Here is a 252301-nt window from a genome sequence, read left to right on the forward strand (position 1 = left end):
ATAACACCCAGTGCTCATCCTGTCAAGTGCCCACCTCAGTGCCCACCACCCAGTCACCCCAACCCCCCACCCACCTCCCCTTCCACCACCCCTAGTTCGTTTCCCAGAGTTGACTCTCTTGATTCTTAGGAATAATTAAGTAGTGGTATGTGGGGGAAGCTGCTGAGTTCCATTTGGTTGGTGACCAGTGGATTCCTGTGAGAATCCCCCATCACCTACCTCCTCACCAGCCAGGCCACGATGGCCTTAGTCTCATTGATACAGAGGACAGAAAAGGAGGAGGGAGCAATGTATTAAGCACCTGCTGTATGCCAAGACGTACATCAAAGAATTGCATGTGTTTTTTTGTTTAAGCCTCAAGCAGATCTGTTTAGCATGGTGAGTGATAGATGGGAAGGGGGGGGCAGGCTCATCCAGATCCTGGCCCTGGCACCTGCAGCTTGGAATGAATGGCTTTCTCTTGTTGGAACGTAGTCCCTCATCCATCAAAGGAACATGAGAATGCCTCATGATGTGTCGATGAAGATAAGAGACACCACATATAAAGGGCTTTTCCTGGAAGAGGCCTTCCAGTTCTGGTAGCTGCGTTTAGTGGCCTAAATCAAGGGCTGGCACAACCTGGCTTGCAGCTTTAAAAAATAAATAAATAAATAAAAATATATATCAAAACATCAAAAGTATTATTCTTTATATTTTATGTATATTCCAATGTTAATTATATGTATGTATATATGTGTATATAATTTTTTTATTGAGGTGAAGTTCACAGAATATAAAATTAACTTTTTTAAAAAGATTTTTATTTATTTGAGGGAGAGCGAGAGAATCTGAAGCGGACTGCACTGAGCACAGAGCCCGAAGTAGGGTTCGATCTCACAACGCTGAGATCACGACCTGAGGTGAAACCCAGAGTCAGAGGCTCAACAGACTACACACCAGATGCCCCTAAAATTAATTATCTTAAAATGGCCTTTAGGACATTCACAGGATTATACAACAATCATCTCTATCTAGATCTGGAACATTTCCATCGCCCTGAAGTGAAACCCCCGCTTTTGCAGTCACCATCCCCCCATTCCCCACCCCAGCCCCTGGCAGCCACCAATCTACTTTCTATCTCTGTGGATTTGCCTGTTCTGGACATTTCATATAAATGGAATCACATATTATATGACCACAGCAGCTTTTGCTTGGCTTATATCTAAACATGGTTTTTACATTTATGAATGGTTGAAAAAAAGAGAATATTTTATAGTATGTGAAAATTCTATGAAAATCAAACTTCATGTCCATACATAGGTTTTCCTGGCAAACAGCCAAGCTCGCTAATGGATGTATTAGGACTGTCTGTACGGGAAGAGATTGGACTGGCTTGCAAGCAGAAAATGCTAGATCTCTGGCCCGAAGCTCAAAGAGGCTGACTCTACAGGGAGAAGCCAGCAGAACTGCCTTTAGACTCCAGAGTCTGAACTGGCTCCCCAAACCACTGCAGCCTCTCCGTGTGCATTTAATAGACATTTATGGAATGCTTCTTACTGGCCAGGTGCCGGAGAGTGAGCTGTCAGCCGGTATAAGCTGGTCCATGTCCATGCTTAGTTCCCAGGTGTTTAATCAATAACTAGCCAAATAAATATGGGGGTGAGTCTGAAGACAGCCTTTAGATCAGCAGCTTGGATGTTCAGCATCAGGGACATCTCAGGCACCTGGTCATAAAGGTGCCATTTATTAATAATGACACACTTGAGAGCAATTTTTGTTTTTCCGCTTTGATTTTTTTTGGGGGGGGGTGGTAAACTCTAGACTATGACATCTGAGCTAGGGCCTGCTTTTTATATTGTTTAAAATTCATAAACTTTAGATCCTTAACTTTTAAATTCTTTTTTAAAAAAGATTTTATTTATTTATTCATGAGAGACAGAGAGAGAGAGAGAGGCAGAGATAGAGAGGCAGGCTCCACGCAGGGAGCCCGATGTGGGACTCGACCTGAGACTCCAGGATCACGCCCTGAGCCGAAGGCAGATGCTTAACCACTGAGACATCCCTAATTTTCAAATTCTGTTGAGACATATTTTTATTTTTAAAAACTTTTAAAAGTCTTATTTAGATGTAAATGTAAACATTTTTATTTAGATTTACTTTTATTTGAAAATTTAAAATTTTCTCTAGATTAAAACCTCAAGTTTTATTAAGATTTCTTTTTATCTTTCTTAAAACCTTTTGATTTTATTTAGATTACAGTGTTTTGGTTAGATTTACTTTTATCTTATTTGAAATTCTACAATTTTTCTTTAGATTCTTTATGATCTAGATTCTTTAGATTCTTATGATCTTTGGGATCATCTACATACTGTAAAATTTCCTGAGTGGCGCAACCATCACAACGATCGAGCTTTGGTATATTTCTGTCACCCCCAAAGATATCTCTCTGGGCCTTTTTTTTTTTTTTTTTTTTTAGATTTTATTTATTTATTTGAGAGAGAGAGAGAGTACAGATGCAGAGGGAGGAGGAGGCAGAGGGTGATGGAGAAGCAGATTCCCAGTTGAGCATGGAGCCCGACATGGGCCTTGATCCCAGGACCCCGAGATCATGACTTGAGCTGAAAGCAGATGCTTAACTGACTGAGCCACCTTGGTGCCCCCTGGTCCCAGGCAACCACTGATATGTGGCTTTCTGAGTCTATAGGATTTGCCTTTTCTGAACATCTCCTATAAATGCAATCATACAGACTAGTTCTTTGTGTCTGGCTTCTTCCACTGAGCATCACTTGAAGTTCACCTATCCTGTCGTGTGTTTGTTCTTCAACACGACCGACGGACGGATCACCACTTTATGGTCCCTTCCACCTGTTGAGGGATGCAGGCTGCCACCCAAAGTGCAGTAATTCTCTACTATCCTTGTCACCACCTCTTGGAGGCGAGGGACAACCCCACACTCATAGCTTAGAATAGGCAGGAACGTCTCTCCCTGCTTTGAGGGGCCTGGCCTCCCCTGTCCTCGGTGGCCTGGGGCTCCAGCACTGTTGACTGTGAGGTCACCCCTTGGGGCAGCTGATCAGATCTGATAGGCACCTGACACACCCTGGAGCTTACTCTGGTTTCGCGTCACCACCGGAGGAGCTAGCTTTGAATCAACGTCTGCCCCTTCCAGGGTGAACCGCCTGGAGCGGTTGCTTCACCCCCAATGACTTGCAATTGGGGTGGAAAATGATGACCTTATTATGTAATTATGTCATTACCATATATTATTAATAATGACAACAACTCAGCGAGCTGGCCCACACTCTGTCAGGGTAAATCACGGAAGGACCCCATTTAACATTATTAAAGTCTGTTTATAAAACTTCTATGTCTTTTGGGTATTTCTGAATGCCTGGAATGATGTCTCTGGGAAACAAAGGAGGATAAATACCTTTCAGATCTCTTTTTTTTTTTCACTTTCATTTTTTTTTTTAACATCGAGGTGAAATTCATATAACAAAGTGAACCATTTTAAAGTGAACAACTCAGTGGTATTAAATACATTCACAATGTTGTACCACCATCTCCCTCTATCACGTTCCAGAACGTTTTTATCACCCTAAAAGGAGACTCCTCCCTTCTCCCTCCCCCTCCACCAGCCTTTGGCAACTGTCAGTCTTCTTTCTGTATCTGTGGATTTGGCTCTTCTGGGTGTTTCACATACATGGAATCATGTACGTGATTCCACTGTGTGATCTTTTGGGTTTGGCTTCCTGCACTCAGCACGATGTTTTCTTTGCTTTCTTATTTTTTTTTTAAGATTTTATTTACTCATGAGAGGCACAGAGAGAGAGGCAGAGACACAGGCAGAGGGAGAAGCAGGCTCCCTGCAGGGAGCCCGGTCACGGAACCCCAGGATCACGCCCTGAACTGAAGGCAGATGCTCAACCACTGAGCCACCCAGGTTCCCCAGCATGATATTTTCAAGATTTATCCACGTTGTAGTGTGTGTCACAGCTTCATCCCTTTTTGTGGCTGAGTAATATTCCATCATTATGGATGGACCATATTTTGTTTCCATTCCCCAGTTGATAATATTTGGAATGTTTCCACTTTCTGGTGGTAGTGAACAGTGCTGCTACACATGTGCATGTGTGAGGATTTGAGTCCCTGTGTTTAATTCTTTGGGATCCATAGGTAGGAGTGGAATCACTGGGTCAGATCGTGACTCTAGGTATAACTGTTTGGGGAGCCACATAATCATTTTTAAAAGGCTTTGCTGGGCTGGAGAGCATTCTGGGGGTCTTCTAAGTATGCTTTCACCCCCTCCCCCCAGGGATGTTAGTTCTTCCTATGACATTTCTTTTGAGCCTCTGTATGAACCATCCCATTCCCTCTCTCCAGCCCCCATGCCATGCGTGCTCTCTCTCTCTCTCTCTCTCTCCTACTGTTCCAGGAACACTGGGCTTCTCCCATCTTCCCTTAGGAGCCAAGCCATGGGACTGGCCAAGGAGTGAGGCTGCTCCTGTCCTTTTGTCCTTGCACCTGTGTCAGGATGGATCTCACCTGGATGGTGGAACCAGCCCCTTTCACAGGTGAGGAAAATGTGGCTGAGGTTTGGGAGCCCCCCGCCAGCCCCCTCTCCTTCCTGGTTCTATAACATCTGTCCACCTGTCCACTGTGGGCCAATGGCCAGGACGTGGTCTCGGTGCTGCAAACATTTTCTTGGCTGAATTTGGGGGGAGGGGTAGAAAACTCAGTAAAGAGAGACAGGCTCTGATGGCAAAACATCACGGTTATAGTGGGATGAATAGTGTTCCCCCAAACGATACGCCCACATCCTAACGCCCATATTGGTGACTGCCACCTTCTCAGAGATAAGGTCTTTGCAGATGTATTTAAGTGAGAGTTCTTGAGATGAGGTCCTCCCAGATTTGAGGCGGGCACTAAACCCAGCGACAGGTGTCTTTATAAGAAAAGAGAAGGGGTGGGCAGCCCGGGTGGCTCAGTCATTTAGCGCCGCCTTCGGCCCAGGGCGTGATCCTGGAGACCCGGGATCGAGTCCCACCACCGCTCCCTGCATGGAGCCTGCTTCTCCCTCGCCTGTGTCTCTGACTCTGTCTCTGATGAATAAATAAATAAAATCTTAAAAGAAAAGGGAAGGGGTTTCAGGTGGAGGAAGAGGCCACATGGAGGCAGAGATCAGAGAGACGCAGCCAGAGGCCCAAGAACACCAAGTGCTGCCGCCGCCCTCGCAGGCCGGGAGAGGGGTCTGAGGCACATTCTCCCTCAGAGCCTCCAGGAGGAAGCCACTCTGCCCACCCTCTGATTTCAGACCCCAGCCCCTCTAGGACTCTGGGAGACAATACATTTCCGTTTCAAGCCACCTGTTCTGTGGCCATTTGTTATGGCAGCCACGAGACACTCATACACACTGGAGCCGGCTGGAGGGGAGAGCTGGGGTCTCTGCATGCCGGGGCCCAGGGATGCACCCCATGGAGGCCCCCCACTGCGGGTTCCCTGGGCCCAGCAGGGAGGCAGACACACCCGCAAACAGCCGGGGTGGAGCGAGATAAATGCCATGGGAGAGGTGCAATTATTACTGTTGTCATCCCCATTAGTATTATTAGTACTAATTATTATTAAAGAGCTTCTGTGAAATGAGGGGCTCGTTATCCCCCCCCTCTGCTCTGGCCTGACCCTCTACTCCCCACCCCAGCTAATGAAGCCCCCAACTGTGTCTGGACTTGCCAGATCCAACAGGGACGCCCAGTTCAGTCTGAATGTCAGAGAGACGAGAAATGACCTTTTCGTGTAAGTATGTCCCCCTAGCACTGCTTTCCCCTCCCTTTCTCAGCACAGTCATTGTTTTTACAAGTAACCTTTTTATGTAGTGGGAATGACAAGCCCAGCTGCGGAGAAGCCGCAGAGAGAATGTTTGGAGCTCCTGTGTCCCCTTTGCCAGGGGTCCCCCAACGTTAGCATCTCGCTGGACCACCGCACGTCCGTAGAAACTGAGAAACTGAGGCTGGGACGGAGCTATTGTCTGGACTCAGGCTTTATTAGGTTGTCCCCCAGATTTTCCACACACGCTCTCATTTGGTTCCGGGATCCCACCTTGCATTGTCCTCACGTTGCCCTGGTCTTGTCCAGTCTGTGACACCGTCCTCGCTTTTTTCATGACCTTAGCAGAATTTTGGAGTGCTGGCCAGGTACCGCGATCCCCGCGTTTGGGGACATCCAAACGTCCCCCAGCCTGGATTTATCTGATGTTTCCTTGTGATTCTATCGTGAGTATGGGATTTGGGGGAGGAAACGGCAGAGGTGGGGTGATGGGGTGTCCTCCACATCCGATCATATTGGGGGTACCTGCTGTGTCCATGACTTCACCGTGATGTGCTTTATGGCTGGGGACACCAAATGAACATTTGTTGGGTGTCTTTAAGAGCCAGAGAAAGTTTCAGTTCCTTGAAACCAGAATTATGACAGTAGCCTGTGTCAGGCAATCGGTCAGGTCCCTGATGCGCCCCTTCCAAGGCACTGCTAGGCCAGAAGACAGAGAAAATGGGTGTAAAGACGGGGCCCCTGGGTGGCTCAGTGGTTGAGCATCTGCCTTCGGCTCAGGGCGTGATCCCGGGGTCCTGGGATCGGGTCCCGCATCGGTCTCCCTGCAGGGAGCCTGCTTGTCCCTCTGCCTGTGTCTCTATCTCTCTGTCTCTCATGAATAAATAAATAAATAAAATCTTAAAAACAAACAAACAAACAGAAAATGGGTGTAAGAAAGTTTGCCAGCTGCAGAGCCTGGAACCCCGAGATGGTCCCCTGATCTTCCCAGTTTCCCTGATGTGGACGCTTTACAGCCTCAAGCACGTGGCGAGCGGCACACGCGGCGAGAGGCGGGACTGAAGTGTGCTTCTCTAACTTACAGCCTCGAGAATGTGGACCGAGCCACTCTAGTGCTCGGACTTGACTTGATCTGCACAGGCGCCTCCGGGAGGGCATCTGAGGCGCCCCGAGGAGAATGGAGGCTCAGAGAGGCGGGGATACCTCTTGAAGGTCACAGAGCAGCTGGGGTCTGCTTACAGCACCAATTCCTCTCCCTAGCGCGAGAGGAAGTCTCTGCGGTTCAGTTGCCATGGCCCCTAGAATGTGTTCTCAAAAGGCAGGGCAGACCAGGGTGAGAACTGGGGTACCGGGCCCCCTAAGCAGGATTTTCTAACCTTGGCACTGTTGACGTTTCAGGCTGGATTGTTCTCTGGGGCAGGACCGTCCTGCCCACTGTGGGGTGTTGAGCATCATCCCTGGCCCCTACCACCAGGAGCAGCCCCCACTTGTGACCCCTAAAAGCATCTTGAAGTTCTCCCCCCCCCAGGGTGTGTGGAGGGGCGGGTGCTAGAAGGGAGCCTCTCCGTCTAACCATAGGAGGTGGAGCTGTCCCTCAGAGCTGTGGTTTGCATTTCCAGCAAATTCTGGGGCCCTGCTTGGTGGCCGGCCCCTTCCCTCTCCAGATCTGGGAAGGAAAGCTCTCCCCACTGTCTCTGTCATTAGCAGGGCTGAAAGATCCTGGATGTTTGCAATTTAGTAAAGAAAAATCTGAGCTCTCCTGACCCAGGAGAGCCTGGCGCTCAGTGATCTGCACTGTTTACCTCAAACAATGACTTATGAACCGCAGAAGGCCCGTCACATGCTGGTGTGTGCAGGGCAAGAAAAACCAGAGGGGCAGTCAGTGTTCCCAGCCTGAGTCATGGGCCACTGTGCCGGGAACCTGGTCAAGGCCTGACCCATGACATCACACCTGTGGCCCCAGAGACAGGGCCCCCTGAGAAGATAGTGGCTACAGTCGGGTCTGACCCTTCGCTTGCACGGCCAGGGCGGGAAGCAGCGTGGGACCCATGATGGCCTTGAACACTCAGGAGGCTTGGGCAGTTGGCAGGAGGGAGGCTGTGTCAGCTGTGGAGGGCGGTGCCAGGCAGGGACCCCTGGAGTTAGGGGGTAGGGAGCAGAATTTCAGGTATGCGCCTTCTGGTTTTGTGAATTTTGTTTTTTTAAAGATTTTGTTTATTTATTCATGAGAGACCCAGAGAAAGGCAGAGACGTAGGCAGAGGGAGAAGCAGGCTCCCTCTACAGAGCCTGATGCAGGACTTGATCCCAGGACCCTGGGATCATAACCTGAGCCAAAGGCAGACAGACGCTCAACCACTGAGACACCCAGGCACCCCTGTGCATTTTGTTTTTAATGTTTAAAAAAATTGTGGTGCAATTCATATAACACACAATGAATCTGTCTCAGTCGGGGTGTTATAGGACAAGCTACCGTACACAGGGTGGCTTAAACAGAAATTTATTTCTCAGGTTTTGGAGGCTAAAAGTCCAAGATCAAGGTCCTGGCGGTTCACTTCCTAGTCAGGGCCACTTCCTGGTCCAGAGATGCCACCTTCTCTGTGTCCTCATGCAGCGGAAGCTCCGGGGTGTCTCTTTTATAAGGCCACTGATCCCATTTGTGGGGCTCCACCCTCATGACCTGATCACCTCCCAACGCCCCCCCCCCCCACATACCATCACATCAGGGGTTAGGTTGCCACATATGAGTTTTTTGGGAACACAAACATTTGGTCTATTACATAGGCCACTAATCTTTGAAAGTGTACAGCTGAGGGGCACCTGGGTGGCTTCGTGGTTGAGCATCTGCCTTTGGCTCAGGTCGTAATCCTGGGGTCCTGGGATCGAGTCTTATATCAGGCTTCCTGCATGGAGCCTGCTTCTCCCTCTGCCTGTATCTCTGCCTCTCTCTCTGTCTCTCATGGATAAATAAATAAAATCTTTAAAAAAATTAAGGAAAGTGTACAATTCAGGGGAACCTGGGCAGCTCTGTGTGGGTTAAGTGTCCGACTCCTGGTTTCAGCTCAAGTCGTGATCTCAGGGGTCATGAGATCAAGCTCCACACTCGATGTGGAGCCTGCTTCAGATCTTCTCTCCTTCTGCCCCTCCCTGCCTCTAAAAATAAAAAAAAAAAAAAATAAAGTGTGTAATTCAGTGGCAGGCAGTGCACTCACGATGTTACACAACCACCACCTGTATCTGTTCCGGTATCCCATCAGGCCGAAGGAAAACCCTGTCCCCTTGAGCAGTTGTGCCCCCTCCTCCTCCCCTAGACCCCCGCGACCACTCATCTGCCTTCTGTCCCTATGGACTGGCCTGTTCTGGACGTTTTGTATGAAAGGAATTGTACACTGTGTGGCCTTTTGCGACCGGCTCCTTTCGCGCAACATAATGTCTTCTAGGTTCATCCAGGTCACGGTGTGTGTTGTTGCCTTTCTGTTTTATGGCTTAATAATATTGCATTGTGTGGACGGACCACGTTTTGTTTATCCACTCATCGGCTGATGGATATATATACACACACACACATGCACTCATATTTGGTTTCTTGGCTATTGTGACTTGTGCTGCTAGGAACATAAGGATTTGTTTGAACACCTGTTTTCGATTACTTGGGGTCTATACTTAGGAGTGGAATTGCTGGATCATGTGGTAATTCTATGTTTAACCTCTTGAGGAACCACCAAAGCGGTCTCCACAGCAACTGCATCATTTTGCATTCCCACCAGAAACGCACATTCCAAAACTCCACACTGGCACTTGCGACTTTCTATTTTCTTATTGTTTTGCTTTGTTTTTTGGCCAACCTGGTGGCTTTGATTCGCATCCATTTTAAGCATCTGCTGGGTGCAGATCCTCTGTGGCCAGGCTGTGCTGTGCTCTGTAAGGTGTGGGGCAACACCCGTACCCCACTGGAGGTGGGAGGTCCTCTGGCCTGGAATAAATTGAAGTCAGGGGTGACGATTCTTGACTTGGGACAATGGAAGCATAGCCTGATGGGACATCCAGGAGGACTTCCTGGAGGGGCTTCCTGGAGGGTGGGTAGGAATTGGTTAGGCCAAAGATCTCAAACTACAGCCCTTGGGCCAACTGCTTGTTTTTATACATAAAGTTTTATTGGCACACATCCACGCTCACTCGTTTACATTTTGACCATGGCTGCATTGCGCTATGACAGCAGAATTAAGTCATTTTGAGAGACTGTATGGCCTCAATAGGTGAAAATATTTGCTATCCGGCTCTTCTTAACAAAAGGTTGCTGACTCCAGGGGATCCCTGGGTGGCTCAGTGGTTTAGCGCCTGCCTTTGGCCCAGGGTGAGATCCTGGAGTTCCGGGATCGAGTTCTGCGTCAGGCTCCCTGCGTGGAGCCTGCTTCTCCCTCTGCCTGTGTCTCTGCCTCTCTCTCTCTCTCTCTCTCTGTCTATCATGAATAAATAAATAAATAAATAAATCTTTAAAAAAAAAAAAGGTTGCTGACTCCAGCCGAAAAGGAGCGGCATGGACATCACCCAGAGTCACAAGGAACTGGCACCGTTGGATTTCCTAGGTTCTCTGTCTGGTTGGGGCATCCAATGCCCAAGGGGATCATGAGAGAGGAGGCTGGGAATGAGGAGACTCTGGGGCAACCCGTAAATCATCCCCTACACTGAGCTAGGAGGTTTGCAGTGAGGCCTGGGCAGGCCCTGTTCTCTCTCCTTCTCCATGTGGCCCTGGAGGGAGGGCTGAAGGCAGGAGAAAAGTGACAGGGGAACTGGCCCTCTGGGGTCCCTCCTGGCAGGTGGCTGAAGGTGGTTTCATCTGCTAAGGGAGGCTGCCCTCCCCTCCCCAGCAAATGTACCTGCCCCTCCCTCATCCCTGCTGCCTTAAGGTAATAACAGCTCATGGATGGTGCTCACCCTGGGCACTGCACCAGACCTGCTGGAGTCCCAAACTCCCGCGCTTTGCCTGTTCCTTCCAGTTACCCAGGGGCAGCCTCCTGCTGAGCTGTGTCCTGGAGGATACAGGGACCCTCCTGGGAGAGGTTTCTCCTTTTCATTTTTAGCGGAGGAAGATGACAAAACACCTTTTTTACAGACTGAATGTTTGTGTCTCCCCAAAATTCACATGTGGAAACCCTAACCCTCAGTGCCATGGCATTACCAGGGGGCATTTGGGAGGTGATCAGGTCATGAGAGTGGAGCTCTCATGAATGGGATCAGTGTCTTCATAAAGGGGACCCCCGAGAGCTCCGTTGCCCCTTCTGCCCTGTGGGGACACCAACCATATGTCAACATGACGATTGTCCACGTCTGGGAAGTGGGTTTGCACCAGAACTGGCCCACGCAGGCACTGCACGCTCAGACTTCCAGCCTCTAGACCTGTGTGAGAGAGAAGGCTGTTATTTTTTTTAAAGATTATTTATTTATTTATTCATGAAAGACAGAGAGAGAGAGAGAGACAGAGACAGAGGCAGAGACACAGGCAGAGGGAGAAGCAGGCTCCATGCAGGGAGCCCGACGTGAGACTCGATCCCGGGGCCTCCAGGATCACGCCCTGGGCTGAAGGCGGCGCTAAACTGCTGAGCCGCTGAGCCACCCAGGCGTCCCCAGGCTGCTACTTATAAGCCACTCAGACTGTGTTACTCCCTTACGGCAGCCTGGGCTGACTAAGCGGGTCCCTATCCTATCCCAGACACCTGCTGTGGCACAGCTAGTCGGGGTCCTGCCAAGCCGGCAAGCTGTCAGCGGGGGCCGGGCTCTCACCTGAGGCTCGAGCTCTTCCTCCGGGCTCCCCGCGTGCTGGCGGAACCTAGCTCCTTGCAGGCTGTGGGACAAAGGCCCTAGGTTCCCGGAGGCCACCTGCCACCCCATCTCTGACGACTCAGCGGTGAGCTTCCTCCAGACCCGCAGGATTGGGGCTCTTCATGGCTTCCAGTCTATGCTTCAAGACCCTCGTTTTTAGAAAATGTGTTTTTTTTCATCCGGTCTGCTTCCACTTATTTTTCTTTTAATTTTTAAAAAGATTTTATTTATTTATTCATGAGAGACACACACAGAGAGAGAAGCAGAGACCCAGGTGGAGAGACAAGCAGGCTCCCTGCAGGGAGCCCGACGTGGGACTCGCTCCCAGGACCCCGGGGATCATGACTTGAGCCGAAGGCAGACGCTCAACCACTGAGCCACCCAGGTGTCCCTAACTGCTTCCATTTAATTTGGGGTCACTCAACACCCATCTCTAGAACTTGCTCATATTCCCACACTGAAATTCTGTCTGCATTAGACACTAACCACCCACCCGTGCCCCCAGCCCCTGGCCCCTACTATCTTATTTCCTGTTTCTATGGATTTACCTGTTCAAGGTGCCTCATATAAGTGGAACTATACAGCGTGTCCTGACCATACTGTCCTCAAGCTTCATCCATGTTGTAGCACGGGTCAGAATTCCCTTCCTTTTGTGGCTAATGGTCCATTGTTTCGATATACCACATTTTGTTTATCCGTTTATCCGTTGATGGGCACTTGCATAGTTTCTATTATATAGTTTAACTTGTTTTTGTAATTAAAAAATTGTAGGGTGGGGCACCTGGGTGGCTCAGTTGGTTGTGTCTGCCTTTGGCTCAAGTCATGATCCCAGAGTCCTGGGATTGAGTCCTGCCCACATCAGGCTCCCTGCTCAGCAGAGAGCCTGCTTCTTTCTCTCCATCTGCCAAGCAGCCTGCCTCTTCCTCCCCCTGCTTGTGCACATTCTCTCTTTCTCTCTCTCTCTCTCTCTCCCTGTCAGATAAATAAATAAAATCTTTAAAAATTGTGGGAAAAAGAACCCTCAGAACATAAAACATAGACCTTCACCTGATTATGTCAGACCCACCCAAGATAACTTCCCTTTTGATGGACTCAAAAATCAAATGATTTGAGAACTTAATTACATCTAAAAAATCCCATCACCTTTGCTATATCATACCACCTAATTGAAGGAGTGCTATCCTAACATATTCACTGGTCCCACCCATACTTAAGAGATTATACCAGACTAGAAAGTTGGGAATTTCCTAGAGTCCCACTTACCACAAACCTTTGCCTTGCCCCTTGCATTGCCCTGGGCAGTTGTGAAAGGGTCTTTTGGGTGGCTTAGGGGTAGAATTGGAGGTGAGGGGCCCCCTTGTCCCCTATCAGAAACAAAGAAAGACAATGTGCATCGAGTAGGTGAAAGTCCTTTGTCCTTCCTTGGAGTTGAATGGTTGAGACTCCCTGAGGCAAGAATGGAGAGATCACATTCATGTCAAGAATCTTCTGTCCCGGGATCCCTGGGTGGCTCAGTTGTTTGGTGCCTGCCTTTGGCCTGGGGAGCGATCCTGGAGTCCCCGGATGGAGGGTGGAGCCTCCTTCTCCCTCTGCCTGTGTCTCTGCCTCTCTCTCTCCCTATGTCTATCATGAATAAATAAATAAATAAATAAATAAATAAATAAATAAATAAATCCTAAAAAAAAAGTCAACAAAATTAAAAAAAAAAAAAAGAATCTTCTGTCCCCATGCACAGAGGTAGCCACTCTTCACTTTTCAGGACTTTTGGAGGTGATTGGCCATTGGCTTTCACCTTCATCAGGTCTGAAGGGGGCGCCCCGGCCGGGGCTTTTTACCAAGCTTGTTAATTTGTGGAGACAAAGCACCCTGTTGCTGGCAATCTGAGGCTGTGTCCGGGGCACCCAGAGGCTGTGTACTAAAGGTGGTGGCCATCGGGGAAGGCTGCATGCGTGCGGACAGCTCCCAGACACACCTTGTCCTGGCAGCCATTGAGTCACCAGAGAAGCCAGCGGCAGTGGGGACACCGCTACCTCCAAGGGGCCAGCCTGGGGGCTCCCACGCAGCCTGTCTGCCTCTTCAGGGAGATGTGTTCCGTGATTGTGCCCAGTTTGGGGGCCTCGGGCACGTCCCTGGGCCTCGGTTTCCATACCTTCCTAGTGGGGCTTAGGAGGGCGCGGGGGGGGGGATCCCGATGGAGGCTGTACCGCGCCTCGCATGTGGGGAGCACTCACTCCTGGTGCTGCATCATCGATGATGCTCGTCCTGCGCAGGGAAGAGGCCCCTGGAGCATGGGGACTTTCAGACTTTCTCTCTCTACCACCATCCGTTTCAGTTCCACCTACAAAACCAGAACAAAGGCTTTGTGGAATCCCTCTGCCCACCCCAAGTCAGCAATCAGTTCTTCCCACTGGGGCCCCTTCCAAGGTGCAAGCTTGAGCTGGTGGGAGGGCCAAGGTTGGCACCATCAGTGTCTTTTCATGCATGCACTAAGTGTTCAATAAATGCCCATTCGATCTTTTCAAATGAAGGTAAAGCTTGCACATAGCTGAGTGTGCCAATCAATGGTTTTTTTTTTAAGATTTTATTTATTTATTCATGAAAGACACACGAAGAGAGAGGCAGAGACATAGGCAGAAAGAAGCAGGCTCCAAGCAGGGAGCCCGAAGTGGGACTCGATCCCGGGTCTCCAGGACCACGCCCTGGGCCGAAGGCAGGCACTAAACCACTGAGCCATCCAGGGATCCCCCAATCAGTGGGTTTTGCTGATGGGACCATCACCCAGATCTAGACCTGGGGACGTCAGCACCCCTGGAGGATCTCTCTGCTAGTGAGGGAAGCTGCGCCTAAGAGCTCTGTCGCCAGAGACGGGCTTTGCCCACTGCTGATCCCGCTGATGTGGGATCACAGTGACACTCCGTTTCACATCTGGCTTCTTTATTCAGCATCATGCCCAGTGGGGTCCCCCACATTCTGTCTGCAGCAGAGTGTTTTCTTTTTCGTCAGTGTGTAATATTTCACTAAATTCAGCACAGTCCATTATATCGATGACACTTGGTTGTTTCTTTTTGGGGGGCATTTTTTCTAGATTTTTAAAATTTATTTATTAGAGAGAGAGAGAACACAAGCAGGGGGAACAGCAGGCAGAGGGAGAAGCAGACTCCCTACAGAGCTGGGAGCCCAATGTGGGACTCGATCCCAGGACCCTGGGATCATGCCCTGATCAAAGGCAGACGCTTAGCCGCCTGAGCCACCCAGGCACCCTGGGCAGGTGGGGGGTGCATTCTGAATAGTGAAATTCCATTTCTTTTTTATGCGGACACAGGGCTTATTTCTCCAGGACTGGGATCGCCGGGTCATAGCTTTAGCAGATCCTGACGGAGCCGCCGTACTGATTAATTGCTGGCAAAAGCAAAACAACCATGGGAGGACAAAGCACAGCTGCTTAAGGGCATGACCCACGGAGTCTGCAAACAGATGAGCATGAAGCCCGGACCAGAGAGCATCCTCTCCACCGGCTCTGGGCCCAGCCCCCCGGGAGTGAGGCAGCAGATGAGCAGAAGCGCTCAGGTTTCGTTTTGTGAAATGAGACATTCCCACTGCACCTGAGCGGGAGGAGTCATCATCCCCACTTTTCACATTTCTCAGGTCCTGATTCCAAAGGTCGCCCCGGGGTGGAGGAGGGAGCAGGTGGCCTTTTGTTTTTTTTAAAGATTTATTTATTTATTCATGATAGACATAGAGAGAGAGAGAGAGAGAGGCAGAGACACAGGCAGAGGGAGAAGCAGGCTCCATGCAGGGAGCCCGAAGTGGGACTCGATCCCGGGACTCCAGGATCGCGCCCTGGGCCAAAGGCAGGCGCTAAACCGCTGCGCCACCCAGGGATCCCCGAGCAGGTGGTCTTTGAGGAACATCTTGCAGAGACCAGACCGGGGATGGGACAGCCGGAGCTTTGGGTGCCCTCGGTGCCCGCTTAGCCTGTGCGCTGCTCCCCCGGGGGGCAAGTGGCCTCCCTTCTCCGCACCTTGGATGGCTTTGCTTTCCTGTGCAATGGGAAAGATGTTGGGGCCAGGTGACACCCTCCCCCCACCAAGGGTGCTAGGAGGACTCGGGAGCCGCTGGGAGATCCTGGCTCACCCCGGGCACCTACCAGATGCGCCCGCGGCGGGCGGGGGAGCGGTTTCCACGGGAGATCCGCGCTTTGCAAGAACGCGGCCTTGCCAGCGATATTTCAAATATGCACTTGGCCTCCCCGCGGCCGTCCGCATTCCCCTTATCACTCTCTCGTGGAGGAGTCGGGGCTCCCCGCCAGAGCTCCACTTTCCCGGCTCGCATCTTACTGCTGCCAGCACGGCCTCCGCCCTGGCCTCCGCGGAGGCCCCTGGAACTGTTTCCAGGGGCCGGTTGCATAAACTCCGTGTTACGTAAGTCCTGAGTTGAATTTTGGAAAACTGTATTTTTTTTTTTCTCCCCTCCACAAGATTTTCCAGTGTCACCCAAACACCCAGCTGCAGGCGGGGGGGGGGGGGGGGGGGGGGGGGGGGCGGGGGGCAGGGGGGTGGTTGTTTACGCGCCTCGGTCAGAACAGTGTGTTTGGAGGCCAGGGTGAGATCTGTGTGAGCGCTTTCGATTGTGGAAAAACAAATGTGATTTGAGAGAAAAGAGAAAAAAAAAAAAAAAAAGAAGAGGAAAAATGAAACAGAAAACAACTGCTCACAGAGCTGGAACTTTGAGGCACGGCCCCGGCTGGATGATTTCTGACCACCTGAGGATGAATGTTCCGGAATATTCTAGGAAGCTCCTGGTGCTCCCCGCAGGCTGACAGCTCGTGCCCCTCCCCCCCGCCTCCCCCACCACATCACTGGGGCCACTCTGGACGTGCGGTGGAAGACAAACGGCTTCTTCTTTTCCCAGGGTTGCAGGCATGTGTCCCCAGGCACTTAAAAATAGCCACACATTTATTGCAGACCTGAGTCTAACAATCAGGTTTTTCTTAAGGCGTTAAAAACTTTTCCACCAAAAGGGCAGTTTTTGGAAATATGTCTAGTAAGGAGGATTTTTTTTCCTTTTTTTTTTCTTCCCAGGAGTAGATGTAAAGGTCTTGAATTTGAAATGGCCAGTCAGCTCGGCGCGTGTGTTTGGGGGTGAGGGGGCTGCAGGGCCAAGGAGGGGGAGAGAAGATGAACATGGATTGAAGACCTACTGTGTGCCAGGCCCTGAGTGGAGCCCCTGGGGCCCTGGGACTCGGACAGCAGTGCTTACACCACGTCATAGTGAGGTGGGGAAAGGGGTCATGACTGATCCTCAGCTGGGCCAGGAGCTCGACTGCCTGATATTTTTTTTTTAAGATTTTATTTTTATTTATTTTATTTATGAGAGTGAGAGAGAGAGAGAGAGGCAGAGACCCAGGCAGAGGGAGAAGCAGGCTCCATGCTGGGAGCCTGACGCAGGACTCGATCCCGGGACCCCAGGATCAGGCCTTGGGCCAAAGGCGGGCCCCAAACCGCTGAGCCACCCAGGGATCCCCTCGACTGCCTGATTTTGAAGGCTCTGGTCCTCATGCAGTTTTGTTTCCCTGTGTGAGCCTCAGACGGTCCGCAGAAGAAGTTGTCAGCATCCTTATCTACACGAACATGTCTACAACATTCATCACATGGGGGCCCGGGACATTAGGAAAGGACAAAACCATTGCCCCAACAAGGATTTGTAGAGAGCCATGGCCTAGAGCTTGGTCAGGTTGCGTCTGCTTTCCAAGCCTCTGTTTTGTCAGATGAGAAGTGGGTACATGCCGGATACGTGTCGCTGTGTCCCTCCCCACATTCCGCCACATGTTGATGCATCCAGGGGTAAAGAGGCCTGCCGTCGTGGTGCAGGCCTGTGAGGAGACCACCTTGGTCTCTGTGGGAGAAGTTCAGGGTGACGATATGACTTCCCAGGGCTTGAGGCACATTTGCCTCTGCGTTCGGTTTCTGCCCAGCTTTGAGAACAACTGTCACGAAAATATTAGGGTGCCAGATTTAGCAGAGAGAACATGGGATGGCCAGTTAGGTTTGAATTTCAGCAGGGCCTGGGTAGCTCAGAGGTTGAGCATCTGCCTTTGGCTCAGGGTGTGATCCCAGGGTCCTGGGATCGAGTCCTGCATCAGGCTCCCCACAGGGAGCTTGCTTCTCCCTCTGCCTGTGTCTCTGCCTCTCTCTGTGTCTCCCATGAATAAATAAATAAAATCTTAAATAGTTTGAATTTCAGTTAAATGACATATTTTGGCATAAATATGTACCAAATATTGCATGGAACGGGACATATTTCCTCCATTAAAAAAAAAATTTAAAAAGTGAAATTCATTGAGTGGATTTTTGTAGGCCCTACTGAGGCCTGAGTAAGAAAAATGTGAGTAGGAAAACATTTCTTCCTTAGAAGTTCCTTTTCTTCTTCTCCTTATTTACAGTAAACTAAGACATTTCTGTAAACTCCTGAATGTACCAGGGCTCTGGGCCTCTTCACTCTGATCCATCAGCCAGCCCAAAGACGGTGGCCTTCCCTCAAAGCCACATCCTGGGGTGCTCGGTGGGTGACATATACATTTTGCATTTATATGGCAGGGACCGGCAACTCCCCAGGCTCATGCCCCTGCAGGGCCCAGCACCAGGTTCTGGGAAAAGTCGAGGGGAAAAGTGTTGCCTGTCCAGGCTGACCTGCCCCTCACAGAGATGCTTCCGGCCCTGGCGGGCTCCGTTTGAATACGAGGAAGCGTGAATCAGATCTTGGTGCCCCGGGAGGCAGGCCCCAGTGAGGTGTCTTTTCACCGGGCTACCCTGGATGCTCACCCCTTTGCTCACTGGCCTTCCGGTGTCCTGGGGTTGGGGACAAATTTAGATCATGTGTCATCTGACCAACACAGACCTTCAAAGATTTCCCAGGGTCCCAAAAATCTCAACAAAGTCTTTGTCACCAGACTTCTCTCCAGGAACCCATGGAGAGTTGAAGCTATCTCAGCAGTTCAGGTCCCAGTGGAGGATTCCCTGAAGTGGGCCAGGTGGATGTGATGCGTGGGGCCCCAAAAGCCCAGAGTCGTCTTCGATATCTGTCTGGCTGTGATTTGGGGGAGATTTCTGTCCAGCTGTGAGAAGCAACTGTCCCAAAGACTGGCCACCAGGTTTTGCAAATGAAACACTGGTTGCCCAGTTGAATTTGGATTTCAGATGAACAGCAATTTTTAAAATATAAGGATATCCCAAATTTTGCATATTTTGAAGTACATCTCAAATTATCCAGTTTATCTGCGTCCTGTGTTTCATCTGGGAACCCTACGCTAAAGAGAGGACAGAAATCTTGGGGAGAGCGTGGAGATGGGAGAGCAACCAGCTTGCCTTGTGGTCCTAGCAGGTGCCAGGCCACTGCTGGGCTTTCCCTGTGTCACCTCCTTCATGGTCAGTGCCGTGATGAGGAAGCCCCAGACTGAGAGAATCTGGCAAGTGTGAGGGTCCTTCCTGGCAGGCACCTGCAGGGGTGCCATGCACAGCACGTGTCCATGAGGGCGTGGAGAGTCTGAGCTTACTCCTGCCACCGTCAAATGGGGCGAGATTCCTCAAGAAGGTAAATGGAGGGACGCCTGGGTGGCTCAGTAGTTGAGCATCTGCCTTCGGCTCAGGGAGTGATACCGGGGTCCTGGGATCAAGTCCCACATGGGGCTCCCTGCATGGAGCCTGCTTCTCCCTCTGCCTGTGTCTCTGCCTCTTTCTCTATGTCTCTCATGAATAAATAAAATCTTTTAAGAAAAGTAAAAAATAAAAAAGAAGGTGAGTGGAGAGTGACCATATGATGCAGCTAGTCCACTCCTGGGTATCTACCCAAAAGAAATGAAAACAGGTGTTTGGTTTGTTTGTTTTTAAGATTTTATTCATTTATTTGAGAGAGAAACAGAGAGAGTGCGCACAACAGGGGGAGGGGGAGGGGGAGAAGCAGACACAGGACTCAGTCCCAGGACCCTGAGATCATGACCTAAGCTGAAGTCAGATGCTTCACCAACTGAGCCCCCCAGACACTCCTGAAAACAGGTGTGTTTACACAAGTACTCGAACATATGTGTTCATAGAAGCACCATTCACAATCACCAAATGTAGAAACAACCCAAATGTCCATCAGCTGCTGGTGAAGGCATAAACGCAACGTGGGCCATCCACCCAGGGGGATATTAGTCGTAAAAAGCAATAACGCTCTGACACACGCTACAACATGAATGAACCTTGAGGACATCGTGCTGCGTGGAAGCCAGATACAAAAGGCCCCACAGTGCGTGTCCCATGTATATGAAATGTGCAGAACAGGGAAATCCATGGAGACGGAGAGAGAGAGCAATGCTATCAGAGCCTGGGGAAGTGCGTGCTCACGGGGATGGGGTGTCCTTGGGGTGATGGAGATGTTCTGGAACCAGGCAAAAGTGATGGTTACATGACATCGTGAATGTACTAAATGCCACTGAATTGCACACTTTAAAATGGTTAACATGGTAAATTTTATGTGTATTTTACCACAATTTTAAAAAAAATCAGCCAGGGTAAGTCCAGGAGGAGATGTGGAATGTTATCAAATCTATGGCCAGAGCGTCTAGGAACAGCTGAGAGCAGGGAGCAGGGGCCTTTCACTGGACAGCTTCTGCCCCGAGCTGTGCTAGGTGCTTTTCGGACGTCGGATCCCACTGAATCCTGCTAAGCAGGGACCATGGGACTGCCTGTTTTTTGTTTTTTGTTTTTTAACAGAAGTGGGAGCTAAGCCCATGAGGTCAGGGATTCTGACACTGGTCTGTGTGACCCCTGAGCCCAGGGGATCCTTTCAAGGACATGCCATCTGTGGGCCGAAGGCGCTCAGGTCATAGCTGGAGCAGGTGGGCCCGAGGGAGAGCCCCCATGGGCCAACCTCTGCCTGGAGTGGGGTGCTAGGGAAGGGGCAGGTCTAGGGCTACTCCTCTGACAGCACTCCCCGCTGCCAAGGCGGCCTCATGGGCTGTGACCCCACCACCCCTCAGGCAGGGGCCTGCCCCTCTCTCTAACAGACCCGGCATGCGGGGGTCAAATGAGGTCCTCAAGAGAGCTCGAACCTCAATAATCAGGAGACACAGCAGTTAAAAGCCTCATTCCTGGAGCCAAGCAGCCATCCCTTTTGGGTTGGGGAGGTGACGTCACCTCTCTGAGCCTCAGTCTCCCCTCTGCACTTGGCTCTCAAGGTGGAGGAGCATTAGCAGGTGGGTGGCTGCACATGGGTGGCTCGCAATTGAGCCCAACCCCTTGGGAGTTCACCATCCTCCCCCCACCCCCACCAGGACTTCTCAGGAAGAACGAGAAACCTCTTCCCAGAGAGCCCTGGGCATCTGTTTCATGAAGGAACTTGGATCACAGGGAGAACACGGGCTCGTCCTGAGATCTTCGAACCGGGCCAAAGTCCACTCACTCTGCTGCAAAGTGAATCAAGGGCGCCAGCGCACACGGGGCGCTCTGGGGGAGGGGGGGTGATCTTGTCCACCGGCCGAGCAGTGATGCTTTCTCTGATTAGAGAAACTGAGGCAGGAGAACTGGTCCTCTTGTTCTTGGCGGAGAGAGCGGCTCAGGACAGAGCGGGGCACCCTGCGGAAGGGGTGATCAGAGTGAGTGAGAGTGGGAGAGAGAGACAGAGAGAGCTGGAGAGATGGAGAGAAAGAGGGAGAGCCGGAGAGAGCCAGGCAGAGGTGGAGACACAGAGCGGACGGAGCGGGAGCCTTGGATTGGTTGATGGAACCCAGCTCTTGGGCTACTCTGGAATTGAAGCCCCTGATGGGCTTCAAGCCTCCATTTGACAGATGAGGAAACTGAGGCCAGGGTGCCCACCAGGGCAGGCCTGAGGGCGCGGCTCGGCATGGAGCTCCCGGGCTGGCCCCCACGTCCTGCATCGTCACAGACGCCCCCTCTCCTCGTGCGCTCCCGGCCAGTAACGAGTCCCCTTTGGCCAGTTAAAAATAGCTGGTGGGGGACAACAGTGACTCCTGAATGGGGCCTCAGAGCCCTGGCGGCCGCGATGTGCAGGCCGCAGCCAGAGTCGGCGCTAATTGTGGCAATGCTCAGGGTACAAAGGCTCTGTTCAGGGGAACTGGCACGTCTGGATCAGATTTCTGGAGAGCAAGCGTTTCTTTCATTTCCCCGAGCCCCGGCGGGGATCTGCACTCACAGCAGAGGAAAACATCCCCCTGGAACAAGATCTCTTTGAGGGTGGGGTAGGGTGGGGGGCCCCGCACTCTGTTCAACACTGTTGAACACTGGAAGTCCCCAGTGCGCCCCGCAGCAGCCCCCCGTGTGGAAGGAGTTGGGAAACCGCCTCTCCTCTTTCAGCTGCAGGAGAGCATTTGTGTCAAACTGGCATCACTCCTTCCCAAAATGTTTCGGGAAATTTACCAGTGATGCCATCCAGAGCTGGAGGTTTTTTTGTGGGAAGGTTGTCAACCGCACGGTCCATGTCTTTCCTAGATAATATGGCTATCCTGGCGATCGATTTCTTCCTGAGTGAACTTTGAGAATGCGTATCTTTCAAGGAGTTGGTCTGTGTCAGCCGAGCCATTGAATTGTTTGTAACGTGCTCTTCTGATCCTTTTAAGATGTGTAGGATCTGTCACGGGTCACCTCTTTTTCCTTCTTGGTACCGGTCATTTGTGTCACCGATATGGCTCAGCCCAGGTTGAGAAGCCCTGGACCCCGACGTGGCGTCTGTCCTAAAATTTGGGCAGTGGTGGGTCTTAGTTCTCCTCGCTGTGCCGATGACAATGACAGTCTCTTATGACAAGGTGACCTTGCCTAGCTCAGAGCACAGAAAAGCTGCCTACAAAGGGCCATCATCCTCTCTCTACCGGTTGTGCCCTCCTAACTCTCTGAAAGCTCAACATGTAAGGATGGGACAGAAAGAGCGTGAATCTCCAAGGCAGGAAGACCTTGGTTCAAATCTGTTACTTTTCATCAGGGTCAGGATAGGGGAAGGCAAGTGAGGCACCGTTTCGGGAAGTGTTCCACCGGCAGGCCCCGAGGACGACTGGCCCGTGAGCTGGTGTGTCGCTGTGACCACACATGATGCCAATCCTCGCATTGTGGAGCAGGGGGCGCAAGGGGACGGGGGTGGGGGTGGGGCGGGGGGAGATACTAGAACGGATGAGCAGGCTAAATGAGATAATATATGAATACCAGGCCCCACAAAGTAAAGTCCCGGAAATAACGCGAAGTCACAGTAATTGCTCAGCCTCATGGAACATGCACTAGCGCTTCTGTTGTATTTGTTTAGTGTTTCCAGGGATGTAAGAGCTACCGTTAGTCCCACTGTGCAGATGAGGAGAAGGGGACCCAGAGTTAGGTGGCAGAGCCGGGATTCGAACCCCGGCTGCCAAGCTCGCAGGCCGCGTGAGCCGTGGACGTCACAGGCCCGGCATAGCCAAAATCGCAGCTCAGCTGAGTTCCTGTCCCCTGATAGCACCCGGGGGTTGCATTCCCCGCTGGAGACAAGCGATTAACACAGGAACACCCACGGTGTCCCTGACTCTACGTTCTGGAAGCCAGGCAGCGCCGGGACTCTGAACTTGGCCGCTGTTTCCCCAGCCCCCGGCTCGGGACGGGGCTTTGGCCCGCCCAAGGCCCCAAACCACCTGCTTGGCCCTGCGTCCAGCCGGCCTGCGCGCGAGTGAGGGAGAGAGGGGACCCTCCGCTGTCTTTATATACCGGGGTTATTTTTAACCCGGCCTTCCAGAACATTACAGAGTTTCCTCTCTCCGACGCGCAGGAAGCCCTACTTGGCTGTGTTTCCTGCTAACACGCGGCCCCGAGATTGCTGAGAACAACAGGCCCAAGACTGCTCGGCTCCGGGGGGAAAAAACCTGGCCCCCTTTCAAAGCCCTGACAGAAAAGCCTGCGGAGCCCGGAGCCCCCCTCCAGCCCGAGGACGGCCCCCGGGGCGCTGGCAAATTGGCCAAGCCTGTGCGCAGGGCTCCCAGGCTGGGCCCCCAGCCCCATCGTCCCTTCCCCTGCAAAAAAAAAAAAAAAAAAAAGTGTGCCCACCCCCCCCCGCACCCCCACCCCTACTGGAGAGACAAATGCTTGCATTGGTGGATTTTTCTCTGCTCCTGCTTTTTATTTTGATCCCTGTCTTTTTTATTGAGGTGAAATTCACATAACATAAAATTAGCCGTTTTAAAGTGGAAAATTCAGTGGCATTTGGTACGTTCACTATGTTGTGCAACCACCACCCCTGTGTGGTTCCAGAACGTCTTCATGACTCTGGAAGAGAACCCCGGCCCGATGAGCTGTCCCTCCCCGTGGCCTCCGTCACGGCCACACGCCTCCCCCCGCCCCCAGCCCCTGGCGACCACGGATCTGCTTGCCTTCTCCGTGGATTTGCCTGTTCTGGACATTTCCCGCAGAAGGGAGCATGCAGTATGTGGCTTTTCGTGTTGGTCTTCTCTGTCGCAGCACGATGTCTGAGGTGTCCCCATCACAGCATGAGTCAAGGCTTCATTCCTTTCTAGGGCTGAATAATATTCCCCAGGACACTGCTACCCGCCCCCCCCCAATTCATCTGTTGATGGGTGGATTTTATGATTCGACATAAATTTAAGGCTTGGGTGTAGAAGAAATTATTTTTTGTCGATGTTGTGTCATTTTCTTCTTGGAAACGGGGCCGCTGCGCTTTGGCGGGAGGCGCGGACACCTTTGGCAAAGGTGCGCGGGGACAGGAGTAGCTCCAAGCTCCTGCTCTGGCTCCAGCGGCTCCTCCTTCCACGGTCTTCCCTGCACGGGGACGGTTTCTCTCGGGGAAGGCGTGGGACGCGGCGGGAAGCCAGAACCCGGTTCAAATCCCCCCTCCTGGATTTACCCCAAAGATTCAGATGCAATGAAACGCCGGGACACCTGCACCCCGATGTTTCTAGCAGCAATGTCCACAATAGCCAAACTGTGGAAGGAGCCTCGGTGTCCATCGAAAGATGAATGGATAAAGAAGATGTGGTCTATGGATACAATGGAATATTCCTCAGCCATTAGAAACGACAAATACCCACCATTTGCTTCCACGTGGAGGGACCTGGAGGGTATTATGCTGAGTGAAGTAAGTCATCGGAGAAGGACAAACAGTGTATGTTCTCATTCATTTGGGGAATATAAATAATAGTGAAAGGGAATAGAAGGGAAGGGAGAAGAAATGAGTGGGAAATATCAGAAAAGGAGACAGAACATAAAGACTCCTAACTCTGGGAAACGAACTAGGGGTGGTGGAAGGGGAGGAGGGCGGGGGGTGGGGGGGAATAGGTGACGGGCACTGAGGGGGGCACTTGACGGGATGAGCACTAGGTGTTATTCTGTATATTGGTAAATTGAACACCAATAAAAAATAAAATTATTTTAAAAAATCCCCCCTCCTTCACGGGGCACTGGGCAAAGCCGCGTGGTTCTCTCAAAGCCTACAACTGACCCTTTGCACTCTGACTTCAGTCCCCAGGATCCAGAGGAACTCTGTGCACAGGAGGACCAGCCCATTCGCGGATGGAGAAACTGAGGCTTGGAGAGAGCACATAACTTGCCCAGGGTCTCTGGGTGCAAGATGAGTGTGTGGCCCCAACACCAGGCCCCGTTTGAAGTGAGCTTCTTTCCTGGGGGCGGGGTGATGCTCAAAGGAGCCCCTCCCCCTGTCCCTCTGGGCCTCTCCGCTGGGGCCCCTGAGAAGTCCTCAGAGAAACCCCTGCCCTCTTCTCTGATCTCTTTTGACATCACCTCCTGGGGTCCCCTGTTCTACTGTTTCCTTCTTTGTGGCTTCATCTCGGGTGGGCTCTTGTCGCTCCCGTCCAAAGACATTTGTCTGAGTCACGTGATTCTGCACCCCAGCAGATGTTTGGCAACATCTGGAGACATTTTTGGTTGTTACTACGGGGGATAGTGGGTAGGGGTGCTATTGGCATCAAGTGGATGGAGACCAGGGGTGCTACTCAGTGCCCTGCAGTGCACAGGACAGTCCCCCGCCCCAGATGACAACAGAGCCCCCAGTGTCATTAGTGCCAGGGTGAGAGGCCCTGCCTTAGCACGAGAGAGACCCTGTCTGCTGTTTCTATCTATCATCTATCAACCATCTGTCCATCACAGAGAATGATCTGACTCCAAACATCAGCAATTTGGAGAGTCTGAGAACCCCAGCCCAGTGAATGCTCAGATGCCTGTAACAGAAGGAGCAGAGGTCCTTTGTGGGCTAGGTCCTGCTTGCCTCCCCGCACCCACGTGTGGCCCTCCTGCAGCCCTGTGACGGGTTATCTATTGTCTCCAGGTGAGGAAACTGAGACCCAGGGAGGTTAGGGACCTCACATGAGAAGTGGAGTTCAGGCTTTATTCTGAGGGCAGTAGGGAGCCATGAGAGGTGTGAGAGCAGGGAAGGGATCTCGTTAGGTCTGCATGTTGTGAAGATGCCTCTAGGGCCAAGATCTGGGCTTGACTGAGGCCAGGAGCCCAGAGAGAACCCCCCTGGGTGAGTTGGAGGACCCCTTGAGGGCAGGGGTGGGGGGGAGGGGTGCTCCAAGTGGGGATGAAGAGAGCTGTGGGAGACAGAAAGGCAAGGGTCTCTCTGTAAAGCCAGCTGAGGGATGTGGCTGCAGAGGGGAGAAAGAAGCCCAGGGACTGGCCTTGTAGGGCTCCTGCAAGGTGGGGATGGGGAGGAAGGATGGCATCTTCTGGGGGCCAGTCATTGCTTCTCCCACTTGTCACAGGATACACATTTGTCAATAACTTTTCCAGGACAGGTACTGTTCAGTGGGGACACGGGGCTATTTTGAGTGAGGACCTGGCATGGGGGCGGGGAGTGTCCCAGTCTGGGGGATACAGAACTGGACATAGACACTCCCAAGCCCTGTGGGGTCAGAGCTGGCCAGATGGAAGGATCTCAGTGTTGGAAGCGCCCCGAGAAGAAGCAGAGGCTCTGCCTGGGGGCGAGGAGCATGGCCACACTGCACAGTTAAGTAATGTTCAGGTCCAGCCACACACACACACACACACACACACACACACACACACACACACACCGGGGAAGGGCATTCCAGGCAAAAGCTTAGAATTGAGAACTCAGTGAATTTGGGAAATTGGAGGAATTTAATGCACTGGAGAGAAATCCAGGGAGGTGAGGCTGGATTATAAAAGATCTTAAGACAAATTAGAGGTGATGCCATGGGCAGTGGTGGGGATCAGAGCCTCTCCCCCAGCCCAACCCCCAGCCCCAGCACCCCACAGATGGTGTCAGCCTTGTCCTGGGGCCTCATCTCAATAGACACAAGGGGCCCCTGGCTCAGGGCTCAGTGCATCTAAATTTATAGAATCTGACACGTGGAGCGGAGACAGGGGGAGATGGGTGGTCAGTCCCTGCAGAGGGACAGCATGTGCCAAGACCAGGAGAGCTGAAGTGGCCAGGGCCTGCTCACGCAAGGCAGGGCAGCCTGGGCGTGACTTGCAGGCAAGGTGGCCGCGGGGGTGTCCTTGAAGGAGTTTGAGCTGGGGAGCGGCTGAGTCCTGAGTCACACTCCATGAGGGACAGGCACCCCAGCTGAGGGGTCCTGCTGCTTTCGGCGGGTCGGCTCCTGGGCCGAAGATGGGATGTGATGCCACCAGCATCTTCTGGTTTCTCGCCTCCAGGGACGCCACCGCCAGCCTCCTGCTTCCTCCCCTGCCGGATCATTTTTGCCCCAGAGTGTCAGCATCGACTGTGCTCCCTGCCAGGTGGGGCTTGCAAGCATCCCTTGGGGTGGCATGTTTGGATCTCAGCTCCGACGTCCCCCCACCCCCACCCCGCGATGGCTCCCTTAGTCCAGGCAATCTCAGCCTCAGGACAACGGACATTCTGGGTTCGGATCGTTCTCTGAGGCTGGGCTGCCCTGTGCGCTGCAGGTCTCCACCCCCCAGCTGCCAGTGGTACCCCCCTCCTAGGTGTGACAATGTCCCCCCGGGCCAGGGTAGCTACTATAGAACACTTCATTGTTTATAAAAACGGTTTAATATTCAATTCTATGAATACATGCGTTGTGTATTTAGCTGATGCCGCAGCTGCTTCCAATCCGTCACCATTAGTAGGAATAATGTGTAACACACATACTGGCATGTAGCATTGAATCGTATTTTAAATCACAAAGTCACCTACCTGAAAGTCATCCAGATGCACGAGAGATACATTATTTTGTTGTAGGTTCTTACCACCCACATCACTGACATTTGGGGCTGGATCACTCTTTGTTGGGGCCGTTCCTTACACTGTAGGGAGCCAAGCAGTGTCTCTGGTCCCCACCACCGGATGCCAGTGGTACTCCCTGCTGGTGGTGACAACCAAAAATGCCTTCAGACATCAGCTGGTGTCCCCTGAAGGTCAAAATCACCATTCTCACCCTCTACCCCACCCCACCTGCCCTAACGTGATGGGAGGCCGAAGGGGAGTGGGAGATCGCTCCCTCTGGCACCCGAGGGCCAACCCTGGGATGGGCTCTTTACACCCAGCATCCCTGTGTGTGAGGTACTCACCCCTTTAGCAGATAGGTAAACTGAGATTCGATGAGGGAGGCCAGTAATCTGTTCTCCTTCTCCTTTCCCCTCAGGCTTTCTCTCTGAGCGGCAGAAATTACAGCCCTCGGAACCCAAAATAGCTCCTCGCTCTCCCTCCAAGGCCATCAAACACACTGGCCTGTGGTTCGGACTCCAGAGCTACAGGGATAAAATAAGAGATTCAAATCCCGTCTCCTGGGGGCCATAAACTTCAAACAGCGGTTTGGTCCCTGATGATGGGGCCTTGGTGAGTCTGCCCCCTGCACTGGGAAACCGCCACAAGCATCTGCTGGGTAGAGTCACAATGAGCCCCTAAATGGGGGGGCAGTAAAACCCTGGGCTGTCCCTCTGGATCAGCTCAGAAGGAGGCTCCTATAGACTTGGTGGCAAGAACCTGAGATGCTGGGATGGCACTAGGTGCAGCCCATTTGCAGGCACAGCTTCGAGGTCCCTTCTCCAAGAAGCCTCCAAGAATGCATCCCACCCTCCCTCTCCTGGTCCCCTTTATGAACCTCTTCAGGGTTAGGGAAGGGTCTGAGCTGTGCCTGGGCCCTCTTGGCTCCTTTTCACCTGGCCTGACAAGAGGCCAGGGTAAGGAAGTCCCCAGAGAAGTGTGGAGACTCGTGTCGGCAGGGCTCCACAGCTTCTCCGCATTTGCAGAAAAGAGAAGGGGATTGAAGCTAGACCTTTCCAGCTCTGCCTGGATGTTCCTGCAGAGAACATCCCTCCAGGGAGATTTTAAGACATCTGAGCCTACCACCTGAATCAGGTGAGCACAATTAACATCACCGGCAACAGGACAAGTCAACCCCAGGTGCCTCCCCATGCGACACAATGGGGCAAACAAGCATCACTCCTGTGGATCCTGCTCTGAGATGCACAGCCTGGACCCGGTCACAAGGAGCCAGTGAGCCAGTCTGCTGGGGGAGGGGGTGTCTTTGAAACAACTGTCAGGACCCTCCAAAAAATATCAATGCTGTGAAAGACACAGGAAGGCTGAGAAACCGCTCCTGAGTAAGGGAAGCTAAAGGGAAGCTAAAAAAGACAGGACAGCAAAGAGCAGGTGAGTCTGGATTGGAGCTTAAGTGAGAAAAGGAAAAGTTGCCAACAGAGGACGTCATCCTAGTCCGTTTGGGCAGCTATAGAAGAACAAACATAGACCCAGTGGCTTGTCAACAAATGTATTTCTCACAGTCCAAGATCCAGGTGTGGGCAGATTTAGTGTCTGGTAGGACCCCTCTCCCTGGTTCATAGAGGCTCCCCTCACCATGTCCTCACATGCCGGATGGGACAAGGGGGTGCTCTAGGATCCTCCAGGGCCCCCTGTGCTGATCCATTCACAGGGCTCCACCCTCATGACCTAATCACCTCCCAAAGGCTCTACCTTACTTAGTACTTACTAAGTACTTAGTACCATGTCACTGGGGTTAGGGTTTTAACATCTGAATTTTAGGGGGATGCAAACATTCAGACCCTGGCAGATATTACGGGGGAAGTTAGGGATACAGGACTATTGTAGATTAGATAATGTTATTCCTCAAGCTGGAATCTGGGGAGGGTGACATTCGTCTGGGGATTGGGTTGGAGAATCTTCTGGTTCTTAGGTGTCGTGGAGCATCATGTCTGCAGTGGACCCTCAAATGGCTCAAAAATGATATTATATTATATTATATTATAGTATAGTATAGTATAGTATAGTATAGTATAGTATATTGCTATGGACTGAAGATTTGTGTCCCTGCCCCTAAACTCATCTGCTGAAAGTCCTCACCCCCAGCACCGCAGAATGTGACTGTGTTTGGAGATTGAATCTTGGATGAGGTGACCAGGGTAAAATGAGGCCATAGAGTGAGCCCTAATCCAATTTACAGGTGTCCTTATAAAAAGAGGACACACAGAGACACCGGAGATGGGTGTGCATTCAGGGAAAGGACATGCGGGCACAGCAAAAAGGCGGCCATCTGCAAGCCAAGGAGAGGGGGCTCAGGAGAAGTCAACCTGACCAACACCTTGACCTTGGATTTCCAGCCTATAGAAATGTAAGACAGTAAATTTCTGTTTTTTTAGGACACCTGGTCAGTGGTATTTTGTTGTGGCAGCCTAGAAGATTGATACCATATATATTAATATATAAATCATGTATATATGTCATTTGTATATATATATTTATAAATAAACATGGATATATTTATAATAATTGTGTATGTATATATATATATACACACAGAGAAAGTGGTAAATTGTAAGCAATTTGGAGGGTGCAGGGTGGAGGGTACATAGATGTTCACTGTATTATTTTGGCAACATTCCCCTAGGTTGCATGTTTTTCTAAAGAAAATGTTGCAAAACAGAGCCTTGGTTTCCCCACGGCACAGAATCTGGCTAAGTCAGGTCTTTGGGCATGAAGTGGGCACCAGAATTTTGGGAAGCCACCGCCCCATTCTTCAGAACAGAAGAATCCGTGGCTACAGCGGGAGGACCAGGCGGACAGGGTCCTTCTCCCAGGGGCACCGCGGGGGCAATGCCGGGAAGGGCATAGGGCACAGGGCAAGGCCCGGCCAGCGGCTCCTGGGGCTGCTCCCTCTCCTCTCCTCTGCCCCGCCGGCCTCCTCGCCAATCTCTGCAAGCTCAGGTCCGCTTGGCTGCCTGGTCTCTGGAGCAGCCCTGTCCTGCCTGAGCGCCGTGTCTGCTTAAGCTTGCAGAGCGGAAGGTGACAGGTCTAGCTGTCCTAAGTCGAGGTGCCACATATCCCAGAGGGCAGAGAAACCCGTACCTCCCACCAGCACCGTCCGTCCCGCCGACCTTCTCCTGGTGAGCACCGATCCGCTCCCCATCTCTGGACAGTCCGGACATTTCATATAAATGCGACTGTATGACACGCGGCCTTTTGTGTCTGGCTTCCTTTGATAACAGTCACCGTTTCGAGGTTCGCAAACATTGTAACAGCCTTCATTCCTCTGTACGGCTGACCAAGTGCATCATTTTTTTTTTAAATCAGGGCTTTGCTTATAGAAATGCAAAATGCTATATTTGGCAAACATCAAACAATGTTTGGTTTTATTTTTTTTTTTATCCCCTCCACAAATAGCTCAAAATTGACTCAAGCTGCCAAACATCACACACTCCCAACGCTTAGCCGCAAGCCCGTGGGTCTCCTGTATGAGGGGTCCCGAGCTTCGGCAGCCCTGGACGGCCCCTGCGGGAATAACATTTTAATTAAAAAGTCTTACAATGACAGGCTGGAAATGTAAACTCCCAGGCAGCAGAGGCCCCGGCCTGGCAGGGCGCGGGCCATGCCTGACATTCCAGGCCGGCCTCCTTGGAGCCCCAGCAGCCACAGAAGTCCCCAAGCCGAGCCAGGAATAGTTCTGCCTTTTATTTGGAAAGAGAATTACAGGGCGCATGGCCCAGCCCTGAGCTCGCTGCTTCACAGCCGTATTTTTGAACACAACCGTAACCGCACACTTGCTTTCGATCGCCTGCGCCAGGCTAAACGCTGCCAGCTGCCTGGACACTCAGCTCACGGCTCTAAACACAGGTTCTTTTTCATTCCTGCTCTAAGATCTCTCCGACTATTCCTGTGCAAAAACAGATTTAAAATCTTGCTGGCTTTAGAGTCTGTGGCAGCTGCCAAGCCCCCCTCTCTCTGCTCCCCCGCAAGTGGGTCTCAGGCCTTGTCCGTGCGGGTTTTCCTAGCTGGAAGTGTTATTTCAGGTTCCCCCAATTCCACCCTCCTCCCCCACCAAAGCCTGGGGAGTCCGGGGCTCTGGGATTGATAGACCTCCTGGCTGGGATAAGAAGGTGATTCCTGGAAGGAGAACCTGGTGTTGATACCAGACAAAGCAGGATGCATGATGGGGAAGGAAAAGGATCATGTGGTCACAGTGGTTGGCCAAGATTTGAACTTGGGTCTTAGTCAGGTGACTTTCTTTTGGTGCAGGCGCTGAAGCTTGGCATTTCCTCAAAAATTTACACATAGAATTACCATATGACCCAGCAATTATACTCCTAGGAATAGACACCCCCTCCAAAATAAAAAACAGGTGTTCAAACAAAAGTGTGTTCACGCATGCTCGTACCAGCACCATTCACAATTGCTGAACAGCAAAAACCACCCAAGTGTCCATCAGAGGAAGAACAGATAAACACAATGTGGTCCACCCACACGATGGTATATTACTCAGCCCTACAAAGGAATGAAGCCCTGGCACATGCTACCATATGGATGAACCATGAGAACATCGGGCTGAGCGAAAGAAGCCAGACACGGGAGGCCACCTGTTGCAGGATCCCATCTGCACGAAATGCCCGGAATAGGCAAATCCATAGAGATAGAAAGTAGATTAGCGGTTGCCAGGGCCTGGGGGAGGGGAACACGGGACAGGGTCTCCCTTGGGAGCTGATGAAAATGTTCTGGAATTAGAAGTGGCGATTGCATGACATTGTGAATAGACGAAGTGCCACCGAGTTATTTACTTTAAAATGGTAAATTTTATGTCATGTGAATTTCACCGCAATTAAAAAAAAAAAAAAGTTCAGCCCTGCCCTTGGGTTCAAGGAAAGGAAGTGTCCAGGAGCAGGTGGGGGGAGATAACGGCATATCTGTAGCACCTGTGAGAAAAGCTTTAGGGTTCCGTTGGGTTGATATGACTCAGCAGGGGGCGGGGAGGGGAGGGCCCTGGGATGCAGTGAGGCTGTGCCACATCAACAGAGGTATATGGTCCCCATAGAGGGAGGTGGGTTCTCCGGCCAGGTCACGGCCCTGGAGCTGGGCTCAAGAAGGCTGAAAAAGTTTGGAAGCCTGTCCCTTCGAGGAGAAATAGCACCGTGTGAACTCTCAAGCTGGGCTGACTGCATTCAAATCCTAACTCGGCCACTTAACCAGCTGTGTGACCATGGGCAAGCCACTTAACCTCTCTGAGTCTCGGTTTCCTCATCTGTAAAATGAGGATAACAATAGTACCTGTTTCATAGCTGTGAGAATTCAGCGCCTTGTAGTACCGGCCACCTGAGTTAAGAACCCTGTGTCCGGGGACAGCAAGTTCTGAGGCACTCGGATACTGAATAGCAACTCAGGACAACTGGGTTGTGTCAGTGGGAGAGATGGGTCACAGCAAGTCTATGGGGCCGGGACTGTGTTTTCTTGGTCGACGCTCCCCTGTATAAATGTGTGGTAGCTGAATGGATACGTGAATGGGAATAAGCGGGAATGGTCTCACAGAGGAAGAGGGTTTGAGCTGGGTTTTGACGGATGAGTAGGAGTTTTCTGTGTTGCCAGCGGAGCACAAAGGGTGTTCTAGGCAGAGGGAACTGCATATGGAAAGTGGTGGAGACGTGTGGCAGAGTAGTGAGCAGAGAGCAGATCTCGAGAGAGCCCGGGTCGCCCCTTCAGGGACACCTGGCACATAGCAGGTGTTCAGATTGCTCCTGAGGAAGCTGCCCATCCTTGCCAGAAGGAAGCTGGCCACTCCTCTTTGCTTCAGAGTGGCCCCCGGGAATTCAAAAACAAAACAAAACATGTTCTAATCCAAAGAAGATATACAAATGGCCAAAAAAGCACATCAGGGAAATGCAAATCAAAACCACCACGAGATACCACTTCACACCCATTAGGATAGCTACTACCCCAAACCCAGGAAATAACAAGTGTTGGTGAGGATGTGGAGACGTTTGAACCCCCGTGTGCCGTTGGTGGGGAATGTAAAACGGTGTGGCCACCGTGGAAAACAGTATAGCTGTCCCCCCCCCCCCAAACTGAATATGGAATGATCATACGACAATGGTCCCACCTCTGGGTGGTATGTCTCTAGAAGAATCGAAAGAGATACTCGCGTGCCATGTTCACAGGAGCATCCTCCAAGGTAGTCGAACACCAGACGGAAGCAGCCCAGTTGTCCCGGGACAGATGGTGGGATAAACAAAGCGTGGCATCCCCACGATGGCATAATACTCAGCCTTAAAAAAGGAAAGACATTCTGACACCTGCTACAACACGCACGAATCTTGAACACGTTCTGCTCAGCGCAGCCCGCCAGTCACAAGAGGACAAATACTGTCTGGCCCCACTGCAGTGAGGTCCCCGGCATAAATGAATGATCTGTTCTCTGGTAGACGCATCTCGGGATCAGCTTCACTGAGCCAGGAAGTGGATGGTGGGCGCCGGGGGCCGGGGAGGGGGCGGCGGGTCCGTGTTCAGTGGGGCCAGAGTCTCAGTTTTGCAAGATGAACAGGTTCTGGAGATGGACGGTGCGGCTGGCCGCTCACCTATGGGAACGCACTTAATGTCATTGAGCTGGACACTTAAATGTGGCTGGGATGATGAATTTTGTGTGTATTTGATGACAGATATTACCAAATTTAAAAAAAACAAAAAAACAAAACCCAAAACCCAACACGTCCTGAGATGCATCTATCAGAGAACAAATCATTCATTTATGCACGGAGGGGGCTCCCCCTGGCAATCCCCTCTTTGATGAGGATGAACATCACAGTGTCTGTGACTCAGTGCAAGCTCAGGAGGAGAGGCTGCCCTGCGGCATCATTGGGAAGGTCAACATAACATATAGGAACCCAGATGGGGCCGAAAGGGTTCTCGGCCCAGCCATGCGGCTCCCTCGGGAATTCGAACCAGTGTGTTCTGTTTTGGCTCAAGGAGCCCCACGCCTGCCCCTTTATGGGCTGAGGCGGAGGCCTTTAGGCAACTATAGATCTAAAACTTGCTGATATTTGTCAAGTGCTTGTCGGTGCCCGGGCCATCCTCCTGGGAGGCTGGCACCGCATCCATGCACTTTATAGAAGAGCCAACAGGCTCGGAGACGTGAAGTGACTCGCTCAAGGTCACACAGCAGGGTAGGGCCGAGGTAGGACTAGAAGCCCTAACCTGCCTGACTCCAAACTTTAAGTCATGCGAGTGTGAGGCTCCTGCCCCAGAGGTCCCAGAGCTCTCACGAGGTGTTTGAAGGGAGGGGTCCTCTTGATGGTTTAAAACCACAGGGGCACCTGGGTGGCTCCGTTGGTTAAGCATCTGACACTTGATCTCAGCTCAGGTCTTGATCTCAGAGTCGTGAGTTCAAGTCCCGTGTTGGGCTCCACGCTGGGCATGGAGCTTACTTAAAAGTAAAATCAGGGCAGCCCCCGTGGACAGCAGTTTAGCGCAGCCTTCAGCCTGGGTGTGACCCTGGAGACCCGGGATCGAGTCCCACGTCAGGCATGGAGCCTGCTCTGCCTGTCTCTCTCTCTCTCTCTGACATGAATAAATAAATAAAATATTTTTTAAAAAGTAAAATCAAGGGATCCCTGGGTGGCGCAGCAGTTTGGCGCCTGCCTTTGGCCCAGGGCGCGATCCTGGAGACCCGGGATCGAATCCCACATCAGGCTCCCGGTGCATGGAGCCTGCTTCTCCCTCCGCCTGTGTCTCTGCCTCTCTCTCTCTCTCTGTGACTATCATAAATAAAAAAATAAAATTAAATTAAATTAAAAAAAGTAAAATCAAATCATATCATGGATGGCCTCAGTGTCTTGGTTCCACCAAACACACCATGGTTGTATGAGACGTCCACGGCGGAGGAAGCCAGGCGGAGGGAATTTGGAACTCTGTTCTAGCTCAGCAATGCTGTAAAGGCAAACTGTAGTAATTTTCATGAACGTGGAGGGGAAGGGGGAGAAAGTGCTGTTTTGAACATTGATGCCCAACTTGGGGTATCCACGTAGATCCTGGAACACCAGAGGGAGACGTGGGGAAGTCTGAATGAGGTCTGGAGTTCGGTAAACAGCATTGTCCCAGCGTTAATCTCTCTGTACAACAAAGGTTCCCCGGCTGTGTGAGAAGTGGTGTCAGGGGAGCAGAGGGGAGGGGAGACCAGAACTCTCTGTACCATCATTGCAACTTTTCAAAAATCCTAATCTGGATGATCTAAAAGTATTTTCTTTACAAACCTGCTGCAGTTTGGGCCCAGACAGGGATGTATCTGTCGGGGAGGGCTCTCTCTCTGGCCATAGAGGACATAGGGCCCTTTGTCAGCATTGAGGACCAGTGACATTGGTCAGACTGCCTTGGTTTGCCAGGACTCAGGCCTGGGGTCACCCTGGGCCGAGTGGATTGGAGGGACATAAGGAACAGGCGCTCAAACCCTGGCTCTCCCTTGCCCTGTCATTCAGGCCATTGGAACCCCCTCAGCCTCCAAAATGTACCCCGATCCTGTTCCTTCCCTCCACTGCTGCACCTGCTCTGGCCCCCATCGCAGCACCTAGACACCCCTCTGGCCAGCCCACCTTCCCCTTGTTTCCCTCATCACTCTGGTCCAGCCACACAGGCCTGCCTACCCAGGGCTTTCCTGCCTCAGGGCCTTTGTACTGGTTGTTCCCTCTGCCCAGAACACCCTTCCCCCAGGAAACCACAGGGCTCCTCCCCCCTCCTCTTGAGTGGGTGGTAATCTGTGCTCTGGAGTACCCCGGGAACAGCTGTCCTTATTCACCCTGAATAAAACAGCCCCTTCCTTGCTTAGTGCCTGTCCCCCTGCTAGAACCTGAGCTCCAGGAGCGCAGGAGATGCAGGTTACAGCTTTATTGCGATGCAGTGCGCAGGCAATCAGCTGCACTTATTTAGAGTGTGCAATGGATGTGTTTTGAGATAACTGGACACCCGCAGTACAATTAGTGAACAGGGTCACCCACACATTTCCTGGATCCCTTGTAATCCTTCCCCTCCTCATCTCCCACTCCCTCCTCCCAGGCATCCACGATCTGCTTGCGGTCACTCCAGCATATGTACACTTTCTAGAATTTCACATAAATGGAATCATCCAGGATGTGCTCTCCTGTCTTTTTCCTCTTGGCATCATAATTCCGAGCACCCTTGGGATTTTTTTTTTGCGTGGCTCGGCATTTTTTCCTTCTCGTGGCTAATGAGTGTTCCGTGTGTGGGTGGACACGGTTTGCTTCTCCCTCCACCAGCTGAGGGGCATCTGGGCTCTCGCCAGTCTCCAAGATTACACACAAGGCCGCTGCGAACATTCCTACGGATGTACGTTTTCATTTTTCCTGGGTAAATAGCTAGGTGTGGACGACTGGGTCAAATCGTATGTGTGTTGTCTAATTCCCCCCCCCCTTTTTTTGAAGATTTTGTTTATTCTATTTGAGAGAGAGAGAGAGAGCATGAGCAGGGCTGGGGGGTGCAGGGAAAGGGAAAGGCAGACTCCTTGCTGAACAGGCAGCCCAGTGCGGGGCTCAATCCCAGCACCCCGGGATCATGACCTGAGCCAAAGGCAGATGCTTAACCAAGGGAACCACCCAGGTGTCCCCCACCTTTTTTAATGGAGGTGAAATTCGAGTAATATGAACTTAACCCCCTTCAAGTGAACAGTTCAGTGCACTGAGTACATCCATGTTGTTGTGCAACCATCTCGTCCATCTCGTTCCAGAACTTTCCCATCAGCCCAAGAGGTTTAAAGGTTTAAAGCCGCCAGGCTGTTTTCCAAAGTGGTCGTACGCTCTTACATTCCCTCGCAGCCTTGGAGGAGTTCTAGCCGATGCACGCCCTCGAGAGCAGGTGTTTTTATCTGCTTGTCTTCACTCAGAGCCAGCCCCGGCTCAACAGGTGCTCAAGAAATATTTGTTAAATATGAGAGTGAATGAATGACCACGATCACTCCTGGGGCAGCCTCTGAAATATGTGGCCAAGCCCTGGACTATGTCCTCTGAGTGGTGAGGAGGGAGATGCCCCACCCCGAAGCACGGACACCCCGGGGCATCTGGGTCACAGTGGCACCAAACAGTCCTCAGCTCATCAGCTGATGAGGCTTGTCCCATTTACACAGAGGGAGACGGAGGCTCAGAGAGCCCCCGCCTCCAGGGGCACTAGCAAGGACCCTGCAGGGACCCCAGGGACAAGGCAAGAAGGCTCAGCCCGCAGAGAGGCCAGGTGAGAACGATTGGCTTGGGGACGGGGACTGGGTTCAGATCCCAGCTCTGCAGCTGTCACTCTGAGCCCAGGCAGGCCAGCCCCCTCTCCTCCTTCCCCACAGGATTTATACTGAGGGTCTTGTGCGGGTAGTGGTCAGAGCTGTGACCTGGACACTTGGTGCCATCGAGTCAGATTCTAGGAAGTGAGACCAAGGAGAAAAGACACACTGGAATACCAACTGGGGCTCATTTGTGCCTTTTTGTTTTTTTAAGTAGCAAATCTGACTATCCTTTTTTTTAATAATAAATTTATTTTTTATTGGTGTTCAATTTGACTATCCTTGATTTCCACATAAATAATATATATGTTGCATATTTACTTGAATAAATATGTATAAGCACCTAAGTATTCATGATATTTCTATCAACATTTGTAGCTAAGTATAAATTTGTATACTATGCATCAATATTTCATATGCTTGGGATCCCTGGTGGCGCAGCGGTTTGGCGCCTGCCTTTGGCCCAGGGCGCGATCCTGGAGACCCGGGATCGAATCCCACGTCAGGCTCCCGGTGCATGGAGCCTGCTTCTCCCTCTGCCTGTGTCTCTGCCTCTCTCTCTCTCTCTGTATGACTATCATAAATAAAAAAAAAAATATTTCATATGCTTATTTTTTATATGGTTGCAGATATTATATGCAAATATATGCCATCAATCCTCCTCATTTGCAGATTCTGTATTTGCGCATTCTCCCACTCACTAAAATTCATTTGTAACTCCCAAATCAATTTTTTAAAAACTATTTTATTTATTCATTCATGAGAGACCCAGAGAGAGAGGCAGAGACACAGGCAAAGGGAGAACAGGCTCCATGCAGGGAGCCCGACGTGGGACTCGATCCCGGGTCTCCAGGATCACGCCCTGGGCCGAAGGCAGACACTCAGCCCCTGAGCCACCCAGGCATCCCTGTAACTCCCAAATCAATTCATGGACAAACACAGAAATTTGAGTTGCTGACGTTCACATCCCCAGCTGAGGTGGCCCGAGGCAAGCCTTTGCTGTCTTGTCCTGCAGCTCTCGGACTGTACACACGGAATTTTTAGTGTCACGTTTTTCACATTCGTGTGCTTCCCGTTGGTGACTTGTCTGTTTAAAAGGCCCCCATGAGTAGCTCTGGTGGGCTGTCAGGTGTCCCAAGCGTGCAGAGAAAATTCAGGCAGGCACGAGTCATCGCGCTGCTGGCAGTGTGCTCCGTGTTAACACATCAACAGTACGTGTTAAACACGGTGTCTTGAACACACATAACACAAAGTTATGGATGGACTGGGTGACGACGAAGTTGTGACGGAGGCTCGCAGGAACCTAACGGAGACTTTCCACTAGGGACGACGGTCTGCTAGTCTCTAATTCAGTGGTTTTGGTGAATAATGAGAATTGTGTGTATGTGTGGGTGTGCCTATGTTATATACCGAGATAAATGTTATCATGTAAATGTGCAAATGTATGTGACTATATATGTGAATATATTATACACAAATAGATACCAACATTTATATTTACATGTATATAGTTTTAAAAATATGGGATCCCTGGGTGGCTCAGTGGTTTGGCGCCTGCCTTCAGCCGAGGGTGTGATCCTGAAGTCCTGGGATCGAGTCCCATGTTGGGCTTCTGCATGGAGCCTGCTTCTCCCTCTGCCTGTGTCTCTGCCTCTCATGAATAAAAAAAATAAAATCTTTTAAAAAATAAATAAAAATATATGTGCATCATATATTTGTACATACATTTGTTTTTGCAGTTGGCTTGTTTGAATCCTTTTTCAAGCCATAGTGGCATTGGATTCAAATACCTTTTATGTCTCTTTAACTGCTTCTCCTTCCTCCTTCTTTATTTCTCCTTGCTCTTTATTTATTATAAGGAACAGGGGACCCTTGTCCTGCACCTTCCTGCAGTCTGGATCCTGCCACCAGCATCCCTCACCCATCTTGCCCGCTGGGCTTGGACTCAGGGTTGATTTTCCAGCCAGCCAGCCGTGTTGGTCACCTCCCTGTGACACTCAGTGTGTCCCCGGGCTCTGAGCCATGGGCCGGATCCCCCCATCACCGCTCCCGTGGACACAGTCTCTGATGATCTCTGTCTGGAACCAGAACTTCACCAGGGACTGTGTTAGGCGCTGGACAGCTGTCCCCCTAAAGCCAGGCTTCCCTCTGGGAGTGGGGTGGAGAGAGTGAGGTGGAACCCGCCCTGTGCCAGGTCGGACCTGCCTTTATTTAGAATGGCCATACTTTGTTCAGGGTGGATGTTTATGCATTCATTTTGATTTTCAGAAATATTGCATCACATTTTATTTATCTCAAGGATGGGGTTTTTGGAGTATGCAAGGCCCCCACTTCCCCTCTCTGGGCCCCTGACTTTGTTCCTCATCTGCACGGGAGGACAGTGGTGGCATCTCTTCTCTCTGCAGGGCCAGGGGAGGCTGAGAGGAACCCACAGGCAAGAGTGTTTTTAACCCCCTCCCCCCAGGATGAGGTGGCCCTGAAAGGGAAGTGGTTCAAGGGAGGATATTGAGAAAGAAGATGGTCAGTGGGGTCAGTGGGGCATTAGTGGGGGGATAGGGGCAGAGGAGCCAGGCACATCCCCAGCTCCATCGCTGGGTCTGTAGCATGGAGTGGCAGCCCTTCTCTGTCCGCAGACCTCAGGCTTCCCAAAACTGACATCCTTGGGTCTCTAAGTTTACTGAGCACCCACTATGTCAGGCTCCCCCTTCCCCCGCACCCCACCCTGGGGACAGAGCAGTGAAAAGACAGACCCAGTCCTGCCTCATGTTGCTGACATTCCAGGGCGAGGGAGTCCGATGATCTGATTACAAGTCCTGGTACAGATGGGGAAATTGAGCAAACAGGACAGCGAAAGAGGGGGGATGAGGTGACCACTTTAGGCACTGAAGGGACTCCCCAGGGGCCCTCTCTGAGGAGGTGGCATTTGAGCTAAGACTTGAAGGAGGGGAGGAATGTACGGTGTGAGAATTTGCGAGATTGGCACTTCTGGGCAAAGGAACAGCATGTGCAAAGGCCCTGGGGCAGGAGACAACTGAGCTTCTAAGGAGCCACGAGGCTGCAGAGCTTGTGAGGAGGAGAGGGTGAGGCAGAGGGCGGGAGGAGGTCGGGTGGGGAGGTGGGTGGATGTTGGCCAGAAACTCCAGGGAACCGGGAGATCAGTTTGGAGGAAAACATGCGAGGCCAGCTTCCTTGTAATTTCTCAGCGTCTGCCTTTCTGGGGCCCGGTGGCTATACTGGGCCTCTAACACCTCTCTCCCGAACAAAAGGGCCAGCCTCCCCCTGAAGAGAGAGCATTTAACAGATGGTAGCAGTCATGATATCGCGAATGCACAAGCTGGGGGCAGAGGCAGGATTCGAACCCAGGATTGGTTTGTCAGCTCAGCCCTCACTCTTGCCTATCCTCTGGGGCCCCCTCCCCGGCCCGGGCTCCCACGTTCTCTCAGCCTAGAAGGGGGGCAACACCTGTACACCTCCCCGTCTTGGAGCTGTGCAGTGGGAAACAGATCTGTGTCTCCCGGCCTTGGAAACAGCTATAAGTGCTCGGGGGTGCGGCAAGGGAGGCCCCCGAGGTTCCAGATGAGGGGGTGTAGAAACCGTGGGAGAGCCCCAGGAATGCCCAACCGGGCTCAGGCTAGGCGTGGATACCCTGGAGGCCTTCCCGGAGACAGCATCCATACCGAGGCCTGTTCCCAAGCGGCCATACGGGGCAGGCACTTGCTAAACGCTGTACCCCAGGTCTCTGCCTGGGGCTGTGGTTGCCCTGAGAGGCCCAGTGTTCTTATAAATCTCCTCCCTCTCCTTGCAGGTAATTTCTCTGATCAGACCCTGGCTCAGGAGAACGGGCCCCAGATGGCAGGAACAGGAGCTCCCAGTGATAACGCACAGAGACCTGGAGACAAGGGTCTTTTCCCCCTAATTAATTCTGGTTTGGGGACCATTCATAGGCAGGCAGGGGTGGGCAAGGTGGCCAGGGGCAAGCCTTGGGGGGGGTCCCCAGGGTCCTGCTGCTCAAACTTTGCTTCTTGGAGGTGGAAGATTGGATGTGGGGCTGGATCCAGCCTGACCCTTCCCCAAGCAGAGAATTTCTTTGAGGTTTTGGGCTTTATCTGAGAACTCGCCTGAATTTTGCACTCAACTCTTTGACATTTTCTTGCTAACTTTGCTGTGAAATCACATGCAATTTTCCCCCTTGAATCTGTGAGCATAGTTTCAGCAGATTGTCTTCCTTAATCCTGCAGAGCATAGACATGGACCCCCTGCTGGTGCCAGGGGCCGTGGGAGTCCTTTCCTTTTAGGGGGTTCTCAGGCCTGGGCGAGATAAGAGATATCTCAGTAGAGAGACACAAAATGGAATGTCAGGTACTGAGGTGCCCAGGAGAAGAATGAAGTAAGATGAGGGGGAGAGAGAGGTTGCATCTGTGCGTGTGGGTGGGGGGAGTCAGGGAGGACTTCTCCCAGGAGGTGAAGGAGGCCAGGGAGAACTGTGCACCTGGCAGAGGGAGCAGCCCGTGCAAAGGCCCTGTGCCTCATAGCCATTCTGTGTGGTTGGCAATTTTAGCCTCGTTGCTCAGGTGTAGAAACTGAGCAGCTCAACTGTCCTGGAAGACCCCCTGGGAGTGGGGGGGAGTGGTCAGTGGCAATGCCAGCTCTGATTCTGGACCCCCCGTTCTAGAAGGAGGGTCTGAACTGGGCCTCCCTCCCGACATGTGAGGTCCTGCCTCCCTCCCTAGGCCGCTCACAAGGAGGCTGGACAAAGGAATCCAGGTGGGTAAGGAAGGGCAGGCCTTGCCAGGAGCCGGGAGACGCAGGTGCCCGGCGAGCAGACAGACAGACAGACAGGCAGGCAGGCAGGCGGGCGGCGGCAGCCTGTGGAGGAAGTGGCTTAGTAGGTAGACAGGTAGCAAATGTGCACGGAAACCCCAGGCTGGCCCGGTCTCGTGGGCGGGCGGGGGGCCGGGCGCCTGATGCCACATCTGAGAGGTGGCTCCTGGCACCTGTCCCGCCAGAGGAGGGGGAGGAACAGCTGGGTTGGTTGGAGTCCCTGGCGGAGGCTCACCTGGTTCCGACTTGGGCGACAGAGAGCTCACTCCCTCTCTCCTTTGGCACCTGCCCCCACAAAGCACCTGTCCGGGGGATTCCGAGCCCCGCCAGGAGGCCAGAGAGGCCTCCTGCTCCTTCCAGCTCTAAAGAGGAAAGGCCTCCTTTGTTTCAAGCTTTACTGACGTATAAGCGCACATACCACATAATTCACCCATTTCGAGCCTCAATTCAAAGGTTGTTCGTATACTCGCAGGGTTGTGCAACTGTTTCCACCTTAAAGCATCTCTGTCACCTCAGGAAGCAACCCTGTAACTTTAGCTGTCACCTCCCCGCTCGCCCCTCCCCCAGCCCTCAGCACCCACTAATCCACTTTCCAACCCTGTGGGGTTCCCGGTATCTCCATGGCATGGCCAGCCCGGCCCCCTTCGGCGTGTCCCTGCTCGGGGCTTCTCCCTCATGCCCCTCCCAAGACGGAGCACCCCCGTGGGGTCAGTGCTCCCACCGTCCCTATTTCACAGATGGGGCCCAGGGTGCAAGCTGATGGCCCTTCACGTGGCCAGGGCAGGACTGGGATCCGAACCTCACCCTTGACCTCCCCTTCCCCCTCCCCTGGCTTAAACTGCAACCCCCGCCCCCAAGATGAGCTCCTGCTTGTGAACCTGAACTTGCCAGATGGCCCTCACCTCCAGGCCTGTGACCCTGTGGGTCCCTCCGCCCCACTTTCTGTGATGAGCCCTCATTCACTCCCCTCCCCTCACCCCACCCCTTCCAGTGTCCCTTCCTCCAGGAAGCCTTCCGGAAGGCCCTTGGCATGAGCCTACTCCCCTGCTCCTCAGCTCTGACCCCTTGGCTGTGAGACCAGGAGGCATCCGGCCAAAAATCTTAAAAATAAGTCCCGTAAACAAGTCATTGGGTGCGTTACACACTCTAATCGGCCAGGATCGTGATGAGGAGGCCTGATAACCCGGCTGTTTTGTGCCAGCCACCCTATGATGACATGGGCCGGCTTTCTGAGAAGCACACATACTGCGAGGCCCCAAAACCACCCTCACCCCGCCACTGATAGCAGATAACAGCCTCTGAACTGTGGTTTTCGCAGAGATCAAACTTGTGGTGCCAGGTCGACCGAACAGAGCGAGATCAAAACAGTCTCTGGGCCCGGCCAGGGTCAGGGGCGGAAGGGAGCATGTGGGGTGCTCGGGGATGCCAGGGTGAGGCAGGGGCCCAGCGCTCGGCAGTAGCGTTGGGTTTCATCAAGCACACTGGGGCTTTCTGTGTCCATTTCACAGAAGGGAAAACTGGCATCCTTTCCTGGGGCTGGCTAGGCCAGTTGGGTCTTAATGCCTATTGCCTCCTACACGGGGTTCAGGAGTAGTGGAAGGAGCCCCCCGTCAGGCCTGGGACTGTTCAGAGCAAATGCATGAGGCTGGCAGGAAGTGCCACCAGCTCAGTTTCCTCTGTCCAGCGTGTGCCCTCCTTTCTGTCACAAAGTCAAGTCTCTGTGAAGGGGCAGCGTGTGGGAAGCAGTTAAGTCTCCTTGGGTTCAGGCTTGAGCTGGGCAGTTCTCGGCTCAGGACTCGGGTCCTGGAGAGCTGTTCTCAGCTCGGCCCTGCTGGAGACAGCCTTGGTTCCTGAACACATCCATGCTGTGCCACACAGCTTCACACTGTTCCAGCTTCCTCAGGAAGGGCTGACATCTGCACCCACAGGCCTCCAAGGGCAAGTGTGAGGGTCTGAAGCTTCAAAGGCAGGGCTGGGTCAGCAGAGCAAATGTAGTGTGTGGCCCTGTCCTGGTATGTCCACAGGCATGTTTGGAATAAGATCCAAACCCCTTACAGAAGCCCACAAGGTGCTGTGCCCCAGGCCTGGCCACCCTCTGACTCCCTCTTCTTCCATTCCCTGTTCCAGGATCACACCAGGCCAACAGTTGTGTGTCAGGGCCTTTGCACTGGCTGTTCCTTCTGCTGAGAATGCTGTTCCACTACTCACTCTCTCACCTCCTGCAGCTCTGAGCTCACACGGGGAGGCCCTTCTTGACCTTCCTGGCTAAAATAACTATCCTTTCGCTTCGAGCCGAGTGAGAGAAGCCAGGCACAAAAAGCCACCTGTTGTCAGATGCCGTTTATATGAAATGTCCCGAACAGACCAATCCATAGAGATGGGAGGTGGCTGCCAAAGGCCTGGGGAGGCAGCCGGGGAGAGACTGCTCATGGGGACGCGGCTTCCTTTCTGGGGGACTGAGATGTCCTAGAATTTGATAAAGGCGATGGTGATTCCTTTTTCTGTATCACAAAGGTCTATCCGCTGTTATTTGCACCTTTCTAGGTCTCCCGTCTGTCTCCCTGCTGGTAGGATCCTGTGTGTGCTGCTCACTGCTGTACACCTTCCACCCCCACAGCTGGCACCCCACAGCTGCTAGTAGACAGCTGTGAGCAGATGTGTAAAGTCCAGCGGAGGTGGTGGGAGTGGCGGGACCTGATTTGGGTTGGGAGAGGGCAGTGGGAGGCCCCAAGGGTTCTGTCCTGGGAAAGTCGGGGCAGCTGTGCTCTAGGCCGGGTCGGGGCCGGTGGCCACTGCAAGGTGAGGGGGTGGCCAGAATCTCGGATTCTGAGATTTTGTATTTCTGCTCTCTAGATGGGATTCTGGGTGTCGCTGTGTTTTCAAATCCGGCCTACTCTTCAAATTTGTTATTTTGGAACCACTAGGCTTCCTGACTGGTCACCCAGGCAGCCCAGGGAACCCTGGATGTGCTCCTTTCAACTTTCACCATCAATATTCAACACTGTCATGGTCCCTTGGCCAAATCGAAGGAACCCGCGCCTGTGATTTTAGGTTGCTATTAACAACATGCCAGACCTTATTTGGATATCACCAGTCTTTGCATCAGGGTCTCCTTCAGGTTCAAGATCTCATGTTGCATTTTGTGGTTCAGCTGTTTTCAAAATGTGGATTTTACATATCAGAGACCTAGTTGTGATAGCTGGGCAGTGCTTGGGTGGGTACTGCGTGGTGTCCATGGGCCGTGGTGAGGCAGCCTTCTGAGAAGATACCCAAGGTCGAGGGCAACCTGGCTGGGGCAGGGAAGAATGGGGGCTCCACCTGAGAAAACATCCCCTGAACTTGGGAGCTGTCTGTGGCAGTCCATCCGCACGTTGGAATGGTACTGACTCCGACAGGGTCGAAGCCAGACCCAGCCACAGTGGGGATGAACCTCGAGAACGTGGCGCCGAGTGAGAGAAGCCAGGCGCAAAAGGCCACCTGTTGTCAGATCCCGTTTATATGAAATGTCTCTATCAGACCAATCCATCAAGTCGGGAGGTGGCTGCTGCCAAGGGGCTCGGGAGGCAGTCGGGGAGAGACTGCTCATGGGGACGGGGCTTCCTTTCTGGGGGACAGAGATGTCTAGAATTTGATAAAGGCGATGGTGATTCCTTTTTCTGTATCACGAAGGTCTTATCCGCTGTTACTTGCACCTTTCTAGGTCTCCCGTCTGTCTCCCTGCTGGTAGGATCCTGTGTGTGCTGCTCACTGCTGTACACCTGCCACCCCCACAGCTGGGACGCCACAGCTGCTAGTAGACAGCTGTGAGCAGATGTGTAAAGTCCAGTGGAGGTGGTGGGAGTGGCGGGACCTGATTTGGGTTGGGAGAGGGCAGTGGGAGGCCCCAAGGGTTCTGTCCTGGGAAAGTCGGGGCAGCTGTGCTCCAGGCGGGGTCGGGCCCTGTGGCGACTGCAAGGTGAGGGGCTGGCCGGAATCTCGGATTCTGAGAGTTTGTTTTTCTGCTCCTCTACGGATCTGGGTGTTGCTGTGCCTTCTTGTCCGGCCAACTCTCCAAATTAGTTCTTTTGGAACCACTAGCCCTCCAACCGGTCACCCAGGCAGCCCAGGGAGTCCTGGATGTGCTCCTTTCAAGTGTCCTCATCGATATTCAGCACTGTCATGGTCCCTTGGCCAAATCGAAAGAACCCACGCCTGTGCGTTTATGTTGCTATTAACGACATGCCAGATTTTAGTTGAATATCACCAGCATTTTCGTCAGACTCTTCTTCAATTTTCAGGAACCCACACTGCATTTTGTGGTTCAGCTGTTTTCAAAATGTGGATTTTACATATCAAAGACCCAACTGTGATTGCTGGGCAGTGCTTGCTTGGGTTCTGCGTGGTGCCCATGGGCCTCGGTAAGGCCACCCCCGAGCAGAAGATACCTAAGGTCGGGGGCAGCTGGCGGGGGCAGGGAAGAATGGAGGCTCCACCTGAGAAGGCACCCCCTGATCCTGGGAGCTGTGTGGGGTGAGGGTCCCAGCCTGTAACCATGTAGATAGTGAACTCCCACATGGGGGCATGCAAGGAGGCTCTGTTTGGGTTCCTGAGGAGGTTTGACTGGGCCTCTGGTCTGTTGGCACAGTCAACCACCAGCCTGAAACATCCCTTCCGGGTCTTGGATTAATTTTTCTGGAGAGTTGTCTGGCCACGTCTGCCCATTCTCCCAGGGTTCCACCACCATCCCTCTCTGTCTTCAAGTGTGGGGAGTTGAATTTTCATGCTGGGCAAGTTTTTTGCCTCTCTGAGCCTCAGTTTCCCTGTCTGCAAAACAGGGGCTTCCACTTCACACTCACTCGGGTGGCTGTCGTCACAAAGGGAAATGAGCACGTGTTGGCAAAGCTCCCAAGCTGGAGGCCTCCCACCTGGCAGGGGAGAATGTAGAATGATCCCACACTGCGGAATGGAACATACTCGTCCCTCAAAGGTCGACTACGGAGTTATCATAACCAAAGACCTCCACCCGTGGGTGTAGACCCAAGGGGTGACAACAGGCATCCACTTGAAAACCTGCACACGCACACTCATAGCAGCCCTGTTGACAATTGCCCCAAAGTGGAAATAACCGGATGTCCCCCAAAGGATGAACGGATAAGCACTGTGCGTCCATCTACACGACATAAAGCTACTCAGCTCCGACAGGATCGAAGTCCTGAACCCGCGACAGAGGGGAGCAATCTCGAGAATGTGCCCAGTGGGAGAAGCCAGGTACAGAAAGCCACCTGTTGTCAGATCCCATTTATATGAACTGTCCCGATCAGACCAATCCATAGAGAGGGGAGGTCTCTCCCAGGGTGCGGGGCAGGCAGACAGTGAGAGACTGATCATGGGGACGGGGCTTCCTTTTGGGGGACAGAGATGTTCTAGAATTTGATAAAGGTGATGGTGATTCCTTTTTCTGTATCACGAAGGTCTAACCACTGTTATTTGCACCTTTCTAGGTCTCCCGTCTGTCTCCCTGCTGGTAGGATCCTGTGTGTGCTGCTCACTGCTGTACACCTGCCACCCCCACAGCTGGCACCCCACAGCTGCTAGTAGACAGCTGTGAGCAGATGTGTAAAGTCCAGCGGAGGTGTCGGGAGTGGTGGGACCTGATTTGGGTTCGGAGAGGGCAGCGGGAGGCCTCAAGGGTTCTGTCTTGGGAAAGTCGGGGCAGCTGGGCTCCAGGTGGGGTCCGGGCCGGTGGCGACTGCAAGGTGAGGGGGTGGCTGGAATCTAGGACTCTGAGATTTTGTATTTCTGCTCTCTAGATGGGATTCTGGGTGTCGCTGTACCTTCTGGTCCGGCCTACTCTTCAAATTTATTATTTTGGAACCACTAGGACTCCCGACCGAGCACCCAGGCAGCCCCGGGATCCCTGGATGTGCTCCTTTCAAGTGTCCCCATCGATATCAACACTGTCATGGTCCCTTGGGGAATTGAAGGAACCCACGCCTGTGCGTTTACGTTGCTATTAACGACATGCCAGATTTTATTTGAATATCACCAGCATTTTCGTCAGACTCTTCTTCAATTTTCAGGAACCCACACTGCATTTTGTGGTTCAGCTGTTTTCAAAATGTGGATTTTACGTATCAGAGGCCCAACTGTGATTGCTGGGCAATGCTTGCTTGGGTTCGTGTGGTGTCCATGGGCCTCGGTAAGGCCACCCCCGAGCAGAAGATACCAAAGGTGGGGGCAGCTGGCAGGGGCAGGGAAGAATCGGGGCTCACATCTGAAAGCACCGCCTGAACTTGGGAGCTGTCTGGGACAAGGGTTCCAGCATGCAGCCCTGTAGATAGTGAGCACCCCACATGGGGGCATGCAAGGAGGCTCTGTTTGGGTTCCTGAGGAGGTTTGACTGGGCCTCCGGTCTGTTGGGAGGGTCAACCTCCAGCCTGAAACATCCCATTCGGGGCTTGGATTCATTTTTCAGAAGAGTTGTCTGACTATGTCTGCCCATTCTCCCAGGGTTCCACCCCCATCCCTCTCTGTCTTCAAGTTGGAGAGTGGAATTTTCATGCTGGGCAAGTTTGTTTCCTCTCTGAGCCTCAGTTTCCCTGTCTGCAAAACAAGGGCTTCCACTTCACACTCACTAGGGTGGTTATCGTCACAAAGGGAAATGAGCAGGAGTTGGCAAAGCTCCCAAGCTGGAGGCCTCCCACCTCGCAGGGGAGAAAGTAGAATGATCCCACACTGGGGGGAAGAACATACTGGTTCCTCAAAAGTCGTCTGTGGAGTTTTCATAACCGAGGACTTGCACCCGTGGGTGTAGACCCAAGGGGTGACAACAGGAATCCACATGAAAACCTGCACACACACGCTCATAGCAACCCCATTGACAATTGCCCCAAAGTGGAAATAACCGGATGTCCCCCAAAGGATGAACGGATAAGCACAGTGTGGTCCGTCCGCACGTCGGAATGGTACTGACTCCGACAGGGTCGAAGCCAGACCCAGCCACAGTGGGGATGAACCTCGAGAACGTGGCGCTGAGTGAGAGAAGCCAGGCGCAAAAGGCCACCTGTTGTCAGATCCCGTTTATATGAAATGTCTCTATCAGACCAATCCATCAAGTCGGGAGGTGGCTGCTGCCAAGGAGCTTGGGAGGCAGTCGGGGAGAGACTGCTCATGGGGACGGAGCGTCTTTGAGGGGTGGGAGATGTTCTAGAATTTGATAAAGGCGATGGTGATTCCTTTTTCTGTATCACGAAGGTCTTATCCACTGTTATTTGCACCTTTCTAGGTCTCCCGTCTGTCTCCCTGCTGGTAGGATCCTGTGTGTGCTGCTCACTGCTGTACACCTGCCACCCCCACAGCTGGCACCCCACAGCTGCTAGTAGACAGCTGTGAGCAGATGTGTAAAGTCCAGCGGAGGTGTCGGGAGTGGTGGGACCTGATTTGGGTTCGGAGAGGGCAGCGGGAGGCCTCAAGGGTTCTGTCTTGGGAAAGTCGGGGCAGCTGGGCTCCAGGTGGGGTCCGGGCCGGTGGCGACTGCAAGGTGAGGGGGTGGCTGGAATCTAGGACTCTGAGATTTTGTATTTCTGCTCTCTAGATGGGATTCTGGGTGTCGCTGTACCTTCTGGTCCGGCCTACTCTTCAAATTTATTATTTTGGAACCACTAGGACTCCCGACCGAGCACCCAGGCAGCCCCGGGATCCCTGGATGTGCTCCTTTCAAGTGTCCCCATCGATATCAACACTGTCATGGTCCCTTGGGGAATTGAAGGAACCCACGCCTGTGCGTTTACGTTGCTATTAACGACATGCCAGATTTTATTTGAATATCACCAGCATTTTCGTCAGACTCTTCTTCAATTTTCAGGAACCCACACTGCATTTTGTGGTTCAGCTGTTTTCAAAATGTGGATTTTACATATCAGAGACCCAACTGTGATTGCTGGGCAGTGCTTGCTTGGGTTCTGCATGGTGCCCATGGGCTTTGGTCAGGCCGCCCCTGAGCAGAAGATACCAAAGGTCGGGGGCAGCTGGCGGGGGCAGGGAAGGTTCGGGGCCCACCTCTGAAAGCACCGCCTGAACTTGGGAGCTGTCTGGGACAAGGATCCCGGCATGCAGCCCTGTAGATAGTGAGCACCCCACATGGGGGCATGCAAGGAGGCTCTGTTTAGGTTCCTGAGGAGGTTTGACTGGGCCTCGGGTCTGTTGGGAGGGTCAGCCTCAGCCTGAAACATCCCATTCGGGGCTTGGATTCATTTCTCAGGAGAATTGTCTGGCCACGTCTGCCTATTCTCCCAGGGTTCCACCACCATCCCTCTCTGTCTTCAAGTGTGGGGAGTTGAATTTTCATGCTGGGCAAGTTTTTTGCCTCTCTGAGTCTCAGTTTCCCTGTCTGCAAAACAAGAGCTTCCACTTCACACTCACTAGGGTGGCTGTCGTCACAAAGGGAAATGAGCAGGAGTTGGCAAGGCTCCCAAGCTGGAGGCCTCCCACCTGGCAGGGGAGAATGTAGAATGATCCCACACTGTGGAATGGAACATACTGGTCCCTCAAAGTCAAGTACGGAGTTTTCATAACCGAGGACTTCGCCGTGGGTATAGACCCAAGGGGTGACAACAGGAATCCACATGAAAACCTGCACACGCACGCTCATTGCAGCCCCGTTGACAATTGCCCCAAAGTCGAAATAACCGGATGTCCCCCAAAGGACGAACGGATAAGCACAGTGTGGTCCATCCGCACGACGGAAGTGTACTGAGCTCTGACAACGATCGAAGCCCTGACCCCCGACACAGTGTGGAGGATCCTCGAGATCGTCGGGCTGAGCGAGAGAAGCCAGGTGCAAAAGGCCACCTGTTGTCAGATCCCGTTTATATGAAATGTCCCGAACAGACCAATCCATAGGAGCCACAGGAGGTGGCAGCCAAGGGGCTCGGGAGGCAGACGGGGAGAGACTGGGGAGGGGGACGGGCTTTCCTTTCAGTGGGATGGAGATGTTCTAGATCTTGATAATGGTGGCGATGGTGCAACATCGTGAATGTGCTAAAAACTGCAGATTTGTGCACTTGAAATGGTTGACATGATTAATTTTTTGTTATATTATTTTATATCAATTCTTAAAAATCAAATCAAATTAAGAACATGAAATAAAATAATAAAGTAAAATAAAATAAAAATCAGAGCTGGCTCTAGGATCACCCCTAAAGGGGGTGCGGGGTTGTGTGTCACACATGCTCTCCCCTCCCTCTCCCTCTTGCCCAGCCACCAGGGCAGATTTGGAGACGTGGACCCTCAGAGCAGATCAAAGCAGGTCAGAGCAGGGTGGGCTCTGGAAGCCAGCCCGGTGGAGGCCACCTGCTGTCCTTTGGCCCTCCCACCTACCACACCCGGGTGGCTGTCACCCCAGGCTAAGGTGGTAAAGGGGGAAGTGGGGCCTTTCGAGGTCGCTGGGCCCCTGGATTTGCATTGGCCACTTTTACATAAAAATCTTTCCAAGCTGTGCCCAGTGGGCCCTGAAGCCGGCTGTGGGGTCAGGCAGTGCGTGGAGGTCAGCCTCACTGGAGGTTTCTGCAACACCCAACATGCTTGTTCCTGTTTTGGGGGAATGTTATCACCACTGGCTTCTTAGAAAGAGCCTGAGGTGGGGGAGCCTGCCAGCCCCCAGCAAGTCCTTGCAGCTGCCTCTACCCTTTGTTTTCTCTGGGGGTGCAGGGGGTGGTAGTGGACAGGGGCTCAACCCCGGGGTCAGTAGGGATTCGAGGTGGCCTCAAGGGGGAATGACAGTGACCATTTTTGGAGCACTTCCTGTGTGCTGTGGGTGATCTCCTGGGAGCTCCCCCATAAGATCATCACCCCAGACCCCTACTTTAGCTGAGAACACTGGGACACAGAAGTCTGATGGCAGAACTGTGGGGGCCAGGCAGGGTTCTGGGCTGCTGTGTGGTTCTGGGTCAGGCTGATAAAGCCCCCCCACCCCGTCGAGATAAGATGGGAAACTGACCTGTCACCATTTATTCAGCCAACAAATATTTACTGAGCACCTCTCGGTGCCAGGGTCCAGGCTGGGAGCCGGAAATTGGATGGGGAACAAGCCAAGGAGATTTCACCCTCCTGACGACCCATGGCCGATGGCCAGGGGACGGATGAAGCCAAATGAGCAAGGTGAGTGCAGAGAGCGCAGAGGGGTGATGGGGTGACAGGGTGACAGGGTAGCGGGGTAACGGGATGGTGGGGTGACAGGATGGCTGGGTGATGGGGTGACAGGGTAGTGGGGTTACAGGGTGATGGGGTGGCGGGGTGATGGGGTGATGGGGTGGCGGGATGATGGGATGGGATGGCAGTAAGGGACCAGACTAGGGAGGCAGGGGTGGAGAGGCTTGATGGGGGATGGGCCCCGGCTCTGCACCAGGAGGGTGTCCCCTGACACTCATCTCCTCTGTCACTCTCTCTTCTCTGCTTTGGTTTTACTCCCATAGGCCTGAATTTGCATTATTGGGACATTTCTCTTTTTAAAAACTCCTGCCTTCTACTCCCCCCCCCCCCTGCCGTGCAGAATCTCTCTCGGTGCAGGTTGAGGGGTGCCACCACCATCACCACCACTGTGGGAAAAGGGTTTCCTCCTCAGCTGCAGGCTTCTCAGAAGAACCACCCTGAGCTCCCGGGCTCTGAGATGCCCCCAGGGCTGGCCGGACACCCTCCGGCCCACCGGACTTGCTGCCTGTCCAGAGCCCCCTGCAGCGGGGCTGGAAATGACCTCCCTTCGCCCTCCCAGATGCCCATTTTGCAGAGGAGGACGCTGAGGCCAGCGAGCTCAGCCTGAGACTCAAACTCAGGGTGCCTGGCTGCTCACTGGGCACGTCCCACCCTTCAGTGGCTGGAGGGTGCTGGACTGGACAGAAAGAGGCCAAGCACGTGTAGCCAAGCAGCCTGGCCTCGCTGGGCCTCAGTTTCCCTGAGGGGCTGAGCACCCCTCGCTTGTTCCTGTTTGTGGCTTCAGGGGCCTTTACATGTGTCTACCCCACATCGTCAGCCTCCGCATATATCTCTTGCTGGCATTGCAGTGGTCACGGGGTAGCGTCCCAGGCTGGCTGTGGCTTGTGAGGCTCCGCGTGGCCAGTCCCCGCCCTCCACCTGGGCCACATGGGCCTCTGATGGATCCCTAAACACACCAGGCTCCCTCAGGACCCCAGGCCTTTGCACCTGCTGTGCCTGTCCCCTGGAATGCTCTTCCTGCTTCCATCCATGTCCTTAAACAATCTACTTTATGCCTGCTCACCCGCCAGTTTCGGCCCAATGTCAAACTGCCTCCTCTTCTTCCTTTCTTTTTAAGCGTTTTATTCAACAATAATGTAGAGACACCAAAGTGCCTAAACCCTACATATGCAGCTTAATAAATTTTCACAAAGTTAACACACCCATGTAACCAGCACTTGGATCAAGAAATGGAACATTCTCAGCCTCACCCTCTCCTGATAAACCTCCCTTTTGAATTGATGATTAATGATTACATGAGGGGCCCTCTGCCTGTGACATAGCTGCTCAATAAACTGCTGGGCTCATGAGTTGCATTAATAGATTATAGACTCCAGAATGAGGAGGTGATTTCCTTCCTCATTCTGGGCTGGTCAGAGTAGGTAGGCAGCTGCCCCTGCTGGTTTGAAATGGGGTAGACATATGGCAGAGGGTTTGGGGAAGACCACCAACCCCCGTGGGGTGTGTGTGTTGTGTGTGTATGTGCTTCTGAGTAGTGTCCTGGGGGAAGGCACTGGAGCCTTTAGGGTGTTCAACTAGACAAGGACAGACCCAGGTTCCTGTCACCTGCTCCAGGTGGCTCAATCGCAGAGCAGGGTGCGGTGGGAGTCCACTCAGAGAGAGCCACCAACTCTCATCAGCCAGTCTGTGAGCTATAAAGCAGGCTGGTTCGAATGGCAGTGAGCAACCTGTCAGGAGAGAGATGCCAGCCCAGTGGCCCCTGGCAGCAAACCAAGCAGGAAGGTGGACAGGGAGGTACTTCGGGGACAGGTAGCCACACTGAGAACTTTCTTGGAGGAGTGGGGGAGATGGGAGCCCCGAACTGGACAGCGACCTGCCCGGGTCACCTGGTCAAAACCAGCTCTCCAGGCACAGGCCTGCCCTGGAGCTCCGGCTTTGGGTGGAGTTCAGGTCAGGTTATATCTGGCATGGCCGTTCCCTCTCGCCGGCTGCAGCTGCCCGGGGTGGGGACGGCTGGGCATGCTCCGCCACTCGCACTGGCTGGTGGCCCGCAGGTGCTGGGCCGGCCATTTACATAACCACGCTTGGTCTCCCCCGCCTGGCTTGCCGTCCCACCCCCTCACCTCTCACCAGGAAAAGGCTGAGGGTCTGAGAGCAGGAGCCGACTCTGAGCCCCACTGAGCTCTTTGAGTATTTTATTTCACTTCTGCGTTTCACTTTTACTGTCCTGGGCAAAATGTGCATGTTAGCCAGCACCCCGAGGGGTAGCAACAGGGCCTGGGACGGCTCTGTCCTGGGCGGCCCAGGCGTGGGGGTGAGCAGCAGGTAGACCCGGGTTTGAATCCCAAGGCTGCCCCTGGCTGGCCTGTGACCCCTGGAGCTGCCCTCTGTGTGGGGCCCGGGGTGCAGGAGGAGACCCAGGGCCAGGGCTCTGACGCAGCCTTGCTTTCGCTCTGCTGTGTGGCCTCAGGCAAATCCCTTCCCCTCTCTGGGCCTCAATTCTCTGTAAAAATGAGGATGTCTGCAGCCACATCCTCATAATGTTGTCTCTCTGATCCAGCGCTTGTGCAGGGTCTGGCTGGGTGTAGGGCCAGGGGCTTTTCTGGGCTGGGGCGGGGGGGTGAGAAGAGGCGGGTCCCACATCAGGCACGTCCGTGTGTCCTGGGACAGGACCAGGGGAAGGCTGTGAAGAGGGGGATGGGAGGCACAGAGAGGTGAAAACACTTGCTCCGGGTCGCTCAGGAGGCAAGCGGCTGCACCAGGAACGAGCAGGGGGCTCCTCGATCCAGAGCTGGGGCCCCCAGTGTGCGGCAGCATTCGGCTAGCACCTGCCCCTGCAGCTCTGGGACCCTGGGCGCCTGTTCCCAGCAGCCACACGGGTGGCAGGGGCTGCCGAGGAACGTGAAAGCTCAGGCTTCCCCCGGGGAACAGCTAGGAGCTGAGTCGGGGTTTATATAGTGGCTCCCAAAATATCTGGCCACGGATAGGCCGAGGCAGGCGAGGGTGCGGCTGACCAATGCCGTGGCTTCCTGTCCTGCCAAGATGTTTCCTGCCGATAGCTGGGCTCGGTGGCCTTATCTCTGACCCCTGGGCCACTGGGAGGACAGGTCCCCCCCATATACACACACACACAGGACAGGCTGTTCTGGCCCAAACAGGAGCTGCAGGGACCCAGGACGAGGTCAGGGTGAGCAGCCCCCAGCAGGTGGTGGGTTATTCAGCTAACACACAAGTGTTGGGAAGGAGCACTGTTCTCGGAGTCCAACTGCTCCAGAGTTGAGTCGTGAATCTGGGGTTAAACGGCTGTGTGAGCCTGGGAAGTTGGGCCCCTCTCAAAATCACTATCGTCCACTAAGGAAGGATTCGTGGTGCCTCCAGTTTCTTGCAACACTCCCCACCCCAGGCCCCCAGTCCTCAAGGAGCCATGTCTCTGGAGGACAGAACTCGACACAGACACTCCCTAGCCTTGCAGCATCAAGGCTCGCCTGGAGGGACCCAGGTGTCCGTTCGTCTGGGAGGACATCCTGGAGGAGTCACAGCTGGGGTTTAATGGATGGAAGGACCTCCCCAGGCAGAAGTCGTGGAAGGGACAGCCACGCTGAGGGAACAGTGTGAGCGGTGCTTAGTAATCAAAGCGCCACGCTCCCCAGTTCACAGAGCAGGAAACTCAGATTCCCAGAGGAAATGATGCTGTGCTTCTGAAACCCGACTCTTCCCCCTGCACCCTCTGCCCGAGACCTGAGCTCCTGGGGAGGTGGGCAGGGGGACATGTCCCCTCTCAGTCGAGACCCCGGGACCTTGGGAATTTTTTAGATTTCAAAATTGGTTTTATTGTAGCGTGAAGTGGCCTACATGAATAACCCAGCTTGCTTAATCTGGTGCAATTGTGACACACGTCCTTGCCCTTCTGTGGCGGCTAATGCACCGCACCTATGCTGCTTTATAAACCGATTTGCTGAAATTAAGTGTTGCTCTTTTCATTCATACTCTGACTCGCCTCTGTCACATCAGCACCGCTGTGGTGGCTGGAGAGGTCCTCAAGGTCCTGGTGGCTGGGGCTGGGGGTCGGACCGGAGCCACGGGGAGGGGAGGGGCTGGGGTCAAAGTGAGTCCCCAGGTACTGGCTGCGGTCAGAAAGCGTCTCTCTGGCCCTGCCTCTGTCTTGCCCTGTGGCTTCAGGAAGGCTGTCCACACCCTCGCTGCCTTCAGAGAGGCCAAGGCCCCCCCAAGGTGCTGGCACCCCAGAGCCCCCATTTGCTCACCCCATCTTTCCCTCACTGGTTCAGGTCTGGGGCTTTCATGCACAACACAGGAAGGGCCATTGGGGAAAGAGATGAGGGAACCTTTGGTCTGAGTCTCCTCCAATAATTTTTCAAGAGATGTAGAACAAAATGTAGAACTTTGTTCAATAAATCAGCACTGCCTCCGTGGAGCCTGAGCTACTTCCTGGTTGGGGGACATAAAAATGTGTGTCAAAGGGACTCATACAAATGCATGTACATGAATATTCACAGCAGCACGATTCACAGCAGCTGAAAAGTGGAAAAAGCCCAAGTGTCCATTGACGGGTAAATGGATAAACAAAACGTGGTCCCTCGGTATGGTGGGATAGTACTTAGCCATGAAAAGGGACAAAGCCCTAACACCTGCTACAACGTGGATGAATCCCAAAAATATCGTGCTGAGAGAAGCCAGCCACAGGAGGCCACCGAGAGCATCATCTCACGTGCATGAAGTGTCCAGAACAGGCGAATCCACGGTGAAAGAGGATTGGGGTTGTCAGAGGCTGGGGGAGGTGGAGGGGGAAGCGACTGCTGACAAGGAAGGGTTCCTTTCAGGATGATGGAAATGTTCTAGAATTAAATGTCGGTGGTACTTGCACAGCTTTGTGAATGCACAAGATGCCACTGAATTGTCCACTTCAAAATGGTTCATTTCATGCTGTATGGATTTCACCTGAATTAAAATTTCAAAAAGATTCAAAAAATGTGTGGCAGTTTCTTCAAGGGTGGTTTCTGGGTGGTTTTTAAAATTTTAGATGGTGGGGCACCTGGGTGGCTCAGCGGTTGAGCGTCTGCCTTTGATTTAGGTCGTGATCCTGGGGTCCTGGGATCGAGTCCCACGTCGGGCTCCCTGCATGGAGCCTGCTTCTCCCTCTGCCTGTGTCTCTGCCTCTCTCTATGTGTCTCTCATGAATAAATAAAATCTTTTCAAAAAAATTTGTTTTAAATGGTGAACCTTTGCACTCTCTGTTTTCTGACTCTTTTTGGCTCCGGGTAGGACGGGCTCCCCCGTCACATGCAGTCAGTGCTTGATAGGAAGACCAATTGCTGGAGCTGGGCGGGGTCCCAGCCCCGCTGTAATAATGGCCATGTGGACACCGAGGCCTAGGAGCCTTAGCTCTTCCAGCCCGCTGGGGCCCTTCCTGCAGCGTCCCCCAAGTCCCCTCATAGAAGCGTCCCTGAGGAGCAAGGGCCGTTGTCAGCCCATTTCCCAAATGATGGACTGAGGCTCACATGCCCAGGTCACGCTCAGGCCCTCCTGGGCCCCGCCCTTCCCGAGCAGTGGTGTGTGTGTGGGGGGGGGCTGCAGTGTGATCACACGCCTCCACCCGCACCCCCTCACGTGGCCGGGCTCCTGCCGCCCAGGGCCTTCTGGGATGCAGTGCCAGGTGCAACCTGTTTCTCTTGGAAGGGAGCAGAGCCAGGAGTGGGATGGGAAATGCTCTCAGCGGCTGAGCGCAGGCCGCACAGGAACTGCTAAGGGGCTGGGAGTGTTCTAGGCTGTGGTGGGAAGAGGGAGCGGCCAGGCTGCGGGGCTCAGGAGCTGGGACAGGCCAGCCCCTGCTGGGTGGCGCAGGCCGCGTCCTTTCTGCGCTCTGACCTCAGATCTCTTCTGTGAAGCGGGCTGTCCAGCGGTCAGTGCCTCTCAGAGATCTGAGGGATGGATGAAGCAACTGAGGGGCTCAGCAGAGGGGAACCCCCACTCTTCTTAAATAAAGATTTTATTTATTACTCATGAGAGACACAAAGAGACACAGAGACATAGGCAGAGGGAGAAGCAGGCTCCCCATGGGGAGCCTGATGCAGGACTTGATCCCAGGAACCGGGATCATGCCCTGAGCTGAAGGCCGACGCTCAACCACTGAGCCACCCAGGGGCCCTGAGAACCCCCACTTTTCAGACATAGGTAGGGACGGGGAGGGCTGTTTGGGTCCTAGATGGGATGACTGAGAAACCCTGGTTTTAAAGCAAATAAGTCAACACTACAGCGGTTCCTCAAAACTTAAAAATAGAATTGCCGCAGATGAATGCGTGAACAAGATGTGGTGCCTACGTGCAGTGGGATATTACGCAGCTTTAAAAGGGACAGCACATTCTGATAATGGGCTACCTCGTGGACAAATCTGGAGGACATTGTGCTGCATGAAATAATGTCACAAAGGGACGAATGAATAGTGTAGGATCCCACTTACTGGAGGTCTCTGGAGTCGTCAGATTCACAGAGATGGTTGATGGTGGGCGCTGGGGGCTGGAGGAGGGGGTGGGGAGTTGGTGTGTAGTGGGCACAGAGTTTCAGTTTGGGAAGATGAGCACGTTCTAGAGATGGGTGGTGGTGGACACATGACAATGCATGTGTTTCACGCCACTGGATTACGTGCTTAAAGATGATGAATCGTACATTGTCTATTTTACCACAACTGGAAAAGAAAACCCAAAAACCAAAAACCAACAAAAAAAGCAACCAGACTGATGATCCTTCCTGCTGGAGCTGCTGTGGCTCAGACTGCACTAGGGGAAGTTGCTGGGGTATCCCTCCCTTTGACTAGAGGATTCCTCAGCCCCCTGACAAGCTCCAGCTCAACGTACAAAACCCAGTACTAATGCCTGCTCCTCCAGGCAGCCCTCTCTGACCTCCTGGGTAAATTCCAGCTCTGCCACTGGGCCCCCCCAGCCCTTCATCTGGCTCATGCCTGACCCCCTGGAGCTGGAGTGTCTATCTCTGCCCAGGACTGAGACGGAGCTGGGGTGAGAGGTAGGGGAGTGGGGAGCCCTGCTCTGAGGGTAGGAGAGTAGGGCAGCAGCAAGGGCAGGGACACTTAGGGAACCAAGACCCCTCTGCTAGACTCCCCTGCCCACACCTGCCGTGTGGCCTTGGGGCGATCCCTGTGTGCAGAACAGAGCAGGATGTGCGTCGTGTGGTCAGGACCGGGCAGGGGCTGAGGGGCAGAGAGGGACATTCCATGGGCCCGAGACACTTGAGCCTGGCCTGGCCCCGCGTGGGGACTTAGGGGCCCTGCGGGGGGAAACAGGACGGGCAGAAAAGACTGTCCTTTCAAAGGCCAGATTTGAAAGGGAGCGTGTGTGTCTGTGCGTTGCATGTGTGTCTCTGTGACGTGTCTTGTTGTGTGTTTATGTGTTGCAGGCGTGTGTTGTGTGCGTACATCTTTCTGGGTGTGTGTGGGGTGTGTGTGTGTGTGCACGTCTGTATGCGTCCGTTGTGTAGCTGTGTTTCGTGCTGTGTTGTATGTGCATCTCTGTGCGTGTTGCACATGTGTGTCCACGTGCCTATGTGGCAATTTTGAGGAACTGAATCCCCTGGTCGGATGTGTTTGTTGCCTGGAGGGTGTGGGAAGCTCCTCCACACTGCCCTCAGCCCCGTGGCGGGGAGCCTTCTCGGCTCTCTGGCCACACCCCAAATCTGACTTCTTTCCCTCACTCTCAGTCTTCCGTCCCTAACCTCCCTCCTTCCTGAGCTCTCCTCTCTCCTGTCAGCTGCCAGGGGAAGCTGTGCACACCTAAAACCCTCTGTGGCCCCAGCCCCTGGCCCCAAGTGTCTGCCTCTGTCCCAAGCCTCGGGCTTCACCGTGAGTTGGTGCTCAGGCTGGGCCTTCCGTGCCCCCATCCAGCCCTCACATGCCAGGAGCATGGAGCTATCTGTCACCCCCACCCCTGTCAGGGCAGGGGTCTTGTCTGGTCTAGTTGCCACCCTGCATTGAGAAGAAGACCCAGTACACAGCAGGTGCTCAATAAACACTTGAAAGAATGAAGGCAAGGGAGGGGCTGGGGAGGGCAGAGGAGCCAGGCCGGGTGAGGACTCGCCTGTGGGTCTGGGCCTGGCCAGGGGACAAGCGCCCGCCAGTAGGGGAAGTGCGGTGAGCCGGGCACCTCATGGTCTAAGGAGCGTCCCTTTGGTGGCCTGGACAAAGGGGCAAATGCCAGTTGTGGGGGTGGGACCTGTCAGGAGCTGGGCTCATCCAGTGCCGTGGCTCAGGCTAGGTGAGGTGCGAGGGGAGGTGAGATTCAGGAGGTGGAAAGAGTGGGAATGTCGCTGATTGATATGCAGGGGTGGGGGGAGTGAGCCTCAGTTTCCCCTTTGTGCCTTGGCATAGCCAAGCCAGTGTTCACCGAACCAGGAGAGGCGCCTCAGAGTGAGGAGGAGGGGGATCCAGGGGTCAGGAAAGACACCAGTTCCTCTCGGGACTGGCCCACCCTGGGCTCTTTCCTGGGGGGCCCGAGGACCTGAGGACATGTCCTCGCTTCAAGGTCAAATTGAGAAAGGATCCGTCTGAGGGATGGAGCGGTGGGGGGAAGGCGCGGGAGGAGGTGGTGGCCCAGAAGCCAAGGGCAGAGGGGCGGCTCAACGAGGGGCGTGGGGTCAGCACCCCACCGATTCACCCCACTGGGGCCGGACCGAGGGCAGGCGCTCGGGTTCGGTGTGCTTGGAACGGGCAGGAGCCCCAGACCCCCCGCAGGGCTGCCATGAGAAGGCCTGGGTGCCGGTGAGGACGTGGGGCAAGCGGAGTGCTCACTCCCTGCGTGCTCGGAGGCAAAACGGTACAATCACCCTGGAAGACTGTCCGGCAGCGTCCGCCCAAGCCGAGCCTCGGTCTCCCCTCCCGCACCCCGGGCGTCCTACCCCTGGGCGTTTACCCACAGAGAGGAACGCGTGCAGCAGCGCAAGACGTGCTCGGGCACTTGGCCTTCGCTCTGCACGCGGCCCCGGCGCCCGTCAGCAGAAGCTCTACGGGCCCACCGTGGCAGAGTGCGCAGCAGGGAAGGGGGCCAAGGACACGCATGGATCTTTTTAAAAAAGATTTATTTATTTATGAGGAGGGGGGCGGGGAGGGCAGAGAGAGAGGGAGGGAGAACCCCAAGCGGACTCCAAGCTGAGCGCAGAGCAGGGCGCGGGGCTCGATCTCGCAACCCCGACATCACGACCTGAGCCGAAACCAGGAGTCCCCGTTGCTTAACCTGCTTAACCGACTGAGCCCCCCCAGGCGCCCCAGGGCGTGGATGAATCTTAAAAGGTGCAGAGCCCAGCGAATGCAGCCAGACCCAGAACTGGACACCCTACGGGATTCTGTTTGTCTGAATTCGAGAACGGTGGAGACGTGGAGACGAAGCAATGCTGTGAGCTCATAGCACCGTGGCTCCCTCTGGGAGGCCTTGGCAGGGAGCCTGCCGGGCAGGGCGGGGTGCGGGGTGGATGGAGGGGTGTTCTGTGTTGAGGTAAACATGCATCAGGCTTCATGCAAGATCTGAGCACCGGGCACACTTCACTGCCTGTTACGTCTCAATCCAAAAGTGAATATACAGAGTCACTTAAACAAAGAAAAAATTGGGTAGACTTTAAATATGCAAACTATCAGTAGCATTAGAAGTGTGCAGGTCGGGGCACCTGGGCGGCTCAGTCGGTTGGCATCTGACTCTTGGTTTCAGCTCAGGTCATGATCCCAGGGTCCTGGGATCGAGTCCCGTGTCTGCTTGTCCCTCTCCTCTGCTTGTGCTCACGTGCTGTCTCGCTCTCTCTCTCTCAAATAAATAAATTAAATAAATCATTTTTAAAAGGTGTGGATGTGAAGCTGTGTGTCGTCACTGCTCTGAGATTTGGCGGGGTGGGGGTGGGGTCACCGTGAGGAGGGGCCGTGGCCAGTCAGGGCGGAGCAGGGGCTGATGGGAGAGGCAGGTGGGCGCAGAGGAGAGTGCTCATCCACAAGAACTTGCCAGAAATTTCCAGGCACGGTATTCCCAGTCTGGCCAGGCACCATTTAACATTATAAAAAACAGTGAAATCTCTCAAAAATTAAGCCCGAATTACCATATGATCAGCAAATCTGCTCCCAAGTATATACCCCAAAGAACCGAAGGCAAGGATGCAGACATATTTTAGACCATGTTCATGGCAGTGCTTGTCACAGGCACCAGAAGGTGGAAACGACGCAGGTGTCCCTCAGGGGATGAGCAGTCTAACAAATGTGACCGATCCACACAGCGGCCTATTACTCATCCACGAAAAGGAGTAAAGCATCGACGCACCCTACAAGTGGATGAGCCTCGGGAACATTTTGCTGAGCAAAAGAAGTGAGTCACAAAGGGCCAGATATCGTGTGATTCCATTTACATGAAGGGTCCAGAGGAGGCAAAGGCGCAGAGGCCGAAAGCAGATTGGTGGTTGCCAGGGGCGGGGAGGGACTGCTCATAGGGACAGCTTTCCTCTTGGGGTGTCAGAATGTTCTGGAATGAAAGAGAGGTGGTGGTTGCGTAATACTGTGAATGCCCTAAATGCCACAGGATTGCTCACTTTAAGATGGTTAACTCTATGTCATGTGAACTTCACCTCGCTTGAAAAACGATGACAAATTGGCACCACCGTGGTCTTTGCGCCATCTGAAAGGACCGTGGCCCCCAGAGAGGGCGACCGAGGGCTCCCACCTGGTTGACAACAACCTAGAACCTCCTTCTTCAAGAGACTCTTCTAACGAAGTGGCCTGTAGAAGGCCCAACACCGACATGGAAAGAGTCCCAGAGGGTAAAGAGTCTGCTCAAGGTCACACAGCAAGGGAAGCTGGGCTGGGGGTGCGGGGGTCAGGTCTGGACTGGGGACCCTGGGAAAGCCTGGGTGAGGGATGGACCCAGTTCCCAGTTTGTTGAATGAGGAGCTGGAAGGAGGTGGGTGAGGGGCCCCTGGGCCCCCTTCCACACCCAGAGGGCAGCTGGGGCAGGTGGGGCGGACAGCACCGGACCCAGGGGACAGCTCTGGCCTGTCTTTGGGCCTGTGTACAGGGGGCTGGGCGGGGACTGCTGTGAGCAGAGGTTCCCTGAGTTTGGGAGGGTCAGCCTGACCCCTGGCTGGCCCTGACTTGGTCCCTCTAGTCAGGACAGAGTGGCCGTGGGGATCACAGGTCAGGGCTCCCAGGCTCCCCGACCCCCACCTGCAGCTTTCCTAGCTTCTTCCAGCACGTCGGGCCATCCTGGCTCATTCAGAACCCATAAGCTTTCTGTGACCTTTCGGAGCCTCCCTTTGCACTTGTCCTAGTCAGCAGGGCTAGCAGGGGTGTGGGGCACCCCGTGTTCCGAGAGGGCCTGCCCCACCCACCTCTCCCAGGGGCCCAGCCCTGGGTCCCCCGCGTTGATTTCTGACCTGCACGCGCCCCCTTGTGGCGACGACTGCCAGAACCTGTGGGCGTGTCCTCAGACCCTGTCCCAGCGCAGGATGGTGGGGGAGCCTGGGGACACAGCAGGGACAAACCAGAAGGGGGACCCTGCCCTTGGGGGCCTTCTAAGGCAGAGGGGGAACACAGGACGATGTGGAACCAAGGACAGTTGCATGTAGGGACGAGCTGGAGTGGCAGGGGGAAGGCGACATTTGAGTTGAGCTGTTGGTGTCAAGAAGGCAGCCCAGAGGAGGCTGCACCAGGCCCCTGCTGCACCGGCAGGATGAGGGGTCTTCCTCTTGAGGGGTCTTCCCTGGGGAGCCATGGTAAGATTTTGAGCAGGGGAGAGACATGATCTGAATTGCGATCTTTATGAAGAGCCGTCTTAGGCCGTCACAAAAACACCGACCATAATTTAACAAATACCCATTTATGCACCACTGATCGGAAGAAAACCTGACAGATGAGGTCGAGGCACGTGGTCTCCGGCTGACCTTCTCCTGCCCCAGAGCGTAGCGCTGTCTGGAATTGGGAGTCAGTCTTTCCTTCATGTGTTTTATACTTTATTATGTACTATGTTGGCCACAAACAATATGATTTATGTGATTTTTTTAAAGGTTTTATTTATTCATGAGAGATACAGAAAGAGAAGCAGAGACCGAGGCAGAGGGAGAAGCAGGCTCCACGCAGGGAGCCCGACGTGGGACTCGATCCCGGGTCTCCAGGATCACGTCCTGGGCCAAAGGGAGGCACTAAACTGCTGAGCCACCCAGGGATCCCCTGAAACTTTACATAAATAATAGGACAACATTCTCTTGCGATTGGCTCATTTCATTAATAGTTTATATTTTTAAATATTCATATTTTTATTTTTTTAAGCTTTGAGGAACTGAGGTGTGACACACACAAAACATATAAAGTACACATGTGTTAGATGTACGTCTTGGTGTGTGTTACCTATGTGCACAATAGGGGGAGCAGCACCCAGCTCAAAATATTGGCTCTTTCCATCATTCCAGAAGGTTCCCTCCAGCCCGCAGCCTCCTGCCCCCAGGAGTAGATGCTTCTGTGCATGCCCTCGCTCTGTTCTGCGGTGGTGGGGAGCAGGCCTCTGAATTTCATTGCTGTGCCCTATGGGGTTGAGTGGGGCCACTACCCTATGTGTTTCCAGTTTGGAGCTACTGTGAGTCAGACTGCTGTGAACATGCACATCCATGTCTTTTTGGGGGAACTTGTATGCCTCCTCCTCTTGGGTAGATGCCCAGGGGTGGAATAGTGGGGTCGCAGGCTGGGCGGATGTTCAGCTTTGGTGGGAACAACTGAGTGTAGCTGTGGGGTGTGGCTGTCAGCACACACGCCCTGGCGGGTCACCGAGTGAGCAGAATATTCGCCTGGATGGACACACAGCAGCCCCCCTCCGTGCCCCGCTGCGTTGGGCTGTGTCCTGCTGTTCGTCCTCATGGGGCCTTGGGGCAACCTTATTGAGCGTTTGTGCCTGTTCCAGGGGGTGTACAGGCACCTGTGATGGGACTCGGGCCAGGGTGGCGGGGCAGCAGTGACAGTGACAGTGTTACTTTCACTAGCCCCTAAGTGAGATTCAGCATCTCCCAGCTGCACCCGTGACATCACGGGGCTTCGGGGGCCCCCGTTCCAGCCCTTTCTGCTTGCTGTGCGTGTTGCTGGAGAAAGCCACCGACCCGACTCTCCTTCCCTGCTTGTCCGCTACAGCCTCCGAGAGGGCTAGTTGCGGACGTGTGCTGGGAGACGGCATCGTTCGTAGTGGGGAGGCCTCCCCCCTCTTGCTGGGCCTGTTTCCATTAGGGATGTTTGCTGTGGCAACGTTTCTTTCTCAAACTTACGGATATGGTTTGGTTTGGTGGTGGGATGAGTTACATGGATTGAGTGGCCTCCGTGGAACCCATTCGTGTTCCTGGAATCGACCCCGCTGAGTCACAGCATATGATACTCTTCACCCGCTGCTCCATCCTGGTTGCTAATATTTTGTCTAGGAGTTTTGCTTTGTTGTATTCATAAGTTCCGCCCACGGTTTCTTTTCTACCATCCTTAACTGGTTTTGGGATTCAAGTGCCAGCTGCCTAAAAGAATGAATTGTTGGGGGCTTTCCATCTTTTTTTGATTGTCAGGAACTGTGAAATGACATTAAACTCATCTGATTTTTGAGGCATTAAACATCATTAGAACATCATTCTGTAAGATGCACAGATCATATACAGTTCAACACAATTATGAGCAAACACCCGTGTCACCACCACCACTCAAGAACTAGCAGCTAGAACCCCGGAGCCCCCTGTGCCTTCCTCTCTTCCCCCCCACCCCACCAGGTAGACCCATTCTACCTCCTCTTCTTTAGATTTGCCCCTCACGATGGAAGCTTCCCGAAAGAACCCAGTTTCCCTGAAGCCTGTCCTTGAACTTCATTCTAAAGCGATCACACTGTCCGTGTTACTTTGTATCTTAATAACTATTGATGGAATAAGCCTTCATGCCCAAACTGGTCATTCTCAGCCTCCTTTTTTTTTTTTTTTTTGAGAGAGAGAATGGGAGTGGGGTGAGGAGCAGAGGAGAGAGAATCTCAATCAGACTCCCACTGACCATGGAGCCCATGTAAGGCTCGATCTCACGACCTTGAGATCATGATTTGAGCCTAAATCAAGAGTCCAATGCTTAACCGACTGTGCCACCCAGGTGCCCCATTTTATTCTTCTTCAAGATACTTATTTTCAGTTCTGACCTTCCATGTAAATTTTATTTTATTTTATTTCCATGTAAATTTTAGAGTTCGCTGGTCAGGTTCCACAAAAACCTACCTGGAATTTTGAATGGGAATGCCTTTGACCTATATAGTTTTGAAGTCTATTCATTTCCTATTGCTGCCAAAACAAATTATCATGAATGTTGATACAGATTTATCTGAAATGATCTCATGGGGCTGAAGCCAAGGTGTCGGCAGGGCTGTGATCCTGTTGGGGACTCAGGTGAGAATTCAGCTCATCCTTTTTCCAGCCTCTGAAGGCTGCCCACATCCTTGGTCCAAGACCCCTTCCTCCACCTTCACAGCCAGCAACCATTGGCAGGGTCCCTTCCACACCACCGCTTTCTGCTTCTCTCTCCTCTGTTCTCTTCTTCTGCTGTTAAGGACTGCTGTGATGACGTTGGACCCACCAGATGGCTTGGGGTAACCTCCCCCTTATGTTCAGTTAATTAGCAACCCTAATTCCATCTGCAGAATTAATCTCCCTTGCCATGCAACTTAACATACTCACAGGTTCCGGGGATCTCAGACATCTTTGGCGGGGGGTGGGGTGGGGGGGTGGGGACCTTTATTCTGCCTACCACAAGGAATATTGGCATCTTTGACACAGACATCCATTTATGACCAGGGTGTACCCCTCTCTGAACACACTCAATATAAGTTCACCTAGAGGCCTTGTGTGATTTTTTAATTTAATCCCAGGTACTTCATTTTGGGGGGTACTACTGTCAACAGCTTGCAGTTGCCCTAAGGGTAGTTTATCCCTTAAGGATATCCCTTAAGGATAAGGGTTGGCTTAAGGCATTCCCATTTGTTGATCATGAATGTTTAGTTTTACCAAAGCCTCTATCACACCCATTGAACTGATGTTTTCCCCCTTACTCTTAAGGCCTCAGATTGAATGAACACATTTTCCAGCATTAAACCAACTTTGCGTACCTAAGATTTAACCTTAGACACAAGGTTATGTCCTCTGTAGGCAGCACCACTTCCCCTCCAATTGTGTTTAGGATATTCACATCTATGCTCATCAGTGAGCTTGGTCTATAATTTTCCTGTTTCATATTGTTTTGAGGAAATGCTGGTCTCATAAAGTCAGTCAGGAAATGTTTCCTATTTTTCTACTCTTCAAGAGAGTTTCTTTAGATTGTTGGGTAGAGCTCTCCCAATAAAGCCATCTGGGCCCGGAGCTCTGACTGGCTTAGGTTCTTTAGCAGCTGTAGGACTACTCAGATTTTTACTTTCTTTTTGCGTCAGCTTTTGTCTTCTAGGAACTTATCCGCGTTAGTTGACGCTTTCAAGTGTGCTGGTACAAAGTTGCTCCCAGCGTCCTTAGCCTCCACTGGGGTCTTCAGGTGGCTGGGACAAGACCAACCCCTCCCCCAGGTGGCTGGAACTTGGGGGCAGAGGCAGCCTGAATGTCCTGCCAGGTGGTAGCTGTCCTGCCCTAACCTCTTTCGTTTTTGAAAAGCTATAGTGATGTCTTTTGATCCCAGTGAGTGCTACACGTGCCTCCTTTTCATTCTGATCCAACTTCCCAGCAGCTTTTGAATTCCATTCATGTTTTAAAAGAACAAACTTGTGGTTTTTTTAATCGAATGTTTGTTTTCTATTTCCTTCGTGTCTATTATTTCCTTCTTCCTAAGCTCTTAGCCCTCGTTGTTTCTTCTGACTTCTTGAGATGGATGCTTAGCCCATCATTCTTGGTCTTTCTCTTATGCTAAATATCACATATATACATGCTAATAGCAGGAGGGGTTGCAGATAACCTTGTCCCAGGTGTTGCTGGGAACAGAGGGTTGCCTCCCCACTGTGGATGACCAACAGGGGCTCTGGAGGCTGCAGCTTGGCCTCCAGGGATGGCAGTGAGGATGGAAAAGGCTGTTGGAGCCAGAGTCTCCTGGAGGGAGACCATGCTGTGGATGTGGGTGTGGGCAGTGAGGGATCAGGCATCAAGGATGCCTCTAATGGCCCTCATCTGAGCCCTGGGCCCAGGCCATGTCTCTACTCAACGAGGGTGGGAGGCCAGGCTACTACTTGGGCTGATGCTCACCAGCCCTCCAAGGGGGAGCTGGGTGATATGGGAGAGGGACAGGGGAGCACAGCCCTTGAAGGTAAGAGGGGCTGAGCCAGACAGGGCCAGTGGCACTGGGGGGGGGGGGGCAAGGAATGTGAGGCAGGTGGCTGCTGGGTAAGACAGGGTGCTTCCTGCCCATGCATCCACCATGATCCCCTCTGAGGACCAGGCAGCAGTTCTCAAGCTCTAGTGCACATGTGAAATCTGTTAACTGGTCTCCTGGGCCTCGATCCCAGAGACTGTCTTGGCAGGTCAGGGTGGATCTCTGGGTGTGCATTTCTAGCAAGGTCAAAGGGGACACTCATGCGGCCACTCTGAGGGCCATACCACTCTGAGGAAGACCATCGGGTCAGGGTGAGAGTTGATATGAGCCCTGTACCTGCCCCTGGTCACTCAGAAAAAGTCTGCTGTATGCTACACCAGAGGGAAGGCAGGCACCATGTTTAAGTAATGGAATTTAATGTAATTGTGACACAAACATAGACAGGGTGGCGGTGGGATGACCAAGCACAGATGTGGATGACCTGTGCCTCCAACCCTCTAAGGCCAGCAGTCCTTGCTGGACACCACTCCCTGGTGGACAAACACTGATGTGGCTGAGGGACAGCATCACATGGCACAGCTGACCCTGGGAAGGCACCTCCGTAGAAGCCTCAGGGAGGAGGCCAGGAGCCTCTGAGGAGCAGGAGCTGCTGCCACAGATGCCATGGCTGGGGTTGGCCAGATGTGGGAGGAAACCCAGCACCAGCCTTGCTGAGGAGGGTGGTGCACCCTCAGTAAGTGCTGCCCAAGAGCTTCAGGATAAGGGGCAGGAGGCGCGGACGGTGAGCTGCACGTAAACAATAATGAACAGACGAGACAGAACCGGGGAACAATCATGAACCTACAACATTCAACAGAATGGCACCCAAACAGCGGCCCTGCTGGCTGGGCCGGAGGCCGAGTGCAGCCCGCAGTCTGGTGAGTACTGCCCAGTCTCTGGGTGCCTGGGAGCTAGACAGCACAGGAGGCTGCATTTGATCTTGAGAGGGAAAGATTTTGTTCCCTTCCCCTCAAACTGACTGGGGGGGCAGAGACACAAGACTTCTCCAAGATGAGCCTCTTCTGGGAGAAGCGACCTCAGAGACGAGAGTGGCAACGGCAGAGCAGATGCGCCTGGAAAAGGAGGGATCCCCAGGAGGAGCCAGGAGGGTGGCCAGCGGCCAGGGGCGCCCCTCCTCCACCTAGCAGGCTTGGCAGGTGCTTCCTCCCAGTCTTCCACCAGGAGCCCCAGCGCCAGGGCTGGGGGCGCTGGCCACAGAGCCCCTCACTGGGTCCGGAGCTGGTAATCTAGAATCAGGGAGGGAGGTGCTAGTTTTCTGCTCTGTACCCGAGGGAGAGGAGCCCCACCCTGCCCCCCCACCCCGGGCCCCCCATCCCCACCCCCAGGGCTGCTCCACATGCTGCACGCACCTCCGTTCTGAGTGATGTACCGGACCCATGGGAGGGCCTGGTAGCCACTCTTCTCGATGATCTTCAGGTAGCGCACCTAGGGCAGAGGCAGAGGGCCCTGAGCATGTCCTTGCTGCCTCCTCTCAGGCCCCATCATCACCACCCCTGGGGCTGTGACAAGGAGTGGGGAAGCACAGGCAGCATGGGAGGCTGGGAGGGGCATGTGTCCACCTGCAGCATGCTGATGCCATAGGGGGAGGGGTCACTGCTAGCAGACATGGGAAAGAGCCAGGATGTGCACTTCCAGGCAAGGCCCTCCAGCAGCTTCCTGGGGCAGAGGGCCCAGAGTTCACTTCCCCTCGCAGATTTGTAGCAGACCTGGGAAACCATGGCCCCTGGTGGCAAGTATATAGACAGGAGAGGCTCAGCCTCTAGTTTTGGGAGTCAAAGGGATCTCTGAGCTTGGAGCTGAAGTACAAGGTCAGGTCTGAGTTGATAGGTGCGGGCCCAGGCTGGCCAGGGAGAGAGCCAGAGCCAGGGCAGCACTGCGGTGTCCCAGGACAAGCTGACTAGCCCCCCTGCCTGAGCTGGTTGCAAGGATGTCTGTCATCTGCAGCTCTCAGAGCCAGATGGACCCAGGGCTGCCCAAGTCTGCTCTGGGGCCCTAGCAACCCTGGCCACACGTACCTGGATGCCAGAGGTAGTGAAGTAGGGGATCTCAAACTTGACGCTGATTGGGGGCTTGCCCTCCTTGTCCTCTGCCTCCACGCTGGGCAGGCCGAAGTGGGCCCGCATCAGGTACTCCTTGCCCCCCTGGAGGAGCAGATAAGGTAGACATGGTCAGGCCAAGGCCCCGGCCCCTCTTGGCCAACAGCTGCGTCTGTCTATAGAGTTCCAGGTTGCCCTGGCCACTGAGCCCCTCCCTGTAAGGCTGTGGTCACCCACAGTCTCAGCTCCTCCAACACACTTACACTTACCCCAGGCCTCACAGATTGCCCCACTAGCCATGCTGGGCAGATCTGAGGCATGCTGGGGAAAACTGGTAAATTCTAAGGATCAGGAGAGTTTCATAAGCTGTCAGGGAGAGGAGACTAGTTGCTTCAAGGAAGAGGGGGCACCCAGTGTACAGACTGTGCAGGTGCGGGCCACTGCAGGACACGTGGCTCCTTTGCCCAGGCCAGAGTCCGAGTGAACACCCCAGGTGCCCAGTGTTCAAGCGGCATGTGGAAGTAAGGGGAAAAGGTCAAAGGGAGGAGTGGTGAACAGGGAGAGGTATAACAAAAGTAAAAGACCATGGTTGGGGCTGACTGAGTTAGACTCGAGTCCTGCTCCCAGTGGGTAAGTAAGGGGGCAGCTCTGGCCCTGGAAGCTGAGCAAGGACTCTAGAGATGCAGCCTGAGGTAGGGCCAGGAATGACTGGAAGCCCTGGATAAGACTAAGGCATCTCGGTCTGGCTGTCCAAGTGCCTGGTGTGTCTCATGTACAGCAGCCGGGAGTAGAGAGCAGATTTCTCGCCATACCCAGGGTATAGTACTCATCAATCCCTGGGGCTCTGGCAAGAGTGGCTGCTGACCAGGGAGGGCTGCTTCCACCCTGAGCAGAGCCGACCTTGTGCTTCTTGGGTACAGCAGGGCAAAGTCACGGCTCCCCAGTGCCACACTTGTGCTCCCCTCCCCAGGACGGAGCCAGCTGGTGGCCAGTCTCTGCTCACCACCACCAGGGCCAGTGCGAGAGTGGGGACTCTGCCCAAGTCAGTGACATGTGCTGAATAAAGACTCTGGGACAATGAGGGGAGAATAATGTGCAGACAAAGCAGGCAGCAAAGGAATAAAATCAGCTCCATCAGCCTGTGTATGAGACAATAACCAGATCCCAAATCTGAGCCTTATAAAGACAAAAGGGAAAATGAAAGCCAAAGAACATGCAGAGGGCCAGGCCCTCCCAGCGGAGCAGTGGAAGTCTGCTCCCCTAGCCCGGTGTCCATCATACCGATGTCAATGGGTTTAATTCTCCCATGAACGAGAAAGACCACAGGCTGGTCCACAGACCAAAACACAGCTCTAGGCTGCAAAGGTGGAGAAAAGCTACCACAGTAGGAAGAACAGGTGAAGGCGTGCCAGCCAAGGGCAGACAAAACAGAGCAGGGCCTGCTGTCACAGAGAATTCAGGGCAAGAATGATAGGTGCAAGGGAGGGCAGGCCACGGTCCTAGAGGCTGCAGCCCTGTGATCTACAGGGAAGGTGTCACAGGCACGGGTATCTATGAGCACCAACTAACATGGCAGCAACTTCTGATAAGCAGATGCTACATGAGATGTAAAGGGAACCAGAGGAAGGCAGAGCTGACCGGGTGGAAGCTGCCGCAGCATCACAACAGACCTTGTAGGTTCCCTACTCTGATAACAGAAGCTTATCTTCTTCTCAAGTGCATCTAAGGCACTTACAAATGCTGGCCTTCTGTTAGCACACAACAAACACTTCAAGAAATCCCAGAAGTGGAAACAATAAGAATAACACTCTCTGGCCTCAGTGCTCCAAATTGGTAGTGAGGAGAAATGAAAATCAGAAGGCCTATCCCCTAGGAAATTTAAAAAGAACCATCAGGGCAGCCTGGGTGGCTCAGCGGTTTAGCGCTGCCTTCAGCCCAGGGCATGATCCTGGAGACCCGGGATCGAGTCCCACGTGGGGCTCCCTGCATGGAGCCTGCGTCTTCCTCTGCCTGTGTCTCTGCCTTTCTCTCTATCTTTCTCTGTGTGTCTTTCATGAATAAATAAATAAATAAAATCTTTTAAAAAATAAAAATAAAAAAAAAATAAAAAGAACCATCAGGGCACCTGGGTGGCTCAGTCGGCTGAGGGTCCGACTTGTAATTTCAGCTCAGGTCATGATGCTGGGGTCCTGGGATCAAGCCCCGTGTTGGGTTCCGCACTCAGCAGGGGAGTCTGCTTGAGATTCCGTCTCCCTCTGCCCCTCCCCGCCATCCTCCTGCTTTCTTTCTCTCTCTCTCTCAAATAAATAAATCTTAAAAAATAACAACCAACTATCTGATTACAGAATTTCTAGATGAGTAAGTCAAATACGGTGTCAGAATCAATGGGTTATACAGCTAAAGCAGGGCTCAGAGGAACATCTATGGCTTAAATTCTTGGATCAGTATAAATTTTAAAACAAAATCATCAAATGAAAATATGTAATCTGAATAATTAGAACAAAGAAAGGATGAAGAAATTTAAAGACTTATAAAAGAAAAATATTACAACAAAATTAAAAAGTAAATCTGGGAGAAAAAAAAAGACAAGCTGCTAGACAGCCTTATCCAGGGAAACAGAAGGCCCAAATACACACAAGAAGAAAGAACAAGAGAGAAAAAAAACATCGCAAATAGAAAGGAAAAAAAAATCACTTTCTTCAACTTTGCAGATAACTGTGAAAACTTGGTTAAGATGGATAATTTTGTTTTTTTTAAAGATTTTATTTATTTATTCATGAGAGACAGAGAGAGTCAGAGACACAGGCAGAGGGAGAAGCAGGCTCCATGCAGGGAGCCCGATGTGGGACTCGATCCCGGGACTCCAGGATCACGCCCTGGGCCAAAGGCAGACGCCCAACCACTGAGCCACCCAGGCGTCCCCAAGATGGATAATTTTGAAGGGAAATATAATCTGCCCAAATAGTCTCCAAGAGAAATGGAAACTCTGAATGGCCTGATTTCCACTGAAAAGATGGAGAAAATAGTCGAGATCCAGAAGGTCACACAGCCAAATTCTATCAACCTTCTCAGGACCAAATGATGTCCAGGCCACTTAAACATAAAACACTGTGCCAGTGTTTTGGTGAGTGGGGTCTTCTCTTCCACTATGTCTTCCAGCAGGTAGCTGGTGTTTGTGTGGTAACTTCATGCCCTGGTCCCTCCCTAGGGGCTGCACCTGAGAACTCGGACACCGAGTAGTTACAAAGTAGGTCCAGCACTAATACCCAACAGACAGTGCACCCAAAAAATCAACCTCAGTTATGATCATCAAAGTGAAAATGTTATATACAATGTTATCCATAGAATCCAACGGTGCACTGCAAAGAAAATATACCTCGACCAGGTGGAGTTTACTAAGATGTAGGGATGGTCCAGCTCTACCTGCTGACAGGTATGAAGGGGCATTTGGATAAGCCTGTTACCCATTTGTGCCCAAACCACAGTAAAGTAGGGCTTCACTGAGTCCATGGCCCAAAGCAGCATCATACTTGGAGGGGACCTGGAGTCTCTGGGAGGGGGTAAGACCAGGAGGCCACTGTCCAAGGACACGTACAGGCCCTGGAGACAGCAGCCAAAGTCGGGAGGCTCAGAGCCAACAAATGCCCAAGAAGGGAAGAGGTGAAGGGAAAACTGTATCTGGCTGGAAATGATATGAAAGAATATCATATTCCTGTTTTTAACCCACAGGAACTGAAAGAAAAACTACCCTATATTGAGCCCCCATGGGATTTCACACCACTGGGGAGATGGACCTTTTAGTAAGTGATGTTCAAAAACTGGATAACCATTTGGAAAGTAAAACTGGACCAATACCTCCCCCCATTTACCAGATCTAGCTCTGAAAGGACCTAAAATCTAAGGTGAAAATGCCACTGTACGGGTTCTAGAAGCAATATGGGTAAATTCCTTCATATATAGGAATGGTGAAGCTTTCAAAGCATGACTTACAATTCGGAGGCAATAAAAAGGAAAAAACCAAGAAATCTAACTACATTAAATAATAATGAAACAAAGAAGCAATCAAAAAAGGTCACACAACAAAACTATCAGAAACAAAGCCAAAAGAAAAACATTAAACTGAGGGAAACCATTTGCAACTTATATATCAAAAAAAAAGTGCTCATCTTACCCATATATAAAGAGCTCTTGGAAACCAAGAAAATGACCAAACCTGACAGAAAAATGAGCAAGAGACAGCTGCTACAGTTTCTAGAGAAAGAAATGCAAATGGCTCTCAGATGTAAGGAAAGGTGCTCCAGGGCACCTGGGTGGCTCAGTCGATTAAGTGTCTGCCTTCAGCTCAGGTCATGATCCCAGGATCCTAGGATTGAGCCTCACATCGGGCTTCCTGCTCAGTGAAGAACTTACTTCTCCCTCTCCCTCTCCCCCTTCCCCCTACTTGTGGTCTTTGTCTCTTGCTCCCTATCTCAAATAAATAAATAAAATCTTTCTAGAAAAGGAAAAGGAGCTCCATCTTGTTTGTAATGAGAAAACAACAGGCCATAATCAGCGCGGGAGCACACATCCACCTTCGTCTCTCTCGGCACTACTGCTGCAAACCCAGACTCAGTGCTCAAAATCCTGAACACAAGCCAGGCAGCTGTGCCAGCATGAAGTGCTCCACATTCCTGGAATTGGTGCTGGATTTCCGAAAGCCACGCTGCTCAGGCCTCAAGGCAGTCTGGTCCCCTCGAGGGAAGTTGAGCTCTGAACCAGTGTCAGAGAGAGAGAGAGCAGGGGTGGCAAGTGCTGCCCTGATACTGGAGACTGGCCTGTTCACACACAAGCTGCCTCTGCCAGCTCCAGCTTGCCCTCCTCGCTCTGCTAGTTCCTCAGTGCTCCATCTACTGGCCGCCCAGAACGCCCAGGTGGGGATCCTGGCCCTAGGCCCGGTTTCAAGGCTGCCATGCTGTGATGGGCACAAGGAGCAGGTGGGGTGTGGGCAGAAGTCAAGGGGGGCATCCCACTGAGAAGGGCACTCACCGGGAAGGACTTGATGGACCACACAATCTCGCTGTTCTCAGGGACCCATTTGACACTCCCCACCGTCGTCTTGAACTTGGGGGAGTCGGCATCGTTGGGCACAGGGATGTGGATCTCCACGTTGTTGGCCGTCGACCGCCGCTTGAACTGGCTCTTGGCCTGGAGACGAGGCCGGTGCAGCCAAGGTTGTGGAAAGCACAGCCCCTACCCAGCCTGCTCTCACTAGGGCCCTACTCCCTTTGGCCTGGCCTGGGGGCCCCACCCAGCTGACCCCCGGTCCTCTAGGCACAGCTTACACCCTCTCACCACTCGAGATTCTCCCTATGTTCTCCAGTTCCCTTGGCCTTCAGGGCTCCCCATCCTTCCTTCTGGCTCACAGTGAGGCAGCACAGACATCAGCCACAGGCCTTATTTCCCAGGAGAAGGGGCACAGAGCCCCATGGTGCCCCTGTCCCAGTTAGGACCCTCTGCCAAAGGCCCTGAACAAGCAGGGCCATCCACCGGCCCCCTGCTCTTACTGCCATGGCCCCAGGCTGACACTGTGTACGGGATGCCCACGCACCTTGATCATGTACTCAATGCGGCTGTGGGAATGCTTTTCAATCACAGACTCGATCCATATCAAGGGCTTGACCTGTTGGGGAGAGAAGGTGGCACTCACACATGGTGATTTTACAGAGGCCCATCCCATAGAGGGGAAACAGGCTCAGGGCAAGGGACCATCCACTCATGTGTGAGCCCAGCATGCCACTGCCCAGGCCTACTGGAGGAGTGCATAGCCGGACTGGAATGGACAGAGTCTGAGGGGCCTCTGTGGAAATGCAGAGAACATCACTGGGGCTGCCCAGAATGGGGTCTGGCCCCTCAAAAGGCTCAGAGCCCCAAGTGATTGAACATGGGCTCTGTGGAGCCTGGGCAGTCCATGGGAGCTGTTACCTGCCCTGTCACCTGGTGGATGTGAGACTCATCCTGGAGGAGACTATCACTATCCACGCACAGGGGAGGAGATAGGAGCCTGTGTGGGGCCTCCACACACTGCCCCCTGCTGCCTGAGTGGAAGCCCACCCCAGGGGCGGGTGCCTGCGGGCGCACTCACGTGGGTGTTGAGACGGTAGGACATGAGTTCAAACTCGCCATCGGGAGGGATGAAGGAGATGGTGCGGTCATTCTCGAAGCGCGAGAGTCGCACACACTGGTGGAACTTCACATCTTCCAGCTCCACAGACTTGCTTTTGCCACCTGAGGGGAGGTGGTGTAAGGGTGGGACAGACCTTAGGCCCTCTGGCTCATTGTCAGCAACACTCCCATTGCCTGGGGCTCACCCTGACAGAGCAGAGCTGCCTCAAATCTGTGGGCCATGATGCCAAGGGGCCCGGGTTCCCAGACCACCTCTCCTGTCCCTCCTCAGCTGCTTGGAAGCTTTGCTGCATCCTGAGCACAGGATGAGCAGGGCTGGGCGGCCTGGTTCACTCTGAGTCCTCAGCAGCTAACCCAGGATCTAGCCAGGGTTGCTGCTCTGGGCATGTTTGGTGAATGACTAATAGACTGGGGTGGGGAGGCAGGGCAATGGTTCAGGGCTCCCAATGTGCCCTGGCCCCATCATCATCCCTTGGGTTCTGGGTTCCCGTCTTAGTTTTCTATCTTGTAGAGGAGCTGTGCAGGGCGGGCTCAGCCAGGGAAAGGAGGTATCCTGATGGGCCAGTACTGGAGAGGCCCTCGGTCCTGCTGCTATGGACGGAGGTACGATGGTGCAGCCACTGCTCCTGAGGCTGGTGGGCCAGGAGTAGGCTGGGAGATGGGTGGTCCAGTTTGTAAACACAGAACCTCAATAAACTGGGTCAGTGGGGTCACTACGGTCCCCTCCCTACCACAGAGAGTGCTACATCCAGACCGGGTGGTGAGAGCTGCAACCACTGTGTGTGGCCTTCCAACAGTCCAGACCCAGCGCCCTGTGTGGGGGCAGGAGCCCTGCAGGAAGGGGAGAGAACAAGGCCTAACCTTGAGGCCACAGCTCCCTTCAAGGTGGTGTAGACGGGGCTGGTGGCGTAGCTGCATGAAAATCTAAGGCACTGGCCTATGGGGTGGTGAGGGGACTTGATTTTGGGAGCTTTGCTCTTCTGTATTTTCTACGTCCCGGTATCGATTTATTAGTTTCCATGGCTGTCTTACACACAACGTGAAGATGTTTCTAATGCAAGTGCTTGAGATACATGTGTTCCCTCATGCAGGTGAATATCCCCTCAGCTCCGTTTTGGCCACAGGAACGCAGTGGGGGTGGCAGGGTACTCACGGCCCGTGTTGTCGAAGAGGACCTTGTCATTGAGGCCCAGGCGCAGCTCGGGCATGCCTGACAGGAAAACCCGCATCTTGATGGAACCCACGATCTCGCTGCGCAGCACGTTGCCATTGGCACTGACCTGGGGGGTGGCGAGGCAGGCATGAGGGGAGGTCCCCATGTACCAGCTGCCCCATTCTCGATGCCCTTCTCACCATCCCCTGAGCTGGGCTAGCCTCACCTGCCTCCCATCCAGCTTCGTGCCGGGGCCACAGAGACCAACACGTGGGCCCTGACTGCTTGGCCTCAGGCACAACTGGTGGCAACTCTAACCCGTGTTTGCTCACCCACCAGGCAGGCCTCTCAGAGCAGGCCATAAACTGCTTTTCTTAAAATCTCTGTTTTTCCATGTGGGGCCTGAGGAGGCCACCCAGCCTATATGCCGTACTTCCTAAAGCTGGAGCTTCTGGGGCCCTGACCCCTCCCCTGGGGGTGCCCTGAAGTCTGATACTATTGATCCAAAGTAACTGTATTTTAACAGGTACAGTCACGGTAGTAACTGACTGAGCCTTTCCTCTGTGCCAGGGGCTCTATGCACCTCAACAGGCTGCAGGGCAGGGCTAGGACCCTGGCGACCCTCTATCTCATGTGCAGACCTAGAAACATCTGAGCACGATGAGACAGGCAGAGCAGGCCAACAGCCAAGTCCTGAGACTGCTCTGAGGAAGCCAGGGTATGGAACACCTCTTCACATGCCCATTTTAGATACAAGGACACTGAGGCACAGAGCAGAGGCTGCACGGTGGCTGGCAGAGGCGCTGCGGCCACAGGTATGACCACCACCCCAACATCACCACGTCCATACCCATAGGCGAGAGCAAGGGCTGCAAACGCAGGGGCCTTGGGGCCACACGGGCCACTCCTCAGAGGTGCCAGTCACATTCACATAGTGGAGGGGGCCCAAGTTGCCTATTTCTGTAGAGAAGGAAAAGACTCTGACCAGTCTTTACCTCAAGTGTTTGGAAAGCACCTCATGCACATCCACTAGAGCCCTTCACCTCTGAGGGAGGCAGAGAACTGAGGCTCTAAGTAGATGACAGCCCCAGGAAAAGCACAACACAGGACAGAAGGCCCTGCACGGTCTGCCTCCATCACCCTTTTGCTCACTATACTCTGGCCACACTGGTCTCTCACTGGCCCCACCTGGCAGGCAGCTCCCTGACCCCACAGCACAGAGCGGCTGCTCTTCCTCCTCTGCCTCTTACCAGTTCTGTCTGCCTGTCTATCTCTGTAACCCCTCTGGTGGGGAGGCGGTGTTGGGCTGCTCACTGCTGGGTCTAGCATGAGGACAGCACCCGGGGCCAGGAGGTCCTCAGAGAGCACATGCAAACATGGGCCCTCGCTGGCTAGCCAGGCGGCTCTGGCACTCTGCCTGGCCTTACTCAGGGGGCCCTGCATGCTCCCAACTGTGACTGCTCCTAGATTTGGAGGGCTGTCTTCCCCTTGGGGAGTAGGGCCTCACAGCCCTCTATAACTGAGCACGTGAGGTTCTGGATGTTGGGAAGGCAGGCTCAGGAAGGCGAGCAGGGAAACCGTGCAGCCCACAAAGCTAATCTCAGCCCTAAAGTCAGCAACCAGGATGGTGGGCACAGAAGAGATGTTTGTTGAGCTAAGTACACCCCGACGTCAAGATTACCAGAATCTGTGTGCCAATGTTGACTCAGCTGCCAGCTCTGCAACCAGACGTAGGAAGATGGTGTTCCAACACATCTGGGATGCCCACAGCTGCCATGTGCTGTCCCATGTGGGGAAGAACAGCGGTCCTTGGGGCACAGCCACATGCTGGGGTGCACTGTGGCTGGACACCCCTTGAACTCCTAGCACTTTCACAGATAGCTATTTATAAGCTGCTCTTTGGAATTTGCTTTTCTACCCCACGATACTCTAGAGCCAGAGGGACCACATTCTGGGCTCAATAAACAATTCAAACAAAGGTCTTCAGACAGGAGGGGCATGTGGTTACTGAGGCCACTGTCTTGTTCCACACCTTAGAAAGTAAGAAGGCAAACATGCTTATATTAAGTCCACTGGCAGAATCTTTTGGGGAAGTGCTCTCAACAATTCCAAGACTGGGCCCTCACCCCTCTAGGATTCCCACCCCTGTATGGGAGATGCCCCAAACACACACCTGAGGATGAGGAGGCTCGCTCATTTCTGCACTGTCTGCAGCAGCTGGAAACAGCACACCCGAGTGGGCCCCACAAGCAAAGCACATGATAGGATTGGCCCAGTCAGGGTAATCTCCCAGGTGAAAACAAAGCAGGCTGCAGGAGACATGGGGTCGGCCTGCCTCCTTTCCCTGCTGCGGACTACAAGGACAAACCTGGGCAGGGTGCAAAGGCAACCATGGGAGACTAAAAGGCAGAGCACGTGGATCTGGGAAGAGCCACTATAGGAGGAGTGCCCTCCCCACCTCCCCTGTCTCCCCCACTGTGGGAACGTGCAGAGGAAACCTGGAAATGGAAGTGAGCACTGGGGTGTATACTGAGCTTGCGGAAGCTTCTAGCTCTGGCTTCAGGGCCAGAAGGGGAACTCCTGCCTCTTTGAGTGAGTGCAGAAATCCCCTAAATCCCCTCTTCTGTCTGTTCTCTCACACCCAGGCCCCAGGCAATCTAGCTCCTGTTCCCAGAGGGTGGGACAAACCTGTGATGTTGTGGACTGGAGACTACAGGCAAGCATGACAGAATGGGGATCTATAGCCCCCAGTTGGTCACATAACCAAAAGGGGGTGCCCCAGGCAGCTGGAAAGTGCCAGAAAAATAGCAGAGAATGAGGAGCTCAGGAAAACAAACCCATGCAATTGTTTATGTCTCCAGGGTTCTCTAGAACAGGGCTTGAGTAACTGTGCTCCTAATTAGTATGCCAAAGATTTTGAGAAACAAACTGCAGTCTTAGACTGACCACTGGGCGGTGCCTATTCTGGATAAGCTTAAATAGCAAACAGCAGGAAAGCTTCGAAAACTGAACTGATACTCATGGCCCATAGATTGGGGGTTGCAACTTGTGGCCCAAACCTAACTGGGATAACTGTCAGCTGAAACACAAATATTGACATTTTGGGGATAATCTAAATAAGACCTAACATCCTATAATATTCAAAAAGTCCAGGATCTAATCTATAACACTCAGCATACCAAGAACAACGACAATTTTAGCTCCCGTGAAAAATACAGTCAACAGGTGCCAACGCTGACAAATACCTTAAATAGCTAGGTAAAAATCACAAACTCCCTGGCAAAAAAAATGTTAAAATAGAAAGTCTCAGCAGAGAAATAGACTACAGGAAAAAGAATCAAATGGAAATTTTAGAACTTAATAAATGCAATGACTAAAATACAAAACTTGCTGGATGGACTCAAGAGCAGAATTAGGACAAAACAGGAAAGGGTCAGTGAACCTGAAGACAGATCAAAAGGAATCATCTAATCTTAACAACAAAGAAAAAAGAAAAGATGGGATCAAATGAAAAGAGCCTCAGGGGCCCTGGAGACACTAACAAATGGTCTAACATTCATGTCCTGGAATCCAAAAACAAAGGAGTAAGAGTAAAATGATGCAAACCTATTTGAGGAAATACTGGCTGAAAACATCCCAAACAGTAGAAACCCAGAGATATCCATACCCAGACACATCATAATCTATCCACTGAAAATGAAAGACAAAGACAGAATCTGGAAGATATCCTGAGAAAAGCAATGTGTTACCTACAGGGGACATGGATTTGAGTGACTGTGGATTTCTCACCATGAAGCATGGAACCCTGAGGGAATGGCAGGACACTTCCAAGGTGCCAAAGGAGAGCTGTCAACCCAGAATTTGATATCCAGTCAAATATCCTTCAGAATGAAGGTGAAATGAAGACATTCTCAGATGAAGGAAAACCAAGTAGATCTGTTCCAAAAGAAATGCTAAAAGCAGCTTTTTAGGTGGAAGGGACATGATCCCAGAAGGAAACCTGGAAAATCAGGAAATCAAGGGAGAGCGATGGAAGGGGTAAATGTTTGGGTTACATCAGAGACTGTTATTATTCTCCTTTTGATTGCTTTCAAGTATGTTTGAGAATTGAAAGCAAAAATCTTAATATGGTCTGATGCGGTTTCCAATGTATCTAGATGAATATATGGACAACTCTAGCATCAAGGGGTAGGAAAGTTTCTGGATTCCAACTGAAGTGGTAAAATATTAATTCTAAGTAGACAATGAAAAGGTAAGTATGCATTTTAATACAGCTACTAGAAAAACTATACAAAGAGGTATAGTAACAACCACAGTGAAGAAACAAAATGGAATGCCAAAAACATTCAAACAGACCATAAAAGGATAGGGGGAAAAAAACCCCAAAGGAATGAAAAATACAGGGAACAAAAAGAAAACAAATAATAAAACAGTAGACTTTAATCTAACAAATTAATAGTTATTATAAGTTTAAATGCTCTAAACTTATCAATTAAAAGACAGAGACTCCCAAAATGGATTTCAAAAAATGACCTAGTTTGAGCAGCAGGTAATATATGGAAGTGTTTAATCACTATACTGGACAGCTGAAACTAATACTATACTGTATGGTACCTAACTGGAATTTAAATAAAAACCTTTAAAAAATGACCCAGTTATATGCTGTCTACAAAATATATGATGCAGTCAAGTCAAGGTGCCTGGCTGGCTCGTCAGTAGACCATGTGACTCTGATCTGAGGGTTGTGAGTTTGAGCCCCATATTGGGGGCAGAGGTTACCAAAATATAAAATCTTTGAAAATAAAATAAAAGGATTAGAAAAAGAAGTAAAAGGACAGAAATACATATAATGTGTAAACACTGATCAAAAGAACTCTGGAGTGACAATATTAACAGCAAAATAGGTTTTGGAACAAAAAATTTACCAGGGATAAAGAAGGACATTATATAATGATAAAAGAAAGGGTTGGTTCACCAAAGAAACATAAGAACCCGAAATGTGCTTGTACCTATCAGCACAGTGCTGAAATTTGCTAAGCAAAGACATAATTTATAATTAATAGCTGAAGCTTTTAACACTGTCAGTAATAGGTAGAACCAGCAGACAGAAAATTAGCAAAAAAAAAAGCTAGAAGAATTGAATATCACTACTCAAATAACAGGATTTAATTGGCATTTATAGAACACTTGCCCCAACAACAGCAAAATATACTTTTTTTTTCAAGTGCATATGGAACATTCACCAAGACAGATCATATTCTGGGTCACTAAAATAAACTTTAACAAACTTTAAAGAATTGACATTACAAAAAGTATATTCTTAGACAATAATGCAATTAGATTAAAAACCAGTGACAATAAGAAAACAGAAAAATCTGCAAACATTTAAAAATTAACATACTTTCGTTAAATAATGCATATGTCAAAAGGAAGTCTCAAGGGAAATTTGAACATACGCTGAACAAAAATGAAAATTCAACATACCAATTATGGGATGCAGCTAAAGAATTACTTAGATGTTTATAGCATTAAATATTTACATTAGAAAAGAGGAAAACTTTCAAATCAGTATCTTCAGTTTCCAACTTAAATGAAAAAAAGAAGAGCAAAATAAACCCAAATCAGAGAGAAGGATACAATAGTGCTAAGATCAGAAATCAATGAAACTGAAAGACAACAGAGATAAATCAATGAAATAAAAAACCAATTTTTAGTAAAGATCAATAAAATAGGTGGCTCTCACAAGACTGACAAAGAAAAAAGACATAAATGACCAACATCAGGAATGAAAGAGAGGACAGAAGCACAGACCCTGCAGACATCAAGAAGATTCTGCAGACATTAAAGGGAATACTACAAAAAACACTATGCACATAAACTCAATGACTTTGATAAAACGGACCAGCTTCTTAAAAATAAACTACCAAAACTCAACCAAGATGAAACCAAAAACCTGAATCGTATAACCGTTAAGAGGATTGAAATTTGTAGTTAAAAATATGCTGAAAAAGGAATGCCTGGGTGTATCTGTTGGTTAAGCATCTGACTCTTGCTTTTGGCCTAGGTCATGATCTCAGGTTGTGAGATTGAGCCCCACACTGGGCGTGGAGCCTACTTAAGATTCTCTCTCCCTCTCCTTCTGCCCCTCCCCTCTCTTAAAAAAAAAAACCCTGAAGAAAGAAATTTCTAGACTCAGTTTCACTATCAAATAAATTAATTCTACCAAATAAAATTCTACCAAATAAAATTAAAAATATACAATTTACGATACCTTCAAAAAATGAAATACTTAGGTATAGCTCTAAAGAAAATGTATAGGTAGTAAAAACTACCAAATGTTGATGACAGAAATCAAAGATGACCTATCTAGAGAGAGAAAGACACATACAGCGTTTTTGGATTGTGAGACTTAATATACTAAAGATAACAGTTTTCTTCCATACTGATTAATACAGTTATTTAATAAAATAACAATTAAAATCCCAGTAGGATCTTTTTGTAGATAGAGACAAGTTGATTCTACAATTTTATACAAAGGAACTAAATAGCTACAACAATTTCAAAAAAGAAGAATGTTGGAAGAATCACATAATCTGATGGAGACGTAATAAAGTTACAGTTATCAAGACAGTGTGGTATTGGCAAATAAACAGATACACAGATCTGAGGCCAGATATAGACTTGCATGAATATGGTCGATTGCTTTTTGACAAAAATACAAGAGCATTTAATGGAGAATGGGATGGTTTTTTCAAAATATGATATTGGAACAACTGCAAAACACTGTTCTACATGCAAAAATAAATGCATATAAACCTCGTACCTTATGTAAAACTTAACTCAAAATGATCATGGATCTAAATGTAAAACTACAAAACTATCAGAAGAAATTCAGGAGAAAACCTGTATGACCTTAGATTTGGTGATGAGTTCTCAGACATGGCACCAAAGGCACACATCAAAAAATCGGTAACTGGACTTTCTCAAAGTTAAAAACTTTTGTCCTGTGAAAGATACTGCACCAAAAGAATGAAAAGACAAGTGACAGACTAGAAGAAGACATCTGCAAATCACATATCAGACGAGAGATTTATAATCCAGAATATATAAAGAACTTTCCAAATGCAACAATCAGAAAACAAACAACCCAATTTAAAAATACTCAAATGACATGAAAAGACACTTCTCCAAAGATGATATGTGGATGACAAAGGAAGCACATGAAGAGGTGTTTTAACATCATTAGCCATTAGGGAAATTACAAATTAAAGCCATGATAAGCTAACACGACACACTGATTAGGATGGCGAAAATCAAAACACCGATCAAGGATGTGGAGCAACCAGAATGTTCATCCACTGCTGATGAAAAGGCAAAGATGGTGCAGTCACTCTGGAAAACGATTTGGCAGTTTCTTATAAAGTTAAACATACACTTACCATATGACCCAGCAATCCCACTCCTGGGTGTTTTCCCTAGAGAAATGAAAACTTCTGTCTACACACAAACCTGGATGTGAAACATTTATAGCAACTCTATTCACAACTGCCCAACACTGGAAAAAAACCCAACAGTCCTTCAATAGGTTGAATGGGTAAACAAGGTATGCTTCAGGATATAAAATAAATATAAGAAGAAACAAACTTTTGGTAAACGTAGTAACTTGGATCTATCTCAAAGGCATTATGCTAAGTGGAAGAAGCCAGGGACGCCTGGGTGGCTCAGTGGTTGAGCATCTGCCTTTGTCTCAGGGCGTGATCCTGGGATCCAGGATCAAGTTCTACATTGGGCTCCTTGCAGGGAGCCTGTTTCTCCCTTTGCCTGTGTCTCTGCCTCTCTCTCTCTCTGTCTCTCTCATGAACAAATAAATAAAATCTTTTAAAAAAAAAAAAAGGGGGGGATCCCTGGGTGGCGCAGCGGTTTAGCGCCTGCCTTTGGCCCAGGGCGTGATCCTGGAGACCCGGGATCGAATCCCACGTCAGGCTCCCGGTGCATGGAGCCTGCTTCTCCCTCTGCCTCTCTCTCTCTCTCTCTCTCTCTCTCTCTGTGACTATCATAAATAAAAAAAAATTAAAAAAAAAAAGAGTAAAGACTTTAAAAATAAATAAATAAATAAATAAATAAAAATATCTTAAAAAAAAAAAAAAAAAAAAAGGAAGAAGCCAGACTCAAAAGGCCACATACTGTATGATGCAATTCATAGGACAATCTCAAAAAGACAACATTCTAGAGTTGTCCTCCTTATCTGCAGGAAATATGCTCCAAGACCCCCAGGGGATGCCTGAAACTGCAGACAGTACCAAATCCTATATATACTATGTTTTTTTCCTATATAGATCTCTAATAAATTTTAATTTATAAAATTTAATTTATAAATCAGGCACGGTAAGAGATTCACAATGAATTAATTGTGACATGGGACAATTAGAACAATATACTATAATGGGACAATTAGAAAAATATACTATAATAAAAGATAAGTGGATGTGGTTTCTCTCTCAGAACACCTGATTGCACTGTTACCCACCGTTCTTGTGATGATGTCAGAGGACAAAGCACCTACATGACGACGTAAAGTGAGGTGAATGACGTAAGCCTTGTGATGTAGTGTGAGGCGGCTACTGACCTTCTGACAATAGTCAGGAGGAGGACATTCTGACTGAGGACCATGGCTGACTGGGGAAGAGAAACTGTGCAGTGCCAGGGACTGGAGTGGTGGCTGCCAGCAGTGGGGGGAGAGGCGGAAGGGTCAGACTGCTGCGGGCGGCAGTAGGGAGGGCTTAGAGGGGATGTAGCTCCTGATTATGGTACTGGGGTACAAAAATCTGTACATGTGCAGAAATTAACAGAAAAGAAGGTCGATTTTATTAGTGAAAATTTAAAAAATAAAAGGAAAAAGCAAACATACACAGTCAAACAACAATAATCAAACAAGTTGCAGAACCACATCCTACGCTCTCGGCTTCATGGAAAGAACAGTGCATGTTTGTGAATTTACAGAATGAGGTCCAAAAGGATGCTAATAAATCTTAAATGAGGTGGTCTTTCTGAAAATGGAACACTCTGCTTTCTAACTCTCCACACTGCTTTAAAGAGTGACAGCCACGATGTGTCTGCACTGATTCTAAACAGGAACACAAGCTAGTGGAGAGAAAAGAGGCTCCCCAGCAGCCATGAGTGGCCTAAGCTGAACCCTGCTGATCTGCTGTCATAAAGAAAGTAAATGTCTCTCAGCGCCTTGCTAGTTTTAAAAGTCCCAGTGCTTTTATTTCAACCATGGAAAAGACAAAATTTTTCTGAAAGAAAAGGAAGGAAAGGAAGCCTACCAAGAGGTTGACAGACTCGATGACATCCAAGAACACCTCGTTCTTCCGGTACTTGATGCCCTCGGACCGCCAGGACACTGCATTGGTGACAGTGGCTGGGGGCCTCGGGGCCCCTGTCTCCAGCTTGTGGCCTTCCTGAGTGATGTACCTGTGGGACCGTGCCAAGAGTTAAGGAGTTCAGGCACTGACATTTTGAAAACATTCCCTCCCTAGAGCAGGTTCCAGAAAAGGCAGGCTCTGGTTTCACCTGAGCTGTTTAATACAAGAATATCTTACAATGTGTCCATAAAGCCCCCACAAACTTGAGTTACAATGAGCAGAGAGTGTTCATTTTTCACTTGAGGGATGGTGCAAGGAGGGGACCTGAATTTGCTCTTCTGCTCGATGTGCAGAGGGGACTGACCCTTGGGGGAGAAGCTGGTGACCCCAATCCCACTTGGGGAACCACAGGTGTGAGATGTGGGCCAGTTATGTGCCCTTCTGTGCCATGTGAAACAGGGAGCAGCACTCCAGACTCTGAAAAGAGTGAAGGGGAAGTGCTCCCAAGGGAAGTCCTTAATTCACCTGCCCCCAAGTGTGAAGCACACAACTGCAAAGAAGAATGCGCTTTTCTCTCATGTAGGACGGTGGAAACAAAGGTAGGTGACTCCCTAGGGACAAAGCATTTAGTGCACTGCCTAGCACCAGGGGGGACACTGAGCTGCCGAGAGCCTACAAACATCCCAAGGGATGGGTCGGGGTGGCAGCCTGTGCTGTCGCCAGGCCTGGGTCCCTGCCCTGCCCACTCACTCCTGCAGGATCTTGCTGTCGGTGGTCTGGGGGTAGCCGAAGTCCATGAGCTCGTCCAATAGCTCGTAGATGATGACAAAGTTGTCTCGGATGCTCTCCTCCTCCAGCTCCTTGAAGTACTCTGAAAACACCTGCGGTGCAGACAGCAGGAGCGGCAGATGGGTGAGCCGGGGTGGAGGATGGGGAGCGCCTGCACAAAGCCACCTGTCCTTTGTGCCCCAGATCCCACAGCCCTCTTGCCCACAAGCTGCATCTGCCCATGTGCCAGGCCTGGCGACATGCCACAGATTAGGCCCTGGGCTCAGGGATCACAGGCAGGACGACAGCACTGGCTGACTGAGAGGCAGGAAGCGGGCTGTAGGCGGTGCAGGCGTCCTCAGGGGGCCTGGGCAGAAGCCCTGTATCTCCACCTCTGAGGACCTCTCCTCTCCTCCCTGACAGCCCCTCTACCCCTGCCCCTGGTCTAGGGCCCCATCTGAGCTTCTCTTTAATCCCTGTTCTAACTGTCACCCTTTGCCTCTGAGTCACAAGTGACTCAGGTGAGGGCCAAGAGCCACTGGGGACAGAAGTAGCAGTTCTTCCAGACTCTTCCAACTCCCCTGAGCTGCGGACACATTTCCTCTGGTTCAACAGAAGATGAAGAGGGTCAGAGAAGGGAAGGGAGAGAAGTTTCATTGGCACGAACGCTGAAGGAAAATCACTGAGGCAAAAAGGAAATGCCAAACGCAGCAGAGAGGACCTTCCCTCCTCCCCTGCCCCCTTGTGGTCCAATGGTGCCCCTCTGCACTCCAGGACCAGCTGCTGGACCTCTACTCAAAGTCACTCCTATAATGGCCTGCTCTGGCACAAATGCCTACACCCTAGCCCACACTTAGGGCTCCCTCGGGGGATGCATGCCCTCCTGCCCCCATGTCCTCATCATCCAGACTGGCTCCCATTCCCCTGTATTTAGGGCAAGTGGCTCCTGACTAGCTGCACATGGCACCACCTGAGGGACAACAGCTCTCCTTGGCCCATGCCAGGCTTCCTGGGTCCCATCCTCCACTTTCTTCAACCCCACAGCCCCTGCTCCAGCTAGGCCCTTCCATTTCTCCTCTGGAAGCCTATGGCAATGTCCTCACTGGCCTCCCTGCCGCCCTCACGTTCCTCTTCCACTTCTCAGCCAGCCAGACAACCTCAACCCTAATCAGGTCTCGTCAGTCTCCTGCTTCAAGTCCCCCACCATCTCTCATCAGGCTGGAAACGAAATCTGAATTCCTCACTGGGCCCTGTGTGCCTCCGACCCCCTAGTCCAGCCCCGCCTACCTGGTTGACCTCAGCCCAGTATGCCGGGCACACTGGGCAGCCTGAGGTCCCCCAACCCCACCATACCACATGCACTCCTGCCCCAGGGCTTTTGCACCTGCTGCTCTCACCACTTCTCCATCTCGGAGCAGAATTTGGTCTGCCCTCCTGGCTAGCCTACCTCCCTAAGCTCTGACTCTCAGGTGGTCATATTCCACCCTTCCACAGCCAGTTGCAGGGCACAGCTGTCCCTCTGGGGTCAGGGTGCATTGACCTGTCATGAGCTCCACCTCTTGCTCACTTTCCTCTCCTCACCAGCGTACAGGAACAACTAAGGCCATAAAATCCCACACACAGGGCAGGTGGAGCTCCCCTTTCCCATTTGCTGGGGCTCTAGCCCTAGAACTCCCTAGGGAAGCTGTAGCCCTCAGGTGGCCAGTGTGGGTGGAGGCCTGCAGCAGAGCCAGGCCTATGGACACCCCTCCAAGGCCCCTGTGGCTCAACTCACCTGTACCACCTTATAAAGGAAGGAGAACACCAGCGACACACATGCATTCTTCTTGGACGTGGCAACCACTGCATGGCGGCCACAGTTAAGGAGTGTTCAGAGGCATGAACAGGCCTAGCAGACCCCGAGGCGCTGCGCAATCTTGGAAAGACCCCCACCTGCACCCCAGGCTCAGAGCCTCCCTCGCCCCAAGCCCCAGCCATTCACTTGGCCTTCAGCAGGTTACGGAGCTTATGGTCTGAGCCAGGCCTGGGACACAGTAGTTAGCAGATGTGGTCTCAGCTCCAGGGGAGTCCTCAATGACAAAGAGGCAGCAGGGGGCTGGGGATGAGGGGCTGTCCCGAGGAGGTGGTATCTGGGCTGAGAGCCAAAGTCCGGGGTGCCAGTGGGGGTGCACCTCAGGTGGGGTGAACAGCCCAGGGTGGGGAGGCAGTGTGGCTCATTCTGGGAGCAGAAGGCAGGACCACAATTGGTCCTTCCCCCAAAGCCAATAAGCTTATGTGACTCTCCTAAGGTCTAGGGCTCCCAAGCTAGGCTCCAGTGGAGGCAGCCAGGGCCAACGCTGGCTCTCGCCCTTCCTGCAAGCCTTGGCTCCTAAAGCAAACCTTTTAAATAGAAGCTTCATTTTCTTGCTTATTTGATGGAGGCCCAACAATGGATTCACTGAGGTGATGTGTGTAAAGAGTGTGGCACAGACTCTCCCTCCCACACAGGGGAGGGTCCCTGACTCAGGGGGTCAGTATGTGCTGGACACTTCCTGTTCCTTTCCTTATAGGGCCTCAAGCCACCTGGGGAGTCTGGTTCCTCCACTGCAGGCCCGTGTGCTATGCCCTGGATGTGCCGGGTCATGACACGCCTTGTGGCCCTAGTGCTGTGATATGAGAGCCAGGTGAAAGGGATGGCAGGGGCCAGTCCACCACACTTCCTGCAGAGAGTGGAGACTCAGAAAATGGCTGCTGGGCTAGTTGAAGCAGTGCTGGCTTCCTCCCTCCAGCCTGGGACCACATGCCCGTCAGGCACTTTCTAAGGAGGGGTAGTGGGCACCTTCAGCTCTCATGACTGTGCCCTGCTGGAAACTATTACCCAACAGCGGAACTAGGGAGCAGGAAGGGGGTGCCATGCAGCAGCACCCCAAGGGATTGAGCCATTGCCATCTCCTCCCTGGCTGCCCAGGCATGAAACTGGGACCCAAATGGAAACTGGTCAGACGGCTCCTACTGAGCTCACACCACCACCACCTGCACACCTGGGCAGCCACCGCCCAGACCCAGGGTGGCTTCACAGCCAGCCAACTCCCAGGTTACAGGCTGCCAGCAGTACTCTATAGAGCTGCCCCTCACAGGCCCTCTGGAGAGAGGGGAAGGAGAAACAGAGGCTGGACCTTAGGCGGCCAGACGAGGGTCGCAGGCCAGGACCTCCCTCACTGTAATGTGCACGCAAGGCTCGAGGGATGACCCCAGCTTCCTCGTCCCCTCCCCACATTAACTCCTGTGCCCTACAGTCTGGCTTCTGCTCAGCAGCCAGGAACCTTCAGAAAACGCAAATCTGATTTTATGTCACCCCATCTGCCTGAAACCCTCCAAAGGCTTCCTGTCAAAAGTGACGGCCTATGAGACCCCTTGGTATTGCTGACCACTTGGGCCTCATTCCCACCATACCCCACTTCCCTGCCCTTCCCCCTCCCCCGATGCTCTAGCCACCCCTACTGTGGCTTCCAGAATAAGCCTCACTTCCCCTTTGCAGAGCCTTTTCCCAGGCCTATGGCTCCTGGTGTCTGCCCACTGCTCTGGATAGTGGATACATGGTCTTCCTGCAGGTCTCCTCCAGGTGTCCCTTCTCAGAGAAGCCCTCCTGGATCCCCAGACTACCTGAGGTCCCCTGCCATACCCTCTCCTCTCCCAGCGCCCATCACACTTGTTACTGTCTGTTCCCTGCTCATCTCCTCAGGCCGCGGGGAGCTCCAGGAGGGTGTGCCTGAACCAGCCCTGGGCCTGCACATGCACAAGCCTAAACGGAAGGCCCCTGGGGGCTCCCCCGCAAAGGGATACGATACAGATTGTTGTGCTTGATCCACATGAAGCGGACGCCCCCGTGGGCCAGGATGGGCGACAGCATCCCTTCCTCCTCCTTCTCCATCAGGATAGGCATGAAGTGCTCCACCTCCGACATGTCCACGTCGCCGCGGTAATTCCGGCAGATGAGCACCTGGGCGGAGGTGGGGGAGGAACACTGCTTTCATTGCGAGTCCCCCAGCCAGGTGCCTGGGGTGGGGGGTGAGAGCGCCAGCCTCCCTCGCCACAGGAACCCTATTCACATCCCTGAACATCAGAGACTCCGGGCCTGATCTCTATCCCCCAGGGAATTCCTCAAGGACGGCAGTTCCCAAAGTGAACATCACAGGGGCCAACCGGGTGCTCTGCAGGAGAGGGGAATGCAGGGCAACGGTCCAGGACTGAGTCAAGCGGGAGATGCCAGGTGAAGATGACCTGTAGGCTCTCGCTGCAGCCTTCCCAGAGCCTTTCCCATGCTGATGCACCCTGCTCTTCTGCCTGAGGCAGGGTGCCCACTCACACTCAGGGAATACTGCTGAGTGCTGGCGTCCACCAGAACTCCCCTGTGGCTTGAGGAGAAGCCCCTCATAGGGCTGCTGTTTCTTCTTTCTCGCTCTTTCATAACCCGTGGCTTAGGACACGCAGCATCTGGAACCTTCATCCACTACTCCTGGGGACTTAACATGGGATAAGCACTTTGGTAAAGTCTGGCAGGCTCTCACATGGGTAAACCTAGCTTCAGACCCAGCTGCTCCTCTCTTAGGTATTTACCCGAGAGAAACGAAACCGTACGTCCTTGTGAAGACAAGTAGGCACATGTCCACTGCAGCTTTATTGTAAATAGATCCAGGCTGGAGAGAGGGCCAATGTCCTTCAACAGGTGAACGGGAACAAGAGCTGCGTCCATCTACAGCCCGGAGGCGCCTCAGCCATGAGAATGACTACTGACGCGGTGGCAGCACGGGGGTGATCTCAGGTGAGGGGCCAGACAACAGACGGCGTATCCCGTCCCACGGGATCCCACTTACTTTAAACCCTCGCAGGTGGTGAGAGAAAACACGTAATGGCTGCCTGGGGACGGGCTGGACACGAGGGGCGTGAGGAAGCCCCAGGGGGTGATGGAGTTTCCGGGGTTTGCACGGTGACTGAACTCATCAAAGAAAGGTAGCCTGGTCCACCTGCGCTACCCCTCCGTGAGGGGACGAGGGGGGCCCCAGGCTGCGCCAGGCTCTGTCTGGAGCCGCTGCCTAGAGCCCCTGGGACGACGACGGGGCTGCAGGACAGCACCGGCCTTAGAGCCCAGAGTTCCACAAAATACACCACCTTTGTTGTGTAAGCCAGGACAGAGAGAATCAGAGAGTCCAGATGAGAATCTCTTTCCTGGTTTCTCTTTCGTTGTCTGTGCCCTCTTCCTGCTGAGGTCCAGAAGGCCTCTTAGGGACCCAGCACCCAGTGGGTGTGAGCTCATGCGCACGTGGACCAGGCCCGGGCTGAGGGACTCCCGTGCACCCTCTCATACGCTCCTTGCCAGGGATATATACCACGAAGCGGAACGTGGTACACGTTCTCTCTCTTTGACAGAGATACACAGTGACGCCCAGAAACCTGGCACCACCTGCTTGAGGTCACACAGCCAGCAGAGGCGAGCCTGGATTCTAACCAGTTCTTACCCCCTACATGGTCCCTTCTGCTCACTAAATGTTGCTTTCCTGGGCTTCGCAAGGCCCATCTTCTTCCCCAGGTACACAATCGGTGCGGGGGGGGGGGGGGGGGGCAGCTGTTGGCAGGGAGCCCCAAGGTCCACAGAGTGCTCAAAGGAACGAATAATTTATTTTGCTCGCCTTCATCACCAGGGCTGCAGAGGGGCCCGCGCATCCAAAGAGCAGGCACTGTGCCCCTCTACCATACGCCATGCTGGGCCTGGGGACACAGGTGGCCCAACAGGGTGCCTGCACTGTGACACTTGCTTAGGAGGAACTGAGAGCCTCCCAAGGGTGTGACCTTCCAACTGAGGCCAGAGGGGGAGGAAAGATAGAGGCAAAGGGACCAGGGTGGCTGAAGCCACAGGGTAGTGAGAGGCACAGCCCATGGGGGGACCTGGGGGTACTGGTTAGGTAGAGTGAGGACAGCCTTAGAGCTTGGGCTGCAGGTCCCAGATGAGAAGACAAAGGCAGGGGACAGGACAGATTGAAGGAAGGCAGGCAATGCGGCGGTGACAAACCGCTGCCCCTTCGGTTGCTCTCGATCCCCACAGTTCCTTCCCCACAAAAAGCAAGAGGGGTCTCCTTCAACAGAAGGTTCTCCCTGCTGAAAGTGTTTGAAAACAAACTACAAGTTGAACCCCAGGACAAACTGGTTCTTCATGGCCCTGCCAACGCCTCTCCATTCATCTCACCCACCCCTCCCCCCTCCCACTGTTCCACCCCCAGGTCATTCCATTTCAGCCATCCTGGTCCCCTAGCCACTCTCTGAGCCATCCACACCTACTCCTGCCTCCAGGCCTTTGTACTTGCAGTTCCCTCTGCCCAGAATGCCTTGGCCTCCTCTAACTTCTCATGCCTCACCTCAGATGGCACCTCCTCCAAAAAGTCTTCCTTGCTTGCCCTGCCAGAGAGATCATACCCCAACTCCCACTTGTCCTTCACTGCCCACAACACTGCTTCACTATAATTTCTTTTTTTTTTTTTTCTTCACTATAATTTCTATCCTCTTTTATGGTCTGTCCCCCCTACCAGAGTCAAACACTCAAAGAACAGGGACCACTTCCAACTTGTTGAGGACTATGTCCCAGCACCCACAACAGAGCCTGACTCCAGGGGGTGCTCAGGGAATGTCTGTGGAGTGAACATGGTGGTGAGGAGAAAAAGGCCAGGATAAAACCCAGGTCTCCAATGAGGGCAGGCGCGTGGACAGTGGCGTCATTCACTGAGATGAGGAGAGCAGGCCTGGGGCAGCAGTGAGTTCATTTTGGGAAATGCCAGATTTGTGGCAGCTGTGGGACCTCCGAGATGTCCCAGAGAACAATGGATCTCCAGGTGAGTACTGTGGACTATGGTACAAACTTGAGTTCCCTGCACACTGACTTGAATCAAAACCCACCCAAGGAGAGGGACAGTGACGGTGGGACCCATAGGCCTAAGCCAGAGGAGCCAACATCCCAGGCGAGGGGCCAGGAGACAGTGACAGAAAGGGGCAAAACAAGAGAGAGCAGTGCCTCAGGAGGCCAATGGAAGCCCACTGAGGAGTATGGCAGTGGTGTCAGAAGCTGCAGAGAAACAAGAAAGATGAGGGCAAAGTGTCGGTGGAGGGCTTTCTAGCAGCTAAACATGGCCATGCTGGTTTCCTTGGTGATCCGAGGCACTGGCTGGCTGGCTTGTGGTCATGAATTTCTTACTGTGCTACCACCTTACCTTTTATTAAATATAGTCTGCACAAAAGGTCCTTTCAAAACCTGAGGTCCATGGGGAATGGAGTAATAAATAGCATGATGGTTGCTGGGGATGAGAGGCAAGCCCATGGCTGCCCTGGGAGCTTCCCAAAAGGCAGGTCTGCTCATGCTTCTCCCAGGCTACAATCTCCTCCTTTCCAGGATCATACTGGTCCTCTCTGTTTCTCATACCCATGGGGACATTCTCAACCACCCATGGCCCTCCTGGTGTCACCCTCTAGGCTCCAGCATTACCCAGGTTTTCACCTGCCAGCCCCAGCAGGCTGCTCTGATCCCTTGGGCCAACTGCGATGCCTCCTGGCCCACCTAATACCTGGTCTGCTCCCAGCTCTGGCACCTCCCTCCTCCAGGAAGCCTTCTGTAACTGCTTTTCATCTGCAGCCAAAACTGAGGCTGGCAACTGTATTACCTGGGGCTGTGTCCATGCCCCTGCAATCTACCTAGATCTGATAATTTGGATCTATCAGCTTCCATGTGTCTCCCCTAACTAGACCTTGAGGCCCTCAATGGGGTTAACAAGGACTGTGGGCCACGCGAGGTGCTAGCCTGTCTCAAACGTCTGCTCAGAGTTTGTCCAATAACACCATAACCAGCCTGTGCGAGCAGTGAGGAAAACAAGGCTCAGAGAGGAGAAGGTACTTGCCTGAGGTCAGACAACTTAGCAGCAGAGATGGGTTTTGAACTCAGCCCTAACTGCACAGTCACAGTGAGGTAGTCAGCACTGGGCTTGGTGCATGCAAGGTGCTCATGAAATGTTTGCTCAAGGAATGAGAGATTGAGATAAGGTGGCCTTTGGGAACTCTGCGGACACGGTGGCCAGGGTGGAAGGAAGAACAGGAGCTACAGGCACTCTGGAATGCTGCACACACTCAGCTCCTGGGGTGCCCTGTGTCTTCCCTTGCCTGAGGGCTGGGAAAGGGAGCCCAGCACTGGGCCTCACTAGCTGTTGACTTTGGGTGGCATCCAGAGCAGGCGACCCACTCAAGGAACTCTCGGAAAGTGCTAGGGTGGGGTACCCTGGGAGTGGGGGCAGGAACTGGAGTGCCTGCCAGTTCACGTCTTCACTCCCCACTGCTTCTGAGCTAACTCCTGCCTGCCCCGCGAGGCCCAACGTCCACCTCTCTCCCAGGGATCTGTGCAGGACTTGTTAGCGTTGTTGCTACCGTTCCTGTGACTCCCAGACCAAGAGGTCAATACTCACTTGCCTTCTAGCCAGGACGGACTCGGGGAAAGGCAGCAGCCCACTTGGAAAGGCTCTGAGACCCCCTCCTTTAAGAAGTTTTCCCAGAGTCCCCTGGGAAAGGCACCTGGGTCCTAGTCGTGTGCAACTCTTCCTTCAGGTCTCCGCCAGATCTGTCACTGCCTCCCGGAAGCCCTCCCTGACCCCTGGTCCAGGCATAGTCTCCTATTACAACCTCACTGCTCTAGTAGGGCAACTGACATTGATTTGTGCTTTCTGAGATCAGTGTCCCTTTCTCTCACCCGGCTGCCAGCTCCACGACGACTCCAATTTTGCTCACCAAAGGTAGCCCAAGACTAAGCACCCCGTGCAGCACTTAGTAGGTGCTCCCCAAATATCAGCTGACTCCTAGACCTGCCATTCTATGGCTGGGGTGACCTTGGGCAGGTTGCCTGCCTGTGCCTCAGCTTCTCCCTCTGTAAAATGGCCCTCCCACCACCCACTTCACTTAACCCTGTAACTCAGTGTCACACCAAACGTTAAGAAATTCTTGCCGGGACTGCCAAGATGAAATCGCCGGGTAAAGAGGGCGGGGCTGGCCCGAGGGCACGCTGTCCCCGACACGCCTCGCCACCTCCGGCCAAGGGTCGCACAGGCCCTGAGCGCCAGTCCTGGCTTCCCGGACGGCTCGGCCCGCCCTTGCGGCCGCCTCGGTTTCCCGAAGCCCCTACGAGGCGGGAGCACCCGGCACACAGCGGAGGGGGGAGGGGGGCCATGCAGCTGTGTTACCTGGCGACAGGGCGCGGCTCGCGGATCGAAGCCCCCGCCTTGTTACTTAGCAACAGGGTGGGGCCCTCAGGTGAGGCCGAGCAGCCTCTTTGCCTAAGACTAGGGTGGGTCCCATTGGCCAGTTACCTAGCAACAGGGTGGGTCCCCCCAGGGGGCGAGGCCCCACCGGTTGCCTGGCAACGGGAAGGGTGGGGAGCCATATGTACCTTGCCCTTTAGGTCCAGCACGTAGACGGCGCTGGCGGACATGACGGCTGCGGGAAGCCTCGGCAGCTGCCGAGGGCGGCGGCGACGGCGGGGACTGCCGGGCGTTGAGCAAGGCCGGGCGCGCCCCGCGACAGTTCGCCTCCACTTCCGGTCCGGGGAGCCGCGCGCGGACCGTTATGTCCGGTCGGGGAGGGGCCGCCGGAAAGGCGCAGGCGCGAGGCGGAGTGCGCGCAGGCGCAATACGCCCGATGTGACCTTATTTCCCGCTCCGGCGTCAAGCGTCCCGGAAGTAGGGCCCAGAGGGGCGGGGCCGAGCTTGGCCGAGCGGAGCCGGGCGGGGCCGACTGAAGCCGCGCACTCGCTGGCTGCCAGGCCCGCTGGAAACCCTGCCCCGCCTCCGGGGTCCCGGTGAGGTGACGCACCGGTTGTGGAACTCACCTTGGGCCCAGCCCCATGACACTCATAGTCCGGTGGGGGACTCTAGGAACAAATATAGTTACCAGTTGTGACAACGCTTTACGGGGGAGGGGGAAGGTGGCGGTCACTCGGAAAGAAGCCCACTGAATGGCAGTCGGGCCTTATCGACAGTCACTACCTGTTACCTGTCAGTGTCACCCCTCGTCAGTGCCTGTTGATTGCCTGCAATGACCTGAAAACCACGCCCCACCGAATCCTAGCGGAAAGCCCTTCTTTCTGTAGTGACTGCAGTGGGTGATGCCAACTGTGTCCCCTGCTGAAGCAGCGGAGTATCTCATTGCTTTTATGAATACTCGGGCTGTGAGAAATGCCTCCACGTTGTCCCAGGGAACCAGCACAATGCTCTGGGGACCCCAACCCTGCAGCATCAGTCCCATTTACTCAGGCTGCCTGCCTCTGACTTTTAACCTTCCCCTCCTACCTCTTTGGGGTTTTGAAAGATGGCTTTGATTATATATACACTCTGCTTTGGATAGAGATGAAGTGCAAGAAAATCCAGAGGAGAAAACTGGAATATTTTAAGACTACTGGGCTCCACGAAAACATCTGGGAGAGTTTTGACAAGGTCTTGTACTACACTCTCTAATGCCTAAGCCTCATGGTTTGCCCAAATTATTTCAATGTTGTAGGAAAACATGTCTTTTGAAAATTACAAAATTATACACCTCACTGAAAACTAAGGAAATGCCAAAAAGCCTAAGACAAAAAGAAAAACCGCCCTGGAGAGGTGACCCCTCTCATTATGGAGCATTTCCTTTCAGGCTTGCTCTAGGCAATCTTTAGATGTTTAAAATCAGTATTGAGGGGGGCAGGGCTAGGAGTACAAATTGGACAAAAGTCTTTTGGAGGGAGGAAGACTCCCAAGCGCCAAAAGCACCACCGCGGTAAACCCTGTTTACACAAAATGACTCGTATCCTCCTTTTTCCATGTGGGTGTGTGGGGATCTGAATTACATCTGAATGTCATCCTTGGCGTTTACACTTAAATGTGTAAGCCAGATTCGACCTCCGCAGCATCTCAGAAAAGACCAGACCTGCTGTGGTAGACCAGGGTTTCTCAAGCTTTGCTGCCTATTGGGGTCCTCTGAGGAGCTTTTAAAAATCTCAGTGACTGAACCCCACCCCAGGCAGCATCAGTTCATTCTTAATGCTCCCAGGAGGGTCTAACATCCACAAGAGTCTGAGAAACACTGTGGTAGACTAAGTGATGGCCTCCATTCAACCACGTCTCCTGGTGTTCTTGCCCGTGGAGTTCTCTCCCTGACGGGGTTTGGCAATGTGACTTGTGTTGGCCAAGGGGATAGGCTACACAGAGGTTCTGAAGGAGGACCTTCTGGCCCCAGGCAAGTCAACACACAAGTGAACTACTCCACATGGCCTAGAACCATCCAGCCTAGCAGTTAACCCACAGAAGAGAAATAATGCTGTTTTAAGTCATTCAGCTTTAGACTGGGTAGGCAGGGAGGTGGAAGATCTATCTTCCAGCATATGGACAATGGCTTTTCACAGCATCCCATCAAGCTCACAAACCCGGCTGCTGGCTCATGGATGGAAAAGGCCACCAAGTGTCTAGCCTTTCTGCTAGACAGTGGGGGAACCTGCCTAAAGAACCACCATTAATGAGAGTACATTACCTCTCGGATGGGCTGCAAGCCATAGGTGGAAAAACAGGTCACCTAATTCTTTCCAAGTTGAGGGTGAACAGTCACTTTGCAGTATGCACATTCTACATGTGCAATAATCCCCAAAAGCAGCATTTCTACTGGTAATCAAATAGCATATAATTAAGACACTCAGACTTCTATTTAATAATTATTTTTTGCTTTATTCTGTTCATACATGACGGCCCCAAACCCAACACTTGGTTTTTCTCTTTTGACTTTACTGCTCTGCCACTACCTAGGTCAACAGTCTTCCTCCCAGTAGTATATATGGTTTGATCCTCATCACGCGGGTATAACACAGGTCCTCAGAGATCAGGGCTCTCCAGCACCAGGACCTCCGTCATCCCCTTTGACTGTACTCTTGGTGCTGGGGCTCTGCCCAGGTCCTGTCACCCGTGAGGTGTCCTTAGGCCAGAAACACCAAGCAGGCTACATGTTCTCTGCCAACTCTGAATAAACGTGGGGACTGCTTAGAGCCTAGGGTTGAGGGTAGTGAGGCAGGCTGTCTAGGTCCATTACAAAGGGATGCTGTGCTTGATTAATGAAGTCTACCATGGCGATACCCTCTAGACATGTCTGGAATGGGGACTCTAGGGGGAGAGACTGCGTGCCGGCCACAGGCTGCTCAGACAGGGACAAGGTATGTACTATATCCTTGCATTTGGCGATTCTTCTGCTTCCCAGGCTGCATTGTCTCACACACCAGGTGGCTGAGGAGGCATTCTGAAGGCCATGAAGGTTTAAGTGGCTTTCCTAGGCTCTGGAAGGAAGAGAATAAGCCCCAAGCTAAAGGGTGCTTGGGAGGACAGCTCACGCAGGCCCCGCAGGCCCCGCGGGGGTCTGTAAGCTCAGGCTGTGCTGGCATTAGCTCCTTATCCTCTGGAGTCCATGCTGGCATTAACTCCTTATCCTCTGGAGTCCGTTTCATCCCGGTAAAGACAGCTAGCTGGATGACTGTCAGAATGAGATGCAACTTGGGGGTAAAGACGCTTTTCTGTATGTGACACAGAAATAACCTTAATGTCTAAATAAACCTGTACAAAATTTCCAGTCCAAACTAAAAAAGTTTACCTTCTATGCTACCAACAAACTGAAATGGAGTAAAAGAACAGTCTTACTTTAATCAAGTTCCAGCAAGAGGGCACACTGCTTTGGAAAGCATCTGTCTCAGCAGAAAACACAAGGGTGTGTGTAAAAGAATGTTTCTAGAAAATACCAAAGGCACCAAACAGAACCTTAACTTTGCCTTCCAATTCCCCTCGATGCCACTGCATACCCTGGGTGGGAGGCTACTTCGTCCAGCTGACTTTGGGAATGTCATAATGCTCCGTAAGGGTGTCCAAGTGTCTGTTGAAGTCCTGGGGAAGCCAAGAAAAACCACATCAGCACTGCCTCAGACAGGGCACAAGGGTTGTGTGGTGTTGCCCACCCCCACTTTTCCACTATCCTGCCTCTCCTCAATGAGCCCCCTCCTCCCAAAGCCACCCACCTTTGAACCCTGGGCTCATCCTTAAATGATTCAGAGGGGAGGCGTTGCTTCTATTGAGTACCCCCATCCCCCTGACCCCAACACTCCAATGGCTCCCTCTGCCAGGCTCCTAGCCTCTGGGCCCAACTCGGACTCTACATAGCCTGGTCTTCTGCATGGGCATGTGACTTACCTCCACTCTCTGCTTGTGGGTTTTAGATGCTTTCTTTAGGATCCTTTCCATTTGCTGAAGACAGGAGAGAAATGGAGGTGAGTTCACACACTTGATCCAGCCCAGGCAATATGGGGTGGAAGATGGATGCCCCCACCAACTTAGCTCTCACACCTAGAATGGCTGGAGGTCTCAGGGTATATATCTTTCCCCTCCCTTAATTCTACTCAGACTGGTCCGACAGGGACACTCAACCACAACATATCCCACCAGGAATCCAGGTCGGCTGCCTTTCGGTCAGAGTGGCAAGAAATGTACTAGCGCTGACTTGAGTCGACTCTGCTGGGAGCTTTGTGTGTGCTTTCTACACCCCTGGGCAATTGACTGCATTCCCATTTTGCAGAAAATAAAGTTTCAGATGGGGTTTGAAGAAGGATGAAAAATGAGGAAGGTGAAGGGCTGAACAGATGGTAGGAGCTCAAGGGAGTAGGTGCTGGTGACACGTGACATGAGGGCTACAAGATCCAGATCACTTTGGTAAGTATGATTGTAGAGTATGTATCCTGCACCACCACGACCTGCCTTACTCTAATGCCTAACACCTGATGGTAGCTAGTGAGAGTTAAGAGCATGGGACGCAGAGCCAGACAAACCTGGGGCTACACCTGGCTCTACATTTACTGACGAGGTGACTACGGCTGACTTTGGTGGTCCCCCCACGACCCATGCTGCCTGGTATTCGTGCCCTAGTGCAGTTCTCTTCCATAATGACTCCGGGCTGGCCCCGTGACTCAGCTTACTTAACAGAATGCAGTGCCTGTGCTGGGCTGAAGCCCTAAGACCCAGCAGCCTTTGGCTTCGTGTTCTTGGGAAGCCAGCCGCCATGGAGGAAGTCTGATGACCATACCAGAAAAGAAAGGACCTGGAGGGTGAGATGACACATGGGGAGAGAGGCCACGGGAGGAACGACAAGGCATCTAGACATGTGATGGTGAAGCTATCTTAGATGTTCCAGCCCAGTTGGTCGTCCAACCTGAGCTGCCACCTGACTGCAGAGATTCCAAGTGAGGGAAGCAAAAGAACTATCCAGCTGAGCCAAGTCAATCTACAGAAGCATGAGATGACCCTGTCAGCCACCACCTAGCTGTTCCTCCCTGTCCCTCATCTCATTTGCTGCCTCATCTTCCTCTGCGTCCAGCCGGCTCCCATCCCTGCCTCTCTTCCTGCTGCTGTGAGCCCGAGACCTGTGCCTCCTTACAAGAGGCCACACTGACTTGACTAGCTGCCACCAATGCCAGGCCCTCGGTAAGGCTCTGCCTTCCCTCTCCGCCTTCTATGCATCAAGTTCGCAGGGTGTCTTGGGTGCTGTCGCCACCCCTCCTTCACAGAGAGAAAATGAGGACCACTGTGCACAGTGGGTGATGCGATTGGAGATGCCAAGCCCTAACCCTTCAGGCTGGGGCCCTGCCCCCTGGGCCCTTCTTCTAAGAGCTGTCCAGCCTTAGCACTCACTGTGCTCAAACATCCTTCCACAAGGGAATCCGAATTTCCCAATCCCGCCTACCTTTGCCCATACTTTCTGGCATCTCTCTCCTGGTTCAAACAAAACCCACAGCACTACTTCCAGTTCTCAATGCCAGCTACAGGTTCATTTGTCTATTCCTCTTGGTAGATCTCCCAGGAGTTCTTTTTTTTTTTTTTAAGATTATTTATTTATTTATTCATGAGAGACAGAGAGAGGCAGAGGGAGAAGGAGAAGCAGGCTCCATGCAGACAGCCTGATATGGGACTCGATCTCAGGTCTCCAGGATCACACCCTGGGCCAAAGGCGGCACTAAACCACTGCGCCACCAGGGCTGCCCCCAAGACAGCCCTGCATCAGCCCTGCATCTTTCTGCATCTTGTCTCTACTTCTGCCTTTCCCCACCTTCCCTTGGATCCCCTCTAATCAGCCTCTCTTCCTCCTCATTCCAAATGCCAATTAAGAGCTCTTGGGGCTCATAAGACCTCTTGATAGCATGACACTGGTCATCACTTCCTCCTTAAAACACTTTCTCCACTCGGCTCCTAAGGACACACACTTGGTTTTTCTCCTTCCCATGAACCTTTGCAATTTCAGATCCTAGACCTCATCTCTGTCACTGCCTCCCCAGAGGATCTCATCCAGTCCCACAGCAATTCTGGGATATTTGCAAGAGAGGCCAGACCCCTCCTCCAAATTGCAGATTCAGGTATCAGGGTGTCCACAAGAATTCTCCATTTGAATTTCTAACAGCCATTCGAACATTCAAGTGTTCTCTAAAACCAAGGTCTTGATGCCCTGCTTTAGAAACCTGCTTTACCTGCTGTCCTTCCTATTGCAGTAAACAGCACCTTCATTTACCCGTCACTTGCCACCAAAAATCTTGGTCATTCCTCATTTCCTGGCCCACACCCAATCCATCAACTAATCCTGCTGTTCTTGCTGCAAAATCAATCCCAACCTGGTATCTTTCATTGCTTCCACTGTTACTGTCCTATTCTGAGCTGCTGTTTTGCTGCTACACCTGATGGTTACTCTCCCCCACTCCCTCTCTAGGAGTAACATCCCAGCCCAGCCAGGGACTATAACCTCAGGGAAAGAACTTAAGTGCATTCACTTGTTAGATCCTCACCACAAACCTGTTAGGTAAGGACTTCAGCCCCACTTTACAGTCAAAGAAAATGAGATGTGGGAGGTTAACCAACCTGCCCGTTACACCACCACCAAGAAACGGTAGAGACAGAATAGAATCCTCTGTCTTGTCAAAGCCAGTGAGTCTCACCTTTTTCTTTTCTTTTTTAATGACTCAATTAAGCCTGAGAGTGATGAGTTAACCCTTCCTGATGTTACTGGACCAAATCACCCAGACGAGGGTTAGGGTTTTTCAGCCTGGACACCTGACATTTTGGGCCAGATCATTTTTGCTATGGGTGTGTGTGTGTGTGTGGGGGGGGGTGCTGTCTTCATTACTGTAGGATGCTAAGCAGCATCCCTGGCCCTATCCCACTAGATACCAGTAGCACTACCCCCAACCAACACACCCTGAAGTTTTAATAAACAGCAATGTCTTCAAACACTGCCAAAAATCTTCTCGGGCGTGGATGTAAGGTACAAATACAACCTATATGAGCCTGCCAAAGTCATCATGGAAACAGATTTTGTGAAAACTTATAGCCGGAAGCATGACCATTTAGTATCAACAGCTAACATCAACTGAGCACTGATTTTATGCCAGACCGAGTGCCAAATGCTTTATCTGCATGACTTCATCTGAAGTTCCCATCCCTTTTAGGAGAAAGCACTCTCCGGACCCCTACAGATAGGTAAGTTGAGGCAGAAAGAAGATGAGTCATTAGCCCTGTGTCACCGGGCAAATGAGAAACTGCGCTGGAATCCAAAACCGGTCCCCGGGTCTGGCCTTTCAACGCCAGTTCTAGCTTTCTCCTCTGCCATCCACCCTGGCGGGGGCGCTTCCTGTCCTCGGAGCTCCGCCAACCGCGGACTCAGAGTTAAGCTCTCACTGACCGCTCACTACCGCTCCGAGAGGCCCGGGTCTGACGCCAAGTTCCGAGTCCACCGGCTCTGCCTCTCCATCCACCTCCGGAGACCCAGACCTGCTGCGCGGGGCATCCCCAGCTTCCCCACCCGCCTTACCCGCTTCTCCTGCATCTTCTCGAAGGCCGCCTGGGCCGGGGTTCGCTTGTCCAGGCCTCGCCGCTTCTCCTCCTCGTTCTTTTTGCTCGTTCCCATCGCTTCCAGGAGTTTCGCCTTGTCTTTGTCCTTCTTTTTCTTCTTCCTGGGAGGGGAGAAGCGGGGAGAGGAGGTAAGGTAGATCAGGGGGGCAAGAGCTCGAGGACTCTAGATGAGGCTTAAGGGGGCAGAAGACAAGGTTTTGCAGTACTCTCGGGGACTCACCGCTTGGTCACACCGAGCTCTGCGACGCCTTTTAGTTTCAGGGGCCCCTTCTGAACCTGCTCGTAAGCCGCCATGATGCTTGCTTTTCCGTAGGTAAACGGCCACACTTCCGGTTTGAGTGCCCTATTTGCATCCGAATGCCCGCCTCACTTCGTCTTGATTGGTTGAGCTAGGGGTTGCGCCTGCGCTCTTGGCATCTGGCTCCACACTTTCCGGTTGTGGAGTCTGACTGGACCTCATCCTTTGCATCCGGTCTCCTGCCACACTTCCGGCTTTGACGTACACTTCCGGTTTCTCTGGGCTTGGGCCGCCTGGATCTGCAAAGCTGTTTTGGAAGTTCTACAATTTCTTTCTTTCTTCTTCTCCTTCTTTTTTAAAGATGTATTTATTTATTTATTTGAAATAGGGAGTGCACTCTAGTAGCGAAAGGGGCAGAGGGAAAGGCAGAATCTCAAGGGCACTCCTCGCTTTGCGTGCAGCCCACTTGGGGCCTCCATCCCAGGACCTGAGCTGAAATCAGGAGTCCCATATGCAACGGAAATCCCCATTTCCTAAAACACAGTGTTCTCTTGGTATTTTGTGTGCACTTGGATGTTCTGTTCTATTTTACTGCTGTATTTTGAGAGTTGGGTTTTTTTGTTTGTTTCAGTTTTTTTGTTTGTTTGTTTTTTTGTAATCTCTACACCCATTGTGGGGCTTGAACTCACAATCCCAAGATCAAGAGCGTGTTCTACTGACTGAGCCAACTAGGCCTGCTGGAGAGTTTAATAGATAACCTAATTTTGTAAACCTCATCAGTACTTACTAGGTTTTTTTTTTTTTTTTTTCCAATTTTGATGAATGATAGTATTATTCTGTGAAATGGATGTCAATTGCGTTTGAAAGAAATTTTTAAAAATACATTCTATGGAGTATAATTTATAAGCAGTAAAATGCATTCGTTTTAATTGTATCCTTTGATGAATATCATCATGTTTACACACCCATGTATTCATCTCCACAATCAATATCTAGAACATTCCACCACCACAAAGTCCCTTGTTACTCTTCCCACTTAACCCCCTAAGCCCATCATTCTCCCCAGGCAACTCCAAATCTATTTTCTCTCACTATAGATTAGATTTGTCTCCTGTAAAAGTTTCACATACATGGTTTTATAAATGTTCTTTTGAGCTAGAGTTCTTTTTTTAAAAAAAAGATGTTACCTATTTATTCATGAGAGATACAGAGACATAGGCAGAGGGAGAAGCAGGTTCCCTGCAGGGAGCCCAGTGTGGGACTCCATTGTATAAATATATTAGATTTTTAAAAAATCCACTCACCTGTGGTTGGACACCTGAGTTGTTTCCAGTTTGGATCCCTAATGAATGGAGATGCTGTGAACATCAGTATATAAGTCTTTGAATAAACACAGGTTTCGTTCTCTTGGGCTTACTCCTGATGCCTGCATTACTTGAAGTAGAATAGTAGCAAGGTTTGGTTTTTCTCATTATAAAATGTTGAGTCTCAGTCACTCTATTTTGAAGGTTTGATAAGAGAAAATAGTTGCATAGGATGTACTGAAACAGAGGGAGAAGCTGACTGGAAGCCCACTGAGTGGGAAGCCCAACATGGGGCTCAATTCCAAGACCGACAGTGAGATCATGACCTGAGCCAAAGGCAGATGCTTAACCAACTGAGCCACCCAAATGCCCCAAAACATTTCTATTTTTTGTTTCCTTCTATCATTTTAAGCATTTTATTTCCTTTTTTTTTTTTTAAGCATTATAGTTCTCAGTGTGGGTCATCTTCCTCAGGGTCTGGGTGAAAATGCTGTCAGGCCCTATAGCTTTTCTCTCATTTTTTATGTGATATATAGTACTATTGTCACTTTATGTAGCACATAGGTCTCAATTCAATATGTGGAAGGTCTGGACCTTGATTTGGTAGGAATAGTCTCGACTTTTCCTTAGCTGGGATATACACATTAAAAAAAAAATGAGGCAACAGGCCTAAAATGCCTTATACTAATCCCCACGTTACCGAACAGAGACTTAACTTCATTACAGTTTTGGCTCTTCAGAAATGAAATCTTAAACCAGTCATCCAGGAATTCTCTGATCAGCACTGGGTAGGTTCTCTGCTGGACAGATCCCTGCTATCCCATAAAGGAAAGTAACCTTGCAATAAACAAAAGGGTAAAATACACAAAACATAAAATTTACCATTGTAACCACTTTAAAGTGTGCAACTCATTGGCAATAAATACATTCACAATGTTGTGCGTCTATTTATTTTTATCTAATTACAAAAGATATACAAACATTAATTTTTTTCCATTTGTTTTTTTGTTTTTTTATAATAAATTTATTTTTTATTGGTGTTCAATTTGCCAACTTACAGAATAACACCCAGTGCTCATCCCGTCAAGTGCCCCCCTCAGTGCCCATCACCCATTCACCCCCACCCCCCGCCCTCCTCCCCTTCCACCACCCCTAGTTCGTTTCCCAGAGTTAGGAGTCTTAATGTTCTGTCTCCCTTTCTGATATTTCCCACACATTTCTTCTCCCTTCCCTTCTATTCCCTTTCACTATTATTTATATTCCCCAAATGAATGAGAACATATAATGTTTGTCCTTCTCCGATTGACTTACTTCACTCAGCATAATACCCTCCAGTTCCATCCACGTTGAAGCAAATGGTGGGTATTTGTCGTTTCTAATGGCTGAGTAATATTCCATTGTATACATAGACCACATCTTCTTTATCCATTCATCTTTCAGTGGACACTGAGGCTCCTTCCACAGTTTGGCTATTGTGGACATTGCTGCTATAAACATCGGGATGCAGGTGTCCCGGCGCTTCATTGCATCTGTATCTTTGGGGTAAAACCCTAACAGTGCAATTGCTGGGTCATAAGGCAGGTGTCTATTTTTATTTTATTTTATTTTTTTTAGGTTTATTTTTTAACTCTTTGAGGAACCTCCACACAGTTTTCCAGAGTGGCTGCACCATTTCACATTCCCACCAACAGTGTAAGAGGGTTCCCTTTTCTCCACATCCCCTCCAACATTTGTGGTTTCCTGCCTTGTTAATTTTCCCCATTCTCACAGGTGTGAGGTGGTATCTCATTGTGGTTTTGATTTGTATTTCCCTGATGGCAAGTGATGCAGAGCATTTTCTCATGTGTATATTGGCCATGTCTATGTCTTCCTCTGTGAGATTTCTGTTCATGTCTTTTGCCCATTTCATTATTGGATTGTTTGTTTCTTTGGTGTTGAGTTTAATAAGCTCTTTATAGATCTTGGAAACTAGCCCTTTATCTGATACGTCATTTGCAAATATCTTCTCCCATTCTGTAGGTTGTCTTTTAGTTTTGTTGACTGTATCCTTTGCTGTGCAAAAGCTTCTTATCTTGATGAAGTCCCAATAGTTCATTTTTGCTTTTGTTTCTTTTGCCTTCGTGGATGTATCTTGCAAGAAGTTACTGTGGCCGAGTTCAAAAAGGATGTTGCCTGTGTTCTCCTCTAGGATTTTGATGGAATATTGTCTCACATTTAGATCTTTCATCCATTTTGAGTTTATCTTTGTGTATGGTGCAAGAGAGTGGTCTAGTTTCATTCTTCTGCATGTGGATGTCCAATTTTCCCAGCACCATTCATTGAAGAGACTGTCTTTCTTCCAATGGATAGTCTTTCCTCCTTTATCGAATATTAGTTGACCATAAAGTTCAGGGTCCACTTCTGGGTTCTCTATTCTGTTCCATTGATCTATGTGTGTGTTTTTGTGCCAGCACCACACTGTCTTGATGACCACAGCTTTGTAGTACAACCTGAAATCTGGCATGGTGATGCCCCCAGCTATGGTTTTCTTTTTTAAAATTCCCCTGGCTATTCGGGGTCTTTTCTGATTCCACACAAATCTTAAAATAATTTGTTCTAACTCTCTGAAGAAAGTCCATGGTATTTTGATAGGGATTGCATTAAACGTGTAAATTGCCCTGGGTAACATTGACATTTTTACAATATTAATTCTGCCAATCCATGAGCATGGAATATTTTTCCATCTCTTTGTGTCTTCCTCAATTTCTTTCAGAAGTGTTCTATAGTGTTTAGGGTATAGATCCTTTACCTCTTTGGTTAGGTTTATTCCTAGGTATCTTATGCTTTTGGGTGCAATTGTAAATGGGATTGACTCCTTAATTTCTCTTTCTTCAGTCTCATTGTTAGTGTATAGAAATGCCACTGATTTCTGGGCATTGATTTTGTATCCTGCCACGCTGCCAAATTGCTGTATGAGTTCTAGGAATCTTGGGGTGGAGGCTTTTGGGTTTTCTATGTAGAGTATTATGTCATTGGCGAAGAGGGAGAGTTTGACTTCTTCTTTGCCAACTTGAATGCCTTTAATGTCTTTTTGTTGTCTGATTGCTGAGGCTAGGACTTCCAGTACTATGTTGAATAGTAGTGGTGAGAGTGGACATCCCTGTCTTGTTCCTGATCTTAGGGGAAAGGCTCCCAGTGCTTCCCCATTGAGAATGATATTTGCTGTGGGCTCTTCGTAGATGGCTTTTAAGATGTTGAGGAATGTTCCCTCTATCCCTACACTCTGAAGAGTTTTGATCAGGAATGGATGCTGTATTTTGTCAAATGCTTTCTCTGCATCTAATGAGAGGATCATATGGTTCTTGGTTTTTCTCTTGTTGATATGATGAATCACATTGATTGTTTTATGGGTGTTGAACCAGCCTTGTGTCCCAGGGATAAATCCTACTTGGTCATGGTGAATAATTTTCTTAATGTACTGTTGGATCCTATTGGCTAGTATCTTGTTGAGAATTGCAAACATTAATTGCAGAATGTGTCATTGGAAAAGTACTGAGAAGCCCAAAGCAAACAGTAATCACTCCCACCCAGAAATAATATATTGTAGTTTTGATTTCTCTATTTCTAATTGATTTCTATTACTATCTGTAATTTTAAAAATAAAATGAGATTTGGGACAAATGGATGGCTCAGTCCATTAGGCATCCGACTCCTAATTTCGGCTTTGGTTATGATCTCAAGGCATGGGATGGAGCCTTGAGTTGGGCTCCCTGCTGAGCATGGTCTGCTTGGGATTCTCTCTCTCCCTCTCCCTCTGTCCCTCCTCTCTTGCTCTCAAATAAATAAATAAATAAATAAATAAATAAATAAATTTTAAGAATGGGATTTTATTCTATACTTGCTTTATTACTGAACTTCTCCCCATCCGAATATGCTTTTGTATGTTGAGTTAATGCTGAGAGAAACAGAAAAGAACCTCCAAATTTCCATAATCCATTGCTAACATTAAATATATGTATATACATACGCGCAGGCCTGTGTGAGAAAACCGCACAGTACAAAAAAAGTTAAAAGAAAACAAAAAAGTAGAAACTTCCCTTCTCACCTCTTTTCAGAATGATTAACAATTTCATTTGTGTATTTTTCAGCACGAAAGTGTGTATGCCAACATTTGTACATCTGCGCAATGTTCTTTTATTTCTGTCCTCAGTTTTCATTTAGCAAAATGTCTTTTTTTTAGATTTTTATTTATTTATTTGAGAGACAGATAGTGAGAGTGAGCATGAGTGGGGCTGGAGGGCCAGAGGGAGAGGGAGAAGCAGACTCCCCGCTGAGCAGGGAGCCTGACATGGGACTCGATCCCAAGACTCTGGGATCAGGACCCAAGCCAAGGGCAGACACTTAACTGACTGAGCCACCCAGAAGTTCCAGCAAAATGTCTTTTTTTTTTTTTAAGATTTTAAAAATTTATTTTGGAGAGAGAGAAAGTGCACGCTCAAGTGGGGGGAGGGACAGAGGAGAGAGAGAACTCTCCAGCAGACTCCGCACTAAACCGGGAGCTTGACGTGGGCTCTGTCATTATCAAAACGTCTTGAAGCTCTTCACAAGGCCCCGGTTGCCTCCACTCACCTTCCTCAAACGCTGGATGTCCTGTGGCTGAGTGAGGCGCTCCCTAACCAAAGCCCATCTACATGCCCACAAATCTCAGGTCACTTCTGCAAGTGGCCTGAATCTGTAGTAGTGCAATTTCTGGGCTCAAGATTATATACATTTGTGCATTTTAATTTAGACTGCTAATGCCCAAATTGTGCCAAAGACTTGAAGGATTGTAGAAGCTCTAGAGAAGCAAGCATCCCCCTGACTCAGGCCAAAGAGGGCTGGGTGCCTGACATTTCCACTTCTGCCTGAAGGGGGCAGCAAGCGACTGCTCAATTCTCCAGCTCGCCGGCTCAACCCTTAGCGTCCAGAGAGAATGGGTTTCCTGGTGCTACCGGCCAGGGCAGGGTTGCTGATGGGGTGATCCTTGACAGAATCAGCTCCTCAGGGACGAATAGGACAGACTCAGCGGGGGAAAGCTCTTCTTCTCCAGCCCACCTAGCAGGTTTGAAGCTCCTCTCTGGCACTTCCAGGGCTGTGTGCCCTGCAAGAAGTAGCTTGACCTCTCTGACCTTCTCTTCCCACCTTTATAAAGTGCTGCTGCTGCTAACAACAGCTAATGCTTTATATGGACTTACATGGGTCATTTATTCGCACAGCCACCCTGTCACACGAACCATCCTGATTTTACAGGTAGGGAAACTGAGGCACAAACTGTAATCCGACCTATGCCAAGTGTTCCATCCTTGCTTATGTCACATGGCCTGAGGCCATCCATTGTGTCACTATTTTATAAACCTCTATGACGGCATTTTTCAACTTTTTTTTTCATTATCATCTCTTAAAGAGAACAGCCCCTTAAGAGAACTTAATTAAATTTAAGGAGAAAGGTTAAATCTCAATTAATAAATTTGTGTCAAAAAGGATGAGCTTTGGAGGGCCACAAACCATTGAAATATCTAAGGTTTTTTCATCTTCTCCCCACCCACCCCTGAACCATTTTTCACCACCTTAGGAGCAATACTGCCCGCATTGATAATTTATGTTCTAAGGGAGGAATTGTGCCAAATTCCTGTGCTTTTGCTTACTTAAGTTTTTAACTTTATATCCACTTAAAGACTCTTGAGCTTTAAATAGACAGAGATTTTTATTATATACTACTCTTTGGTATACATACAAAGAAAATACAATAACTCAGTAGGGTTTTCTAAACATCTTCATACACAGAGAATACACATACTCATAGAAATCACTTTCCAACTATAAGTGTTGATAACATCCTTCTCTGTGCCATAGAGGACCCTGATAAGGAGCATTTCTTTAAGACAATTTGCATTGTTTCCAAAGAATAGAGTATGGAAAGGGAAAACAGTTACCAGAGGGTGGAAATACAGGGCAAACACTGCCTTACCCAAGAGTTCAAGGTCAACATTGTTGGTGACTTCAGGTAGCTATCAAGTAACCCCAGGTATGATGTGATGAGGACTTCTGAGGTCTTCCCCCCCTCCCCCAAAACCCAAAACTCCATTTCAATCATGAGAAAACACCAGACATATCAAGTTGAGGGACATTCTACAAAGTACCTAGCTGGCACTCTTCAGGACTATCAAGGTTATGGAAAAAAAAAAAAAAAGAAGACCAAAAAATCAAAATCAAATAAAACAAAACAGACTTAAGATCAGGAGTCTAAGATCCTAAATGCAATGTGGGGTCCTGACAGAAAAAGGGACATTACTGCATGTATACACCTATGCTCGTAGCAGCGTTGTTCGTAATACCCAAAAGGTGGAAAGACACCAAATGTCCATTGATGGATGAATGAATGAACAAAGTGTGATCTATCCATATAACGGAATATTAATCTTAAAAAGGAAAGAAATTCTGACACACGCTACAAAGTGGATGAATCGGAAAGATGCTGAGTGAAAGAAGCCAGACACAAAAGGACAAACAAATGCTGTATGATTCCAATTACATGTGGTTTCCAAATTCACAGAAACAGAAAGTAGGATGATGAGTTCCAGGAACTGGCGGGGAGGGGAGGGTGGGGAGTTGCTTAATGGGGACAGAGTTCCAGTTCTACAAGATGAAAAGAGTTCTGGGGACAGATGGTGGTGACAGCTGCGCAACACTGTGAATGTATTTCATAGCACTGAGCTGTACACTTAAAAATGGCCAGAATGGTAAATATTATGGTAAAAATTTTACCACAATAGAAAATTTAAAAACAACAGGGAAATGATAGAGATCCCGTGTGCCCTTTTGCCAGTTTCCCTCAATTGTAACATCTTCCAAACTCTAGTGCAATGTCACAACTAGGATATTGGCATAGCTACAGGCAATACACAGATCAGTCAGTCCGTTATCTCCAAGATCCCTCTTGATGCACTTGATCCACACCCATCCCCTTGATGCACTTGATCCACACCCATCCCCTTGATGCACTTGATCCACACTCATCCCCCAACCCCATCCCCACACACTGGCAGCCAGCAAGCTGTTCTCATTCCTATAATTTAGTCATTTTAAGAACACTGTAAATGGAATCACACAGTTTGTAACATTTTAGCATTGGCTTTTCCCCCCTCCACTGAGCACAATACCCCAGAGATTCATCCAGGTTGTCAGATGTCAGAACCTTTTATTGCTGCGTAGTGTTGCGCGGTATGGATGGACCAGTTTGTTTAACCATTTATCTGTTGAAAGATAGATGGGTTGTTTCCTGTTTGGGGGCTATTATGAATAAAACATCCATTATAGGTTTTTGTGTGAGCATAAGTTTTCATTTCTCTGGGATTGCCCAAGAGCGCAAGTGCTGGGTCTTATGGTGGTTATGTTTTTGGGTTTTTTTATTGTATTTTATTGTAAGAGCACTCAACATGAGATATAACCTCTTCACAGATTTTTAAGTGTACAATGCATTATTGTTGGCTACGGATATAATGTCCAGTGGATCTCTAAAGCTTATTCATCTTGCTTGACGAATCTTGCTTCATGCCTGCTGACTAGGAAACCCTATTCCCACTTCCTCCCAGCCTCTGCAAACCACCATTCCACTTTCTCCTCATAGAAGTGGAATCCTACAGTATTTGTCTTTCTGTGACTGGTTTATTTCACTGAGCAAATGCGCCCAGAGGTCATTCACGTTGTGACATATTGCAGAATTTCCTTCTTTTTAAAGGTTCAGTAATATTCCTTGTGCATGTAAGCCATATTTTCTTCATCCTTTCATCCATCCATGGACATTCGGGTCGTTTCCATAGCTTGGCGATTGTGAATAATGCTGCGATGAGCATAAGAGTGTTAATATCTCTTTTGAGATCCTGATTTCAATTCATTTGGATGTACACTGGACCCTATGGGAGATCTATTTTTAATTTTTCTAGGCACTTCCATGCTGGTTTCCATAGTGGGTGCACCATTTTGCCTTCCCACTCACAGTGCACAGGGTTGCCATTTCTCTACATCCTCACCAACACCTGATGGCTTTTGTTTTTTTAATAGCCATCCTGATAGTGATATCTCATTGTTGTTTTGATTTGTTTTCCCCTGATGATTATTAAAATTCTGTATTGTCATTATGATTCTGAGTTCTATGTCCTATATTACAAGGGGATATGGTTGCTTATTATTTATCATAGTAAAGCTGGAATTTATCCATACAAAGATAAAATTAATTTACTTATACCATGAAAAAATGATTTCTTGAAAATGCAAAAAGGAAAAAAAATCCCATTGTTGGAGTTGGGTGTTGGAAAGGCAGCTCCGGTGGCTGACCAACATGAGCAGCAGCTTACTAGTTGACATTATTGCTTGTTGAGCTCCAACACAGCACCAGCTGCCTTGCCCTCTTCCAATGGTGTCAAACTTACCCCAGCCTCAGGGCCTTTGCACTTGCTCTTCCCCCTGCCAGGACTCTCTTCCCACTCACTACTCCCTCACTTCCCTCCAGTCACTACTCAAATATCACTTCTTCAGGGGAACTTTCCCTTCCCAATCTATTTAACCCAACTTCTTCTCTCTATCCCTACCCTGTTTTATTTTTCTTCCTGGAACTTAGCACTCCTGATTAATGTATTTACCTGGTTGCTTGCCCACAGGAATGTGGGCTCATTGAGAGCACTGCTTTTGTATTATCAGGACGTAGGGCAGTGCCTGGCACACACTAGGTGCTCAATAACTAATCGTTGATGGGCACAGGTTGGGGGCACATAAGCAAATCACAGGGTGTCTGATGGGGTCAGGCATAGCAATCAGGACTTCAACCAGGAGGCACTAGGGAGTAAGGTGTTTGCTAATTAGTTTTCTTAATTGTCTTCATTTTTCAAAAATGCATTTACATGCAAAAAACTCACCCTTTTTGGTGTTTAGTTCTATGAGTTTTGACAAATGAATACAGCTATGTAACCAACGCTACAATCAAATTATAAGACAGTTTCATCACCCCTAAGATTCCCTTGCTCCCCATCTGCAGCCCCTGGCAACCATTGATCTGTTTACTGTCCCTACAGTTTTGTCCTCTTGAGTATGTCATATAAATGGAATCATCCAGTAGGTAGTCTCTTGAGTCTGGCTTCTTTCAATTAGCATGATGCATTTGGGGTTCAGTCCTTTTATGTATATCAGTAGTTCATTCTGGTTTATGGCTGAGTAGTAAGTAGTCTATTGTATGAATGGAACTCAGTTTGTTTAGCCATTCCCCAGGTGAAGAACATTTGTGTTGTTTCCAGTTTTTAGTAATTATGCATAAAGTTGCAGTCATTCTTTATGGACAAATATTTTTAAAAACTGAGATATGGGGCCCCTGGGTAGCTCAGCAGTTATGTGTCTGAGTGTCTGCCTTTGGCTCAGGTCGTGATCCCGGGATCCCGGGATTGAGTCCTGCATCGGGCTCCCCACAGAGAGCCTGCTTCTTTCTCTGCCTGTGTCTCTGCCTCTCTCTCTGTGTCTCTCATGAACAAATAAAAAAATCTTTAAAAAAATAAATAAATAAAACTGAGATATAATTCACAAATCAAGAAAGTCACCCTTTAGAATGCACAGCTCAGTGAGACTTATCACCTTCACAGAGTTTTGTAACCATCACCACTATCTAGTTCCAGAACATTTTTATCACCCCAGAAGGAAACCCCCAACCCCATGAGCAGTTACTCTCTGTCCCCATCCCCCGGCCCCTAGCAACTACTCATCTGCTCACTGTCTCTACGGATTTGTCTATTCTGGAAGTTTCATATACATGGAACCACACACTGCGTGGCCTTTTGTGTCTGACTTCTTTCATTCTGCATGATGTTTTCAATTCTCATCCACATTGTGGCATATATCAGGACTTCATTCCTTTCTTTTTTTTTTGAGATTTTATTTTATTTATTCATGAGAAACACACAGAGAGAGGCAGAGACATAGGCAGAGGGAGAAGGAGGCTGCCTGCAGAGAGCCCAATACGGGACTCGATCCCAGGACCCTGGGATCATGACCTGAGCCAAAGGCAAGAAGCTTAAACACTGAGCCACTCAGGTACCCTGACTTCATTCCTCTTTATGACTGAATAATATTCCATTGTATGAATGGACCACAATCATTTGGGTAGTTTCTACTTTGGAGGCTATTATGAATAATGTTGCTATGAACATTCACATACAAGTCTTTATGTGGACATATATTTGCAGTTATGTTCAGCTTGGAGTGAAATTGCTGGTCATATGGTAACTCTATGCTTAATCTTAAAAAAAAAAAAAAAAAAAAAGATTTTGGGCACCTGAGTGGCTCAGTGGTTTAGCGCCGCCTTCAGCCCAGGGCCTGATCCTGGAGACCCGGGATCAAGTCCCACATTGGGCTCCCTGCATGAAGCCTGCTTCTCCCTCTGCCTGTGTCTCTGCTTCTGTCTCTCTCTCTCTCTGTGTATTCTCATGAATAAATAAATAAAATCTTTTAAAAATATTTTATTTATTTAATTATGAGAGACACACAGAGAGAAGCAGAGACATAGGCAGGGGGAGAAGCAGGCTCCTCGCAGGAAGCCTGATGCAAGATTTGATCCCGGAACCCCAAGATTATGCCCTGAGCTGAAGGCAGACACTCAACAGCTGAGCCACCTAGGTGTCCCTATGTTTAACCTTTTAAAGAACTGCCAAACTGCTTTCCAAAGCAGCTGCACCATCTTAACATTCCCACAAGTGGTGTATGAGGGTTCCAGTATCTCCACATCCTGGCCAACACTTGCTATTGTCTGTCTTTTTGTTGTTGTTGTTGTTGTTGTTGTTATAGGCATCCTGGTGGGTGTGAAGTAATATCTCATTGTAGTTTTGATTTGCATTTCCCTAATGACTAATGATGTTAAGCATCTTTTCATATACTTATTTGCCATTTGTATATTTTCTTTGGAGACATGTCTACTCAAATCCCTTACCTGTTCTGTTTTGTTTTAATAGACTTTATTTTTAGAGCAATTTTAGTTCACAACAAAATGGAGCAGAAGGTACAGAGATTTCCCATGTGCTTTCTGTCCCCCCCCCATACACACCCACAGCCTCCCCCATTACCAACATCCCCCACAAGACTAGTGCATTTGTTACATGGGATGAATTAACATTGATGCATCATATCATCTAAAGTTTACATTAAGGTTCACTATTGGTATTCTGTCTTCCATGGTTTTGGACAAATGTATAATGCATGTATCCACCATTACAGTATCATACAGAGTAGATTCACTGCCAAAGGGACATCTGGGTGGCTCAGTTGGTTAAGCATCTGACTCTTGATCTCACCTTAGGCCTTGATCTCAGGATCATGAGTTCAACCCTCGCATTGGGCTCCATGCTGGGTGTGGAGCTTACTTAAAAAAAAAAAATCACTGCCATAAAAATCCTGTGTTCCATCTATTCATCCCCCCTCCCAAATCTTTGCCCATTTTTAAAAATTTGTGCGATTTGTCTTTTTATTGTAGTCTCATTAGAGTTCATTATATATTCTAGAGATCAGTCCCTTATCAGATATATGATTTGCAAGTGTTTTCTTCATGCTGTGGGCATGTACATGTTTTTGTGTGCCCATAGATTTTTTCATTTTCCTTGGGTAACTACTCGGGAGTGGGATGGCTGAGTCATGTGGTAAGTATATGTTTAACTATAGGAAAGTTCTGATCCATTTTCCAGAGTGGCTAAACTATTTTGCATCACCATCAGCAATTAATGAAAGTTCTAGTTGCCCCACATCCTCTCCAACACTTCATATTGTCAGTTTTTTTTAAAGAAATCATCCTAAAGGGGTGTTTGAAGCTTGATCATAGTTACATTCTACAAGATGACTTCACAGACTGGGGCTGAGGAGGGTTGATGAGAATGGGAGGAACTGTGATTGTCCAGACCAGAAAGAGTGGGGATGAGGGAAGGGGAAGATCCAAGAGCAGTTTAGGGGGCCTGGAGTGTGGCACTGGAAAAGGCTGAGCAGGAGAACAAAGTGGAGAGACAGGAGAGATCCAGAACAAGACAAGCATAGAGCACTAGGTTAAAGGATTTTTGACCTTTAGGTGTTCTGCCCAAAAGGATTCTGGGTCTTAATAAAGTTGGCAGCTACTACATTGTACCTACCCATTGAGGATGCATGGTGAACATCAGTATGCTAAAGGCTCTGACAGGTCCTGCAATAAAGAATTCTGTTTGGTATTATTTAACTGATTGTTTCTCAAACTTATACCTTGGATCACTTTTCTTAAGCCATATCATCATCATCATCATCATCATCATCATCATCATCGTCATCTCCAATGCACACCTGGGGACCTCATTTATCTCTTTCACCCAGTTATTAAGCTCCCAGTGCCTAAAACTGGCTCATACCCAATATAAAAAAAGTGGGGTTTTTTTGGTTGCATTAATGATCTTGTTTGGTCCTAGGGCAACTTGATGAGTTGGGTACTAATATAACTTCCATCTTGCAAACGAGGCTTAGAGAGACCAGGTGACTTGTCTAAGGCACAAGGCTACTGGGTGGAGAACTGGTATTTGAGTTGCGATATGCTTGCAGTCTCTTCATCACCCTGCCTGGCTCTGGAAGGTGCCCCATGCCTCCAGCCTCACCCAGTCGTGGCAGACATGGTCTGCTGTTCTGTGACTTCCGACAGTCCTTCTTGTCCTGGTGGCCGTGGACATACTCAGGCTGTTGCCCAGAGAGCTCAGCTGTAACTTGATCTCACCCAGGCTGGGGGTGACAGGGCAGGTGGGCAGGTGACAGCCAGGGCAGGGATATTTGCCCAGACGCTGATGTGCAGCAGCCTGGCAACCCGTGTGGCTCTGAGAAGACTGGGGGCTTGTTCCAGAGTCCCAGCAGTGGTCTTTCCCATGGGCAACAAGCAGACAGTCTTCACTCATGAGCAGCTGGAAGCATATCAGGTAGGGGTGATGGGCTAGGCCCTCAGTAGGCTTAGCAGCCTTGGTTTCCCCGGCCTGCGAAGTGGGGACAGCATCATTTGTCCTGGCTGTGCAGTCAGCAAGGGTTTCTGGTGCAGCTCTGCATGCAGCATCAGGCAGAGATGGGCATGCAGGGAGAGGGAGAGGAAGGAAGCCCCTGAGGCAGGCTCTGGGCCAAGTCAACGTCTCTCTTCGCAGGACTGCACCTTCTTCACGAGAAAGGAAATCATGAGGTCGGTCTGGGGAGAAAGAGAGGAAGACCTAGGACCAATTTCTATCCGTTGCTGGAGGATGTTTGCAATTGGACAGGACTGAGTGCCTCATGGTGGTTAAAATGCAAAGGGAGGGGGATTGCAGGCATGGTCAGCAGATGGAGGCAGAGATGGGGACGATGAGAAGCCACATCCTGTCATATTGTCACAGTCTCTAGGTTGATTAGCTTGGGCTTTCTCCCATGGGTTGTGCGGAGCCATGGAGAATATGTGAGCGGGGTTGGAGAGTTGGGGGAAGACGTATCAGCATGTTAGAAAGATCCCCTGAGCCCAGTGTGAAGAGGCTGGGACTGGAGGCTGGGAACCTGGGGGTAGAGTCTAGAGTCAGTTCTGGGCTGTGGGGGTGGCACCAAGGTAAGGGTGTGGGTAGGCAGCCTGATGCTTCTGCAGGTCGCTTGTGTGAGCGAGAGAGGCATAGATGAGTATCCCACATTACTGCTCAGCCCATGGGGCCATTGTCCAAAGGCCCCGACCGATGAACTTGGAGCTGTGAAACCCAAGCTGGCCGGGGTTCAGATACAGAGTGATAGGGGCCAAGGCCCCAATTGTGTGGGCATGGGATATCCATTATTGATGGGCACACCTTTCACCAGTGAGCCCCATTGTCTGGGTGAGGACAGCTCGTAGGGTCATCCTGGCCATTACGATCAGATTACTTATGGGGAAACTGAGGTTTGGACAGGGGAGCTGGCCCCAGCTCTGCAAATGGGCAGAGCTCCAAGGAGCTTGAGGGCTGGTGCTTTGTCCATCCTGAGCTTCTTGTTTGGCAGCATAATAACGAAGCTCAGAGGGGAAGAAGGACATGCTCAAGGCCATACAGAAGCCCAAACCCAGGCTGTTCCATGAGGCAGCCTGGGCAGAGAACTGGGTGGTCAGGGTTTAAATTCCAGATACCCCATCCTTGAGTTCCTAGCCATCATATGACCCAAGGGCTCCTCATCTCCCTCAGAGACAACCCCTAGCAGCTTGGGGACCTCTGACTCACCAAGCATGGTCTCTACAAGGCTGCCTAGCCTCATGCCTCTGGTGAAAATAGAGCATCAGCAGGGAGGACATTGGAGTGGAGAGCTGGCCTCACAATCTAGGTAGTGGGGGTGGCACTTGGTGTTTTGCAAAATGCCTTGCATGCATTAAAAAAAAAATCCTGAATATTGGCCTTTGTCTCTGCTCTCCCCATTTAGAGAACCCTCACATTCTGGGATGAGAGGAAAATGTGAGAATAGGCGGTCTTTAGAGGCAGAGTCTTGCCAACATTGTGATAATATCCAGGATTCATAGATTCACTCAGATTCTCTGAATGTTTGACGTGCAATGATCTTGCCTTAAGCACTCTCCCTTTTGCTGTCCCCACCTGCCTGGTCAGCTCCTATTCATTCTTCAAAGCCCAGTACCAGTGTCCTCACTTGAGTCTCCCCTAGCTCTGGGGTCCTTTATCCACTTTCACCCTGTCCCCAGGGGGTACATGTGTCTGTGTTCGGCTCTGTGTGTTTGAGGACTGGGCCTAGAGCTGATGACTCTCGGGCACCCATGATGTGTAGCGAGTAGCTGCAAGAATGAGAGAAAAGGGAAAAGCCCTCCCCACCCCATCTCCCAGCCCTTCCTGGTGTTTCCCTCCCCACACCAGGCTCTTCTATCGCTACCAGGACCTGGCTCCCCAGCTTGTCCCCCTCGACTATACCAGCTGTCCTGATGTGAAGGTGCCCTACGAGCTCATCAGCAGCATGCCCGAGCTGAAGGTGTGCGTGGGCCATGGGGTAGGGAGGGGGGAAAATAGAGATGCTCCCTGCTGTGTTCCTATGAAGCGGATACATTTTGCAGATGAAAGAATTGAGTGAAGTTCAGAGATGTTAAGACATTTGGTCATGGTCACACAGCTAGGATGTGACAGAGACAGGATTCAAACCTGGGGTTGTCCGAACGATGAGATGAGATAGTGCAGGTAAAGGACTTGGCACAGGGCCTATTGCTTGGCAAGTGCTCAGGGAATGGGAGTTCTGCTTTTCATGGCAGGAGCCACTAAAAAAGCAGGTTCTTTTCTGCTGGATGTTTGTCATGTAGTTTGTGTTGCCAAAAGGTGACTTGTGGAATGAGTGACTGAGTAGAGATGATTTTATCACAAGGGACAGAAACCTCATTCGAGAGGGACAAAATATAATGGAACACAGGAGAAAAAACTCTAGGGGCAGAGCTAGTGCCAGGTACAGCTGGAACCAGGGTCTCTGAGGTCGTGCTCGGGAGTCTCCCTCCACCTCCCAGTTCCTCCCAGGAGGGGGCTTCAGTCTCAGGCAGCCTGTCTGCTTGAGGTAGTGAAGGGAAGCCCCAACAGCCCCAGATTCCTCTGGTCAACTCTGCAACCAGCAGAAAGCAGATCCCTCCACCTCCATCTTTCGGGAACCATCCCAGGGCAGCCTCTGGCCAAGTTGAGCTCCCCCTGCCTCCCCCAGAGCCAATCACGGTTGTCAATGGATAGTGACCTCTGATCGACCTCAACCAGTCAGGTGGCTGCATCCGGAACCAGAAGTGGGGTCAAGGCCACCAAGACCACAGGGGCAGAGGCAGGAGTTGCCTGAAGTCCTCTCCTGGGACCGCGGGAGGGAGGAAGTTTTCAGGTGGGGGGTACTTGAAGGCTTCAGGAAGGTGGGTGCTGAGAGTGATCCCATATGGTGCCCTGAGTCCCCTCCCTGCTTCTTGTCCCCAGGACAACCCGTTCCGCCAGAGGATTGCCCAGGTGTTCTCTGAGGACGGGGACGGCCACATGACCTTGGACAACTTCCTGGACATGTTTTCCGTAATGAGCGAAATGGCTCCCCGCGACCTCAAAGCCTACTATGCTTTTAAAATCTATGGTGTGTGCAGACTTGGGGATAGGGGAGCATGGGGGCGGGGTGGGGGTGGAAACAAGACCAGGTATGGGGCCAGGAGCTGCCCTGCAGTCACAGATGTCTCCCCGGGGGGGCTTTGAGGCCCCGCATGGACTTGTCCTGCACCCCATCTTGCTACTTGCTGACCTCATCCCCTTACTCCTTTCCAGCCACACTGGCCTCTCTCTTCCTCCAGCTCCCCAAACTCTTCCTCCCTCTAGGACTTTGCATCTGCTGTTCCCTCTGTCTGGAACAGCTCTGCCTTGACTCCTGCTTACCTTGAAGTCTAGGTCAAAAGCAGCTTCCACCCTCAACCACTCTACACCCCACATCCTATTTCCTCTCCCAGCATGGAGCAGTGCTGCTTCATTCCTCTTCATACTGATTTCTCTCTGATGAAACCCAAGGGCAGCAAGAGTATCTATTTTTGTCCCCATCTGTCTTCCGTGCCTGGGAAAAAGTAGGTATTCAATATTGTGTGACTAACTGACGGAAAATTTCTCACAGCGCCTAGCGTTCAGTAGGTGCTCACTAAAAGCTTGTCAAATGAACAAAACTTTATCACGGTGCCTAGAACATCGTAGGCACTCACTAAATACTTGTAGATTAAAAACAGTCACATATGCCTGGCACCTAGTAGGTCCTCAATAAATACTTATGGGGGGAATGAATGACCTCCCAGCAGGACTCTGCCCAATGCTAAAGCAAGATCCAGCTATTACCCCAGGGTCTTGGGCTCCCTCCAGTGCCTCAGTTTCCTCCTCTGCAACAAGGGGACAAGAGGCCCGACCTGTCTACCCCCAGCTGTGCCCCCACTCCACATCCCCTCTATCCCACTGCACAGACTTTAATAATGATGGCTACATCTGTGCATGGGACCTGGAGCAGACAGTGACCAAGCTGACACGAGGGGAGCTGAGCGCTGAGGAGGTGAGCCTGGTGTGCGAGAAGGTGCTAGATGAGGCCGATGGGGACCACGATGGGCGGCTCTCCCTGGAAGACTTCCAGAACATGATCCTGCGGGCACCCGACTTCCTCAGGTGTGACACTCCTCGCCACTTTGCACAATCCATTTCCATGTCTGAGAGGGGCTCCTACAGAACTAGTGTGCGGACTCCACTTGTGAAAGCTCCTCCATTCATTCATTTGTGACTATAGAGAACTTTCCCAGCTTCCCTGGCCTCAGTCCCTGCATCTTTAAAGTGGGGATAATTGGGGGCCCCATGAGCACCCCCTGTGGGTGGACACAGCTCTTTAGGCAAATGGAACATGGCTGGTCTTCAGCCCTCTCTTGCCTGAACATTTTGCAGTGAACAGAGTGGGCAACTGGGTTTGGCAGTCCTGGGAAGAATCAGAGCCCCCACCGGAGGGCTGATAGCAAGTTAATGGGGGTGGCCAGCCACCTACTTTTGTACCTTACGGGAGCTAAGAATGACTTTTACATTTTATAAATGGTGGGGGAAAGGTTAGAGACTAATAGTACTCCAGGACACATGAAATGGATATGAAATTCACATTTCCATGTCCATCAACAGTCTCACTGGGACACAGCCATGCCTGCTTATGTATGTACTGGCCACGGCTGCTTTTGAGCTACAAGGCGCAACTGAGTCATTGCACAAAGCTGGAAATATCAACCATTTGGCTCTTTGCAGGAACAGCTGGCTGACCCCCGAGTTAGTACATGGGAAGACTTTAGGGCAGTGCCTGGCACACAGTAGGTGCTCAGTATCTGTGTGCTGGGGTTGCTGTCGTGGCTATAATTATGGGTGGTGTCCTTATGTGCACGGAGGTGCCCCCATCCTCTACCTGGAGGAGCCCGCTGGTCTCTTAGCTGACAGAGACAGGAATAATGACAATTGAATGAGCCCTATCGCTGATAGCAGCTCTGTGCGACAGCACCCTGTGCCGTTGTCCCTTTCGTCCTCATTACAGCCCCATGTAGGAGGGACAGCTATTATCCTTCGTTTACAGAGGAGTAGACAAGCCCAGGGTGGGGTAGCCTCTCACTTAGAGTCCCACAGCAAGTCTGGGGCGGAGCCGGAAGGTCAGCTCCCATCTAAAGAGGTGTGCTTTCCGCCCCTGTGGGAGTCAGGGGAGCCACCGCCTGGGGTTCTTAAGGGGACCCATCTCCCCTTAGTAGCTCCTTGCCTGTGTCAGGGACTCCCCTTGGGAGAGTTCAGGGGGAGGACGAGCAGGGCCAAGCTCCGCCTCATAACGGACTCTATTTCTCTTTGCGCACAGCACCTTCCACATCCGCATCTGAGAGCACCGTGGGCCAGAAGCCGGGTCAGAGGAGGACGGGGTGACCCCTCACTCCACTGTGGAATCCGGTCTCTGTGGGTTCTGGGAATAAACGCACTTCACTGAGTCACATCTGCTTGGAAGGCATGTTTTTCACCTTAAACCTGCCGGATGAGAGAGAGGATGCCTGGGATCTCACCTCCGCCCTCACTGTGTGACCCTGGGTGTGGCTGCGCCCTCTGTGAGCCATGATCTGCCCAATTATACAAGGAAGTGGCTGATTTCTAGATCTTTGTCCACCGTGAGAGCTGGAAGTGCCCCGGTAGCTGTTAGTTTAGGTGGGCAGAGACCAGATATAGAGATCAGGCCTAAGAAATCTCACCCCAGGGCCTCCCAAGGCTGAGCCCTACCCCCAACCTCCTGAGTTCCCTCTCCCCCCAACAATCCTTGAGTTCCTCAAGGGGACCAAAGCTTTAACTCCTTACTCATTCATTAGAACTGTCAGAGGAGGCCTCTGAGGGGGTGACAGTAATGTCATTCACTGAGGCTGGCACCATACTTTACAGTTTACAAAGCACCCGTCTCTCTGCGATTGCATTGGCTGCCTATGGCATCCCAGCAGGGCTGACTGAGAAGCAATCACCCTTCATTTAGGGCAAACAGAGTGATTTGCCCAAGGTCACACCTCAAGTCATCTGCAAAGGCAGCTTTGGACGCTGGAACCTCTTTCCAGATCCCAGGCATCTACACCTTGCAGATGCGAGAAGCCCCACACCCACTCCACCTATGGTCTTCCTGGGGCCCATCTATAGCCCAGGCAGTCCAGAGAGTGGTCATTCCTGCGATCGAGACTAGCCCCCAGGCACCTTCCCGGACACTTGCACTGTGCATCATGTACAGAGCACCCACTCCCACCCTAACCTCCACTTACTAAGCACCTACTGTGAGCCAAAGCCTCAGCTTTATGTGCATCCTACTGCTTCATCCTGAGGAAGAGGGACTGCTCTTCTCCTCATTTTCCGAATGAGGAAACAGGCCCAGAGATGTCTAGTGCTCATCAGGGGTCTCACAGCCATGTGACCTGGGATTTCCTCCAGGGCCCACTGCTAACAGCGACCCTGGGTCATCTCTCTCCTTTATTTAAAAAAAAATTAAAAATATTTTTCATATATATTTTTAAATATTTTATGTATTTATTCATGAGAGACACAGAGACATAGGAAGAGGGAGAAGCAGGGAGTCCGATACGGTCCTCGATCCCAGGACCCTAGAATCAGGCCCTGAGCTGAAGGCAGATGCTCAACCACCGAGCCACCCAGGCATCCCATCTCTCCTTCTTTAAAGAAAGGAGCTCATATGCCTCTCCTGAAGCTGACCGTGGTGTCAGGAATGTGTACTGTGTGCCAAGCCCTCTACAGGTGTCACCTCCTCCACCTGCATGAGAACCACAGGAAGAAGGTGTGAACAGCTCCATTTACAGGCGAGGATGTACTTGGAGTTGAGCCAGGTGCAAAGGATGTGGGGAAAGGGCTCCAACGGACTGGGTTTCAAATCCTGACACTGACGCCCTGTGGCTGGGTGACCCTGGCCATGTCTCTCCTGCTCTCTGACCCTTAGTCTCTTCTTCAAGATATACAGGATGAACCTACCTACTGGGCCTGCTCAGAGGCGTAACAGAAATGATGAACTTAGAGGCTTTGGCATGGGGTCTGGCACCCAGTAGGTGCCTCAGACCCTTGCTGTAACCGATTGTTATTATTATGCAAGTAACCAGGCCACCCCATTGGCAACTGCAGGACCAGACCCAAGTAATGTCTGTATTACATTTCTCAGGTTCCTGAGGACTGGCGGATAGACCAGGGGTCCAGTGTGAGCAGCCCCTGGCAGCGAGGGTCCCAGAGCCAGGGCAAACCTCCTCTCTAACAGTACCCAGGGGCAAAGGGTGGAGGTGGGCGGTACTCCTCAGGGAGCCAGTCCTTCTGGGGTTCTATCAAGTCCTTTGTCTCTGATTTGGACACTTTTGAGGACAGGGCCCTCACGACCACTTGGTGCCAACTCCTGGTACTCGGGGTCGCCTCGCTCCAGCTGGCCAATCTTGAGGCCCTCCTGGAGGGGTCACCTCTGTTCCTCAGATCCTGGGGCTCTGAGGGGCTTGCAATGGACGTGGCCACAAAGCAGTCTGTGTTGACATTATCTTCACAGTTTGTGTCACCTGGCCTGGCCGCCGAACTGTGTGTCACCACCGGGGGCCCAGAACTCCAGAGTGACGACAAGTTCATAGATGTCTGGTGGGATGTCAGCTGCTGCTGGACCCTCTTGCCCATCTGGGGCAGCATCTTGAGGTTCTTCCAGAGTTTCCGGCGGGTCTCTGCAAGAGGAGCTTTCGGTGGGGAGGGGGAAGTGGCTTCCTCCGTGGAAGCTCTGTCCATCTCTGCTGCTGGCTTCCTTCCCTTCGGCCAGTGGAGGAGGGCAGGCCTCGTTGAGGTCTGAAACCAAGAGCGGGTGAGACCTGGGACCATCTCGCTCCCCAAAACTCTGAATCTGCCTTGGAGGTTGGGACATGGGTTCCACTCAGACATCCAGGGGCTGAAGCCCCAAACCTGATCCCATGCCCTATCCTTCCTATCCCCACAAACAGCTCCACTACCTCCCCCAGGGATGGCAAACTCTTCATAAAGGACCAGAGAGCAAATATTTTCAGGTTTGTTGGTCATACGGTCTCTCAGTCCTCAGCCCAGCTGCTGTAGGGCAAAAGCAGCCAGAGATAGTACACCAATGAGTGAGTGCACCTGCATTCCAACAAAACTTTATGGACGCGGAAATTTGACTTTCCTCTGATTTTCACAGGTCATGAAATATTACCGTTATTTTTATTTTTCTCAACCATTCAAAAACATAAAAGCCACGCTTAGCTTGTGGGCCATATGGAGACAGGTCAAATGTGGTGCTCAGGCCCTGATCTACTTGGTTGTTCAAGTGACATTAGTGGCAGATGCCGACAATGCCCCATCCATATCCCTTTGTCCTGGGCACCCAGGGCCCCCGGCTCCACTCCCAAATGCCAGCAGTGGAGACTACCTGGGGTCCTTCTTTGGCCCTGTGGCAGATCAGAAGTGCCAGAGAATTAAAATCTCCCAGGAACAGCACTTGGCCAGGGACTAATGGAAGATAGAGGATCAGTATCCCAGCTCCTCACCCCTAAGCTGGGATAACTGAAGTGCATGCCCCATGCAGATCCCCAGCCTTCCAAGGGGTAGTGAGCCCTAGATAGCCACAGGGAACCTGCTCACTAACACACCCTTCATGGGGCTGCTTTCTCCCATCCTACTTCCCCGCTCCCTCAGTGGCACATCCTTGCCTCCCAAATGATGGAGGGCCCAGGGACTCAAACCATGACAAGGTCCTGCTTCCCCTCACCCTCCACCTCCAAGCCACCAGCAGGCTCCCTTCTAAAATGGCCCAAATATCCTCTTCTTGCTCCACCCCCAGAGATCCTTCTCTTGCCCCTCCCACTGGACAGTCCCTGCCTCCTTCCTGCCACCTCCACCACTGCTGCCAGGCAGCCCCTTTTGCAGCTGGCAGCTACAGGCTCTCTGGTGGCAGCTCCTCCGCACACCTGGAATAGGACGCCAGCTCCTCATCCTGGCCCCAAGGCCCTGCATGATTTGGATCCTGCTGATCCTGGCACCTCGGCTCCCAACAACCACCCTTTCACTCACCCCACTCCATCCACACACTGGCTTTTGTTCTTCAAATACACTGAGTCTCAGGACCTTTGCATGTGCTCTTTTCTGAGCCGGAAACACCCTCCCTGCATCTCTGTGTGTGACTGACTCTTCCTTACCCTACGTGTCCCAGTTCTATGCCACCTCCTCCAGGAGGTCTTCCCTGACTGTTCTCTTTACCCTTTATCCCACCTCCCCGCCCCCCTACTGATATTCATCCTATCACCCTGTTTCATGTCTACTATCATCAGAGCTTCCCTGCCATGTGGGAGGCATGGAGGACACTTAGCCTAGGGGCTCCTGAAGGTCCAGTCAGCCCTGAGAAGGTGGGATTTGTTACTTTATTCATTCATCTACTCTACAGATTCACTAGTTGCTCACTTTCTCTGTGCCCGGTCTTCTCTGACGGGAGGAGAGGCAGATAGATGAACAAGATAGGATGAACAAGCCGGATAGATTCCCAGGCCTCCCAGAGCTCACAGTCTGATGGGGGAGGCAGCCAGGAAATGTGAAAACTCACACATTAGTTTTTAACTCAAAAAGACCTTTTAAAGTGTGAGGTGTTCTCTGCAGTAAATAAACAGGGTGATGTGATGGGGAATGCAGAGGGGACTACTTTCAGTCTGGAGTCTGGGGAGGGAGACTCTTGAAGAAAGAAGCCAGACATAGGAAATCTGGAGGCAGAGCACACGCAGCATGTGCAAAGTCCCTGAGGTGGGTGGCACCAACATGCACAAAGGCCCTGAGGTGAGACCAGGACATGCAAATGTCCTGAGGTTAGCTTGATGTATCTGAACAGCAGAAGAGATAGCAGAGGGGCGGGAGCTGGACTGGTGATGAGCACAAAGAGTAGTGAGGTCACAGTCGGGATCTTAATGGCAGTGTCTTGAAAAATCACTAGGTTTCATGCTTGGAGCTATAGGACCCAATTTTCACTCTAAAAAGTCTCTGGCAGCTATTGGCCACTTCTGCTCCTGCCCCTCCCCTGTGTTGGAAGTGCCAGCTTTTCTGTCACATACCTCCTCAGGTGCAGCAGCCCTGGGATCAGAGGAAGGACTCTGAAGTTCCCTGGGGCCATGTGCGGGGCTGGTGACTTCCTCAGTCAATGCATTGGAGTAAAGGAAGAGATCCTCATAATCCACATTCACTGGATCCTCCTGTGGGGCAGAGGAAACCTGCAGCTCAGCCCCAAGGAGGGGGGTGGGCTGGTCCCACGGTCCCAGACAAACTCTGGAAGGTGGTGCTCAGGAGCTGCATTGCCCACAAGCCTTGTATGGAAGCATGCCCCTCCCACAGGAGCTTCTGAGGGCTAGGACCCCCCCGCACCCCCTCCTCAGCCCCTGACATGAGTCTTATAAGGAGATACACTATTCCTAGAGATCAGCCAAGGTTATACCCCCACCACAAATGAACCCTTGTAAAAAAAATTAGCCTGGGGGGCTGGGGTGAGGCAGGGAACATGGACCCAGGAAGGGTGAGGCCATGGGCGGGGGGACACAGGGACCATGAGAGTGACAGATCACCAGAGGCTGAATGGGGTGTGTGGGAACAAAATGAGTCTGGGGCTTGGCCCCTGGCAGGGCGGCTATGGCTCACCACGGTCCCAACCTCACCTGCCCACAGGGCTGTGTCAGCAGGTCTCCATGTGGCCGCACGGGCTGCTGTTGGTGAAAAGTGACCAGGGCATCCAGCGAGGCATGGGTCATCTCCTCCCCAGGGATCCTGAAGCTCCCATCATCCAAGAGCTTCACCATGAAGTGGCGGCAGCAGCTTTGTGCTCTGTGGCGGCGACAGAGCTAAGGCTGGGAAATCCCATTCCTCCTCATCCCGTCCCCATCTCCCCACTGAGCTGGCAGCAACGAGGCTGCAGTCCGACTGTTCAGGTTCCCATCAGCCTTCTGCACTTTTCAGCCATGAGACACTTGGTGGGTGACTGAACATATTCTGCCTCAGTTTCCCCATCTGTAATGTGGGGCTAATGAGGCTGACCTTAGGAGTTCTCATGAAAATGGAATAAGCTACTGCAGATGAAAGCTTAGCTCGGTGCCTGGCCAGGCTCAAATGATCAATAGAAGTGATGATAATGAATATGGGAGCCGGTCCCAGGCTAAGTCTAGGTGCCTGGCACGTGGCAGGTCCTCAGTGAAAGCCCTGTTAATGAATGGATGCATTTATTAATGGTGCATTATGTGCTTACTTAATTTTCACAAGACTCTGAATTAATTTTAGCATTCCTGTATTAGAGGTGAGGACTTTGAGGGAGGCACAGGTAGGTCGAGTGACTTGTCCAAGGTCACACAGTATATAAGTGGCAGAGCCAAGCCTTTGATTGTGTGACTCAAAGCCTAAGCTTTTCTCCACTCTGTAGTGGAGCCATTGGGTTTTTTATTCCTTTGGCCTAGAATCCTTTTGAAAAGTAGTTTGTATTGCTGAACTGGATCAGGTTTTGAGGCCTTAAGGAGCTGGACTGCCCTGAGTTTCCCTAACACGTCTCTTCCGGGTGGAGTCAGAGGGTTGCCAAATAGGTGGTTGAAGGGAGAGGGATGGTTAGGGGAGGGCAGTAGTCACTCCTGGGCTCCCAGCAGCCCCTGTTCTCAGACACACAGGCTGTTGCCACCAAGACCCCCATCTGCTGGTTACAGCCGGACCTGCAGCTGCTCACTTGAGCCAGATTTGGACAGAACTTTATACCAGTTGTTCTCTAAGAAGTTGTGGTATGAAGCGCCCCTTGCCCCCTCCAAGAAAGCCCTGGAGCCCTCGTGCCCCTTCCCTGGCCCCTCACCCAGTCCTTACTTGTAGGACAGTGTGTAGCCCACGTGGCTGTGACTCACTCTAATGAGAAAGGATCCCAGTGGCTGTAACTCCAGCAAATTCTCGGCGTCCCTGGAAGGACACATACAGGAGGGAGATGGCTGCAGTTCAGCTGCCCACCATACTAGCCAGACTCCTGGTGCACCCGTCATCCCAGGCCTGAACAAACCTGAAACCCTTTGTGGTTGTTGTTTCAGACCTTGGGCTAATCAGGGACAGGTGTGTTCCCATCAGTGGCAGAAGGCCTCTGATGACCTTGACCCCAGGACAGTCTTCCTCCTATCCCCCACAGCCTTCACAGCACCTGCCTGCTTCCCCAATGCCTGAAATATCCCCATTAAGGCATCTTTGAGTGGATCAGGGTGTCAGAGGTAACCAGGCAGGAGCTGTTTTCAGGCGCACTTGAGCTCAAACCACAGCTTCTCTGTTCATTAGCTGTGTGACACCTGGCAAAGGTCAGGCCCTTTCTGACCTTCAGTTTCCTCAAGGGGAAAGAAAACCCTCACTCCCAGGGCTGATGCAAAAGCAGATCAAATGAATGGAACACGAGTGTGGGAACCGATACTGGGTAACTGCTCACCAGATGCTCACTATGATTATTACTATTATTCACTATCATTATTACTACTATTATCTGGGATTCACAGAGAGGAACGTGACCTTCTAGGAGACAAAATGGGGCGATCCCAGCTGTCTGCTTCAGAGGCCACTGACCACGTGTGGCACTGAGCACTTACAGTGTGGCCAATCCCAGTCAAGATGTGCTTTTGGCACAGGATACCAGATTCTGAAGACTTAGCACAAAATAAAGGAACATATACTATCTCATGAATGAGCTTTTAGTGCTCATGTTAAAGTGATAATATCTTGGATATAGAGGGTTGAATAAAAGATAGGTTTTTTTTTTTAATTTTTTTTTTAATTTTTATTTATTTATGATAGTCACAGAGAGATAGAGAGAGAGGCAGAGACACAGGCAGAGGGAGAAGCAGGCTCCATGCACCGGGAGCCCGACGTGGGATTCGATCCCGGGTCTCCAGGATCGCGCCCTGGGCCAAAGGCAGGCGCCAAACCGCTGCGCCACCCAGGGATCCCAAAAGATAGGTTTAAAATTAATTCTACCTAAGGGCACTTGGGTGGCTCAGTGGTTGAGCGTCTGCCTTTGACTCAGGTCTTGATTCCAAGGCCCTGGGACCGAGACCCACATGGGGCTCCCCGCAGGGAGCCTGCTTCTCCTTCTGTTTATGTCTCTGCCTCTCTCTGTGTGTGTCTCTCATGAATAAATAAAATCTTAAAAAATATATAAATAAAATAAAATTAATTCTGCCTATTTCTTTTTACTTCTTTTACTCTAGCTGCTAAAAACTCCAACATTGCAACGTGTGGCTCACAGTATGTTCTTACTGGCGCACCCCAGGACTCGGAGACAATGGCCAATTCATCGTCCCTGTGGCTTTCACAATGTTCTCTTGATTTCTCTACATGCTAATGGTGGCCATAAATGTTCTTCACTTTGTTTATTTAGAACCAAGGGGGTGACTAATGAGGTGGGTTTGTTCATGTCCCCAGAACTCAGTCCAATGTAAAAAGTGCATGTTGGTCATATCCTTGACGGATTGAGAGCAGCTGTTTGGGACACTGTGTTAAGGAGGATTCGGAGGCTGCATCCTGCTATCAGTGGCCAATGCCTGGCCTTGGGGGAGGGGTCTCTGGCAGTGCTGGTCTGGTGGCCACTTGTATAGAGAAAGCCAAGGTCTGGAGATGGGGAGTAACTGGCCCTGGTCACACAATCAGTCCACAGAAAAGGCAGGACTCAAGCCCAAGACTTAAGAGTTCTTTTCACCAAGCCAAGCTGAGCCCAGAATTCTGCAGAAAATCTGCCCAGCGTGGGTGGGGGCAGACAAGGAAAGACGGTAAAGGGCAGGGTAGAAGATATGCGTGTGTCCTTACTCTCTCGAGATGGCACCGTGGAACCATGCAGGAACCCCTCCTTGGGCCAGCTGGCCCACCTGCGTCTGCACGAACCAGTCCAGCCGTGGGGGCAACGGCGGGGGCAGCTTTCTGGCCTCCGTCATGGCTTCCTGGGGGGCGGTTACCTGACAGTAAGAGGGAGGAGAGAGAGTCAAGCCTCATCCACTGCCTGTATTTTTTCTCTATTCTTACAGCTAGCTCATGGTGCCTCCTCCTTTGAGAAGTCCTCCAGGCTGGGCGGAGCAATGGGCTTGCAACTGCCTTGTGTTTCTTGAGCACCTACTATGCGTGGGCACTTGATGTACATTCATTCATTGGTTCCTTCCAAAAATCCTCCAAGAATTTGTCCTTTTCCTTTCTTATTATGCCATTACTAAAAGCGTTAGAAAGTTCCCTTTATAAATATATGCATTTAAGCTTAAAAGCAGGCTTTATTTAGGGGTGCCTGGGTGGCATAGTTGGTTAAGCACCTGACTCTTGGTTTCTGCTCAGGTCACGACTTCAGGGTCCTGAGATGGAGCTCTGCATTGGGTGCTGCGCTCAGCTTGGAGTCTACTCGAGACTTCTCTCCCTCCGCCTCTGCCCTTCCTGCTTGTGCCCTCTCTCAAATAAATAAATACTATTTTTTTTAAAAAAAGAACTGACTTTATTTAAATAATATCAACATCCCAGGAGGGATGTGGACATGGCAAAATGGTAGTGAAGAAAAACTAGAGAACAGTAGTCCCAAGTAACTCCCTTTGTTCCCAACATCGTCATGTCTGGTGGCCACTGAAGGCACACCTGTAATGTGTCAGGTACATCATTAATTCACATGAGTTTCGACAGTTTGAAGCTCAAGGTAACACTGGGCTTTGGGAGCCAATGACAAGGAGCTGAAGACAATTAACAGCGCTGCTTTATAAAAGAGAATCAGATCAATGCAAAACCAGGTCATGCCCTGCTGGGTGGTCCACTCATGACCCTTCATGGTCACCCTTAGTTCTGTCCCTAACCTAGCCCACCCCCTACGCTGGCCCTATCTAATGTTTCAATATTGCAGAAGGTTCATTGTTACTGGGTTGTTTCCAGAGGGTGGGGACATAGTAAGTAACCCGGTCAATATTGACTTTCTTCTGCCAGGAGACAGACAGATGCTGAGCACACCCTCCTGGGAGAGACCCAAAGGCATTCTGGGACAAGTAAAATTAAAGAGATAAATTAAGAAATATTTAATAAAGTAGGGTGATAAAGCAATTAAGAGCCTGGAATCAGAGCCAGATAGCCTGGGTTCAAGCCCCAACTCCCCCACTTAGCTGCTGTGGGACCTTGGGTAAGTCACTTAGTATCTCTGTGCCATTATTTTCATCTGTAGTTTGGGGATTTGATATTTACCTGGGAAAGTATGGTTGGTTGGTTCAGAACCAAACACTCCATGTATATAATAAGTATTCAAGATCCAGTAGTGTCCTAGCCTGGGGTAATGTATACAGGTTTGTTCTTTTTTCTCCCTGGGAGAACTCCTATTTATCCTTCAAGACCCAGCAAAAATATCCCCTTTTCCAGGCAGCTTTCCTGTCTATTTTCCTGGACAAAGCCTCGGCCCCCTGCTTTGTCTCTCATCTTCTCCTCTGTTCCTGCCCACGTTTTTGCCTAGCCTTTCCTTGTGGAGCTCAAGTGTCTGTGTGTAGTGTGAGCCCTGACACTTGGCTTTTACAAACATTTCTTTCTGTAATGCAAGTGCCTGACTTAAGCTTTGAGTGCCAAGTCATCTGCTTTAACTCAATGAACTCTATCTCGAATAAACACATTGCCAGGCCTACAGCTAGATAAAGAGCCAGCATGCTCTCCCTGGACCCCCCTCCCCACTTCCTTACCAAGAGGCTCCTTTGTTTTAGGGATCCTGGTTGATTTAGATAATTGGCCATTTAGGTCACTACCCCCCACTTCTTTTTTTCTTTTTCTCTCTTAGCATGCTTTAAATTCGTGCTTTTATGTTTTATACTTACCAACAAGGAGGCCCCCCAAACCCTAGCCCCCCACCCTCAACCCCAGTAAAAGCAGAACCCTAGGGCCATGTGCACTGGCTTTGCCTCTATCAGCAACCCGTTGTGTGCCCCCCTGGCGTGCCTTGTACACATCAGGGCTGGTAAGTAAGATTTTGTTTTCTTCAAAGTTTCCAGATGGTCATTGCTGATGGGCAGCTTGCAGTCATAAGAACCACAAGGATCAGTCCTGCCTAACTTTGGTTTGGCAAGGGGAGGTGTTTGTGGGAAACTCTCGGGCCTAGGTGAGTGTCCCCAGGCATTTACTATTAATAAGCTGAGCACCTACTATGCGTGGGCACTTGATGTATGCTTGATGTACATTCATTCATCGGTTCCATGCACAAAGCACTGCATCTGGCTCTGACTCCCCCATCTGGCTCGCAGAGACCAGGCCCAGGGCTAGGTCTCTAGGTCCCTTGCACTACCTGACACTGGGCAGGCACAGGGGTGTCTGCTGATGAATAACTATCCGGGGATGAATGAATTCACACTAACTTTCAACTGCCTGACTCCGACATCAGGGCCTCCCCATCTCCTCATCCCCCACATTCCAGCCCTAAGGCCACTCTTGCTCTGTCCCGAACTGACCAAGCTCTGTTTCCCTCCACACCTTCGCCCATACTGTTCCCCTTGCTAGGAACACCCAGCCCCCAGCCCCAGCTCCATTTTTCAATGGTCAGCTCCCACTGAAAATTCCTCCTGCTTTTCTGGTCTCTTACACTCTGTCCCTCCTTCTGGCCTAGTCTAGCTCCCATGCTCTGTCTTCTAGAAATCTGGGCTGGAGCTGAGGCTCTTGGGGCCCCGGCCTCACCCAGCATGGGGCAGGCACAGAGGTGGCCTGTGGCTGGCTGAGGGATTCGGGCCCGGCACATACCTGGGAGACTCTTGAGCAGCCGAGGCTCAGATGAGATCCAGATGAGAACTCTTGCTGGGCTCAGAGCCTGTGGGAGCCTTGGTTTCGATTCAGGGTCTGCACGTCAGCGGGGTGGGGCTGTTGCCCCTGGCCTGTTCCTGTTTCCTTAAGCAGGTGAGCCCCAGGGGCGGGACCAGGACAACCCTGGTTGCCCTCAGTCTGCAGTCCAAAAAAGCTGCTGAGTTGCAGGTGGAGGGACACCAATTGCTTCACCCACCACAAGCTGTTATTGAGCACCTACTGTGTGCCAGATCCTCAGGGGGCAGAGAGGGGACCCCAAGAGGTGTGAGCCCCACTCCCTTGGCATCTATGATCTGGCAAGCAATGAAGAAGAGTAAGAAATTATTAATGCTGCAAAGCAGACAGCCTGTCAGGAAGGAGTGGCATCTGTTGCAAGAATCCCCAATAGGGTCTTAACTGATCTGGAGGAAGAAGGACTTGAGTGGGGGCAGGTAGTTGTTAACTTGATTGTGGGGTGCGAAAAGGGAGGGCAACAGGTGGGGGATGAGCATGGGCAGAGGCCCTGAGGCAGGGTCAAGCCTGGACTCTCTGGGGCTTCATGATGCACATGGAGCCACGTTATGACTTCCTCTGTAACAAAACGAAACACAACAGAAAACCACATTTAAAGAACGCCTGGGTGGCTCAGCAGTTGGGTGTCTGCCTTTGGCCCAGGGCATGATCCTGGGGTCCTGGGATCGAGCCCCACATCAGGCTCCCTGCGTGGAGCCTGCTTCTCCCTCTGCCTGTGTCTCTGCCTCTCTCTCTCTCTCTCTCATGAATAAATAAAATCTTAAAAAGAAAAGAAAGAAAACCACATTTAAAATGATATTTTATGACTGTGATGGTTCCTAGACTGATATAGTCTGGGCTGGATTATTATATATTAATTATTATTGCATTCATTTTTAATTCTGATAAAAAACAAAACAAAACAAAACAAAAACATTCTAGGGAGCCCTACACACATTGTAGGCCCTGAGTGTAGGAACTTGTGTCTAACGGACCAGGCAGCCCGGATGTGTGTTAGCTACGCCTCCTTCCCCAGTACTGGACAAAACCACTTCCTTCTCCCCTTTTAGGCAGCAGTGGCCCAGATGGTCGTGGCTGAGCTGGGGGCCTCCCCTCGGGCCTATCACCTCATTGCAGGCTCCAGGTCAGTGACCTCACCGCCCCCTGCTCCGGGGGTGGGGAATGGCCTTGTCTGGAGTCTTCAGGTCAACAAGGCCCAAGCAGGAGACATGTGGAATCTGGCTTCCTACTCACCCCACTGTGAAGCCTTGGGTGGCTTGCTCAACCTCTCTGGGCCTCAGTTTCCTTAACTATGAAGTGGGCTTAACAGTCCTCCTTAATCACATGATGATGACAGGGGCGACAGCCATCAAGCATGCAGCGTGGGGTTCATGTTAAGAGTAAAACCAGGACTCTTCACTGTGACTTAATCTGATGCCTTTGTGCCTGGCTGGGGAGATGCAAGCTCAGGCTCCAGATTTCACAGGCTGGGCCACCTTGGGCCACTCGTGTCACCCCCATGATCTCTGTAGCCCAGTAGGTCAGCTACCAGCCTCCATGATAAGGAGCGACACTGTTGGGGAGGGGCTTGTGCCTGCCTCAGAGACCCTCATTCCTTAGAAAGCCTGGCCTCATTAGCATGAAGTTCAGTTTCCAGAAACGTGGGGTGTTTCAGGCCACTTCTGGCCCGCCCCCAAAGCCCCACCTCTCTGACCCACTTGGGAGATGTGGTCTTACACATATCACAACAGAATCATCCCCCACTCCGTGGTGACCACATTCCTCAAAAGTGTGAAGGGACAGGCGGCCCCCAGAGGAAGTTGCGGAAGAGGACTGGCAGGGGGGATATGGGGCTGTGACTCCATGGTCCCTCCTGCTTTGGTGTTAGGTCTGGACTTTTCACTGGAGACCTCAGTCAGTGAGCAGGACTTTCATGGCCCTGTGGGGGTGGCTCTCCCAGGAGGGACCACAGTGCCTTCTCAGCCCTGGGGACATGCAGGGGTGGGGCAGCCAGGCTCTGCCAATGCTGAGCTTTATGTGTTTTCAACCATTCTATGGTCCTACAATGCTTTCATTCTACTCACTAACTCATTGGCTCCACAAACATTGGCTGAAAGCCCCAACTGCGGGCATCGAGCACTGTGCTAGATGCTGGGGATGGAGCAGAAGACAAGACAGGCACTATCCCTGCCCTGCTGGAGCCCACAGCCCCATGCCCTTCGTTACCCCTCAAGTTTGCATGCAGCAAAGGCTTTCACAAGACAGAACAGCAAGGTAAAGGCTTGGGGTAGGAATAAACCTGGCACCCCTGAGGAATAGCCAGCCAACGCGTCCAAAGGGTGGAAATAACCCAATATCCACCAGTGGATGAACAGATTTTAAAAAGTCTGTCCATACGATGGAATATTATTCAGCCATAAAAAAGAATGCAGCCCTCACATGTGCTACAACACGATGGATCTAGAAAACCACTCTGAGCCAAAGAGGCCAGATAACAAAAGGAAAACCACAGTGTATGATTTCATTTACATGAAATGTGCAGAACAGGCCAATCCAGAAACAGAAAGAAGACTAATGGTTGCCAGGGGCTGGGCAGGGCAGGTGGGATGGTGAGTGACTGCTCATGGGGATGGGGTGATGAAAATGTTCAAAACAGACTGTGGGGACAGCCACACAACTCTGTGAATATACCAAGGATCGCTTCATTGCACTTTGGTGGCTGGATTGTTTGGCATGTGAATTACATCTCAATAGAGAGGTTACAAAAAAAAGTCGAGGTGTCACCTCTCCCTCCCTACAGGGGGACAACAGCTGAGAAGCCACTTCCCTGCCACCACAGTGACTCTCGGAGGCTGAGTTCAAGCACCCCAGCCTGACCTGGTTGGGGGCCATGGGTGCAAAGTTGGGACAGCATGGTGCAGATACTTCCAGCTCAGAGCTGTGAGCTATGTATGTGACTTGTGCCCTGTTAAGAGATAAGATGTGAAGAGAAGGGAGTTTTTCTCTTGGGGCACAAGACAAATAGCGATGCTAATAATAACGATGACAACTGTGATGTTGGTGGCAGCTCATCTCTGAGGGCTTAGTAGACATCAATCCCAGCCTGAGATGCCGCATCTCACTGGCTCGTGCCTGCTTTACAGATGAGGGGATCTAATGAGGCTCAGCCCAAAGCTGTGCTGGGCCTCAGATAGGGGTTTGGAACCCAGCACTTGACTTGGCAAACATGGGTGCCGCAGGGATCCAGATGAGAACCATGGGGACGAGATGGGGTCTAATGTTGACCAAGAAAGTTCAACAGGGAACGTGGCGTCCCAGGTGGTACTGTAGGTGTGGACACCTCTCTGTTTTCCTGCAAAGTCGGGGTGGAGCTGGGGTCGGGAAGCTTCTTCTTCTAAGTCACAGTATCAACTCAGAGCTTGGAGTAACTGACCACCTCTGCTTTGATCCTGTCTAGATCTGGGGTAGCAATGAACCTGGCACACCTCAGGTGCAGACAAGAGCCAAGCATGCAAAAGGTACCGGGTCTGGAGGCCCCACCAGGCGGGCCTGTGTTAAATTACAGGCCTCCTGAGGACCCTCAATCCAATACCCAGCCATATCCATGTAACTACAGGGGACGTGGGACAAAAAAAAAATCCCATTAACTTTAACCTAGTCCAATCTCTAATTTTACAAATGAAATTAAAACCAAGAAATACGCTATATATATATATTAAAAAAAATCTGTTAACTTTAAAATGAGCTTTAATTTGTTTTCCTTAAGTGCATTTATCGATGTAAACAGAGCATGTTAAGAGATTTCAGGGGAGAGCAGACTATTGCTGGTATGTTGGTTTTAATTGACAAAAGAAAAAACTACAACGCCAATGGCTTGGACTGACAGTAGCTTTGGGCGGGGTACGAGGGGCTGGTAGGAAAAGAGAAAGAAAGGCTCCCAGGTGACCCCCCTCTGACCTGGTTACCTGGTCCCAGTTGTACAGTCTCTACAGGAGGGCAGAGCTATCACAATAGAACCGGGCGACGGCAGTTAGAAACCAACTCAGACTGCTCCGTGGTCAGTCTGGTGCCCCTGTGCCCCAGCCTGTGCCAGGCGCTGCCCCACGCCTCCAGCCTGTCCAGCCAGAGGTGTACGTGAGTTCCCAATCACCTGGGTCTACCGCTGGAAATAAGAGACGGAATCACTTCATGACACTACAGATCTGAAAAAATAAAAATCTCAGCTAGAAAGGATGTCCGATTTGGAGACAGCGGGAGGGAAGAGGAGCGGTGGGGGGTCAGGGGTACTGCTCAAGGACCAAGAGGCAGGTGCCCTAAGCACAGGCGGACCATGCGTGGTGGCATGTTTGGGGTCACCTGTGGCACATGTGGCATCCCCTCGGTGCTCAGGCGGGGACTACCATGAGGCCCACTGACCACGCCCGAGGCCTCGCTGGACTACAGACCAGCACCTGGCTGTGAACAGGAAGGTGCTTCTTTCCTCAGGATTTCCGTAATTTGTGCTTCCCTTTGGTTTGGTTTGACAGTTGAGAAGGAGAGAGAAGGGGGGGGGAAAGAACGGTTTTTGTCACTTGTCCAAAACTGACAGAAGAGGAGAAAGTGGGCGTCAGATGTACTAGGTGGACGCTTCGTGGACCCGGCGTGCATCGCCTCACTCAGAGTGTGGAGCCTGGCACTCCTGGCACCCTTGCTGGCCTCTGGGGGCCTGGCTTCTGTGGTGGGGATGTGGACGGGCTTTTCGGCAGGGCTTCCGTTGTGTTGCAGGGTGATGAGGATTAAAGGCCTGGAGATGGAGGCCTGCCATGTTGGCTGATGCTGATAGCCACGCCTCACCTCCATCTTTCTCTCTGGTGACACGACGAGAGGGCCCGTTCAGCAGACATCGCGGGAAAGATACCAAATTCTTAACTTACTCCATCTCCAAAGTTGAAAAAGATCAGACAGTTACTAAAATAAACGATTTCTTAATTGTGTCTGGTGGCCATGGGCCCAGTGGCTGGCACGGCAGGGAGTATTGGAGGGGGAGGGCCCCGGCTGAGTGAGGAGGGCTCACTCAGGACAGGCACAGTCAGCTCAGCTGAGCGAGGCTCAGAGTAAGGCAGTGTTCCTCACAGAAGAACACATCGGAAAAAGCTGCTCCTCTTCTGCTGGTCTGGTGTGATTTTGACTCCCTGGTTGCTCCCTTGGGGACTGTTGCCTTCCTGAAATGGCAAAAGATTTTCTGAGGTCTTGGCTGAGCATCAGCACAATGTCTCTTAACCAATCAGTCAACCCAACCAATGAACCAACCAACCATCCATCTGCCAGTCTATTTACCTATCCATTCTCCCCCGTCTGTCAAACCTCTGTGACCTTCCAACCAGCCAACCAGCCAATTGTCCCTTCCAACTGACAACCCACTTTTCACAAACCCACACATCTGCTACCTGCCTCCCCTTTTCAACCATCCCATACTTGCCTGCCCATAACCCCCTATTCATCCCTTCAACATCTTTCCCATCATTTGCTCATCCCACCCATCTCAACCTCCTCTCCCTAATTCCTTTTCTCCATTCATCTACCCATCTGTGCTGAGCCCCTCCCAGTGAGGCAGCCCAGGGGCAGCAGAAAGACTGTTCCCTAGGATTGCGCTCAAGGTCACAATGTCACCCACACGTGGCTGGTCTTCACATCCCCGTACCAAGGCTCTAGCTTACTGCCTCCTGCCTTGTCCATCTTCTGCCCCACAGCTGGTGATGTGAGCCCTAAACTCTAATTTTGTCCACTCACTCCATCATGAAACCCACCCATACTCCCCCATTTTCAGTGGAATGCCCTAAATCTGTCAGCTAGCATTTGAAGCCTCTCCCTGTGATCTGGCCCCTGCCTACATCGGGAACTCTTGATTCTATTTTCTCCCATTTCACCCTGGTTGCACGATCTGGTCCCCTTTTCTTTAACTAATTCCTACTCATCCTTCTGCTCTTAGGTAAAACCTGAATTTATTTAAGTAACCATCAAATGCTTATGCTGTGCTGGGTACTTTTGTGGGCACTGGGCATGTGGTGGTGCACAAAAGATCCTGCCTTTGGGAGCTCACACCGTATGGGGCAGATAGATCGCACGGGTAAACAAATAAGCAGTGATTCCCCATAGCAGCAAGTAATGAGAGACAAAATAGGCAAAGGGTGAGAAGTGTTTTTGCTGAAGTGAGGCCACGGAAAGTCCAGGGGTTGTGGTCAGAAGAATAACTGCCCCCCAGGATGTTCATGCCCTAGTCCCTGGAACCTGTGCGGATGGAAATCTGATGTGGCAGGAGGGGCTTTGCACATGTGATTGAGTTGAGATGGGGAGACTGGCCTGGATCATCCAGGCGGGCCCAATCTAACCATGCAATTCCTTAAAACAGCAGAGCAACTTTTCCAGCTGTGGTCAAGAAAGAGCAGGAAGAAGGAAGCAGGGTTGGAGAGATGCTGGGTGGCTGGCTCGGAGGATGGAGGAAGGGCTCGTAAGGTGAGGCACGTGGCAGCCTCTAGAAGCTGGACAAGGCAAGGAAGCCGGTTCTCCCCTAGGGCCCCCAGAGATGTGGGCACCTCTGCTGATACTGTGATCTTGGTCTGGTGAGACCCATTTCAGACTTGTGACTTCCAGAACTTTTATATGTGTGTACTGTTCAACCTGTTAAGACCATTGGGGGAATCTGTGGTGGCAGCCCCAGGACACTAATGCAGGAGGGGAGCACGTCAGGTGGAGGGGAAAGTCCAAAGGAACATGGGGGGTGCGGTTCAAAGCCGGTGTGGCTGGAGCGGACGACAGGGAAGCAGCAGGGTGACAAGGTGGGGAGGGTGGCCTAGGCAGTGAGCAGGGCTGGGGTGGAGGAGAGCGGGAGAACGCCAGGGATCTGGGAGTAGGGTGGACACTGGCAGAGCCTGGATTTCTAGGACACTCTCAAGAGAGAAGTCAGGGGTGGGCAGAGCCAGCCGCATCAGCGATGTAAGAGACAGGAACTTGCAACTAGTAGATGAGTAGGTTCTGGAGATCTGATGCACAGCATAGTGATTACAGCCGACAAAGTTGCTAAGAGACACGATCTTAATTGTCCTCAACACAAAGAAGGAATGATAGCTAAGGGAGGTAATAAAGGTGTTAGCTAACGCTACTGTAGTAATCAGATTTCAAAATACAAACGTATTAAAAACAACATACTGTACACCTCGAACATGCATGATGTTACATGCCAATTATATTTCAATTAAGAAGACAAGACCGAGATGAAGTGGTATGGTGCCTGAATAGAAACAAAGGTGCCGGGAAATGAGTAGGAATTTAACTGTCAGTAATGTACGATTCAGTTCAGAAAAAGAGGACTCGCAAGGACTGTGGCTGCACCTTAGGGCTTCAGGCTCTGCCGTGGACGATACAGTGCTTCTGGAGGCAATCTACAGGCTGATGCCAAAAGCACAGGCTGAGGAAAGCAGGGTGTCATCATGACTGCTTCACATAACTGTCAGTGGGCAAGTGTCAGAAGGACCATCCAGAATCACAATTTTACTGTCATACTGACGAGAAAAGAAATGATAGAAAAACGACATGCTGTTTCTGGTCAGTGTGTTTACGTGGGCTGCTCCCTGTTTTGGTTAAAAGGCTGCTACGAAATCGATTATATCCCTTATGACTCCATTTGCAGCACCTCAGAATGATGAAGGCGTGTACTAAATCGGAGGTGAACTATTTGAGTGGCGTTTTGTGTTATACAGACACTCCTGTATGACCAGACATAACCTGAGCAACAAATAGATGGCTTTATGCTGTATCAGACGACAAGGGGAGGGAGAGGGCTGGACTAGCTTTGAGAGGGCGTTCTCTCCTCACGCATGCTGTCTCCCCGATGAGACAGAAAGGGCCGTGTGTTCCCTGCTAGCCCACCGGCTAAGCAGACAGCACCTGGCATACGGCAGCTCCGAGCCATGGAGGAAGGATGGAGCAGACCAGTGCACCTGGGTGTGGACGCCCAAACGTCTCCTGCTAAAACCCTTGCCCCTTTCCCAGAGATGCCCTACTGGGTCTGGCTGGGCCCAGATGAGTAGGATTGGCCTGGGGATGCATCACAGAGCTGAGGCCAAGTAGAGCTCCATTAGGGACTCATGCAAGGATTCAAAGAGGACATACACTCACCAATTTTTTGTCCATTTTTGCTTTGATGTCTCTGGCGAGAGTGAAAAATGCCTGTGGAACAAGCATGTCATTAGTGCCCCTGGAGCAGGGAGCAGATAGGGGCTTGTTAATTCCGGGCTGCCCCTGTGTAGGAGACATGGTGGGGTTGGGGGTAGGGGTGGCCAGCGTTAGGGTAGCTCCCTGGGTGTGGGTGTCACCTGTCCAGCCCCATCTCCTGCCACTATGGGGTACTCCTGCCAACCTGGATAGCCACCTCCCCTGAGCCAATGACCTGGGATGTGGGGACTCTGTCCTTAACTGGACAGAAAGGAAACTTTGGTTCAAAGCAGTCGGTGACTTGTCTGAAGGCAGTCAGTGTCTAACTGTCAGAGCTGGAAGGATGTAGTAGGAAGACCTAGCTCCCCATCCCTGACTCCTGGGCTCTGTCCACTTCAGCCCCTGCTTCTGATGGTCAGGAACGGAGCAGAAACAAAGACAAGCCGTTCTTAGCCAAACAAGCTTCATTTGGGGCCCCTGCTGGCAGGGAGGCCTAGAAGGGCCGGTACCAGGTGAAAAGTTATCTCCTCAGGCTTGACGAAGGCTCGCCCAGGCCCCTCTTGGGGCCACGTGACGTGGAAAGTTCTGCTGTGGCAGGTGATTTGGGGGTACTAGGGAAGCCCAAAGCAGGGGGGCATATGGGTCTAGGAGACAGGAGACAATTTCCTGGGGAGGGCCTACCTGGGCTGGCTCCCAAGGGTAAAAAGGGTACGAGGAAGGTGCTGCACAGGCAGCCTGGGATGAAGAGCGGTGGGCAAGGCCCAAGCAAGATGTGGGTGGCACACACTGGCTGGGGCTGGTAAGGAAGGGCCTTCTCTGCTAGGCGTATTGGGTTGCGCTTGGGAGCAACATGGAAGATCCATTTTAGAAAGATTACTGGGGCAGTGGGATGGAGGCTTGCAAGTTAACTGCAAGGCTGGCATCCCCATGCCAAGGCTCAGCCAGGGTTCCTGACTCCATCTAGGCATGCGCCTGGGGCCTGTCTGTAAGGGTGGTGTGTCCAGAACAAACTTAGAGCCAGACCTGGGCACCAGTCAGCGGGGCCTGTCTGAGCCTCAGTTTCTCTACCTACAAAACTGTGCCTGCTCCCCAGCATTGCCCAAAAGCCACTGAGCTAATACTAATACCCTAGGTGGCCAGCCAGGGCCCGCACCTGCTGATGTCACAACATGGCAGCGAGCGATTCCCCTGGGGGGCCTGGCATGTGGCACTGCCCAGAAAGTGTCTCCTGGCCAGCTGGCTGATAAGGCAGCCCAGAGCCTGAGGCAGACCCTCCCCAGGGGGTACAGCCTGTCACTCAGCTCAGAGGGTCTGTGCTGCAGGCCCAGGACTCACGTTCTCCACATTGATGTTGGCCTTCGCACTGGTCTCCATGAACTTGATTCCATAGTCCAGGGCCAGCTGTGAGGAAGGGAGACACACACATGCACACCGGCCACCAGGCACTCAACCCCAAGCCCAACAAACCACCCTGAGTGGGTAGAAATGAAGTGTGTGTGTGGGGTGTCTCAGGCTGTGGATCTGACCTCCTGGGCTGCTCCCACAAGTCCCCAATGGAGAGCAGGTGGTGGATGTCCCTGGCAGGAGGATGGAGGGGGCCTGGCTCAAACCACGGCTGTGTCATCTGCTCCCAGTGGTCTCAACACGTTCCCACCAGACACCATACAGGAGCAGGAAAAGAACACCCTAGAAGCCCCTGTGCTTGCAGTCTTTAGACTGAAGCCCAGCTGGGTGAGTGCTTTCCACTCTCCCTTCCTAAGGAAAGCACCAGAATGGTGCAACCAATGTACCCTGGTTTGCTTGGCAAAGTCCTGAGTCTCAGACCCCTGCAGTCTTGTACAAGCCAGGATGGCGGGTCACTGTATGCTCATAAAGACTGTGACGGGGTCTCCCCCAAAGCCCACTTCACCAGCAGCAATCGTGAACCCTCCATGCAGAGAACCCTAAAATCCCAAGGTCCCTTTGCCATGCGGCACCAGGTTCAAACCAATTGCTGCACTCACCTTTTCTCCCCGTTCCTTGGAAACTTGTCTTTTGTCGTTCACGTCACACTTGTTTCCGAGTATCATCTTTTCGACATCTGCAGAAGCATGCTGACAGGGAGAGGGGACGGGAGGTGAGGGACTACAGGCCAACATGCAGTTTGTCCCGAAATCAGCGTGGTAGGCGAAAACCGCTAGCATACCCTTGTACAGGTGACAAGCTGAGGCTCAGAGGGGCTGAGTGGCCTGTCCCACATCACACAGCCAACACAAGAGCAGGGTCTAGGTTCTAATACTCTGAGCAACCACATGCCTTCTGGCTGCTGACGACAGCTTCTCTATGGGCTGTGTCACCCAGGCTCCAAGGTCATCCCTGGACTCCTGGCAGGGACTAGCTTATGGGAGGCAAGCAGGGCTGGGCTATTTAGCCCTGTTCACCTCCCTCCCTTTGTAGCTCTTCTGCCGGAGGACCCTCTGCCCCGCCAAGCTCGCTCTGTTTGGGCTCTAGAAGTGGGCCATGCTTGTCTGGGGTGCCCCCCTTTACCCCCCTACTGCAGCCAGTCCTGGGTGCTTCCCTATCCCCTGGCACTCCCACCACTGTCCCCGGGGTCTGAACAGGGCTCCTCCTCCAACCCTTTCCCCAGAGGAGGGGCCTGTGCTTCCTGAAGGACCGGAGTGTGAGAAAAGGACCTTCCTTGTGTAGCTTAGATCTGGTCTTAGTGAAATACCCTGTACTGCTCCCAGCCTAACTTCCTGTTATCTGCAAGACTTCCTTCTTCCACAAAGATCCAACATGAGCGGTCCTGTCCTCAGCCAGGGCCCAGCCTCTTAACCAGCAAATACGGGGGTGTCAGGAGGTGGCCTGATGCCACTGCTCACAGATGCCAGCAGTGATGTGACCTTTGGCCACGGCTTTATGGATGGCTGAAGTCCTCTGGCTGCATCTCAGACCTGAAGCCCCACCTGATGAGTCATCAAGAGCCTCAAGTGCCATTGTCCAAGAAGGCTTTGCAGGTTGACAGCAAGCTCTATGCAGAGCTGAAGGGCAAGGGCACTGGTTGTGGGATGGGAAGGTAGGGATAGCTGCCTTCTTTTCCCTCCTTGGTTCCAGGTCTTCTTTCCCAGCCAGGTGTAGCTATAGAGCTGCTGCCCAAACATGGTTAGCTCAAACCAGCTCATGCCCTGCTCTGTTGAAACTCAGTACAATCTGAAATGCCATCCCACAATATCCACCAAATGCAAGGGTCATGCCTATTCTAGAACCTTCCCTTTCTAGAAAGCACCAAATGCTGATGGCGATCAAGAGCTCAGATATCCCTTCTTTCCTGAGACACTGCCCAAACCCAATAGCCTGCTGGGGAAATGGGCTCTCAGGGCCACCCTATAAGGCCAGGCCCTTGTATGGACTCCAGGGTCAGCCGCCTGGGTTCCAGTCTCCATTCTGGTTATGTTCTTAGCTACAGGGCTCTTGGCAAGTGACTTCTAGTGGTCTCTGTGCCTCAGTGATCTCATCTGTGAACCAGGCAGCTCTGGGGTGGGGACTGAGGAGAGGGCATGTATGAAGCTCCTGGGCATGTGAGGAGCAGCAGGCCTTACCTCCTCAATGTTCCGAATCCAGTTCCGGATATTGTCAAAGGATTTCTCGTTGGTGATGTCATAGACCAGCATGATGCCCTAAGGGAGAGAGACATGCACGCCGGACAAGCTGTGAGCTGAGGGGGAGGCCCCCAGCAAGGTGGGATGGCCGGGACCAGCCCCAACAGAACACCCCTCCCACTACCTCCCTCCACTCCACCCCTGGGGCCCTTCCTTCTGCTGGACTGCAGCACCAGCTCCTCCCCCATCCCCCAGGCTCTAGTCTTGCCTACTTAGCCACTAAGGTCCTTCACCTTACAGACCAGATCCCACCATATTCATGCTTACAGATGAGCCCTATAGGCTCCTCAGTGCCAGCAGGATAAGACTGGCCCAAGCCCTGGCAGCCCTCAAGGTCCTGCCGACCTCCTAGCCTCATGTCCCACAGCTCCCTGCCCTGCATGCTGTGTTCCATGGCCCCAGCACCCACTGCGATCCCCCTTACACCCACCCTCTACTGTGCTCAGCCTCCTCCACACCCTCCCTCACCCCACCATGCCGGAGTTTCGTCTGGGCACTCCAGCATGACCTCTCATCTGGCACCTACTATGGGCCAGGTACTGCAGTAGGGTCTCACTGAAGCTACATAGGTGCTGGTCAGATGGGTGCCAAGGTCCCCACTCTGCAGATGGAGACCCTGAAGTGGAGGGATGGCTAGGCCCACTTGTCCCACGGGAGAGCCAAGGGCACAAATGGGGGCTGAAACCTTGATGGCCTGATCTTGACACCCTTGTGCATTCTAGTGACTCCATCTAAGTGGGGGCCAGCTTGGAGCACGGGGCTGGGCAGCACTGAGGTCCCTGAGGTTCCACAGCTAATGCATGAACACCCAGGAGATAGTCCAGGGGTCTCGAGAAAGAGCGGCAGAATGAACCCACCTCCACCTGGGCCCATGATCTTACCACCATCAAGAAGGGCCAAATACCACCATCAAGAAGGGCCAACATCCTGTTCGATACAAGGGAAGCTGAGGCACACAGAAGTGGCCTTTAAGATTGAAGCCCGGACAAGACTAACTGAAGAAGCTGATCACACCAGCTTCAGTTAGGAACCTCTCTGGGTCCTCATCAGGACCAAGCAATGCTGAGGGCCACCTTTGAGGCGCATGGCCCCAGCTATCCTGCCCTAGCCTGGTTTACTGCATTCCCTCATGCTACCCCCTCCAAGGGCCCAGCCATGCACCCATGACCTCTGGTGCTGGCTAAGATGTGTCTGAGGTTGCCTGAGTCTGCAGAGTAAGAACACAGGCTGTGGGTGCCAGGAGAGCAGGGTGCGTGATGATCATGATGAGGATGTGTGACAAAACCTCAAAGACAGGGCAAGAGAACCACCAGATCCCGGATCTCAGCCAGGAACCTGAGGAGACACATCACAGCCTCACAGCTTGCCACAACCACAGCCATAGCCAGGACCCATCAAAATGCTATCTGAGGGTCCTTTCCCAGGGCTCTCTTGGGGAGACTGAAGAGAGGCCACTTGCAGGATAACTCAAAGGAGCTTTCAGCAGCCACACTGTCTACCATGCCCTAGCCAAGGCCAGCTTGAGTAGGAGACCCTGGCATGCAGACTCCATTAATCAAGCATCATGGAGGCCTCTGCCCAGTAGCTGCCCTCTGGCCATGAGGGGCAAGAAATGCCACAGGGTCCTGAGGCCTTTCCATTCCATTCATTTACCCAGGGACTGGCCCTCTGGTGGCCCAGGACTCTGGCTACCACCAGCAAGTTGATACTCCATGCCCAAGATTCCAAGGTCCCAGATATTCACCAACCAAGGGGTATAGGCAGTAGGTAAAGCTCTACCAGGAAAGAGAAGTATCTAGAAAACACAGGATCACCCTATTCTAGGTCCTCCTAGAAACTCCTTGGAGCCCCAATGGACCATTCTCCCAGACTGCATTGCACACAGCACCCTCATTGGGTTGTAAACTCACGATGGGACAACAGACATCAAATGTTGCCCAAGTTTGGGACCCAAGAGTCTAGTACTGTGCAGGGAGAGAACAATGGCTCCCAGGGAGGCACTGTTCTCTGAGCTGTCCTGTGAGGTTACCACTGGCCACGCGTGGCTCTGGGGTAGCTAAAATGCAACTAGTGCTACTGAGGAGTTGGACTTCTCTTTTAATCAATTTAAATTCAAAGAGCCACATGTGGTTGCTGGGTTATATATGGGTTAGCAGAGATCTAGGACTGTAAGCCACAAACTCCTACGGCTTGACAGGGCCGTACAGATGGCTCAGCCCGGGGTCACCAGGGGCTGGCTGAGGATGTGGGTAATGGAGGCAGCCAATCAGTAGTGGCCCAGCCTTCTACCCTCTGCGTGAATTTAAGCAGGGCACAGAAATCAGCTGAGCCTCAGGTTACCCATCTATAAAATGGGGATAACCATGGCACCTATGCTCAGGGATTAATGGCCAAGACCTGTGCCCCAGCAGCTGGCCCAGGAAGGGGCTCAGTGAATGGAGCAATAGGTGGCTCTTTCAGGCCAGTCAGGGATGCGGCCCACCTGAGGCCACAAAGCAGAATCTCCCCTAGGACCCCAGATCCCCGAGGCCCCTGCCCCACCAAAGCACAGCAAGGTGAGAGGAAAATTGGTAAATAAATTTTAATGAGGAGGGCTAAGGTTGCAACCCATGTGACTGAGTTTCTATTATGTTTCAGAAGCTGTGTAGGATACACTAAATACTTAATGCCTCCATTCATTTCTGCTGTCCACCAGTATTTCCTGAATACCCACCACATACCCAGCATGGTCCCAGCACAGGGCATGAGGCCGTGACCAACCCATGGCCCTGCCCTCACAGAGTTTATGGGCTAGTGGGGGAACTAGGCCATCTAGGTAGTTACAGGATGGGGTATATGCTGGGAAGGGCAGCGTACAATGGGAGCTGCCCATCCATCCTCACAGCTGCCCAGAACATAGTCCTGTTCTGTGTTCTACTTTCCAAGTGAGGAAGTAGAGCTCAGAGGGTGACCCAGGGTGCTGAGCCTGGTCGTAGGGGTTGGCCTCCCTCACTCTCTGGCCCGAGTGCTCTGTTCTGTACACATCATACACATGCATACACATGTGCATGACCTGCTCGAAGCCCTTGAGGGCAGGAACTTGGCCTACCTCAGGTCCTCCTCTACATGTAGCTCAGGCCTGGCCTAGAGAAGGTGCTCGGCAAAAGTACTTGAGGGGTGAGGAACAAGTCTTCCTATCATGTCACCCTGCCTCTGGCCCAGGTGACAAATGTTAACGGCCAATAGCCCAGAGCAAGTGAGCTCCTGGATGATCTTCAAGTTTTCAGCAGCAAATTCCATAGAGACTACGTGGGCCACGTGAACGCTCCTAAGTGTTGGGGCATGCCATCTCCAATTTCACTGACCTCACCTGGAAGAACCGGCTTCCTGGGTCTTCCCTCATTTCCAAAGAATTAGGTTTCCTTAAACCCTGAAGAAGGGGATGTATGCAGGGGTGGGGGCAGGGCACACAGTCTTTTCCTGAAACTAACCTGGGACCAAGGACCGCTAGGAAGCCTGAGCATGGGCTCCCTAGAAGCTCTGGTATCCAGGCTTTGGTATCTGAGACAGTGATATTCATTTTGACTTTAAAAAAAAAAAAAAAAAAAAGGAAAAAGAAACAAAAACCAATCCATACCATTGCGCCCCTGTAATAGGCTGTTGTGATCGTCCGAAACCGTTCCTGACCAGCTGTGTCCCTAAAGGAGAAGAAGGGATACTAGTAACAGCAAATAGGAATCACCATCACAGTGGGAACAATAGGCATTTACCCAGGATCGCTTTCTCACAGGTCATCTCCTGATTCACTGTCCTGCTGTGGGGCAGCAGCCTCATTCTCTGTTCTTACAGAGAAACAAACTGTGACTTGGAAGTGTTAAGGATCTGTCCTATTGGGCATAAAGTCATGTCCCCCCATGATTCCTCTGTTTCCTGGGGATTCTCCCTAGAGTTTCTAGGTCACCAAAGATCCAAGGTCAGATATCTGAAAATCCAGGGCCACATGGGTATAGGAAGGGCTGGTTACATAGCTGGAGGGCTGAGCTGGGCAATCTCACAAGGGCCCCAGAAGTACTTTTGCACTTGTTGTTGGGGTTGAGGCCAGGGAGAAAGTCCCTCATCGGTGCCGAAGTAATACCTTGGTAAGACACACCATGCCCATCCCAGCTCCTGGCAAGGAGGGTAGTCAGTGTTTGGGGTAAAGGGGACTTTACTGATTGGTGGCAGAGCCAGGTAAAGACCCAAAGCTTTTGTCTCTGGACCCAGGGTTCCTTTCACGACCCTGCACCCCCATCCTGCCCTGGGAAGGACTGCATGTCTGGACTGCACAGAAGTGTCTCCCTTGGGGCTCTGCTGACTTTTTGATGCCAACGGCAAGTGACATTAGTGGTTATGAATAGCCATTTTATTCTCAACCATGGCTCTAGTCTAGAAAAGCATTATGAAAGTCACTAACCCCATCAAGATTGCTGAGAGCACAAGAAGGAAGGGAGGAGGAGAAGAAAGTGAAACTTCTGCCTGCTGCTACAGTGTCACTTTGGACTTCAGGCACCCAAGGCTGCTGGGAGCCACGTGTTGCAGGCAGAGGTACTTCTAGGGCTTACAACTTAACTGACAAGCCTTTAGGCCTCATTCAGATTTTGACTCTTGAGTCTGATCCAGAGGTGAACACCATGAAAGCCAAGGAGGTGCACTCGGCAAGCAGGGTGATGCTTGCGCTCTCTGAGGCTGCGGTGAGGGAGACAGGCTGCAAGGAAGGTGGCTCTGTGGCCCATCTCACCCCCCTATCCCGCCCCCCGCCAATAGGTGCTTGCTCGGACTGGGAGACTACACCATCCTCTCAAATAGGACTTCTCTTTAACTTTGCTCAGGGCACATACTTCCCTGTAAGTGACGTGGCTACAGGGTAGGACACCCCTCCATCTGACCAGCTTAGCTCAGCTTCCCTGGCACCGTGGGCTATCAACCACGGTCAGCCTCAGTGACAGGGACTTACAATGCTCTAATTTTATGTGTCACAAGAAGTCAGCCCCAGGTAAGCAGATTAGAAATGGGTCTCACCAGTGGGCCTGGCCGTGGTTTATTTTTGGTTCTGGGGTTTCAGCTCTGTTAGAGAAGTAAGGCCTGGGCTTCCCCAGGACAGAAAAGAGGAAGCGACATCTGGCCTTCTTTAGCGGGCTGATAGACTCAAGAGGAAACGCTGGGCTGGGGAATCTTACTGTTCCAGCCTTCACCACTGCCTGGGCAGAGGGAGTGCTGCAAGTTCAAGGGAAGCAGGCCTCCCGGAAGACTAGATCCAGCTGTGCCCACATCAGCATGTTGAGCTAACCAGGACCAGTGGCTCTGTCCCCAGAAGGTGCTGACGCAGACTCCAGGCCCCAGTAACCAGGAGGACACATGTTCTGGGGTTTCTGAAGAAAGCCTGATGTGTACAGCTGGGCACCAAGAGATAAGAGGCCATGGTCACAGAGAAGGGGAAGAGGCACCAGAGCTGCTGGTTCAAAGCGCTCATGGGTTAAGGGGGTGATGGTGGCAATGACTCTTACCATATCTGTAGCTTAATTCTCTTGCCATCGAGCTCTATGGTCCTAATTTTAAAGTCAATTCCTGGAAGAAAAAAAAAGGAAAAAAAAAAGACACATCACTGTCAGCCTGTTTCCCACGCTGCATCTGAGGTGGGCACTGCCAGCGTGTACAGGTAATAGCATCCACGGCTTATGGGGCACCTGGCCTGGCACCAGGCATGTGGGCTCTCCGAATCTCCCACAACAAATCTGGAGGCACCTGGAGAGCTTTTCCCTCTTGCGGCAGGGGAAGCTGAGGTTCAGAGGGCAGAGAGAGCTGTCCAGAGTGAAGCCACAGGTGGCACAGCTAGCAGGCAAACCCGGGTAGGTCAGGTGCCAAAGCCTTGTTCTAGCCCCTCTCTCCACCCAGCCACCTCTCAGGAGTAGGCCTCCACAGAATGCTTTGCAAGCCAGAACCCCACACTTTCCGGCACCCAACACCAGGCCCTGCAGGCACACAGGGCATGGAGGCCCCAGGACACCCCACAATGTCGCCCCCTCAGCCTCCGGCTTTCTTTCTCTGTGGGTGGTCCCCGCCCCATCCACCTGTCAGCCCGACAAACTCTCTCCTTTAAGACTTCCTGGAAAATCACCTTCCAAGCTTTCCTGACTCTGCTTCCCCAAGTCCCCTTTCCCCATGACCAGGGTGACCTGGTCTTCAATTGCTCTCCAGGCTTCCATCCTCTCAATCCCCTCCCCAGCTTTCCAAACCACATTCAACCCTGTCACAAAGCCAACCTCTGCTCCAAACCTTCCAGTGTGTCTGCCAATGGATGGATGGATGACCCAAATGTGGTCCATCCACACGACTAGTCAGCCATGACCAGGAAAGAAGCCCTGACACACACTGCCACATTGACGAACCTTGAGAACGTCACGCTGAGTGAGAGAAGCCATATGAAAGGTCACATAGTGTATGACTTCATTCTTATGAATTCTCCAGAACAGGCAAATCCAAACAGAAATGAGATTATCCGTCGCCAGGGGTTGCAGGGGGACTGAGGATTCAGGGGGTTGACTAAGGGGCTTGGGGTTCCTTTTTGTTGTAATGAAAATGTTCCAGAATTGCCTGTGATGATGTTATTCAAACATATGAATATATCAAAAGCCACTGACTTGTATGCTTTAAATGGGTGAACTGCATGGTTCACAAACTGTCTCTCAATACTGCTAAACAAATAAACAAAACAAAACAAAACTTCCACTGGCTTCCTACCAGCCCACTGGCCCCCAAATAAAATGAGAACAATTGTGTGTGTGCTCTAAGGTCCTGCCACCTCTCTGCACTCAGGGCTTATGTGACTTTTCCCAAAATCCCAAGCACAACCTGGCTTCAGGGATCTCATGCTTGGTCTTCCCATTCTTGGGATGTTGTTTCCTTCACCTCCTCCAGGGAGCCTTCCTGACCATACTTACTCTCTCCTCTCGCTTTTTTTTCTTCTTCATGGGCTTATCCCTGACAGCGTACATTTGTTTATTTGTTCCATGGATCTGGGAATAAAACTTGCCCATCTGAATGGCCTGTATGGAGGGCAAATAGCCCAAATCTCTGCCTGTGAAGCCTTGAGGCTGAAGCCTGGCTTGATCCCTCAGAACTGATGATGGGGATGCTAATTCCATCCCTGCCCCACCGCAGGGACTGTCCAGGCGACCACAGGGAATATCAGCCTGCACTTGAAATGTGTCCACTGGAACATAAGCTCCACGAGGGCAGGGACTCAGATGTCTAACTCATGGCTGTGTCTCCAATAACTTAGCATGACAGAGGTCAACAACATATTTGCTAGAAGCTGATCACCCAGTCCTTGCACACACACCTTGACTACAGGCCTTGTTACATTTGTTTCCCTGATTCATCCAAGTTATGCAGATGCAGCCCGGCTGGCATGCAGTCATTCAGATGTGGAGCCCTGCTGGCAGCCAGCAGGCATTGGGGAAAGATGGCAGGACAACAGAACTAAGAGGAACGGGGTCTACATGGTGCTGCGTGGTTTACGAAACTCTTTGACGCTGTGCCATCTGTCTCCCTGAAGGAATGAGTGAATGGGACCCTGAGGAGACGTTGGAAGCTGAGCCAGGCTGTGAAGAAGCAATTCCAGGAGTCACGGGGCCAAGTTTACACCACAAATGATCGATGGAGCTTAGGAGAATAGGCTTTGGCAAAACGAAACGTGGGCAGGAAACGAACAGCCACTTAATCCCTGATCTATAAAACAAGCCCAGAGGTACACTCAGCACCAACAGAGAATCACCTTTATCCAGTCAGTTGCATCTCAGGACTCAGGGGCCCAGTGCTATTCCTTCCTAAAACACTCCCCACCTCCTGTCACAAATGCACAGGGCCATATAAAATCAAGAAGCACCGTTCTACTGGCAAGGTTCCACAGCATCACTCTGTCCTCTCCTCTTCCTGCATTTCATGAACACACCAAATATAATTAGGAAGTGTAAACTTTACAAGGCTAAGAATTATGAGGCCATTACTTCAAGGCCAGGATGAATGAAATTTTCTTAGAAGACAGAGACCTTCAGGAAAACTATAAATGTAATGAAAATGCCAAGGTGGGAGGAGGGAGGGATTCCGGGCTCAAGTGCGACCTGTGTCCCCAGGTGACCTGGCCCAAGTCATATCTTTGTCTGGAAGTGGAGGCCAGCCTTCTCAGAGCCCTAAAGTGCTAGACTGGGTTTTCTGGTTGAGAATTAGAAACCGAACAAAAAAGCCCAATCTCTGAATTGATCTCACTAGTGCCTGTATTGAACAGCAAGTTCCTGAGGCTGGGAAACTGAGGTCTGGGTTGAGGACGAGCCACAGCCTGCCAGGAGTTAACATCTCTTCCTGACCGGTGGGGATGGGATGCAAGGGTTGTCCCAAAGTTTGACCTTGGGGTGGTGGAAGGGGAGAAATCAGAAGCATCTGTGTCTAGGGAGGGGATGGTGTCACTGCAGGGGACATTCTGCTTCCTCCAGGCAGCCTCTGGCCATGATGACCACCTCTTATTCACTCTATAGTTCTGATCCTCAACCATCCAGGGCACTGGTCAAGGCAGAAAGCATTACTCCTAAACTGAAGGAATAGGACTCAGAGAGGCTAAGTGCTGGTTCAAGGGCAAACAACAGCTGGCAAGCAGGCATGATGATTTCCAGTCCGATTCTCTCCACTCTGCACCAGGAACATAACTGTAACGTGCAGCTCCTGGAGGAGGGCAAGGATGGAATGAGCAGCTCATCACGGGGTTCAGAGAGATACGGTAATTGGATTCAAGTGACACGGGGGTAAAGCAAAGCCTGGTGCCCAGGTTTTCCCCATTCAGAATCAACTCCTGAGCTTGGTGACCACTCTGCAGCAAGGCTGTGGAGCTCACAGGCCACTCGATTTGATCGGCGTTACTTCCAGGTCAAATGTTTTCACATGGGCAATGGCTGTTTTTGTGGCGTCGGGAGAAGTCAGCTCCACTTTTGTGGATATCAGAACTGAGAAGCAACAAGCCAATTCTGTTCAACCACAATGTGGGCTGGCTCTGTGGGAAAGGCTGTTCTGCAAAGTGACAACTGGTGTTCTGGGCCTCAAGATAGGGAAGTCAGGGCTGTCTGTGGCAGCGGCTGATTTTGGTTTGTCACTCAGGTTTTTATCTGGCATCTCCTTGGGGGTGACAGGTCCTAGGGCAGGCAGTGGTCACTCACCCTTGACACCCTCAAGTGATGGAAGTTTGGGCGGAGAAAGGCTCCAGACTCCTTCTCACCATTCCTTCTAGGAGAAATTCACCCATAGGGGACACAGGGTCAGGGAGCCGGGCTTAACCCCTCAACATTCCAGAGGAAAGAGCAGGAGAGAGCTGGTTTAGTTCTGGTTCTCAGACGGACCAGCTGTGCTTGCCCTGGGGGGCAGCGCTCACATCCCTCTGGCAGGATCCTGCCTTGAGCTTTCGTGTTAGACCCACATGGATTCAAATTCCACCTCTGCCACCTGCAGACGTGACCTTGGGGGAGTCCCCTGTTTCCCTGAGCCTCAAATTCCTCCTGTGAGACGGGCTCATTTAGGGCACCTAACACAGAGGACTGGGAAGTGTGCTAATGCCCATAAAGCGGCTAGCACACAGTAAATGCTTAACAAGGTTCAGATGTCACAGGCCTCTTCCGATGGCCTCCTCCCCAAGCCTGTTTCACTTCTGTAAGGCGGGGACCCCAAAAGAACAGCTTCGAAGGCTGCCGTGTGAACGGAACGAGGCGACCGGCGCCGGGACCCCAGCCCAAGACACATACTTCCTGACAAGCAGTCTGAGGGTTGGGGCCTCAGTCCCCCTATCTGCAAAATGGGCACTTGGTTCGCCGCCTCCCCCCGCGGCCCGGTAACCCCCGAAAGGCGGCGGAGGCGGCTGCTCTCCTCCCCTCCGGCCCCCTCGACCCTCTCAGATCCCTGGATCCGTCCGGCCCAGCCGCTCCCTCAACCCCAGCCCTTCAGGGGCGCGCCCGGCCCGGGCCTCCGGCGTCCTCCGCCGCTCCCCGGCCCCGCTACCTATGGTGGAGATGAAAGTTGAGTTGAAGGCGTCCTCGGAGAAGCGGAACAGGACACAGGTCTTCCCCACCCCCGAGTCCCCGATCAGCAGCAGCTTGAACAGGTAATCGTAGGTCTTCGCCATATTACACTCTCTCCCCGACGGGAAGTGCGGCCAGCGCCTCGCCACTGGCCGCTGGCCCCGTCCATCAGCGCCGAGCCCGCCCCCTATTGGCTCCCAGCCCGCCGCGCGTCACCGCGGCCGGCGCCCGCTCCCGCGCCCCGCCCGTCGCGGGGAGAGCTGGGGAAGGGGCGAGCGAGGCGCGGTGCCGGAAGCGGCCCGAGCGCGCCGCTCATTGGCCGGCGCTCGGGACAGGGCGGGCTCCAATTGGCCAGCCCTGAAGAGTCGGGGGCTTCAAATGCAGCCCAGCGGGGGCGTGGCCTCCCGGGTCCCCGCCTTCTTTCCCCTCTTCCCCCCTCCCACCACTCCCGGCTCCGGGGCGGCCCCGCCCCCCCGGCGGGAGGGGAGGGCGGGGAACGTCTCCAACGGCTCCGCGCGCCCGCAGCTCGGGGGCGGGGCTTGGGACGCGTGCGTACGGGGCCGGGGGGAATCGTTAGGCGCCAGCAGAGGGCGCGCGCGCGGCGGGCCCGGGCTCTCCCGCCCTCACGCCTGCGCAGCCTCAGTGGGCGCTGGGAAGAACGCGGGAAGGGGCCGCGCGGGTGGCGGTGTTGTGTGGCCGCCGCGGCGTCGGGCCCGGGGGCGCGAAGAGGAAGGGAGAGCCGGGGTCGAAGCGAGGTCGCCTGGAGACGTCCTCCGGGGCCTCGGCGCTGGCCAGGGGACTGCTTGGGGCTGCCGGGCCTCACCGCCTCACCGCGACCCGCGAGGCCCTCGGACCCAGCCAGAGGTTGTCCAGACCCGGAGCGCCGGCCGCCGCGGATGGAGCCCCGTGACGATCCGGGGAGGTCGTTCCGAGCCTTGGTGCTTGCCTGCCCGTGTGGTCCGCACTGGGAAAAAAACACGAGGTGTCCCCCCTCCGACCCACCGGCTTGCTGCTGGGCTTCCCGCCCGTTGATGGGTCAGGAAACCGAGCTTCAGTGGTTTCCCCAGGCTCCGAGTGCGGAACCGGGTCCGAGCTCAGACGCGCGGCTTGGGAAGCCCGAGATGACCTGCGGGTCAGAGGTGGGCCACGCCGTCGGGGGGGGGGGGGTGCATCTACACTCGCGGAGGGTCCAGAACCCTGCGAGGATCTGGCTCCGGGCGCGGCGGGGGGGGGGGGGGGGTGGGACCGAGGGGGCAGCTTCCAGCTGAGCCGCCCCCCCCCCCCCCCGCGGGTGTCTCCGTCGCCCTCGCCCAGCCTTCTCTGGGTGCTGCTCCTCGGATTGTGTCGCAGCCTCTGGGGTCCCCGCGTGTGCTTTAGGAGGTGCCGGTGGTCCCAGGTCTGCTGGCACCCTGGGGCAGCTCGTGCACTCCATACAGGTGATTCTTTGAGGAAATCCATCCCCCAGCCATCCCCCAGCCGCTTTCTTGGATTTGGCCCAGGGACTTCGACATGTCTGGCAACTGAACATGGCAACTTCCACTCCCACTGGCCTGGCCCGAATTGCCTGATGAGTGAAGCCGAAGTCATCCTTGACCCTGCTCTTTCATCGCCTCCCATCTTGGTTCTCAGTAGTTGTTGAACCTTGCTCCGCTCTCCACCCGCCTCCCTGATGATTCTGTTCTCTGATCCAGATTTCACTCCGCAGTGTACTCCTCCTAAGGCACCTGTCAGTGCCCCACTCAGGGTCTGTCAGGATCAGGGCTTCACACTCTGCTCCTAAGCTCTCCCTGCGTTCCACAATACACTTCACGGGATCTGGAACTCCGGGAGATCCGAGATGGGTTTAACAAACCCAGAACACTCCTTTATGTAGTGAGGCACGAGATTGACTGGAACAGTATCCTGAGATTAGATTGCAGCCCAAGGCGATGGGCAAGACGGGGGAGAAGGCATTTCTGTTTAGTAATGGTAGGGCCCTTAGAGAAGGCAATTCTACTTTAGTCATGGACATTCTCCGCATCTACCATCTAAACAAGGTCACAGGGACACCTGGGTGGCTCAGTGGTTGAGCTGCTGCCTTTGGCTCAGGGTGTGATCCCGGAGTCCCAGGATCGAGTCCTGCATTGGGCTCTCCCTCTGCCTGTGTCTCTGCTTCTCTCTCTCTCTCTCTCTCTCTCAGGTCTCTCATGAATAAATAAATAAAATATTAAAAAAAAAAAAGCTCACAGCAGCAGCTAAATGTTAATACTCAACATCAAGGAGATGTTTTTAATTGTACTTGGTGGCAAAAAAACATGGTTTGCATACCACATTAGTTTTTTAAAGGCTTTCATTTCTCTTTTTGATTCCCTACCCCACTTCCCCAAGATCAGATCTTGAGGCAGATAGCAGAACGATTCAGGTAGTGAAACTGCAGTCATCTTTTGACACTTTTCTTCTTCAGGTCACCTGCCAGCTGGTCAGCTGTCTTAAGATTACTTCCTCCAGATCACTTCTTCCTTTTCATTCCACGGCAAGCACCATCTGGGGTTAATGGAGACATCTCCCTAACTGGCCTTACTGCTCACTGGTCTGCTCCCACTCTTGTCCTCCTTGAAAATAGACTAAGTGAATTTTCCTAATGTGTTTCTTTGTTGATTAGTCTTTAACAGCTCTCCTCCTGACCAAAGTTTTAAGTTCAGGCTCTCTACTGTATGGACCCAGCTTACCTACTTCTTTCCTTTATATGTGCAGGCAGGCCTTGTGCTTTCCTGACTCAGCAGGGACCATTTTCCCTGCTCCTGTCTCATCTAGTAAAATCCTAGTTATTCTTCACAGCCTGGCTCAGGCATGACTGGGTCTAACAAAGGATAGGGGCTTTTGAATTACTGAGGCAAAGTGCTCTCCTGAATATAGAGATCATAATCCTCATATGAAGTCATTGTATAAAGCAAGGAACGTTTGTTAATAATCTTGGCACAGTTATCTTTCCCTCCCATCCCATTAACACTCATTGAACCAGAGTACCTTCCGCATCCCCCCCAAACACATTCTAAAGTTCACACAAATTATAGTTTATGTAAAAATTTATTTGACCAAAATGTAGAAAAAGTGATACTATTACATATGATACAGTTGCAAGAATCTAAATGAAAAGTGGGTTTTATTCAATTGCACAATTTGCTAGTGTACCTTTGGGTAGTGTGATGCTTAATAAATAGGAGTGAGGGGCAGAGGATTTGGATAAGCTTAGAAGCAGGGTAATTTTGTCAGCATTGTAAACTTGAGTTGGCCCCCACACTGCTGGGGAATGTGGAATGTTTCAGCTCTGAGATGTTAATCAAGAAAGCAGAAATTACAACAAAGCCAAAATGTGCAGCCCTGCCTACAAAATACTCCATATCCAGTTTAATCAGGAGTTTCTTCTTGGTCTTTTATTAACTTGGTCCTGAAGAAGGAATTAAAGTCCTACATAAGTAAATCTTCAGTTTGCCATTCCTGAAGTTTAAAGGAGATGAAACTAGGCCAATTACTTTATCTCTACTTTGCTGTCAGAAAGGCCCCCTTCTGCCCAATATTTGTTAACAACTACTCAGTTATTGATGGCTAGTGGTCTTCCTGATAGGACTTCTCGAAATAAGACTGACTTCTACCACACTTATTCCTGCTGAATAGACGGTCTCAGATCAGAGCAGACAAGCATGGGTCATTATTGGAATAAGCTATCTGCTCCTCAGAGACCAACTTTAGAATGAGAGGAACATGTAGAAGAGCGTAACATCAAGGATCTATCCAGAAAACATCTGGGTAATTATTATGATTATTTCCCAAGTATTCGCATGCTGACTGCTCAGAGAATGTTTGTTCTGCATGGTGGAGTGTGGGAAAGAGCCAAGATGATTAGGTTAATCTTTCTATGGTTTATGAATTCCCACAAAGCCAGCCCCCTCCCCCTGGCTTTTCACCCCCACCCCCCATGGAAAATCCCTACCCATATTTTAATGTGATGGTCCCTGGATACCTGTCGTGTGACACAGTGGCCCAGAAGATTATATATTCCTTGGCCTTTAAATTGACCCTTGACTAGATACTGGAGTTGTTTTTGAAAGTGTAGGGTTGTCTATTCTCCCAGGAACCAAATGCCCTCAGTCTTAAGAGAGTATGCTCAATATGAAATACCCTGCCTACCTTATGAATAAATGCAACTTAAGGATAAAAATAGAGCTGAAAAAGCTGGTGCCGTTTGAAAAAAGGAAGGAATTTGATTTAACTGGTGCTCAAAGCTTCTCTGATACAAAATATTTGGTCATGTATTCGTAATTTGCTTGACATTTCCAGCAAAGCGAAGATTCAATAGCAAAAGAAACTTCTTACAAGAGAAGAGAAAGACACGGAGCTCTGGAGTTTCTGTTGGAACAAGACTCTTCTGTTTTGGTTATATACAGTTAAGTTCGTTTAGTGTCTGATCCAGTGTCTGATGTAAGCCCACATTCTCTTCCTTGGCCTGGGCAAGTTTTTCTGGTAAAGATTAAGAGTGGGGGGAAAATAAATTAATAAGCATCTTTGTTAAGGTAAAAAAAAGTTTCTAAACTCCACAAACTGTCAAAGTCAGAGCAGAGAAAGTACTTTACATTTTACTTACAGTAGTATACCATGGAATAATAGAGATCAAGCTTCAAAAATATGGGAGTCAGAGTTGTAAGATAAAATACACAGTCTTCAATTAAATTTGAATTTCAAGTAAACAAATAATTTGTTAGTACCAGTATATCCCAAATGTTGCGTGAAATATACTTATGCTAAAAAACTATTCATTGCCTATCTGAAATTCAAATTTAACTGGGTGTCCTATGTTTCCATTTGTTAAATCTGGCAATCTAGAGTTAGAACACCTGCACTTAAACTCCAGCTGTGCTACTGGAATGCGCCATTTAACCTTGCTAAGTCTCAGTTTTCCCATCTGTCAAGGATAACAATAGCAATACAGGGCATGGGGATTAGCATAAGGAAAAACAATGAGCACTTCAGAACTGAAGAAGGGTTACACAAACATAAGACTTTAGTCCTAGATATGGGAAACTACATTTCCCCCCCGCTAGTGCCAGTTAGTTAGCCTTTGGTAGGAAATTATAATCCTGAACCTGATTTTCCTTTGGAGGTTTTGGGAGCGGCCATTTAAATTCCAGGCAAAACTGTGCTACTCTTATCTGTGTCCATAGCAATATATATAGTCAAACCCTAGATAAATGCAGCATGCCTCAAAATCTAAGACTATAGGTGAGTTACTACGTGACTGAGCTGACAAATTTTTAAACACTGAAAAAGTAAGGTGCCCTGTAGAGCTATGCATGACAGTGATCATGACAGAACTGGTTTGCAATGAGTGATGGCTGATAACAGACTAGGCCAAGAATCATTAAAATACTGGAGGAAAGCAAAATGCCTCATAAACCGTGATAGGATCAGCTTGGAAATTTTCAGAAAGAAAAAAGAAAATGACTGCAACGATGGCAGTCTTTCAACTAGAACTGCTGAACCTTTCATCTGATGCAGTTAAAAACATCACGTTGCTATGATTGGGGCGAATTCTGTCAGAGAAACATACAGCGAGTGCCGTGGGCCTGACTAACATGGATGGACAGTGCCCACTCCCTATGAGCCAGTTTCTCCACAGTCTCACCTAACCCTCAGTAACTGAGTTACCGCTTTTGCAGAAAAGCTAAGCAGCTTGTTGAAGACCCTCAAATGGCAGGGCTGAGTTCAAACCCAGGTCTCCCCACTACAAATCCTGACCTCCCTTCACCTTGCCACTTGGCATTCCCTGGCAGCCACTCTGTATTAGGTATGAGATAAAAATGACTTTCTCTTAAAGTATCAATTGCCCTTGAGAAGTGTGACAGGCTCGTAGACTGTCAACGGGTAGTGGCTGATCTCCACAGCCCAAATCTCTGTAAATGAAGTTCCACTTAGGCACTTAGTTAAGCAGAATGACTGGATAAGCAGGGCTGCAGTTATTTCAAAGGGTGGAGGCTACATACATTTGGAAAAATCCCAGGAACAAATATACAGAGTGAACAAACAACACCCACCCCTACATAGTCTAACCTTTCCACGAGCGTAAGTATGGCAGTGTGTGAGGGGAGTGGCTTATGGAAAAGCTCAGGGTGGATAACAGGAAACCAGGGAGCGGCTGGGGGTGAAAGGCTATACAGTTTAAGGGGAGATGGATTTTGGAGGGATGATTATGAAGAATTGGGACAGAGGTTCCCACCTGGATAAGAAATTCTAGGATGAGGGATAAGCTATAGTGACCAAAAAAACTGATGATCTAATTGGAGATGTTCATTCTACTCCCAGGTTCAAGGGGGAGTCTAGAAGACAAGCTGGGACATCAAGATGGCAGTGTTTCTGAGATAATTTATGGTGGTGTGGATGGGGTGCAGAGAAGTGGACAAAATATTTAAAATTTGGATTTTTGTGGAAAAATCTATGAGCTTTCGGTTACTATATGCATGGTCTCTTCATGCCTATAGGCTAACTTTATGAGTTCTCACCAAACCAAAGCAAGGTTCCTGCTTTGAGTTAAATTAAGGATGAGAAGATAGATGTTAGCATCTGAGGCAACTTTGTTTGGAACTCGGGAATGAATCATCGCTTTCTGTCTGGCTTTCCAGCAGCTTCCACCCCCTTTCCCTGCTAATGGGATACACTTTCATTCCTTGGGTAGTTGTTTTCTAAGGGCAAGGGACAGAGGTGAGGCTCACTGGTGAACTTCCTGGCAGGACAGAGGCTGGGTAGATGTTCCATGCACAGTGAAGACACAGGGAAACCTGGACACCACTCTCAAGAGTGTAACACAGAGAAAACAAATGCGAAAAGGAAGAAATAAGGAGACCAGAATGCCGCTGCCGCTTTATGAATCCGTAGGTCAAACCCCATTCAAGAGTAGCTGCTTTTTAGACGCGAGCCTGCCAGTTTTTGCAAGTTCTGCTGACTCTACCCAGCTGCTTAAGAGGCTGGATGAGTCTCCATTCAAAAACAATTTCTATTTAAGGAAAAACTGCTATTGGCATGCAGATATAGTTAGCTAGTGCATATTTGAGAGCTCATGCCAAATTGGCTCTTGTTTCCATACAGGCAGAAAAGAATCATGTGGGCACCATTTTCCTTTTGAAATGAGCTCTTCATTTGAACCACCCACTTTCTGTTGTAGCCATCGTCAAGGGCCTCACAGCTACGGTTCAAAAGCGGCAAGTGAAGAAAATGAAAATGAGGGCCTGGGCATGAGGAACGCCTGTCTTTATTTCAGTCACACAGTCACAGACACAGCAGAGGAAAGCTTGAAAGACCAAACCAGGAGGCAGGAAACAGGCTTCTAGAAGCCCACGGGAAGCGTAGGCATCACAGTGAGAAGGCCAACTTCGGTATTGCTAGGACAGAGGGTGGCACCCCAGCTCCCTCTTAGAGAGAGGTCATGTCGTTGAGAGCATGGTCCAGTTCCTCGCTGATAGCTTTGTACTTGAGCTTCTGAGCGTATAGCTCGTCTAGAGGGTGGAGGTCCCCAGGGAGAGAGTTCGGAGGAAGAGGTACAGGGAACAGAACGCGAGGGTCGGAATGGAGTGCCATAGATGAACAATGAGAGGAAGGAAAAAAAAAGTGAGAAAACAAAGCATGAACTAGAAGAAAGTCTCGTCCTATGTAAAACAAACGAAGCAGCCAAAGATCAATGGAGTGGTTTCTAAGTGGTTTGAGGCTCTGTGGGGGATTAGCCATAATGAGCCTTTAACAGAATGGGGCTCAAAATGGACACAGCTTCTACACCCCAGGTTATTTCTGACTTTCAGTGACGTCAGCCAGACCAAAGGTTATACTTTGGGGGGTATTTTCACTTATACGGAAGCCTCACTTCCCAAACCAAACACTGGGACACGTGGTCTGAGGAAGAAGTTTGGCACCCTTTCTGGGTGGGACAGATAGTTTTAGGATGTTCTGTCTGAATCCCAAGATGCTAGAATTTCCCAGTTATTTTATGAAAAACACAGGACAGGACAGAATTCTCTCTCTCTCTCTCTTTTTTTTTTAGTTGGAACTCTTCAAGAGATTCTGGGATATGTGGGCACCAGACTTGCAGACTGGAGTCTTTTTTTTCAGTCTACATCCTCTGTATTTCCATTTTCTCATATTGTGATAAGCTCTGAGCTCTCTGGGAGAGAGCTTCTGTAAAAATGTAAGGCATTTAAAAAATGCAAGGCGTCTTTCAGGAATGAGCAAATTGAAGGAAATTCTGAAGACTTTTAAAACAAAATCAGCCATATTTGGGTCTCTGTATTCACATGTGGCACCAATTAAGCAAAGAGAATTTTTTACTTATTGAAAAATGGAAACCCAGGTCTGAATTTGACTTGCGCTGTCCTGTTCCAGTGCTCCAGATTTCCAGAATGTGCTGTCACTCCGCACTTCACTTTCCCAGGATGAACAAAGCCCAGCTCAACCCCTCCCACCTATCAGCAGACTGTCACAAAGTGGGAGGCAGAACAAACATAATTAGGTAGTAGCTTCATACCTTCCAGGTCATCAATTGTCTTTTCCAGTTTTGCAACCGTTCTCTCTGCAAATTCAGCACGGGTCTCAGCCTAGAAGGAAGGAAAGGAGTCACTATGATTGCTTCAGGACTAGCCGCGAGACGAACTTGAACTAGCTGAGTATGATCATGCTCACCTCTTTCAGTTTGTCGGACAAAAGTTTGATTTCTTCTTCATATTTATCCTCCTTTTCAGAATACTGTGGGAGAAACCAAAACAGTACTTTAAAAAAAAAAAAGTACCAAAAAAAAAAAAAAAAAGTATAGAAGAATATAGGTTCTCTATTCCTTGGAGAAAAGCATGTGCTTGAAGCACTGTGGACATGCCCAAGAAGCAAAGTGGAGGCAGCATCTTTTCAGGTAGAAAAAAAATGTGTACAAAACTCAAAAGAAAAAAAACAACAAAACTCAAGAGAATTTGTCGAGGAGCCCTCTGGGATGGGACTGAGCTGAAGGCCTGGGCTGGATAACTTGAGATGACATTGTGATGAAGTTGGAGCAGATGGCTGAATGGAAATACAAGCCACAGAGAGCCCTCCACAGCTGGCCTAATTGATGTTTCCAACCCCACTCCCCACCAGCTTTCCCAAACACGTTCTGTGCACTCTCCAGGCTCCCAGCCTTGGGCCCCCCAAGCCCCCAAGCATAGGATGTTCCTTTCCCTGTGACTACCTGTCAGAAATTATTATTGTCTTACAAGGTTCAATTCGGATTTAGTATCAGCTAATCTTTATAGCTGCTCACTATGTTGTTAGATATACTCGATCCCATTTTACAGATGAGTAAAGAGTCACAGGTTAAGTAGTTTGTTTAGGGTCACATGGCTATGAGGTGACCATACCACGACTGGAACCTGACTCTGGAATTTGAGCTCCTGGTCTTCATCATGCTTTATAGCCGTTTTAAATGTCACCTCCTCATGACACATACCCCAACTTCCCAAGGTCCCTTTATTACTGGGGTCAGAGTCTACTCAACTACATTCTGAGGCCTTGAAGAGTAGAAGCTATATTACTACTGTAACATCTACCCCCATGCCCAGGACAGCATTTAGCATGCACACATGAGCTACAACTGCTCATCAACTCTCCTGGTATCCCTGTTAATACTAATGACACAACTCTAAAACAAGACAGACATAGTCCCTGTCCCTAAGACTTACAACCTAGCAAAGAAGGCATGTAATTAATTATGACAAATGTGATCAACCATCATGATAGGAAAAGAAGTATGTGGGGCTATACAGCCGAGAAACCCCTAACCTAGATGTTCAGTGCAACTGGAGGGCAGTAGGAGGGCAGGAGACCGAGGAAGTGAGGACAGCGAATTCATAGGGCAGGCCATGGAAGAGTACGTACAGTGTTCCTCATATGGTTCTATCCTGTAATGACTGCTTTGGGTACGATTTCAACCTAAAGAGCCCAATTCCACCTCTCATATCTGCTGCTCAATCTTTTAGAGTGTATTTCTGAGGATCCAAGGGATTCATGAGAGTGAAGCTCTGTATACAATCCTGCTCAGATCTCCCTAAAAGGAGCCTGACCAGGTACGAATCCCATAGTCCATCTCCACCCTCACAGAAGGTGGAGATAAAAGATGGTGCAAAGACCCCACTGAAGGAAATCTAACCACCGGACAGTTCTTTCTATGGGGGAAAAAACCTTGTTTCTGGGCACCAAAGCTACTGTTAGGAAATACAGGTTAGACCCCTGATACCCTGGCATACTCCCAAGCATCATGGGAGAAGAAAAAAGTCCAATGAATCACCAATGCCAAGCCAACCACCAACCTTTTCAGAGGCAGCCTCGAGTGACTTCAGATTGTTAGTGACATTCTTGAGTTCTTCTTCTAGGTCACCACATTTACTGTGCAAAGACAAAGAAGTTTTATGTCCCATCCTCCCTAGCAAGGCAATTCCCCTGAAAGCTTTCAAAAAGAGGAATCCACGCTGCCTAGGGCCCCCAGAAGGAATGCGGGGGAAAAATGTTAATGGCTTTTTTCAGAGCTATAGTGCTGTGCACTTATCAAAACCCTATCATGCCTGGCAAAGGCGCAGCAGGCCGAGGAATATTTGGAAGGTTTGTAAAGCACTCCTGGGCTCTCGCCAAGGGTGAGGCAACAGGGACTTGTGAAATCTGTGATTGATGAGGCTGACTCCGGAAGGTGTAAGAATGAAATGGAGTGCAGGAGGCTGAGAGACAGCAATCAGTTTGCACCCAACACTCCAGGAGGGAAGCTCTGAATGGATTTGCGAAACTAGATCCTCTCTCTCAGCACTGCAGGATGCTCCACTGGGCTGGATTCCTCACAGAAAGCCAAGGGGAGAGGCTTTTTGTTTGTTCAGAGCTTGCAGGACCGTGGTCAGCTTCTCACCTCCACACCCCCCAACCCCAGGAATGTGTCACAGGCAAACAATGACATCAAGAACAAGGCAGTGAAACGCTGACAAAGCGGCCTTCCATAGGTAAGTGTTCTCTTAAGAAGGCACAGCCTCCTGAGCTATCCTTTCTGGGAAAATGGGACTTCCAGGTTTCTCTGCTACTGCCTTTCTCACTTCTATTTCCCAATACCTTTGTGGGAAGAGTCAACACATAGGCAGCACTTCCCAGGGCAGCAAGAACAAAAAGACACTCTCTGTTAGCCAGGGAGGCCCGGAGGAGGGGCCGAGCTACGACTCCCAGCTGCCCATCCATGTGAGCAGAGGCCTTACCGGGTCAGTCAATATCCTACCTGACAAACTCCCTCCCACTGTGCCCTAGGAGCCCCGCTGGGTCCCTCTCTGTCCCGCTCTACCACTCACAGTTCAGACACCTCGGCACGCTCCTCCGCCCTCTCCAGCTCGCCTTCCAGGATGACCAATTTACGAGCCACCTGCAGACAGAAAGGATCAACTGAGACCCCCGACAGCCATGTCCACTAGGCTGTTGTCCCCAATAGCCCCCTGCCACCGCCCTCATAGACAGCAAGGCTTCATCCAGATCATCTGCGAAGATGTGGGCCCCAGAAGTGAGGCAGACGTGGGGGGAGCCGACTACCGAGGCCGGCAGGAAAGCCAACTGAGCTTCCGTGGTCTGAAGATCTCTGATTCCCAATTTGAGCCAAACCGTACTAAAACACCCGGTTGCGAGACAAAAAGTGATCTGATCAATTGGTTTCCCTACTAAGGAAGACAAGTGTCACACAATTCCCCGGGCCTTTCTGGCATTGTGGAAGATAGTTTCCTAGCCAAGTGGCTATCTCTGGAAGAACAGATGTGGACACAGAAGGACAGCTGAACTAACCAAAAGCTTCCTTTGGCGGCCCCAGGGCTCTCCCTATCGCAGATCCATTTCCTCCCCACTTCCTGCTGCTGCCATCTGCCAGCCCCACTCACCTCCTCATACTTGCGGTCGGCCTCCTCAGCGATGTGCTTGGCCTCTTTGAGCTGCATCTCCTGAATCTCCATCTTCTCCTCATCTTTCATGGCCCGGTTTTCTATCACCTTCATTCCTCTGCAAGGAGCAAGCTTGTCATTACCTTCACACATAGGTTACCGTTTATCATACAGCTGCATACATCTGCTCATCCAAATACCCCCCTGACCAAGAACCGTGCTCTAAAGAGTAAATTGAAAAGCAGTTCTCATTCACTTCCCCTTTGCCCTCAACTTCATGAATGCCCTATGAGGGGACACCATCCCCACTTTACGGAGGAAGAAACTGAGGCATAGGCCAAGTAAGTTGCTCAAGGTTGTGTAGCTAGTAAGTGGCAGAGCTGGGATTCCAACTCCAGTGATCTGGCTCTAGGGTCCATACTCCCATCCTATACAGCCTCTCACTGACTAGTAACAAGAGGTACTTATGTGCCAACAGTTACCACAATGTGATGAGAGGTCAGGGACAGCCTTGCTGTGGGAATGATGAGTTCCACCGCACTGGGGGCAGAGGTGTGTTATGTGTCATGGAAGGCTTTCCAGAAGAGAATACAGGGAAGCAGAGGATGGTTTCAAAAACAAGAATGAATGGAAACCAGAAAGATGAAGGGAGTACAGTGGGAAGACCAGGTCAGAGGCAGATGCCCACAAAGGGAAGGGTGAGAAGGACCTGAACTGAAGTGGATACATCCAGTCTGGAAAGGACAGTGTCCTGGGGACAGCTGGGAATGTACCGCACAGCTTGGTGACTATGAACTGAGCTCACTGGCCTGCACTGCTTGGAGTGTTCTACTTAAGATCAGATACCTCCAAAGAGGCCAACCCAGGATAATGTTCTGACGTGTGTCACGCCTGCCCTGAGCGGAGGACCATACAGGTCTTGCTGTTCAATAAAGACTTCCATTTGGGCTGTCACTAGTGTTCCTAACTCACTGTCAAGACATCTTCACATCTGTGCTAAGCCTTAACCTCAGCATCCGAGCAAGCTTGGGAAACCTTTGCAGCACTGGAGAGATCAAAGTGACTTGCCCAATATGAAGTAAACAGCAGTGGAAAAGACCTGAATCTCAATCCTCTGGTTCCCAAGTATAGAATTCTTTCTACCATAACCAGCAGCCTCCTAACAAGGCTGTCACCAAAGGTCTCTGGTGATAGGAAACAGATAAGTGAGGGGCCCTCCCAGGCTCTCTGGGTTTGGTGAGGTCCTGGAAGTGAGACACCTGGCCAGCCTGGTCTGCCTATGAACATGGGCAGCAGCTAACCCAGGCCCCAGGCACAGCCATGAGTAACCTGTGACCAGATCCTTCATACTTTTTGGTGGCTGAAGCAGAGCCTCCACTGGGGTGTATGCCCTCCCTTGGCACAGGCCACTCCACTGCCTGGGGAAGAAATTTCCTGCATGGGCAACTGGCAGAGTCAATCTCCAAGACTCCCCAGTTGGTTCTGAGTCTCCAGTTTATGGTTACAACAGCATAATCAAAAATTAATCCTTTGGAGGGGTTTATACCAGGAAGCCACAGTGGATGGGTGAAATGAGAATCCTGGTGTGATCGTGTGGTAGATACACAATGACCAGTGGCCCAACCCACACCATCACCACACAAGGAACCCATTTACCACCACACAGAGACGGCTGCTTCTGTGAATTACACAATCTGCCCTCAGTCCTCCAGAGCCTGCACCAAGGAACGCAGAATTATCCTGCTCTGGAGGACGGAGTAACCTTTTGGAGGCCCAAATGTAGAGGGCATGCCACAGAGGTGAGGGACACTGTCAGTTCCAAGTACGTTAATGGTGCTGGTTTGCATGTGTTCTTGCCACACAGTTGTCACTGCCCAGCAATCTAAAGCCTGCCTGATGGGAGGGTGTTAACAATCCATCCATCCATATGGCCCATTTCAAGTTTTCACCTCCCTTCCCCCTCTCCCATTCCCCGGGGAACAACTTGGTATCCTGAGAACACCAGTGAGATGCACTGGCTCTCAGAAAACACACGAAATAGCCCTCTGCAAACTGGTGGCCAGTGACAGTCATACTTGTAGGCTTACATCTACCCATTTTTAAATCTTCTCTGCCGGTTTTGAGTTTTCTTCATAATCACCCCAATGACAAACACTTCTACATGGCATGGCAGCCCACAAGGCACTGTCGTGCCTTCCTATGTATGTGCACACGAGCATGTCCATGTTGTCTCCTTCAGTTGCACCCCAGCTCTGGGAGGTGAGCCACACAGCACAACCCCCACTTCTGAGAAGCTGATGCCGCCAGGTCTAAAGCGTCCTTACCTCTCGCTCTCATCTGCAGCCTTTTCTGCCTCTTCCAGCTTCTGCAGGGCTGTGGCCAGTCGCTCCTGAGCCCTGTCCAGCTCTTCCTCCACAAGCTGGATGCGTCGATTGAGAGCTGCTACATCCCCTTCGGCCTGGGGAGGTCAGAGGTGCAGCCGGGTTAAGAAGGAAAAGGCCAGCCCGGCAGCAGGGAGTCCCCAGCTCACATGGCACTCTTCCCTTGGTTAACAGGCTCCCTCCTACCCCCAAAGCCCACCCAGGAATGCAGGCAGTAAGGAATTCACACTCTCCTCTGGAGAATGTGAATTTTCCATTATGATCTCCCCCAGAAAACATCCGGGAACATCCACCACTCAAGGACAAAGATGTGTATCTCAGTATAGGACAGGCAGTCAAGTCAACGCAGAAGAGTGACATGTGTACCCCATGCTGTGAGAAGACAGCCCTGGCTGGCCTCTCTGGGATTCCCAGAGACTAAGGCCACCAGTGGCCCCTGGCTCACCCTGTCATATAAGGAGCTCCTCCACTCCCTGTCACCTCCATGGTAAGAGGCATGCAAGAGCATGGAAGCCTCAGTTCAACATTGGCCATGCAACATGGGAGAGGAGGGTGACACCATCAGAACACCACCCTGAACTAGGTCTGGCCCAGAGATAAAGGGACAAAAAGATCTAAGTAAGGAAAGAGAACTCGGTTACAGGCACAGAAGGGATGTCGGAACAGTGAAAAGCTACCGGCTTTTCAAGGTATTTTCACCTACGAGGAAGGTAATATGGCAGCATACATAAAAATAGGAACTCCAGACTCAAAGAGCCCTGGGTCAGAATCCCTTGTTTGGCCAATTTGTAGCCATGTGGCATTGGGCAGGTTGCTTCACTGCTCTGAGCCTCCCCCGTCCCAACACCACAAATACCTGTCACTGAGGGTGTGGCATCGCACCTGGTGTGTGGGAAGTCCTATGATTTCACCTCATTTAATCCTCCAGTGTTTTACAACGAGGAAAGTGAGAGGTCCAACTACGTGCAGTCAGAACTGGTGAGAAACGGCCTCAGGAACCCCAGCCCACGGCTCTTCCCTGGCTGAACGTGTTTATACCCTGCGGAGTCCCGTGGGGGCTTCGAGGGCAGCCACCCGCAGCAAGAAATATTGAAGAGTTGGTGAAATTTGACTCAACCAAGAGGAAATGTGGGAAGCTACACTGGCTGCTTCCTATCAAGGCAATCTCTGAAGTGGGGAAGGCCATAAAAATTAGTAGGAAACTGCTCCCTCCCCTAACCCCTTAAATTTATAAGCCAAAAAAAAAAAAAAAAAAAAAAGTGAAAGAATGAGGCCAGAGATGCTGAAAAACAGAGAATCAGGAAACTTTCCTCAGCTCCAGATTCTTAGCAGCAGATGGAGGGCATACTCCCACAGGTGTTTCTGATTGCAACTTCCTATGAAACACCAATTTGGAGAATACATTAAAACCACCAATGAACTATTTTAAGAAATTCACCCACTCCTTCCAAGGAGTGGGTGCCTTTTATTCTTTTTAATAACCTGAATCTTAATTCCTCCAGCAATGGGGGCGGGTATTAATCTTTTTTCCCTCAATAGTTGTTAGTACTCCAAACACCAACACCACAACCTAATTCCAGAACATGTTCATCGACCCCTCCCCCCCAAAGAACCACCATCCCCATTAGCAAAATACTGATTTTTAAAATCATACAAACGTGCTTTATTCATGAGTTGTCTCTTAAAAATTAAAGTGAGACTTTCCTGATGTGGGGAGCTCTGAATCCTGAAAATCATGCATTTGGCACATTTTCAACTGTCCGGACTTCAAAGAATGCTGATCCACACAACTATATATACATGCAGACATATATATGTATTTTTGAAAAACTGCTAGTCACTGCTAGTCATTTTGGGCTCCACCCCTTCCTGCAATCAAAGCTTCTACACTCTACAAAGGATTTCCCTTATAAGGTAAAAGAGGCTTGCTAGATACATGTGGCAAGGGAACAGGAAGATGTCGGTTAATCACACAAAAATCTAAACGAAACCAGCTGTTGGGAGGCAGACCCAGAAGTCTGCCACACGCCGGCTCTTGGCTTTCTCCACAAGAGACTGAGAAACCTTTTATTTTTTGCCCTCCCCTCTGGGCTCAGTTCCTTTGCCCAAGAACTTTCTTCCGACTTCCCCGTCCTGATCAAGAGGAGCATGCTTTGAAAAGCAAACTTTTGAAGAAATCCACAACTTTCCAAAAACATCTTTCCTCCCAACTGGACGGTCCTACTCCTCAATCTTGGCTGGAGGCTGAGGGCCATTTTTAAGCAGAAGTAATTGTCCTCCAGCGGGATGACTTGGGATGAGATCAGAGGGAGGGTTCTGCTGGTTACTTGTGTGAAAGAGGCCAAACCAGCTACTGTTTGAGGTTTGCACCAGGTTTCTGAGGCCTCCTCGCGCCAGAGCTACCCTGACGGGTCGAAAGGCTTTCACTCAGGCCAACACTCAGGCCGTGTGGGGCTCTCCTCCAGACTTGTCAATACCTGGGGCACCTTTTCCACTTCTGGGGTCTGCACCCTTGAACCTTGAAACTCCAGCTTTCGGGGGCCCTGGGCTTCCACCCTCTCCCCCAACTTTCTTGCACACCTAGGTCTCCTTTTCCCAGCAAACTCTTATGCTATAATCATAAATGCTCAACTTCCATTTCGGAGCCTACCCCACGGGGTGATTGCTTCCCCGTCCTGCTCGCACAACGAAACCCCTCTGCAATGCTACCAGCCAGCCTGGTTTGTACCGATCACACCCATTAGACTGAGCTCTTCCGAGGTGACAGGGAGGGCTGGAAAGACTGCCCAGGAACTGAACACCTACGATGTGCCCTTCCTCCCGGACCCCCCAGCCATCCTAGGGGGGCAGCATTAGGGTCACCGCTGCTTTACGGAAGGGGAGGCACGCTCCCAGGGGGTAAGGACAAGTGGTAGGAGGCGGATGGCGTTAGAATCCGGACGCCTCCCCGGCCCCGGGAGTTGCCACCATCGGTCCAGCCCCGAGGGGCAGTCGAGGAAGGAGGGAGGCGGAGAGAGCCCCATGATCTGTCAGGCCCCAGAGCGAGGATCTGGGGCACACCAAACCGTCTTGGGTCGAGGGCCCCCGAGCTAACATCCCTAAGATCTGCTGGAGAAAGGCGGGGTCCCGCGGCCGGTCGCTCGGCTGCCGGGACCAGGCGGGGAGGGAAAGGCCGGCGGCTCCGGGCTGAACTTCCGCCCCCCGCGGGGAGCAGACACGTCGCCGCCGCGCCCCGGGAACAGCTGGGAAAGTTCAGCTGGAGCCGGGAAGCCGCGTAAGGGGGGAGAAAGTGCGACGCCCCCACCCCCACCCCCACCCCAGTCCGGGCCGGCTCGTCCACCCCAGACAATGGAAGCTCAATGTTTCCACTCTCACTTCCCGCTCCAAGGTCCAGCCGCCGGTCGCCTCCACCCCCCGCCCGGGACCCCGGCGCCAGCCCGGAGTCAGACGGCAGCGCGGCGCCCCCCACCCCTCCCCACTCCGGGATCCTGCGTCCTCCTCGGCCCCATCCCCCCATTACCCGCTCGGCCGGCCACGCCCGATCCGGATGCGGCGCCCCCTCCCCCGTGCCAGGCTCGGGAAGGAGGAGGACTGCGGAGGAAGGGGGGTCTCAGCGGCCGGCCCGGGGAAGGGGGTGCAGGTCGGCGATCCGGGAGCTGCCAGGCCGGAGCGCTGATGGGGGGGGGGGGCACCGGGTAGTGGCGGCCGAGCGCAGGCGGGGAGCGCGGGAAGCCAGCGGCGCAGGGAGAAGGGGGGGAGCGCGCGCTGGGCCGGGGGCGCCGGGGTGCGGGGGGCGCCGGGGCGCCGGGGTGCGGGGGGCGCCGGGGTGCGGGGGGCGCCGGGGGTGCCCGGGCGCGGGCTCTCACTTTCTCGCGCCGCTCGCGCTCGCCGTCCAGCTCCCGCTGCAGGCCCTGCGCGCGGTCCTCCGCCTCGTCCGCCTGCTGCTGCAGGGCCTGGATCTTGCGTTTCACCGCCTCCAGGGAGTTGAGGCCGGCCATGGCGCGGAGGCGCGGAGCCGCGGAGGCGCGGAGGCGCACGCAGCGGGCGGCGGGCAGCGGCGGGCGCTCGGCTCGGCTCGGCTCGGCTCGGCTCCGGCGAAAGCTGCACCAGCCGCGCCCCGGCCCCCGAGCCTTTGCCTGCGCGGGGGCCGCCCCCGCCCCTCCCCGCCCCCGGCCCGGCCGCCGTCGGGGCGATGAGGTCACCCGGCCCGGCCGCCGACGTCAGCACCGCTGGGGGAGGGCCTGACGTCGGCACCGCTGGCCACAGCTGCTGGAAAGTGCCCCTTTTCGGGACTTATTTGGAGAAAGCGCCGGGAGGCACCGCCTTCTCCTCCTCCTCCTCCTCCTCCTCTTCCTCCGGCGCTGCCCGCCCGCCCGCCCGCCCGCCTGCCCGGCCCCGGGGCTCCCGCCTGGCCGGCCCCGGGGCTCCCGCCTGGCCCAGCCGCCGGTGCCCCCACTACTGCGCACGTACGTCGGAGGCCTTCTTCTCCGTCAGCTCCAGCTTCTCCTGCGCGTCCTTCAGGTTCTCGGAGTACTTGTCCAGCTCATCCTCCGTCCCCTTCAGCTTCTTCTGGAGGTGCGTCAGCTCCTCTTCCACCTGGGGACAGACGGGGGGACGTGTCAGCCCGGGGGCCACGCGCCCGAGGCGCAGGGCCGTCTCCCACGGTCACCAGGGCCCTCTGTCCGGGCCTCAGTTGCCTCAGCTGCAAAACGGGGATAGGGATACAGTGCCCCACTCCAGTGCTACCTGTTAGTATGGTTTTCGCCTCCTCCCCATCTCTTGGGACCAGCTGTGCTTATCTTTTCGGGAGTCCTGGATGCTCTTTCAGAATCGCTTACAGATTTTGCGAAATGAGTACCGGAAACACACTTCCCAGAACCACACATCGGATTTTGCATCCCAGTTTCAGGGATGCGGACTGCTGGTGGTCCTGAGGTAGGCAGCAGTAGGAGTCTCCTACGCTGGGCCTAGACCATCCTCCGAACCCCAGCCTGCCCCCCTCTAGTTCGGCCTCCTACATTGGCAGCCAGAGGAAATTTCTAATTGTATGTTTGCCCTCCCCCTGCCTACAACTGCCATGGCTCCCCGTTGTCCAGGAGAGGAATTCTCAGACTTTCTCACAAAATACCCTGAAGGGTTGGGACCCCTGGAGGGGGTAAGTTAAGCCTCAGGTTCTTGATTTTGGCTCAGGTCATGCTCTCAGGATTGTGAACTCGGGGAGGTGAGATGGAGCCGCTAGTCCAGTTGGCACTGGGCATGGAGCCTGCTTAAGATTCTCCTTCTCCCTGTTCCTCTGCCCCTTGCCTTCACCCCCACCCGGTGATTTCTCTCCCTCTCTCTCTCTCTCTCTCTCTCTCTCTCTGTCTCTCAAGAAAAAACCAAAATACTCTGAAAGATTGAAGGACTCAGGCCCGCCCCACTCCTGTACTTGGGGGCTTGGCTAGAAGAGGGATGCTCCTCAAAGACCACTTTCTTCCAAGGCTAAGGTTAAATCTTTAAAATTATTGCACATCTGGCTTGTGTTCATTTAATGCAAATGTCCCCCACATTCCTCAAATTTTTGGTTCTTTGTTTATCCTGGGAGCCTTGTCCCTTTCTTGGCACCCCAGTTTGAAAAGTTCACGTCTATGGGATACAAACCACAGACCCTCCATCTCCATCACCCTCCACCACGCCAGTCACGAGTCCGCTCCGGAAGCCTTCTCTGTCACCTCTAGGCTGCACCTCCCTCCCTAACTCTGGTCCATGGTGGTCAGTCCAGCTCATAATTTGATCTGACTTATGTTTGACCCCCTCGTCCAGTCCATGCTCCCAGGGTGGGCCAGCAGCCATCTCTGGGCCCTGCTTCATCGTCCTGCTTCCTCTTCCCAGCAGGAAGCCCAGAGAGGTGGAGTGACTCTCTAGGTCACACAGCACAGAATTTGAACCCACTTCTGGACAGGCCTTTATGCCAGGCCTGATTTTCTGCATCTCTTTCTGACTTCTTTTCTCTAACTTCCCGAAGAAAGTATGTTATAAAAGCTGATTTGGCTTCTAGGTCAAGCTTTGAATCTGATCTGGGTTACACACTCACCCCTGAGATGATATGTGAAATGTGCCAGATGCTTTATGTGTGTGTGCCCATGCAAATTCTCTCTCTCTCTCTCTCTTTTTTTAGATTTATTTTAGAGAGAGAGAGAGAGAGCACAAGTGAGAGGGGTAAAAGGAGGAGAGAGAATCTCAAGCAGATTCCATGCTGAGAGTAGAGCCCAATGAGCTTGATCTCACAACTCTGAGAACACAACCTGAGCCAAAACCAAGAGTCAGACGCTTAACCAGCTGTGCCACCCGGGTGCCCCCGTGCAAATTCTCAAAAGGCCCCTGTCCCATCTTCAAGGCCACCAAATGTCCTACTGCTGAGTTAGGAAATGGGGAGGGGAGTGGAGGCTCAGAAGAGGAGGGTGACAGCAACTTAGGCCTATGTCAGTCTCCGCAGGGCCTGATCTTGACCTTCAGGCAATAAGCCCAGAAGCCTGGCTCCAAATCCCAGCTGTATGACCTCTGTCCCCTTTTCTGGCCTCAGTCTTCTCATCTGCAAAATGGAAGCCTTGACATGGTGGTCTCTGAGAGCTTAGCACTGCTGTAAAACTTAGGGCTTGACTGAGAAAATGAGCCAGCATGACCCAGCATTCACCTGACTTCCTCCTGGAAGGATCTGTGGGGTGCAGCATTTACTAGGTGCCAGCTATGTGCCCAGCATAGCACTCTCTTAATGTGACAGAGTGAGAGCAAGTTCTGCAGCTTTGGGCTCATCCAGGTGGAAAGATGGTCGGGTTTTTCATGACATTTTTGAGCCGGGTTTGGATAACAAGGAGTGGGGACCGCGATAACGTGGGTAGGGGGCTATGAAGTGTTTAGAAAGTACCAGGCCCACTACATGTACTGTCTCACTGAAGCTACATGTCACAGAAGGGTAAACTGAGTCCTAGCATGAGGAAGGGACTTGCCCTGGGCCATACAGATAGGGAACTTGAACTCTTGGCAGACTGATCCCAAAGCTGGTTCACTTGACTTCTAGGTGACGCATGCCTACTGCCCAGCACACCCTCTTCCACTCCCAGCGCCAATGTCTCCTCCCCTGGGAGGCCTGCCCTGCCACCCTGGGCAGAGCCTCACCACCCCATTGGACCATCCCAGTCCCTGTCCTGCCCTCTGGTCCAGCCCTGACTGCTGAGGCAAGGGGCGTCCCTCCACATTTGGCTCCATCTCTCCCAGCTTGGGCCCCTCCAGAGTTGGGCAGAGCTCAGGTCACGCTGAGCCCCTGAGCCGAGCCCCAGCATCACTCAGCGTGGGGCTGGGCCGAGTGCTCACCAAGGCAGTCCAGAGGAAGTTTGCAGGATGAATCAATGACACACCCCAAACCCTTCAGTGGTTGGAGCCAGGTAGAAAAAAGTCAGTGAGACTGACACAAATCAGGTTCCTCTCCCTTGTCCGATTTCTAAGCACGGAGCGTGTGCTGGTGTATGGCACCTTGCGGGGAGGGTAGCCTTGCCCTGGCTCTGGAAGGTCTCTGACAAGTCACTTCCTTCTGTGGGCCTCAGTTTCCCTGCCGGTAAAATGGTTAAGAAGGTCACAGAATTCACACCTTAGTCCTTGTAAATGGAGCCCTAGGACAGGGCTGAGGCAGGATGTGGGGTCAAAGGCCAGTTGTGGCGGATGTCACTGCCCTGGGAGGGGAGCGAGCAGGAAACGGGGAGGGCTGGGCCTCCTGGTCCTGTTCCCACACTGGACAAACAGGACCTAGAATGGAGATTTTGCTGCGGGGTCCTCAAGGGGCAGGCTGACCCCAGGACCCACACCCCGCCCCCCTGAAGTATAAAGAACTCTAGGTAAATCAAGTCCGTCATTGCCTCCTGCCTCTTCCCAGGCAGGACAGGCCATCAGGCCCCTTAGGAATATGGCCTCTGCTTTGGGCTTCTGGAATCTTGGGTTCCACGCCTGGCCATCAGAAAGTAGCCTGTGCCCCCATTTCACAGATAAGAACACTGAAGGTTCAGAGAGGGGCAGCAATGTGTCCCGAGTCAAAGTTAGAAGACCCAGCGTGGATGCGAGCACAAGTCCACCCCAGTGGGTGGCTTTGTGGAAAAACAAGAACAGAATGAAAACCCGGCTGGAGGCCACAGAACCTGTCCCTGCCTTTTGGCCATGCAGCTGGCTGAAGGCATTGAGAAACCTTCCATTTTGAATTTGTGTCTGCCTTGGGAGCTTATGCTGTGTCGGTCACTCACACCTTAGTGCACACTAGAGCCAGAAACTTGCTTTTCTCTGGAGCCCTAGCTAAACCTCTCATGGCAAGGGCTAAATGACCCATGGAAGCAAGCAGCTCAGGACTGGTGCGAGAAGGGTGTCAGGGAGGGGAACCAGGAGGGAGGAAGGGAGTACGGCAGGGAGTGCTGGGGTGGGGCTGGCCCTTGTGAATGTGTCACAGGCTCTTAGGGAAGCCCGGGATCACTGGGGGATGGGGGAGGCCCAAAGGGGAAGTAGGGCAGGGCAGGAAATAATCCTGCATTTACTGAGTGCTTACTCTGTGCCAGGCACCAGGACAAGTGCTCCACCTGCAGCCACCTCTAATCCTTCCGTGGCCCTAAGGGAAGCTCCATTGTCACTTTCCTGTCTCAAACGTGGGGCCACTGAGGCACAGACCAGCGAAGGCCTTTTGCTCCACGGTGCCCAGTGACCTAGTTGAACAGAGCCAGGCTGAGCTCAGAGCCTGCCCTTTTAACCTGCCAAGCTGGCCTGGCGTCTGGACTGGGCAGGGCTAGGCACATAGTGTCACTGTCCTGGGTGGCTCCTGGGACTTATCTGAGACCTTGATGCTCCTGAGGGCTGGGTAGTTGATGGTGGGGGAGTGGATGAGCCCTGTGGGGGGCAGGGTGCCCCGGAGAGAGCAGCACTCCCTGTCTCCTCTTACTGGCTGATCCACCACCCAGCCCCCGGCAGCTGACATCTGCTCTGCTCCAGGCCGTGGCCTTGGGACTGCCCAGCCCAGGCCTCTGTCCACTCGCTGCATTGGCTCCCTGGTGTACCCTATGGCCAGAGTCTTCTGGAAAGCTCGTCTCCAGAGCTCTAGGTCCACGGCCTCCGCCTGCCACTGGCACCCTCACCTTTCCCGTCTGGGCTCCCAGCAGGGACAGCACGGGCACCTGAGATGCACAGAGATGCATCGAGATCCTCAGGTTCACCCCTAAATCTCCAACCATCCCAGGCCCCAGATTCTCTCTCAGTTGCCCCAGCAGCTAGACACAGCTGGCCCCACCACACACCCACACTCGGCCGCCCTTCCTACACAGGCACACCTGGGACTGTCCTGACATGGGGACAAGGTGACGCACACTCACACATAGCTCCCCACTGCCCTCTTCACCACTACACATGCCCATGCACGCGCGCACACACACACACACTCTGACAGCAATCACCCCAACAAGCACACACATGCCAATTCAAATACAGTCACCTCGACACACACATACTCCCTGATACACACACATTCCATTACCGTCATGTCAACTTTGGCACAGGCACACACACAGCCAGCCTCTGCCCGCTGTGTCAACTTTGGCGCACACACACGCACACACAAACCCATGGCGATACCACCACCAACGCCCTCACAGACTCACGAACACATCCAGACTCTTCTCATACCCACCTTCCAACAACCACACGCTCATGCGTCTGTCTGCACGTACTGATTGTCACAGATGCTTTTACTCCTCCACACTCTCTCCAGCCAAAACACACACACTCACACCCCACTTGTGCACACCCCACCTGTGCACACACGGAAGTGCCCAAACGCACAAATACACTCTCACACATGACATCAATCAACCACCCCTTCTAGTACACACCCCCACACACACTCACACTCTTATCCCAACACACCTACATGCACACTCCAGCTTGCATACTCCTCCAGCATGCACAAACCCCCCTCCCTTGCCCGTGTGTGCATTCACTCTCACTTTGCTTGCCCCGGCCCTGCTGGGGTATCGTCACCTCTCTCTCCCAGTTCAGGGACCCTGGGAAGACAATGGTCCCCTCACTCTTGGCCAGAGCATCACCGCCTGTCCCTGCCCTGACTCCAGGCACTGAGGATTCTGAGACTCCCACTTGGGGTCCCAGAGCCTGGCCTCTGGGACCAGGAGCAGCCCAGAGAGGGCACTGGGTAGCCAGACCCGGCCCAGCAGATGGCACCTCACCTGCTTGCACTTTTCCTCCGCAGCTTTCTTATCCGACTCCGCCTGCTCGGCCCGGTCGATGGCATTCTCCTTGTCCAGCTTCAGCATCTGCATCTTCTTCTTGATGGCCTCCATGGCTGGGCGGTGGGGCGCGGGCACAGAGGACTCTGCGGAGGGGGCTGCGCTGCGGGCCGGGGCGAGTGAGCAGCCGGGCGGGGGTGAGGCCCTTATAGGCTCCTGGGCGCACCGCCCCGCTGCCGGGCGAGTCCTGGAGGAGGCCCAAGCCCAGGCCGCCGGGCCAGCCGCCACTCGCTTGCTCAGGAGGACTTGGCCAGCTCACCCGCCGCCCCGCAGCCCTCGCCTTATTTGGGCCTAGGATTTTCTCAAAGGAAAAAAAAAAAGAAAAGAAAAAGCCCGACCCGTTTCCATTTTTAACCTGGTGACACAGGTCCCTTGTGGGCGTGCGGGCACAGCGCTGGCTCAGGAGGACCCTGGCAACCTATCGCCCGGCCTCAATTTGCCCACCTGTGCTGGGGAGCACAGAAGAGGGCTTGCATGTGGGTGCAGGGTAGGGGCGAGGTAGGGTGGGGAGGCACCTGTCCCCCCTTCTCTGCTCTGGTCCTGCCTCCAGGTGTTGGGAGTCAGAACTCCATCCCATCTCCCACTGCCCTGGGGGCTCCCTGGGTTATCCCCTTCTTTCTGGCAAGTCTGACTCATCATCTTCTCCCCCGGTCTCCTTTCCAATGAGCATCTCTGTGTCTCTCTCTGTCTCTGTGTCTCTCCACCCCATGTTTGTTCATTTCCCTGTCTCCCCATCTCTCGTGGTCTTGTTCTCTCGGATTCTCTCTGTATATCTTTGTCTTTGTCTCTCTATCCTTTCAGATTCTTCCCTTGTCCTTCTGTCTTCTCCTATGTCTGTCTCTCTGTCATCAACCCTGCCCCTGTGGGCCAGCATTACCAGCGTGAGATTGACCTGCATCATGCCTTGGAAATTCTTGGAGGCCAAGGCCAGCCCAGACCAGGCCCTGATGCCCTCCTTAGATGGCACCACTCTCGCTTCCCCGCTCAGTGTCTGTCTGTGGCTCCCCAGCACCACTGGAACAGGAGGTGGCCTTAGCTCATCTTGTCACCCAGACTCCTACCCACTGCTTCCTCCCCAATACTGCTTCCCAAGCGGAGTTGTGGTTTCCCCACCTCCAGGCCTTTGTAGGTAGGAGTACCCTCCCACACCTCGTTGCGCTTTTCCTCTATCCTCCAACAATCTGCCTTCAGAAAGGTGTATTCACTCATTTTTTCATGTGATGAACACTGAGAGCTTTTCACGTTTCAGAACGTGGCACCTCCTATTGTTCTGTTGCCTGTGTGTGCACAGTACGTTGTTCTGTTGTCAGTTCTGGACTGTGAGCTGCTTTGGGGCGGGCCTGTGCCTCAGCCTTGTCTGTGGGTGTCCTCTAGGAGATCAGAGAACTCTTGTTAATTAAAGTGAATGGTTACCTCTATGCATTCACATACCACTGCCCGTACCCCATACTTCTCCACTAGGAAACTCTATTCATCCTTTATTTTTTTTCCCTAAAGATTTTATTTATTTGGGAGAAAGAGCATGAGACAGAGTGAACAAGCAGAGCAGGGTGGGGGTGGAGGGTAGAAGGAGAAGCAGACTCTCCGGCTGAGCAGGGAGCCCAATGTGGGCTTGACCCCAGGACCCTGAGATCATGACTTGAGCTGGAGGCAGACGCTTAACTGGCTGAGCCACCCAGGTGCCCCTCTATTCATCCTTTAAAGTCCAGATCAGATGGCTCCTCCTCCAGAAAGCCCTCCTGGACACCTAGACAGAGCCTTGGACCCCTATGCAACCCACCATCAAAGCTTCCATGTGGGATGACATAGGACTGAGGCTTCTGTGTTTCCTGCCCAAGACCACAGAAGGAGTGGGATAAGGAGGGACTGGGCAGTGGCCAGCATCGCTGGGGAGCACGGGTGTCAGGCCCAGATATAGAGTCCCTGCTTCTCTCTGCCCATCTTAAGCCAGCTTCCTTTTTTTGTCACGTTGAGAAGTCCTGTCCCTCCCCCACCAGCATTGGGGCCCAAACAGTAGCAAACTGAACATTCTGGAACCTTTCTCATACTCCAAGGACATTGGCTTCTCCCCATGTTCAGGAATCAAGGGGACTCAGCCCAGATCCCTCCCCAACTCTGTCTCCATCTCTCTCCCATACCCCACCCCTCCCAACGTCCTGGCTGCACAGACCTGGTTTCCTCTTATGATACAAACAGACCATCATAATTGCGTCTTGGAGAATGTCAGTGATGATTGAAAGACTTGGGATAGATAATGACGTGCTGTGCCTAGTGCCATGCCGAGTACTCCACTCAAAGCAACTCACTTCAGGCCTCTGAACCCTGGGAGGGAGAAGACTGTATTTATTCCCATTTACAGAGGAGGAAGCCTGAGACCCAGAGTCGCCCACCCAGGGTCACCCATCTTGTGAATGGCAGAGCTGGAACCGGACCCGGGTGCCTCTAGACAGAGTCAGAGGGAGATCCTAAGATGCCCTGCCCCCATGTCTTTCTGTGCCCTTCTCCTATCCTCTGACTGTCTCAGACCGAGTCATCAGAGGTCATCTCCCTCCTCCCTCCACCCCATCCCTCACCCCACCCGCTACCCCACCCCTGCCTCCTGGGAGTCCCCGAGACCAGCCTTACCACAGGTGGTGTGGCTAATTCCAGGCCTGACACTAGCGGCACAGGAAAGGGATCCCTCCCTCAGGAGCTGCTGGCTAGCACCGTGGCCTTGTAGGGTAGACCCTCGTCACTGGAATGTCCTTTTGCTCAGGGAGCTCCCTGAGGGGGAATCTGATACTGGGTAGGGGAGAAAGAGGCCGGGAATGGTGTTAGAGCCCAACTAGGCTGCCCTGCAGCCTTGGGACTTGTGCCCTCTCTGCGTGTCTGCTCCAGGGACACCCGAGGAGTGATGACCAGGGCTGGAAAGGGTCATCCAGGGTTCCTGGGGGGCTGGCCCAGCTGTCCAGGCTGTGGGGCATGTGGGGCCTTTACAGCTCAGAAGGAGTCAACTCCTGCCCCGCCCCCAACAATGGGTTTTGTGGATGCTGGTGAGCGTCGAGTGACCAGCTGCCATTCTGGCCACCTCACAGCCGTGAAACTTGGGATCATTTATTGAGCATTTACTATGTGCCAGACACTATATGGGCTTTGAAGACATGGCAGTGGACCGGACTCAATCCAGGGGGAGAGATGACCAACAACTACAAATAGATATGGAATTCATTGTAATAGGGCAAACTGCTGCCTTAGGTTGGACTCCCCCAGAAGGAGATGCTGAGGCAAGAATTTGAGGGCAAACAATTTATTTTGGAGGCAACCCAAGGAAACATGGGTAGAGGGTGGGAAAGTGAGACAGAGAAGGGAAGGAGGCCAGTAAAGGCTGCCCTACTGAAGCCGGTTACTTCTCTGGACAACAGGGTGCAGTCCCACAGGAGACCTCTGGCGGCGCAGCACAGAACACTCCTCAGAGTCCTAGGGGTTGATGGGGGTGGGCAATGGTGGTGGGGGTGGTGGGGGTGGTGGTGAAAAATGGGTATTTATCCACCAATCCCCAACCTCCTTGGTTGAAAGTAGCTTATGTGTGGAAGTGGGTGCCCTTGCATGGGGCACCTTCCCCCTCCCCCACTCCCATGCAGGTGCAGGAAGGAGGCCTTCCATGCCAGGGGGGACAGTGGGAGCCCAGGGTGCCTAGGTAGGCACTGAGCATGTCTGATAAAATGTTAATGGCGTGTGCAGCATGGGGGACCTGACTGGTCTTGGATGGAAGTAAGGAAAGCCTTCCCTGGGGAGGTGGCAATTGAAGTCAGGTCTGAAGGAGGATGGAGAGGTGGGGTGGTAGAAACAGGTGCTGCATACATAAAACCACAGATGAGAAGGTCTGACAGGAGGGGCGTATGTCTTGACTGGAGAGACAGGTGGGAAGAGTGTGGTAGGTGGGAAATGAGCCCTCAAACATCAGATGGCAGAGGAGAGTATGCAGGGGTGGGGGGGGCGGGGGGCGATGTGTCTCCTGGAGTTTGAGGCATGCAGAAAGACCGAGAGGGCCAGGATGAACTTAGTATTGGTGGAAAAGAGCAAAGGTCTCATCTTATACCCTCTGGAGTCTTTCTCATTGGATAATAATATGACAACAATGATAAAATGGCACTGGCAAAGATGACCCAGAGTCTATACCGGGTGGGTCACATGCAGTGTGTGTGTGTGTGTGTGTGTGTGTGTGTGTGTGTGTGTGTGGTACTTGTGTGAGGGGAGATTCATTGACCCTTTATCCAGACCCTTGTGTAGTAAGAACCTGGAGTCCCCTCCACAGGGACACTGTTCACCACAGTCACACAGAAAGCACATGGTAAAGCCAAGATTCGAACTGAAGCCTGACTGATTCCCTGGGACCTGAAACCACCACCACTGCAGCCCTACTGCCCTGTTTATTAAGTCAGTGTGGGGAGGAGGGAGCAAAGGTGCCTGTGTCCTCCCAGAAATCTCTGAGACAGACTCCAAGGGAACTGTGTGGGTTACAGAGCTTGCCCACAAATGCCAAAAAACAGGCATGACCACAAGCTCTGTGGCATTGTCATGATAATTAATAATAATTATAGTTAACACCGACGTGGCTCTCAATCTGCTCACACTCTTCTAAGTGCCTTGCATATGTAAGCTCATATATTAATTTTCACATAACCTTATAAGAGCTATTACCATTATATAGCAGGAGAAACTGGAGCACAGAAAGGTCAAGTCCTTGTTCAAGGCCACACAGCTAAAAAGTAACAGAACCAGGATTTGAAGCCAGACTGTCTAGACTGGCTCTAGAGTCTATTCACTGAACCACTACACTGTACCCTGGGCAGCCTTCTGTGCTCGCAGACATCTAATGGGTAGAGACCAGGGATGCTGCTGACCCCAGCTTCCAGCCCCAGTTACCCTTACAGACAATGGTCACCACCCATTGGGTGTCACTGCTACTGCTATTGAGAAACAACTCTCTGAGGCTTTGGCATTTCTGTATAGCTCACAAGCAGTGGTGTGGGCAACATTTTTTTCTGGCTATCTTTTCAAGGATGTTTGTAGAGCAAACAGCCATAGAAGACAGAGAATTTCTTACTGCAGAGCAGAGGGCAGGTTTGTTTACTGTCCATATAAAAAAGATAATGCCTCCCTCTGAGATATAAGTAGGGCAGGTTTGTCTGTAATCTACTAGAAAGGACTGGGGTTTGTCAGCTTGGAGTTCCTCAGCTGTAGTAAAACACAATTTGCATCCAGTGGCTATCTGGGTTCACCCACGTGGTCTCTGTGGGACTCAGGAGGAACCAGGACAAATAGGAAGTTCATGCTGCCTGCACCACAAGTAATAAAGTCTTCTGTCTCCGACCCTGGAGACTCGTGTCTTCTGCAGGCATCCATATCGGTGGCCGGTTAAATTGCCAACTTGCAAGTAGGGTGAAATCCCAGACCCTTCATAGTTCTTGATACCTATTTGCTTTCTCTGATGTCACCTGTCACCAAGGTGTCTCCCATGAGATCCTGGAATAGCATGTTGAGGTCTCATCTCTGCTGCTGCCTTTCTGAGCTAGTGTAGAATGGGGCAATAAGAGTTAAAGCGTGCCATCTTTTTAAGGCTTAGTTCTCAATCTTGGCACTATTGACATTTGGGTCCAGATCATTCTCCATAGTTCAAGGCTGTTCTGTGCAGTGGATGCGGAGCAGCATCCCTGGTCTCCACCCATTAGATGCCATTAGCACCCCACCCCCAGTCATGACAAGCCAAAAATGTTCCCATACATTGCCAAATGTCCCCTGGGAGAGAGGGGGCAGTCTAAATTGTCCTTCTTGTTGAGAACCACTCCTTCTAGGAAGGACCAACATCTTGAGCATCCAGCAAAGCTGCCTTCTTTGACTCAGGAAGTCTGTTTGTTTTTTTATCTTTTTTTGAGGAATCCCTCTCTACTCCCACATTATATGGAAATGATTCCTGAAATACCCTCAGTTTGAACATTGGCATATCAAAATTCCTGGGACTTTGAATGAATGGATGATAAAAAGTAACAATAGGGGTCGCCTGGGTGGCTCAGTGGTTGAGCAGCTGCCTTCGGCTCAGGTCATGATCCCAGGGTCCTGGGATCAAGCCCTGGGTCAGGCTCCCTGCTCAGTGGGGAGTCTTCTTCTTCTCTCTCTCTCTCTCTCTCTCCCGCCGCCATTCCTGTTTGTTCTCTGTCTCTCAAATAAATACAATCTTAAAAAAAAAAAAGTGACAACAGCAGTGTGAACCCACGTTCACAGCAGCATCATTCACCAAAGCCAACAGCTGGAAGCAACCCGCGTGTCCACTGACAGATGAATGGATAAACAAACGTGGCACATCTATACAATGGATTATTCAGTCTTCAAAAGGAAGGAAATTCACAGGCTACAGCATGCATGAACCTTGAAAACGTCATGCAGGGTGAAAGAAGCCAGTCACAAAAGCATAAATGCGGTTTGACCCCACTTATAGGAGGTCCCTACAAGAGTCAGATTCATAGAGACAGGAAGAGGATGGTGGGCGCCAGGGGCTGGGGGAGGGAATGAGAAGTCAGTGTTTAATGGGAACAGAATTCCAGTTTGCAAGACGAGAAGAGTTCTGGGGATGGATGGTGGTGATGGTTGCACAACCATGTGAATGTGCTCAGTGCTACTTAAAAATGGTGAAGATGGTAAATTTCTTGTTTCATGTATTTTTCTATAATTTTAAAAAGCAAAAAAAATAATAACATTTGTTGAAAACCTACTATGTGCCAGGCGCTGAGTGTTTTAGATGCACTATCTCAGGGTTTACAAGCTTCAGTCACTCCTACAACACCTCTACCTTTATCTGCATGTCTTATTTTGGGTTTCCCAAAAAGTAGACCCCAAAACAAGGATTTGTGGGAGATGGTCCTAGAAGCCTGTTGAGAGAATGGGGAAAGGAGACAGGGAGAGGAGATTCATTCATGAGTAAGCCACTTCTATGAGCAACTGGGGATTGGTTCCTCTTGGGATCTTCTGAGCAACTTCTAACCTTTACTCCACAGACAGTTTAGAGTCACCTAACTGAAGATCAGGAAGCAAGGGGCAGTTGCCTACCAACTGTTGACCATCACTGGCTGATGTTTACCCTCTAGGCATTGATGCTCTAGAGCTCCTGGTCTGCCCCAAGGGGGTGAATGCTCTGTTGGAAATCGTAGGCATGTAATGGGAACCATCTGACGGGTGAACTATGGGTGGGTTGAAGGAATATAGGGAAGGAGCCATCTCCAGTCTGCTAAGGCCATATCTGTGTACCAAAGGTACTACTATGTACTTGATTTTTTTTTCTGTAAGTCTATCATTTGAAAAAGTCTCAAGAGATGGGATCCCTGGGTAGTGCAGCGGTTTAGCGCCTGCCTTTGGCCCAGGGCCTGATCCCGGAGACCCGGGATCGAATCCCACGTCGGGCTCCCGGTGCATCGAGCCTGCTTCTCCCTCTGCCTATGTCTCTGCTCTCTCTTTCTCTCTCTCTCTCTCTCTCTCTCTCTGTGACTATCATCAATAAATAAAAATTAAAAAAAAAGTCTCAAAAGAGGATTAGTATGGTCCCTGTGAGCTTCCACCAGGCATACTATGATCAAGGCTAAAACACAGAAGGTGACAGTACAACGCATCATTTTCAGATACTTCTGAAAGAGATTTTGGATTCAGGAGTGGCTTTATATATAAGCAAGTGAATGTGTGGACAGAGGGCTACATGATTGGTTTTGATGAGTATAGGGACCTTGTAGTAGATGATTCAAAGAGATTCATTCTAAAACAAAATCAAGGGACACCTGGGGTGGCTCAGGGGTTAAGCATCTGCCTTCAGCTCAGGTCGTGATCCTGGAGTCCCGGAATTGAGTGCCACATCAGGGTCCCTGCATGGAGCCTGCTTCTCCCTCTGGCTATGTCTCTGCCTCTCTCTCTGTGTGTCTAGCATGAATAAATAAATAAATAAATAAATAAATAAATAAATAAATAAATCTTTAAAAAAAAAAGAGTCAAGAGAACAACTGATTTGGATCATGCTAAAAGGAGATGATATTATTTTGCTCCAAATGAAATGATCAGGGGTACCTGGCTGGCTCAGTGAGCGGAGCATGTGACTCTTGATGTTGGGATCATGAGTGCAAGCCCCACGCTGGGTGTAGAGATGACTTAAAATAAATACGACTTAAAAAAAAAATGACCAACGAAGTGAGAAATTGTTGAAGAGACAATAGTTTGGTTTTTTTTAGTTGTCCTTTGTTAGGAGTATAGTTCTAAGACCTTGTTCATGTTGTTACCCTTATGTTATTACCAGATGACAATAAATGCTGTAGGATTGTTTTTATTTAAAAAAAAAAACCCTCAAATAACTTCTTTGGCCTCATCCTAATGTAAACTTGAGGTACTAATTTGTTTTAAAAGTGAGGTGCTGCTATAGCAGTTGATGACATTATCTTAATGGCTGGGTTGTGAGGACACAGGATTTCAAGCTAGAAAGCTGGGTATCCTCTTTAGGTCAAAGGCAAGGAGAAACTGTAATTGTTGAGAATTTGAAAGATCAGTCAAATGGTTACGAAGCCTGCATCTCTAGATGAAGAGATTAGGAGGAACAGGAAATCACTGTGAGTTGTTGGCTCCTTGCCAATTTTTGCAAAGTGTTACTAGAAAGATGTGGACTTGGGGGAACGAGCGTTAGCCTACAGAGGCATAAAAGTCCATAGCTGAGTGTCCTCAAAGGGTTGGAGAAGCTCCAGAATCCTGATTTCTGAAACAGTGGTATGTGGGGCTTTGCCTTCTGCAGGGGGAGTGGCTGACTTAAGCCTTTAAGTGCTGAGGCATCCATTTCAAAAGATGTCCATTTTTAAAAAAGTGTATTTCAATCCAAATTTATTTACCAAAACGGGATGGGCTAGACTTGGCCCATAGGCTATAGCTTGCTGAGTCTTGTCCTAACTCAGATTGTTGTGTTTGCTTGCTTGTTTTTTTTTTGTTTTGTTTTTAGTTTCAGGTGTATAATATAATGATTCGATATTTGTATATATTGTGAAGGACCACAATAAGTCTAGTTAATATCTACCACCACACATAGGTATACTACTTTTTCTTGTGACGAGAATTTTTAAGACCTATTCTCTTAGAGACTTTCAGATATACAATACAGTTAACTACAGTCACCACACTGGATACTTTGCTTGATGACTATATTATAGCTAGAAGTTTGTACCTCTGACCTCCTTCACCCACTTTCCCTATCACTCTCCCTCAGCCTCTGGCAACCATCAATCAGTCCTCTGAATCTAGGAATTTTTTTCTTTTTTGTTTGTTTTGTTTTAGACTCTACATATAAGTGAGATCAAACAGTATTTGTTTTTCTTTACCTGACTCATTTCACTTAGCATAATGCCCTCAGGCCATTCATGCTGTCGCAAATGGCAGGATTTCCTTTTTTTTTTTTTCATGGCCAAATAATTCATCCATCCTGAAGAAATGTATTGCCATCAGAATGACAGGGCTACTAGCAGAACAACCAGGTGAGGAATTAGGACACCCTCACCATGAAGTTTGTCTTTTAGAAAGCTCTGAATAATCTTGGTAACTAACCTCTTGAGAGACCCCACTTTTCCCTCCCCACTCCCTAATTCCTGCTCTTATGCTTAACTTTAAAGACATTTTTTTTAAGGTTTTAAATGTATTTTTTTAGTAATCTCTGTACCCAGTATGGGGCTCAAACCCACAACTCCGAGATCAAAAGTTGCATACTCCACTGACTGAGTCAGCCAGGTACCTTTACTCTAATGCTTAACTTAGCCAATACAGAGTGAACCCTTGAAACCCTGGACACGTCATCCAAGGATCCTAGTAAATGCAGAGGCCGAGGTTTGTGCTCTGTCTCCCCACAACCTTGCTGCACGGCCCCCAGATGTGCTGTGTACCTTCTAGGAAAATCAGTAATAAATATTTTTTCAAAGTTTCCTGGTGTTTGTTACTGAGGTGCATCCCACAGCCATAATAAGAACCAGGAAGGCTGGTTCCACCACGATATTGACTCCGGAGGGGAAATGTCTGTGGGAACTCCCACAAATAACACAGGCCAGGTGAGGGCCTCAGGCGTTCCCAGCCAGAGCATCACTATTAGTAGGCTGAGACCAGCACACCATTCCACTCAAGACCTTTGTTTCAAATGACCTCAAGTAGCAACCATTAACATGATAGACAGATCTGAGTAAATCAAGGAATGCAAAAATTCTATCCAGGAAAGACCTTTGGGTGTGGTTACTGAACTCAAAGCAAACTTGGCCTCCTAAATGTTCTAGAGAATTCCTTGGAAATCAAGAGCCCAGCCTATGCCTTTTTGAGCCTTAAAACAAACCAATTTGCTCTAATTTGCACCAGAAGAATCAATCTATGATGGCTGCAGAGTTTCTAAGAAAGGCATCAACTTCTATGTTGACTTTAAATGTGGTCATGCATTAAAGGCATTCAAATTGACAAGAAGTCAAACTCTCCCTCTTCGCTGATGACATGATACTCTACATAGAAAACCCAAAAGCCTCCACCCCAAGATTGCTAGAACTCATACAGCAATTTGGTAGCGTGGCAGGATACAAAATCAATGCCCAGAAATCAATGGCATTTCTATACACTAACAATGAGACTGAAGAAAGAGAAATTAAGGAGTCAATCCCATTTACAATTGCACCCAATGGCATAAGATACCTAGGAATAAACCTAACCAAAGAGGTAAAGGATCTATACCCTAAAAACTAGAGAACACTTCTGAAAGAAATTGAGGAAGACACAAAGAGATGGAAAAATATTCCATGCTCGTGGATTGGCAGAATTAATATTGTGAAAATGTCAATGTTACCCAGGGCAATTTACACGTTTAATGCAATCCCTATCAAAATACCATGGACTTTCTTCAGAGAGTTAGAACAAATTATTTTAAGGTTTGTGTGGAATCAGAAAAGACCCCAAATAGCCAGGGGAATTTTAAAAAAGAAAACCATAGCTGGGGGCATCACCATGCCAGATTTCAGGTTGTACTACAAAGCTGTGGTCATCAAGACAGTGTGGTACTGGCACAAAAACAGACACATAGATCAATGGAACAGAATAGAGAACCCAGAAGTGGACCCTCAACTTTATGGTCAACTAATATTCGATAAAAGAGGAAAGACTATCCATTGGAAGAAAGACAGTCTCTTCAATAAATGGTGCTGGGAAAATTGGACATCTACATGCAGAAGAATGAAACTAGACCACTCTCTTGCACCATACACAAAGATAAACTCAAAATGGATGAAAGATCTAAATGTGAGACAAGATTCCATCAAAATCCTAGAGGAGAACACAGGCAACACCCTTTTTGAACTCAGCCACAGTAACTGCTTGCAAGATACCTCCACGAAGGCAAAAGAAACAAAAGCAAAAATGAACTATTGGGACTTCATCAAGATAAGAAGCTTTTGCATAGCAAAGGATACAGTCAACAAAACTAAAAGACAACCTACAGGATGGGAGAAGATATTTGCAAATGACGTATCAGATAAAGGGCTAGTTTCCAAGATCTATAAAGAACTTATTAAACTCAACAGCAAAGAAACAAACAATCCAATCATGAAATGGGCAAAAGAAGAAATCTCACAGAGGAAGACATAGACATGGCCAATATGCACATGAGAAAATGCTCCACATCACTTGCCATCAGGGAAATACAAATCAAAACCACAATGAGATAGCACCTCACACCAGTGTGAATGGGGAAAATTAACAAGGCAGGAAACCACAAATGTTGGAGAGGATGCGGAGAAAAGGGAACCCTCCTGCACTGTTGGTGGGAATGCGAACTGGTGCAGCCACTCTGGAAAACTGTGTGGAGGTTCCTCAAAGAGTTAAAAATAGACCTGCCCTACGACCCAGCAATTGCACTGTTGAGGATTTACCCCAAAGATACAGATGCAATGAAATGCCGGGACACCTGCACCCCGATGTTTCTAGCAGCAATGTCCACAATAGCCAAACTGTGGAAGGAGCCTCAGTGTCCACTGAAAGATGAATGGATAAAGAAGCTGTGGTCTATGTATACAATGGAATATTACTCAGCCATTAGAAATGACAAATACCCACGATTTGCTTCAACGTGGATGGAACTGGAGGGTATTATGCTGAGTGAAATGAGTCAATCGGAGAAGGACAAACATTATATGGTCTCATTCATTTGGGGAATATAAATAATAGTGAAAGGGAATAGAAGGGAAGGGAGAAGAAATGGATAGGAAATATCAGAAAGGGAGACAGAACATAAAGACTCCTAACTCTGGGAAACGAACTAGGGGTGGTGGAAGGGGAGGAGGGCGGGGGGTGGGGGTGAATGGGTGATGGGCACTGAGGGGAGCACTTGACGGGATGAGCACTGGGTGTTATTCTGTATGTTGGCAAATTGAACACCAATAAAAAATAAATTTATTATTAAAAAAATATAAATGTGGTCATGGAGGGTAACGGAGGAGGTGGCAAACCCAGAGATCAGAGTGAGCAACAGACAATGGAAACTCCCCCCAGCTAGCCCAAGAACATGTTCAGGTTCACAGGCAGGGAATTCTTAAATGAATCCTGCCCCATGAGACTTGATGATTATAATGGAGTAGCAGGTGGGTCTTACATTGTATATTGGGTGAGGGGAGGCCAGATAAATGGACTTTTAGTTTCCAAATTATTGGGTCACTGGGAAACATTCCACTGCGGTGAAGAAGGCTGTGTATCAGCCAGAGATTTTGACTAAGTTGAATGCATCAGTGAGATGGGACTTCGGGCTGTCTTCAAGGTTGGGTGTTAAGTAGATTCTCTGGGTGAGGATAAGCCTGCATGCATGTAATTGATGGCTAGAGGGATGGAAAGTGGACTGCTAACTCTGGACAAAAATCTACTCTCTCTCTCTTCTGTAGTAACAGAATCACAGCCTGGCAACCTGTACCACACTTCCTGGCCTCTCTTGCAGCTAGGTGTAGCCTGGCATGGGATGTGAGAAGTATTTGGCACTTTGAGATTGAGTGTTTGCCTCCCCTGTGCTCTCTGATTCATTTTTTTTGTAATAATATTGTAATAACGATTTCTGGGAAATGGGCCAGAAGTGACATGGGGAACCTGCATCTGTGAATGATTTAAAGCAGAGTCACTGACTGACCTAGAACACCAACTGGTACATGAGAGAAAAATGAACTTTTACCTTACTTAAGCCATATTCCTTTCTAGTCCTTTTTTTTAAGCAAATGTTATGGGTTGAATTACATTCCCTCCTCAAATTCATATCTTAAGTCCTAATCCCCAGTATTTCTGAATTTGAGCTTACTTGGAAATAGGATTGTTGCATTAAAATGATTATTAAAATGATGTCATACTACACTAGGTTGGGCTCCTAATCCAAAAGAACTGGTGTCTTTATGAAAAGCTGACAATTGGAGATAGACATGCATGCAAGGAGGATGCCACATAGAGAAGAAGCATCATGTGCAAGTCTTGGGACACCAAAGCTAGCCAGCAAAGCACCAATTCCCACCAGCTAGGGAGAGTCTCCCTCATAGCCTCAGAAGGAATCAACCTACCAGCACCTTGATTTTGAACTTCTGGTCTCCTCTGGAACTGTGGGACAACAAATTTCTGTGTGAGACAACTCGGTTTTGGGTTTTTATTTTGTTTTGTTTTTACAGAATCCCCAGGAAACTAATACAGCACATTCGCTATTCATCCTAACAAATACAGAGACTGGTATCTGAAGTGAGATGCTGACATCACAAGAATGAAAAATTAGTTGCATGAGCTGAGTGGTCTGGTGGTAAGGATACAAATATTTCATCCCCAGGGGATACCTGCATGGCTCAGCGGTTTGGTGCCTGCCTTGGGCCAGGGCATGGTCCTGGAGTCCCAGGATCAAGTCCTGCATTGGGCTTCCTGCATGGAGTCTGCTTCTCTCTCTGCCTGGGTCTTTGCTTCTCTCTCTCTCTCTCTCTCTCTCTCTGTGTGTGTGTGTCTCTCATGAATAAATAAATAAAATCTTTAAAAAAAACAAATATTTTATCCTGGAAAGCTGGAGACCCTTGTATGCCATGAATATCTGGTAATACCATCACTGGTGATAACTTGGGAAGTAGATCCTATATGTTCACTGAGCCCATGTTTCTAGAACTGATTGGAAAGAGCTATAATATCAGTGTGAGTTGGCTGCTTCCTGCTGCTTGAAGGAAGGAATCACAAGAAAGAGATGATCATAGACAAGAACTGGCCACATTTCAAAGTCAGAAACAACACGGGTTGTCTAACAACAAGATTAGAAGACCCAACAGCTTCCTTTCTTTCAAAACAGCATAAATAAGGATCTTACCTCCTGCCCAAAGCTATTGTTTCAGATGACCATCAACTGAGTGACAAAAAAAAAAGGTAATTCAAGGAAGCAAATATTGCAAAATCAATAAACACAAGAACTCTGGCTAGGAAACCCCATCGGATAGGTTGCCTAGCAATGAACTAAGTAGAGACAAGTAGACCAGATGTCTACTCTAGTTTTTGGAAGGAACTATGCTGTTACAGAAAGAAATGAGTTCAGTTTGCAAAATCATATGACTTTTTGAGCCTCTGCATTTGCGTCTTTTTATAATAGCAGATTATTGCCTGAACCTTAACCAAAGTGGGGCTTGTATCCCGGTCTCTCTAGTTTGCTGAGCACTTCCTTTTAATTGTGATGTGTTCCTCAGGCTGCAGTGTGAGTGCTACAAGGTCAGCGATTTTGTTTGTTCCCTGCTGGACCCTCAGCCCTTAGAGAGTTTCTACACTGTAGTAGATGTTCAAGGAATAATTGTTGGAAGAATGAGGCAATAAACAGGAGTGAATAAGAAGGAAACATCTAAGATTGGGACTGTGGAGGGAAATTTCATACAGACGGGCCCTGGATTAGGGCACTCAAACATCCCAGGGCTGTGGTCACTGACTAAAAATTGGCTTCCTATTGATGAGGGCCCCCAAAGCCCCCTTCATGTCACTGTTGCGTAGGCTGTAGATGAAGGGGTTCAGCATTGGAGTGACCACGGTGTACATCACCGCAGCGGCTGTGTCCTTCTGGGCCGTGTGGGAGGACATTGGGCTGAAATAAACCCCAATGAGTGTCCCGTAGAATAGGGACACCACAGACAGATGAGAGCCACAGGTGGAGAAAGCTTTCTGCTTGCCTCTGGTGGAAGGGATCCTCAGCACCGTGGCAAAGATGCGTGTGTAGGAGACCAAGATGCCCACAAAGGGTGTGATGATGGGTAGGGCGCCCACAGTGTACACCATTATATTATTGAGAAAGATGTCAGAGCAGGCCAACTTCAGCAGAGGGCTGAGGTCACAAAAGAAATGGGGAACCCGGTTGTGGGTGCAGAACGAGAGGCGAGTCAGTAATACAGTGTGGGTTAGGGCATTCCCGAAGGCTGCAGTCCAGGATGCAGCCACCAGGAGTCCACAGAGCTGTGGCGTTACAGATGTGGTGTAGTGCAGAGGGTGACAGATGGCCACGTAGCGGTCATAGGCCATGGCAGCCAGCAGGAAGCTATCGATGCCAGCAAACCAGATGAAGAAGAACATCTGGGTCAGGCAGCCCGCATAAGGGATCCCTTTGTGTCCTGACACGTGGTTGGCCAGCATCTTGGGAATGGTGGTGGAGGTGAAGCAAATGTCCACAAAGGCCAAGTTAGCCAGGAAGAAGTACATGGGCGTGTGGAGTCGGGGGTCAGTGGCGATAGCCAGGATGATGAGCAGGTTTCCCAGCCCCGTGACCAGGTACATAGTCAGGAAGAGTATGAACAGCAGCTGCTGTTGCTTGGGGTTCTCTGAAAGGCCCAGGAGCAGGAACTCAGTGACTGAAGTGAGATTTGCGCCTTCCATGGCCATCCTGGATCAATCAGAAAGGAAACCCAAGGGTTTCCTTGGAAACCTTGCACTGCACCCGAATTTCATCCTCTCTTGTTAGTTCAGACATTCATTAATTCTTCCCACTCTTTCCTGCAACAGGACCCCACCCACTCACCCTCCTACCTGTTTGCTGCGATATTTCCATCATCGAACACAGCATTCATTCTCCCCACCCCACCCGCAGGTTGGGTGGACAGCTGCCACACTCTCAGACCATTTCTTACCCTCAATCCCTACACCTCTATGCCACAGGGTGTCATCTGGGTACAGTAGCGAGCGCAGCCTGTACTCGGGGTAATGCGGAAATGTGGGCATTAACATCCCCAGGAGTGACTTATATCTGGCAAAGGACCTGTTCTTGTTGGGTGGCTCCCCTGGCTTCATCACTCCCCAGTAAGGCCGTTCTGAAGTGTGTTCTCTTGGGGATCCATAGAGATTCATCCCTTAGCTGCCCCACATGGGAATCTGCCCATCTGTCTCTCTTTCCCAAAGCTCATTGGATCTCCTGGGATCACCTCCTAAACATACTATCTGTACTCAAGTCCTTAACTCAGACAGGACCTGCTTTGGGGAGGATCCAAGGTAAGACTCAAGGATTCCAGAATTTCTTCCATCCTTGAGAATGAAGAATGCCATCCTTCCATTCTTTATTCCAAATAGTCCTCCAGCTTCTGCCCCCTTTCTCTGCTTCCCTGAACCTCAATATCGCTCAAAAATATTGCCTGTCCTTGCATGTCAAGAGCAACCATGACCTGCTATCGCCACTCCATGGCTAGTATGCAGCCAGTATGTGCCAGTATAGTTGTCCATTTGCAAAATATAGAAGTATTGGGCACAGGCTAGAACTCTTATAGTACTTCCAAGGAATAGTAAAATTGACAGCACTAATTATAAAATAAACTCAGTATTTCAAGCTCATTGTTATCAAAATTTGGAATGAACTTTGATACACCAGCAACATCTGAAGTTTTTGCAAAACTTTTGCCAGTTTGGCCACCACTGTGAGCAGCTCGGTCTTGTGCTTACAAAATGCTCTGCCCTATAGGAGAGGGACCAGTTTGTCAGTATTCTCAAAGCTGAGGTTGGCTCTGGTTTTAGATAGTTAAGATTTACTTCGGTGTTTACACATGCGCATTATAATTTTTGCATAAATGTGCAATGTTTGGATAATGATCAAATCAAGTTTACAATAAAACATTAAAGGAAAGGATCCAGAATGAAAAGGCACAGAGCTTGGATTTTTAGTGTTCCTATTAAATATCATGAGCAGGGGGCTCTGGGTTCCTCAGTTGGTTAAGTGTCTGCCTTAGGGTCAGATCGTTTTCCTGGGTCCTGAAATTGAGCCTTCTTTTGGGCTTCCTGCCCAAAGGGGAGTTTGCTTCTCTCTACCACTCTCTCTCTCTCCCTTTCTTTCTCCCCTTCTCTCTCTCTCCCAAATAAATAATTTTAAAGATAATTAAAAATATATATATCATGAACAGTATCTCCTGAATTTGTGGGAGAACAGAGGAGGAATGATAGTCACAGTGAATTGTAGCCTTGCAACATCTGATGCTAGAAGAAGTCCAAACAACCTGAAACAGTTTTGCTTCTGCGTAAGGCTCACTGTAAAATATGACAACTCATTTATATTTTTTGCAAACAATTATTTAACAACAAAAATATGTGTAGTTTATAGTAACAGGTGAAAGAAATATTGGTTCCAAGTACTGCTCACAAGCTATTCACTGAGGTTGGAAATGCTGATACCTAAATGATTTCATCTGAATGGCACTCGTGTTTAGTTCATTTGGGGTTCAAATAAAGAAAATTTGTAATAGTCAATCACGAAAGATGTAAAGAATATCGTTATTAAGTGTCGCACTAAAAAACACTGGAATAATAAAAAGCTACTAGAAAAAAACTGTTTTATGTCAAAGTATGTTGGTAAAGCAGACATAAAGCATTTGGAAAGCAATATGCCTTTTAACATACTCTGATGTATGGTTGAATGTAACTGAGACTTTCCAGATATGAAATAATCAATAAAACATCAAAAATCATACTATCAAAATGGACACAACACCACCATTCAGACTCGTGGATTTGCTTGTGGAAAAACCCATTTCCTGAAAAGAGAACCATTTTGGTAAACAATTACTCAACTAGGAAAAACCTCAACCATGATCAATTTCACTACAGGAGTTTTTCATAATTTACTTTAAAAAGTGAAATTCACAGATATAATGTAAGTCCAGAGTTTCAGGCAAAATATGCAGAACTTTCTGGATGTTTTAATTTGGTATCATTCAAATCTCTTTGTTCAGCTTTTTCTGGATGATACAGAGAAGATACAACTAAAACGGAGCACTTTAAATATGCCTCTTAAAACTTTACATATGGCACCATGCGTCCAATAAACACACAGAGAATAAAACAATGTACCTGAAGAGCTGGGGATTGAAATGGCCAAAATTGGAATTGTATATGGACACAAATGACAACCTGAGGACCCGAGTCTGCAAGGAATAGCCTGGCAATTGTGTCGGGTCTTGTAAATTCTTCTCACTAATAATTGTGGGAAGGGAGCCAGCACTTAGAAAATAAAGGTGTATTTTTTGGTTTGCTTTTAGTTTTTAAGAGTTGCCTTTAATAGGAGTCTCTCCTAATTCTGGGAAACGAACTAGGGGTGGTGGAAGGGGAGGTGGGCGGGGGTGGGGGTGCCTGGGTGACAGGCACTGAGGGGGGCCCTTGATGGGATGAGCACTGGGTGTTGTTCTATATGTTGGCAAATTGAACACCAATAAAAACTAATTTATAAAAAATTTAAAATAAAATATTTCAAGTAAAAAAAAAAAAAAGAGTTGCCTTTAATAAATGCAATTCTAGGGGCACCTGAGTGGCTCAGCTGATTATATCTGACTTCGGTTCAGGTCACGATCTTAGGAACTGCAGTTGAGCCTTGCGTGGGGGGCCCTGCTCAGCAGGGGATCTGCTTGTCCCTCTGCCCCCCAACTCATGCTCTTGCTCTCTCTCTCAAATAAATTAATTAAATTAAATAAATGCAATTCTAACAGTGTCATCAACATTTATCTGGTTTTATAAGAAAGGAATGATTGGGTTATTAAAGCTGATGATAATTTGATATGTAAAAAGGACTGAATGCCTGAAAATAAGTGAGAAAACCCCTCTGAGACAGAAGTGTGAGATATTACAGGAATGAAGATACGTAGGACACTCTCTGAAATTCAACAAAATAAGTATCAATCCTCAGGTGTAGGGGTTGGGAGACTATACGGGGTTCACAACTAAATTTTATTAAATTGGGGATCCCTGGGTGGCGCAGCGGTTTAGTGCCTGCCTTTGGCCCAGGGCGCGATCCTGGAGACGGGGGATCGAATCCCATGTCGGGCTCCCGGTGCATGGAGCCTGCTTCTCCCTCTGCCTGTGTCTCTGCCTCTCTCTCTCTCTCTCTCTCACTGTGCGCCTATCATAAATAAATAAAAAATTAAAAAGATACATTTTATTAAATTGAATTTGTTGTTTAGTGACAAGAGTAAAAATAAATCCATTTATTGACTTCAAAGTGTGGACCAAAGTATATTTGTGAAGATCTGCGGGACAAATATTAATAAAATCAAGCTTTTCAAATAAATAAGAGAATTAAACATTGCTAAAGCTTTATCACATGGAGAGGTATTGAATATATAAAAATCTCAGACAGGGTTATGAGAGATAGGACTCTGCTTTCTTAAATAGTTTGTTCAGGAGAAGGTGAGAGAGGACTTTTAGCACCTTGAACAACAGTATTGAGGTTAAGAGAAAAATCTTAGTGTTGGAAACTGCAAGTGACCTAACGGCCATCACCTTGAACTGTCCCTCCCTCCATCTTTCTGTCCTCATCTCTGATCTCACCTCCTACTCTACATTGCACTCATTCTGGTGTCATGATGGTTCTTGAACAAGCCAGGCATGCTCCTGCCTCAGGACTTTTGCACTGTCTGTTCTCTCTGCTTAGAACATTCTTTTCCCCAGATATCCACATGGCTCTACTTTCCACTTCGGGCCCCTAAAATAACATCTTCATTGAGCTGGCAGGAGTAGCTCCTACAGAGGTAAACTAGATCTTGTCCTTCACATAGCCCCCTCCTCTCCATAATATGTAAAGTACAATTCCAACTGCTGGTGCAGCTGCTATGGAAGTCAATGTGGAGATTTCTTGAAAAACTAAACAGGAAGTGAAAACAATAATTGGGAGCTATCTGCAATCCCATGTTCATCGCTGTGTTATTCACAATAGGTGAGTTATACAAACACCCCAAGTGTCTGTAGGTGGATGAAGGGTCAAGAAAATATAGCATATACACGACTGGAATATCGTTCAGCCACAGGAAAGAAGGAAATCCTACCATTTGTGGCAACAAGGATGGACCAAGAGGACTTTGTGCTAAGTGAGATGATCCAGGCAGAAAAAGACAAATACTGCATGGTATCTCTTATGTGCAGAATCTAAACCAAAATAATGAAAGAAGACAACTCGTACAAGGTAATCCCCTGCGGACCTCCCCAATTTCTGCTTATGGCACTGTCCTCCAGCCACACAGAGGTGTCCAATTGGCCCTTCCTCTAAACCCATGCACTTGTTTCCTCTGCCTTGAGCCCTCTGCCTTTAAAAAGCCATTCCTAGATGTCGGGACCCACCTCAAATCCTTCCATCTCCGAAGCTCAACACACCATGGCTGCTGCAATTCGTCCTCCTGGGACTGTGTTCTCTGGACCTGAAGCAGAGCCTCTTCCCTGGGTCCCTCTGCCTGCTGCACTGTCTCTCTCCTCCCCTGACCTGGAAGTAAATGTGCCATGTTTCACTTGCTTGTTGATTTGTTGACCATCTATGGGGCATCTTCAATATGGCATTTCCCAAGGTGTGGATGGGAATTCTGAGATGCCAGCAAACACACACAACCCCCTCCTGACCCTGCACATCCACCACAGAAGAGTTCTCTAGAAGGTATGTGGTGAGATAGGTTCAAGGACGTTTGGAACGAGTAGTGCTCACCCACACAATAGGGGTGCATACATCCAACGGCACACTCTTACTCAGTGGACATTTTTATAGTCAGAGAAATGGAAGACATGTGGAAAGGCTCTCACCAACCTGGATGAATTTCAAAAGCATGAACAGAAGAACCAAACATAGAAGGGTGTGCATCGAATCATGTTGCTCAGGTAAAGTCTAGAGGCACGCACACAATTCTGTGGATCCTTCGTGGATATGTCCCATGTAGTTAAGGTGCAAAAATGTGTATGGGAGTGAACAACACTAGTGATAGGATGTTTGTTCTCTCAGAGTTAGAGGAAGGAGGGAGAGGGAGGAAGGGGTGTGACACGGGCAGTATGGGAGCATGGGAACAGAGGGGGGATGTAAACAGACGTTTTACTTCTTAATCTGGATGATGAATACAAGCCAGACTCCAGCTTGAAGTATGATCTATGTCTTTTGAGTGCCTGCAATAACACACACACACACACACACACACACACACACACACACACACACACGTCCCCACCACCCTCAGGAACTCATAGGAGACCGAGTCCAGATGGGTGGATAAGTGAATGATGGATTCTACCTCATTCCCTGGCCAAAGTCACTGTGTCCCTTGAGGTCCCATCCCAAGGTTGCAGACACACCTCTTGGTGCTCCTGCTTTGCTGAACTTACCCTGGCTCCCAGAGACCCCGTGTCAAGCCCCGCCCAGCATCTACCCCCAATTCTTTCTGCCTTCTGTGCCCAGGCTGAGCACTGGCCCTGGTGACCCCCAGGCACCTGGGTCAGAGATGTGGTCGGCGGCCTCCTCTGCTTCCTCCTACGCCCTGCATCCCTATGGTTCTACCTGAACTTCCTCTTCTTTGTCTCCTCCCAGTCTCCCACCCCAGCCCCAGCCCCAGCTTCTCATCTCACCACTCTTCACTTCATCCCTGCCCCTCCTCTGGGTGCTTTGAGGCCAGGCTTCTTCTTCTGGTTGAGCCTCCATAATGGCCACCACCACTGTGAAATGACCTGCCTCTCTCTTGCTGAGAAGCCTGCACTGGCTCCCCATCACCTGCTGGTAACAGTTAACATTTCTTACACACCTCCTGCACACTACACACCATGGTAAAGAGTTTGATGTGTTTTGTCTTACTTAATCCTCCAGAAAGGCCCTTTTACCTCCACTTCTAGGATGAGGAAGCCTTGGGAAGAACACCAACTACACACCTCGCAGTCTCTCTTGTTCCAAAGCTCTTCAAGCTCTGTTGTGAGGACCCAGAAGCTGGAACCTGAGCAGGGCTTACACTCCCAGGACACTTCCTGTTTTGGTTTGTTTTCATTAGACAGACAGATGAACCGAGCCCAGAGAGGCAAAATCACTTCCCTGAGGTCACAGAGCAGGCCTGGCTGGAGACTCCAGGGCCCCCTGCTTGCTGTTTGCTTACCTTGTCTATCTCCCTCTCTTCCTACTCATCTATAAAAACCAACCACCATGGAGATATGTGGCCAAAGGTGAGCCAGCTTTGGCTGAGAAAGCGCTGTGGGCCACATGTGATGTAGAGGCAAGTCTTTGGGCTCGAAGGAGGAAGCTCCAGAACCTGACAGAGCTAGATTTACCCCTCTATCCCACTCCTCGGACCTAGTCCCTCGTGCCTTGTTAAGGCACCTGTTAATTGTCTGCCCCACACTCTGTCCCTGTTGGCCTGCCTCTTTGGGGAGGAGGGCGACCTCAGCTAGCCCTGGGCTTTTCCCTCTATCCCTGGGCTGGGGGTGTCAGGAGCTCTGGGCCGCATCGGGGTGACCTTCGCTGTAGGGCCCATGTGCAGTTGATTCCCTGAGCTCTGCTGGAGCTGCCTCACCATTGGGCTATGTCCATGGCCTCCCATTGTGGGCTCAATAGCCTACCGGCAATTATTTCTTAATTAATGTGATGTTCATAAGACACAAGATTAACCATTTAAAGGCAAGCACGTCAATGGCATGCAGCATATTCATATTTTAGTGCAGCCACCAGATCTCTCTAGTTCCAGAACATTTTTACCACCACAGAAGGAAGCCCTGTTCTTGTCAGCAGGCATTTCCCCCACCTCTCCCAGTTTTAGGCCACCCCCAGTCTGTTTTCTGCCTATGGATTTATTTATCTGGCATTTCATAAACATGGAATCATACAGTGTGTGGTCTTTTGTGTCTGGCTTCTTTCACTTAGCGTGATATTTTCAAGGTCCATCCATGGTGTAGTATATGTCAGAACTCTTCCTTTTTATGGCTTAGTAGTATTCCCTTGTACAAAAGAACAACGTTTTGTTTGTCCATTCACCATGGACATTTGGGTTGTTGCCACATTTTGGCTGTTGTGAATAGTGCTGCTAGGAACATCTGTGTGCTGGTATCTCTTCGGGAGCCTGTTTAAAGTCTTTTCAGAACATCCCTACGTGCAGAGTGGCTGAGTCATGCAGCAATTCTATGTTTAAACTTTTGAGGAACTGCCGATGTATTTTCCACCACGGCTCCACCATTTTAGCTTGCACATCTACTAGTAAAATAGATTCAGGCACATACTCCTGCTGTATGAATATTTATTTAAAAGTATTTAGAAGTATTGCACCACTATTTAGTGTTATGTTTATAGTTTAGAGTATTCTAAAACACTCCCCCCAGACAGAACTTAAAAAGAGAAGCTCTTAGGATGAAATTGGCTCTTGGTTACTTCAAATCACACTTCCCCTTTACTTTTGTTTTTTAAATATTTTATTTATTTATTCCTGAGAGACACATAGAGAGAGGCAGAGACATAGGCAGAGGGAGAAATAGGCTTCCCACAGGGAGCCTGATGGGGACTTGATCCCAGGACTCCAGGATTAAGAGTAGAGCCAAAGGCAGATGCTCCACCACTGAGCCACCCAGGTGTCCCTCTTCCCTTTTTCTTCTTAAATGTTCTTTATTTTGAACTCATTTCAGACACATAAAAATCACAAACATAAGTGAAATGATCCTTCACTTCAGCCTTTAGTCAGATGCTCCCAATAAAAGCATTTTATAATTCTATATAAAACATATTAAAATATAATTATATATTACATTAGATATATAATTATAAATTTATATGTATTAAAGTACATAATCATGGTACATTTATAAAAATGAGGACATTGAAGTAGCACAATACTGTTAGCCACATATCTTTATTTGGGTGGGGGGAATTGACCACTGTTTATATGCACTCAATTTTTGAAATGCTTTATGAAATTTTGTCAATTGTATGGATCCATGTAATTATCACCATAGTCAGGACACTTAAATGTTCCACCATCTCAAAGAAACTCCCCGTGCCTCCCTTTGTAGTCAACACTCCCCTCCCTAACCTTTGGCAACTATAATCTGGTCAGTAAAGTAATTCTGATGTTTCAAGAAAGTCGTGTGTATACAGTATGTGACCGTTTAGATTGGCTTCTTTACTCAGCATAATACCCTTGAGAACCACCCAGGTTGTCACTTGTGTGAATAGTCCATTCCTGGGATGCCTGGATGGCTCTGTTGGTTAATGTCTGTCTTCTGCTCAGGTCGTGATCCTAGGGTCCTGGGATCAGCCCAGCTACAGGTCCTTACTCAGCTGGGAGCCTGCTCCTCCCTCTCCTTCTGACCATCCACCAATCTGCTCTTGCTCATCCTCTCAAATGAATAGTGGAGAAATCTTTTTTAAAAATCAGCCCACTCCTTTTCATTGCTGAGTAGTGTTCCGTCCTATGGCTGGACCACTGTTTGGTTAGACATTCACCAGTAGAAGGACACTTAGGATGTTTCAGCTTCTGGTTAGAGCAAATAAAATTGATATGGATATTCATGTACATAAGTCTTTGTTTCTCGAGGGTAAAACTCAGGAGTGAGACTGCTGGGTTATATGATAAGTGTAAGTTTAACTTGATAAGACACTGTCAAACTATTTTTGAGAGCGGCCGCACTGTTTTGCATCCCCACCAGTAATGTATGTAAGTCCTGGTTGGCAGCACTTGGTATTGTGGCTACTTTTTTTAAAAATAAATTTATTTTTTTATTGGTGTTCAATTTGCCAACATATAGAACAACACCCAGTCAACATATAGATACTTTTTATTTTTAAAGATTTTATTTAAATATTCATGAGAGACACACAGAGAGAGAGAGGTAGAGACACAGGCAGAGGGAGAAGCAGGTTCCCTGCAGGAGCCGCATGTGGGACTTGATCCCGTAGCCCTGGGATCATGACCTGAGTCACCCAGGCGTCCCAGTATTGTCGGTATTTTAATTTTAGCCATTCTGATGGGTGTGTCATGGTATCTCCTTCATAGCTTTAATTTGCATTTCCCTAACGGCTAACGATGTTGAACATCTGTTCACCTGCGTCTTTATCATCTGTATATCCACTTTGGTGAAGTGTTCATGTACGCGAGTCTTCTGTCCATTCTCTAATTACTATTACCTTAAAAGTATTTGGAAGGTAAAAATGAATGTACATAAAGTCCTGAGATCTCCCTACATGCAGGGCCACTACAGAGATAACTCCCCAGTGTGGAGCATGTGGTGGAGCATCATTGTCACTGCTGCCTGTGCTATCTGTGTGAATGGCGCCCCCTGAGGTTGGTGTGGTGTGCACAACCTGCTCCACTGTTCCTAGTAGCCTGATTCTCACTGGAGCCACTTGCCTACCCCACACTGACAATAGCTGATGCTCATCTATTGTTTTGGGGTGGGATGTAGTCCCTCACTTCCCTCACCACCTTGGTAGCAGCATCCCTTACAACCTCACTCCAGTGGACCTTGCCAGTCTCCTCTATAGCCAGTTCTTTACTCTATCCTAAAGTCATGCTTTCTCAAGCCTTAGGGCCATTGCATATGTGGTCTCTCAGCTGGAAAGATACCGTGGACTAATGAATCTTTATACTCTGCTCTCCATGCCATGTTCAAGCCCTTTTCTAGGATATTTTCTAGGATATTTTCCCTTTGCTGCTCATCAGCCCCCAAAACGCTCGCTTTGACCCATCTCTAAACACTCAGGCTGGAAGGTGTCTGTGTCCAGCTATGTGTTCCCAACCCAGACCTGAACTTCTCAAGGGCAGAGTCTGGGACTGAGCATTCTCTGCTACCTCAACACTATTCAGCCTAAGACTGGAGAGAGCCAGCAGGGAAAGAGGGGATCCTTGTGGAAATAAAAAGCATGCATTTAAAGAGAATTTTGACAGCTAATATTCAGAGTTTTGCAATGGAATAATAGGAATTATGATTTAGATTAGAAGACCAGACAATAACAGGTTTATCATTGTCATGTACCTGTTTGGTCATTTTCTTTCTTTCTTTCTTTCTTTCTTTCTTTCTTTCTTTCTTTCTTTCTTTCATCTTCTTTCTTTCTTTCCTCCCTTCCTTCCTTCCTTCCTTCCTTCCTTCCTTCCTTCCTTCCATTATTACTGAGCACCTACTATGCGTCAAAGCCCTGGGCCAGAGGAGGAAAGACAGCATCTTTGCTCCTCATCAGTTCAACCTTGAATGGAGAAGACAGACAGAAATCCAATAATTGCACAAATGATAAGTTTATGGATATGATATGACATGGTCTACAAAGCATGTGATGCTAGTGCAATGGAAGCCTGAGTTGGGGTTAAAGAAAGCTTCCCTGAGGATGTGGCCTCAGCTGAGATAGGAAGGAAGAAAGGGAGTGGAGTTGGACAGTGTAGGGAGGGAAAAGTGACTGAGTCCACAGGAACAGCTGGTGTGAAGGCAAGAGGCTGGACAGGACTTCCCTGGGCACCTGCACTCTCAGACGTCCTATCCTGCCTCACAGCAAACATTGTAACAAGCCACTCACAGTTAAGTGTATTTCTTCCTATGTTTAAAAAAAGAAAGTATAGAAAATCACTCTGCTTTTGAAATTATTTAGGCGTCTTGAAAATTATTGCACGTTTGGCTGATTTTGGGGTCTATGGGGATTCTTGCAAACGGAAAACAACTAATCCAGAGATAACTTCTAAATGTAATGACATTTGGGGGGGGGGATACTAAGGTTAACAATGAATGAGAAGGCATTTCCTCTGTTTATTGATTTTGATTTTTGCAGCCTTGCATTTATGTTTTCAAACATCAGAGTGTGTGAGTTTTAACGTTTTCTTCCAGGTCTTGAACATTTTCAGACTTGTAGATAACCTTCTGGCGCGTCGACGAACTGGTGCCCCTGAGCGTCCATACTTGGAAATGCACCTGCGAGGGTGCAGGGTTAGGCCCATCTTGGGGCGCAGAAAAGTCAACCCTCAAGCCACTGATGGCCTCACAGTTCAGCAAGCCCCTCTGTCATTGTCCCTGCTTCGTGAAATCCAAACTCCAGCTAGAAGGAAGTGTGTTTCTCCCCTACACAAGATTCTTGTCATACCTCTCTGCCTTCGCAAATGGAGTTCGCTCTCCATTCTTTTACTTATTTATTTTATTTCTAAACTAGTTTGATTGAGGGATCATTCCTATAGACAAGTGGCACATATTTAGAGTGCACGATTTGATAAGTTCTGATGTACATGTATGTGTATACTTTAAAAATAATAATTTATAAGAATTTTAAATATATAAAATAAAAGTAACATAAAATTAAAATAATAATTTCAAACTCACGGAAGTGTTGCGAGAATATTACAAAGAATTCTTTCATGTCCTCCTCCTACTTTAACTGATTGTTCACGTTTTTTTTCTTACATATGTTCAATAGCTCCATCTCTGTCTATAAACATACTTTTTTTCCTGAACCACTTGAAGGTAACTTGCAGATATCATATCCTTCTACTCCTAAATACTTTATGTGCATTTCCTAAGAACAAGGGCATTCTTTTATGTAACCACAGCAAATTCACGCAATTCAAGAAATTCATCACTGACACATTTTATTATCTAATAGCTAGTCCGGATTCTGATGTCTCCAATTGTCCCTGCATAACTATGATTTATAGTAGTTCTCTCCTCTGAACCAGTTTCCAGAAGGTAGAAGTGGGATCAGATGCATCTATTACTAGTCCAGGATCTAGCATCCATGTCTAGTTATCATGTTTCCTTTGTCTCTTTTCATAAAGGCTACCCCCTTGGCTTTTCTTGCTCTTTCATGACACTTAAAAACATATTTAATTTTTTATTATAAAATTTCCTAATGGATATAAACATTGAGAAAGCTTTACGACAAACTCTGATATGCCCGTCACTTAGGTTCTATGGTTCCCAAAGTTGCAACATTGGCATGTTTGAAGAATCCAGGTGGATTTTTATGTAGACGCTCTCTCCATGTGGGTTATCAGATGTTTCTTCATGATTAGACTCAAATTGTATGGTTTGGCAGGAAACAGTCCTTTTAGCGCATCATTTTAGGAAGTGCACGATGCTGTTTCTTTCTCCCTCTCTAGGGACCCAGAAGTCTCACGTTCAGATGTTTCTGGGGAGGCCAAGGGATGAGGTGTCCTGAGGAAGAGGTAGCAAAGGCTGCTTGGGCAGGTGGTTTTGTGGGCAGAGGGTGTATGGGCTGCAATGTGCCAGGGCCAGAGAGGATGTGGTGCTTCCCAGGGCTTGAGGAGGGACATAGTCCCGTTCCCTTCTCACATTCCCTGTTTCCATTCCCCTGTTTCTCTGGGTTGCTGCCTCCTCACTTTCTAGCTGGCTTCCAATGAGTTTCTTTTACCCTGAGTGCCTCAGAAGGCTCAGAAGGTTAGAGGGAGGTAGATTCAGAGACAAGTGGCTGTCATAATGCTGGCAGTTCTCTTGGTTGCATCAGCAGGCCTCCGTTGGTTGCTATTTTCCGGACTTGGATGAAACCCTTTCTGGCCTCATGGGCTCCTCTGCCTGCCACCCGACTCTCTTCCTTTCCCAGTGAGTCTGCATGCACAGCCTCCAAGTTCTCATTCAATCATCAAACACTTATTGAACATCTCATCTTGGGGTTACTCCTAAACTGTAACCAGACACTCTAATGATCAGTGTAAGCCCCCCTCCTCTGCCTTACCTGCAGCAGAGATGTGAAGAAACAATATGGTAGACAGAGGAACCCAGATGGCACGTGAGAAAATACAAGGATCCTCAATCTACCAATAATGTGGAGCTAGAAGCCATTACAACATCCCCTCTCACCCTCAAATATAGCAACAAAAAGACTTTTTCAGGCTGTAGAATAAAGAAACCCTTATGCACAGCTGGCAGAGAGCGAATTGGCACGATCACTTAGGAGAATCATTTGACGATGTCTGGAAAGGTTGGTAACACACATGTTCTAAAATTTAGTAATTCTTAGATTTATAGCTACAGAGATATAGGGCATATAGACGAGCCCTATGGGAAGTGTAGGGTATATGCTTCTGTGTGAGCACATGAGAAAGTGTGATCAGGAATGTACGTGGTGGGTAAGCAAAATATGGTGCATGCATATAGTGGAATATTACACGACCCTACAAAGGAAGGGCATTCGGACCCAGGCCACAACATGAATGAAACTTGAGGATGTTATGCTAAACGCAGTAATCCAGGCACTAAAGGACAGATACTGTATGATTTGACTTGTGTGAAGGTCCCTAGAGTTGTTAGATTCATAGAGATAGGAAGCAGATAGAGCGAGGGGTTGAGTCAATGTTTCATGGGGGCAGCATTTCACTTTTATAAGATGAAGAGAGTTCTGGATATGGACAGTGGTGAAGGTCATACAATAGTGTAAATGTACTTAATGCCACTTAACAGGACACTTAAAAATGGTTAAGATGGTAAATTTTATGTCATGTTATTTTACCACAATAAGAAATTTGGAAAACAAATTAAGAACAACACTTCTCATAATAATGGAAAATTGGAAAATACTTAGATGTCCATCACCAGCAACATGGACAAAGCAGGAGGACATATTTCCACCATAAAATATTGTATCTCTCTGAAAGCAAATAAACTAGATTCACGTGTATTGACTGATAGGAATATTTTTCCTAAAGAAGATTTTATTTATTTATTTGAGAGAGAAAGAGAAAGAGAGGACAGAGACAGAGAGAGAGAGAGAGAGAGAGAAACAGAGAAAGGACAGAGGGAGAAGCAGACTCCTCATGGGCAGGGAGCTGGATGCAGGACTAGATCCCAGAATGCTAGAATGATGACCTGAGCTGAAGGCAGACACTTGACTGAGTGAGCCACTCAGGTGCCCCAACAGATATGCACCTTAAAATTGTGATTCCAAGAAACTCACAGAAGAAGTGATCCACAGTGTGTGAGGCACAGTAGGGGAAGTGCAGGGTGATGGAGGTCTGGGTGGAGGCCACAAGCACACCTGACAACCAGGAGGTGCCCAACATGAGCAGACAGACCTGACGCCTCATGAGCACAGGATAATGCAGGGGGTGACACAAAGCAACATAGCAGTCATAGGACATGAGGGATAGTAGGACACCCTCAGAGACACACAATAGCATCAGGAAGAACATCTGAGCTGCACAACCTCCAAAGGAGATGGAGCCCTCTCCCTGCAGGAAGTCAGCTGCCATCTTGGAGTTGACCATCTTTCTTGTGCCATCACAAGAATGGGATGATCCTAGACAAGAACTGGCCACTTTTCAAAGTCAGAAACAACACAAGTTGGAAGAGCCAACAGCTTCCTGTCCTTCAAAACAGTATAAATAAGGATCTTACCTCCTGCCCAAAGCTACTGTTTCAGATGACCATCAACTGAGTAACAAAAAAGTAGGTACTTCAAGGAAGCAAATATTGCAAAATCAATAAACACAAGAACTCTGGCTAGGAAACCCCATCGGATAGGTTGCCTAGCAATGAACTAAGTAGAGACAAGTAGACCAGATGTCTACTCTAAGTTTTTTGAAGGAACTATGCTGTTACAGAAAAAATGAGTTCGGTTTGCAAAATCATATGACTTTTTGAGCCTCTGCATTTGCATCTTTTTATAATAGCAGATTAGTCTGAACGTTAACCAAAGTGGGGCTTGTATCCGGTATCTTTAGTTCCCTGATTACTTCCTTTTAATTGTGATGTGTTCTTCAGGTTGCAATGTGAGTACTACAAGGTCAGGGATTTTGTTTGTTCCCTGCTGGACCCTCAGCCCTTAGAGAGTTTCTACACTGTAGTAGATGTTCAAAGAATAATTGTTGGAAGAATGAGGCAGTAAACAGGAGTGAATAAGAAGGAAACATCTAAGATTGGGACTGTGGAGGGAAATTTCATACAGACGGGCCCTGGATTAGGGCACTCAAACATCCCAGTGCTGTGGTCACTGACTAAAAACTGGCTTCCTATTGATGAGGGCCCCCAAAGCCCCCTTCATGTCACTGTTGCGTAGGCTGTAGATGAAGGGGTTCAGCATGGGAGTGACCACGGTGTACATCACCGCAGCGGCTGTGTCCTTCTGGGCTGTGTGGGAGGACATTGGGCTGAAATAAACCCCAATGAGTGTCCCGTAGAATAGGGACACCACAGACAGATGAGAGCCACAGGTGGAGAAAGCTTTCTGCTTGCCTCTGGTGGAAGGGATCCTCAGCACCGTGGCAAAGATACATGTGTAGGAGACCAAGATGCCCACAAAGGGTATGATGGTTGGTAGGGCGCCCATGGTGTACACCATTGCATTATTGAGAAAGATGTCAGAGCAGGCCAACTTCAGCAGAGGGCTGAGGTCACAAAAGAAATGGGGAACCTGGTTGTGGGTGCAGAATGAGAGGCGAGTCAGTAATACAGTGTGGGTTAGGGCATTCCCGAAGGCTGCAGTCCAGGATGCAGCCACCAGGAGTCCACAGAGCTGTGGCGTTACAGATGTGGTGTAGTGCAGAGGGTGACAGATGGCCACGTAGCGGTCATAGGCCATGGCAGCCAGCAGGAAGCTATCGATGCCAGCAAACCAGATGAAGAAGAACATCTGGGTCAGGCAGCCCGCATAAGGGATCCCTTTGTGTCCTGACATGTGGTTGGCCAGCATCTTGGGAATGGTGGTGGAGGTGAAGCAAATGTCCACAAAGGCCAAGTTAGCCAGGAAGAAGTACATGGGCGTGTGGAGTCGGGGGTCAGTGGCGATAGCCAGGATGATGAGCAGGTTTCCCAGCCCTGTGACCAGGTACATAGTCAGGAAGAGTATGAACAGCAGCTGCTGTTGCTTGGGGTTCTCTGAAAGGCCCAGGAGCAGGAACTCAGTGACTGAAGTGAGATTTGCGCCTTCCATGGCCATCCTGGATCAATCAGAAAGGAAACCCAAGGGTTGTCCGGGGTCCTGATATGGACAGCCCTTGCACTGCACCCGAATTTCATCCTCTCTTGTTAGTTCAGACATTCATTAATTCTTCCCACTCTTTCCTGCAACAGGACCCCACCCACCCACCCTCCCACCTGTTTGCTGCAACATTTCCATGAGTGAACACAGCATTCATTCTCCACAACCCACCTGCAGGCTGGCTGGACAGCTGCCACACACTCAGACCATTTCTCACCCTCAATCCCTACACCTCTATGCCGCAGAGTGTCATCTGGGTACAGTAGCAAGCTCCTCCTGTACATGGGGTAATGTGAAATGTGGGCATTAACACCCCCAGGAGTGACTTATAGTCAGCAAACAACATGTCCTTGTTGGGTGGCTCCCCTGGCTTCATCACTCCTCAGTAGGGCCATTTTGGAGTGGTTTTTTTTTGGGGGGGATCCATAGAAGGATCACCCCTCAGCTACTCATCTGAGTCTGCTCATATGTCTCTCACTTTCCCAAAGCTCATTGAATCTCCTGGGATCACCTCCTAAACATACTATCTGTACTCAAGTCCTTGATTCAGACAGGACCTGCTTTGGGGAGAATCCAAAGTAAGACTCAAGGATTCCAGAATTTCTTCCATCTTTGAGGGAATCCCTTCTTTATCTCAAATAGCTCTCCAGCTTCTGCCCCCTTTCTTTGCTTCCCTGAAACTCAATAATGCTCAAAAATATTGCCTGTCCTTGCATGTCAAGAGCAACCATGACCTGCTATCGCCACTTCATGGCTAGTATGCAGCCAGTATGTGCCAGTACAGCTGTCCATTGCTAAAATCTGGAAATATTTGGCACAGGCTACACAATACCTTGATAGTACTTCCAAAGAATAGTAAAATTAATTATTAATTGACAACACAAATTATAACATAAACTCAATATTTCAAGTTCATTGTGGTTGAAGGTCGCAATGAGCTTTGATACACCCGCCACATCTGGAAGTTTTTGTAAAACTTTTGCCAGTTTGGCTATCGTCACTGTGAGCAACTTGGCCTTGTGCTTAAAAAGTATTCTTCCCTATCGGGGGAGGACCAGTTTGTCAGTATTCTCAAAGCTGAGGTTGGCTCTGGTTTTAGATAGTTAAGGTTTTCTTCAGTGTTTACATTTGTGCATTATAATTTTTGCATAAGTGCGCAATGTTTGGATAATGATCAAATCAAGTTCACAATAAAACATTAAAGGAAAGGATCCAGAATGTAAAGGCACAGAGCTTGGATAAGCTTTTTTATGTTCCTATTAAATATCATGAGTAGGGGGCCCTGGGTGACTCAGTTGGTTAAGTGTCTGTGTTAGGCTTTGATCCTTATCCTGGGGTTCTGGGATAGAGCCCTGTATTGGGCTCCCTACTCAGGGTGGCGTGAGCTTCTCTCTCTCCCTCTGCCCTCCCCTGCTTGCTCTCCCTCTCAAATAAATAATAAATAAAATCTTATGAAAAAATAAGTATCATGAATAGTACTCTGCTGAAATTTGTGGGAGAATAGAGGAGGAATGATATTCATAGTGAATTGAAGCCCTGCAACATCCGATGCGGGAAGAAGTCCTAACAACCTAGAACAGTTTTGCTTCTGTGTAAAGCTCACTGTAAAATGTGACAAGTAATATATATTTTTGGCAAACAATTATTTAACAGTATAAATATGGTAGTTTATAGTAACAGGTGAAAGAAATACTGGATCCAAATACTGCTCACAAGCTGTTCACTGAGGTTGGAAATGTTGATACCTAATGATTTCATGTGAATGGCAATCATGCTCAGTTCACTGGAGGTTCAAAGAAAATTTGTAATAGTGAATGATGAAAGACCAAAAGAATATATGTCACACTAAAAAGCATTAGAATAATAAAAAGTTCCAGGAAAAAATTGTGTTATGTCAAAGTATGTTGGTAAAGCAGACATAAAACATTTAGAAAACAATACGCCTTTTAACATACTCTGATATAGGGTTGAAGTAACTGAGACTTTCCAGATATGAAATAATTGGTAAAACATCAAAAACCATAATATCAATATGGACATGACACCGCCATTCAGACTCTTGGATTTGCTTGTGGAAAAAACCCATTTCCTGAAAAGAGAAATCAACTTGGTGAACAATTACTCCACTTGGGAAAACCTCAACCATGATCCAGTGTCACTGAGGTTGTTTCAGTAATTTATTTTAAAAAGTGAAGTTCACTGATATAATGTAAGTCCATAATTTGGGGCAAAATATGCAGAATTTTCTGGATGTTTCAATTTGGTATCATTCAAGTCTCTCTGTTCAGCTTTTTCTGGATGATACAGAAAAGATACAACTAAAACAGAGCACTTTAAATATGCCTCTTAAAACTTTACAAAATGCACCGTGTGTCCATTAAACATACAGAGAATAAATCAATGGCCTGAAGAGCTGGGGATCAAAGTAGTCAAAATTGGAAGTGTATTTGGACACAAATGGACAACCTGAGGCACTGAGTCTCCAAGGAATAGCCTGGAAATTGTGTTGGGCCTTGTAAATGTACCCTGTTTCACTTGCTTGTTGATTTGCTGACCATCTATGGAGCACCTTCAATGTGGCATTCCCCAAGCCGTGGATGGGAATTCTGAGAAGACAGCAAACACACACAACCCCCTCCTGACCCTGCACATCCACCACAGAAGAGTTCTCTAGAAGGTATGTGGTGAGATAGGTTCAAGGACGTTTGGAACGAGTAGTGCTCACCCACACAATAGGGGTGCATACATCCAACGGCACACTCTTACTCAGTGGACATTTTTATAGTCAGAGAAATGGAAGACATGTGGAAAGGCTCTCACCAACCTGGATGAATTTCAAAAGCATGAACAGAAGAACCAAACATAGAAGGGTGTGCATCGAATCATGTTGCTCAGGTAAAGTCTAGAGGCACGCACACAATTCTGTGGATCCTTCGTGGATATGTCCCATGTAGTTAAGGTGCAAAAATGTGTATGGGAGTGAACAACACTAGTGATAGGATGTTTGTTCTCTCAGAGCAGGAGGAAGGAGGGAGAGGGAGGAAGGGGTGTGACACAGGCAGTATGGGAGCATGGGAACAGAGGGGGGATGTAAACAGACGTTTTACTTCTTAATCTGGATGATGAATACAAGCCAGACTCCAGCTTGAAGTATGATCTATGTCTTTTGAGTGCCTGCAATAACACACACACACACACACACACACACACACACACACGTCCCCACCACCCTCAGGAACTCATAGGAGACCGAGTCCAGATGGGTGGATAAGTAAATGATGGATTCTACCTCATTCCCTGGCCAAGGTCACTGTGTCCCTTGAGGTCCCATCCCAAGGTTGCAGACACACCTCTTGGTGTTCCTGCTTTGCTGAACTTACCCTGGCTCCCAGAGACCCCGTGTCAAGCCCCCCCCCAGCATCTACCCCCAATTCTTTCTGCCTTCTGTGCCCAGGCTGAGCACTGGCCCTGGTGACCCCCAGGCACCTGGGTCAGAGATGTGGTCGGCGGCCTCCTCTGCTTCCTCCTACGCCCTGCATCCCTATGGTTCTACCTGAACTTCCTCTTCTTTGTCTCCTCCCAGTCTCCCATCCCAGCCCCAGCTTCTCGTCTCACTACTCTTCACTGCTCTGGGTGCTTTGAGGCCAGGCTTCTTCTTCTGGTAGAGCCTCCATAATGGCCACCACCACTGTGAAATGACCTGCCTCTCTCTTGCTGAGAAGCCTGCACTGGCGCCCCATCACCTGCTGGTAGCACTTAACATTTCTTACACACCTCCTGCACACTACACACCATGGTAAAGAGTTTGATGTGTTTTGTCTTACTTAATCCTCCAGAAAGGCCCTTTTACCTCCACTTCTAGGATGAGGAAGCCTTGGGAAGAACACCAACTACACACCTCACAGTCTCTCTTGTTCCAAAGCTCTTCAAGCTCTGTTGTGAGGACCCAGAAGCTGGAACCTTTGAGCAGGGCTTACACTCCCAGGACGCTTCCTGTTTTGGTTTGTTTTCATTAGACAGACAGATGAACCGAGCCCAGAGAGGCAACATCACTTCCCTGAGGTCACAGAGCAGGCCTGGCTGGAGACTCCAGGGCCCCCTGCTTGCTGTTTACTGACCTTGTCAATCTCCCTCTCTTCCTACTGATCTATGAAATTATCCCCTCTGGCCGTGGAGATATGTGGCCAAAGGTGAGCCAGCTTTGGCTGAGAGAGCGCTGTGGGCCACATGTGATGTAGAGGCAAGTCTTTGGGCTCGAAGGAGGAAGCTCGAGAACCTGACAGAGCCAGATTTACCCCTCTATCCCACTCCTCGGACCTAGTCCCTCGTGCCTTGTTAAGGCACCTGCTAATTGTCTGCCCCACACTCTGTCCCTGTTGGCCTGCCTCTTTGGGGAGGAGGGCGACCTCAGCTAGCCCTGGGCTTTTCCCTCTATCCCTGGGCTGGGGGTGTCAGGAGCTCTGGGCCGCATCAGGGTGACCTTCGCTGTAGGGCCCATGCCCATTTGATTCCCTGAGCTCTGCTGGAGTTGCCTCACCACTGGGCTATGTCCATGGCCTCCCATTGTGGGCTCAATAGCCTACTGGCAATTATTTCTTAATTAACGTAATATTCATACGACACAGATTTAACCATTTAAAGGCAAGCACGTCAATGGCATGCAGCATATTCATAATTTAGTGCAGCCACCACCTCTCCCTAGTTCCAGAACATTTTTATCACCACAGAAGGAAGCCCTGTTCTTGTCAGCAGGCATTTCCCCCACCTCTCCCAGTTTTAGGCCACCCCCAGTCTGTTTTCTGCCTATGGATTTATTCATTCTGGCATTTCATAGACATGGAATCATACAGTGTGTGGTGTTTTGTGTCTGGCTTCTTTCACTTAGTGTGATATTTTCAAGGTCCATCCATGGTGTAGTATGTGTTGGAACTCTGTTCCTTTTTATGGCTTAGTAGTATTCCCTTGTGTTTTTTTTTTTTTTTTTGAAGATTTTATTTATTTATCCATGAGAGACACAAGGAGAGAGAGAGAGAGAGGCAGAGACAGGCAGAGGGAGAAACAGGCTCCATGCAGGGAGCCCGAGGTGGGACTTGATCCCGGGTCTCCAGGATCATGCCCTGGGCTGAAGTCGGCGCTAAACCACTGAGCTACCTAGACTGCCCTAGTAGTATTCCCTTGTACAGAAGTGTTTGTCCACTCACCATGGACATTTGGGCTGTTGCAACATTTTGGCTGTTGTGAATAGTGCTGCTAGGAACATCTGTGTACTGGTATCTCTTCGGGAGCCTGTTTAAAGTCTTTTCAGAACATCCCTATGTGCAGAGTGGCTGAGTCATGCAGCAATTCTATGTTTAACCTTTTGAGGAACTGCCGAAGTATTTTCCACCACGGCTCCACCATTTTATCTCCCCCCCCAGCAGTGCACAAGGTTCCAATTTCTCCCCATCTCACCAATGCTTGTTGTTCATCCTTCTTATGATGGCCACTATGTGGTGTGAATTGTTGCCTCACTGTCGTTTTGACTTGCACTTCCTTTCAAGAATAATCAAGTTGAACATCTTTTCACATTCTAAATACTTTAGAGCTTGCATATCTACAGGTAAAATAGATTCAGGCATATACTCCTGCTGTATGAATATTTATATAAAAATATTTAAAAGTATTGCACCACTATATAGTGTTATGTTTATAGTTTAGAGTATTCTAAAACACTCCCCCCCCCCCCCCCCCAGAGAGAACTTAAAAAGAGAAGCTCTTAGGATGAAATTGGCTCTTGGTTACTTCAAATCACACTTCCCCTTTACTTTTGTTTTTTAAATATTTTATTTATTTATTCCTGAGAGACACATAGAGAGAGGCAGAGACATAGGCAGAGGGAGAAATAGGCTTCCCACAGGGAGCCTGATGGGGACTCGATCCCAGGACTCTGGGATTAAGACCAGAGCCAAAGGCAGACGCTCAACCACTGAGCACACAGGTGCCCCTCTTCCCTTTTTTCTTCTTAAATGCTCTTTATTTTGAAACAATTTTAGACACAAAAAAGTGACAAACATTGGTGAAAGAATCCTTCACTTCAGTCCTTACTCAGATTCTCCCAATAAAAGCATTTTATAATTATATATCAAACATATTAAAATATAATTATATATTACATTAGATATATAATTATAGATTTATATGTATTAAAAGTATATAATCATGGTACATTTATAAAAATGAGAACATTGAAGTAGCACAATACTGTTAGCCACATATCTTTATTTGGGGGAGAATTGACCACTGTTTATATGCACTCAATTTTTGAAATGCTTTATGAAATTTTGCCAATTGTATAGATTCATGTAATTATCACCATAGTCAGGACACTTAAATGTTCCACCATCCCAAAGAATCTCCCCTGTGCCTCCCTTTGTTGTCAACACTCCCCTCCCAAACCTTTGGCAACTATAATCTGGTCAGTAAAGTAATTCTGATGTTTCAAGAAAGTCGTGTGTATACAGTATGTGACCGTTTAGATTGGCTTCTTTACTCAGCATAATACCCTTGAGAACCACCCAGGTTGTCACTTGTATGAATAGTCCATTCCTGGGATGCCTGGATGGCTCTGTTGGTTAATGTCTGTCTTCTGCTCAGGTCGTGATCCTAGGGTCCTGGGATCAAGCCCAGCTACAGGTCCTTATTCAGCTGGGAGCCTGCTCCTCCCTCTCCTTCTGACCATCCACCAATCTGCTCTTGCTCATCCTCTCAAATGAATAGTGGAGAAATCTTTTTTAAAAATCAGCCCACTCCTTTTCATTGCTGAGTAGTGTTCCGTCCTATGGCTGGACCACTGTTTGGTTAGACATTCACCAGTAGAAGGACACTTAGGATGTTTCAGCTTCTGGTTAGAGCAAATAAAATTGATATGGATATTCATGTACATAAGTCTTTGTTTCTCGAGGGTAAAACTCAGGAGTGAGACTGCTGGGTTATATGATAAGTGTAAGTTTAACTTTATAAGACACTGTCAAACTATTTTTGAGAGTGGCCGCACCGTTTTGCATCCCCACCAGTAATGTATGTAAGTCCTGGTTGGCAGCACTTGGTATTGTGGCTACTTTTTTTTAAAAATAAATTTATTTTTTTATTGGTGTTCAATTTGCCAACATATAGAACAACACCCAGTCAATATATAGATACTTTTTTATTTTCAAAGATTTTATTTAAATATTCATGAGAGACACACAGAGAGAGAGAGGTAGAGACATAGGCAGAGGGAGAAGAAGGCTCCCTGCAGGAGCCGCATGTGGGACTTGATCCAGTAGCCCTGGGATCATGACCTGAGTCACCCAGGCGTCCCAGTATTGTCGGTATTTTAATTTTAGCCATTCTGATAGGTGTGTCATGGTATCTCCTTCATAGCTTTAATTTGCATTTCCCTAACGGCTAACGATGTTGAACATCTGTTCACCTGCGTCTTTATCATCTGTATATCCACTTTGGTGAAGTGTTCATGTACGCGAGTCTTCTGTCCATTCTCTAATTACTATTACCTTAAAAGTATTTGGAAGGTAAAAATTAATGTACATAAAGTCCTGAGATCTCCCTACATGCAGGGCCACTACAGAGATAACTCCCCAGTGTGGAGCATGTGGTGGAGCACCATTGTCACTGCTGTCTGTGTGAATGGCGCCCCCTGAGGTTGGTGTGGTGTGCACAACCTGCTCCACTGTTCCTAGTAGCCTGATTCTCACTGGAGCCACTTGCCTGCCCCACACTGTCAATAGCTGATGCTCATCTATTGTTTTGGGGTAGGATGTAGTCCCTCACTTCCCTCACTTCCTTGGTAGCAGCATCCCTTACAACCTTACTCCAGTGGACCTTGCCAGTCTCCTCTATAGCCAGTTCTTATCTCTACTCTATCCTAAAATCATGCTTTCTCAAGCCTTAGGGCCATTGCATATGTGGTCTTTCAGCTGGAAAGCTACCGTGGACTAATGAATCTTTATACTCTGCTCTCCATGCCATGTTCAAGCCTCTTTTCTAGGATACTTTTCCTTCACTGCTCATCAGCCCCCAAAACCCTCGCTTTGACCCATCTCTAAACACTCAGGCTGGAAGGTTATGTGTCCAGCTATGTGTTCCCAGGCTGGAAGGTGTCTGTGTCCAGCTATGTGTTCCCAAACCAGGCCGGAACTTCTCGAGGGCAGAGTCTGGGACTGAGCATTCTCTGCTACCTCAACACTATTCAGCCTAAGACTGGAGAGAACCAGCAGGGAGAGATGGGACTCTTGTGGATATAATAAGCATGCATTTAAAGAGAATTTTGACAGCTAATATTCAGAGTTTTGCAATGGAATAATAGGAATTATGATTTGGATTAGAAGACCAGACAAGAAGTCAAACTCTCCCTTTCGCAGATGACATGATACCGTACGTAGAAAACCCAAAAGGCTCCACCCCAAATTGCTAGAACTCATACAGCAATTTGGCATCATGGCAGAATACAAAACCAATGCCCAGAAATCAGTGGCATTTCTATACACTAACAATGAGACTGAAGAAAGAGAAATTAAGGAGTCAATCCCATTTACAATTGCACCCGAAAGCATGAGATACCTAGTAATAAACCTAACCAAAGAGGTAAGGGATCTATACTCTTAAAACTACAGAACACTTCTGAAAGAAATTGAGGAAGACACAAAGAAATGGAAAAATATTCCATGCTCATGGATTGGAAGAGTTTATATTGTGAAAATGCCAAGGCTACCCTGGAAATTTACACATTTAATGCAATCCCTATCAAAATACCATGGACTTTCTTCAGAGAGTTGGAACAAATCATCTTAAGATTTGTGTGGAATCAGAAAAGGCCCCGAATAGCCAGGGGAACATTGAAAAGGAAAACCATATCTGGGGGCATCACAATGCCAGATTTTGGGTTGTACTACAAAGCTGTGGTCATCAAGACAGTGTAATACTGTCTTGTAATACTTGTCTTGTCTGTACCAACAGAAACAGACACATAGATCAATGGAACATAATAGAGAATCCAGAAATGGACCCTCAACTCTATGGTCAACTAATATTTGAGAAAGCAGGAAAGACTATCCACTGGAAAAAGGACAGTCTCTTCAATAAATGGTGCTGGGAAAATTGGACATCTACATGCAGAAGAATGAAACTAGACCATGATTTTACACCATACACAAAGATAAACTCAAAATGGATGAAAGATCTAAATATGAGACAAGATTCCATGAATATCCTAAAGGAGAACACAGGAAACACCCTTTTTGAACTTGGCCACAGCAACTTCTTGCAAGATACATTTATGAAGGCAAGAGAAAAACAAAAATGAATTATTGGAAGTTAATCAAGATGAAAAGCTTCTGCACAGCCAAAGAAACAGTCAACAAAAGTAAAAGACAACCTACAGAATGGGAGAAGATATTCGCAAATGACCTATCAGATAAAGGGCTAGTATCCAAGATCTATAAAGAACTTATGAAACTCAACACCAAAGAAACAAACAATCCAATCATGAAATGGGCAAAAGACATGAACAGAAATTTCACCAAAGAAGACACAGACATGGCCAACAAGCACATGAGAAAATGCTCCACATCATTGGCCTTCTGGGAAATACAAATCAAAACCACAATGAGATACCACCTCACACCAGTGAGAATGGGGAAAATTAACAAGACAGGAAACAACAAATGTTGGAGAGGATGTGGAGAAAGAGGAACCCTCTTGCACTGTTGGTGGGAATGTGAACTGGTGCGGCCACTCTGGAAAACTGTGCGGAGGTTCCTCAAAGAGTTAAAAATAGATCTGCCCTACAATCCAGCAATTGCACTGCTGGGGATTTACCCCAAAGATACAGATGCAGTGAAATGCCGGGACACCTGCACCCCGATGTTTCTAGCAGCAATGTCCACAATAGCCAAACTGTGGAAGGAGCCTCGGTGTCCATCGAAAGATGAATGGATAAAGAAGATGTGGTTTATGTATACAATGGAATATTCCTCAGCCATTAGAAATGACAAATACCCCCATTTGCTTCGACGTGGATGGAACTGGAGGGTATTATGCCGAGTGAAATAAGTCAATCGGAGAAGGACAAACATTATATGGTCTCATTCATTTGGGGAATATAAAAAATAGTGAAAGGGAATAAAGGGTAAAGGAGAGAAAATGAATACAAATATCAGTGAGGATGACAGAACATGAGAAACTCCTAACTCTGGGAAACCAACAAAGGGTAGTGGAAAGGGAAGTGGGTGGGGGGTTGGGGTGACGGGTGCTGAGAGGGGCACTTGACGGATGAGCACTGGGTGATATGCTACATGTTGGCAAATTGAACTCCAATAATAAAAAAAAAAACTTTAAAAAAGAAGACCAGACAAGAACAGGTTTATCATTCTCATGCAGCTGTTTGGTCATTTCCTTCCTTCTTTCCTTCCTTCCTTCCTTCCTTCCTTCCTTCCTTCCTTCCTTCCTTATTACTGAGCACCTACTATGTGTCAAAGCCCTGGGCCAGAGGAGGAAAGACAGTTTCTTTGCTCCTCATCAGTTCACCCTTGAATGGAGAAGACAGACAGAAATCCAATAATTGCACAAATGATAAGTTTGTGGATATGCTGTGACATGGTCTACAAAGCATGTGATGCTAGTGTGAGGGCAATGGGAGCCTGAGTTGGGGTTAAAGAAAGCTTCCCTGAGGACGTGGCCTCAGCTGAGATAGGAAGGAAGAAAGGGAGTGGAGTTGGCCAATGTAGGGAGGGAAAAGTGACTGAGTCCACAGGAACAGCTGGCGTGAAGGCAGGAGGCTGGATAGGACTTCCCTGGGCACCTGCACTCTCAGACGTCCTAACCTGCCTCATAGCAAACATTGTAACAAGCCACTCGCAGTAAGTGTATTTCTTCCTATGTTAAAAAAAAAAAGGGAAGTATAGAAAATCACTCTGCTTTTGAAATTATTTAGGTGTCTTGAAAATTATTGCATGTTTTGCTGATTTGGGGTCTATGGGGATTCTTGCAAATGGAGAACAACTAACCCAGAGATAACTTCTAAATGTAATGACATTTGGGGGGGGGAATGCTAAGGTTAACGATGAATGAAGTTGATATTATGCTGGTTTAAGAAGACATTCATTTCCTCCAAGTGTTTATTACACTTGATCTTAGCCAAAAGGCCGAGAAGCGATCCTCCAAGTGTTTATTTTGATTTTTGCAGCCTTGCGTTTATGTTTTCAAACATGAGAGTGTGTGAGTTTTAATGTTTTCTTCCAGGTCTTGAACGTTTTCAGACTTGTAGATAACCTTCTGGCCTGTCGACGAACTGGTGTCCCCGATCGTCCATAAGGGGAAGTGCATCCTGCGAGGACACCGGGTTAGGCCCAAGTCAGCCCTAGGGATGCTGGGTGGTTCAATGGTTGAGCCTCTGTCTTTGGCTCAGGGTGTGATCCTGGATGCCCAGGATCGAGTCCCATATCAGGTTCCCCTCAGGGAGACTGCTTCTCCCTCTGCCTGTGTCTCTGCCTCTCTCTTTGTGTGTCTCTCATTAATAAGTAAATAAAATCTTAAAAAAAAAAAGTCAACCCTCAAGCCACTGATGGCCTCCAGTTCCACAAACCCTTCTCTCTTGGTTGTCCCTGCTCCATGAAACGAAAACTCCAGCTAGAAAGAAGGGTCTTTCTTCTGTACACATTCTTGTCATGCCTCTCTGCTTTTGCAAATTACGTTCTCCATCCATTTTTTTACTTATTTATTTCTAGTTTGATTGAGGAATCATTGGCATATGACAAATGGCAATATTTAGAGTGCACAATTTGATAAATTCTTTCATGTGTATATATGTATGCTCTTAAATAATTTATAATAATAATTTTAAATATATAAAATACAAATAATATAAAATTAAAATAATAATTTCAAACTCACAGAAGAGTTGCAAGAATATTACAAAGAATTCTTTCATGTCCTTCTACTTTGACCAACTGTTCATCTTTATTTTTCACATTTGTTTTATAGCTCCATCTCTGAATAGAAATGTACTTTTTCCCTGAACCACTTGAGGGTAACTTGCAGATATCCTGCCCTTCTACCCTTAAATAGTTTATATGCATTTCCTAAGAACACAGCATTCTCTTAAGTAACCACAGCAAATTTATGCAATTCAAGAAATTCATCACTGACACATTTTATTATCTAATAGCTAGTCTGGATTCCGATGTCTCCAATTGTCCCTGCATGACTATGATTTATAGTAGTTTTCTCCTCTGAACCAGCCTCCAGAAGGTAGAAGTGGGATCAGATGCATCTATTACTAGTCCAGGATCTAGCATCCATGTCTAGTTATCATGTTTCCTTTGTCTCCTTACACTAAGGCTAGTCTCTCAGCTTTTCTTGCTCTTTCATGACACTTAAAAACATATTTAATTTTTATTATAACATTTCCTAATGGATATAAACATTGAGAAAGCTTTACGACAAACTCTGATATGCCAGTCACCTAGGTTCCATGGTTCCCAAAGTTGCAACATTGGCATTTGAAGAATCCAGGTGGATTTTTATGTAGACGCTCTCTCCATGTGGGTTATCAGATGTTTCTTCATGATTAGACTCAAATTGTATGGTTTGGCAGGAAACAGTCCCCTTAGCGCATCATTTTAGGAAGTGCACGATACTGTTTCTTTCTCCCTCTCTAGGGACCCAGAAGTCTCATGTTCAGATGTTTCTGGGGAGGCCAAGGGATGAGGTGTCCTGAGGAAGAGGTAGCAAAGGCTGCTTGGGCAGGTGGTTTTGTGGGCTCAGGGTGTATGGGCTGCAATGTGCCAGGGCCAGAGAGGATGTGGTGCTTCCCAGGGCCTGAGGAGGGACATAGTCCTGTTCCCTTCTCACATTCCCTGTTTCCATTCCCCTGTTTCTCTGGGTTGCTGCCTCCTCACTTTCTAGCTGGCTTCCAATGAGTTTCTTCTACCCTGAGTGCCTCAGAAGGCTCAGAAGGTTAGAGGGAGGTAGATTCAGAGACAAGTGGCTGTCATAATGCTGGCAGTTCTCTTGGTTGCATCAGCAGGCCTCCGTTGGTTGCTATTTTCCGGACTTGGATGAAACCCTTTCTGGCCTCATGGGCTCCTCTGCCTGCCACCCGACTCTCTTCCTTTCCCAGTGAGTCTGCATGCACAACCTCCACTTTCTCATTCAATCATCAAACACTTATTGAGCATCTCATCTTGGGGGTACTCCTAAACTGTGACCAGACACTCTGATGATCAGTGTAAGTCCCCCTCCTCTGCCTTTCCTGCAGCAGAGATGTGAAGAAACAATATGGTAGACAGGGGAACTCAGATGGCATATGAGAAAATACAAGGATCCTCAACCTACCAATAATGTGGAGCTGGAAGCCACTACGACATCCCCTCTCACCCTCATCACCCCAGGTGAACGTAGATCTAGCAACCAAAAGACTTTTTCAGGATGTAGAATAAAGAAACCCTTATGCAGAGCTGGCAGAGAGCAAATTGGTAAGATCACTTAGGAGAATAAGTTGAGAATGTCTGGAAAGGTTGATAATGCACATGTTCTAAAATTTAGTAATTCTTAGCTTTATAGCTACAGAGATATAGGACATATAGACGAGCCCTATGGGAAGCGTAGGGTATATGCTTCTGTGTGAGCACATGAGAAAGTGTGATCAGGAATGTACGTGGTGGGTAAGCAAAATATGGTGCATCCATACAGTGGAATATTACACGGCCCTACAAAGGAAGGGCATTCTGACCCAGGCCACAACATGAATGAAACTTGAGGACGTTATGCTAAACGCAATAAGCCAGGCACAAAAGGACAAATACTGTATGATTTCACTCATGTAAAATCCCTAGAGGAGTCAAAGTCAGAGACAGGAAATAGATGGTGAGAGTGAGGGTATGAGGAGTCAGTGTTTAATGGGGACAGAGTTGCAGTTTTGCAAGATGTAGAGAGTTCTGGATATGGACAGTGGTGAAGGTCATACAATAGTGTAAATGTATTTAATGCCACTGAACTGGGCACTTAAAAGTGGTTAAGATGTCATGTGTATTTTACCACAATATGAAATTTGGAAAACAAATTAAGAACAACACTTCTCATAGTAAGGGAAAATTGGAAAATACTTAGACATCCATCACCAGCAACATGGACAAAGACAGGAGGGTATATTTCTACCATAAAATATCATATCCCTCTGGAAGCAATAAAGCAAGAGGCGCATGTATTGACAGATATGAATCAATCATTTTTCCAATATTTCATTTATTTATTTGAGAGAGAAAAGAGAGAGAGAGGACAGAGAGAGAACGAGTGGAGGGAGGGGAGAGGGAGAAGCAGACTCCTCAAGGAGCAGAGAGCCCAACGCAGGACTTCATTCCAGGACCCTGAGGTCATGACTTGAGCCAAAGGCAGACGCTTAACCGACTAAGCCACCCAGCTGCCCCAACAGATATGGATCTTAAAAATATGATTCTAAACAAAATCCAGCAAGATGCAGAAGGATGTGTAGAGTGACTTTATTTACATAAAAATTTAAAAACTCATAGGGGCATGAAAAATGCTGTATTTAGAATAGTGGTCACAGTAGAGGAGAGAAATAGTGGGACAGGAGAAGGTTCACACGGAGTTTCAATTGTCAATGTGATGCTTTATTTCTTAAGGTAGGTGATATTTGTTGTATTATAAACAATACTTTAAATTTTTTTTCTTTTGACCTTTATTACTACTTTTTTGAGGTATACCTTGTGTAATAAATGATGTATATGTGAATGTAGAGTTTGAGGAGTTTGGACAATATGTATGGCCTGTAAAGCTATTACCACAATCAAGATACTGAACATTTTTAGAATGCCTAAAATCCAAATACTTCTCTTTTTATTTCTCTCCCTCTCTGTCTCTGCCTCTCTTTGTTTCTGCCTCACTCTCTCTCTCTGTATCTCTGTCTCAGTTTCTGTATGTCTCTGCATCTGTGTCTCTCTGTCTCCATTTCTCTCCCTGTCTCTGTATCTGTACTGGTCTCTGTCTCTGCCTGTCTCTCTCATACACTCTTGATAAAGTTTCTGGTTCCTGTCCTCCATTCCTAAAGAAGAATGTGGGAACGAGTAGAGTAGACCCACTGGCCTGTATCTTGGTTCTGTTCCCAATGCTCAGGGTGATGTCACCCTTTGGGGCATTCCCTGGTGGATATCCTCCAGGACTTCCAGCCTCCCTGATATTCCTCCCATCCCCAAGGCAGAGCCTGGGAGCTGTCCACCCCTCCCCTTAACCTCCTCACATCAATGGCCAATAGGTCACCACCTCCTGCTGCTCTTTCCTCCTAAAATGTCCCTTCTTCCTGTTCCCTACTCTCCTCTCCAGTCCCCTGCCTCTCTGCTCTCTCAACTAGTCATCCTCATCAGCCACTCTTATGTCTCCTATTTCTCTCCTGTCTCCTGGACAATCTCTAAAGTAACCTTGTAACCAAGTCCAAGCTCCCTGCAGGACAGGCCAGTAAATGGAGAGGCAAGATGTTGGGGGTAGGAAAGTGACTTTATTTATTAAACCAGGAACCTGAGGATTGTAGACTACTGTCCCAAAGAGCCATCTCCCTGGACACGAAATTTGAGCTTCTTTTATGTTAGCAAAAGGAGGAAACAGGAGGATGTTGGAGTTGAAAGTTGACTGACATCCCAGGAAGGTTATGAGATTTCTTTCTTCTTGGTCAATAGATCCTTGCATACAGGAATCTGGTCATGTTGTTCCCGAAAATAGCAAATCTAGCACAGTCATTTTTGTACATCCTTTCTTGTCTCCTCAAGTGAGGTAGGTTTGGGATAAAAAAAAAGCAGTTTTTGCACATCTCAGCTACAAGCAAAATTCCTTTGATGATTAACATGCCTACACGCAGGGCTCATCAGAAGTTTCTCAGTCATAGCAGCAAGGGAAACAGAAGCAAGGAGTTGGACATTCTCCATTTCTCCCTCACCCTCCTTCTTGCTGGCAACCTTGCAAATAGCTCTTCCTACTGACAGCTCACCTGTACGGAGGGCTCACTATGTGAGTGATTCTACGCACATGACTGTATCTGATTCTCAAGGCACCTACTGCTACTCCTCTTCTCTAGGAGGAAGACTTTGAGGTGCCAGGAGGTCAAATGGCTCAGATCTACTTGCTTCCAAGGCCCACTTCTAGAAACCAACACAACATAGACATTAGCATGGCTTACACACATAAAGACTTTCTGGTCCCATTCATACAATTTGAAGACTAACTAGTCAAAACTCAGAGAGTGAAAGTCACTTGCCCAAGGTCACATAATGGGTCTGACTATCTCCAGAACTCATGCTCTTTCTTTCTGTTCTCAGTTGTTCTGCTTCTCTCTGCACTTACCTGGCAGATGAGCTGTGACATCAGGCATTAAGCCCAGGGCAGGCCATATACCTCTGCCTTCTGGATTTGGAGGTATCTATTAAGTGGTGAGCTAGATTGCATGGAGAATGGGGTCTGGGGCTATAAGTGATAGGGAGGTGGGTCTTCAATCCCTTGGGAAGGGGCTTTAGTGCTCATATTCCGATTCCATTACCCTGGGCTGAGACTGAGTGCTTTGTTAGGAACCCAGGTGCCAAATAATTGTCTGCCTTAAATGGAACCCCTGCTAGAAGTGGCCTCTTGGGGAAAGCGAGCAACACTCATCATTTCTTTCTTTTTGTCCTGTGGATTCTTTTCAAGAAACTTTCTTTTTTTTTCCTTAAAGATTTATTTATTTATTTATTCATGAGAGAGAGAGAGAGAGGGGGGGGGGGGGCAGAGACACAGGCAGAGGGAGAAGCAGGCTCCATGCTGGGAGCCCGACGTGGGACTTGATCCCAGGACTCCAGGATGGCACCCTAGGCCAAAGGCAGGCGCCAAACCGCTGAGCCACCCAGAGATCCCCTCAAGAAACTTTCTTTAAGCCACTTGTCCATTATGTGAAGGGTGGTTTAGTGAAATCTCAATTCAAGTCATTCATACACTTTACCAAGCACGCAATCTCCTATAGCACAAATTAAGACATATATATATTTGAAATAGATATTTATGTATAAACATATATGTATTTTTTCTATAAAAAAGGAAATGATCTCTTGAGGAAAAAGTGGACATTTCTCTCTTGAAATCATTTTGCTGAGTATATTGCCTATTTAATCCTTAACTGGATACTTTGAGCATCAATAGACTTTCTCATTAAGCTAAAAAGAAAAAAAAAGTTAAAAAGCAAAGACATAAATGACTTCCACTAGATTTTTTAAACACAAGAATGAGTCTTTATTATTAAAGTGAATTTTTTTTGTTTTTTTTTGTTCAACTTATTTCAAAATAGTTACAGATACACACGTTTCAAAAATAGTACATAGAATTCTGCATACCTTCCACTGAATTTCATCCAGCAGTACATCGTATATGTGTATAGTTCATTATCAAAGTCAAGAAATTCACATTAGTACAATGTGTCTATATAGTTGTATGCGATTTTATCACAAGGATGGATCATAGCAATGGAATCACATAGTATGTAATCTTTTATGATTGGCTTTTTTACCCCCCATTCAGCGCAGTGCTCTGGAGATCCATTCAAGTTGTTGTTTTTATTACTGAGGATGCCATGGGCTGAATTGTGCCCCTCACTCCAAATTCATATGTTGCGTTCTAACTTCTAGTACCTCAGAATATGACCTTTTTTCTGTTTGGAGATAAAGAGATAAATAAGTTTAAAATGAATTCATCAGGGTTGGACTTAATCCCATATGACTGGTGTCCCTATAAGAAAAAGACTTTTTGGGGATCCCTGAGTGGCTCAGCGGTTTAGTGCCTGCCTTTGGCCCAGGGCACGATCCTGGAGTCCCGGGATCGAGTCCCACGTCGGGCTCCTGGCATGGAGCCTGCTTCTCCCTCCTCCTGTGTCTCTGCCTCTCTCTCTCTCTCTCTCTCTCTCTCTCTCTCTCTGTCTATCAGAAATAAATAAATAAATCTTAAAAAAAAAAGAAAAGGACTTTTGCACACAGAGAAAAAATGATGTGAAGACACAAGGAGAAGACATCTATGAACTAAGGAGGGAGATCTGGGACAAACTTCTCTCATGGCCCATAGAGGGAGCCAACTCTGCCAACACTTTTTTTTTTTTTTTTTTTTAAGATTTATTTACTTATTTATGATAGACACAGAGAGAGAGAGAGACACACACACACACCCATTGTATGGGTGTATTGGTATTTGTTCAACCATCCATGTATTGAAGGACATTTGAACAGTTTCCAAGTTTTGGTTATTACATATAAAGCGACTCTGAATATTTATGTGCAGGGATTTTTGTGTGTGTGGGCTGCATTGTCATTTTTATAAATGCTAAAGCCAATGATTAGTGAAACTGATGTAACATTTCATTTGCTAGTTATTTCTTAAACATGTATTGATTTCAATTTTGTGGTTTTACTTTGGTGCCTTGGAGCAAAACTCTTCTCTTTTTTCATTTTGTTTTCATTCCTAGATCTCAATTATTTCCAGAAGCTCCTGGGATGCTGCAGAGTGCTGGTGGGTAGTTCTGGCTTTGACGCTTGAAGAAAGAAATAAGGGCCTGGTTAGATTCCCCAGGGGTGAAATATGCCTCTGGAAAACTTTGGGAATGATCCACTTGACTGAGAAACACTAGCGTCCCCTAGCGCTTGGTTTGTAATACACAACAAGGAAGAGGGTGAATGAGGTTGAGGAACAAATTCCCCTACAACATTTGTTTGTATCTTCTTGATGAATTGATCCTTTTATCATTATGAAATGTCCTCCTTTATCTCTGATAATTCTCCTTGCTTTCAAGTCTGCTTTTTCTGATATTGATATAGACGCCCCAATTTTCTTATGATTAGTATTTTCATCATTTGCTTTCCATACTTTTATAAGAAGTCCATAGCCAAAGAAATTTGAATGGCCGGTAAACAATGAAAAGATGCTCACCCTCACTAGATATTGGGAAGGTTGTAAGTAAAGCAACAAAGATATGTAATTTTCCTTCATGAAACTGTCAAATTTTTGAAGTTTTATCATTCAAAATGTTGGTGACATGGCTGGGAAGATCACTCTCCTCCATGGGTGGCAATATTTTCAGGATACTTTGGCAATATCTATTCAAACAAAAATGTGTACACTTTGTGGAGCAACTCATCTTTTATTTAGTTTTTAATTTAATTTAATTACTTTATTTTTTTGAGAGAAAGAGTGTGGGTGAGCAGCTGGAGGAGGGGTAGAGATTGAGGGAGAAAGAGACTCTTAAGTAGGCTCCACACTCAGCGTGATGTGGGTTTGGATCTCATGACTTGAGGTCATGACCTGAGCCAAATCAAGAGTCAAAGGCTTAATGGACTTAAGGCACTTAGTGCCCTACAATTCATCTTTTGCAGATCTCAGCTGGGTGTGAGAAGGAGAAAGAGAGGGGAGAAAGAGAGAGAGAGAGACCCAGTCCTTCTGACAAGGTCAGTGGTATAGGTGAAGGTGGAGAAAGAGCTAGAACCAGGTTTGGTATCATTTTCTCCACTAAACTTGCTTAAAGCATCTCATGCCTATGTTCATAAAATGTCTAAGAAATAAAACTAATCAGCCCCACAAAACCTTACTGTTTCCTATGTTCCCTTCACTGTACCCACTGCAGTGAAATATTTCTTTAAAAATATCTCAAGTTTGGGGAGAAACATATACACATCCAGTCTCTCTCTCTCTCTCTTTTTTTAAACTTCAGGGAAGCTTTACTGGATCTGAGAGGAGCAGGGGTAAAAATGAAAGAGAAAGGCAATAGACAAGACACAGGTCCTTCTGGCTTGTTCTTACCGGTTTAAAACATGCTCTCTGGGAGCCTGTAAGAGCATAGATGTGTCCTGCTCCACTACTGACAATGAGCACCCTAGCCATGCCCCAGGAGCTGCAGCTGCTCCAGAGCCAGAGGACTCAGCCCACATTCAGAGAACAAAGAAGACAAAAACTCAACATATGTTAAAAAGAGAAACATTTTTTTGTACATAAACAGGTAAGTCATGTATCAGGTAGTAGAGACCTGAAAGTGATGAACTCTGAAGGCCAGGTCCAGGAAGAGACTAAAGTTCTGAAATTCAAAACAAAAATGTAAAAAGAAACAAATATCCACAGAAAAACTGAAGCAAGATGCTAACATGTCCAAGAAGCTTGTGCTTCGGTCTTATCGTGGTCAAACTGTTCAGTCTAAGATTAATTCATTAAGAAAGCCCCTACCAGTCAGAGATGAGAGTTCTGCAGCAACAAAGAAACTTTCAGCTACTATCCTAAAGCCCCAGAGCCTCTGCCTGCAGACACCTGCAGTTTGACAGTGAGAAGTGACACAGCCCGAAACATGATGACCACCACTAGACTTGTGAGCACTGCCTCTCAAGACAGACAGCTGGTGTGGCCTCCTATCAGAAATCACGGCAATAGTGCTTGGGACCTTGTGAAACAAGGCATCAAGAGAACTGCTGCCAATGTTACAATCCAGAAAGGGCCTCAGGAGAAGGAATTACTGCAGTCAAACACAGTTTCATCTAGAGCCAAAACCAGTTCTCAGGATGTAGAGAGAAAGAAGACACTGTCAAGAAACCTGACGTCTGAAATTGTAGCCAGGCCTGCTTCATCTTCTAACTCCAGACTGATTCAGAAGTCAAAAAGCATTGACTCTCACAGACACACTATAGCAAAAGCAACTATTGATAGATCAACTCAGCCCAAAGAAACAGCAGAAGAAAGAAAAGCTTGTCTGAGTGAGTGGAAAGCTAGCAAAAGAAAAGTGCCGAAAAGCCCTCCTAGCTCAGGAACTACCCAGCCTGAAGGGTGAAATAAACTCAGTTGGGTCCTTTTGGACTACCATGGTAGAAGAAGATGAACAAAGATTATTTACTGAAAATGTGAACAAGACATTTTCTGAATGCCTAAACCTGATTAATAAGGGGTGCCCAAAAGAAGAAATATTAGTCATACTGAATGACCTGATTAAAAATATTCCAGATGCCAAAAAACGTGTTAAGTATTGTATATGCCTTGCACGTATTGAACCACTCACAAGCCCTATTCAAAATATCACAATCTATGAGAAAGCTATTTTGGCAGGGGCTCAGCCTATCGAAGAAATGCGACACGTAATTGCAGATATTCTAACAATGAAGAGTCAAGAAAAAGTCAAATATGGAGAAAATGTTGAGACTTGTGCAACCAAGGAATACATCCAGGATGTCAGCAGTGAAGATATAGGTGTTAATCTAGAGTCAGGAAAACCAGAAATGGAAAAGAAACCTAGAAATGTGGTATTTCAAGATGACAAAAAAGAGCAAGATGACAAAACAAAAGATCTAACCAATGATGTTAAAACTCCTAGTGCAGAAACTGGGGGGAGCTGCTTAATTAAATATAATGTGTCTACTACACCATACCTACGAAGTGTAAAAAAGAAGATACAGTTTGACAATACAGATTCTACATTTAAAGAGCTAAAGTTTCTAACACCAGTTAGACATTCTCAACGTATTCAAGAGAAGACTTCTAAATTGCCAGATATGTTAAAAGACCATTATCCACGTGTCTCTTCACTGGAGCAGTTAACAGAGTTGGGAGGTGAAACTGATGCTTTTGTATGGCGTCCTAACACAGCCCTATGCCCGATGTACTCACAGACTGGAACAGCACGAGAGAAATAAAGCAATGATAAGAAATGGGGCTTTTATTGTTTCTGAGGGTTTTGTTTGCTTGTTATAGTTTTGTATGTCTCTTAGGAGTTGGCCAAATACCTAAGTATTCATGACAGTAAGCTCTTTTACTGATGCTCACATCATAGCAGGGATTGCCTTCTGTGCAGCAAAAAGCTAATCCTACCTTTTCAATCTCAGCAGAGGGAGTTACTAAGAAAGGTAAATTTTGTCAAGTAGTTCGCTGTATTCCTTGAATATAAACAGGTTTGATCATAATGTTGGCTTGTTCACTTTTAATAGTCTCAAATTGTTAGCTATTAAATATAAGTAAGTGTGCATCACCAAAAAAGGTCTTCTAGATTAAATTTATATATTTATGTGGACATGTTCTTAAAATTTAGAATATACATGCTAGCCTTTAAGCAGAATACTGACTCTACTATTAAGTCATGTCCGTTAAAACATGATAGTTATGTACAATTAAGTTTCTTCTCCCCACACATAAATATCACTTGTAAAATTGTCTTATAAGTCTCCAAACTATCCTCTATCAATTCTACAGTTTCAAATATTCAATAGTTTCAAAACTGTAATATAAATGTGCTTGAAAATCACATAGTCTTTTGTTCACTCATTTCATTTGTATAATAGCACCTATCTTTGTTCTATTGTCTTATGCTCTAGAGAGGATTTTTATTCTTTTATAAACTGCATACCTAATATTTATAAATAAATATATCTGTATAGTGAAAAAAAATGCCCTCTGCAACCCTCTCAACTGCCTAGTCCTGAGAGCAGCAAGACCATGATAAGGGCTTCCACTCATGTCTCTGACCTTCATTTCACCTATGACCTCAGAGTGATCAGCCCAAGAATGACTGCGGCCAGGAGGAGACAAGAGTATTCTCCTTACCTTGATTTTTTACAATTTCCTTTCTAGTCTTCAGGAACCATTTGCCAGTTGGAAGCACTGTGATATATTGAACATGGACTCTGACAGCCTGTGGCAGAGTCCCAGCTCCCCTATTTCCTAGCTGGGGGACCTTGGATATGTTGCCCGAACTCCCTGTGCTTTTGTTTTTTCACCTATAAATAAGACAATAGTAGTATGTACTCACAGGGTTGTTGAGGGTATATGCTGTGATAATAGAAACCCTATTGGTTTTATAGGTAAAAGTTTATTTATTGCCCAAATAAATTCCAGTGTAGGTCATCTTTGATACCACACTATACTACCCTGATACTATACTGTATCAACTTGTAGTCAAGTTGTGATAGTATATTGCAGTATTGTGTACTACACGTAGTACAGTATTCTATAGGTATCATCCCTGATGATCAGTTGACTGGTCCCAGACAACTCCAAAAATGGAGCTTGGACTTAAATGTGGGCTTCATGACATAGTCCAGATACTTAAAAGCCCCCAATCAATAACTCCTTTCTTTGACACACACATAAATTGGCACCTATCATTCAAAAATGCTTAGGATGACATGTCAACTCAGCCTTTGTATGCATAAGAACATCTCTGATTCTTAACCCAAGGATATATTAGGTAGATATCTCTGCAAAGATAAAGATCAGGATTGTATCCTTCCTCTAGAAATCCTTCATTGAGTAATCTTAACTCTTGTACCCAATGGTGATGACAACAAAAAATTTTAAATGGCAGTATCCAATCTTAGATGGTTTTGACATTCAGATAAGACTGGGCTTTACCATCTTACATCTCTGCTTCATAGTAATTGAAACAGTAAAAGTAACACAAGCTTGGACTGTTCAACCAGGATCACCTTGAGTGACAGCCTTTTACTTCTGTGAAACCTAAAAGTGTGACTCAAAGATATTGCTGAGAACCAACATGAATGAGCAAGGACTTATAGAACATCACTACCAGAGCACTAACCCCCATATCCCCTTTCTTACTTGGATTTCAGAGATAGGATCCTAGACCCATCACTCACTGTGCAGAAATGTATAAGAATGGAGTGTAAGCCAGGACACTAACAACAGGTGGCCAAAATATCTACAAGCTGTTGGGTTGGCATTATTTTAGTAAAATTTTCCTTCTGTGTAAGACTGAAAAAAAACCCCAAGCAAACAGCGCCTACTCTTAAGTGATTGGATTCAGTATTTTTGTTTTCTATAAATCCCCAAGAGATAAAGCAGGTCTGGGAGAAGAAAGGGAGTTGGTGATAATACACCTTGTACCACATGAACTACAAATGAGACAAGGCTCAGCTGTAAGGAAGGATCCCAGGAACTACCCAGATTCCTCCATGAATTCATCTCTTGGACTTAAAGCCAGTTCTGCCAATGACTTTGACCAAAGCCATTCGAACTTCTCGGTTTCTGAGGCTATAGATGAGGGGGTTCAGTGTGGGGGTGACAAGGCTGTAGAAGAGGGAGACCACATTGTCCTGTTGTGGGCTGTGGTAGGTACCTGGAACCATGTACATGAACATGGCTGCTCCATAAAAGAGCCCCACCACAGTGATGTGTGAGGAGCAGGTGGTGAAGGCCTTGTGTCGGGCCTCGGCAGACTGCATGCGGAGAACAGCCCTCAACACATGGCTGTAAGAGGTGGTGATGAGTGACAGGGGCAGTAGCAGGATCAGCACCCCTGAGATGGATAGCGACAGCTCATAAGCAGAGGTGTCTGCACAAGAGAGCTTCAACAGAGCAGGCAACTCACAGAAGAAGTGATCCACAGTGTGTGAGGCACAGTAGGGGAAGTGCAGGGTGATGTAGGTCTGGATGGAGGCCACAAGCACACCTGACAACCAGGAGGTGCCCACCATGAGCAGACAGACCTGACGCCTCATGAGCACAGGATAATGCAGGGGGTGACACACAGCAACATAGCGGTCGTAAGACATAAGGGATAGTAGGACACCCTCAGAGACACCCAGTAGCATTAGGAAGAACATCTGAGCTGCACAATCTCCAAAGGAGATGGAGCCCTCTCCCTGCAGGAAGTCAGCTGCCATCTTGGGGATGGTGACCAAGGGAAAGCCAACATCCAATAGGGAGAGTTGACTGAGCAGGAAGTACATGGGTGTGTGGAGCCTGGAGTCTGTATGGATCAGGAAGAGCAGGATGGCATTGCCCAGAAGGCCCATAGTGAATATGACAGTCACAAGGAAGAATAGAACCACATGTGGCCCTGAGTGGCTGAAGAGCACCATGAGGGTGAAGTCTGAGGTCACTGACTGATTTGATTCCATCATCTTCCAGGAAGCATCACTCATCTGTAGGAACAACAGGATATTTGGAAGGAGACTCAGTGAATAGTAGTCTTGTCTTACATGCCGAGTAGAATTGTTTGGGTAGCAGTCCCTTGGAGTCTCCAGAAGGATGATGAGTACATTCAGTCTCTGTAGGAAAACAACAACAACAACAACAACAACAACAACAACAAAAACAATCCATCACTGATTCAGTGTCAGAAGGTGGGGAACAGCAAGTTCTTGCCTTCGCCCTCCAGGCATGCACTATCCACCAACACTTGCAGTTGAACTCCCTGTCCTCAAACTATGGAGTACAAGTCAGTCCCAGTGAAATATTGGAATATACCCCATCCCAGACACTGTGGGGCCAAAGCAGAGGTGGTATTCATTCCAAAGAGATTAGATATCAAGTAGGCTGACCTTGCCAGAGAAGAAGGGATGATGAGGCTGGAGAAGGAATATGAGGTGTGTGGATTGATTGGCATATGGTTAAGGGGATATACTCTGGATTATATAGCCAACTTTGAATACCAACACAGCTGTTTCCTCACCTTGTGACTTTGAACAAGTTTGATCTTTCTGGGGGTCAGTTTGTCCATATGTCTATAAGGATAAATAACAACTTACTTGTAGGAGTAAACTTCTGTGAGTATTAAATGAGATAATGAATTAAACAGCTCAGCTCAGTGACAACCATATGGCAATTTCTTTTTTTTATATATGGCAATTTCTTGATTTAAGTTCACAACTATTACTCACATTGTAGAGGAAATATATACATTAAAAAAATTCAGCTGGGTAGCATGGTTCACCTATAGTAGGATAATTTATGCCTGGTGCTTAGCTCAGTGTCTGGTATATAGTAAGACTATGCAATATTAGCCCTTTTTGTTGATGTTATTCAACATTATAACTCTTGTCTACTTGCATGGCAAAACCTAATCAATTCAAGTTTATTCTCAGTCATGCTCTCCTGAAATGACAATTTCTCTGTTCTTACCCTAAGTTGGTGGTTCTTGACCAGAGGTGTTTATGCCCTCTTTCCCAGGACATTGGCAATGTCTGGAGACATTTTTGGTTGTCATGACTGGAGCTGCTAGTGGATCTAGTGAGTAGAGATCAGGGTTGCTACCAAATATCTTATAATGCACAGGATGGTCCCACCAGAAAGAATTGTCTGGTCCCAAATTTCAACAATGCCAAGTTTGAGACTGACATCCAACAACTCTTCTCTGACCTGGAGTAGAGTCTCTGGGAGGTCTCCTGAGTCCACTGTCTTGCTCCTCTGATGGGGATGAGTTCCATGTCATATGAATGCCTAGAGATTAGTCTGTGAAGTTGAATTTCCAGATATATTTTAAAAGGAATATTAATAAGCCTAGTCTCAACTTAAATCACTGGATAATTGCATTATTTCCATGACTCTGTATGGACAAGGGTTTGTTCTTTAATCATTATCTCTTGGGGCAAACTCATAGCTAATAGTCCCTCTGGACCCTCTCAAAGGATTTTCAAGCAGATATTGTATTTAGTTCTTCTCTTTTCACCTATATCTGCCCTCAACCTCCTCACCAAAGGGCAGAAAAGGGAGTTAATTCCTATTGAGCATTTACTGTGTACTGGACACTGTGGTAAGGTCAGAGAAAGGCTGATGGATTTCAGTTAATGATGTCTCAATGTTTGCACTATTGACATTTTGGGCTGGATAACTTTAAGTATGTTACAGGCATTTTTTTTCTTTATCTTACTGGTAGGTGTTATCATCTGCCTTGTATAGGTGAAGGAGCATAGGTTCAAAGAAGTAGAGTAAGTCAGCTATATTGGGTTGAATAGCTTTTCCCAAATCAGGTCCTTCTAGAACCTCAGAATGTGTCCCTATTTGGAAAGAGAGTCTTTTCAGATATAATTATTAAGGATATTGAGATGAAATCATCCTGGATTTCAGGTGTTCTCTAGATCCAGTGACTAGCATTCTTGTAAGACAAGGAAAGAACTGGACCCTGCTTGTGGCCAATCCCCAGCGCTGCGATTGGTGGTCCTGGTGCCTGTGCTCGCTACCAGAAATCCTACTGATAAGCCTGTCATGAGGATGAGGATTCATCTTTATAATAAACCATTGTCATGGGACTTAAGGTATCAAAAGAAAAAAAAAAGACAAGGAGAGGACACAGAGAGACACAGAGAAGGTGGCTATGTGAAGACAGAGGTGGAGATTGGACTAATCCAGCTACAAGCCAAGGAGCATGAAGGATTGTCAGAGCTGCTAGAATCTAGGAGGGAGCTGTGGGCCAGAGTCTCCCTCAGAACCTCCAGGAGGCTTCAATGCTGACAACACCTTGATTTTGAACATCTGGTCTCCAAAACTGTGAGAGAAGAGACGTCTGTTTTTTTAGACCACCCAGTGTGTGGTACTATGTTACAGTAGACCCAGGACACTCATACACCGACCCAAGATTACTCAGCAAACAAGTGGTAGAATTCATTTTTAAGCAACAGCTGGCATAATTTTAGGGTTCCAGTGTTTATTCTTCACATCTTACTTTCCAACAAAAAATAATGGACCATTCACATCCTGCTTTCCTGGTAAACCTTAACATTCCTGCTCCAGTCATGAAATGTTTATCTCTTCTGTTTGACGATTATCCTACTGCTTGGCCTGGGGAAGGAGCCACCTCCCCAGCTATGGCTCCACAGTCTTGAATACTCTGGCCCTGGCACTTCCCCACTCACTCACCTGGCTTTGGCACCATGGTCTTTTCAGTGGCTTAGTCAAAGTCCAGCAGGTTCCATCTTAAGAAGCCATCCAGGTTCACTCTGGTTCACCTCCAAATAGTGTCACTTGGTCTAGAGTGTGATGTGAACTCAGTACTACTTGCCCTGGGATCCCCTCCCTCTGAAGACTCTATGATATCTATGATATCTTCCCAATGTTTTATGCATGAAAGGCCCCCTTTCTTCCCTCACACTCAACACTGTTTCCTTGACCTCACTTTCCCTTCCACAATTGCCAGATGGTCCTTCGCTAATGATGCATCCACAGAGCAGCACCTTACCCCATTGCTGGCTTTTGGAATCTCCTGTGAACAGCATCTCCAATAGGGCTATGATCCACTCTCTGATGGTTTTCCTGGGGCTTTGCACACATCCTTCCTTTAGGACAGGATGCTTCCCCCCCAGTAAACCTATCCTCCCCAATCAGGCAGCAGGAAGCACTGGACAGAGACTAGCCTTGGCTTTGGGTGTGTTGTCTCCTTGTTTAAGTCAGCTATCTTACACCTTAGGATGAAGGGTCCCTCCAACTCCAACCATTTTTTTCTAAAGTATGCTCTACCCCCAACATGGGGCTTGATCTCATGACCCTGAGATTAAGAGTCACATTCTCTACCAACTGAGCCAGCCAGGTGCCCCTCCAACCAGTTTTTTAAGACTTTTAAACCCCTTTCTTTCTACATTTCCCTCATTACTGTTTGCTTTTCAGATCTGATGTCCTTACTGAAATGAAAGAGAGAAGAGGCACTGGAATTAGCAGATCTGTTGCCAATAAAATCTTCACAGCATCTCCCACCTATGAGGAAGCATGGCTGAATCCTTCCTCTGTCAGACAGGAGGTCCAGGGTACATTAATATGCTTTTATTTCTTTTAAAATCAGAAACAAAAAGAAGAATGCATCCAATTAGAACTATAAATGTCTTTATACCCCAAAACAAGCTTTAACATGTAATTTTTAATGTTGTTATTTATGGAGGAAGGGGTCTACAGAAGTGAAAGTGCCCCTGTCTCATTCAAATTACACTGCAATGCTGCCTTTCCCTCTCTTTGCTAGTTTGGAAATCAAACAACGAGTATTTGAGAGCCTAGTTCATGAAGTGTTTCCTGTTTGACCCTCACTCCTACACACACAGTACAAAGAGCATAGCAATATGAATTCCACATTGGCTGAATGAACAAAATCTGCTAGGAGATACTTAGTGTGATGCCATGTTTAAGGTGGCACAGGGATTGACTGGCAGTGCTGGGAGCTAAACATATTCTGATGAGTTCCAGTCATGTGCTCTTTCTACTCCACCAGTTGAGCAGAGGTTTGGCTCTTTCTGTCTTGGCTCTCCAAGCAGATCTGATCTGATCTGATCTCTGAAAACTGCTTCGGGATGTCAGTGTTTTATACTTTCTGGAAGGAGAGCTGAAGGTGTCTCTGGGCTATGCCAGGGAGTATGTCAACTCTGATCTCTCAGCAATGATCAAGACCTCTAGGTCTTTCCTGCTCAGCAGCTTCTAGGGAAGTTCATGTGTGGACGTTAAAATAAACAACCCCCACCCACACCCCCGCCTGCCACCAGAGGCTCAAGGCAATACTGATGGGCTGAGGTAAAACGAATAGTAAGATCCTCACCTGTGGGGACTCCTAGGTGGCTCAGTGTTTCACTGTCTGCCTTTGGCCCAGGGCGTGATCCTGGAGTCCCCAGATTGAGCCTCACATCAGTCTCCCTGCATGGAGCCTGCTTCTCCCTCTGCCTATGTCACTACCTTTCTCTCTGTGTCTCTCATGAATAAATAAATAAAATCCTTAAAAAATATTTTTAAGAAGATGCTCACCTGTGAGTCAGGGAAGATTAAGAGGCATATACAATCTCTTTGTCCCTCCAAATGCCTGCATATACTCAAACTTGGCAGGATCACAAAGATGAATATAAAACTATCAACTTCTGGGGCTCTTTCTTAACATCAATATCTCCTCTCTAACCATCCCTACTCTCTGGAAATCTCCACAAGCAGTGAGGCTTCAGATTCTTACCTCTACTTTCTAGGGTTTGAGACCCCCTCTTGGCTCCCATGCATACTTCAACTCTCCTTATCCTGGATACCTTCTTGATAAAACCTCCCTGGAATCCAACACCTTTGGTTAATGAGTCTTGCCTTGGTCTTTAGGGTGACTGACAAAATTGTCTGAGGATAGAGGCTCTGGGGGACCATGTTGCATTAGAAAGCTTCTTTTTTAATCTCCCTTTTTTAGTCAGTGGGAGAAAATTAATAGCCATGGGAGCTAGAGCCCTTGAGACTGAAATTATGCCAGGAGATACATTCTCCAACCTTCCATTCCATTAAGGTGGGAAGCACTGTGGTGGATTACTCAACTTTAAAAAAAATCTAAATCCAAACAATAGTATCAGATAATTCAGAAGTCTTTATGTGTCCTCTTGTGGAAGAAGGGGATGTGAGGATCTTTTATTTATTTATTTTTAGCATGAACACAAATGAACGTGAACACACACACACACACAAACATTTCTAATTTTAGAGAATCTCTTTTGAGCAAAATAATGAAGCTTTGATGTTGGAAGAATAACCAGGAAATAGCCCCACTCATTTTATCTATTCTAACTTACTTGACCTATTCTAGAGTAATTCCCTTCTCTAATCCATATTCTCGAAGGGTGCTCACAGAACTCTCAGACACAAGAGAACTCAGTGAAGATCAAAGGTATTGGTACCCATAAGCACCTTGAAAAGGTAACTGAAAACATCAGAAAGGTCTCAGTGTGTATGTAATAATACCCTGATCAAAATCAGGTGATTAACCAGAGTGTGCACAAGAGTAATGAACCAAGATGCAGAACTGGCTGGGTCCAGAGATCTAAGCCTGTGGGCCATAAAGGCAGGCAAGACTACAGGCAGCAATGGCTACAAACAAATCATAGTCAAGGACACAATTGTTGATCCCAGCTAAAACCATCCAGGCGAGGCAGTCTGCCAAAGTGATTGCTTTGTTCCTTTCTGGATGCCATCTGGTATCTCGGGGACCATGATGGAGATGAAAAGATGTCAAGTAAAGGAAGAGTTGGAGAAGATGAAGCCCAAGAGGGGTGTGGAGGTGGGTGACACTAAGCAAAGACTCAACAATGAAGGTCAAGTTCAGCCCAAAGAGAAGGTACTGATCCTCTGGCTTCTCCAAGAATCCCAGAAGTGATTCCTTAGTGATGATTTGAGTTTTTGTTTCCATGAACCTACCTGTGCCTCAAGAGAAAGACCACCAGGTCAAGGAAAGATACAAAGAGGCTCATATATCCAGCAAAGCTAACTTTCAAAAATGGAAGTGAAAGGCATTCTAAGATAAAAAACTAGGAGAATTACAGGACTAGGGAAGGTGGGTTTAGTGGATGGAAGCATCCTGTCCTAAAGGAAGAATGTGTGCAAAGCCCAAGGCAAATCATGATAGAGGGGATCAAAGTCCTATTGGAGATGTTGCCTACAGGAGATTCCAAAATCCAGCAATGGGGAAATGTGCTGCTCTGTGGATGCATCATTAGCAAAGGGACCACAGTTCTGGAATAAGTAAACATGTCTTCATTTGCTGTATGCTCCCAGGACCATTTCCAGAGATTTTAAATGGATGTCCATGTATGATTTCCCTAGGCTCACCAGTGAAAAGATACATGAGAGGTCTATCATGTGTGCAAGTTCTCCCTCTATGTCTGGTGTTTTTCAAAACCAGGTTTCTTTATTGCTAATTAAAATAAATATGAAATCTAAAAATATGGAAAAATGAAAAGAAGTTAAAATATAAGCTGTAAAAAACAAATAACCAGAAAGTATGTAGACCTAAGTTATTTCCTAATGAAACAAAATTTAAGATTTGCAATAGTAATAGGATTCCTGACATCTCTATGCATCTGGTGGACGGGGCAGAGCAGAGGTCTCCAGATTATAAAAGCTGCTGGGGTCATCTCCAAATGGCCATCTGATAGGGATCTTGAGCTCAATATGTCCAAATTAACTCTTAACTTTCACCCCAGACCTGCCTTTCTGCTGGTTCAAAAATGATGTCATCAATCCAATTCTACTTGTGTGCATTTTTAAATTTTGCTATTATTTTTTATCTTTTAATTTTAATTTAATTTTAATTTAATTAACATATACTGTATTGTTAGTTTCAGAGGTAGAATTTGGTGATTCATCAGTTGCACATAACACCCAGGGCTCATCACATCACTCTCTCTCCTTAATGTCCATCATCAGGTTACCCCATCCTACAACCCACCTCCCCTCCCCCAACTCTCAGTTTGTTTTCTAGAGGTAAGAGCCTCTTAACTCTAGAAAACAAACTGAGAGTTGGGGGAGGGGAGGTGGGTTTGCCTTCCTCTCTGTCTTCATCTTATTTTAGTTTGCTGTTACTTTTAAATGTTGCTGCTTTGCCCTCAAAGAATATAGGCGCTGTTACTGAATGATCAATCACAGCCTGGAACTCAGTGGGCCCTGGCACTGCCCCAGCCAATGGCCAGGTGCTGGAAATCCCCAGGGGGGTGGACAAATTGAGAGCGCAGCCCCTGGCTGGGCTCATCAACAGTGTTGGCTGAACAAACTCAGATAAACTCTTCGCAAGAGAAGCCAGTAACTCAAGAAAGGAGGATTTGGGAGAGAAAGATTTATTTCAAGTACAGACAGCTGTGGCAAGTGGCAGGCTCAAGCCCTAAATACCGACCTCTCCACCCGCTAGAGGGACACCCAGAGTTTTATAAGGAGAGGTTGGGGATGGGGTGAGGGAGCTGCAAGAGAGTAGGCGGAAAGCACGTGATCAGGGATGGGTCACTAGGTGTTCAGCCTGGGATCTAGCTAGGGCTGGGAATGGGGCGTGTGGGGTGTGGTCCTCTAGGCAGTCCTTTGCTAGCAGGGTTTTTCTGGTCTAGTTGGAATGTTCCCATCATTGCAAAATGCCTTCATCAATGCCTGTAGAAAATGCATAAGAAATAAGCACAATGGGTTTTAGCGTAAGAGTTAAGGGGTCTTGTCTGTTTCTGGTTTTAACTGTTGGGGTCTATGGTTGAGCCAGAGGGCTCCCTAACAAAAGGAAGGTATGAGTGGTTTGAAATCTGTTGAGTGTTCCTTGGGCCACATCTATGATGACTTTTTATAAATATTTGATTAATATTAAATATAAATAAATGAATATAAAATTTAAAATATGCTTATAAATATAAAATGAATATATGAATATTTATAAATATTTATATAAAATTTGTATGAATGATATGATTTGTATATAGAGAAAGGAGGTAGTTGGGGGTATGGGCTTCAGATGGGTTGATATGCATATGAATGACATTCTCCTGGGTGAGTTGTTTGCTAATTCTAGAACTGGGCTAGTCTCTCCAGGACCAACATATCAGAAAATTAAAAGGCATGACTAATACAAAATACCAATGTGAATTCAGTAACTGCCAACTGTTTACTAAAAGGTGATGTGTATCAACTATTGGTTTAATTCCATATATGAAGAGCTGAAAATTTGTCTTTATAGCCAATTACAGGCTACATGCAGGTATTCTAGACCTTTTCTTTCTTTTTTTTTTTTTTTAAAGATTTTATTTATTTACTCATAGAGGCACACAAAGAGAGAGAGGCAGAGACACAGGCAGAGGGAGAAGTGGGCTCCATGCAGGGAGCCCGATGTGGGACTTGATCCCAGGTCTCCAGGATCACACCCCAGGCTGCAGGCGGCGCTAAACCGCTGCACCACTAGGGCTACCCAACCTTTTCTTTGTTCAGTAATAAACTTAACTCATTCTGTATGAACTGGCATGTTCTTTGGGTTTTGATTTTTATTTCTCCAACACTTCTGAGTTGCCCAACAGCGAGTCCAGGTCTATGAAGGTTCTGTCCTTACCTTTGACCTCCCTTGAGTAATTTCTTTCCAGGACAGTGGAAACAAAATTTATGGGAATCATCTATAAGGCAGTACCACCCAATATCAGACATAAGAAAGATTCTGAGTTGGTGGTTACATAGGAGCCAACTGTGTTGTGTAAAAGTAAGATGACATTGTTGTTATGCTGGCCTCTAAAATAGGTCTGCAGAAAATGCCAACTGAGAGATTGATAGGCCATCCAAATTGGAAAATTCATCTTTTTTTCTATTTGATCATGAAAAGCAAGAGAACTGTATAAATGTCCTTTATTCCATTAGCAGTTATATAGCAGTTTAACTGTGCAAAGTATGTTTGTATCCCTTTTCACATTTTTTACCTTTATTGTGAAATACAATGCATATACACAAAATGTATAAACAAATATATACAGTCAATGGTTGGTTACGTAATCAATGTTCACACATTTACAACCCAAGTGCAGTAAAAGATACTGGCCCAACTGCCAGACCCAGAAGCCCCACATACCCATTTTCCATCACATTGGTTAATTCTCCAGACTTATCCAGTATTCCGAATTTCTGATTATTGTTTACTGATTTTCTTTATATATCTGTATAAATATTTACATATATATATACCTATAGTTATAGATATAGATATAGATAGATATATCCAGCCCCAGCCAACTATATTCTGCTGTCACGATAATTAGCTCTGTATAGATGAGATCCTATAGTTAGCTAGTCCTTTTGGTCTGGCTTCATTCATTTAACATGCCTTTGAGAACCGTTCACGTTGCTGCATGAGTCAGGAATGCATTCCTTTTACATTGCTCAGTCGTATTCCATTGCATAGCTATTAAAATATATTTATCCATTTACCAGTTGATGGACATTTTAGTTATTTCAGCTTGGAGGCTATTAAAAAAACTGCTATGAATATTAGTTTCTCACATTTTTAAACTTTTTCTCCACAACTTTTTTTATTTTTGTGGGTTTTTTTAAAAGATTTTATTTATTTATTCATTAGAGACACACACACAGAGAGGTAGAGACACAGGCAGAGGGAGAAGCCATGGATGAAGCCAGGTACTCCCCAAAACCCAATGAATTCCCTGTGGGGAGCCTGATGGGAACTCGATCCTAGGACCCCTGTGATTTGTATTTGACCTGAGCTAAAGGTAGATGCTCAACCACTGGGCCACCCAGGTGCCCTCTCCACAACTTATAAATTGAAAAAATTTAGACCTACAGGAAGGTTGCAGGATAGTCCAAGGAACTTGTGTGCCCTTCATCTGGATTCACCATTTATTAACTCTGTGCTGGATTTGCTTTATTGAACTATTATCTATCATCTACCTACCTACCTACCTTACACATACTCTTAATTGTTTATCCATTTGACAGTGTATTGCACAAATTGTTTTTGAATAATTGCTTTTGCTTACGAAGAGTTTTTGTAGTCTGTTGTTTGCATGTGTGTTTTCTCACCAGAATAAAATATGAAAGACTCATCCAAGCTGTTGTATACAGCTCTGGTTGGCTCATTTTCATTGATGTATGTTTTCTGTTTTTCTATTGTATAGATATACTGCAATTGTGCTCTTCTATTCTACTCAGATGGACATTTGATTATTCTCAATTACGGCAATTACAAAAGATTGAGATGATGAACATTCTTGTGCATGCCTCCCTGCGCAAGTAAGCACACAACTTTGTTGTATATACACTTACAAATGCAACTCCAAGGGTATATGTGTCCTCAACTTTGTCATTTGTGTTGAACTTTTCCCCAGAATTATTGCACCAATTTACACTCACATCAGCAGCGTATGAACGTTCCAGTCACTCCATATCTTCACCAACACTCGGTAATCTGATATGCATGTAATAATATCTCCTTGTTCATTTAGATTGCATCTTCCGGATTACCAATAAGCATGAGCACATTTCCTATTTAAAAAACTATCAGGATTTCCTAGAAGCATGAGGAAACTCTATGATATATGCTACTATGGTCATAATAGTGTAAAATAGGTATGCATGTGGCTAAAGATTGCAATGCAATATGCAAAATAGGTGGCATATTAGTTTCCTTGGGCTTATTTTTTTTTTTAAGATTTTATTTATTTATTCCTGAGAGACACAGAGAGAGAGAGAGGCAGAGACATAGGCAGAGGGAGAAGCAGGCCCCAGGCAGGGAGCCCAGCACAGGACTCAATCCCGAGTCTCCAGGATCAGGCCCCGGGGTGAAGATGGCACTAAACCGCTGAGCCACCCGGGCTGCCAATTCCTGGGGCTTTTATAACAAAGGAAGGCACAATGAATGGCTTAGAACACAGAAATTTGTTGTCTCACCATTTGGGAGGATAGAGTCCCAGATCAAGGGGTCAGCAGTTTGGTTCTTTCTGGTGGGTGAGGAAAATATCTGTTGCCTGCCTCTCTCCTGGCTTCTGTGGCATGCCAGCAATCTTTGATGTTCCTTGACTTGTAGAAGCATCACTTCAACCTGTCTTTATCTTCACATGATATTCTCCTTGTATGCAAGCTCCTTCTTTAAAAAAAAAAAAAAGGACACTAGTTATGTTAGATGAGGGGTCTACCCTACTCCAGTATGACCTTATCTAAACTGATTACATCTGCAATGACCCTATTACCAAATACTAAAGTCACATTCTGAGGTCCTG

General features: G+C 49.3%; 9 protein-coding genes, 3 long non-coding RNA genes and 1 pseudogene across 20 annotated transcripts in view; 4 read left to right on the top strand and 9 right to left on the bottom strand.

Moving 5' to 3' along the window:
* Positions 1-671, top strand: part of LOC140593956 (uncharacterized) — a 6374-nt gene extending 5703 nt beyond the window's left edge. The window contains exon 3 of the long non-coding RNA XR_011994456.1: positions 1-671. This exon is cut by the window's left edge and continues 518 nt beyond it. This is a non-coding gene — a long non-coding RNA (uncharacterized lncRNA).
* Positions 672-69873: 69202 nt separating this feature from the next.
* On the bottom strand, positions 69874-98718 carry AP1M1 (adaptor related protein complex 1 subunit mu 1). Of its 2 annotated transcripts, XM_025989722.2 has the most exons (13): positions 98467-98674; positions 92841-92997; positions 90793-90860; positions 89001-89131; positions 88212-88359; positions 86325-86360; positions 78886-79012; positions 77692-77834; positions 77158-77229; positions 76596-76754; positions 71550-71675; positions 70884-70959; positions 69874-70760 (listed from the first exon to the last, which is right to left on the bottom strand). In XM_025989722.2, exons 1-13 carry the CDS (start codon positions 98506-98508, stop codon positions 70738-70740), a joined length of 1308 nt encoding a protein of 435 aa, XP_025845507.1. In that variant the 5' UTR covers positions 98509-98674; the 3' UTR covers positions 69874-70737. The 2 variants fall into 2 exon arrangements, with proteins under 2 accessions (XP_025845507.1, XP_025845506.1); XM_025989721.2 differs by lacking the exon at positions 86325-86360 and having other exon boundaries at positions 98467-98718.
* A 2029-nt stretch (positions 98719-100747) lies between these two features.
* FAM32A (family with sequence similarity 32 member A) lies at positions 100748-106308 on the bottom strand. The gene is made up of 5 exons (XM_072721330.1): positions 106185-106308; positions 105924-106065; positions 102269-102322; positions 101884-101965; positions 100748-101367 (listed from the first exon to the last, which is right to left on the bottom strand). Exons 1-4 carry the CDS (start codon positions 106256-106258, stop codon positions 101897-101899), a joined length of 339 nt encoding a protein of 112 aa, XP_072577431.1. The 5' UTR covers positions 106259-106308; the 3' UTR covers positions 100748-101367; positions 101884-101896.
* Positions 106309-120423: 14115 nt separating this feature from the next.
* Positions 120424-125891, top strand: CIB3 (calcium and integrin binding family member 3). Of its 2 annotated transcripts, XM_025989856.2 has the most exons (6): positions 120424-120474; positions 120691-120725; positions 122389-122500; positions 123463-123610; positions 124470-124665; positions 125870-125891. In XM_025989856.2, exons 1-6 carry the CDS (start codon positions 120424-120426, stop codon positions 125889-125891), a joined length of 564 nt encoding a protein of 187 aa, XP_025845641.1. The 2 variants fall into 2 exon arrangements, with proteins under 2 accessions (XP_025845641.1, XP_025845642.1); XM_025989857.2 differs by lacking the exons at positions 120691-120725; positions 122389-122500.
* A 1151-nt stretch (positions 125892-127042) lies between these two features.
* Positions 127043-137348, bottom strand: HSH2D (hematopoietic SH2 domain containing). Of its 2 annotated transcripts, XM_025989858.2 has the most exons (6): positions 137278-137348; positions 134356-134501; positions 132388-132477; positions 131208-131373; positions 130614-130751; positions 127043-128355 (listed from the first exon to the last, which is right to left on the bottom strand). In XM_025989858.2, exons 2-6 carry the CDS (start codon positions 134478-134480, stop codon positions 127789-127791), a joined length of 1086 nt encoding a protein of 361 aa, XP_025845643.2. In that variant the 5' UTR covers positions 134481-134501; positions 137278-137348; the 3' UTR covers positions 127043-127788. The 2 variants fall into 2 exon arrangements, with proteins under 2 accessions (XP_025845643.2, XP_072574946.1); XM_072718845.1 differs by lacking the exons at positions 132388-132477; positions 137278-137348 and having other exon boundaries at positions 127665-128355; positions 134356-134493.
* A 3709-nt stretch (positions 137349-141057) lies between these two features.
* On the bottom strand, positions 141058-159476 carry RAB8A (RAB8A, member RAS oncogene family). Of its 2 annotated transcripts, none has more exons than XM_072721331.1 (8): positions 159210-159476; positions 154679-154739; positions 152773-152833; positions 149097-149174; positions 147522-147611; positions 146854-146919; positions 145483-145533; positions 141058-142529 (listed from the first exon to the last, which is right to left on the bottom strand). In XM_072721331.1, the coding sequence occupies exons 1-8, from the start codon at positions 159331-159333 to the stop codon at positions 142437-142439; spliced, it is 624 nt and encodes a 207-aa protein (XP_072577432.1). In that variant the 5' UTR covers positions 159334-159476; the 3' UTR covers positions 141058-142436. The 2 variants fall into 2 exon arrangements, with proteins under 2 accessions (XP_072577432.1, XP_072577433.1); XM_072721332.1 differs by having other exon boundaries at positions 145477-145533; positions 159210-159408.
* Positions 159477-159880: 404 nt separating this feature from the next.
* LOC140593957 (uncharacterized) lies at positions 159881-161468 on the top strand. The gene is made up of 2 exons (XR_011994458.1): positions 159881-160368; positions 160666-161468. It is a non-coding gene; the product is annotated as an uncharacterized lncRNA (long non-coding RNA).
* An 808-nt stretch (positions 161469-162276) lies between these two features.
* On the bottom strand, positions 162277-184085 carry TPM4 (tropomyosin 4). 5 transcript variants are annotated; one of them, XM_025989727.2, is made up of 9 exons: positions 183788-184085; positions 178014-178139; positions 173487-173620; positions 171163-171280; positions 170590-170660; positions 169579-169654; positions 167927-167989; positions 167772-167841; positions 162277-163726 (listed from the first exon to the last, which is right to left on the bottom strand). In XM_025989727.2, exons 1-9 carry the CDS (start codon positions 183899-183901, stop codon positions 163644-163646), a joined length of 855 nt encoding a protein of 284 aa, XP_025845512.1. In that variant the 5' UTR covers positions 183902-184085; the 3' UTR covers positions 162277-163643. The 5 variants fall into 5 exon arrangements, with proteins under 5 accessions (XP_025845512.1, XP_025845513.1, XP_072577435.1 ...); XM_025989728.2 differs by having other exon boundaries at positions 162277-166752; positions 183788-183981; XM_072721334.1 differs by lacking the exons at positions 178014-178139; positions 183788-184085 and adding an exon at positions 177410-177735 and having other exon boundaries at positions 162277-166752.
* A 1875-nt stretch (positions 184086-185960) lies between these two features.
* Positions 185961-204599, bottom strand: LOC140593958 (uncharacterized). Its single transcript, XR_011994459.1, has 3 exons — positions 204470-204599; positions 186473-186628; positions 185961-186169 (listed from the first exon to the last, which is right to left on the bottom strand). It is a non-coding gene; the product is annotated as an uncharacterized lncRNA (long non-coding RNA).
* On the bottom strand, positions 198821-199768 carry LOC112913136 (olfactory receptor 1f45-like). The gene has a single exon (XM_025989726.2). It carries the CDS (start codon positions 199766-199768, stop codon positions 198821-198823), a length of 948 nt encoding a protein of 315 aa, XP_025845511.2.
* A 10446-nt stretch (positions 204600-215045) lies between the features above and the next one.
* Positions 215046-215993, bottom strand: LOC112913276 (olfactory receptor 1f45-like). Its single transcript, XM_025989860.2, has one exon. It carries the CDS (start codon positions 215991-215993, stop codon positions 215046-215048), a length of 948 nt encoding a protein of 315 aa, XP_025845645.2.
* Positions 215994-236086: 20093 nt separating this feature from the next.
* Positions 236087-237751, top strand: LOC112913186 (cytoskeleton-associated protein 2 pseudogene; annotated as a pseudogene).
* A 2277-nt stretch (positions 237752-240028) lies between these two features.
* On the bottom strand, positions 240029-240973 carry LOC112913277 (olfactory receptor 2Z1-like). The gene has a single exon (XM_025989861.2). The coding sequence runs from the start codon at positions 240971-240973 to the stop codon at positions 240029-240031; it is 945 nt and encodes a 314-aa protein (XP_025845646.2).
* Between the last annotated feature and the right edge of the window lie 11328 nt (positions 240974-252301).

The sequence above is a fragment of the Vulpes vulpes genome, chromosome 9, assembly GCF_048418805.1.
Source record: "Vulpes vulpes isolate BD-2025 chromosome 9, VulVul3, whole genome shotgun sequence".
Taxonomy (NCBI): Eukaryota; Metazoa; Chordata; class Mammalia; order Carnivora; family Canidae; genus Vulpes; species Vulpes vulpes.

Bases quoted from the DNA above. Each gene is read 5' to 3' on its own strand.
- AP1M1 (XM_025989722.2), bottom strand. From the start codon at position 98,508: ATGTCCGCCAGCGCCGTCTACGTGCTGGACCTAAAGGGCAAG. The intron at 88,360-89,000 runs GTGAGTGGGCAG...ACGGTCCCACAG, and splicing joins GACAGCAAGATCCTGCAGGA to GTACATCACTCAGGAAGGCC. The intron at 70,960-71,549 runs GTACGTGTGGCC...CCTCTGCCCTAG, and splicing joins TCACTACCTCTGGCATCCAG to GTGCGCTACCTGAAGATCAT.
- FAM32A (XM_072721330.1), bottom strand. From the start codon at position 106,258: ATGGCGGCTTACGAGCAGGTTCAGAAGGGGCCCCTGAAACTAAAAGGC. The intron at 106,066-106,184 runs GTGAGTCCCCGA...CTCCCCTCCCAG, and splicing joins GAGCTCGGTGTGACCAAGCG to GAAGAAGAAAAAGAAGGACA. The intron at 101,966-102,268 runs GTAAGTCACATG...TGGCTTCCCCAG, and splicing joins CCCACAAGCAGAGAGTGGAG to GACTTCAACAGACACTTGGA.
- CIB3 (XM_025989856.2), top strand. From the start codon at position 120,424: ATGGGCAACAAGCAGACAGTCTTCACTCATGAGCAGCTGGAAGCATAT. The intron at 120,475-120,690 runs GTAGGGGTGATG...CTCTCTTCGCAG, and splicing joins AGCAGCTGGAAGCATATCAG to GACTGCACCTTCTTCACGAG. The intron at 123,611-124,469 runs GTGTGTGCAGAC...CCCACTGCACAG, and splicing joins CTATGCTTTTAAAATCTATG to ACTTTAATAATGATGGCTAC.
- HSH2D (XM_025989858.2), bottom strand. From the start codon at position 134,480: ATGACGGAGGCCAGAAAGCTGCCCCCGCCGTTGCCCCCACGGCTGGAC. The intron at 132,478-134,355 runs GTAAGGACACAC...GTGTCCTTCCAG, and splicing joins CACGGTGCCATCTCGAGAGA to GGACGCCGAGAATTTGCTGG. The intron at 131,374-132,387 runs GTAAGGACTGGG...TCGCCGCCACAG, and splicing joins GGCTACACACTGTCCTACAA to AGCACAAAGCTGCTGCCGCC.
- RAB8A (XM_072721332.1), bottom strand. From the start codon at position 159,333: ATGGCGAAGACCTACGATTACCTGTTCAAGCTGCTGCTGATCGGGGAC. The intron at 154,740-159,209 runs GTAGCGGGGCCG...TTTTTCTTCCAG, and splicing joins AACTTTCATCTCCACCATAG to GAATTGACTTTAAAATTAGG. The intron at 142,530-145,476 runs GTATGTCCTCTT...TTGCCATTTCAG, and splicing joins TGGACAAAAAATTGGTGAGT to GAAGGCAACAGTCCCCAAGG.
- TPM4 (XM_025989727.2), bottom strand. From the start codon at position 183,901: ATGGAGGCCATCAAGAAGAAGATGCAGATGCTGAAGCTGGACAAGGAG. The intron at 178,140-183,787 runs GTGAGGTGCCAT...GTCTGTCCCCAG, and splicing joins CGGAGGAAAAGTGCAAGCAG to GTGGAAGAGGAGCTGACGCA. The intron at 171,281-173,486 runs GTAAGGACGCTT...TGCTCCTTGCAG, and splicing joins GCTGCAGATGAGAGCGAGAG to AGGAATGAAGGTGATAGAAA.
- LOC112913136 (XM_025989726.2), bottom strand. From the start codon at position 199,768: ATGGCCATGGAAGGCGCAAATCTCACTTCAGTCACTGAGTTCCTGCTC.
- LOC112913276 (XM_025989860.2), bottom strand. From the start codon at position 215,993: ATGGCCATGGAAGGCGCAAATCTCACTTCAGTCACTGAGTTCCTGCTC.
- LOC112913277 (XM_025989861.2), bottom strand. From the start codon at position 240,973: ATGATGGAATCAAATCAGTCAGTGACCTCAGACTTCACCCTCATGGTG.